At 46.1% G+C, this 283,530-nt stretch overlaps 7 protein-coding genes across 17 annotated transcripts; 5 read left to right on the forward strand and 2 right to left on the reverse strand.

The window, feature by feature from the left end:
* Positions 1 to 62,114: 62,114 nt before the first annotated feature.
* Positions 62,115 to 67,852, forward strand: MRGBP (MRG domain binding protein). 2 transcript variants are annotated; one of them, XM_064167588.1, is made up of 6 exons: positions 62,119 to 62,214; positions 62,275 to 62,394; positions 62,953 to 63,074; positions 63,624 to 63,705; positions 65,307 to 65,381; positions 66,445 to 67,852. In XM_064167588.1, exons 1-6 carry the CDS (start codon positions 62,163 to 62,165, stop codon positions 66,633 to 66,635), a joined length of 642 nt encoding a protein of 213 aa, XP_064023658.1. In that variant the 5' UTR covers positions 62,119 to 62,162; the 3' UTR covers positions 66,636 to 67,852. The 2 variants fall into 2 exon arrangements, with proteins under 2 accessions (XP_064023657.1, XP_064023658.1); XM_064167587.1 differs by having other exon boundaries at positions 62,115 to 62,394.
* A 1,558-nt stretch (positions 67,853 to 69,410) lies between these two features.
* Positions 69,411 to 84,182, forward strand: OGFR (opioid growth factor receptor). Of its 3 annotated transcripts, XM_064167461.1 has the most exons (9): positions 69,411 to 69,744; positions 71,803 to 71,856; positions 74,678 to 74,722; positions 75,786 to 75,848; positions 76,173 to 76,257; positions 76,914 to 76,992; positions 78,136 to 78,202; positions 78,869 to 79,017; positions 80,736 to 84,182. In XM_064167461.1, exons 1-9 carry the CDS (start codon positions 69,514 to 69,516, stop codon positions 82,171 to 82,173), a joined length of 2,211 nt encoding a protein of 736 aa, XP_064023531.1. In that variant the 5' UTR covers positions 69,411 to 69,513; the 3' UTR covers positions 82,174 to 84,182. The 3 variants fall into 3 exon arrangements, with proteins under 3 accessions (XP_064023531.1, XP_064023532.1, XP_064023533.1); XM_064167462.1 differs by lacking the exon at positions 71,803 to 71,856 and having other exon boundaries at positions 69,412 to 69,744; XM_064167463.1 differs by lacking the exons at positions 71,803 to 71,856; positions 74,678 to 74,722; positions 75,786 to 75,848 and having other exon boundaries at positions 69,412 to 69,744.
* Positions 84,183 to 85,475: 1,293 nt separating this feature from the next.
* On the forward strand, positions 85,476 to 130,750 carry COL9A3 (collagen type IX alpha 3 chain). 2 transcript variants are annotated; one of them, XM_064167444.1, is made up of 34 exons: positions 85,476 to 85,598; positions 85,717 to 85,817; positions 85,959 to 86,203; positions 87,447 to 87,524; positions 94,154 to 94,189; positions 94,812 to 94,883; positions 95,673 to 95,726; positions 100,234 to 100,269; positions 100,847 to 100,870; positions 101,340 to 101,393; positions 102,502 to 102,555; positions 103,446 to 103,487; positions 106,393 to 106,449; positions 107,650 to 107,703; positions 108,141 to 108,194; positions 109,244 to 109,297; positions 110,017 to 110,070; positions 111,394 to 111,447; positions 111,871 to 111,924; positions 112,209 to 112,262; positions 113,082 to 113,135; positions 113,936 to 113,980; positions 114,808 to 114,861; positions 115,234 to 115,287; positions 119,399 to 119,452; positions 120,177 to 120,248; positions 123,242 to 123,277; positions 123,553 to 123,597; positions 124,145 to 124,177; positions 124,618 to 124,764; positions 125,794 to 125,848; positions 127,447 to 127,629; positions 128,343 to 128,420; positions 129,756 to 130,750. In XM_064167444.1, the coding sequence occupies exons 3-34, from the start codon at positions 86,138 to 86,140 to the stop codon at positions 129,929 to 129,931; spliced, it is 2,037 nt and encodes a 678-aa protein (XP_064023514.1). In that variant the 5' UTR covers positions 85,476 to 85,598; positions 85,717 to 85,817; positions 85,959 to 86,137; the 3' UTR covers positions 129,932 to 130,750. The 2 variants fall into 2 exon arrangements, with proteins under 2 accessions (XP_064023514.1, XP_064023515.1); XM_064167445.1 differs by lacking the exons at positions 85,476 to 85,598; positions 85,717 to 85,817; positions 85,959 to 86,203; positions 87,447 to 87,524; positions 94,154 to 94,189 and having other exon boundaries at positions 95,673 to 95,724.
* A 540-nt stretch (positions 130,751 to 131,290) lies between these two features.
* TCFL5 (transcription factor like 5) lies at positions 131,291 to 136,967 on the reverse strand. The gene is made up of 6 exons (XM_064167447.1): positions 136,234 to 136,967; positions 135,401 to 135,587; positions 134,452 to 134,611; positions 133,436 to 133,673; positions 132,540 to 132,681; positions 131,291 to 131,900 (listed from the first exon to the last, which is right to left on the reverse strand). The coding sequence occupies exons 1-6, from the start codon at positions 136,965 to 136,967 to the stop codon at positions 131,781 to 131,783; spliced, it is 1,581 nt and encodes a 526-aa protein (XP_064023517.1). The 3' UTR covers positions 131,291 to 131,780.
* Positions 136,968 to 141,586: 4,619 nt separating this feature from the next.
* Positions 141,587 to 204,872, reverse strand: DIDO1 (death inducer-obliterator 1). Of its 7 annotated transcripts, none has more exons than XM_064167691.1 (20): positions 203,248 to 204,725; positions 201,508 to 201,644; positions 201,281 to 201,321; positions 198,643 to 199,788; positions 184,233 to 184,422; positions 182,029 to 182,139; positions 180,712 to 181,645; positions 180,091 to 180,409; positions 176,816 to 177,028; positions 175,361 to 175,586; positions 161,500 to 161,962; positions 160,455 to 160,614; positions 159,662 to 159,778; positions 159,179 to 159,286; positions 158,586 to 158,721; positions 157,922 to 158,465; positions 155,816 to 155,969; positions 154,677 to 154,766; positions 153,791 to 153,986; positions 141,587 to 146,790 (listed from the first exon to the last, which is right to left on the reverse strand). In XM_064167691.1, exons 5-20 carry the CDS (start codon positions 184,327 to 184,329, stop codon positions 143,447 to 143,449), a joined length of 7,212 nt encoding a protein of 2,403 aa, XP_064023761.1. In that variant the 5' UTR covers positions 184,330 to 184,422; positions 198,643 to 199,788; positions 201,281 to 201,321; positions 201,508 to 201,644; positions 203,248 to 204,725; the 3' UTR covers positions 141,587 to 143,446. The 7 variants fall into 7 exon arrangements, with proteins under 7 accessions (XP_064023761.1, XP_064023760.1, XP_064023759.1 ...); XM_064167690.1 differs by having other exon boundaries at positions 198,643 to 200,067; XM_064167689.1 differs by lacking the exons at positions 198,643 to 199,788; positions 201,281 to 201,321; positions 203,248 to 204,725 and adding exons at positions 186,009 to 186,196; positions 204,749 to 204,872.
* Positions 204,873 to 204,939: 67 nt separating this feature from the next.
* GID8 (GID complex subunit 8 homolog) lies at positions 204,940 to 213,096 on the forward strand. The gene is made up of 5 exons (XM_064167695.1): positions 204,940 to 205,041; positions 206,248 to 206,377; positions 207,769 to 207,965; positions 208,476 to 208,673; positions 209,169 to 213,096. The coding sequence occupies exons 2-5, from the start codon at positions 206,260 to 206,262 to the stop codon at positions 209,340 to 209,342; spliced, it is 687 nt and encodes a 228-aa protein (XP_064023765.1). The 5' UTR covers positions 204,940 to 205,041; positions 206,248 to 206,259; the 3' UTR covers positions 209,343 to 213,096.
* Positions 213,097 to 216,306: 3,210 nt separating this feature from the next.
* Positions 216,307 to 240,370, forward strand: SLC17A9 (solute carrier family 17 member 9). The gene is made up of 13 exons (XM_064167436.1): positions 216,307 to 216,406; positions 226,311 to 226,508; positions 228,643 to 228,782; positions 229,941 to 230,040; positions 230,829 to 230,959; positions 232,100 to 232,196; positions 233,822 to 233,918; positions 236,455 to 236,542; positions 236,844 to 236,878; positions 237,693 to 237,808; positions 238,263 to 238,318; positions 239,307 to 239,336; positions 239,453 to 240,370. Exons 1-13 carry the CDS (start codon positions 216,312 to 216,314, stop codon positions 239,614 to 239,616), a joined length of 1,347 nt encoding a protein of 448 aa, XP_064023506.1. The 5' UTR covers positions 216,307 to 216,311; the 3' UTR covers positions 239,617 to 240,370.
* The last annotated feature ends 43,160 nt before the right edge of the window (positions 240,371 to 283,530 follow it).

Below are 283,530 nucleotides of genomic sequence, written 5' to 3' on the forward strand. Positions count from 1 at the left end.
ACAGGCTGTCTGGCTGCAGTCTGAACCAGTGAGCTCCCATCAACCTTGAGCTGGTTCTTTGAACCTTCTTTTCAGGAGGGCCACAATGCTCAAGTTGTGCCAGGGGAAGCGTAGGCTGGATGTTGGGAGGAAGTTCTTCACAGAGAGAGTGATTGGCATTGGAATGGGCTGCCCAGGGAGGTGGTGGAGGCACCGTCCTTGGAGATCTTCAAGAAAAGCCTGGATGAGGCACTTGGTGCCATGGTCTGGTTGACTGGATAGGGCTGGGTGCTAGGTTGGACTGCATGATCTTGGAGGTCTCTTCCAACCTGCTTGATTCTATGATTCTATGATTCTCTCCCACTGCCTGCAAGCACTGGATACTCAGCACAAGCCAGCATCCAATCATCACCTGCTGTTTTTGTCTGCAAGTTGGCAGACATATGGGGGAAAAGTCTTGCTAAGTTTGAGGGTAACTCCCATCACTGAAGTCTGCCCTGAGAATCATAGAATGGCTTAGGTTGGGGCTGTTCAGGCTGGAGAAGAGGAGGCTCCCAGGTGATCTTCTTGTGGTCTTCCAGGATCTGAAGGGGGCTACAACAAAGCTGGGGAGGGACTTTTTAGGCTGTCAGGGAGTGTCAGGACCAGGGGGAATGGAGCAAAGCTGGAGGTGGGAAGGTTCAGCCTGGATGTGAGGAGGAAATTGTTGAGCATGAGAGTGGTGAGAGCTTGGAATGGGTTGCCCAGGGAGGTGGTTGAGACCCCATCCCTGGAAGTATTTAAGGCCAGGCTGGATGAGGCTGCGGGCAGCCTGCTCTAGGTTAGAGTGTCCCTGGGCATGGCAGGGGGTTGGATCTGGCTGACGCCTGTGGTCCCTTCCAACCCTGACTGATTCTATGATTCTGTGAAATGCACAAAACCTCCCTATTTTTTTAACCACACAGCCCTATTGTTTTTATTCCTGACAGAGAAGTCACCTGGAAAGCAGCAACCAAATGCAATTTAAATATTTGGAATCATCCATGCCTGGAAAATTCATCTTCTAAAATCTGGCTGAAACACACCACCTCTCCAGAAGCACTCAGTGCTTGCAGATCATAGAATCAACCAGCTTGGAAGAGACCTCCAAGCTCATCCTGCCCAATCTAGCACCCAGCCCTATCCAATCAACCAGACCCTGGCACCAAGTGCCTCATCCAGGTTTTGCTTGAACACCCCCAGGGACGGTGACTCCACCACCTCCCTGGGCAGCCCATTCCAATGCCAAATCACTCTTGAGCAGGAGCTTCTCTTGTCCTTACACCATCAATGATTAAAGAATCAAATAATTTATTTTACACCTTCTTTTGATTTGGCATTCAGCTCTGCTCAGTTAAAAGCTCTCTTTTCAGTCCAGTGCATGACTTCAGCAGTGGAAATCCACACCTCATGGCACTGTCTTTGTTTTCTGGCTGCAGGAGACTTTTGTGCAGTGGAGAGTCCATTGCAGAAATCCAGCCCACGCTCAAGCCAGAGTGGAAAATGTTGTCTTCTGCTCAGGGCTTCCTTAGCTCAGAGCTGAACCCTTAAAAAGCAAAACTCTCAGGAGCCAGAGCTCTGAGCTCCTCCTGTCCATCCCTCCCACTTCATCTCATGCAATTGGGCATCCCATCACACCCCACCCGTGTGAAAGAAAACAAATTGCTGAGGAGAGGCAATGAATTCCTTCTTTCTTCTCAAAAAGCCCATGACCTGTGCCCCCAGCAATGAGAAATGCTTTTAATTTGCCCTCCATTTCTCATCTCAGCTCTCAGAGCCATTTCCACAGTGCACATAGCTCACAGGCGCCTTTTGAAACAAATGTTACAGTTTAGTTAATGGCTTCATAAAGCTTAATAAACATCCATTCAGAAGTTAATTCCCTTAAAATGTCTTCAGGTCCTCCACTGCCTTATTGGATCTCTCTGAACTGTAGCTCAGGTTGCAGAGTACTGGCGAGAGTGTTTAAGCAGGAAGGCAGCAGCATCGCTGCCGCTGTGACAGGTCTCCTGTGGGCTGAGCAGCACGAAGCAGAGCGGAAAGCCTCTTTGGGCACTCAAGTGCAAACCCTCTCCAGAAGTACATGAGCACAGACATGGTCATGAGTGCTGTGGGGTGGTCAAACCAAAGCACCGAGGTTGTTTCCTGGGAGACAAATCCACAGCGAGCAAGCACACAGCAGTTAACTCAGGTTCTGCTGCTTGCTGGGCTCACTCACAGCATCACAGGATCTCAGCTCACAGGATGACAGGGATTGGAAGGGACCTGAAGAGAAGACAATTCTAGCCTTGAGAATTGTGGTAAAGGGTTGGACTTGATGATCTGTGAGGTCTTTTCCAACCTTGTTGATACTGTGATACTGTGATCATTGAGTCCAACCCCCCTGCCAGAGCAGGACCACACAACCCAGCTCAGGTCACACAGGAACACATCTAGACAGGCCTTGAAAGTCTCCAGAGAAGGAGGCTCCACAACCTCTCTGGGCAGCCTGTGCCAGTTCTCTGGGACCCTTACAGGAAAGAAGTTTCCCTTTGTGTTGAGCTGGAACCTCCTGTACTGCAGCTTCCATCCATTGCTGCTTGTCCTATCCCAGGCAGCAGTGAGCAGAGTCTGTCCCCCCCTCCTGACCCCCAGCCCTCAGATGTTTATAAACATTGGTTAAATCCCCTCTCAGTCTTCTCCAGAGTAAATAGCCCCAGGTCCCTCAGCCTCTCCTCATAGATATACATATTTCTATACATATTACATACATCCATAGGTTGGACTGGATGATCTTGGAGATGTCCTCCAACTTTGTTGATTCTATGATTATATGCTCCTTGTCCTATCCCAGGGAACAAGTGAGTAGAGCCTGTCCCCCCCACTCCTGACCCCCAGCCTTTAGATATTTCATGGAATCAGTGAAGGTTGGAAGGGACCACAAGGATCATCTAGTTCCAACTATTTATTAACATTGATTAAACCCCCTCTCAGTTATCTCTTCTCCAGACTAAGCAGCCCCAGGCCCCTCAGCCTCTCCTCATCAGGCACTGCTCCAGTCCCCTAATCATCCTTGTATCCCTCCCTTGGACTGTCTCCAGCAGATCCCTGTCTCTCTTCAACTGAGAAGCCCAAAACTGAACTCAACCAAATGCTGCAGTGAAAGGATGGCCAGGGGAAGTTTAGGACAGGTCAGCTGAGCCCACTAGGGATCTCAACTACTAAGAAGAGAGAAAGCACAAATGTTTCATCCTTGAGGACAAGCAGCCCAGGTTCTGCTGGTTGCTGGGTTCGCTCAGCCAAATGCCACAGGGAAAGGATGGGCAGAGAAAGCCGAGGAAAGGTCAGCTGAACCCACCAGGGAGTGCAGCTACTAGAGAGAGAGAGAAAGCACAATTGATTCATCCTTGAAGACAGGCTTACTGAAAGCAAAATTAGTTGAAAGAGTCAAAAAGACTTAAATGAAACTTAAATATCTGCTAGATGGTCAGGATATCATCAGTGCTGTGAGTACAACAGCCTCAGGCTTCCCCCTGCATGCACTCCCTATACATTTTTGATCACTCCACAAAACTCTTCTCTCTTTCTTCACATAGCTGGCTTGGCTGGTTTGCATCACCAGTGACATGATGTTTAACTACACTTGGCTGCTTCTCTGTGAAATCCTGAAGAAATGGGAAGCAAACTCCTTCACCCTTTTAAGGTAAAAATGTGAGAACCATCTTGTAAGGCAGGCAGGAACCACTCTGCTCTCACCCTGCTGCTGCTGCTGCTGCTCGCACAAAGATGTCACAGCTTTGCTGGCAACTGTAGTTACATAAAGCAATGATGATGAAGGCAAAGCACGGGAGATCTGCTTCAAGATCTGCAAAGGTACAGTGGGAATGAAGAACTCATCTCCTGTGAGTGACATTAGTGTCTTGGATGGACCATTTCATCCTCCCTTAGCTTGGTGAAATGCAGTGTGAAGATGAAAGGACAGACACCACATTCAGCCATTGCATTAGCTTCAGTTGCATTAAGGGCTGAAGCGGTTAGCCTGGGATTTCGTTGTTCCTTTCTTCTGTTTCCCCTTTCTCCTGTCTTTGGAAGCTGCTCGCTCAGAAGGATATGTCCAAGGCTTCTGCAATGCAGCTTTCAGCCTCAGGCACCACTAAAACACATCGCAGTTACTCAAGAAGTCTGACTGCTCTGTGTCTCATCACTACTCCTTAACTATGTCATCTCCAAGGAAAGCATTCACTGACTATCTTTCCTTTATAAACAGCTCAGGACTGAGCAGGTATCAACATCAGGTCACACAGCTCTGCAGTTCATCTCCCTGACAAAGACAAGCAAAGAGAGTCGCAGGGCCAGAGCTCTTAATAACTGGAGTGCAGGGTGCACAGCATGAAACTCAGTCCTCCAAAATCACATTTGGTGAGGACTGGTCCCTCTGGCTGCAGTCAGCAAACACTCAGCAGCTCCTGCCATCCCTTACCTGCATGCTGTACACAGTCAACTGTGGACCAAACACTTCATGAACGTGTTCAGGATGTAATTAAGAGTCATTGCTGAGATTTAACGGTGTGGGCACACTGCTAGCAACCTAGCACACTTCAGAAGTTGGACTCAAAGCTCTTACAGATCTTTTCCAACTAAACCTATTCCATGGTCCTGTATTTTTATCCCTGCAAGGGTGCTTTTGGTGCATGATACAGAATTTATGCACAGAGAACTTTAGGGTTTCACTCAAGAACTGTAATGAAATCTTCTTGTAGAGCAGGGATTCAAACCCCAGCATTCCCAGCACTGTCAGCTGCAATTCATCTTTCCCTTCATGCAGCAGAAGCAGGTAGTCCATGAGTGATTTTAAGCCCCCATTCCAAAACATACATTAGCAAAACAAGCCAAAGCAGCTTCTCACTGGTTCTCAGCAACAGCAACAACCTTGGCACTTGTCAGCTTCCAAAGTGTCCGTGATGCTGCTGTGATCCTTAGGGTCTGCTCCACACAGCTTGCAGGAGGAGGTGAAGCACTGGGTCCTGAACTCAAAACATACCCGAAGAGGAACAAACTCCATTAAGTGGGAATGACCTTAGTGGTGCCATGGAGAGCTACAAGGATGTCCATGACACTGGAGGTTTTCAACATCCTAGCTCTTCAGTCCTCTTGCAAAGCAGCTACAACTGTCAACAGCATGTTTAGAAGAGCTCCCACACAGAGCACATATTCTTACAAAGTCCCACACTGATGCAACAAATCGTTTTTTCTCTTCCTCCAAACCTGCACTTGAGAGAAGATTAATTTCTCTTTACCAACCTCACAAGCATGAAATTGCTTTTTGTGTGTGTGTGACCATCTCAGAGAAACATCTCTATGCAGCCAAAGGTGTTTCCTGACTCAGAACCTGAGACTTACCTCTCTCATTCCCCTGGGCTTGATCTGAATTAGGACATGCAAAAGGCACAGGGATTTTACACCTGGTCACTGTTAACACCTGGTCACTGCTGACTCCACAGCCAGGCAGCCAGGCTGGTTGGTTTTCTTGCCCAGAAATCGAGCATCCTTCCCTGGATGGGTTGGTCCATCAAGACACTTAAACACAAAGCTGCAGGCTTTTGAAATGAAAGAAAATGCAAATTCGTGGAGCATTTGTGAGCCTAGATGAAGGCCCACAGGCACAAAGAGCCTGGATGAAGGCCTGCAGGCACAACTGGCATAAATCAGTTTGCATCTGCAAAGAAACCCACTTTGTGTTTTCTTAAGGTGACCCAGTCCAGATTGTTTCTCCTTTCCGAGGCTCTCCCCCCTTTTTTTTATTTAGATATCATTTAGCAGGGGAGGAATGAAGAGTTCATTGTATTAGCAGCTCCATAGCCAATCTGAAATGCCAGAGGTGTTGATCAGATTAAAACAGAAATCACAGTTTCTAGCTTGTGTCTGGAAGGCACAAAGACTCCAGTCCTGATTTTGATTGAATACAGGATCCTATCTCTTGCTTACTGCATATATTACAACAGCAAGGAGGGAAAGTGTTTATCACAGCATGCCCCAGTGCTTTTTAATATACTCTTTATCATATAGAGTTCCCTGGCATTCACAAAACACCCTTGCAGATTTCACTTGGTGTCTTAATCAGTTTTCCTGGACTTTGGGAGACAGAGAAAAATAGATGCTGCTGTGCTGCTGCTCTCACTCTATTCATACACCATTAAATCCAGCTCCTCATCAGAGATCAATGTGTTTGGCTTAGCAAAGCTAACTGGCAGAAAACTCTCTCCCCCCTTGCCCCAGGGTGATATGAGCTCTGTTGTTATCATCTGATTCCCAGGGGAGAGGAGCTGGCTTCTGCTGGGAAAACATTTCATCAGCAAGCTTGAGGAAGAGGAAGTGTAAGTGTGAGTGGCAGCTTTATAGCTGTGGTGAACAGGAGAGCCAATGCTCTCAGGTGTTTAAGGCCAGGCTGGATGGGATTCTGGCCAGCCTGATCTAGGGTGAGGTGTCCCTGCCCATGGCAGGGGGCTTGGAACTAGATGATCCTTGTGGTGCCTTCCAACCCTGACTGATTCTTTGCTTCTACCCATAGACAAACAATAAAACAGACATGTTGGAGAACTACCTCTGCTCACTCATCATTCTTGAAAGCAAATGTAAAATTAATGAACCTCTGTGCAGTGAGGTAGAGGCAGAAATGGTTTCTGCAGAGAGATGTTGCTTTGTTTTGCCCCCCCCCCCCCCCCCCCCCCCATTGAAATGAGTGCTGACCCAAAACCTCTGACTTCTTCATGCTTGGCTTTGAGGAAGATTGTGCCACATCAGCTTAGGATGCAGGATAAAAAGTACAAAGGGCTCCAAATGTCTTCAGAAAGCTTGGGCAAAAGAAGTGCACGGTGATAATGCTGTTTGCTTTCTGTGTTTCTGTACACACCATGTCATCAAAAGGGTTTGCAGGCTCCTTCCAGAGAGAAGAGAGTTGTGTTAGCAGCATCAGCATGGAACAAAAAGCACTGGAAAGTGGAAAAAAGGGAGGAGGTGGGGGAGGAAGGAAACATTTTGCTCCTGTCTGACTTTCACCTCTTCACAAACCAGGCAAAAGCTTTGCTCTTCTCGACCAAAATCTCACTTCCAGTTATTTACAATACGTCCCCCTCCCGTGCTGTTCATTTCCATGCAGATTGCCTGCAGGGTTCGGGGTCTGCCTGGATTTTACATCCATCTCCCCAGGAGGCACGGCAGGGTTTGAAGATTGGTTGCCCTGATCAACGCAAGGAGTCTGTTTCACGTAAGAAGGGACTGTGAGTCACAGCAAGACTCTGATGAGCCCAATAGACTTCCTGAGCAGTTGCCACCACAGTACCAGAGAGTGAGGAGGTATAGGAGGGACATGAGATACTGAAACAGATGGTAGGGTGGAAAGATATTTGGTTGGGGTGGCAGCTGATAAAGCTGAGGGCTGAGGTTATTGTGGATTTGTCTGAAATTGAACCCCTTGCTGGGAAGGCACAAAAGGCAGTTTGTCAGGGCCACGATCAAAAGGAGCTAGAGGGGAAAGAGGTCTGGTCAGACAATGCACCCAGTGCAGGAGGATGAAGCAAGCACCCAGGCACAACCCCATCGAGGTGCTGAGGAAAGCATCCCCTCACACAGCATCAGGGTAAAGCAAAGAAGCAAAGAGTTAAGCTTGCTCACGTCTCCCAGCGAGTGCCTCTTCCCACAATTGCTGTCTCTTTTTTTGGCCAGAGTTCAGTGTTTTTTAACTGTTCTCAACTCTCTCCTAGAGCAATTATTCCAAAGTGCAACTGAGGACATTTTCCCTTCTGCTCAGATGAAATTTACTTCTATTCAGCTTGGCAATAGCTCCTTGGACCACCTGAGAGCATCTCCTATCTTTAGCTTCTAATGTGTACACACCCAGTGACAGGGAGAGCTGCTAAGACACTGGGAAAGTCAGTGGGAGAAGAGAGCAGAAGGGGATAAAGAGGATCTGAGCTGGTGCTGCAGAGGCTGAGGGGTAGGACACTCACCTGGCTTATGGGAGAGAGAACTGAGACAGCAAGGAAGGAGCAAAACATTCACACTTGGGGAGGTCTGCAGGATTATCTGCTCCCAAAGACAGTTCCAGAGTGTGCCAGGCTTCATGTTTACCAGTACTCCCCTTTCTATATACATCTTTTCAATCACAGATCTCTTCACAGCCATCCCTGTTCTCCAAATGTTCAATCTGGGGGAAATGGTCAGCCCCAGACCCTTAAAACGAGGGTGTGTTTGGCTGGGTTTGTTTCATCTCCTCTGCAAAGATTCATCTCTCCTCATAGGAGCAGCTCTGCTATGGGGACAGACTGAAAGAGTTGGGGCTGTGCAGGCTGGAGGAGAAGAGCTTCTGAGGTGACCTTCTTGTGGCCTTTCAGGAGCTGAAGGGGGCTTACAAAAAAGCTGGAGAGGGACATTTTAGGCTGTCAGGGAGTGCCAGGACTGGGGGGAATGGAGCAAAGCTGGAGGTGGGGAGATGCAGACTGGATATGAGGAGGAAGTTGTTGAGCATGAGAGTGGTGAGAGGCTGGAATGGGTTGCCCAGGGAGGTGGTTGAGGCCCCATGGCTGGAGGTATTTAAGGCCAGGCTGGCTGAGGCTGTGACCAGCCTGCTGTAGGGTAGGGTGTCCCTGGGCATGGCAGGGGGATTGAAACTAGGTGATCCTTGTGGTCCCTTCCAACCCTGACTGATTCTATGATCTCTTTCCAACCAGCTCCTTTTATATAGAACTACCAAGCAGAAGCCTGAGTTGAGCAGCTGTGGTTACACACCATGAATGTTTACATTGAGGGTAATTTGTGTTTCTGTTCACATCAAAGTATCTGCTCTACAAAATGGCTTAAGTCAATTCTACACTTTCACTGTGGCTGTGAGCAGAATTAGTTCTGGCTTATTGACACCGTGGACAGATTTATCCCTAGCTTTGTTGTCCTTAATAAGACTCTAACTTTAACAAGATTTAAATACTGAGGCATACAGTACACAAATTTCAGATCAATTTTGTTTACTGGTCAAGGCAGAAAAGGGAAAACTCTTCAATTAAATTGAATTTTAGCTTCTATCTCCTGTTCTAGCAGCAGTAATGAATCGCAGTCTAAAGTACAATTCAGCTCTAACCATAAATATTCAAGCTGGAGGTCCTTATTTTCCCTTAAACTGTTCAGTTCTACTAGAAAATGTAATGTTTCACAAGTCAAACCAAGACCTCATCATAACCAAATGTACCCAGAAAAGAAACTGTGATGCAGAAAAGTGGATTTCATCTCAAATAAATCATGGCCTGTGGTGGGAGCGATGCTACAGACCAGAGTTCAAGCATGAAATGTGCATAGACACATAGAAAAGAGATCCAGACAGGCCAAACTGGGACTGCACAACCAGGATTTGCTGAAGGTACAGCACAAATTGTAGTCCCATCATGGGGATCACAAGCATCCACTTGTGAACCTCCTTAGCTTAAGGAAAGCAATTCTGTTAACAGAGAGCAGCTGGACCAGTTAGAGATGTTAGAGAATTCAATCTTGTCCCTGAAAAATGAGCTCCTCTTTCATGGAATCAGAGAATAAACCAGGCTGGAAAAGAGCTCTAAGATCGTTGAGTCCAACCTGTCACCTAACACCTCCTAATTAACTAACCCATGGTAGGGTTGGAAGGGGCCACAAGGATCATCTAGTTTCAACCCCTACCCTAGATCAGGCTGCACACAGCCTCATCCAGCCTGGCCTTAAACACCTCCCTGGGCAACCCATTCCAAGCTCTCACCACTCTCATACTCAACAACTTCCTCCTTCCATCCAAGCTGAATCTCCTCACCTCCAGCTTTGCTCCATTCCCTCTAGTCCTCTCACTCCCTGACTGCCTAGAAAGTCCCTCCCCAGCTTTTTTGTAGCCCACTTCAAATCCTGGAAGGCCACAAGAAGGTCACCTGGGAGCCTCCTCTGCTCCAGCCTGCACAGCCCCAACTCTTTCAGTCTGTGCTCACAGCAGAGCTGCTGCAGCCCTCTGAGCATCCCTGTGACCCTTCTCTGGACACACTCCAGCACACCCACATCCCTTTTGTAATGGAAGCTCCAGACCCAATCCAACCAATTCTGTGATTTGATGATCCCTTTTCAACCACAGCAGGAGTTGGCAGTTTGACATCCCTAGGAAGCAGGGAGCTGGAGACCAAGACATCCTGAACCAGTGCTTCACATCCTTAGATGCAGACAGAGGCACTTCAGGCTATTTGTTAAGAGGGTTCATGCACACAACCACACAGGGGGGGGGAAAGGAAGAAAGGGTGTCTTGTAAACCTCAGGACAAATGGGAAGACAAAGGTAATTGAATTACTCTGCACAATGATGTTACCAAAAAGGATGAAGAACTTAAGTAGATAATTGTTTGTCCGTTGTTTTCATTGTTGATTCAAAACTAACACAATTATTTGTGCAGGTGATGTCTCAGTTCTGATTCACAGAGGGGGGGAGCAGTACTCCTTGTGCTTATGAACTATTAATTCAAGGTGACAGGTCTGACCTGAGAACACTAATAATGTTGTCATCTCATTGTCTGTTGGCACAAAGCTGGGCTGATGCATTTTGTCTCACTAGTTCAGGCAATTCTGGGGAAGCAGAGGTCTCTTGGGTGCCACCTGTGTACCAGGAGAATTGCTTTTCCTTTCCCCATTTTACTTCTCTTTTCCTTCAAAGTCGCTTTCCCCATAGCTTTGAGTTGTGTTCCTCCTGTCCTCTTCTGCTTTGGTTTCACCACCTAAATCTTTTCTGTGTTATAACTCCAATAAGGGAAGAGATATGAGCAGGGAAGTCATCTGCGGAGCGGACTTTGGAGCACAGTTAGACAGCATGACCGTGGCTGGTCAGCAGCAGAGAATGGTTTCCTTTCCTTCCCAGTAATCACTCACACACAAACAGCAAAGCCCCCACTCAAATATGTTTTTCATTTACTCCTTCCCATGAGGGGAAGCAGGACTTGTGCTAGGGATGCTCCTCCTTGAGCAGTCCCTGGTTAGGATTCCAAACACTCCCACACACCCCTGCCAGGTGCTCCCCTTGTACATAAGCTGCAGTTCAAGCACAGGCACAACATGCTGTTGTGGTCCAGAAAGAAGAACATTCCAGGAGCCTAAGCAAGTCTCCAAGTCTGAATGACCCTGAAGATACCACCCTTCAGGGAGAAGGAGGCTCAGCTATTCCTTTCCTGTGCCTTCCTGTGATTTGCTTTGTTCCCTGCCAGGGGAAGCTTCCCACTTCTCTGCTCTATCCTTCCACCAAAGAGGGACTTGTAGTGAGAAGAGATGGCTGCTAACATAGCTGCTGCGGGATGCAGTGGTGACCTCTCTGAGATACCATCTTCAACAACATTGCTGGAGGGCCCACATCAAACCCTTGTGGCTTCCCAGATGTGTCTCTGAGGGAAAGCTGGAGGGAAGAAATGCTGGGTGCCATCAATCGCTGGGTGTCTGCAGAGAACAGCTCCTTTGCCCTATTCCTCTCTCTGGATCCACCTCAGTGTCTTCTTTTCCTTCTTGGGATGAGTAGTTCCATTTGGCAGTAGGGTCCTGTCTTTAAAAGCATATTCCTTTAAAGGAAGGGAAACAGAAATGGAAGAGGGAATCCTCTTCGCTTTCAGACCTCTGTCTCAAAAGCTGTGCTCTGTAATCCTGCTCACCAGCAGAGTTGAGCATACCCTTGGTGTCTGGAGTAGCAAGGGGAGGACAAAAGCTCTTTCTGTGTGCTACAGCTGCTGCCTCATGATCTTCACAGCTGGGAACAGCTTCAGTTATTACATCAGATTTCCCATTCCCCCTTCCTGACCCAAGTGAAATCTTGACCATGTTGTTGGATGAGATGGGTAAAAAGCAGAAAAGTCATACATGTGCAGTGGGAATTCCTTGCTGTGGTAAGCAGTTGGCTGGCTCTCTTTTCCAGCTGGCAATTAGCCCTCACAGACCAATGCTGTGGTACCAGGGACTCTGTGATGTGGACAGATCATCCCAATCAGCTCACCTGTGCAGACCTCCAAAGCAGTGGTTAAATCACCAGCACTTCTCAGAAGTTACTTGAGCCTAAAGGAGAAGTGTGGCCAGCAGGGTGAGGGAGGTGATTCTCCCTCTCTACTCCACTCTGGTGAGGCTCCACCTGGAGTACTGCATCCAGGTCTGGAGCCCCTGGGACTAGAGGGATGTGGAGATGCTGGAATGTGTCCAGAGCAGGGCCAGGAGGATGCTCAGAGGGCTGCAGCAGCTCTGCTGTGAGCACAGACTGAAAGAGTTGGGGCTGTTCAGGCTGGAGAAGAGGCTCTGAGGTGACCTTACTGTGGCCTTCCAGGACCTGAAGGGGGCTACAAAAAGGCTGGGGAGGGACATTTGAGGCTGTGAGGCTGTCAGGGAGTGACAGGACTGGGGGGAACAGAGCAAAGCTGGAGGTGTGGAGATTCAGAGTGGCCATGAGGAGGAAGTTGTTGAGCATGAGAGTGGTGAGAGGCTGGAATGGGTTGCCCAGGGAGATGGTTGAGGCCCCATGGCTGGAGGTGTCTAAGACCAGGCTGGATGAGGCTGTGGCCAGCCTAATCTGTAGTAGAGTGTCCCTGCCCACGGCAGGAGAGTTGGAGCTGGCTGATCCTTGTGGTCCCTTCCAACCATGACTGATTCTATGATTCTGTAAAGGTTAGAGCAGGGATCACAATAGATTCTCCACAGCATCCAAAGGAAATGATTCCCAAACACAGATCAGACACAAAATATCCTCTAGGAAGCAGAGCTGTGGGATGCTTCTTCTCACAAACTCCTCCACTCCAGCTGACAGTGAATGCTGAAATAAACTTGCTCAGATGTCACCCTGGAGCCTGGAGCCAGGCCAGTGGGAAGGGAGGAGGTGTGGGGGTGGGTGAGGGGGAAGGAGCTTTTTTGCCTCTTTGCAGACATCCAGTTTCACCACTGACAACTCTGACAGGTGGAAACCAATTAAAAAGTAAGTCTTGCTCACAGGTGTTCAGTTTCTTTTCAGTTCTCCCCACCCTTTTGTAGTAACATTTAGGTTCTAACACAGGACAAATGAGCTAAAGCTTGGAGGTCTCTTCCAACCTGGTTGATTCTGATTCTTTTCCCATAACAAGAGGCACTTCTCTGCAAGGAGCCACCATGGCCTTGTGATCAAAGCCTATGTCCATCACTGGTCAGAGCTGTTCTACCCTACCTTGCTACAGTGCAAAGCTCATTACTACAACATGCATTTGTCACCAGCCATGACACTTGGGGGCAACACTGAAATCCTTGGCAAATCACAATGCAGGGTCCCCTAACCCCAGCTCACTCATTCCTTCCCTATAAAAAGCATCTGCAGAGCAGTGATTGACAGAAGGTCTTATTTGCCAATGCCTCTTAGTCTGCACTCATGAATTTTCATCCTGATGCCTTCCTTGTAGGATTTTTAGAGAGCCAAGCTGATGTTATTGAATGTGACAGGAGATAACAGTGCCTTGTAATAATTACACTTTTTTTTCATCATGAAAACCATATAATGCAGGAAGCTCAAGCTTGTTGATGAGCAAAGGGATGCCTTCCTAAGTCACAGGCTCTAATGGAAGCAGCTACAGCTCTACTTACCCTCATTACATCCCACATAAAGAGAGTGACCCAGGAGGTTAACACTGACATCCAAAGTATCTCATGATTCAATTAGTCCCTTTATGGACATCAAAGAAGATATGAGGATGGGAGCAGAGATGCACTGCAGTGCACCTCCCTGCTGAGAGGCATCCTGCTAAGATGGGGAATGGACAAAATGTCTTGCTCTAGCTTGTAGGTTGGAGATTTTCCTGGAGATGGACAGTTAACTACTGGGTGATGCCAACCAGGGAATCTTCTTCCATGGCCAAGATGGAAAAAGATTCCCTATTCTACCCTCATTTGCAGGACCCAAAGGAATCACTTGCTGAGAAGATATCCATGGCCAGAGGGAGGACTTCTGCCTACAACATCTGCCTCTCTGTGATGTGTACAGGTCACCACATGTCAAAAGGACAGGAAATGTATCAGGCTGGAACATGGAAGGCTTGAGAACAGAGGAACTGAATCTATGTGTGCATGATAAAGGCTGGGCAGTGACTGGCTGGAAAGCAGCCCTGAGGAGAGGGACTTGGGGGTGCTGGTGGATGAGAGGCTCAATCTGTCAGTGTGCTCTTGCAGCCCAGAGAGCAACCAGAGCCATCAAAAGAAGTGTGAGCAGCAGGGCCAGGGAAGTGATCCTCTCCATCTACTCTGCACTGGTGAGACCTCACCTGGAGTACTGCATCCAGTTCTGGAGCCTCTGTTTCAAGAGCCATATGGATGTGCTGGAAGGTGTCCAGAGGAAGGCCATGAGGATGAGCTGAGGGCTAGAGCACCTCTCCTATGAGGAGAGGCTGAGGGAGCTGGGACTGTTTAGTCTGGAGAGGAAAAGGCTCCAAGGTGACCTTTCAGTATCTGAAGGAGGCCTACCAGAAAGCTGGGGAGGGACTTTTTAGGATGTCAGGAAGGGATAAGACTGGAGAGAATGGAACAAAGATGGAAATGGGTAGATTCAGACTGGATGTTAGGAAGAAGTTCTTCAGCATGAGGGTTGTGAGAGCCTGGAATGGGTTGCACAGAAAGGTGGTGGAAGCCTCATCCGTGGAGGTGTTTAAGGTCAGGCTGGATGAGGCTCTGGCCAGCCTGATCTAGTGTGAAGTCTTCCTGCCCATGGCAGGGGGGTTGGAACTAGATAATCCTTGTGCTGCCTTCCAACCCTGACTGATTCTATGATTCTATGAGCTGTGAGTCCAGTTGCATTTGCTGGCCTGGTGCTTGGCTGCACAGCAGCTCCCAGGAGTGTCTGCAACTCATGCCACAAGCAGAGGAAAGAATGGCTGCACATTTTGTTAGAAGAAAATCCAGCAGTTTGGTGCAGATCAGAGCCAGAGCAGGAAGCATTACCATCCCTGAGTTCTGCTCTCTGCACAAAGCCACTGGGGCAGAGCTGTCAGCATCCTAAAGGAATGCTCACATACTTCATTTCCTCTGTTCAGCCCCATCGCTCTCCAGTGACTCTCAATTTGCTTCACTTGTAAGCTCTCTGCTCCAACAATGATGAAATTTATGTTATTGTCATTATCCTTCAATTTGCTGCACATTCTAAATAGCACTCCTGGAGACTGAGACAGGGAGAGTGCAGCTGGAAAGCAAGAAATGATGAAGGGACCTACAGCCAGCCCTCGGATCTACTCCTGGGCTAATCACTGCCAAAACGTGACCATGGAAGGGTCAGATGTGGGAAAAGGAGCACAGAAAACACTCCCACAGACACTGGAGCACCCCTCATGTTCTAGAGGCATAGAGAATTACAGGATGGCAAGGGTTAGAAGGGATCTCTGGGGAACATCTACCCCAACCCTTTCATCAGAACAGGATCAGCTGCAGCAGATTGCACAGAATGGTGTCCAGGTGGGTTTTGAATGGCTTCAGAGATGTAGACTCCAGCCTGGCCCCATCCTCCTGACACCCAACCTTTAGGTTTTTGCAAGCATTCAGGCTTGTCTTCTCTAAGGCATGAACTGGGTACAGTTCTGGAGCCCCCAACACAAGAAGGATGTGGAAATGTTGGAGCAAGTCCAGAGGAGGCAAGTCCAGAAGATGCTCAGAGGGCTGCAGCAGCTCTGCTATGAGGACAGATTGAGAGAGTTGGGGCTCTTCAGCCTGGAGAAGAGAAGGCTTCAAGGAGACCTTGGAGTAGCCTTCTAGTATCTGAAGTGGGCTACAGGAGAGCTGAGGATGGACTGTTTGCAAGGGCTTGTAATGACAGGATGAGGAGTAGTGGGTTTAAACTGGCAGAGGGAGAGTCAAACTAGATGTTAGGAGGAAGTTCTTTCCAGTGAGAGTGGTGAGACACTGGCACAGGTTGCCCAGGGAGGTTGTGGCTGCTCCCTCCCTGGAGGTGTTCAAGCCAGGTTAGACAAAGCCTTCAGTGACCTGTTCTAGCGGGAGGTGTCCCTACCAATGGCAGGGGGTTGGAACTAGATGATCTTTGAGATCTCTTCCAACCTAAACCATTCTATGATTATGAATTCATGAGATCACAGTAAGGGTTACTTACTTACATCAAAACAGATGCATGGATTCCTGCAACTGCACGTGGCAGGTTGGCTTTTTAACTTGTCACCCCCACCACACCTTGGGTCTCTCTGAGCTGCCCATTTTGCCATTCTTTGCTTGAGATGCTGGCATTTCACCTTGACTTAAGACAGGCCTGGCAAGCTGCACTGGGAAAAAGCTTTTCACAGAGAGAGTGCTCAGGCACTGGAATGAGCTGCCCAGGCAGGTGGTGGAGTCACCCACCCTGCATGTGTTTAAGGGTAGTTTGGATGTGGTGCTTAGGGAGATGGTTTAAGGTGAATCTTGTAGAGCAGGGTTCTAGGTTGGACTCGGTGCTCCTGAGGAACTTTGCCAACCTGGAGGTTTCTGTGACTCTGTAGAGTTGTCTCCTGATGACAGCTCTCTACTCCAGCTTGACAACAATAAGCCAAAGCAAAGGAGATGTTCAAGGGTGCAGCTGATTCTAGGTGCGCTCCTTCAGAAAACATTTGGTGATGCTGTTTGTGAAGGACATTGTGTGAAATTAATTGTACTGCATTTAATTAGCTCTCTGTCTCTTTTTTCAGGCCTGCCACATGCATATTTCCTTTCTTCCTGTTCAATTATTCTACATTACTCTCTTTCAACTGCTTGTTTTCATTTAGCACTGTAGCTAATTCTGTAGCTGGTTGTTTACTGAGGGAAGTGGAACTGAGGCAATTTGTACAGGGAGGGAGGAAAGGAACAACAGCAAACCTTCTGTGCTACAATACTCATTTCCAGTGGCAGCCATCAGACACAGAGCCTCCCCAGACAGCTAAAATTACTCCTGACTGCACCAAATGAAGCAGCCTGGCTTGGGTCTATGCAAATCCTTCCTCCTTTTCAGCCTTTTAATATCAGGAAGAGATGGTGCTGGTGATCTTCTGTCAAAGTCAAACAAGTACATGTAGCCATACAGAGTCTGATCAATGTTCAGCTAAATATCCTGCACAGTGGAGCTGTGTTAATTGTGATGGTTTGGGTGCTACCTGCCTCCCACACACAGACTCTTATGAAATCACCCAGACAAGACTCAGCTGAGCTGGAAATTAGAATGAAGCTTTATATTTACAGCTTAACACAAGATCCAAGCAGGTGTTTACAATCTATACAGCTATAGACAGAGATATGCAAGGTAAAAAGTAATACAGAAACACAACAGCCCTCTCAGAAACCAGAGTTCCCAGGAGGGGCTCCCAACCACCCTTCAACATCCCTTCCACCCCTCTACCTTATCCCAAACTTTGCCCTACGTTCAAGGTGAGTTTGGAGAATCTGCCAGGCAGGTTAGGAAGAAGAGGGATTAGTTAGCAGGTTAGAGAGAGAAGGGAGCAGCCAGAGCCAGAGAACAACTCTGTTATCTATATTTATGTTCCTGTTCTTATCCATCTCAGCAAGCCTATGAGTGCAGTAGCCATCACTATTGTTTCCTTTTCACAGCCTGTCATCTAATTCTTCTCACCAAACTTCAAACTAGCACATTAATCCAACTCTTTAGGCACTGTATCTTTGTTTGGATGAGCAGAGTTTCATATTCCTGTGTTGAGCTGGTTGCTGCTCTCAGTACTCAATTTTCAGTGTAACATGGGGTCTTTAGCCAGGCAGAAAGATACCTTGGCATGGGGAGAAGCAGAAACAGAGGAATCACCAAATCATAGAATGGTGGAGATTGGAAGAGACCTCTGGAAATCATCCAGTCTAACCCCCCCAAGAAGTGATAGCATTAACATGAATATACAACATTCATCTACTGATGGCACTGGCAGCTGAAGGACCAGAGGTGGGATAATCCAGTGAGCATTTGCTAACAGAGGGGTTTGCACGGGGACAGGCTCCTTGCAGTTGTGCCCAGTGATAGGACAAAGGGCAATGGGCACAAACTAGAACAAAGGAGTTTCCATCTAAGCATCATGTAAAACTTTGCTGTGAGGGTGCTGGAGCCCTGGAGCTGGCTGCTTAGAGAGGTTGTGGCATCTCCTTCTTTGGAGGGATTCCAAACATGCCTGGGCATTGTGATCCTGGGCAACCTGCTGTGAGTTGACTGTGCTTTAACATGAGCTGGGACTTGATGGTCTCCAGAGGTCCCTTCCAAGTTCTACCATTCTATGTGTTTGGAATGATTGAGCTCCAGGTTGATGGCTGATGAGCTGATGTGTGCTGTAATACACATTAACTTCTCCCATCATGAGCAAATATTGCTTAGTCAGCACATGCCAGTGTGTAGTATTACAGACTGCTCCCTGGAAGCAGTCCAACCTGCAACAACCACCCTTGGATGACAGTGGCACTGAAGACAGACAGTGACACACTGTCTAGCAAAGTGATGGCAACAAAAACCTGGACAGCTTGGGTTTGCCTCCACTCTGGGTCTGCTCCCTTCTCTCACTCTACAAAACGAACTTTGGTGGGGCCTTGCCTATTTCTTCCTTCTCTCAGCTAGAATTTCTTTGAAGTGTGGATACTGCCATTATATAAAAACAAAGCAAAACAAAATGAACACCAAAAAAACCCTAAATAAACAGCTGAAGCCACTCTCTGTGATCTCAGCTATAAATCCAGGCATTCAAATGCAGGATTTCTGCAGAAGGGAAACAGGATTTCAAATTACTTTTGCCAGAATCTAACTGTGATGTGCACAAACACCCAAATGTATGTGTTGGTGAAGAAGAGAAGTGAGTCCAGGTAGCAGGACATGCAATTGCATTAATGCTCTCTTTTCATTGCCAGTAAGAATTAAAGCTTCAGGGCAAAGGTCTGTTCTTCACCCAATGTTATTATGTGGCCTGGATTTAATTGTGAGCATCCTTTATCAGCTCTGCTCATTCTCCTCATCAGACTCCAGATGCACATGTAAGAACACACATTAGTCTTCCCTTGCTATTTGAGCTGTCCATGCACTACTGAAGCACCAGTTTTCAGGGCAGCATCAGTGGGATGCCACATAAATAAAGCTGGACGAAAGCACTGAGCCAGGTAAAAAAACACCAAGTTGTAGCCACATGAAATAAATGTTGGTGTGGCTGGAAGAAGAGCACACTCTAATATCAGAGAGAGTCTAGAAACATGAGGAAAGGATCTGTTACTCAAAATTCATCCTGGAGTAATGAGCAGCTATTTTGCTTACTTGGTGTTGCCTATAGATCTGTTTCTTCTTTACTTACCACTCACTCCATCACACATCTCCTTAGTCATGCTGCCTATACACTGTCCAATTGTTTGGGCTGTTTTTTATCTCTCTGCCCTTGCAATCTGCTTTCTGAATCTCCCATCACAGGTTGGGACCAAATGATAAGGAAGATGGAATTCTACAAGGCAAATTTTCATCATGAGCTCCTGTTCCTGCATCGTTTCAAGCATATTAACTCAGAAGTGGAAGCCTTAAAATAACATTTACTGCCACAAGTTCTGCTGAAACCTGAAGCCAACCACACAAGGAGCCTTTATTTACGAGTACCAGAAAGTGTTAGTGAGCACAGCCTGAACCTCAAACCCAGCAGCTAAGGAGAGCTTTTGTAACACATAAATACTCTTGGTCAGCAGCACTAAATGCAGTACAAACATCACTGCAAGAGACCAGCTTGTAGTTCTGGGTCACAGCCAGCTGAATTCAAAGGATGATTTCCTATCATTTCTGATAGGCATTGGGATCAGACCCAATTTGCCTTAAATCAGGCATCTGGCACTTAAATCAACTAAAAGCTTTCTTAGTTTGTGGCTTTCCAGTCAGGCTAACAGCAATATGTGTTGCAAAGAGAGAGCTCTTGTGTAATATTCCTTCCTGGCTACAGCTTTGTCCCAAGATGACAAATTGTTTTCAAACAGACTCACATGATGTAATTCTGTTCGAGATGCTCTCTGCATGTCCTGTGCTAGGTCTTTCTGCTTCCAGCTCCTGCAGGAAGCATATTTTCTATTCAGTCTATTGATGTGTATATATATATATATATATATAATCAAAAGACACATGGTAAAAGAAAAAGGACTAAATAACTCCTTTTCCTTTCCCCTTTCCTTTTTCTTTTCCCCTTCCTTTTCCTTTTCCTTTCCCTTTTCCTTTTCCATTTCCCTTTTTCCTTTTCCCCTTCCTTTTCCCTTTCCTTTTCCCTTTGTTTCCCTTTTCCTTTTCTCCTTCCTTTTCCTTTTCTTTTAATTTTCCTTTTCCCCCTTCATTTTCCTTTCCCCCTTCCTTTTCCTTTTCCTTTACTCCTCCCTTTTCCTTTTCATTTTCCTTTTCCCCCTTCCTTTTCCTTTTCCTTTTCCTTTCCCCCTTCCTTTTCCTTTTCCTTTTCCTTTTCCTTTTCCTTTTCCTTTTCCTTTTCCTTTTCCTTTTCCTTTCCCCCTTCCTTTTCCTTTTCCTTTCCCCCTTCCTTTTTCTTTTCCTTTCCCCCTTCATTTTCCTTTCCCCCTTCCTTTTCCTTTTCTCCTTACTTTTCCTTTCCTTTTCATTTTCCCCCTCCTTTTCCTTTCCCACTTCCTTTTCCCTTTCCCTTCCTCTTCCATTTTCCCTCTCTTTTCCTCCTCCTCCTCCTCTTCCTTTTCTTTTTTGCCCTAATGATAAAGAAGCAGGAAATCACAGACCATGACATGACTGGTAATATCTTAGAGATAAAGCCAGTTCCAGAGTGAGCTCAGCTAGTCAGCAACAGATCACCACAGTATGAAATCTGCCCTGGTTTTATTTACAGAAGAGTTCTGTCAGAGATTTGTTTGTTCAGCTGAAATCTGATTTCTGCTCAACCCTTGGAAAAGTGACCAAGCATTTGCACAACCTGGCTGGCAGAGCTGACATGTTCATCTTGGCTGTGCAAGAGAAAGTTGTCAACTGTGCTTCAATGCAGGTGGCCTTGGCTGACTTAATAATCAGAGACTCCTACATGATGAGAGGATCTTGACAAGCCCCTCATGACACTGCTCTTCCATCATGCTCTGCTAGCTTCAGGGGCTGGTTATTTCAGTTCTTCTACAAATTGGGCATTCAAACAGTTCCTCAGCTGCTGCTGTTTTATTAGGAACAAAAGGGCACAGCTTCACAAGAGGAGGGATTGAGCCCTCTGCTGCCAAGAGGCTCTCTTAGTGTGTGCATCACTGACCTGCACTTAGTTTTTCTCACACTGCATAGAAGTAAATGTATGCATAAAATCCCTGGCACTCATTACCTAGAGGAGCTGGTTTTGGCCAAGGATATCATGCAAGGAATTTCATGTGTTATATTCTCTGGATCCTCATTAGATAAGGCAGCCCCTAATATTTACTCCCTTTCCTCTTCATTCTCAATGACCCAAATAGTTTCTGTCATGTCTTGTTGATAATCTGACTGTGATAAAACCTCTCTTAGTGTTATTAATCTCTCATGCAGAACCATGTGGGCAGAAGCCTCAGACTTCCCAAAGCCTGAATCAAGAGCCTTTGGAAGCAATTCTCCCATTGCATCTGTCCCATAGATCAGGCTGCAGCTATGAGAGCAAAATGTGAAGTCCATGTTAATATGCACAGGGAATTACTGCAAATTCTGTCTACTAATGCCAGGTTTGTGACCACCAATTATTACTGTATCAAAGGCACTCATAACTGCTTTGGCTTTAATTATATTGATTAAACCACACAGGCACAAAGAGAGAGGAGTTAATCGATTGCTGAGCGCAGTGAAAGGCTCTTTCTTCATCTCAGGAAGATCCCTAGATGTAATTACTAAGATGCAGGCTGGTCCAGGGTGCCCAGACTAGGTTAGGGCAATGAGCTGCCCTTTGCAATTTCCATCATCTGTCAGGCTTGTCTCCCTGTGTTCTTCCCTCTCCCAGATTTGTAGTGACATCCACAGCAGGAGCTGCTGAACCCTTGAGCTTTCTGCCACTCACTGGCTGCTGCTGCCGAGAATTGGATGCACTGGGCAATCCTGGGGGAGTGTGGAGGGCAGGGAAGCAATTAGCAATCGACCTGCTACGAGGATGAAACCATTTAATCTTCAGTAGCTGTGTGGAAGCAGCTGGGATGAGTGTCTTCTTCAATGAGGCTCCTCCTCATTGCTCTCTTTTGCAAGGAGGACTGGAGGGCAAGGGTGAATTGGGCTATTTCTAGGGGAGATTGCTGGTTTTTTTCATCTCTTCAGCCTCTCTTTTCAACAATGACAGGGTGCATGCTGTACAGCAAAGGCAAGCACATGTGAAATGATGGAAGTGGGAAAAGATGTCAAGCCAAAGTGTTCTTTAGAAGAAATGAGATCTGAGTCATCGTATCTTTTCTCAGCACCTTCCTTTGCTTGGCTCTTGACCAAATGGCCTGGTACCCTGATGCTGTTTTTCCTTCCCTGCCCCTGGAGAAGGTGGATTTTCTGGCAGTGGGCTGCTTTCTGGTGTTTGTGCTGGTTCTGCTCAGTGTAAAACTGGAGTTTGCTCTGAAGGTGGAAGCATTGCTGGTGCCTTTAGAATACAGAGACATGGATGAGCCATGGGCATACAACTTCTCTATCCTGCCACAGCCCATGAACAGGAAAAGCTGGAAAATGCTGATGCTACCTGCTGGTAGAAGCTATCCCTCACAAGCATTCTTTAGTCTGCTCTAGCACCTAGAGACAGCAGCAAAGTCAGGGTGCATGTGGGTTTGGTGTTGCTCTACCATGGATAATCCCCTGCCACCATTTGGTTTTCATTGTCCCCAGGATCCAAGAGCACCAGATAAAAGTTGCACTTTGGGCTCATCACTGTGACAACTTGAAGAGAAGTCACTTTCTTTTCTCAAGTATCAGCATCATTTTTTACTGAGCCTCCACAATAAGGATTCCATTGTTCAGTCAGTCCCATTGTTTCTAGAAAAGAAAAGATTGTCAGTGCTGCTGTGGATTGGTATTTTCTCTGGATTTGGATTGAATGAAAAGTCTAAATTAACAGTCTGCTGGAAAAATGAAGAGATGGCAGCAGCTGTGATCAATCTGCCTCCCTGGGAAGAAAAATGGAGCTTGCTGCTGATTTGCAGATGGTAGATCTGGGTCTCAGACCAGCATACAGTATGCCAAATGGAGGTACACTGGGGTCTGATGAGGGAAACAGCTGCAACTGCACTGGCAAATCCTCTATTACAATCAAAAAGTAACCAAGCCAAATTACTTCCACCTTGCTGTTTTCTGCTTCTTAACAGGATGAAGGAGAGCAGTCTGTATGACTCTAGAAGAATGATTGGAGTAATTCCCCATCATAGTGCATCATTTTGCATTGGTTTCTCTCTTGGCAGGTGGAGGAAATTCCTCCACCACAGAGGGCTGTAATGGTGATATAACAGTAACGACTTGCAGTGCACAGCAGGTTGTCCAAGCTTAGGGATCTTTGACTTGGAACATGCTGGGGAGACAGGGGTGGTGCAGAATCCATCCCAGACAGAGACATGCTGTGGGAATTGTGCACCAAGGAGCAATCACAGAATCACAGAATGTCAGGGGCTGGAAGGGACCTCAAAAGCTCATCCAGCCCAACCCCCTGCCAGAGCAGGATCACCTGGACCAGATCACACAGGAATGCATTCAGGCAGGTTTTGAATATCTCTGGAGTGGGAGACTCCACAACCCTCCTGGGCAGCCTGTTCCAGTGCTCTGTCAGCCTCACAGGGAAAAAAAATCCTCCTCATGGTTAAATTAAACTTCCTATGCCTCAGCATCCACCCATTGCCCCTTGTCCTGGCATTGTGCACCACCCAGCAGAGCCTGGCTCCAGCCTCCTGGCACTCACCTGCACATCTTTGTAACCATTGCTGAGGTCACCTCTCAGTCTCCTCTTCTCCAAGCAGCACAGCCCCAGCTTCCTCAAGCTCTCCTCATAACAGAGATATTCCACCCCCTTGATCATCTTCGTGGCTCTGCACTGGACTCTTTCAAGCAGTTCTATGTCCCTCTTGAACTAGGGGGCCCAGAACTGGACACAGCACTCCAGATGCTGCCTCACCAACCTCTGCAATCTTAAATTCAGTGGGACATGTGGGGATGGAAAGGAGAGGCAAGCCCAAAGCACTCCAAATTTCCACACAGCTTTGCCTCTCTACCTGAACTTTCTCTCTAGGAAAGAAGGGGAATAAGGGATTGAAAGAACTACGGACAGAGCTTGGGATCCAGCAGAGCCACGTGACGCATCAGTGTCTTTTACCATGACTGCAACATAGAAAGTTCATCCTCTTCTCTTTGCCTGCTGTGTCAGTTTGTCATTTCCTTTGCTTAGCAAAGACAAAAGAATACTTTTTTTCTCTTTTTTTCCTTTTTCCCCCCTTTTTTCTTTAAAGCAGACAGAGCTTGAAATGCTCTTCTGCTGTTGCAGCCAATCTCACACAGCATCACATGTGATGTGGTGGCTGGCAGTGAGAGTGGGTCGCTCTGCTGCAGCAAGTGACTTTAATGAAAGTCCTTTGCAGTGTCCACAAAGGCACTGTGCTCACACTCCCAATTCAGGGTTATTCTGGCTGGTTGCACACAGGATCTCCCTTTCTCCTTGCCCTCTGTTGGCATTCTCTCTTTGGCCTTCTACTCCCTCTGACCCAGCCAGCCCTTTTTCATATAGAGGCTGTAAATCATAGAATGGTACAGGTCAGCAGGAACCTCTAAATGTCATCTAGTCTAACCCCTCTGCAGCCAGCAGGGACATCCCAGGTGAGAGGCCTGGAGCACAGCCCTGTGAGGAGAGGCTGAGGGAGCTGGGGGTGTGCAGCCTGCAGAAGAGGAGGCTCAGGGCAGAGCTCATTGCTGTCTACAGCTACCTAAAGGGAGGCTGTAGCCAGGTGGGGTTGGGCTCTGCTGCCAGGCAAGCAGCACCAGAACAAGGGGACACAGTCTCAAGCTGTGTCAGGGGAGGTCTAGGCTAGATGTTAGGAGGAAGTTTTTGGCAGAGAGAGTGATTGGCATTGGAATGGGCTGCCCAGGGAGGTGGTGGAGTTGCTGTGCCTGAAGGTGTTCAAGACAAGCCTGGCTGAGGCACTTAGTGCCATGGTCTGGTTGACTGGATTGGACTGGGTGTTAGGTTGGCCTGGATGATCTTGGAGGTCTCTTCCAACCTGGTTGATTCTATGATTCTATGATATAGGCACTTGCTGGCAGCAGCTGGGAGGCTGCTTGCTCCTGTGCCACCCTCTCCTCTCTTGATCATCTATGAGAAGGAAAGGCTGTCAGGGAGAAATCTTCAGCCTGCCTCTATACGTTGGGCGATTTCAGTGGGGAATGAGAGCTTTTAAGTAAAGCCTCTGCAAAACTTGGCAAGATGATGCAGCCTGGTATAAACCAGTGAGTTGTGTGGTGGTGCCTCCTCTACATCACACTGCATTAGCTTAAGCCCAGCAGCAGGGCAGCGCATTACGCAGCATCATGGTGGATTAACTTGGATTTGTCCTCGGTGTGTGTGCCTCATATGATAATGGTTTCCTGTCAACAGGGGTTGTTGGGAAAAAGAAGGCTATTAATGCAGACATAATGAAAACAGAGGGAGTGGGAATAATCACATTTCTTGCTCCTTGTTAGAGGTCTGCTGAGGCTCAGAGACTGGCATGCACGGGCTGAACGTGGCTGGGAAAAAGGAGCAGTTAAGGGAATTTGGAATTTGGAGCAGGGGAAGGGGGAGGAGGGAAAGAGTTGCAGAGAATTTGAGTCTGAATGGACAACTTTTCTTCTTTCTAAAGCTGGGAAGATCCTGCTTCTTTGAGGGTTGTTTTGTTGTTGTTTGGGTTTTTTTCTCCTCTGAAATTACATCCCACCAAGGAAATAACTCTTCCTGAAGATGCCCTTTGGAGGGGTAGGAGGGAAAGAGTTGCCACCGAAGTTGAGTCTGAAGGGACAATTTTTCCTCTTTCTAAATTTAGAAGGATCCTACTTCTTTGAGGGTTGTTTTGTTGTTGTTTGGGTGTTTTTCTTCTCTGAAACTACATCCCACCAAGGAAACAACTCTTCCTGAAGGTGCCCTTTGGAGGGGTAGGAGGGAAAGAGTTGCCACAGAAGTTGAGTCTGAATGGACAACTTTTCCTCTTTCTAAATTTAGAAGGATCCTGCTTCTTTGAGGGTTTTTTTGTTGTTGTTGAGTTTTTTTTCTCCTCTGAAACTACATCTCACCAAGGAAATAACTATTCCTGAAGATGCTCTTTGGAAAGAGCAGCTTTTAGAAGCTTTGGACCTGATATACAGATGAGCATTTATTTGGTTTATAGGTAGAACAAGCTGCTCCTTGGGAAAGATCTACATTTCAACCACTGCATTTCTGTCTTCCAGGCTTGTCACCAAAGGCATGAAACTTGATTTAGCACTGGGATGCTGTGCATGAGTCACCTGTAATTTAGCTATCACTGATTTAGAGAGGCATCAAGCACAAATGGGCATGGAGTAAAAGCCAGTGTACGATAGATATTTTTCTGCCAGAGGTGATGATGACAACAGGACACAGCTGATTTTAAAGTGATCTCACTCTTCACAGTATCACAGTATCACAGTATCACCAAGGTTGGAAGAGACCTCACAGATCATCAAGTCCAACCCTTTACCACAGAGCTCAAGGCCAGACCATGGCACCAAGTGCCACGTCCAATCCTGCCTTGAACTGCCCCAGGGGGCAGGGAGAAACTTGTTCAACTACTTCTTCCTCAGGCCTATTTTCAACATGTAGATATTCAAAAGACCTCTGAGGAATAGATTAAACAGCACAGGATGTTAGGATTCCACCTGACAAGTGAGTCTTGTGATCAGGATATTAGGGCTGTGAGTTAGAAGAAGGGGCTTTAGTTCCTGGCTCTGCAAAAAAAATGCCCTCTGTGACTTTTAACATCTCATTTGGTCTCCTCCTGTCTCCAAAACAAATGAAACAGGAAAAATCTTAATATTGTTTCCTAACCTGCAAAGGGTAATGCAATGATCAATGTGTTCATGTTTCTAAGGCACCCAAGCAGTGCCATCACTACAGCCTTATTAGAACCAAGACAAACGCTTCCAGCTTTGGCCCATCGCTCACCCATGGGTCACCAAGTCAATCCCTACCTTCTGAATGGAAGTGACAGTCAGAGGACAAATTGTAGGGCTGTGGAAGAAATGAATCTGTCATGTGCTCCTGACCTGTCATCTGCCCTCTGCCCACAGGCACATTTATTCCATCCTCCCCCATCTCCACAAGCTCCAACCTGCCAGCGTTTGACAACTGAATCCCAGCTCTGATGAGAAACATCCAGGGAACTGCTGTGTGACAGCTGCAAGATGAGCACTGTTCTAATTCCACAGTGCTCAGGCATCGGTGCAGCAGGGTGGGAAGTGTTTCCTGTCTTCTTTTTAACTCTGCCTGAATTACTGCTTAAAGAATATTCCAGTGAAAACCCTGCAGTCACCAGCAACCAATTTCATCTCCAGCGCCACAGAATAAGTCCTCATACGTTATCAATAAAGGGAGGGAGAATGTAATAACTCTAGAGAGAAACATTGTTCAAAATGAATTCAAGTGGACTCAGATGGAATAATTTAGCACAAAAGGATTGCTGCATCTACCCTCATCACTAGCTATTTGTAGCAAGCACAGCAACAGCCATAGTACCCCAAGGCAGTGCTGTCAGGATCAATGACGTCTTTAATTAATCCAGCCAAGGCAGAAACAAGGGAAAGAAATCTCTGCATTCAATATTTCCTTTGCATTTTGTGCATCCCACTAAAAGAAACTTTGGGAATAGCAATGGAATAGGGCATTTAGGTACCCAGATGCCCACCTGCACTTGTAACTACTTTACAAGCCCTGCTGAGATGGGGAGTAGTCTGCACCACGAGGCGTACTCTCTGATTCGTGTCCTTTTACAGGTGCCACACATTTCAGTCCTGGTCTTTTATGAACCTGACTAGCCACAGAGATTCTATCAACCCTTTGGTAAGCAGGGGCTGACCTCCATCAAATCTGGGGCCTTTTCCTGAGGATATTTGCTGGTGTGCACTCAGTACCCAAGTCTCTGCTTCAGTTTCTCTGCTGGAACCTAATGAAATGCATTAATCTCTCAGCCTCTAGTCCCTGGCTTTTGTTTTTAATTATCTGCTTTGCCTTGCACATGGAAGGTTGGAGAAGTGAAGCTGCCTGGGGCCAACATTTAATTTGGGTGGATCACGCACCTAAACAGACCTGCTAAGCCAGTTGGCAGCACTGCCAGCCTGGAGAAAAGGCTGCAGATGGCTGCACCACCTCAGGTAGAGCAGATTGTTATTAAACATGATCTCAGAGTAGCAAATGCTTTAGAAACCAGAAGTTTATTAGGCTCTCTATTGACACTCCAATCTCCAGCAGCTGACAGAACAAGCACAAATTCATCTTCTGGCTGAGTGAGCAACCTACTGCTCCTCTCGTGTTGTCAGACCTCAGCTGAAGCACATTTTCAGTTTTCTTGGCAGATAAGCCAAGGATTTTTGCCATCTGAGTTGTCTCAGGCCAAATTAACTTGCTGCCACATCCATGCCTGCCCAGCTCAGGACACTGGGCACACCAGCTCAGTGCCAGGAAGCACATGCCAACTGATGGGTAAAAGAGGATGTCTCACAACCCAGGTGACCCTTTTACACACCTCCAAAGGGAAAGCAGTGTGGTGGCCAGGATTGGAAAGCACTCCCAGTGCTGTGCAATTGAGGGCACTGAAAACAAGCAAAGAATTTGAATGAGTTTTGTTTCTGCACATAGCCCTGTCTGTAGACTTGCACACAGGCACAGCTGCATCTGTTTGAGTGCTGGAGGACATCCATCCAAATCACCAAGGCAGAAAACAGCACTGCATTCAGGTTGCTTGGATTATGAGGACAAGAGAGAGGAGGCTCAGAGGTGACCTCATTGCTGTCTGCAACTACCTGAAGGGAGGTGTAGCCAGGTGGGGTTGGTCAGAACAAGGGGACACAGTCTCAAGCTGGGGAGGTCTGGGCTGGATGTGAGGAGGAAGTTGTTGTCAGAGAGAGTGATTGTCATTGGAATGGGCTGCCCAGGGAGGTGGTGGAGTCGCTGTGCCTGAAGGAGTTCAAGACAAGCCTGGATGAGGCACTTAGTGCCATGGTCTGGTTGACTGGATAGGACTGGGTGCTAGGTTGGCCTGGATGATCTTGGAGGTCTCTTCCAACCTGGCTGATTCTATGATTCTATGATTCATTTCAATAACACACACACCATGTGCTGGGGGATCCCCAGCCTGTTGAAAGTGGGTGGCTGGCAGCCACTTAAGCTGGTTCCACTTCTAAACACCTGCTGGTGGCTCCAATAGCTTCATCTGCAGGTTTCTTGTCTGGCTGCTTGACTGGGATTTTGTTACTTGTCATCCCTGTCAGGTAAGGATGGGCCCATCCTGCCACTTCTATCTCTCTGAGGTTCCAAGCTTCAGTTGGCCCTTCTTCTTCTCACAGCCTAAATCCATGCAGTTCAGTCTCTTTGCATCTCTCCTGCTTTCCCCATGTGAGCCTCACAGTAACAGCCACTGCACAGACTTGTGCTGAGAGGCAGGACCTGTTGAAGGCATCACCTTAATTTTATGAAAGGGCAAGTGAAGGAAGGCTAAAGGGTCTACAATCTCACTCAAGTCTAAGAATTAATCACGATGATAACTCACTTCTTGCATCCCAGGCCAGAGTCTTCCCTCAACCCCATTTTCTGAGTTGTGGTTATGAAGGGAAAACTGGAAAAAAAATCCTCCTTTAGTTAACTTCATCCTTTTGGATCCTATCCTGTTACCCTTCCCCAGACGGGACAACATTCAGCTCTGCAATTCATCTCACTCAAGATGAATTGCATCTATGGAAAGAGCAAGTCACTAATCAACTTGAGAGCAGACAGGATTTGGCCTTTAGAGGAGGATGGAATGAAAATGGGGGAGAAGAGGATCTCTAGGGAGTTTAAAGTGTCTGTCAAACACACACCAAAGCTCCAGTTAAGTGGGCTGTGGAAAGTTTAATCGGATGGCATTATCCCAAACCGAATTCATTTGCTGGTGCATAATGTTAATGAACCAAGGCTGCTCTGGCTGAAAATAGAGTATGAATGTGCATTATTTGGAGTGCATGCATTAGCCACCACTAGTTCCTTAATTAGTTTTTTCAAAGACTGTGTCTGAATGGAAAGGTTATGGAATAATAAGTGATAATGGACACTTACTTGGTGCTCTTCCCTAATTTACAGGACATGAAGAGAATGGTAAAGAGAAATAATTTCTTTTCATCAAAGGTATCCATGTTGTGAGCAAAACGAAGCATGTATGTTTGCCACAAATGGTCTGCAACTCTCAGACCCAGACAAGCTCAGCTTTGATAAATCTGCCTTTTCAAGGGACAATTTGCCTGCCAAAAAGGAGTGTCTTGCTCATACAGCCTTTGGAACCTGCCAGCTCTGCTGTAATCCACTTGACTGATGCTCCAGTTCTCTTTAAAGAGCAGATCTGAATCTAAGCTGCTTCACGGGTAAGGACAAAGGAAACGGCGAAATTCCAAGCACTGAAAACCATCAAGGCACTGGTGAATACACTGATGGCTGTGAATAGAAATGGAGCTGGAGCTACAGGGAAGGCTTTCATGGAGCAAGGGGGCTGATTGATTGGAACACAAAAATGACCAGGGTCCTAGACAAAGCCAGTGTCAGACTTCCCGCAGAAAATAGGAACAGCTCTTGAAAGAGGCTTTTTGCACCAGCAAAGACCTTTGCCTTTTTTTGTCAGCCGGATTATGTGGCAGTGCTCACAAAAGCTGAGACAACGATCTACCTGAAACAGGAGACCACCGAGCAGTCTCCTGACAACAGCAATGAAAGATGTGCATCTTTTTTCCTGCCTGCTAGCAGGGAACCTCATTATGTCCTTTAGCACAGACTCACTGAAACATGCAGGTTGGAAAAGCCCCTCAGGAGCACCAAGTCCAACCTATAGCCCTACTCTACAAGATTCACCTTAAACCATCTGCAAGATTCACCTTAAACCATAGCCCTAAGCACCACACCCAAACCGCCCTTAAACACATCCAGGGTGGGTGACTCCACCACCACCTCTCTGGGCAGCTCATTCCAGTCCCTGAGCACTCTCTCCACGAAAATCTTTTTCCTAATGTCCAATCTAAACCTCCCCAGCCTCAGCTTGAGGCCATTCCCCCTTGTTCTGTCTCCAATTCCCTGTGAGAAGAGCCCAGCAGCAGCCTCTCCACAATGTCCCTTCAGGTACAATAGACAGCAATGAGGTCTCCCCTCAGTCTCCTCTTCCTCAAACTACCCATCCCCAGCTCCCTCAGTCCCTCCTCACCAGATTTATTCTCCAAGCCCTTCCCCAGTGTCGTTCCCCTCCTCTGGACCCACTCCAGCACCTCCACATCTCTCTCAAACACCTCCAGGGAGGGAACATCCACAACCTCCCTGTGCAACCTGTTCCAGTGTTTCACCACCTTCACTGTAAAGAACTCCACCAAGGGAGGTTTAGGTTGGATATTAAAAGAAGTTTCTCCACTGAAAGGGTTGTCAGGCACTGGGACAGGCTACCCAGGGAGGTAGGTGAATCTCCTTCCCTGGAGGAGTTTAAGAGATGCAAAGAAATGGTGCTGAGTGACATGGTTTAGCACCAGGCTTGGTAAGGGATTGTTGGACCTTAAAGGTCTTTCCCAACTAAAATAGTTCCATGATTTTTCACCCTTGTATATAACCTCCTTTACCTTCACTCCTTTTGCTCTCCCTTCCTCATGACAAACTCTCAATGAAGCAAACTGTCTTTTGACTGAACACACACCAATAATGTCAATGTCTACGTTTCCTCCACATAATTCTGCCTCAGCAGAATGGTGAAAGACTTCATTTCACTTCTAAGGGCTCCAGACAAAGCCTCCCTGTGCCACAGCTATTTTCATATGCTTTACTGCTTCGAACAAGATGTAAACACCACAGCCTCCATGTGGTTGTGCATTTCATTATAGCTCATTTCCATACTTCAGGTTTCCTAGCAAGTCATACCCTGTGATTTACAGGCAAGAGGAAAAAAACATGAGACTAATCTGTCAGCCCTGTCACTGAAAAACTGACACATTACAATGCCTAGAGAATTGCCCCTAATCAAACAATTAGTTAAATTGGGGTGTGTTTAATTATTGGTAAACTTGTCAGGTAGAGTAGCACAGAGCAGTCAAAACCCCTTCAGAAAACATTTTGTCTTTAGAAGGCTGCTTTCTTTTGTCAGGGTAATGTGAGCTGCCTTCCAACTTCTCACCCTGGCTCAGCAGAGTTCTTCAAGTAGATGAGGACTCAGGTTTCTTTGCAAATTTACTCACCAAATGCTGATGCCATGATGGATAGAAGCTGGTTTTTCCTCCAAGGATGGGATATAAATTAAACCCAGAAGGAGACTACTATCATCCCAGGCTGTTCTGAAGATCACAGAATCATAGAATCAAGCAGGTTGGAGGAGGCCTCCAAGCTCATCCAGTCCAACCTAGCACCCAGCCCTGGCCAGTCAACCAGACCATGGCACTAAGAGTCTCATCCAGGCTTTGCTTGAATGGCTCCAGGGACGGTGACTCCACCACCTCCCTGGGCAGCCCATTCCAATGTTTGGATATTAGGAGGAAGTTGTTGGCAGAGAGAGTGATTGGCATTGGAATGGGCTGCCCAGGGAGGTGCTGGAGTCACCATCCCTGGAGGTGTTGAAGAAAACACTGGCTGGGACACTTAGTGCCATGGTCTGGTTGATTGGCCAGGGCTGGGTGCTAGGTTGGACTGGCTGAGCTTGGAGGCCTCCTCCAACCTGCTTGATTCTGTGATCCTAAATCACTCTCTCTGTGAAGAACTTCTGACTCCTTGGTCAGAGCTGTTACATTATTTCCTGTAACACCATGATGGTGCCCAAAGGACATGGGGAAATGATCTCGACAGAGGAACTCAGTCCTTCAGATCCTGTCTCTTAGCCCCTTCAGCAGCATTTCTTTTCTGGAGAATAAATTTCATTTTCTAAGCACTATCTGCTGTACCTTTTTTGGTGAGTAACACTGAGAAGGAAGAAAACATCTGGAAACTTCATTTAACAAATTTAATAAGTAAGACTGGTTTTTGGGACTGGATGTTCTCACTGGAACACCTCCAACTCCTTACTCAAGGCTCTTTTTGTCTCCTTGGGGGAAACATTATAGCAGTGCTGATGTCCTGATGGATTAGACAGTTTCTTAATAATTAATGACAGTTTCCCTGTGCAGCTTGGTCAGCATCCCACTAAACAGGACAAAACAAGGGAGGCAGCAACCAAACAGCCCACCAGTAGGTAATGCAAGGCAAGAGCTGAGTCCTCCTGAACTTTCTTGTGCACCTACCAGTACCTCTTTAGGTTTGCTGATGACACCAAACTGGGAGGCTTGGCTGATACAGCCACCCAGCAAGACCTGGACAGACTGGGAGCTGAGAACAGAGGAGCCAAATGAGGTTCAACAAGGACAAGTGCAGAGTCCTGCACTGGGGAAGGAATAATAAATTGTACCTGCTGGGAGGTGATCTGCTGGAGAGCAGCCCTGTGGAGTGGGACCTGGGAGTCCTGGTGGACAACAAGTTAACTATGGGTCAGCAGTGTGCCCTCATGGCCAAGAAGGACAATAGGATCCTGGGGTCTATTAAGAAGAGTGCATCCAGCAGATCCAGGGAGGTTCTCCTTCCCCTGTACTCTGCCCTGGTGAGACCTCATCTTGAATATTCTGTTCAGTTTTGGAGTCCTCAGTTGAAGAGGGACAGGGATCTGCTGGAGAGGGTCCAGCAGAGAGCTACAAGGATGATGAGGGGACTGGAAGCCATGGCTTATGAGGAGAGACTGAGAGACTTGGGGCTTTTTAGTCTGGAGAAGAGAAGGCTGAGAGGGGATTTAATCAATGTTTATATATATCTGAGGGCTGGGGGTCAGGAGAGGGGGAGGACAGGCTCTGCTCACTACTCCCTGGGATAGGACAAGGAGCAATGGGTGTAAGTTACAGCATAGGAGGTTCCAGCTCAACACAAGGAGGAACTACTTTAGCATAAGCATAAAGAGCACTGGCACAGGCTCCCCAGAGATGTTGTGGAGTCTTGGGTGCATTCCTCTGTGATCTGTGTTAGATTGTGTGGTCCTGCTCTGGCAGGGGGGTTGGACTTGATGATCACCCTGGGTCCCTTCCAACCCCAGCGTGGCCAGCAGGGCTAGGGAGGGGTTTCTGTCCCTTTACTCTGCTCTTGTCAGACCCCACCTGGAGTCCTGTGTGCAGTTCTGGAGCCCTCACAATGTGCAGGAGGCTGAGGGTCATTAGACCATTGTGACTTGGCTCCAAGAATTCATGCCACTTCATGAATAAACAAATATGATCACTGATAAGACACTAGCAAGAATTTCAAGTTATTCTTCTGGCAAAAACTAGTGCCACCAACTTGCTGAAAGCACTGGGATGCTGCAAGATCAAACTGCACCAAGAAGTGCTCAGCACTACCACCAAAAATAACCCTGCAGCTACAGCCCTAAGCAGCACTCAGTCACCTGTAGGTGCTCTAACTAATCAGAATGGCAGAATTTCTCAATCAGACTCAAAACTCCTTCTTTCCTAATCAATGCTCTGGTGGACAGACTTCAAACACAGGAGAGAGAGAAGGGGGACATTGCTCTGCAGTCTGGATGGATGGATGGAGACAGAGAAGAGGCAGATTGCTCTGCAGAATGGATGGATGGGTGGATGGATGGGCAGGTGGATGGATGGACAGGTTTACTGCTGCTAGCAGGTCCCATTCTTCGTGGCTGTGGCTGTAAATAGGCTCAAGCTGGCTTCAAGCCACTCAAGTACCATAAGCACTACAGAAATGGATGGAGACTGGGAACCCCCCTATGGAAATGAAGTACACATTGCAGCTGTCAAGTGAATTATATATTGGGGCAATGCCTCCAATTACTCCTGATTTAGCTAGTTAAAAAGTCATCTGGGCAGAACTGTGTGACCTGACAATTTTCATAGTCTAAATATAATTAGGCATAATTAGGGGATGCCAGCTGGTAGGTATGATTTAAACACTGGTAGCAGTTCAACCCATTCTCTGTGAGGAGAGGGCAGCTCCTGTCAGTCAGTTCTTTAGCTTTTCCTTCATGCTTTCTGTTTGCTCTCTGCTGTGTGTTCATCTCTCTCAGTGCACTGGAATTTCACTCTGGTTCATCCAGCATTTACCTTTCAAGTCTTGTCAGTTCTACTGCAGCAAGCTAACCTTATGGGTTCCTGAAGCTGTCCTCAGTATATTCCTGTGCTGAAGATGAATCCTGGCTAGTAGGTGCCATTCCAGGATAGAAAAGGAGATGAAGCACTGAATTAAAGAGCATTGCCCCAACCTTTGCAATTTGCTGTAGCCTCCTTGTAAGTGCTGTGTGCTCTGCTTGGAGAGTTGCCAGCACTGCTTTGTGAGCAGCTTGGTCTTGATTGATGGGTCTTGTGCTCTGCTCTCTGGGACAAGAGGTGGAGGGATGTGTGCCCAGCACTAACCAAAGGCACTAAGAGTTCATTTACACTGTTGAACAGGCTTCCCTTGGCTGATTCAGGAGTGATACTCAAGCTCATAATCTGCATCTGTCCAGCCATCTCAAGCCTGAAAGTTCTGAGGGAAGCTTTGAAACCAGAGCCATGGATTTCAGCAACCCATTCAGTGCTTCTATGACAGTCTCAGATGAGAGAACTCTGCATCAGGTCCTGGAGGAGTAGGAAGAAAAGGAAAGTTCCTTTTGCTGTTCCTCAGGCAGAATAATCACAGCCAGCAAGATGCAGATGACAAAGATGTGCCTTGTTCCTGTGTTCAGTGAGAAACCTGCTTCATAATTAAAGGCTTTCACAGCAAGAAATACTGCACAGTGGATTTCACAGCAGTCTCTAAAGGAGGCTCTAAAGGGCACAGTTTGCCTTCCAAGGTCAGCTGGGAAGCCATTTACTTAGACAGAAAAGTTGTCTAACTCTGCCTGCTCTCTGCTTCCATCCTCTAATGTCTCTTTCCTGAGGAGCTCACTTGCAAAATCAAAACACTGAGGGGACAAGGCATGGGATAATGGCTGAGGAGAAGGAAGCTGGATGTGCCCAGGATTGTCACAAGCACATGGTTCTATGAGCAGTGTGAAGCCTGGTAGCCCACAGACTGCTGTTTCATGCCTGGATTCTCTGATTGAGTCTCTGATTCTCTCATAGATTCATAGAATTAGTCAAGGTTGGAAGGGACCACAAAGATCATCCAGTTCCAAACTACTCACACACCTCACACTAGAGCAGGCTGCCCACAGCCTCATCCAGCCTGGCCTTAAACACCTACAGGGATGAGGCTTCCACCACCTCCCTGGGCAACCCATTCCAGCCTCTCACCACCCTCATGCTGAAGAACTTCTTCCTAACATCCAGGCTGAATCTACCCATTTGTAGCTTTGTTCCATTCCCCCCAGTCCTATCACTACCTGACACTCTGAAAAGTCCCTTTCCAGCTTTCTTGTAGCCCCCCTTCAGATACTGAAAGGCCACAATAAGGTCACCTTAGAGCCTTCTCTCCAGACTGAACAGCCTCAACTCCCTCAGGTGAACAAAGAAGCCAACAAAGAACAGAACATAGGACAAGTAAAGGGAAGGATAAAGGAAAATTCTCCCTGAGGACACTCCTGGTTCCCTTTTATGGGTAACACAACAATTCTGGGCTCAGACAGACATGACTGGACTTGCTAACTCCCCATTCTGGTATTCAGTCTGCAGAAATTATCTATCAATAGGAACTTGCCTTGCTCCAGAAAAGGCAAGACAAATGTGTCCAGATTTATCTAAACCCCACTAGGTAATGAGATCAGCAGATTGTTAATTCAACAAGAAACTTCAGAACTGTTTTGATTTCAGAAGAGTTGCTCTTGACACACACCACTGAAAGGTGCAAGTGGTGCTAAAACACTCAAAGATCTTTTTAAAGCTCCTGGCAGGATCCCTTGTGTTTTGTAACATAAAAATTACACTTCAAGTGAACTCCTGAAATCCCTGACAGAACCAAAAGACCTTATTCTCCTTATTTTTCACTAGTAGAATTACTCACAGTTTACACTGATAGAAGAGATGAGAATAAACAAACCCTGGCTGAGCACTCTCCAAAGCCTCATTAAGCTAATTGTGGCTTGTGCACAGGAGCCTGATTCCAGTCTCACCTCCTTGCCTCTACACCAGCAGAGTTTGCCTTATATGCTCAAAGCCAACATTAAGATAAGCCCTAAGGAAAAGCAGAGCATCACTGATAGGCAGCACAGCAGTGGTTTCAACACTACCAGGCTTGGGTTTGCTCCCCATGGATATGCAAGCACTGTAATGGATGCAGAGCACTCCCTGGGACCATATTTCCTCTGAAACTGTTTCTCACAGGAAGCCAAATTATGTTTCTTTATGCAAGCCAGACTGGTTAAATTTGCAGTTGTAAAACAGCTTCCAATTGCTTTGTGATTTTATTGTTTGGTTTGGGGTTGGGTTTGTTTTTGCTCCTCAAAGAGAGGTTGCTTACAATGTGTCACATTTCCATCACACCCACAAATTCCCCACCTAGCACTGTGGCTGTTGAGTTGCCACAACCTCATGTGTGCACAGGCCAGTTACTTAATAATGGAGGAATAGTATGTTTAGGACCTGGGAGCCATCTGAGTGTGAGCCAGGAATGTGCTCAGCTGGTCCAAAAGGCAAACAGCATCGTAGCTTGGATCAGGAACAGTGTGGCCAGTGGGAGTAGAGAAGTGTCCATGCCCCTGTACTTGGCACTGGTGAGGACATGTTTCAAGTACTGGGTTCAGTTGTGATTTCCTCACTATAAGAAAGGCACAGGAGCTGGAGTATGTCCAGAGAAGGGCAATGGAGCTGATGAAGACTCTGGAGAACAGAACGAGAGAGGAGTGGCTGAGGGATTTCTTACTCTGGAGAAAAGAAAGCTTAAGGGAGACCTCATTGCACTCTACAGCTTCCTGACAGGAGGTCATAGTGTGGTGGGGATTGACCTCTTCTCTCTAGTGTCAGATGATAGAACAAGAGGAAATGGCCTGAAATTGTGCCAGGGGAGGTTTAGGATGGAGATGAGGAAAAATGTCTTTCCTGCAAGAGTGGTCAGGCATTGGAACAGGCTGCCCAGGGAGATGGTGGAGTCATCATCCCTGGAGGTGCTCAAGAAATGTGTGGATATGGCACTTTGATTTAATGGCTATGGAGGTGTTGGACTGATGGTTGAACTGGATGATCTTACAGATCTTTTCCAACCAAATCAATTCTATGATTCCATGAGAAACATCATATACATTATAAATACCAGACACACAAACCTGCCTTGCAAATATGAATGTTAGTGTAAAAACCAGCATCTGTGTACCAGTAATTAAGGTAAAGAAACAAAGGTGACCTACTTTAGGACATCAGCCCTTTCCTGATACAAGATGCCTCTTCCAAGGTTTTCTTTTTGCTCTAGGTTAGAGTTTAACCTGAGTACCACAGGTGTGACTATGGAGTTACTCAAGTATCTTTCAGCCTACATGGCTCCAAATAAGGCACCTGGGGGTGCTGGTAGATAGCAGCTGAAGATGAGCCAGCAGTGTGCCCAATGGCATCCTGGCCTGTATCAGGAGCAGTGTGGGCAGCAGCACAAGGGAGGTTATTCTTCTCCTATACTCAGCACTGCTCAGGCCACATCTTGAGTGCTGTGTCCACTTCTGGGCTCCTCAATTCAAGAGAGATGTTGAGATACTGGAACATGTCCAGAGAAGGGCAGCAAGGCTGGTGAGGGGCCTGGAGCAGAGCCCTATGAGGAGAGGCTGAGTGAGCTGGGGGTGTGCAGCCTGCAGAAGAGGAGGCTCAGGGCAGAGCTCATTGCTGTCTACAACTACCTGCTGAAGGGAGGCTGTAGCCAGGTGGGGTTTGGCTCTTCTGCCAGGCAACCAGCAACAGAACAAGGGGACAGTCTCAAGTTGTGCCAGGAGAGGTCTAGGCTGGATGTTAGGAGTAAGTTGTTGTCAGAGAGAGTGATTGGCATTGGAATGGGCTGCCCAGGGAGGTGGTGGAGTTGCTGCCCCTGGCGGTGTTGAAGCCAAGCCTGGCTGGGGCACTTAGTGCCATGGTCTGGTTGATTGGCCAGGGCTGGGTGCTAGGTTGGCCTAGATGAGCTTGGAGGTCTCTTCCAACCTGGTTCATTCTGTGATTCTATGATTTGGACTGAACCATGACCCAGTGTGTCAGAATGGATTTGTGACAGCAACTAAAAGCAAATCCCCAAGTCTTGATGCACTCCCTGCTGTTGTCCTCTTTACACAACACTTTGTTACATAAACCTCTCTCTTTTTTTTTTTTCCCTGGGAAAAAAAAAATAAGTGAGAAAGGGGGAAAAGAAAATGAAGGAAAGAATAAAAAGTGCTGAAAAAAATAACCTCTTTTTTTTGGTTGCAAGCCAGTTTTCTCTAGCAACATGGCAGCAGCCTGTGAAGTGAAGCAAGATTTCCTCATAGCACCATGTGACAAAGCTAATCAAAATAAACAGCCAAAAACTAAAGGAATTAAGGATGAGGTAGCAGACTGTGGGGAGAGCAGATGGTAATTTAAAATAACAGCAAATTTTGCATGCTGACTGCAACTATAGCCCCTGTCACAAAATATAGCTGTTAATGGCAAGAGAGAAGGCAGAAACATCATCAGGGTGTTTTGTAGGGTGGGTGAAAGCAGGAGGATGAAGAATATGCAGGGCAGAGAGTATTTCCTGCAAAATCTGCCCCCAAATCTCATGGCACCAGAGCAGAAGCAGGGTAAAGTGAAATGCAGTAGCTGGAAAGAACATCGCAGTGATTCAACTTGTCACACGATATTAAAGGTCTCTTGCAGGCTCAGGGATCAGACACTGAGCTATTGGAGGATCTTGTAGCTCCCCAGCAAAAGAAACCAATAAAATCTGCAGTTTGAAAGGTAGAAACAAAGGTCCAGACTCAGTGAAAGGAGCTGGGAAACAAGGGCTGCACTGACAGCTGAGCTCAGGTCACGATTCAACTCCAGCCAGCAGCAGAGCTCCCAGTCCCGTGCACAAATCCATGACTTCAAATCCACGGGTTTCAAATCGTGGGTGGAGCCATGGGTTTTGCTAACCCTTGTCATTTTACAGGCTCTTGCCACGAGAAAGGGCTGTGGCCAGGGGTCAGTCCCATGCAGAGCTGTTCAGCCTCTCACGCACCGCAGAGACAGGTTGTTTTGTCTTGACCTGAGCTCCCAAGGGATGGAGCAGCAACCATTACTGCTAGGCTGCAAATCACATTCAGTAACAAAATAAAAGCCAAAGATGTGTTCATTTACAGACAGAAAGGGACGTGAGCCAGTTCACAACTGCAGCCCCAGATTTGTCTCCAGTCAGATGGCTCAGAGACGCTGATTAGGAGCAAAACCACTCACTCGGAGAGGCTGCCACCACCTCAGAAGACCTCCCAGTCATCTGAACGGCCTCCATTCATTTTGCAGATGCTATTCCCTGGGCTGACTCCCCAAACACGACACTTGAAATGTGCCTGGCTGAAAAAAAAACCTCCAGGAAACCAAAAGAGCACACAAGCTCCCCCTGACATGACTGTTGTGACAAACTGAACTGCAGGAACAAAAACTTCTCTGTACAAATGAACCACTTGACAACTGTGTGGGAAGGTGGGAGGGAGCAGGAGGGGAAAGTGGCTCAAAGCACCCCAAAAAAAAAAAAAAAACACATCTTTCTGTACTCCAGCAGACTGCAGCAGCTGCTGTGGGAAGCACTCTGGAATAGCATCCTCCCTCTGCACATCCCAAATGATGCCACGACATCAACCCACCTGCTCTTGGAGACCTGATCTTCAAATGTTCTGCAACCAATAGGAGCTCCAGGTCTGAATAACAAGGCAATGGGAAGTTTGTCTACACAATCACACCTGAGTTTGCCCTAGACTGGGGAGGACAAGACACTTCACTGAGGACCACAGCCAGGTTACCCCATCCTCTCTAGTTGCATGCTTTCTCTTCCACAGCCTTCCACACTGATCTCCAGGTCTTTCCAAGCGAACTGTAAAACTCTACAGAGTTTACTCTACAAGAGGGACCCTGGACACATCACCATGGCTAAATGGGGAGCTACCAATCTAAAAGGAATCCTCAGACTTCAACTCCCCCTTGTTTCACACTGACTGGCCACTGACAAATGCAGTCCCTAGTGCAGGCAGCACCATGTCCGCAGGTTAATTTCAAGGGCAGTACATCCACCAGCATGGGGTGGTTAGAAATTGAAATGCAAACATGTTGCTGGGGTCTCAGGTAAAAACAGGGAGAAGCAGCTTCTGAGAAAGAGAAGATGCTGCCAACCAGCTGCCAAGCTGTTAGAATGGTACAGCTATTGGAACTTGAAATGCTGGAGCCACACTGGAAGGGGGACTGCACCAAGCAGCATCTTGAGTGGCTCAGATTGAACAGAGGGGACGGTGGAACTTCAGTGTGCAATTTCTCTCTGCCCTGGCACATGCTGTTTGCAGTGTGCCCAGTGTTATCTCTGCCTACTTTCAACTCATTGATGACCCTCTGCCAAGGAGTGCCAACAGATTACTGTTGTACCAATCACCCTGTCTCCTGGGACCATCCATCCAAGTCATCTGAGTAATGATATCAACTCAACAAAAGCCCAGGGGGGTTGTGGAGTCTTCCTCTCTGGAGATATTCAAGACCTGCCTGGATGCATTCCTGTGTGAGCTGGTATAAGTGATCCTTCTCTGGCAGGGTGGTTGGACTGGGTGAGCTTTTGAGGTCCCTTCCAGCCCCATACCTTCTGAGATTCTGTGATTCTGTAGTTCTGTGATATATGCTTCCATAAGCTCACAGAAAATACCTGTTTCCTCTTGAGCCATCAAATCTAAGCCACTATTTATTTCTTTTCACCTTGAGTCCCCCTTTTATAAGGGGGATAATAAGAATAATATTCAGAAATTGCAGACAAATTGCTTCTTCTCTACAGTTTCAACTTCCAGAAGTGAGCTGTCAGCACACTGAAAGAATGGAAGGCAGCCGGCTTCACTCTGCACTACTAAAGTGTTTTTAGCACACAAGACACTTTAGGATCTTGGCACAGTGAGCAATAATGCAGAAGAAGCATCTTTTCTGTCTCCTACAGAGGAGGGAGTAGTAGAGGGACATAGTCTAAAGTCTCAAAAGCTGGAGGGTGGCAATGACATAGAGGATGCAGCTGTATGCTTTTTCCAGGGATGAGGGGTTTCCATCTCCTGCAGTCTTGCTGGTCAGGTGTGGTACCCACCCTGGTCTGACCTTCTGATTGCAAGAAACCTGCCTTTAAGGTGTACCAACACCTTAAAGAGACACTTAGAGCCACACAGCCCTTTCCCTGATGCCTGAGCACTGACTTTGTAACTGTACCTCTCTGCAAGGTGGAAATTGCCAGGTTGGATCATTCCCAAGGTCCACTTGCTGCACTCATCCTCTCTGACAGCAGCAACACCAGATGCTTTAGAGGAAAGTGAAAAGAATCCCTTGAGCACTGCAAGCTGGGCAGCGCCCTCAGATCTGGGAAGGCATCATCTGCCTTAGTATTTGCATTTTCCTATCCTTCCAGATGGTTTTCTGTCTTGTCTAATATAAATGTTGGTGTGTTCCATCACTGTGAGACAGCTTTTCTAGGAGTCATTTCGCTTCATTAGTGAAAAAAAAAAATGAGTTCCTGAGCTTTCCATTGAATGCCAGCTTCAGACCCGTTGCATCAGCTTCTCTTCACTCAGATACATCTCACTTCTTGTCTCCCTCAACTTCCTACTTAAAAATACATTTAGCAGCCATCTCATCAACAGAAAGGACAGAAGTAAAGGCTCATTGCCTGCCCAGAAAGAGACATTTTCATCTCTCTGCCCTGATAAACTACTGCAGCTGAACAGCAAATGAAATTAAGGTATTTTTCTCTTTCTCCTAAGTGATCATCCTTGCAAAAATTAACTGTGTGGATGTTTAAAATATTTCAGACCACAATTTGCTCAAAGGTGTCTTCTGGAGACAAAGAAGGATTATGCTCAGAGTCTTAATTCCTGGTGATGGAACTTTACACAAAACCCTCCTGCAGCATTATCTAGACAAATAATAACACTACACAACACAGAATCACCCAGGTTGGCAAAGCCCCTCAGGAGCACCAAGTCCAACCTATAGCCCTACTCTACAAGATTCACCTTAAACCATAGCCCTAAGCACCACATCCAGGAAATGCAGAGCAGAATGCCAGAATCACAGCTTGTAAGGTGGTTGAGCACAGTTAGAAGGACCCAGGACAAACAGGAATAAGGAAGGCTTTAGGAGAGCTGACTGCTAAATCCACTCAGGCAGCCCCATGTCCTGTGTGTCAGAGGCATTTGTGGTGAGTCACTATGCTGCTGGTGGGGAAGCAGAGCTATAGATCATAGAATCATAGAATCAACCAGGTTGGAAGAGACCTCCAAGATCATCCAGGCCAACCTAGCACCCAGCCTTTCCAATCAACCAGACCATGGCACTAAGTGCCTCAGCCAGGCTTGGCTTGAACAGCCCCATGGACGGTGACTCCACCACCTCCCTGGGCAGCCCATTCCAATGCCAATCACTCTCTCTGACAACAACTTCCTCCTAACATCCAGCCTAGACCTTCCCTGGCACAACATGACAATCTGTCCCCTTGTTCTGTTCTGGCTGTCTGGCAGAAGAGACCAAACCCTACCTGGCTACAGCCTCCCTTCAGGCAGTTGTAGACAGCAATGAGCTCTGCCCTGAGCCTACTCTGCTGCAGGCTGCACACCCCCAGCTCCCTCAGCCTCCCCTCATAGATACATGTATGTATCCTAATACCCAATTGTCTAGTTCCTTCCACAGCAGTTGACCAGAGCTTGTTAGTCTGTTTAATTCAGTTTTGCAAGTATACCCTAGCTCAGAGCTCTAATGAAACAAAAGGTTGGAGCTTTTCTTCATTACCTTGAAATTCAGCGCTGCGGCTTCATTGCAGAATCAATTTGCCAGATCACATTAGAGCCCTTTAGATGTGAAAGATGGAGACTTGGTGAGCCTCTATATTGCATTTCCAAAACTTCTCCCTCTCAGTGGCATTTTTCAATAAGTTAATTTGCAAATTAATTGGCAATGTGATTAAATCCTCACTCAGGTGCTCCATATAACAACTCAAGTGCCCATGGGAATGTGGAATGAGACTTAAGATTAGACTCACTTTAAATTCAGAATGGGGGACCAGTGGCTGGCTTTTTTTTTTTTTTCAGCTTGGATTTTGTCTTTTGAGTCTCAAGTTCTTGCCAAGTTTTACTACTCCAAAAATCCCACATCCAAGAGACTGTCCCACACCACATCCTGGTCTCCAAGCTGGTGACACATGGGTTTGATGGGTGGACCAGGAGATGGATAGAACTGGCTCCAAAGAGTGGCTGTCAATGGGTCCATGTCCAGGTGGAGGTCAGTGACAAGAGGAGTCCCTCAGGGATCAGTCCTGGAATGAGTCTTGTTCAACATCTTTGTGGGTGCCATGGACTGAGGCATTGAGTGCACTCTCAGGAAGTTTGCTGATGACACCAAGCTGTGTGGTGCAGCAGACACACTGGAGGGCAGAGATGTCAGCCAGAGGGACCTGGACAGGCTGCAGAGGTGAGCACAAGCCAACCTCAGGAGCTTCAACAAGACCAAGTCCAAGGTCCTGCATCTGGGTAGAGGCAATGCCCAGCACAAATGCAGGCTGGGCAGTGACTATCCCTGGGGGTGTTTAAAAAGAGGCTGGATGAGGCACTTAGTGCCATGGGTTAGTTAATTAGAAGGTTAGGTGATAGGTTGGATAGGTTAGGAATGCGCTGCCTGGGGAGGTGGTGGAGGCACCGTCCCTGGAGGTTTGCAAGAAAAGCCTGGATGAGGCACTTGGTGCCATGGTCTGGTTGACTGGATAGGGCTGGGGGATAGGTTGGACTGGATGATCTTGGAGGTCTCTTCCAACCTGGTTGATTCTATGACTCAATGATCTTGAAAGTCTTTTCCAACCTGGTTCATGCAGTGATTCTGATTCTGCGTAAAATCCCTCCTTTTTTGGCTCAGGTGGGAGGCTCTAAAGCTCAGATTCCCTCTCTCCTTTTGTTTTGGCACTTGACAAGGAATCCTCCCTGTTATTTGTGCCATCTCTGCTTGATGACTGAACAGAAAGGTATGCAAAAATACCTGATGTCCTCTGATTGGAGATGAAATCACGGCAATAAAATCACCTAACCTGCAGACACCTTCCTTGTGAGCAGCATGGTCAACAATCTACAACCACCTAAGGGAAAGTCCTCACCAGCTTCACTAAATCCCAACCTGGGATATGGCTTCTTCTGGAATTTGGCCTGCTGAGCTCATACCCATGGTAGCTGTCTAATGTCACAGAGCATCAGCAGCACTTGCATGCCAGCCCTGATGGCAGCCTAGATGCAGATAACACACAGCAGTCAGCAGTCTCAGACTAGACAATAAATAGTGATGTTAACTGCCCATTAAGCCTGATGAGCCCTACTTATCTTCCCGATTAAGGGAATAATAAAGTGGACTGGGATTTGATGATTGGTTTTGCTATCAGACCTTAGGTCCCAGCCCTGAGCAAAGCCTCCTTCATGTTTCTCTCCCCAGGCACCTAAACTAGAAAGGTTTTCCCTATTCCCCCATCCCACCGGGATGACAAATACACCCCAGGGCATCACAGAAGAGCTGCCACTGATGCCAGCCAGCAGGCCATGGTAAAGTGCACACAGAACTGCTGTCGCCATGCCCAGTGAGGTGGCTCCAGTGCAGATCTGCTATCCTAAAGCCTGTTAATACACAGTTCTCTATAATAAATGCTTATCTCCCTGCTGGGTCTGTCTGGTTCACATGGATCCTGGTGTGTGGTTTGTTATAGGAACAGAGAATGCAAAATCCATGTCTAAGAGGGTGTTAGAACTGAAAGAGAAACATCATATTCTGGGCAGAGGAATGGAGGAGAGAAGGATGAAAATGAAGCTGTGAGGATACCTGAATCCTGCCCCACTTAGGGGTTTCATTCTGTTACTTCAATGGGATGAGATTTATGAAGGCCAAGTGCAGGGGTCTAAACTTTGGCCACAACAACCCCAAGCAGCACTACAGGCTGGGGACAGAGTGGCTGAGAGCAGCCAGGCAGAGAGAGACCTGGGGGTGCTGGTAGAGAGTAGCTGAAGATGAGGCAGCAGTGTGCCCAGGTGGGCAGCAGAGCCAATGGCATCCTGGGCTGGCTCAGGAGCAGTGTGGGCAGCAGGACAAGGGAGGTTCTTCTGCCCCTGTGCTCAGCACTGCTCAGGCCACACCTTGAGTGCTGTGTCCTGTTCTGGGCTCCTCAGTTCAAGAGAGATGTTGAGGTGCTGGAAGGTGTCCACAGGAGGGCGCCAAAGCTGGGGAGGGGCCTGGAGCACAGCTCTGTGAGGAGAGGCTGAGGGAGCTGGGGGGGTGCAGCCTGCAGAAGAGGAGTCTCAGGGCAGAGCTCATTGCTGCCTACAATCATCTAGCTCCAACCCCTGCCAAGCCCAGGGACACCCTACCCTAGAGCAGGCTGCACACAGCCTCAGCCAGCCATGGGGCATCAACCACCTCCCTGGGCAACCCAGTCCAGCCTCTCACCACTCTCATGCTCAACAACTTCCTCCTCACCTCCACTCTGACTCTCCCCACCTCCAGCTTTGCTCCATTCCCCCATCCTGGCACTCCCTGAGAGCCTCAAAAGTCCCTCCCCAGCTTTTTTGTAGCCCCCTTCAGATCCTGGAAGGCCACAAGAAGATCACCTGGGAGCCTCCTCTGCTCCAGCCTGAACAGCCCCAACTCTTTTAGCCTGTCCTCAGAGCAGAGCTGCTCCAGCCCTCTAAGCATCCTCATGGCCCTGCTCTGGACACATTAGATGAGCTGTGTAACTGCTGGGTCAGGCCCTGAGGATTACAGAGAATTTTCATTCTGAGGCTAAATGCAAATGAACAAACAAACAAACAATACCCAATGATGATTCTGAGGAGCATTCAGGTTTCCAGTTGTTGACACTCTTATAAGAGAGTTTATAAAGCAACAAAAAGACAGCTGCTTCCATCAAACATCAATTTGGGATCTGATACTTGATCCCACTTATCTTAATTATAACCTTTCATTAGCCATCTAAAGAGAAAAGCAATTTTAATGTAGTGTCTCTTGCAGATGACTCAATCATACACTAAACTGAGGGGAAAAATGGAGACTGACAGTGCAGTTAATAGTCATAATGAAAAGCTTTCTCCCTCAGCTGCCCTCTCATTTCAAGAGGTCATGAAGTCTTAAAATCACATTATCCTCACTGAGCAGTCATTTCTTGCAATGTAAACAGCCAGTGCTGTGGCAAACTGAGAAATCATAGAAACATAGAATCAACCAGGTTCGAAGAGACCTCCAAGCTCAGCCAGTCCAACCCAGCACTCAGCCCTATCCAGTCAACCAGACCATGGCACTAAGTGCCTCATCCAGGCTTTGCTTGAAGACCTCAAGGGGCAGTGCCTCCACCACCTCCCTGGGCAGCCCATTCCAATGCCAATCACTCTCTCTGCCAGGAACTTCCTCCTAACATCCAGCCTATACTTTCCCCGGCACAACTTGAGACTGTGTCCCTTTGTTCTGTTGCTGGTTGCCTGGGAGAAGAGGCCAACCCCACCTGGCTACAATGTCCCTTCAGGTAGTTGTAGGCAGCAATGAGGTCACCCCTGAGCCTCCTCTTCTGCAGGCTAAACAACCCCATCCCTCAGCCTCTCCTCATAGGGATTGTGTGGAGTAGATTTAGTGCAGCATCGTAAGTCAAGCAATCGTTATCTTTAATCATAGAATCAGTCAGGGTTGGAAGGGACCACAAGGATCACCTAGTTCCAAACTCCCTACCATGCCCAGGAACACATTACCCTAGACCAGGCTGCCCACAGCCTCATCCAGCCTGGTCTTAAACACCTCCAGCCATGGGGCCTCAACCACCTCCCTGGGCAACCCATTCCAGCCTCTCACCACTCTCATGCTCAACAACTTCCTCCTCACATCCAGTCTGAATCTCCCCCCCTCCAGCTTTCCTCCATTCCTCCTAGTCTTGGCACTACCTGAGAGCCTAAAAAGTCCCTCTCCAACCATAGACTCATAGAATGGTTTAGGTTGGAAGTGACCTCAAAGCTCATTCCGTTCCAACCCCCTGCCATAGGCAGGGACACCTCCCACTAGAACAGGTCTCTCCATGCTTCATCCAACTTGGCCTTGAACACCTCCAGGGAGGGAGCATCCACAGCCTCCCTGGGCAGCCTGTACAAACTGTCTGGTGTTTAAAGAACTCTCTGTTTGTAAGTGAGGAATAAAGGCAGCAGCAGACATGGCATATTTATTGCTTCAGTAATTTTCTGATTTCAATTTTCTAGAAATATGTTTGTCAATGAATTTCCTGTTAGGGACCTGAATATTACCTGCTTTAGAGCCAGGAGCTTCAAACAACCATTGTCAGAATTCATTTTGGAAATTGGTCTGGCAGGCAAGGATAAAGACACCTAATCAGGTCTCCTATCTAATAAACCTGATTAGAAGAGCAGGTTTTTTGCATGAGTCTGCCTTCATCACAGTGAGAGCAAACAGAAACTGCTCTGAACTTGAACATATTAAAAACAATCCCATCAGGGCCCAGAGATAAGGTAATACACAGAGATGAATTGCAGCAATAAAAGATAAAGTGGAAAATGAGGTAAGATTATTTTTTCTTAACAATTGGACTAAGTTGATTGAAGAATAATAACTTCCAAGTGGTGAATGCAGCTTATTGGGGAAGCACAGAATTGGTTTAGCTGAAAAAGACCTTTAAGATCATCCAGTCCAACTCTTCTCTAATTCTACCAAGCCTGGTGCTCAACCACATCTCTCAGCACCATACCTCTGCATCTTTTGAACACCTCCAGGGATGAGGATTCAACCACCCCTTAGGAAGCCTGTGGCAGTGTTTGAGAACCCTTTCAGTGAAAAGGTTTCCTCTAATGTCCAACTTAGACCTCCCCTGGTGCAGCTTGAGGCCATTGCCTCACATTCTATGATTTGTTACTAGGGAAAAGAGATCAACGCAGCCCACACCTTGAGTGCTGTGTCCAGTTCTGGGCTCCTCCATTCAAGAGAGATGTTGAGGTGCTGGAAGGTGTCCAGAGGAGGGTGACAAAGCTGGTGAGGGGCCTGGAACACAAACCCTATGAGGAGAGGCTGAGGGAGCTGGGGGTGTGCAGCCTGCAGAAGAGGAGGCTCAAGGCACAGCTCATTGCTGTCTACAACTACCTGAAGGGAGGCTGTAGCCAGGTGGGGTTGGGCTCTTCTGCCATGCAACCAGCAACAGAACAAGGGGACAGATTGTCAAATTGTGCCAGGGGAGTATAGGCTGGATGTTAGGAGGAAGTTGTTGGCAGAGAGAGTGATTGGCATTGGAATGGGCTGCCCAGGGAGGTGGTGGAGTCGCTGTGCCTGGAGGTGCTGAAGCAAAGCCTGGATGAGGCACTTAGTGCCATGGTCTGGTTGATTGGGCAGAGCTGGGTGCTAGGTTGGACTGGATGATCTTGGAGATCTCTTCCAACCTGGCTGATTCTATGACATGATTCTATGACCAAGGTCACAGAACTCTTCCTCTAAAAGCACCAAACAAATCATTGGGAGATTCAATGATCCTCTTCTAAACTTAACCACAATTGTAACTATTTTCTAGTGGAGACTTAGTCATTCAAATGACAAACTGTGATGATTATGTTTAACATCACCCAAAGCAGAGAGTACTTCAGGTAAAGAGCTTGCAGGGAGGGGAAGTAAAACACTGGGAATAAAGCCACCTTTTTAATCCTGTAAATATTTCTTCTCATTGCATGAGCAATTCAGAGTTCAGGTACGCAGCATTAATAGGACCCATCACAATTCACCTGAGCCCCAAATTTCCTCCTGCTAGGGCAAAACAGATTAAACAGATTAACCTCTTATTATTTTCTTACATTACATTGTTCTCTATTATATGCCAAGATGTGAATGGATTCCAAATGAAATTTCATCTGCCTCTGACTGTGAATGAAAAGGGAAACTTTTGAAAGTTAGAGATATGATGTGATTGAATAATGCCTGCCTCAGGGCTGACAGTGAGTCTAGAGGCTTAAATTAGTGTCTCCAAAGTTGCTGCAAAAAAGCATTTTCTAGGGTTTTGGGTGGTTTTTGAGGTTTTGATATCTCATAGCAGCACAGAGAGCTGGGAAAAGTGTCTGAAGTGTCTGGAGTTAGCTTGGCAAGCATAAAGATATCAAATTCTCTTTCACATAGATACAGTCCCTAAAATATGAAGTGCACAGAGACCTGATATGAGACAATTATTTGGCACCAGTAGCTAACAAACACACTAATTCTATGTGAAAGAAGGCTCAGTTTTGCCTCCATCCCAGCCACTTTCATGAATCTGAAAACTAGGCAGTGAAGGAAGATAAGAAAAAAAGAGGGAATTTTATCTTCCCTAATTCTTGTGACCATGCAGCAGCATCTCTAGTGTGCTAAAGGACCTCCAGGGTCCAAGATTCAGAGTGGCTGGGGAATCACAGAGCCCTGGCAGTCCCTAGGGTTATGCTTAAATGACTTCTCCAACTCCAAGAGGACAATCTGTAGCAAACCCTGCTGCTCTGCTCTGTTCTCCACTTCTAATGGCTTCCTCATGTTCTAAAGCCAGGAAAGACCCTCACAGACACTGGCATGTTCTGTATCCTTCCCTGGAGGTCTTCAAGAAAAGCCTGGATGAGGCACTTAGTGCCATGGTCTAGTTGATTGGATAGGGCTGGGGGATAGGTTGGACTGGATGATCTTGGAGGTCTCTTCCAGCCTGGTCGATTCTATGATTCCTTTTTGCAGCTGAGGTCCTTTTCTAATTCTAACATAAGAAAACTGTGAATAATTCAGATTAGCAGCAGTGGCAGTTTTAAGAACGGGATAAGAGTAGGAGATGACTCTTACATGGGCCAGAGGATGACTCAGTAGCACCAGGATGTGTAGGTGGGATCCAAAACCAGCCAAAGCACTGCATGCACCTGTGTAGCAGTGTCTCATGCCTCACTTTCCTCTTCCAATACATAAACAGTCAGCAAGCCTATAAAAGTATGCCCCCAACTTAGATGATCAAATCAACTAGATATTTTGTCTTTAAGGTTCTCTCATAGTTAAACAACGAAGATCTCTGCTGTGAAAGAAATTGGGGGCATCCTACCATCGATAAAACAGCTTCCTTTTGGTACTTTACCTCTGGTATTTTCTCAGGAAGCATAAAACCAGCATGAATGGCTGAGGCAAGCGAGAAATGCTGAATAGGAGGAGAAGCTGCTCTGCCTCTCTCCAAATTGCTTGCTGAGAAAAGCTGTGAAATGTGCTAAGGGGCTTTGTCACTAACATGATTATGCAAAGCAGATGATAGTAATAGCTCTGCCCTGCCATCACTTACAATGGCATCTGCTCTTTTTCAATTTGATGTCATTTTCATTGAATTTAGGTCCATCAGGTTGCCTTGCCATAGGATTCATGTGAAAATGAGAGCCTTGTTGTAAGCAACTGGGGTAGCTGAAGAAAGGAGAAGTGTTTCAGCTGCTATCCATTATGCAAAGGGAAGAAGATTACCCCGAAAGTGCCAAGAGATGAAATCTATTTCAGTGTGAAAGTTTTCAGTTGACTTCCATTCCAGCAAAAAATTGAAGCTGTTCTAACTAAGAGCTCTGTATATCACAGCTGGCCTCAGAATATCCTAACATATGTGTTCAGATGGGAATTATTTTATATATATATATATACATAAAACTATTTACAGCCCAGACCTAGCAAAGAACATGTTCTGACAGGAGTGTGAGCTGGAAACTCTGCTCACTTCTGTTAGATTGAAAGAGCATTTTTACTGAGTGAAGTAAAGGATAAAGGATAAATCTCTTCATCGATGACCTGGGTGAGGGGATCGAAGGCACCCTCAGCGAGTTTGCAGAGGACACCAAATGAAGCAGAAATGTCAATCTGTTGGAGTGTAGGAAGGCTCTGAAGAGGGATTTGGACAGGCTGGAGTGATGGGATGAGACCAATTGCATGAGGTTTAACGAGGCCAAGTGCCGGGTCATGAACTTTGGCCACAACAACCCCCAGCAGCTGGGGGAGGAGTGGCTGGAGAGCTGCCTGGTGGAAAGCGACCTGGGGGTGTTAGTGGCCAGCTGGCTGAACATGAGCCAGCAGTGTGCCCAGGTGGCCAAGAAGGCCAACAGCATCCTGACCTGGATCAGCAATGGTGTGACTAGCAGGAGTAGGGAGGTGATCATGCCCCTGTACTCAGCACTCATGAGACCACACCTCGAGTACTGCGTCCAGTTTGGTCACCACAGTACAGGAGGGACATTAAGATGCTGGGATGAGTGCAGAGAAGGGTGATGAGGCTAGGGAGAGGTCTGGCAAACATGACCAGTGAGGAGCAGCTGAGGCAGCTGGGGTTGTTTAGTCTGGAGAAGAGGAGTCTGAGAGGGGACCTTGTTGCTCTCTACAGCTACCTAAAAGGAGGTTGTAGGGAGGCTGGAGCTGGTCACTTCTCCTGAATTACTCATGATAGTACAAGAGGAAATGGCCTCAAGTTATGTCAGGGGAGATTTAGGTTGGATGTTGGGAGAAAGTTCTCTCCTGAGCGGGTGGTCAGGCACTGGAACAGGCTGCCCAGGGAAGTGGTGGAGTCACCATCCCTGGAGGTGTTTAAAAGGAGAGTGGATGTGGCACTTGAGGCTATGGTCTGGTGATGAAGGATGCTGGGATGAAGGTTGGACTGGCTGATCCTGGTGGTCCTTTCCAAGCATAGCAATTCATAGCGATTAGATGTTGTGCTGAGGGCTTTGGTTTAGCCAAGGACTTGTCACTGTGAAACTAATGATTGGAGTCGATGAGCTTGAAGGGCTTTTCCAATCTAAGAAATTCTGTGGTTCTGTGATTCTGTGCATAGCAACCTCAACAAATTGGCCAACTCAGCCTGTACCAACCTACTATAAATTCTTCCAACACCAGAGCTTAATTATGTGGTGCTCCTAGTAGGAAACAGTGTAGAAGGTGGTAATTAGAGTTTTGGAGTGCAGACTGCAGAAAACTGCTGATCCAGTGGGCAGGTTTATGCAATTAAGTATCTCAGGAAGGTAATATACATAATTTACCTAGTTTCTTAAGCAATAACTCATTGGAATCATTGACTTTTTCCATGGGTTTCTGTCATCTCTGCATTTAATAATACCACTGCATTATGTATACAAGCAGCAGTGCACTGAAATGAAGTTCTGCCTGCTGAATTAGGAAACAAAAAGTGTCAGGAAACAAAAAGGAACTGCATGTATTACCTTGGTAATATTGTTAGCTGTGTCTGTTCCCTTTTTCAGGAACAGAGACAACTTTGGTTATGCTTTTCTGTATGCTGTCTCTTAACCTTATGGGATGCAGAGAGCCATGAAGAGGATCAGAAGGCTGGAGCATCTCTCCTGTGAAGACAGGAGATTTGGGGCTGTTCAGGCTGGAGCAGAAATGGCTCCAGCATTTGAAGAGGGCCTATGGGATAACTGGAGAGGGACCATTTACAAAGTCATGTAGTGACAGGATAAGGGTTAATGGCTTCAATCTTGAAGAAGTTAGATTAGACATTGGCAAGAAGTTCCTCACCATGAGGGTGGTGAAGCACTGGAACAGGTTGCTCAGACAAGTTGTGGAGGCAGCCCTGGAAATACTCAAAGCCAGGCTGGATGAGCCCTTGAGTAACCTGGTCTAGTAGTAGGTGTCTGCCTATGGCAGGGGGCTTGGAACTAGATGATCTTTAAGGTCCCTTCCAACCCAAGCTGTTCTGTGATTCTGTATGTGTGTATATATATGTATTTGTATTTTTATCTAGTGATGTCAGCCATGACAATGTTGTCTGCAGCATTCCTTTAAACCTGTTTATTTATTTGAAGGGTGGGGGTTTTTTCCCCCTCCTGAGATGTCCCAGGCATTCACACAGTAAAAACTGACATTTTGTTGGCTACAAAGACAGAAACTCTCCCATCCATCCTTCAGATCTGATCCAAATACTTCAAATCACTGATACAGTTACTTTGGCATTTTTCTCCTGTTTTAGAAGGAATAACTGGCTTTGGAACATGTGCTGTAAATTACAGCCAAAAAAAGAAAAGCAAGTAAATGGCCTGAAATACAGAATCCAACTGTCTCCTGACTTCTTTTACAGGTGTCTCCTAAACTGCCAAGTAAATAGAAACAAAATACAGACTATAAGAAATTCCACCTTCACTAATTAACACTTGAGCATAACCCAGCCAGTAGTCTTTTTTCTTTTCTTTTCTCTTTTCCCTTCCCTTCCCTTCCCTTCCCTTCCCTTCCCTTCCCTTCCCTTCCCTTCCCTTCCCTTCCCTTCCCTTCCCTTCCCTTCCCTTCCCTTCCCTTCCCTTCCCTTCCCTTCCCTTCCCTTCCCTTCCCTTCCCTTCCCTTCCCTTCCCTTCCCTTCCCTTCCCTTCCCTTCCCTTCCCTTCCCTTCCCTTCCCTTCCCTTCCCTTCCCTTCCCTTCCCTTCCCTTCCCTTCCCCTCCCTTCCCTTCCCTTCCCCTCCCCTCCCCTCCCCTCCCCTCCCCTCCCCTCCCCTCCCCTCCCCTCCCCTCCCCTCCCCTCCCCTCTCCTCTCCTCTCCTCTCCTCTCCTCTCCTCTCCTCTCCTCTCCTCTCCTCTCCTCTCCTCTCCTCTCCTCTCCTCTCCTCTCCTCTCCTCTCCTCTCCTCTCCTCTCCTCTCCTCTCCTCTCCTCTCCTCTCCTCTCCTCTCCTCTCCTCTCCTCTCCTCTCCTCTCCTCTCCTCTCCTCTCCTCTCCTCTCCTCTCCTCTTCCCTTTCCCTTCTCTTCTCTTCTCTTCTCTTCTCTTCTCTTCTCTTCTCTTCTCTTCTCTTCTCTTCTCTTCTCTTCTCTTCTCTTCTCTTCTCTTCTCTTCTCTTCTCTTCTCTTCTCTTCTCTTCTCTTCTCTTCTCTTCTCTTCTCTTCTCTTCTCTTCTCTTCTCTTCTCTTCTCTTCTCTTCTCTTCTCTTCTCTTCTCTTCTCTTCTCTTCTCTTCTCCAAATCAGACTAGTTCATACTTTCTTTGACAAGTTCCTTGGCTTAGCCTGGATGGTGCCACTGACTTCCCATCACTGCAAGCAAACTTTGAACTAACCTGTTGTTTCCACAGCTTTCTGTAACAGCAGCATTGCTTGGCTGGTTGCAGATGCAGTTGGTTTCTAACACATCATTGATGCCAGTGAGAGGGGTCCCTCCTAGGAAGGAATCTCAAACAGCACCCTGTGGGAATAGACATACTTTAGCTCAGTATTGATGAAACAATGGGTATTTCTAGGTGTAGATGGTAGATAAGATAAATGGAAGTGTGAACAGAAGGAATGCAGGTGTAGGTCTGATGTAATTAACCAATGTAATTAGTATGCATGGGTAGTAATAGGTGTGATCTGAAGACTCTGTAGATTGCCATAGGAATAGAACTGGAAGTGTATATAAGAAAAATAAGTTGCGCAAATAAATGTCTTCATGGGGGAAAAGCCTTCTGAAGTCTATGCCTGCCTCTGCCCCACCAAATACTACACATTTTCCACAGAATCATGGAGGCATTTTGATTGGAAGAGACCTTTAATATCATTCAGTCCAACCACTAACCCAGCACTATTTTCCTTCCTTTCCCTGACACCATTTCTCCTGTGGCTGGAGAATTTACACTACTAAAACCTATTGCATATATTTGATTTTATTTCTGTTTGTCCCTTCTGTGATACTGTTGTGCAGAGGACCAATGCTCTCTAACCTGAGTGTTTATTTATTTGAAGGGTGAGGGTTTTTTTTCCCTCCTGAGATGCCCTGAGTGTTAGTTTTCCTCCTGAGTGTTAGTCCTCTAATCCCTTCACATGCTACCACCGCCACACGTTGAGGACCATGAGCTGTGAAATCAATCTCCCAAACTTCTCCATGTTCTTCATGAAAACCTGCTGCTGAGTGAAAGGCTGAGTGTGGTTGTCATTTTAGAGTCATGCTTGTCTGCTTTTCTTCTGAAGATCCTTTCTGGATACGCTGTCTCTCTTTTATTTCAAGCACTGTTCTTGTTTGGAAAAACAAATGTTATAAACGCTGCAGAGAATAAGATGATGATTTGAACAGACTCCTTTTAGATTTATCCTAACCAGTGTGAGTTTAGTTTGGCAGGTGTCAAAGACCAAAATCCCTTTTAGATTTATCCTAACCAGTGTGAGTTTGGTTTGGCAGGTGCTTTAGGCACTACAGTAACTAAAAAGCAGTAAAAGATGCTGGGGTCTTCTGATATTGGCTTGGGAAAGCCAGGGATTCATGAATTCGTTTTTGTGCTTGCATTCAACTGATTCATTCTGAGCCCACTGGCTCTTCTTTCTGCCTCTTCCTAAGCCTGGCATGTGATGGATTTATTAAACTGAAAACTCAAGATAAGAAGGCTTTTCCTTCCCCCAATCCCCACTCTGCACTGGGATATTTTGAAGCGTAACAGCAGCAGTAATGAACACCTCTGTGTGTGCTTAGAGATGATTATTTGCACTGTTTTCAGTCTATTTTTTACTAGGCTTGCCATCTGATGCCCATCCAGTCTGTAGCCTCTCTCTGCTGGGAGAATAAGCACGAGAGATCACAAGGGAAAAGTTCAGTTCAAGAACATATGTCTCAGCAAACAGAATGGATCCTCGCCCTGACAGCTGCTTCCCTCTTCTTTGTTGCTTTACAAACCTCCCCCCCCCCAACACACTTCTTCATTTTGAATTAAATTCCATACTTTTGTCCCTGACAGATCTGAAAATGAACTCCCTCTTCCATGCTTAATCAAGCAAAAACAAAATCTTTTTGCTAAGAGCACATGTAATTGGGAGAAAACTACCTGTGTAATGAAAATGGTGTAATACAGCAGCTAATTACCCAATTTGTCAAAAAGTAAACCCAGTTATGGCTAGCAACACTCATAATCAGACAGCTGTGGCTGCTGAGCACATCCCTCAGCTTTATCAGCAAGCCCTGGCCATGGTCTTCAGCAAACCACAGCACTTCTTCAGTTTCAGTGAAGTTGGTAATCTCCTTCAGAGGTTTCATTAATGTATGTAAGAAAAATTCTGTTAGATTCTTTATCAAAGATGTACTAAAAAGCCCACAGAAAAGTTTGAGTGACTGGTTTTAATGCAAAAGCTGGACAAGAGCCAACAATAAGCACTTGCAGCCCAGCAGGCCAATGGCATCTTGGGCTGCATCAAAAGCAGCATGGCCAGCAGGTAAGGAGAAGTGATTCTGCCATGCTCTGCTCTAGTGAGACCTCACCTGGAGTACTATGTCCAGCTCTGGGGCCCCCAACACAAGAGAGACATGGACTTGACACAGCAGGTCCAGAAGAGGGCTGCAAAGATGACCATAGGGCTGGAGCACCTCAGCTATGAAGACAGGCTGAAAGGATTTGGGCTGTTCAGCCTGGAGAAAAAAGGTCTCCAGGGAGACCTTACAGCTACGTTTCAATATAGAATCATAGAGTGGTTTAGGTTGGGAGGGACCTCAAAGATCATCTAGTTCCAGGCCAATGTAACAGGCAGGGACATCTGCCACTAGATATCTGTAAGGACCTACAGGAAAGCTGAGGAGGGACTTATTAGAAGGGTTTGTAACAATAAGATGAAGGGTAATGGTTTGAAATTGGAGCAGGGGAGACTATGACTGGATGTAAGGAAGAAGTTCTTTGGAAGAGGAGTGGTGAAATACTGGAATAGGTTGCACAGGGATGTGGTTGAAGCCCTGTCCCTAGAGACATTCAAGATCAGGCTCGATGCAGACCTGGGCAGCCTGATCTAGTTGGAGGTATCCCTTCTAACTCCAGGGGAGTTGGAGAAGAGGACCTTTGAGGGTTCCTTCCAACCCAGTGCAGCCTGTGAATCTGTAAAAAGCATGTGGGTGATACTCTTTTTACAAATATTCATTATCCAAGACCTGAAATGAAGTTTTTACTTTGTTGAGGGCACTAACATGTGGTCTTCTAAAATAATGACAGAAATAGTTGCAGCCATATTGCTTCTCCTCCAGAAATCCAACACCTCTAGAGAGAATGCCAAATGCTAGGGGGATTTCTCTGTCGTTGCCATGCCTTATGAAATATCAGCTCATGTCTCCACGGGGGGACACACATAGAATCATAGAATCATAGAATCAACCAGGTTGGAAGAGACCTCCAAGATCATCCAGGCCAACCTAGCACCCAGCCCTATCCAATCATCCAGACCATGGCACGAAGTGCCTCATCCAGGCTTTGCTTCAACACCTCCAGGCACAGCGACTCCACCACCTCCCTGGGCAGCCCATTCCAATGCCAATCACTCTCTCTGCCAACAATTTCCTCCTAACATCCAGCCTAGACCTGCCCTGGCACAACTTGAGACTGTGTCCCTTTGTTCGGTTACTGGTTGTCTGGGAGAAGAGGCCACCCCCCACCTGGCTACAGCCTCCCTTCAGGTAGTTGTAGACAGCAATGAGCTCTGCCCTGAGCGTCCTCTTCTGCAGGCTGCACACCCCCAGCTCCCTCAGCCTCTCCTCATAGGGTTTGTGTTCCAGGCCCCTCACCAGCTTTGTTGCCCTTCTCTGGACACCTTCCAGCACCTCAACATCTCTCTTGAATTGAGGGGCCCAGAACTGGACACAACACTCAAGGTGCGACCTGAGCAGTGCTGTGTACAGGGGAAGAATAACCTCCCTTGTCCTGCTGGCCACACTGCTCCTGATGCAGGCCAGGATGCCATTGGCTCTCTTGGCCACCTGGGCACACTGCTGGCTCATCTTCAGCTACTATCTACCAGTACCCCCAGGTCCCTTTCTTCCTGGCTGCTTTCCAGCCACTCTCTCCCCAGCCTGTAGTGCTACTTGGGGTTGTTGTGGCCAAAGTTTAGAACCCTGCCCTTGGCCTTGTTCAATCTCATCCCATTGGCCTCTCCCCACCCATCCAGCCTGTCCAGATCTGCTCCAGCAAAGGGCTGAGCATCCTTAATCATTGTAACAGGTTTCTAAGGCTGAAAGCATCATAGAGAGTGGGAAGAAAAAGAGAACTAAATTGTGCATGTCTTGCAGAGCTGATATCTTCTTAAAACCAGAAGTACCATTGAAATTTGAACAAGAGGAGAGTAAATTTTTCAGAATCTGAGAAATCTGTTCAGAGAAAGTGGGGGGGGGGCACACCCCACTCTAAAATGTAAAGAGAGAAAAACTTAACTCTGGCCTGAATCCAGGCAGGGGCTGCATGTGGCATTATTACAGGCTCCCATATGTTTCCTAGAGGCATGGAGAGAGACAAGGAAATTTAGACATGAGGGGAATGTAGTTATTTGAGCTTGAAACAAACTAGCAGCCAGGTTGTGCAGATACTCTTCCCCTTGAATTAACATTATTCTACCAAATCAAATGATATTCCTATGCTCTTGTACCTTCAGAGGTGGCCATATGTTTTTTTCACATTCTGTTTCACATGCTGCTTTGCTTTATTTTTTTTAACCCATCAGAACCTAATGACATAAAAATTGCTATCTGATTTGACACAGTTATTCCCTCCTGATGATAGTTTTTGAGTGGAAGAGTGATGTGACAGACGAGAGCGCTGCAGCTCGCTGCTTCACACAGACTTAAAAATAACAGTAGAGGGAGGGGAGGAAAAAAAAGACTCTTGCAAAACTTTGAAAGCTATTCTACAGGGGAGCAGTTTTTATACTCTTGTCACTTATTTGCTTTTCTTTCTGCCTTGCAGTTTTCTATGCTAGAAATGTGTGTATGAAAACAGGAATTTAGGTGTTTGGGAACTCGTTTACTCCTGCTGTGCAGTCACCAGAGGAAATCACAAGCCCTTCTTTTGGCAGCATAGAATCATAGAATCGACCAGGTTGGGAGAGACCTCCAAGGTCATCCAGTCCAACCTGTAACCCAGCCCTATCCAGTCAGCTAGACCATGGCACCAAGTGCCATCCAGTCTCCTGAACACCTCCAGGGACGGTGACTCCACCACCTCCATGGGCATCTTAAGACTTTGTAGCAGCATATATCTAATAAACTTTGGAAGATTAAATAGGTCTGAGATCCATACTGGATTTAGGGCTGGATTTAACTGGAAAAGCATGCAGCCTAGTATTTGAGATTGGCAAAATCCTTACTGATAGATAATTTGGTCTTAAAATGAGGAAGGTATTGCGAAGCCTGAGTTGCGCAAAGGCAGCTCCAGCGCAGTCAGGACAGAGGTGACAGTAGGCAGAAGAAATATTTCTGGAGCTTTCTGGAGCCTTGATGCAGAACAGTCATTCTAGCAAGATGTCTGTCACTCCAAATGGAGCTGTCACAGGAACAGTTATTCCTGGAAAAATTCAACAGCATCTCAAGCAGGCTGGAGTGAGAGACGCCTTTCCATTCTGAGAGGTTAGTCTGAACCTCGCTGCAAATAAAGATTTGTTTCCAGGCATCCAGCCCCAGGTTCTGCACCACCAAACTTCTCGAGGCTTCCCACGGGAATCATAGAATCACAGAATCAACCAGGTTGGAAGAGATTTCCAAGCTCATCCAGTCCAACCTATCCCCCAGCCCTATCCAGTCAACCAGACCATGGCACTAAGTGCCTCAGCCAGGCTTTTCTTGAACACCTCCAGGGATGGTGACTCCACCACCTCCCTGGGCAGCCCATTCCAATGCCAATCACTCTCTCTGCCAAAAACTTCCTCCTAACATCCAGCCTAGACCTCCCCTGGCACAACTTCACACTGTGTCCCCTTCTTCTGTTGCTGGTTGCCTGGCAGAAGAGCCAAACCCCACCTGGCTACAACCTTCCTTCAGGCAGCTGCAGACAGCAATGAGCTCTGCCCTGAGCCTCCTCTTCTGCAGGCTGCACCCCCCCAGCTCCCTCAGCCTCTCCTCACAGGTTTTATGTTCCATGCCCCTCACCAGTTTTAACTCATTTCGGATGCTTAGTTAACCTGTTTTGGGTATAAATGTTCCATTAAGCCCCAAAGAACGATATGAGTCAAGTTAATTATCTGGCTGCCAAAGATACATGAAGTTTGCCAGACAATTGGCATCTTTTCCCTTCCAGCTTTTTAGTTGGGATACTTTGCACGAAAACAATGTCTCTTTGCTCGTGTGTTTTTGCCCCCGCTGCTTTATTACTCACTCAGCACAGGCGTTCTCTGCATATGTCATTGCTCATTGCTATTGAAATGATTTAAATGCCACACACACACACACACAAAAAGGATCAAAATCTCAAGTGAGGAGTGAGCAACGGGAAAAAACCTGATCACCTAAGCAACAGATCTTGTTTCAAGCCAGTGTGTCTAATTATACCTAACGAGGCAAGGAAGAAACCAAACCCTGTCACAGAGGGAATGATACATTCTCTTTCTTCCGAAGCAAAATGGGTTTGAACGCCTCAAATGATGGGCAAAGCTGAGGAGTTCTGCATTTTTAAACATGCCAGGCAGAGTTATCTGTTAAGCATCAACGTCAGGTTGATCTAAAACAATCCTGGTGTGATAAAGATGAGCAGTTTCCCTCCCTGCAAAGGTTCCAAACCCACCCGGACACTTGGATCTCGGGCAACCTGCTCCAGGTGACCTTGCTTTAGCAGGGGGGGGGACGACTAGATGGTCCCCAGAGGTCATTTCCAACCAAACCATTCTGGTTCCAAAACCAAACGGTTCATGGCTGGCCCAAAAAGCCTTAAAGCTCGATAACAGTCAATAAGAAACGGGCAGTAAGAAGCATTGGAAAGGAATGGCTTTGCTCCCCGTTTCAGCCTCCGGCGAGACGAATGCAGGTGAGACAGGGTGAGATAAAAGGGGACGGAAACGCCTCCCTGCTCCAGTGAAGGAGCCGCCAAGGGCCTCCCCCCGCCCCGTCCCGCCCCGCCCCGCCCGAGGAGCGGCCCGCAGCCCGCCACCCCCTCCTCCCGGCCGGCAGGAGCCGCTGCGGGCGGCGGCGCAGGGCGGCGATGGGCGAGGCGGAGGGCGGCTCGGCGAGCGCTGTGGAGAAGCCGCCGCTGCCCGCGGCCGGGCCCGGGGCCGCCGCGGCGGTCGCTGCCGCTGCGGCTGCTGTTGCGGCCGCCGCGGCGGCGGCAGCTGCCGCCCCGGAGCCCGGCGTGCCGGCGGAGGAAGCGGTGGTGGTGTGGAGCCCTGAAGTGGAGGTTTGCCTTTTCCACGCCATGCTGGGCCACAAGCCTGTAGGTGAGAGCAGGCCGCGGCCGAGCCGCGGTCTCGAGTAGCGGCGGTGGCCGGGGAAGGGAACCGTGCGGCGGGCCAGGCCAGCGGCCTGCCGGGGGAGGGAGCTGTTGGCCCGGCCGCGCTGCGGTGCTGCCCCTAGCGGCCTCTCGGGCTCGAGCCCGCAGCGTCCTCGGCCCCGGGGCTTCTGCCGAGCATGGCGGGACCCGTGGGATAGGAGCCGCCGAACCCGCCTGGCCGCAGGCAGCCCTGCGGAGGCGCAGAGGCAGTCTCCTCGCTCCTTTGTGCCATCGTTTGGCGCTGCCCTATCCATGGGCTGTTTCTCACACAACCGCTAAAAGCTCCGGCTGCTTGGGCATCTGCAGCCCCTCTCCAGTACAGCTCCTCTAGTGTGAGGTGAAATAACAGCCAGGCAAGGCTGCATAGACCACCATGTGTTTCTTTAATAGAGTAACCATTGTGAGTTAGATTTCTGTTGCTTTTATTTACGTATTGTTTTGTTTTGAATGCGTGGCCTAAGTACAACTGTTAGTCATGTTAATTGCATTGAGTTTTTCCCCCCAGGTGTGAATCGCCATTTCCACATGATTTGTATCCGTGATAAATTCAGTCAGAATATTGGACGACAGATTTCTTCCAAAGTGATCTGGGACCATCTGAGCACCATGTATGACATGCAGGCTCTTGTGAGTATAAAGGCTTGATGCATTATTCTTTTTATTAATCGCAGTTCAGTAGTTTTGACAGGCCAAAATCACTGGGCCTGTTGTATCTTTCCTGTTACTAAGAATTTCGTATTGTTCTAGTGAGTTGATGTGTTTTCCATGAATAGAAGTGCATTAAGTAGGAGACAAATCTACAGCGTTTTGGATGGTTTTTTTTCCACGCTGTGTTCTCACTTCATTAAAGTTGCCTAAATGCTAATCCAGTGAACGTTTGCACAGGTACTTAAGTGCCAACAATGTAAGAAATTAACCTGAAATGATCATGCCTCATGATCCTTACTGTCTTAACCTAAGTTATCTTAAATGATTGTGCATCGAGATCTCAAGTAGTTTGACCTTAGTCGTCAGTTTGACGTAGGGAGTTTCCCAGTTGTTTACCGGCTGAAACAGTCTTGTTAAGAACTATTTAGCCACTAATTGCATGTAAAATAGACTTTGATGTTGCACTTCTAAATCTGAGTTGAAGTTTCAACCAAAGTCATTCATGGACATCTTTCTTTTCCTTCTAAGCACGAATCTGAGATCCTTCCCTTCCCTAACATAGAGAAGAATTTTGCTCTTCCTGATGAAATGATTCAAGAAGTGAGAGAAGGTAAGATGTGAGAGCAGTTTCTTCTTCTTGGTTGCTCTAATCTCATTTCAGAACAGGTAGTTTAACAAACCTTCTCCCAAAAAAGAAGGTAGCATGCCAGTCTAAGGCCATTCTTTCAGACTGGCGAGTGAGAAGGTGTAGTAAGGAAGGGGAAGTGTTAAAGAGATACAAGTTTGTCTCATTAATTAATAATCAGTTGACTGAAGGAAAGTGTCACACTGCTTATGCTCTCCATATTTTATCAGCCTGTGTGATTCACTGCTGTAGGAAACAGCTAGCAGGGGAGAGAGAGACCTTTGGTCAGATTCTACACTGTATCTAATCTTTTTAAATGTAATGTGGTTGGGATGCTAATACAGCACAAACAGGTGTTATTTGTGCCATTTAGGTTCATCTCCCTGGTGTGCACAGAATATCCACATGCGTGGCTGATGGCCCTCTGCAAAGTGAAAGACAAAATGTGGTTCTTAGCAAGGTTATTAGTAGTTTGTTGTGGTGCTTTTCCACTTTGTTGAGGTGCCTCAAATGTTGCTTCAGACCACGATTTTTGCTAAAATAAATGACCTGTGCACTTCAATGTGGTTCTTTTCTTAGCAAGATACTTCTTTAAGGAGTAGAAGCTGTGGACCCAACATAACACTTTTTCAATACAATTTGTATGTAATAATATTCATGTGGTAAAATTTTCTTGTATGAATGACGAAGTTAAAGAGCAATTCAGCTAACAAAAATGTATCCCAGGAATATACCTATTGAATAGCTGCAGTTTGGGTAGCTGGAGCAACTTGCTTTTTGGCCATGGACTTGTACATTATGCAGGTATAATCATCCCATCTCACTTTTGGATATTGCTATTTTATTATGGCTTGTAAGTCTTAATTTTTTAAAAGAATTACTGGTTTATAATACCTGATTTTTACGAGGATGTTTCTGCGGTTGTGTTAAAATCTATTGAAAGCAAAACAGTAATGAAAGGTTTAGAGGCATTTGCGTAAGTTCCTGGTGGTTTCATTGCACTGTGAAATCATGTCTCCATGGTTTTGCTTTGAGATTTACCTACTTGAGATTCCTGATCTCTCTCAATTGTGATAAGCTTTTCTGTGTTGGCTAAATTGAAGAGAAGCATGCAGTAGTTTGACAGAGATCTTAGGCTGAGATTAGCTGCATTTTCCAAGTTTAGCTTTGTGTGTGTTACTCATCACCGTTATCCAAGGTAGGAGCTGGGAAGTTCAAACACCTGCCAGAAGACTTGGGATATTTAAGGCTACAGTGGGATGCTTCTTGGTTACTAACTATACTAAACTCTAAACTTTAGACTAAAACTTGAGTATGAAAGCATAATGTACCCAAGACTTTGCAATATGTTTTGCCTGTTGGTGATTTCATTGGAACTTTTTGACATGGGGCATTGTCTTGTACGGTACAGAACTTGTTAGCTCTGTTTCTTGGTCGCAGTGCTGAGGAACCTTTCCTGATGATGGTTGCACTGAAGATCTATTAACATGCTGCACATAACTGAAACTACTAATCCAGGAGTAAGCACATTTTAACGTGTGGGTTTTCAAAATCATCTCACCACTGCCTAACAAACCTTTCTGCAGGGAAAGTAATGATGGAAGAGGAAGTGAAAGAGGAAATAAAAGAAGAGATGGAAACACATGCAGGTCCAGAAGAAGGTAAATTTGTCACTCTCTACTGTGTAATACGAGATTAAAATCCAGCTGTAACTCTTGAGAATTTCATGTCAAAATGTAAATCCCAAATCTGGTGTTCATTGTGATTTGTATTCAGACTTAGCAGATGCTCATGCCAAGAACCGGAGTGACTTAAGAATGCACAGAATAAGCACTTGCCAATATCTGATACTTGAAAGATTTCTTCTTTGCTCCTAATTCTTATGTACAAAGTTGTATAGCTTTGGAGTGTTTTAAGATGTGCTTGGCAGAACCCTGGGAATCTGAAGTAATCCAAGAATCTCTGAAAGAAAAGTTGAGTCTAGTTTTAGTGACCCTAAATACTCTGTATTTGGATCTTTGTACTAATGGGGAGAAGCAGGGCCTATAAATCAGAAAAGGTGGTAAGATTGTGTGCTGAAACAGGAAGGTGGGCAGAATGGGGTGATATTTTATTTGCATTATCTTGCTTCTATCAAATATAAGGCTTATTTTCCTAAGACTTTGCCATCGAACAAAATAAATGTGGACAGTGAGGATTCTTTTTACCTTAATAGACCAAGAGAAGTGTTAACTCTGATTCCATAATATTTATGTCACAGACTAAGTGGTGTTTTGAGACTTGAGTGTAATAAAAGATCTAAAAATGTATTTTTAAAAATATATTAAACTTCACATTGGGTGTTCACTTCTAAAAACCTCTCTATGCTCCCAAATGTAACGACCATTGCTGATTATAAATTTCATAGATTGGTTCTGTAAATGTTCCTATTAAGTATTTTAATTTTAAGTGCTGTTTAATTCCTCTTAATGAATTTCACTTTTAGCCTGTCAAAATACACGCCTGTCTTTAAAGCAAATAATAAAAGCAAGACGTGCCTTTCTTACAGAAGATTTTTTTTCCTTTAAAAATGAAAATAATATTTAAGTGGTGATTAAATATGCTGAGAAATGATTGATTTGAAAAGGTTGATGTAATATATATATATAAAGAAATCTGCTATCACTTCTTGTTTGCCTGTGTGTCTGACTCTGATCTGGAATCATTACTTTGATCCTATTTCAGTTTTTACACCCTCTGGAAGTTTAGGAAAAACAACTGAAAAACCAAGCAGCAAAGAGAAAGAGAAAACTTCATCAGATCCTGGGTCCAAAGAAGGATCTGATAAGAGGAAGCGCAACAGAGTCACTGAGAAGGTCTTAAACGCCAACAGTAACCCTTCCAGCCCAAGTGCTGCCAAGCGACGCAGAACATAGAGCTGGGAGAGAGAGGAAGGATAAACTGGAGCACTCAAAATGAGTAGCAGGACAGTTGCTACCTAAACTTTTTCAGAAAGGAAGAGATACCTGAGCCAGGTATTTGAAGAATCTACACCTCAGTGTTAGATGTGCAAGACTTTGTCTCTCCTGACGTGGCCCTGAGCACTGGCCACTTCCCAGGGTGCTGGTGGGATTCATAGTTTGTATATGTGACAATTCCAGTGGGAACATTTCAGACCAATATCTGTGCTCTGTCTCAGCACAGTTCAGTAAACAAGTGCTCAGTGAACACCGTTCATGAAAAGCTTAGGTTATTTCTGTAAAGTTTGGGTTGTTTTTTCTGCCTTTGGATTGTTGCTGTCTGAATGTTGCAGACCCTCTGTGGGTAATGGCATTTGGGCATTTTACTTCCTACAGACACAGCGTTTGTTTCAAATGCCTGAATTGGTTGGTCCAGTAAAACTGAAGTTCCTTTAAATACAGAAAAATACTGAGTTGAAGTAGTTGGTTTTTTTTTCCCCCTTTCTCCATTTGCTGGAGAAACAGTTGCTTCTTTCACCCTTAGTGATGTAACATCAATCTTTATAAGTTTATATACCTTAAGGGGTGTGTATATATATACACCATAAGGTTAAATAATGCCCATAGACAGAATAATAAGCATCCTGAATAAAATACCCATTTTTTGCATCACTTACATGGTTTTGTGAGGGATCAGCTGAGCTGTGCATGAACCTGGAGATACTGCTCCACCCATTTGTAATCTAGTAGTATAAAAAGTAGGGTTTGTACTTCATTATTTATTTTTTAAAGCAGTTTTAGTTGATGATAATGGAATTGGTGTTCCAAAATGTTCATGTTGTTCTACTTCAGAATCCAACTGACACTGCAAGGCTTATCTTTTATATACTAGAATATTCAGATTTGATGAAGTTACTATTTTTGTGTTGTGAAAAGAGAGACAGCAGTCACCAAACATGTTAAATGGTGAAAGAATTACCTGAAATGTTATTGAATTTTCTTCACCATCTTAACTATCACTTAATAAAAAGAAGATTTACTTCTTAATGTCAGTATTGCCCTCAAGGTGAGGGACTAGGAATTTCTCCTAGTTTTGCTGTTAATTCTAGGCACGTAGCCAAGTTCTTGTCTGCCTTATTTGCTTCACTTGTTTTATACCAAGAATAAATTTAACTCGTTTTTATTTTACTAAATGGTAATTGTTGTGTAACTTGATTCAAATTAGGCCCAAGTTATTTTGAAAGTTATTTAGGTATCCTGTGCCTTCAGTCAAATTGGTCAAAAGTGCCTACTTGTGTGTTTGGAGGGTGTTTTTTAATAACTTGGTCTGAATCTTATGAATTACTGCCCCATTATTTCTAGAAGATAATTTGATAAGAAATCCTGGCCTGATATTCATGTAAGCTTCCAAACCAGAGGATTTTCTCTATGCAGTTGAGAAGGTGAAGTTTTTGTTGCAGTCTTCTGGCAGCTCACCTCTCCCTCCACTGCACACTGGTGAGCTCTGGGTCACAGCTTCCTGTAGTGACCACTCTAACCACTTTTTGTAGCGTGATGCTCACTGATTTGAGTCTGAAATAAACACAAGGTATGAGATACCTTGGATTTAGCACCGTGCTCCAATAACCCCTGCAGAAATGTCCATGAGGTATCTGCCAGCTGAAGAGCTCTGTGGATGTGTTTGTGGCAGAGATGCTACAGGTGTATTCAGAGGTTTTTTTGATGGGTAGAAATTGAACTTTATTAACCTTATGTAAGGAACATTCTGGTTTTTATCTTGATTAAGAAAAGTACATTTTTATTTGGTATTAGTAAACTCCTAGAAGGAGTTACATCACTTACAGGTCTGTCATCAAGGTGAGTGCTGGAAAGTGAATGCCTCTGTTAAGGTTTACTATTTCCTCAAGAATTGAAGTGCTGTTTTGGCATGATCTACTCGACCTTGGCCATCAAATACAGTTTTTGTAGCTTCCAAGTTGCATGGCCTTGGGAGTAGGGTTTTTTTTTTCCCATCCAAGGAATTTTAGTCTTAATTTTTTTACTATACCACTGATTTTTTTTTTTTTTTTTTTTAAATGCCTTGAAGTAGAAATGTGTCAGCATTAGTAGGTACTGGTGAATCTCTGAACACCATCCTCTCAAGCAGCAGGAGGTCATCTGGCATTTTATGGTCAAGCCAGCAAAACAGATTTTCTAGGACTGGTTGTTGCAAAGTTAGATACCTGAAAAATGTAAATACTCCACATGAACCCGTGGGGGGATGCTGTGTTCTGTCCTTTTGGCAAGTCCAGGCTTCTCGAGAAGATTGTTCTTTTTTTTTCCTATAAGAGGAATGTTAACTCACCCTCTGAAGGAGGTTGTTTTTAACGTGTGAAGGTGTTACACGCCTAACTCCCGCTGAATTAGTCCCACTGAAGGAATGAGGACAGCTGCCGTTACTCCGGTGTCTATTTGTGTGGCCTGAGCGAGGGGTGTATAGCCTGTCCAGGACTCCATGCTGCTGCCCAGCCCCAGAATGGATGGGGAAGAAGCGTAATTACGTTTTTATTCCAGGTTTTTCCTCAGGCAGACGCGGCGGAGCGGAGGACCCTGGGCTGGCCTCGGCCCCAGCTACCCGACGAAGGGAGCGGACGGGCGGGCGCAGGGACCGCGCTGCGAGGCAGGCACCAGCCAATGCGGTGCGGCGAGTAGGGTAACGGCCAATGAGGAGCTGCGCCGCAGGAGGGGGGCGGGGCGTGGCGGTGCCTCCCGTCGCCCGTTCCCCCCCTCCCCCCACGTGCTCGGCTTTGTGCGGGGCGGGCGGGCGGCCCCCGCCGCTCCTTTCGCTTTCCCTTTCGCCTCCCGCCCCGCTCCCATGGCGGCCTGGTTCAGTTTCAGGGCTGAGGACGAGACGGAGGACGAGGCGTACTTGTGGCGGTACGACTCTACTTGGGAGGAGGAGGAAGAGGAAGAGAACGAAGAGGAGGATGGCGGCAGTGGCGAAGGCGGCCAGCCGGAGGGAGCGGAGGCGGCGGCCGGGGAGGAGCCGGAGGATGCGGGGGAGCAGCCGATGTCGAGCTGGGTGCGGGGCGCCCAGCAGGCCCAGGTGGGTGTCGGGGCCACGTGAGGGTCTCTGGAGAGGAAGCAGGGTACAGAGCAGGGCCTCCGAGGCGGGACGGGCCCCTTCGCCGCCCCCGGCTCCTGCCCCGCGCCGCTTGACGCGGTTCCTCCGCGGTTACAGAGGCAAGCGGTTAGATGGCGAATGGCTGGAAGGGTGCTGCCAGGGCAACTGCAGCCCCTGAGATCGTCCGGGATACTGATGTACACGTGTGGATCGTCCCAGGCCACTCACTTTGTGTGCAGGCACTGTATTCGGGCTCCATCTCTCTAGCATCCGGATTCACTGGAGTTAGAGCAGCATAAAATACTTACAAGGTTTGTTGTCCTGGCAGCAGTTGCTAGAATATAATTTTGTCCTCATCTCGAAGCAAATCCTCAAGGAGATGAGACCAGCAACCCCTTAAGAAAGGAGCTTTGCAGGTGACGAGGGCAAAGATGTGCTGTGACTTCATTCCCTTAAGTTCCATTAGATTCGCGTTAATGTATTTCTTTCTCCACCATTCCCAGCGGTCTGGATACTCCACTCCCTAAGTACAGGTTCTGTCTTCTGCGTGGTACCTGCCAGCTCCTTGTTTTCTGATGCCCCTTGAATTTGATGTTACGACACGGATGTTCTTCAGCAGCTCCTTCCTTGCCCGCTTATTGTTGCTATCCCTGTACCTTTTGTACTCTTCCATGCCATGGATAAAGAGCCATCCCATAATATCTGCTCACTTTTTAAAAAGGAGCTGTATTATTTTATTTAGAATTTTTTTTTTCCCTAGGGAGTATATTTAAAACAACTCTGGAAAGACAATCAAAGCCCACGGGCGTTTTAAAAGCTGCAGGTACGTCTGCAGTTACAGTGGATGAGTGAGTTAGTGCTGCAAAATGTGAAAGCTTGTGTCTGGTGCCTTAAAAGGATGTTAATTTGAAACAAAAGGGACTTATGGGGCTTATAAAAGATTCCTGCCTTCAACAGACGTCTTTTGGAGCTTGACATAGAGTGTCAGTCAGTCATTTCTTCTACAGCATTGCTTTGGCAAGTGCAAAATTGTACCTCTCTTTTGCAGTACTTTTTGGGTGAGTAGAAATGCACTACAGTCCTTTAACTCCTCCTCTTTCCAGGAAGGAGAAACCAGTCCTTCACTTCAGTTTCGTTTCAGCAACTCCTCCATGTCTTGGACTATAAATAGGCAGATAAAGCTTTCCACTTAATGCATGATTAAAGGAGCTGAATGTTCAGCTTCTTTTTTTCCCCATAAGCATTAAGGTATTAAAATAACCTTCCTTTTAAAAAGATGAAATAAATTCTGTGCAGCAGAGTATTTCAAACACTCAATTCCTATGAAACTGCTCTGTTCTTTGCAAGTGAAATTCAAGCTGAAATGCAGCAGGTGTTCATGCCTGTGCACATCTCTGCATCTTCATGGGGTTTACAGCTGGGAACTTAGCTAAGTGCATGTAAAGCTGTGAAAAGGCACAGGTGTTGCAGGTGGAAGTGCTGCGATGCAGCAGTGCAGAGGCAGGGGTTTACTTTGAAGTGTTTTCCACCGTTTGAGGGCACACTGTCAGTTTGGTAGGTGGCTGGAGTTCTGGGTTTGTTCACAGCTTTTAATGCTTCTGGAACATTCAGAGTGATCTTCCTGAATGTGGTTGTTCAAATTTGTGGGTTTGGGTGGTTTCTTTTTTGTTGTTGTTCTTTGTTTTGATTTGTTTTTCTTAGAGCAACTTCTGGATTGTGACAGCTGTAAAAAACAAGGATCGCTTTTTTTTCAGTCCAGTGAGTGAACGTTCCAAGCTTTGCCTGGCAGAGAAGAATGTTATCTCTGGAATATTGCTCTGCATCTTTAAAGAGGAGTTCTTCCTTCAGTGGCAAATGTGCAGTGACCTCTGTCTGACAGTGCCTGAACCATTTTAAAGGGCAGTGAGAATGATTACAACAAAAAGAACCAGAAAATCTTCTGTTTAGCCATTTATGCCTTTACAACCTGCCAAAGGCAGTTTCCAAGATTAGTTCCCAGTTCTGCTTATGTTCCACTAATTCTCCTTCTTCTCCCCTCAGCCTAGATGCTATACTTTGTGGCTGAAGCTGCTAAGGTTTTTTTTCAATACTGAGGTTAGAATTTTTTTTTATTACTGTTATTTTCACTCCACACTTTCAAAACCATCCTAAAGCTCTTTGCCTTTGTTGTCTTTGCCTTTCACTTGTGTCTCTGCAAATACTTCATATCTGTAGTTTGAAATTCCTGCTCTTTTGCATTTTGTTGCTTCTAGCTTCTAAGACCCAGTGTTGATAATCTTGGAGCTAAAAAAGCTACTTCTTAATGCATGGGGTTCATGTTCTGCTCTTCAGAGCCATGTTTTATTTAATAATGAAGCTTATAATTCTGCCTTCTAACTCTTCATCAACAAGAGGTTTTGATTGCTATTCCTGGATTCTGTCCTTGTTCTCATTCCTGTGCCTTGTTCACGATCCGCTTCATCCCTTTTGGCTGCAGCTGAGTTTCAGTTTTCAGCCAAATATTGTTTGTATTAGCTTTGTTCTGTGCTTTCCTCATGCTCTTTGCACAGCAATGCTCTTTATGACTGATGAGTTGCAGGTTTGAGGAGAAACCCATTTAAGCTGCCTGTCAGTGTTGTAAGAGATAAGGGGGGTTGATGAATGCATGCAAATTTTAGCCTTGCAGTTCAGTTTGTCTTCCTAACCTGCAAAGAAAGGCAAGGTTATGTGTCTGCCTGGCAGAATCAAGTTTATTATAGAGACCCAAGACCAGCACCTGCTTGGAGGGAGGGCTGAGTTTTATTGTCTGCTTTCCCATCTTGTTCTTTCCAGTGCTGTGCTCCAGAATGCCTTTCTCTTGGATCAAGCTTCTTTCTAGGCAAGCCTTAACCACTCTTCACCATGGCATCACACCTGTCTCTGTGTTTATGCTTAGTCTTCAGCAAACCAGTTCTTTATCCGAATGGGAGCCAGTCTGCTGCTAGTCTGTCCCAGCTGACTGTGTTATTTTAGAACTTTAAGTGTACAGAATATCTGGAGATTGATTCTTCTGTAGCTGGGAACAAAAATGTCACTAATTCCACATGTATCAGCATTTCATCCTTGAAGTTCAGAAATTGCAGTCAAAAGCACTGATGAACTTCAAAGTGCTAAATCCCATCTTGAAGAGAAGGAAATTATTGTTCTGTTCTGGCTGAACATGTTTTTTAGTCTTGTATTTTCAGCCACTTGTTGTTTTTTTCCCTTAATGTCTGATGTGTTTATAGTTGTGTGGTGCATTCCTGGGTAGATTCTGGGGATGAACACCAGTGCTTGGATTTCTAATCCTGTATGGGCTGTGGGAAGCTCTGTCACCTATTTTGGTCTCTGTTATCATGTATCAAAGGGAAATGTGTTGCAATGTAGACAGACATTATTTTAGGTCATCACGAGTTATTACATTAAAACAAAACCCAAACAACTTGGGCTTTATTTAATTCCTGTCAGCAGAGTATGAGGCAATCACAGTGTGTGAATGCAGGCTTTAAAATGCAGTTTAAAACACTCTGCATTGCTGACCTCCTTCTGTGGGTAAAGGTTTGATCTCCCAAATCTCAGAGGCCCAGCATGGTGGGGGGGATGGAAAGGACCCCATGAGCATCATCCAGTCCAACCCCCCTGCTAAAGCAGCATCACCCACAGCCGATTGCTCAAGATCAGGATGTCCAGGCAGGTTTGGAATCTCCAGAAAAGGAGACTCTACAACTTCTCTTGGAAGCCTGGGACTCCAGCACCCTCACAGGAAAGAAATTCTTCCTTGTCTTTAGGTGGAACTTCCTGGGTTCCAGTTTGTGCCTGTTGACCCTTGTCTTGTTGCTGGGTACCGCTGAAAAGAGTCTGGCCCCATCCTCTTGACCCTGCCGTTTCAATATTGATCAGCTTTGAGAAGATCCCCTCTCAGGCTGCTCTTCTCCAGTCCTAGCAGCCCCAGGTCTTTCAGCCTTTCCTCCTCACAGTTGCTGCAGTCCCCTCAGCATCTTCTTAGCCTCTGTTGGACTGAGCATACGTCATAAATTTTAAGGATTAAAACCAAATGGATGACTTCATTACAACAAGGTGTTAGGAAATCTAATCAAGTTCCTGCCTTAATAATGAATGAGCTCTCCAGAAGGTGATTTTGGGTGTTTTTTTCATTTTCCTCTGTGCAAATGATGTTAAGGGGTATGAAATGAAGTTGAAAATATATCCTGGGAGAGTGTTTGCTGCCTTTTCTTTTAAGTTTCTTTAAGATGCTTATTTTGCCAGAGCCTGCACATCATCTCCCTGTTTCACACAGACCTTGCTTATGCTGTGAGCTTCCACTGAATGCTCTTAACTCTGCACTGTGCTCTGCATAAGGGGGGTCCCTTGATTCATGAGCAGCCTTCACTTTGGTTCTACCTTTACAGAGCACTTTTAAGTGCTTTCATGGCTTGGGACAAGATAGTTCAGCACTCAGCAAGATTAAACCTGACTCTGTGGCTTGTGAAGTGTAACAAAATCTCTTCTCATTGGAATAACCCACTGTAGAAAACAGAAAAGAGAATTTGTATAATTCAGTTAAAATGCTTTTTAAATGAAGGCATACTTGCAGCTTTTATTTCCCTGGAGTTCAGAGGAAGAAATGAAGCTGTTCCTTGTGCTTTCTGTCCAGATACTCCATTTGGAATGAATTTAGTGCATTTGTATAACGAGGAGAACCTGACACCTACTTGTCAGGTGGACATGGCACCACAGTTTTTTTTCTCTATAACAATTTGAATTATGAATACAATAAAGTGGATTCAGCTGTAACTAGATAAATCTGTCACTTGGCAACTAATATGTGAGTCACTGCTGTGGATATTCTCATTTTCTATATAGTTTATTAGTGAAGTTTGGTTTCAGAATGTTTCACCTTGGTGCCTTTTATTCATAGGAGCAAAGATCAAATTCATCACTGCTGTTCCAGAGAGGTTTGCAGGTAGGTTTGACACATAGTTAGAAATAAGTCATAATGAAGATGAAGATTGGAACAGAAAACCAATAAAATAAATACCTAATGTGCCCATGTGGCTGAGGCTGAGGGAGCTGGGGTTGTTCAGCCTGGAGAAGAGATGGCTCTAGGGAGACTTATTAGCAACCTTTCAGTAGCTAAGAGGGCTTCAGGAAGGTTGCACGGGGACTGTTTACAAAGGCCTGCAGTGACAGGATGAGGGGCAATGGTTTGAAGTTAAGAGAAGAGCAGATTTAGATTGGGTATTAAGAACAAGTTCTGCACCATGAGAGTGCTGGAGCACTGCAAGAGATTGCCCAGGGAGGTAGGTGAGGCCCCGTCCCTGAATGTGTTGAAGGTTAAGCTTGGCAAGGCACTGAGCAACCTGCTCTAGTGGAGGATATCCCTGCTTGACTGCAGGGGAGTTGGGCTGGATGGATCCCTTCCAACTCAAACTATTCAATGATTCTATGATTATAGTCCACTGTCTAGATCAGCACAGTGCTAAATCAGCGAGGCTGCTCTTATGCATGAAGCAAAGATAAAGATAACTTACTTCAGCAATGTCTACAGGGAATGAAAATCTTGAATTTAGGAGATAGTTCTGCACCTTAAAGTCTGCTCTTTTAAAATCTATTCTCTGTCTTGACTGGGATATATAATGACTCAGAGACAGGACTTACTTTGTCATGATTTAAAACCTTTATGTTGAGGAAGAAAAGGACTTTTTACTATTTGGGATTTCCAGCTGGTTCTGACCATTCCTGTAGGAAAAGCCAGCTGGGATGCATAAAATGTAAAGACTTCAGTAAGACTAGAAAGAAAACCAAATATTTCATTTAAAGGAGGGGATGCAAACTTCTGTTAGTCCAAACTTATCTTCAGGAATGCAGAAAAACAATTGCAGTAACAAGTGGGCTGGTTTTGGGGGTGCTGGGAGGCAATAGGTAGGGGATCATGTGTGAGAGGTGCTGAATTCAGTCAGTGGATTGGGGTTTTGTTTGCAGCAGGCAACTTTATTGTGGATCTCTGATCTGTCTCTTTTCTCTAGTTCTCAAGCAGGCGCAACTGGAATGCAGCAAAAGACCTGCAGAGATACAGGCATCATTACCCGGTACTGACTACATGAGAGTGAACATTCCCTTGAGGCTTTCCTCACAGCATGCTAAGCTTGGGAACACACATTCTAGATCTGTGGGCACCCTTTTGTCTTTACATTGGCAGGCTCAGAACCTGTAAAGGTTTCGTTTGTGTGAGAAGGAAGGGCTGGTGTGCATGTGTGGGTGCATGGGAAACAAGCTGTTACTTCCCAAGAGGTGTTTCAAGGATTTAGCTGGAAACATACAGGGAGCTGTGAGTGGAAAGCAGGGAGAAGCTTTGAAGTGAATAGTGCCTTTTAAAAGATTTCTGCTTGCTGACTTCTTCTTCTCATCTCCAGGGGTTGATAGAATCAGAAAACGAGGAGGAGGAGGAGATGTGGAACTTAAGCTTCTACAAAAACGAGATTCGTTTTTTGCCCCATGGTGAGTAGCTGCAGCTGGTTGAGTTAAGAATCACTTGATCCATGGGGGACAATGCCCAGAAAATCCTGCCAAGCAGAACCCCTCACACCAACAACCCCAAGGCAAATAAAGACACCAAGAATTTCCATTTTAAAATGTCCTTATTTCTGCTGCTTGTTTCTTAGTTTTTCTCTGTGGTGGTAGACAACTAAGGTGTTTTTCCCAGCTTACAAAGATGATTGGAATTGTAGAGTTGTTTTAGCAGCAAAAGACCTTTCAGGTCATGAAGTCCAACCCTTCTCTAGCCCTATCAAATCTGGTGCTAAACCATGCCTCTCAGCACCACATCTTTGCATCTTTTAAATACCTTCAGAGATGGGAGATTCAACCACCTCCCTAGGGAGCTTATTCCAGTGTTTGAGAACCCTTTCAGGGAAGAAGTTTTTCTTGATAGCCAATCTAAACATCCCCTGGGGCAATCTGTGTCTATTTTCTGTCATGTTACTAGGGATACCAGACCAGTGCCCACTTGGCTGCAAGACCTCAGCCTTGGGTTGTTCAGTTAGAGGAGCTAATGCCTTTATGTGAACCCCTGGCTCTGGATAATGAGCTGCCTTAGGTGACACCCTAACTCGAATTTGATGTCATTTCTTCTTGCCTGACTTTTCTCTCTTCAGGTTTGCATATTGACACTCTGCTTGAATCTTGGTGGAACAACTATGAAGTTCTGGAGGATAACCATTCTTACATACAGTGGTAAACTCCCTGCATGTGTAGAGTCAGTCAGGATTGGAAGGGATCACAAAGATCATCTAGTTCCAAACCTGCTGCCATAAGCAGGGACACCCTACCCGAGATCAGGCTGCCCACAGCCTCAGCCAGCCTGGCCTTAAACACCTCCAGGCATGGGGCCTCAACCACCTCCCTGGGCAACCCATTCCAGGCTCTCACCACTTCCATGCTGAACAACTCCCTCCTCATGTCCAGGCTGAACCTATCCACCTCCAGTATCACTCCATTACCCCCAGTCCTGTCACTCCCTGATAGCCTAAGAAGTCCCTCCCCAGATTTTTTGTAGGCCCCCTTCAGGTACTTGAAGGCCACAAAAAGGTCACCTGGGAGCCTTCTCCAGCCTGCACAGCCCCAGCTCTTTCAGTCTGTCCTCAGAGCAGAGCTGCTGCAGTCCTCTGAGCATCCTCGTGGCCCTCCTTTGGACATGCTCCAGCATCTCCACATCCCTCTTGTTATAGTGGCTCCAGCACTGGATGCAGTACTCCAGGTGGGGTCTCAGCAGAGCAGAGTAGAGGGGGAGAATCCCCTCCCTGGCCCTGCTGGCCACACTTCTGCTGCTGCTGCCCAGGCTCTGCTTGGCTTTCTGGGCTTCAAGTGCACACTGCTGGCTCATGTTGAGCTTCTCGACCACCAGCAACCCCAAGTTCCTCTCCTTATGTGCTGCTCTCCAGCATATAATGTCTGCCTTTAGTTGTGCCTCACTTGGTAGTTTGTGGTCCTGAATTCAGCTTCCCAAAAACTCCCAGACTTACTCTGAAGTAAAACCTGTATCCACTTTATTTTTGAATTCTACTCTTCTGGTATAGAAATCCTGGAGACACAAATTTCCAGTGCAGCTGTGGCAGCAGATTTCAGCCACACTTGATCTTACAGCATAACTGCAGAACAAAGTATTAGGGTAACCAGAGAGATCCAGATAAGCAAAGGATCCTTGTTGTAGGCAATGCTTTCATGGGAGGGATTTGGCATATAGTAACTTACTTCTGTGTCAGTTCTCTAAGATCACAGATTTTGGAATCTTTCTTTTTTTCCAGTTTTTTCAAAATGGGTGCTCTGGGTAGGATGTTGTCTTTGCTCATCTGGCCTGAAAATGTCTTTCCCTTCAAGGTTATTCCCTTTACGTGAGCACGGGATGAACTGGCGTGCCAAACCACTCACCTGGAAAGAAATCCAGGTATTGAAAGCTTCTGCCTTGGGTTTTGGGGGCTTCTCAAGTATGTTTATTTTCCTAGTGCCTTATACTTGAGGTGTAGGGTTTGTTATATTGCTTCCTTGAGACCTGACTCTGAATGGAGCTCACTCAAACACTGTTGAGGGTTTGTCTGGCCTGTGTAGCTACACCAGCAAATTGAAAGTTACACAGAATGGTTTGGGTTGGAAGGGACCTTGAAAATCCTCTAGTTCCAAACCCTCTGCTGTGGGCAGGGACACCTTCCACCAGACCACATTGTTCAAAGCCTCATCTAGCCTGGCCTTGAATACCTCCAGGGAGGGGGCATCTACAACCTCCCTGACCAGTCTGTTCCAGTGTCTCACTACCATCACTGGAAAGAATTTCTTCCTACTGTCTAGTCTAAAACTCTCTTCTTCAAGCTTCAGTCCATTCCCTTTCACCATATTACTACAAGCCCTTGTAAAAAGTCCCTCCCCAGCTCTTCTGTAGGTCCCTTCAGGTATTGCAAAGCTGCTATAAGGTCTCCCCAGAGCTGCCTTTTCTCCAGGCTGATCAGCCCTAACTCTCACAGCTTACCAAGCCTTGATTGTTCCTTGGGTGCCCCTTGAAACGGTGCAGGTAACTGGGGAGTTGCACATTGTGGTTATTGGTCTGTCTTGTTTCCAGGCCTTTAAGAAGTCCAAGGAAGTTATGCAGAGGTTTGTCCGTGCTTACCAGCTCATGCTGAAGTTTTATGGGATCACTTTGGTCAATGAGGAAACTGGAGAGCTGAAGAGAGCAGAGAATTGGGCTGAACGATTTCAGAACTTGAATCGGTGAGTTGCTGTTTACACTGCTGGTCACTTAACTACAGCCAGGGGCTTCTCCCAGGAGAAATAAAAATCACAACCAAGAGAATCCTCAGCCCTTGAGGAGTGGAAGCTTTCATTGATTAAAAAAAAAAAATGAGCTAGCTCTGAAGTATTTTTAGCTTGGCTCAGCCTCTGAGTGTAGGTCATCACACTCTATGTGACTTTAAGTGACAAGTATAATCAGCAAACCAGTTGAGACTGCTTTTCTTTTGTATCCAGTGCAGGTGTTATTCGTGTTGGTCTCCTTAGATAGGAAGCACAGGACTGGGAGATGCTGAGATTTGCTGTAGCAGAGATGGTGTTTAAAACTCTGTTTGAAGCAGGAATCACTGAAATTTTTTCACTGGTAGCCAAATTGCCTTTGTAGCAGTCTGTGGAATTACAAATTCTGGGGGAGGTCTAGGCTTGGATGTTAGGAGGAAGTTCTTCAGAGAGAGTGATTTGCCCATTGGAATGGGCTGCCCAGGGAGGTGGTGGAGTCGCCATCCCTGGAGGTGTTCAAGCAAAGCCTGGATGAGGCACTTAGTGCCATGGTCTGGTTGACAGGCTAGGGCTGGGTACTAGGTTGGACTGGATGAGCCTAGAGGTATCTTCCATCCTGGTTGATTCTATGATTGTATGTGGAAGGAATCTGAGTCTCATGCCCTGTCACCTGGGGCATCATTTCAGAGCTCCAAGCATGCTGCAAGGGTTCACAGATAAATGAGCTGTTGCCATCCACACCCAGATGTCACCAGGTTAGAATGGAAGGAGAAATCCTCAACACAACCAATGACAGTGTCCTTCAGTAAGAGGTTCTGCATCTTTCAAGCACATGCCTGCATTTGCTTTGTGGCTCCATCCCTGCAGACTCTGTTAGATGGAAGATATAAGGAAGTTCTTCCCAGAGAGAGTGACTGGCATGGGAATGGGCTGCCCAGGGAGGTGGTGGAGTTGCCATCTCTGGAGGTGTTGAAGCAAAGACTGGATGAGGCACTTAGTGCCATGGTCTGGTTGATTGGACAGGACTGGGTGCTAGGTTGGACTAGATGATCTCGGAAGTCTCTTCCAACCTGGTTGATTCTATGAAATAGGAGTGTTGCATTAGGCTTCCTTAATGGTTTATAAAGCTGCCTCAACGTGGGTAAAAGGCTTTGAGTCCTTGGCTGAGAAGAGCTCTACAGACTGATGGTAATGTTCTTATTGCAGACCTTACTACAGAGCTAGTGATGACCCTTCATATCCTAGTACCCCAGAGATAGTAACAAGGACTCTGCAAGGACCAGGCATACTCATAAAAGACAAAACAACTTGAAGCCTATCAGACATAAAAGTAAATCTGTGTCTGGCTTAAGCCTCTAAGTCAAGAACATCTGGCAGCATCCTCACATGCCTTTCTGCAGGGTCACTGTCAGGGACAGGATATTGGGCTGCTTGGACTTAACAACCACCATACTGGGGCAGTCATCTGCTGCTAGGTGATGCAGAAAGCCAGAACCTTTTCAAGCAGTTGAGAAGCCCAAGAAGGCCAAGGAAGATGCTGCTGAAGGCAGACAGCAGCTGTAGGTGCTTTAAATGTAAGCCTGCTTATACTCACAGAAAGTTTGACAACGCAGATGGAAGAGATGACAGGCAGTAATGCATTACTGCAGAGGTCTGCAGTGACTTGTAAGGCTTTCACTTCCCTTATCTGTTTCATTCAGGTTCAGCCACAACAACTTGCGGATCACTCGCATCCTGAAGTGCCTGGGGGAGATGGGATATGAACACTATCAAGTGCACTTGGTAAAGTTTTTCCTAACAGAAACTCTTGTGAAGGAGACATTACCAAATGTCAAGAAAAGTGCCTTGGATTATTTCCTGTTCACCATCAGAAACAAAAAGAAGAGGAGAGAACTGGTGCACTATGCTTGGCAACACTTCAAACCTCGAAGCAGCTTCGTGTGGGGGCCGCATGACAAGCTCTTCAAGTACAGACCCCGCTCTGCCAAGTCACAGCTGCACCAAAAGGCTGAAGATAAACAGGAAACTCCTGGTAAAAAATCTGATAGTTCTGTGGGAGAGGATCAGAGCCAGGCCCTAGAGAAGGAACACAAAGCTGGAGATGCTGCAGATTTGCAGCCTGAAGTGAATAATGATGATGTAAAAGACAAGATAAGTGAATGTGCTTTGAAGGGAGGAGATGATGAAGAAAAGAAAGAGACTGCACTTACGCAGCAGGAAGAGAAGGGTTCAAACAGCGAGGGAGGAGATGAAGAAGAGAAGAAAGAGGCTTCACTTACCCAGCGGGAGGAGAAGGATTTAAGCAGTGATGCTGAAGAAACGCAAGGTACAGCTGAGAATGATTGTACGAAGGAGAGCAAGAAGAGAAAGCTGGATGCGAATGTGACAGATGCTAAAAGGAATGGAGCACTGAAAAGCCCTGACATTGAAAACATTTCCCGTAACCTAGGAGAATGTGCAATCCATGCAGAAATCCCTTCCTCAGCTCTGCTCTCAGAAGGAGAGCAGGACCAGACCATGCTGAAAGACAATGATGCAAGCACCAAAGAGTCGTCGGCAGCGGAGATCGCTGATGCTGCTGTGAAACGCAGGAAAGTTGATGAAAAACCATCCAAAGGCAAAGTATTCAACTTGGCCATAAACCTTAACATGGGGGCCTCTGCCTCCACTGCCAAGCTAAACCCATCTGCTGCAAACACCGAGGCTGAAAATGAAAATGTCAGGGAGGAAAAACCAACTGCAAAAGTGGCAAGTGAGAAGGGGAGTGGTGACGCAAATAGTGCGGCTGAAATCCCCCTGGGTGGTTCTGAGCTCCCTGAGACTGATTTGTCTTCTTCAATAAGTGAGGGCTTGGAGTCGAGTGGACATAAAGTCACAGAAAAGGGTGATCAGCACCACTGTAATAGCACACTGCTGGAAACCAAAAGTGAGGTAGATGCTGTAGAACAACCTAAGGCTGAAAATGCAAGTGAAACAGGGCAAGTGGAAGTCGCAGGCAAGAAACAAGTTCTAGAGAGTCTTGAGCAAAGCATGGCATCCACTTGTCCTGAAGAAGATGGTGCTGGGCTTGCAACACAAAGTCCTGACAGCTCTGAGCATGCAGCAGAACCTTCTGAAGAGCAGGCTGCAGCAGAATGAATCCAGCACGGCAAGCATTGGAGCGAGCAGAGATGACATTGCCCTACCTGCCAGGAGCCAGCTGTGCCAATTGGGGTAGCAGAAGTGCACAGGAGAATAAACTTCTTATTCTTTGGTCTGATCCAGGCTAGCTCCTACCTGACTTTCTTCCACAGGTTTCTAGTCATGTGTAGTAACTTCAGCCCCTGGTTACCCTAAGGAGGAAACTCATCTTCATGGACAGGCCGTACCCTGTTGCTCTTTTTTTTAGTGATGTTCAGGACTACCTTGGAGCAGTGGGGATTTTTGCACTTTGATTTTGGTATATCCCTTCTTAAATAGAGGAGGAAAATGGATCTGTTTTCTTGTTTGAACTAGTCCAGTGTTTATTAAATACATGATTTTTAATACAAGGGTGACCTAATTTGCCAGGCCTTTCTGTCACCATTTAAGTTCTGTAGATCATTTTGAATGACTATACCTTCCTGGGAGATCTCTTCCTGGCAAAGTTGCTGTTTACCTGAAAGATGCTGTTTGCTAGGGTGCAAAATGCTGAGTAATTTGTTCTCTTTATCCCCCACAGAAGTTCCTCTGTTGTACTTGTTAGAGTTGTTAAGAACACGAATTTCTAAGAGAAAAACCTCCAGACTTCACAGAAAGCTGTTCAGAGCTCTTCTCCCTCAGGCTCTTGCACCACTTTCAGACCTTTGATAGTCATCCACAGATACTCTTGCTCAAGGACCTACCTTCCTCAACCCTCCAAACAGAGCAAGTATTTGTTTGCCACTGCCTCTTTTCTGATTTGCTGCTCATTTTCAGTGGCCTTTAGGGCCACCTTTCTCCAAGCCTACTGCATGAAGTTAGACATGTCAGATTTATCCCACTTCCTAGTTAGGGCAGGATTGTTTTACCATTAAACATCAGAGTGTCAGACAGTGAGGGCATGTTCGAGTGCAGCACGTCTGGAAGCCACTGGGCTTTGTGGGGCAGTTAATTGAAACTTTAATTGGAGGAGGTATGCTTGTCTGGTTCACTTATTTATAACCCTCAAGAATTTACTTTGAGATCTTGCCAACTCTTTGCCTGCCTTAATGTTCCTGACCTCCCTGTCAGCTCTTCTGCCTGACTTGCACACAGTTTTCAGCCAAATCTGGAGGAGCATTAAACAATTCAGCATTTTTTTGCTCCTAGAGATTTACAACAGAGGACCTGTTTCATGAAGCAGTGGAAACTGCTTTCAAGAGCCAGAAGGTCTGAACTTGGCCTGTTTGCACAGCTTGTTTGGTTTGGTTTTGGGGGTTTTTAGGTGCTGTTTGGTTTGTGTAGGAGGTGGAGCTGCTGCAGTAGCTATGCACTGCTCATGTTGTCCCTCTCTGCTACAACTCTGAGGGAAATTCCTCTTTCAAGGAATTTGATCAGTGATTTGCCTTCCCCTTAGGTCCTGGTCCAGTGTGCCACGTACATGTGTGGGAGTAAAAGGTCTGCAAGTTTAACACCTATCCCTTCATGCTCACACACGTGCTGGAGAGAGGTGTTTAATGCTCTTAAAATACTTGAGTTTGGTTCTTTACTTTGGGATTTAATGATTTTTTCCTCTCTTGTGAACAAATGGGAGTCAAATTGCCAACAAGGATACATATAACTACAGATATAAATACTTGAAGGTGTGGAGTGCAAAATCTTTCCTAAAAGGTTCACAAGAAAATTGTTAATCATGGCTTTTTTTGTACAGATTTACAGTAATTCTTTCTTCCTTTTTAATTTAATGGAGCTTTCATTATAGATATGTGCTCAGTTGGGGCATAGCTCATAACTCTTAACTATGGTGATGTGTGATGTGGTTTTGTGTTTAATGGGATTTCACTGTGAGCCCTGGTCTGGAGTTACCTGGACCAAACTGTTGCCACATCATGGTCAGGTTTAGAGTTTTGGCTGTAGGTGTTTGCAGTGAATTCACAGGATGTTTTCCAGCACTCAAAGCTGTATCACTGTTAGATTAATGTCACCTATTAAAGCATGACTTTGATGCACACCAGTTTCCACATATGCTTTTTATTGTTGGGGGGCTGAACATAGCCATATATCTGTCCCCATCACCCCTACACCCTGTAGCCATCTGCTCTTGCTTGGGCACCTCTAACAAGTGGGTGCATGTTCCCAAGCTCAGCTCTAAAGCAGAGGTCTGCTGGGTTCACTATGAGATACACTGGGTGCTTGTTGCATGTGGAGATGATGCTCAGCCTTCTTCCACCTCTGTAAGATGTGGCCAGTGAAAGTTTGGGGTGAAAAGACTCCATGCTTTTTGTTTAGTGATGTGCTTTGAAATGTTCCCTGGCTGCCATTCCAGCAAGGACTTGATCTTTGAAAGGCTCCCAGAGCCAGCAGGCAGAAGGGCAGCTGCCTGAGCTGCGTGTGGGGACTTTGGTCTAGTGAGCCTAGGACACAAGCACAAGGGTGTCTTTGGGATGATCACTCCTATAAGTTGCTGTGTTCCCTCTGCCTGGGAATGTGGAAGGAGAGGAGGGCTGCTCTTCCCCTTGGTTTGTGAGGTGCAGTTGAAGATGAATACTCCCAGGGCTCCTTCCTTGCTGGTCATAGGCAGGCTGAGCTTGAGGCAGCAACGTGTGGCCAAGGAATTTGCATCTGCTCTGCCTTCTCTCACCATCACTTGGCCTCTGTGTGAAAGAGGAGGTATCAGCCCTGCAAAGCAGTTCATGAGACTGCACCACACTCTCCTGTGAGGTTTGTGGTGTCGAATATAAAGCATCCAGTTTACTTTGAAGCCATCCAAAGACAGACACACACACTCACTTTCTGCCCCTGCTGCCTATTCTGCAGAACGTTGTGGGCATTTGGTAACTCTGAGTCCTTTATGCTTCTGTTGAGGTTAGTGGAACCAGCTGCTGCTGGGGAGCTGGACAGGCACCTGCTTTGTGCTCAGAGAAACCCCCTGGTGTAAGGGTGCCAAACTGAGACCTGGGATTTCAGTTTTGAAGCTTTTTTCTTTTGCACTTCTCTCTTCTTGCTAACAAAATGAGCTGTGTCACTTCAATCCTGATGAATCTTGCCATTAGTTGTCTCCACTCCCAGGCTCTGTTTTGGATGAAAATGTCTTTAATCAATAATGGGAAGCATGAAGGTATTTGCAGGAGATGTCATTGTGAATATATTGCCAAGTGGGTTCACCTTGTTGGGAACTGTCATTCTGGTCCCTCCTTACAAATACTTCAAAGGCAGTTCCTCTTTTTGTGGCTCTCAGAATGCTTCTTCTTTCACTTCTTCCTTGTACCTGTCAGCAATCACCCATCCTCTGGTCAGGATTCATCACTTTCTCAAGAAATCTGCTGTCATTCTTTAGATCTCCCTGGGAAGACAACAGAACAAAAACCCACAACAAAACCATCTGTGAGTGCATCTCCAGAGTTAATAAAGCATCTCACAAAGCAGTAAGTGCATTTCTCTGTAGTGCTTCTAGCACTCATGGCAGGTAGATTAGTTTCTCTAGTGGAGTTAGATAGCCTCAGGCACTGAATAACTCTCTTGTGTTGCTTTTTATCTGTCCAGCACTGAGGTGGTGATGAGCTCTGAGAAATAGTCCAGGTGAGACCTAAGGAACATCTCTTTCTCCAGATGGAACAGCCTAACTTTGTTCCTGCGGCACATCTGTGAGTCTGACCCTTCCCATTTGCTCCCTGTTTGCTCAAGGCTGGGGCTGTCCAGCAGGGCATGAAGGAGAACTTCTCTTCCTGACTGACTGCTGCTCCCCCTCCTTCTCCCACCTCTTTCCCAAACCTCTCTCCTCCCAGTACAGCCCCTCTTGCCTGTGCTCCTGAGCTCTGCCCCTCCAGCTGGAGCCACAGGTTTATCTGGAGGCAAGGAGTTTCTCCTTTGTAAGCTGAGACCCAGGAGGAGGGATCTGCTGGACCCTGGAGGGGAAAGTGTTTAGCTGCCCAGGAGGAACGAAGAGAGGCAGAGCCTGGGCACCATGGCTGGATTCTCCACTCTTGGGCTTCTCTTCCTGGGTCAGCTCTTAGCCACAGCATCTGCTCAGGTAAGAAGTCTCATTTATGTCTTATGCTCAAGATAAAAAATCCTCAAGAGAAGGAGTGATCTGTGTGTGTTACAGCTGCAGGATAGACATGAGGCAATAGGCAGGATGTTGGAGGCTAAAGTTGGTTTAAAATGTGTGTGTTGCCTGTGCTATTACTCAGAGAGTGCCTGGCAAGCACCTCTGGTTTTGTACCCACAGAGGTAGGCTTTAGATCGTATCTTCATGAGTAGAAAGTGCTGCTTTATGCTTTCTGTTAAAGTTTTGTCTTCAGGACTGCAGGCAGGAGAGATAAAGGCTTGGGAAAAGGGAGACCTGTGGATGTAAGAGAAACCATTTTCTTTTACAGCAAAGTAACAGGCTGCCAGTGAGATTTATCTTCTGATCTGGGTCTTCATCTGACTTGGCATTGCTTTTTCCCTCCCTCAATCAGTTTTCAGATGTTAGACTTGTAAAACAGCTCATTTAACCCTTGCTCACCTCAGACACAAAGCTACAGTTCACTTCCCTCTGTGGTGTTAATGTTATTGTCTGGGGAAGTAACTCCTCAGTGAGGTTTTTCATTGTCTTAGTGCAGAATTTTTGGAGTCTGGTTTGGGAATTCAGAGCTGCCTTCGTCTGCTGTGAGCAGGGCTGCTTCTACAATGCAACCTTTGTTCACTCAAAGTACAGCACGTTGCTCCCTGGAGCCCTCTCCATACAGAAGTCATTTATTGGACCTTTTTTCCTACCCCTCCACCTCAGAGCTTCTCCAAAATCCCAGATTTTCAAATGGCATCATGCTCAGAGAGACTTTTCCTTTCTCCTTCCTTCAGTGTTGCCCACCTGGCTTTTCCATCACCCCATCAGACTGGAACTGTCTGCAATTGATTTTGAATGCCAAGCACTTGGCACCTATTTTCCATGGAGTTTGCATTTTCTCCTCTGCCCAAAATGAGAAGTGCCCCTAGGCAGTAAGAACTGTTTCCTATACAACCAAACCCACTTGCTGCCCACTATCCAGCTCTGATTTCCAGCATAAGCCACTAGTTATACAAGCTGGGAGCACTGAAGGTGTGCTCAAAGAGCCTTGCACTAGTCCTGAGCTCCTCTGAGTCCATCCAGGATGGCAGGGGGAGCCGGAGGGATATGGAGGCTTAGTGCAGATTTAGGGTTAAGCTACAGGACTTGGCCAGTGCTTTCTGATTTAGCCTAGAGGTTTCTTTCTGATGCAAAAACAAACTCTTCTCTCTCTCTTTCCCCCCAGTCCTCTCAGAGAGTAGGACCACAAGGCCCTCCTGGACCACAAGGACCCCCAGGACCATCTGGCAAGGACGGAATCGATGTGAGTGATGCATGGCGGAGGGAGGGCAAGAGGGGTGGAGCAGAGGCAGAACCCACTGAGCAGAGTTCTGCTCTTGTTTGGCAGAGCCCCAGCCTTTGGTCCATCTGTCAGGGGTGGATGGACCTGGAGATCCAGCCTAGTGATGAGACCTCACTTTGCAGGAGTCAGAACAGTGAGTGGAGGTGCTGAGTGGCCTCAGGTTCTTTGCAGGATCAGTCCCCTGTCTTGAGAGAGAGTTCAGGGCAGCTTAGGATTTGTGACCCTGCTTGCAAAGCATAATATTGCTCTTCTGGTGCTCAGGGAGGAGGAAGAACATAATGCAGTTGAGTGCATGAGTGTGATGTGTGCCAGTCCTTGTATGTTCTGTAGTTCAGAGAGAGGTTTATGGTGCACTTCAGTTTCTAGAGAGGCCTTCAGAGCAGCACTGGACACTCTTGTAACATACTGGTTTTGTTTCAACGTGGTCACTGCTTATCCCCAACTTACACTGGTGTGTGAGGGCAGAATCTGGCTCATGAGCTGCTTTCAGTGACACAAAAGGCAAGTGAAACAGGCACCCCTTATTTCAGCAGCAGTTCTTACACCTACACCTCCTGCAGAGGTGGAAGACTGCATAGCACAGGACTTGCTGGAGGAGGGAAACTTGTCCTGTTACTTTTAATTGCTTGCCTCATAGAAATGAGACATTTTCCTTCTGTGTATCTTGCTGGATAAAGACTGAATTGTGTCCTGTAGTTGGCAGTGGATAAAAAGAGTATCAGACAGACCCTCAACAAGACCACATCAAATGGCAAAGGCAGGATTCCTACTTCAATATTCAGTTTGAGTAGTCCATGTCTCTCTGGGCTGCTTGTGGAACAGGGCAGGGTGTTTTAGAGCTCATCCAAATGAAGTTTGTTGGAACTGGGCCTTTAAACAACCTTGGAAAACAAAATTCTATTAGTTCCATGCAGGTCACTTTCTTTTGGATAAGAAGGTGAAAAAAAAGATCTATGAGTTCCCTGGTATATGGTGAACAAAGAGCTTTTTTGTCTGCAGTGCTGAGTTTCATAGTGGCTCTGTGAGCAAGGCTGCTCTGAAGAGAGAACCTCATTGATTTGCAGCTAGGCCCTCTGAAGTGTCCCTTTGACTAACAGAGGCTGCTGCACTGGAAACCTCACTCTGGTCTCGTAGAGTGAAATGTTCAGACCTGGTTCCTCTCCTTTTTACTTTCAGGAAGGTTGGAAAGAAGAGGGCACAGCAGCAGTGAGTCTCTGGGATCACTGCATGGGGCTGCAGCAGAAGGTGGCTGCCTTTCTGCACAGGATCACAGAATGCCTTGGAAAGGACTTTTAATGGTCCTTTAAAGGACCTTTGGTAGAGCAGGTTGCTCAGAGCCCTGTGCAGAGTAATAAAAGAGAGGTTTTAGGAGGGATGGAACTCTTCAGACTTGAGGTTGTAACCAGCTTCTGCATATAGGCAACCAAAGGAAGCATCTCTGCTGTTCTCTTGGTCAGTTCCTGCTTCCTGCAGAGTATTTTACACCTTAATTCTGGAACAGCACCAGCATCACATCTGAATGCTCTTGGAGCCTGGGGAGATGCTGGTCACGTGGACCTACACCTTTTATCCACTGCTAAAAGCTTTGGAAGGCTCCCTGAGGGACAGGACCAAATAACAACATCTAATTAATATGAAGAACTTAATCCTAATAAATCAAACAGCTGAATGAAGTATTTAAGGTGCTAAGTCTTGCAGGCCCAGTTGTGGCTCCACAGGAACAGTCTCTTGTTTGAACAGAGTTGATCTACATCCCTCCTGTAGTTATGGATAGTGTCAGGTGCCCTGGGGACATGGGATGGTCCAGCTGCTCAGGGACAGGCTCCAAGATGACTTCTGCTTGTCAACAGGACATTGAGTCCTTTAAGAAGTTGCATAGAAGAAGAGATTGAGGGTTGGACTGGAGGACCTTTAAAAGTCCCTTCCAGCCCAAACCAGTCTATAATTCCATGGGATTCACAGAATTAACCAGGTTGGAAAAGACCTCTAAGGTCTTTGAGTCCAACCTGTCACCTAACACCTTCTAATTGACTAACCCGTGACACTAAGTGCCTCATCCAGTCTCCCTTTACCGTTCCTGGAGGTATTTGACTCCAGCACCTCCCCAGGCAGCCCATTCCAATGCCAATCACTCTTGATGTGAAGAACTTCTTCCTAACATTCAGCCTAAACCTGCCCTGGCACAACTCGAGACTGTGTTCTCCTGTTCTGTCACTGGGTGCCTGGCAGAAGAGCCCAACCCCACCTGGCTACAGCCTCCCTTCAGGTAGCTATAGACAGCAATGAGGTCTGTCCTGAGCCTCCTCTTCTCCAAGCTGAACACCTCTCCTCACAGGGCTGTGCTCCAGGGCCCTCACCAGCCTTGGTGCCCTTCTCTGGACACCTTCCAGCACCTCGACATCTTTTGTAAGTTGAGAGGCCCAGAACTGGACTGGACCAGTTCCCATACAGGGGCAGAAGGACTTCTCTGGTTCTGCTGGCCACACTATTCCTGATCCAGGCCAGGATGCCATTGCTGGCTCATGTTCTGTTGCTGTCAACCAACCCTCCAGGTCCCTCTCTGCCTGGCTGCTCTCCAGCCACTCTGTCCCCAGCCTGTAACACTCCATGGGGTTGTTGTGGCCAAAGTGTGGAACCTGGCACTTGGCCTTGTTAATACTCATGTTGCTGGACTGTGCCCATCTCTCCAGCCTGTCCAGGTCCCTCTGCAGAGCCCTCCTACCCTCTAACAGATCCACACTTGCTCCCACCTTGGTGTCTCCAGAGCTGTGGCTAAGGCTGAGTGCAGTCACAGCCTCTCTGATTTCAGGGCTACCATTTCTCTAGGCAGTGCCTTCCAAAACATTAAGGCAGAGAAACTCCAGCACTGCTCTGCACAGAGAGGATCAGATGGAGCCTGAGTGGCTGTGTCAACTCTGCTGCTGCAAAAAATAAAGCCATGATTTTGTTTCTTTTCTTTTTTAAAGTGCTGAGGATTGTTGCTGTGGAGGTTTGGTGCTGGGTTTGTTGGGTGTTGTGTATTTTTTAAGCACCATCAGAGCTTTGCTGACTTACATCTCTGCAAGCTTCCTGAACTCTCTGAGCCACTCCAGCTGGGTCATCTTCACAGATGGGCTCTGCATGAAGGCTGTGTGCAAGGAGTCACTGAAAGGTCTCAGGGCTGGAGGAGTGCTGCTGAGGTGTTCAGCAGTCCCTGAGCAATACATAACATCCAGCTGAATTATTCAGGACACCTCTGAGCAAACCTTGGATGAACCCCAGCAGCACTGTTTCTAGAGGCTGCTGCTTTCATTTGTGCCTTTCAGTGGGACCTGCAACGTTAAATCCCTCTGAAATATTTTATAATTAGAGCCTTTAGCATGCTTCATGTTTCTTACTCAGAAACAAGCAGAACCTCTCCCTCCTAAGAATAGAAGCAGCATGTTGTGATCAAAAGAATTAGCTCTAAGTCCCCCTGAATTATTTCTGGGGCTGCAGTTCCCTACTTTGCTAATAAGCAATTGTCACTTCTCACAAATCAAGCTGCTTTATTTCATTTCCCTCCCCTCCCTTTCCTTCTCCTGGCTTGACTTGCTGAGGAGGAGTAAACTTCCTTCCCTCTCCCTTAGCACCAGCAGAGCCTTTCCTTTTGCTGACAGCCTTTGCCTCTAATTCCCACTGATCTGCCATTAGGGGTATCAAAACTGATTAGGCTTTTGATTCAGCTGACTGAAGTTCTGGGTGCTCCTGCAGAGTCCTGCAGGGGTCCACTGTGGCAGGATGAAGGTTTAAGATGGTCCCAAACAGCCTCTGCTGCCACTGTGGCCTTGCTGTGTGGATTGCCATCACGCAGGCAAGAAAAACTGCAAGGCACTGGTGATGTGAAGAGATGGAGGAGGACTCAAACCACCTCTGCTGCCACATCCAGCTGCCTTTTCAAACCACTCCTTGCAAAAGAACTGCTCCTTTCATTTCCTTGGCAGGAGCCCTTCCCCACCTACGGTAATGATAACTATTTATGGCAAAGGAGTAGCTTCAGCAAAGCAGAGCATAAGGATCCCTCTGTTCAGTGACCCTCTGGTGCGTGTGCTGGTGGTAGTGCATATATCCCTGCCTGAGCAAACCAGAGCAGCCAGGCTGGAGAGACCTGCCCACAGCCTTCACAGCTGCTGACACGGTAAATGCAGACACATACTCTAAATTCCATGCCTTTGGTTACTGCCTTCCTCTTCCAGGGTTATCAGTGTGCCACTTCCCCTCTGCTCACCCATGCCACCTAAGCTGCTCACAGTATTTACTGCACCTATCCTAAAGCCCCACCTAGACATCTGGAACTGGGACACAAAGTGGTTTTGCCATGAGATGAGATGGCAAACTGAGCTTCAGTCAAGCTCCTGCTGTCTACAGATGATTGCTTCTTTTGGGGGCTGACAATAAACCAAAACTATCTTCTTGTCTGGGGTCTGTGTCAGCTTCTGAATGGTGTTACAGCTGCTTGGGGTGGGAGGAGTGATTCAAAGGCTTTAAAAACACTGAAATGCTGTCTCCCAAACACCTTTGGTGGTGTTCTTGAAAGTTATTTTCCATTAGGATGAGGGAAAAGAGAGGAAAAAAAAAAAAGAGTGCTTTTGAAATACTTCATAAGAGTTGAGTTTGATCCAGGTTGTGCAATTGGATTAGGTGGAGAGCAGCTGGGGGCTTGCTTCATTTGCTGCTTTGCTCAAAGGTTGGTCACATGAAGGAAATCTTTGTAGACAGATTGTTCAGTCTTCACCTTCTGGTAGTCCCCAGCTCCTAGTAGTATCACAGTCCTGGATGCCTGGAGCTTATCCTTGTATCCAGTTCTGGCCTCAATTCAAGTGAGATGGTGAGGTACTGGAACATGTCCAGAGAAGGGCAGCAAGGCTGGTGAGGGGCCTGTGAGGAAAGGCTGAGGGAGCTGGGGGTGTGCAACCTGCAGAAGAGGAGGCTGTAGCCATGTGGGGTTGGGCTCTGCTGCCAGGCAAGCAGCACCAGAACAAGGGGACACAGCCTCAAGTTGTGCCAGGGGAGGTCTGGGCTGGATGTTAGTAGGAAGTTGTTGTCAGAGAGAGTGATTGGCATTGGAATGGGCTGCCCAGGGAGGTGGTGGAGTCAGTGCGGCTGGAGGTGTTGAAGCAAAGCCTGGATGAGGCACTTAGTGCAATGGTCTGGTTGACTGGCTAGGACTGGGTGCTAGGTTGGCCTGGATGATCTTGGAGGTCTCTTCCAACCTGGTTGATTCTATGATTTTCTCCATGTGCCTCATCAGGAAGATGCTTGAAAGCCTTGATAGCCATCCAGCTTCCTTGCTGCCCCACTCACAGCCAAGCCCCTGTGCAAGGCATTTCTAAGTAGATCTGAAAACATTGCAGTCATTATTCAGAAGCACTGCTGCTTCAGACACCATTGCAGACATTATTCAGAAGCACTGCTGCTTCAGACACCATTGCAGACACCAGTCAGAAGCACTGCTGCTTCAGACACCATTGCAGACACCAGTCAGAAGCACTGCTGCTTCAGACACCATTGCAGACATTCAGAGGCACTGCTGCTTCAGACACCATTGCAGACATTCAGAGGCACTGCTGCTTCAGACACCATTGCAGACACCATTCAGAAGCACTGCTGCTTCAGACACCATTGCAGACATTCAGAGGCACTGCTGCTTCAGACACCGTTGCAGACACCATTCAGAAGCACTGCTGCTTCAGACACCATTGCAGACATTCAGAGGCACTGCTGCTTCAGACACCATTGCAGACACCATTCAGAAGCACTGCTGCTTCAGACACCATTGCAGACACCATTCAGAAGCACTGCTGCTTCAGACACCATTGCAGACACCATTCAGAAGCACTGCTGCTTCAGACACCATTGCAGACACCAATCAGAAGCACTGCTGCTTCAGACACCATTGCAGACACCAATCAGAAGCACTGCTGCTTCAGACACCATTGCAGACACCAATCAGAAGCACTGCTGCTTCAGACACCATTGCAGACACCATTCAGAAGCACTGCTGCTTCAGACACCATTGCAGACACCAATCAGAAGCACTGCTGCTTCAGACACCGTTGCAGACACCATTCAGAAGCACTGCTGCTTCAGACACCGTTGCAGACACCATTCAGAAGCACTGCTGCTTCAGACACCATTGCAGACATTCAGAGGCACTGCTGCTTCAGACACCATTGCAGACACCAATCAGAAGCACTGCTGCTTCAGACACCATTGCAGACACCATTCAGAAGCACTGCTGCTTCAGACACCATTGCAGACACCATTCAGAAGCACTGCTGCTTCAGACACCATTGCAGACACCAATCAGAAGCACTGCTGCTTCAGACACCATTGCAGACACCAGTCAGAAGCACTGCTGCTCCCTGGGGGGCTGAGGCTGTGGGTTCCACCCCAGGCTGTTACTGCAGATGTGGAAAAGGCTTTCCAAATTCATCCAGCCTGAGTGTGGTAGATCTTGGAGTGGGCATGAAAGGAGGCTTGAGCACTGTGATAGTTGGGACCTGTTGTTGCAGAAAGTCAACAGGAGGAGGTTCAACACTTAACAGTGATGTCTCTTTTCTTTCATTCAGGGAGAGCCAGGCCCTCCTGGTTTACCAGGCCCAGCAGTAAGTATTTTTGGTTGCTGTTGACTTGTTCATTCTTTGGAGAGGGAAGCACTATAACAAGAGCTAAGACTTACTGGCTTGATTTCACCTGCATCTGCAGCAGAATTCCTGTAAGGGATGCATAGGAGTGGGAGTGGAGATGCTCAGCACCATCCTGGGCACTACCATGTTCTGCTTCATTGCTGGTGGAGGATGTGCATGAAATAAAGCTCACCCATCAGCTGTATAACAAAACTGGCACTGGGCCACACATGGTTATTTTTGGCATCAGGCTGGGTCTGCTTCAGCTTCTCAGCCTGCCAAGGGCTGCTCAGCATTGTACCAAGTGGCACAGCTTTCTGCTTTGGGCAGAAAGGGATTTCCCTTTGTACTTCTCTACTAGAAGGAGTTTATGAGTAACTGACTGTGGAACTGAAAGAAGTGAGCTGAAATTAGCTTTTAGATGTGGATCCTGTGATCCTGATCCTGGATCCATGGCAAGGTTCATCTCTCTCCAACAATGCTTCCATACGCTGCACGTTGTGAGATGAACACAGGACATGAACATGAACAAAGGAACTTCCACCTTGTGGCCTGTATCTTGTTACCATGTTAAAAATAAAAGTCTGTTTATCTGGTTTAGGGCCCAAAAGGTGCACCAGGGAAGCCTGGAGCAGCTGGTGAAGCTGGATTGCCTGGCCTTCCTGGGGTGGATGTGAGTATTTTGGAAGCTTCTCTTTGATCTTCTCAATACTTTACAGAGGAATGGGAGAGGTGTGTGTTGGGGGGGCGGTTCCTGAAGTGCCTCGTTAAGATTCTCTCTGTCTGCTGGAAAAGCCAAGTGGCTCCTGGATCTACATGTCATGCACATCAGGAGAAATTCTGAGCTGAAAGTATCTCTTGATTGAATTAAGGAGTGTGAGAACAATTTGGGGATGGAGACCTGGTTAGACAGCAGCCTCCTAACGAAACACTGCAGTTCTGCAGAGGTGCACTGGGCAGATCTGGAGAAATATGGGCATCACTTGGCATTTCTGGAGCAAACCCATTGAGCCTTAATTCAGAAATGCACTCTCATTTATTAGCTGAGGCTTGCTGTAGAACAAAGCCCTGGGCAGGCAACTGCATAGGGTCAAGTTTTCCCAGCTTCCTACCATGGAGGCTGACTGTGGGTAAGGTTTTAGCCAGCACATTTTCTTCTGCATCAGGCAAGAGGAAGCACTCAGTCAGATTCTGCAGCTGCAGCTACAAGAGAGCAACTCAACAAACACCAGCAACAAGACCACTTGGTGCTGTTCATCCACACAATGTGTGGGGAACAGTCCTGGTCATTTGCTTCTGCTCCTTTCCTTTGTGATTAAAGGCAGAGAAATGAAATGGTTAAGCTTTCCTAGGAGCTTGGCATCCACATGATTTGTGTTGGTGACAGTGACAGTGACTTCCTACAGCTCTCATTTCTCTGGTTTTAACCTTTGCTTTCTTTTTTGTTCCCTTCTTTTTACAGGGTTTAACTGGAACTGATGGCCCACCTGGCCCAAATGGGCCTCCAGGAGACCGTGTGAGTATCCCATCAGATCCTTCAAATGGACACTGTCATTGGTTGTGTTGAGGATTTCTTGTTCCATTCTAACCTGGTGACATCTGGGTGTGGATGGCAACAGCTCATCTATCTGTGAACCCTTGCAGCATGCTTGGAGCTCTGAAATGATGCCCCAGGTGGCAGGGCATGAGACCCAGAATCCTTCCACATACAATCATAGAATCAGCCAGGTTGGAAGATACCTCCAAGCTCATCCTGGAAGAGACCTCCAAAATCATCCTGGAAGAGACCTCCAAGATCATCCAGCCCAACCTAGCACCCAGCCCTATCCAGTCAACCAGACCATGGCACTAAGTGCCCCAGCCAGGCTTTGCTTCCACACCTCCAGGGACGGTGACTCCACTACCTCCCTGGGCAGCCCATTCCAATGCCAATCACTCTCTCTGCCAACAGCTTCCTCCTAACATCCAGCCTAGACCTCCCTGGCACAACTTGAGGCTGTGTCCCCTTGTTCTGCTGCTGGTTGCCTGGCAGAAGAGCCCAACCCCACCTTGCTACAGCCTCTCTTCAGGTAGTTGTAGACAGCAGTGAGGTCACCCCTGAGCCTCCTGGGGTTGAAACCAGCCTTCCACCTGGCTTTGAATAGGTTTGGAAGTCTCACTGATGTGGATTACCAGCGCAGAACAGCTCTGGGGGTATTTTGAGCGTCCAGAAAGTTCCTTGAAGCAGTGGATAGGTTTAATTACAAAGTCTATCAAAGTGAAGCTGGGTTTGGCCTTTATTTGCAGCTTGAGTAGGCAGCTCTGCTGTGTTTATAATTACTGCTACTGTGTAGTAACTGTTTAAACTTTTGCCTTTTGTTAATTCCAGAACTGTCCATATGGTTGACATTAGTTGCTTTGGCTCAGGCTTCCCCAGCTTAGCAAGGAACAAGAGGGGATTTTTTTCTTGCTTCTTGCATATTACTCTGCTAAGGGACACCAGAGGGATAGAGAAATGACAACCTGACATGTTACAGATGTCCTTCAGCTCATCTACAACAGGGCTGGAAAGGCACTTAGGCCTCCTTGTGACATGAAGAACTCAACATCAGTGAGCCATTTGACACAGATTTTTATCTAGCATAGCTGTTCTCCTGTCTCCCAGTGGGGGAGAGATAAAGCTTGAATCCATAGGTTGTTTACTGATCCCTTGAACTTGGGGAGAAAATACATCATGGAATCATAGAATGGTTTGGGTTGGAAGAGACCTCAAAGCTCAGCCAGTTCCAACCCCCTGCCACAGGCAGGGACACCTCCCACTGGAACAGGTCACTCAAGGCCTCATCCAGCCTGGTCTTGGACACCTCTTTGATCACATTCTGTGCTTTTGTGCTCCACAACCTCCCTGGGTAACCTGTGCCAGTGTCTCACACTCTCAGTGTGGCTGAAGGTGTTGAAGCCAAGACTGGATGAGGCACTTAGTGCCATGGTCTGGTTGATTAGACAGGGCTGGGTGCTGGGTTGGACTGGATGAGTTTTGGAGGTCTTTTCCAAGCTGGTTGATTCTATGATTCTATGAGAAGAGGAGACTGAGAGGCAACCCCATGCATGCTTATAAAGATGTGAAGGGCAATGTGGGGAGGATGCAGCCAGGCTCTGCTCAGGATGTGCAATGATAGGGCAAGGGGCACTGGGTGCAGGCTGGAGCAGAGGAGGTTCTGTGGGAATAGAAGGAAAACTTTCTTCACAGTGAGGGTTGTGAAACACTGGAATGGGCTGCCCAGAGGGGTTGGGGAGTCTCCTCTGAAGAAGTTGTTCACAGCAAGAGTGACTTGCATTGGAATAGGCTGCCTGGGGAGGTGGTGGAGTCCCCATCCCTGAAGGTGTTTCAAAGGAGGTTGGGTGAGGCACTTAGTGCCATGGGTTAGTTAATTAGAAGGGTTAGATGGTAGGTTGGACTTGATGATCTCAGAGGCCTTTTCCCACCTGGTTAATTCTGTGACTTTCCAAACCCACCTACATGACCCACTCTAGGTGATCCTACTCTAGCAGGGGGGTTGGACTGGATGATCTTTTGAGGTCCTTTCCAACCCTTAATGCTCTGTGATTGTGTGAACGTTCACTGCTGCATCCTCTGATTTACACCCTCAAAGACAGCAAAAATAAGAAGAGTACAGTGCCAGTGTTTGGCACTTTGGGTGCTGTGCCAACCTGTGGGTGTGTTGGCCAGAGCAGAACAGGGCTGTGCAGCTGGTTTAAGTGGGAACAGGATCAGAGTGTAAGTCAGTAAGTGCCAGGAACTCCGAGTTTGCTTTGCAGGAGGAGATCCCAGCTTGTCCCTGACAACCATCAGTAGTTGTAAAGGCTTCAGCCTAAAGATAAAAGTGACTGGAAGAAAACCAGAGTAACTTCCAGAGAAGTGAAGGAGCTGACACTTGCAGCAGAGTTGATTTTTATTGGATTACAGTCCTTTCCTCACAAGCTTCTCCTAATGAGCCCTTGGCTCCTCTCTATCTTTCTCCTTGAGCTTAACAAGGCAAAATAGCTCTAATCTCATTTGGTATGCAGGAGGCTGGGAGAGGGGCTGGCCTTGTCCTTGGGATCACAAAGAGCAGCACTGTATTGGGTTCGTTTCAAGGTCTGCACATCTGCCTCGTTCTGCTGGTCCTAGGGGTAGATACCACTGAATTGAGCTCAGGACATCATCCTTGAGATGCTTCTGTGCAGCATTTTGAGAGTGTTTGGAGAGGAGTCCTGCTGAGGAAGTCTGCTACTGGCATCTCTTTGTGCCCTGCACCATGAGCTAAGGAGTTTTGCTGCCTCTAGTTTAGCACAGTCCATAAATAACAACATGCTTTGCTCTCTCTTTAAGTCTGTCACCTCTTCACTTGCTATTTTAAGTTGTGCATCCATCAGAGAGCAGCCTCAGTGAAGGACAACTCAAATGCAAGCAAAGAGATGTCTGTGGCAGGGTGGATGTTCTGCAGCTCCTGAGCGCCAGCAGGGCATGGAGGAGCTCACACTGACAGCTGCATCAGTGCTGCTCAGCAAACTTGGTTTATTCATCATTCAGCCCAAATGACACTGGCACAGCATTGCTGCACTGCAGCCACTTCTCTGCTTTTTTCCTTTGCCTTTTCCTCCCTTTTTTCATCTTTTTTTGGTCTTGGTTTTCTCCTTTTTTTTTTCTTTTTCATTCTTTCTTTTTTCCCCTTTTCCCCTCTTCTCCCCCTTTTTTACCCTTTCCCCCCACTTTTCCCTTTTTCTTCCCCCTTTGTCCTTTTTCCTCCCCCCTTTGTCCTTTTTCCTCCCCCCCCTTTGTCCTTTTTCCTCCCCCCCTTTGTCCATTTTCCTCCCCCCCTTTGTCCTTTTTCCTCCCCCTCTTTGCCCTTTTTCCTCCCTCCCTTTGCCCTTTTTCCTCCCTCCCTTTGCCCTTTTTCCTCCTCCCCTTTGCCCTTTTTTCTTCCCCCCCTTTGTCCTTTTTTCTTCCCCTCCTTTGTCCTTTTCTCCCTCCTTTTTCCTCCCTTTTTTCTTTCTTTGTTCTTTTCAAAAGGAATAAGAAAATCAGAGTGCTCTCACCTGCCTGCCTCTTCTTTTCCTTTCCCTGTTTCATCAGCATCTTTGTCTGAGGAGGTTCCCAGAGCTAGAAGAATCAGTCAGCGCTGCTCACCCACTATTTCCTGGAGGTACCTGAACAGCTCTTGGCCAAGGTCAACTCCACTTTATTGGGTTTTTTGTTCATTTTTGTATTTGAACTTATTTTCTGCTTCAGAATTTTCCTCTGTCATTAATTTTACACTCTCCTGGCCAGTGCCTGGCATCTTTGCAGTGCCACAAAGGGATTAAGAAGATCTGTCTCTTTCAACTGTCTTTAGTTAAGGAGGAAAATAACTTCAAGAATGACTTCATTCTAGTCTAAAACATAAGATCACCAAGCTCTTGTCAAGCTCAACAGTGCAATTTGGGAGCAGGAGAGTGGGAATTTGCTAAGGAGAGCCTCTGAAGAGGTAGAAGCCACAGAATCTTTGTCTTTGCTTGAAAGGAAAATGAATTAATGAAGTGAACTACAGCAAGCCCTTTTTTTTTTGATAGTTTCACTTAGTCATTGTGTCTGCATCATGGAAGCATTGGGAATATTTCAGATGGATGAAGTTCAATTTAGGAACTTAGATACTTGTGGAGACTAAACCTGAGGCCAGCAGTGACTTGCAGAAGTGGTTAAGTCTTTTAGGAGCCACTCAAGATTTAATCTCTGCTTTCTCTTGCCCAGCAAATGGTGAAGAAAGTTGCTGGAGCCAGTTCTGAGCATCCATCTCTCATTAAAATATTCTTTAATCAAGTAATTAGGAGTGAGAGACTCATTACCCATAAGTTTCCATCCTAACACTTGTCAATCCAGCTGAGCATCTCCAGCTGTGTGTTGTTAGTGTAAAACATTCCTAGAGCTTTCAAAGGATGGGGTCAGGGAGAGCAGACATTGGTGTCTGCCCACGTGGGAGTCCTGCTTTATTCCTGCTGATTTGCCCTCTGGTTTATTCCCACAGGGTGCATTAGGACCTGCTGGGCCACGTGGATCTGCTGTAAGTAACTCCTAGAATAGGAGGTGGTTTTTGATGTTGTGGTGTCTAATACACTATGCCAAGGCCATCACCAACAGATGATGGGAAGCTTTGCAACTCAAAGGGATCACAGCCTGGGTGAATTACAGTATTCCTTGGCGTGTTTAAACATGTCTCTGTGACCTGTTCTGGTAATGCAGGGCTCGGTTTTAGGCTTTGAGATGTTCCAAAGCTTGGGAGAAGGAGAAGCATAACAAATGCTAGCAGAATTCTTAGCCATGAGATAATGCCTACATAAAAAGGGACAGGAGAAACAGAGGAATGGTAGATAAAGCAGAGTGGTCTGTGTCCCACTGTCACATCACCTTAGGTGGCTATACTTAGAGAGGTCTTGTAGGTAGTTGTAAAGGGAATTCAGATGATGAGAGGCAACAAAAGGATTCATCAGGAGTCCAGCTCTGCTCTGATTGCAGATTACAACACCCAGGGACAGGGAAGTGCTATGGAAACATAAATGAAGCAGCGTTTTCTGAAGCTTGCTCTTCCTCCTCCATGTTCACTTTCTAAGTGATCTTTTCCTCTGAAATGTTGTTTGCAGGGCAAAGGACTGCCAGGACCTCCGGTGAGTAACAAGGCTCTTCTCAAAACAGTTCTCAATTATTATTCTCCCCTTCTTGGGTCCCCTGAGTGGTACAAACCCACCCCAGACCTTGGGTTCCTCTCCTGTGCTGGGCAGAGGCGTGTGGAGTCCTGCAGGCTGGCAGTCTTGTGGGGCTTTTGTGCTCACCCTGAGGAAGCAGGCACTGATGTAACTTCAAGGCACAGCAGCAACCTTGTGGCTGCTTTAAGTGACCAATTCTGGGGCAGCTTTTTGATGGGTTCCTGGAGCATCTCAGATGCTGACAAGAGTGTGCTCTGTGGGAAGGTGGAGCAAAAAGAAGGATGTGCATAGGTAAACTGACAGTCTGGGAGCAGGATTGAACCCTGAGGGGGTGTTTGGAACTGAGTACAGCCACATTGTTTGCTTGCTAATGGGATTTGGCAGCTGTGTGAAGCCACCATGGGTATAAAGGATCTTCTCTTTTCAACAGGGGCCTCCAGGACCCAGTGGGCTCCCAGGTGGAAATGGATTTCGGGGTCCTCCTGTGAGTTTCCCCTGCCATTTGATCCTCATTTACAGATAATGCCTTAAACCACTGAAGGTTGATTTCTTGGTCTTTAACCTCATTCTGGCAGTGGGATACTGTAGTGGTTCTGGGCATCACCTGCTCCCCGCCCTGCCCCAGGGCTTCACCCAGACTAAACTCAGCCACAGCCAGATGCAAGCTAAAGAATGAAGCTTTATGTATTTACAGCTTAGCAGAATTTACAAGCATATATATAATATATATTGCAGATATTTATAACTATATGCAGTATCAGGCAAGTTAAAAGTAATACAGAAAGGCAAGACCTCTCCCAGCAGTCAGAGTGTCCAGGAGAGGCTCCCAACCACCCTTCATAGAATCATATAGAATCAAGCATGTTGGAAGAGACCTCCTGCCACCTTCTTTCCACCCTTTCCCTTATCTCAGAATCTCTCTTACATGCAGGGTGAGCTGGAAAGGTCAGCAAAGGGTGTTAGAAGCAGAATGATTAGTTGGGAAATGTGCAGAGTCAGGCAGAAGAGTTAATACAGCAACAGCCAGGCAGAGATTGACTTCTCTTTGTGTCCTTGCTTTTATATATGCCAGCAGAAGGAATGGGCAATACAGGCACAACCTCATTTCCTTTTCACAGCCAAGGAGCTAATTTCTCTCATTAAACTATTCCAACTAGCCTCAAACCAGCACAGACACTCTTGACACTACAAATGCCCATGGACAATCTTAATCCTTGTATCAGCTTGTGTAGGGCCACTCTAGGGGCAGCCAGTGCCATGTCAAAGGGGTGCAAATGTTTGCAGCCATACTTTCAAAGCCAGAGAGCCATGCCACTATTCTTGGGTGCCCACAGCTCCACTAGAGAGGTCCAGAGCTAGTGGAAGGAGTGATGAAGGTGCATTGCTGTTCTAATGCCTGTGCTTGCACCTGCATCTGCTCTTTGGAGTCATAGAAGCCTGTGCAGGAAGAAAGCTGCAGCTTAGTCCTGTGAGAGACATCCTGCCCCACATTCACAGGCATCCAGTGGTTGGTAGCCACCTTTCCTCTCCTTTCACTTTTCCACTGCAATGGGGAAGAAGGAGAAATTTTACTATGTTTCACTTCTTTTCAGGGACCTTTTGGTCTGCCAGGATTCCCAGGGCCTCCTGGACCACCTGGACCTCCTGTAAGTTAAGACTTGCAATTAAAAGTGAGAGAATTCCCTTTCCAGCTCTCCCTAAGTTTTGTCAGGCTGTGAACATTGTGCCCCAAGGAGAGCAGTGACTTTTCACTGGCTGAACTTTGGTGTGTTGATCATCTCCTGTCTATTGTCTGCTGTGCCATGGAATCCTGGCTTCGTGGCATAGATGGATCCCAGGGTGGGCATTCTGTTGTCTCAAGCTTATACAGGGTGGTTTGGTTTGGAAGGGACCTCCAAAGGTCATCCAGTCCAACCCCCCTGCAGTCAGCAGGGACATCCTCCACTAGATCAGGTTGCCCAGAGCCCTGCTGAGTCTGACCTTGAGTATCTCCAAGGATGTGGCCTCAACCACCTCTCTGGGCAACCTTTTGCGATGTTATGCCTACCACCTTCATGGTAAAGAACTTCTCTTACCATCAAACCTAAATCTCCTCTAATCCCAAACCATTGCCCCTCATCCTATCACTACAGGCCTTTGGAAACAGTCTCTCTCCAGCCTTCTTGCAGGCCCCCTTCAGACCACCAAGTCTCTGCTTTGGGTTTGCTGTGGTATCTCTGGAGGGTTGGAGGGATCAGATCTTTCCTGAGGAGCTGTTTTCCAAGGAGGCCCAGCTGCCCTCCTCAGACTGGTGCCTTCATCACTTAAAGCTCTTCACCAGACTCACCTGTGCATCTCCAGCAGATAATCACACTCCTGTCATGTCTGCTTTGAGGACGTGCTCTGGGTTCAGGGGCTGCGCTTCCCAGCGTGGGGCTGAGTATCTGCCTCCTGCTGACCCAGCTGAGCTGGGGCTGTGAAGTGCATTTCCCACAGACTGTATTTCTCCTCCTGCTTGTGCAGCTGTGTCTAACAGACCACATTTCATCAACTGCAGGGACTGCCAGGCAGCCTTCACGATGGTGCTGGAGACCTTCAGGTAGGTTTTCCTTTCTGTAGCCTGGAGATAACCTTTTTGGTCTCATCTTTGGTGTGATTTTTTGTTGGGTGACTGTCAGCCCACTACACAGGCACACTTCAGACTAGCAGGCAAGGCTCTAATCTGCCTTGTTGCAATGCAGAAGTGCTCTGTGTGTGTGTGTCTGCAAGGTTCTCTCAAGGAGGTAGATGTGCAAGGGCTGATGATTTTTTTACCTTGATCTTTGCTTTCCAGTTTGCTTTTCAAACTGACAGTTTTGCCTCCATTCTTCATTTGCAAAACAACTTCAGCATTTGCTACCTGACAGCAGCTTTTCATGCAGCTGCTTCCAGCCCTGCTTTACAAGAGCAAAGGTCATGCACGTTGCAGTTTCCCTCCTTGGCCCTGGGTTCCTCTGGGCTTTGTATTATTTTCCCTTGTGGAAAAGTCTCAAATTCTTTCTTTCAGGGGGAACCAAAGGAGTGTTAAGTCCCTGAAAGATGGAAGTGACACTTCCAGATTTGGCAGCTGTTGTTGTGACAGCATCTTTGGGTTTCTAATTGGCATGCCCCAAAAAAAGCTCCGAGTCAGTTTGGATTGCCTTCTGGCAAGTCACGTGGAACTCCACAGAAAATGATGCTGTTTCTGCAAGTTGAATTTCAGTTCCCCTCTGGAATATGCTAGAAAATGACATTTCTGCTACAGAGGTGTTGCCTGAGGTTTTATTAAAAGGAGAAAAAACAACAACAGCAAAAAAAACCCCAACCAACCAAACCCCAAAGAAATAAATGAAAGGAAAGCTGTAGAAGAAAATCTCCTTCTGTATTCACAGTCTTTTAGAGTGTGGCTTTTAAAGTCACCTTTACATTTCCATGCATGCTCTGATTTGTTCCCAAACTGGAGGTGTTGCCTGAGATTTTATTAAAAGGAAAAAAAACAACAACAGCAGCAAAAAAAACCCAACCAACTAAACCCCAAAGAAATAAATGAAAGGAGAGCTGTAGCAGAAAATCTCCTCCTGTATTCACAGTCCTCTAGAGTGTGGCTTTAAGAGTCCCCTTTAAATTCCCATGCATGCTCTGATTTGTTCCCAGTCAAACTGGAGGTGTTGCCTGAGATTTTATTAAAAGGAAAACAACACCAGCAAAAACCCAACCAACCAAACCCCAAAGAAATAAGTGAAAGGAAAGCTGTAGAAGAAAATCTCCTTCTGTATTCAGTCTTTCAGAGTGTGGCTTTTAAAGTCCCCTTTAAATTCCCATGCATGCTCTGATTTCTTCCCAAACTGGAGCTCCCACAAGGGGCTCACTCACCCCTGGACATCAGCAGGTACCAGGTTAATTTTTTTATAGGTCCACTTCTGATGAGCTCTGATGCTTGCCCTTGTCTCTATTAGGTGGTTTGTCTAATGGAAATCAGTAGGGAGCCAATGAATGCATGGATTTAAATCTGTTCCTTGTGGTTTCCAAGATACCCATCCAGCATCACTGGGGAGCTGTGGTGCTCCTGTGTGGTGGACTGAGCTGTGGTGCTCCTGTGTTGTGGACTGAGCTGTGGTGCTCCTGTGTTATGGACTGAGCTGTGGTGCTCCTGTGTTGTGGACTGAGCTGTGGTGCTCCTGTGTTGTGGACTGAGCTGTGGTGCTCCTGTGTTGTGGACTGAGCTGTGGTGCTCCTGTGTTGTGGACTGAGCTGTGGTGCTCCTGTGTGGTGGACTGAGCTGTGGTGCTCCTGTGTTGTGGACTGAGCTGTGGTGCTCCTGTGTTGTGGACTGAGCTGTGGTGCTCCTGTGTTGTGGACTGAGCTGTGGTTCCCCTGTGTTGTGGACTGAGCTGTGGTGCTCTTGTGTTGTGGACTGAGCTGTGGTGCTCCTGTGTTGTGGACTGAGCTGTGGTTCCCCTGTGTTGTGGACTGAGCTGTGGTGCTCTTGTGTTGTGGACTGAGCTGTGGTGCTCCTGTGTTGTGGACTGAGCTGTGGTGCTCCTGTGTTGTGGACTGAGCTGTGGTGCTCCTGTGTTGTGGACTGAGCTGTGGTGCTCCTGTGTTGTGGACTGAGCTGTGGTGCTCCTGTGTTGTGGACTGAGCTGTGGTGCTCCTGTGTTGTGGACTGAGCTGTGGTGCTCCTGTGTTGTGGACTGAGCTGTGGTGCTCCTGTGTTGTGGACTGAGCTGTGGTTCTCCTGTGTTGTGGACTGAGCTGTGGTGCTCCTGTGTTGTGGACTGAGCTGTGGTGCTCCTGTGTTGTGGACTGAGCTGTGGTGCTCCTGTGTTGTGGACTGAGCTGTGGTGCTCCTGTGTTGTGGACTGAGCTGTGGTGCTCCTGTGTTGTGGACTGAGCTGTGGTGCTCCTGTGTTGTGGACTGAGCTGTGGTGCTCCTGTGTTGTGGACTGAGCTGTGGTGCTCCTGTGTTGTGGACTGAGCTGTGGTGCTCCTGTGTTGTGGACTGAGCTGTGGTTCTCCTGTGTTGTGGACTGAGCTGTGGTGCTCCTGTGTTGTGGACTGAGCTGTGGTGCTCCTGTGTTGTGGACTGAGCTGTGGTTCTCCTGTGTTGTGGACTGAGCTGTGGTGCTCCTGTGTTGTGGACTGAGCTGTGGTTCCCCTGTGTTATGGACTGTGGAGCACTGTTAGCCTTCAGAATTTCTCACAGCCCATGCTCAGAGTGAAGCAGACTGTTCACAGAGGCTTATTTTGTGGGTTATAGGGGAGCTGAAGAATTCTTTAGGACCCTCTGCCCTAGGACAGTGCTACTCAGTGCATGATGACAGCTTGTGTTCAGTTTAAATACATTAAATAGGGAATTTAGAGACAAACCACCCCCACCACCTGCCATGACCAAAAGGTTTCATTTCTGCCTAGTAATGAACCCAGGCTTCCCTGGATGCATTGTGTGTGCTTGATAAATCAAAGAGTGTTTCTGTTCCTTGCAGTGCCCAGCCCTGTGCCCACCAGGTCCTCCAGGTCCTCCAGGAATGCCAGGGTTCAAGGTAAGAAAAACACCAGCTGCAGACAGAGGGGTCTGCCTCCCTAAATAAACACCTCCACGAGCCCCTAGGGTTAAACTGGTTTATGTGCAGCCCATGTCTCCTGCAGGCTCCACACCTCTCCAAACCAGCCATGGGTTTGTGCTGGCAAACCAGAAAGCCCCTAAGGCAGCCAAATATGGGAGAAGAGGAGGATGAAGGGCCTGATCCTGTCCTCTGTGTGCTGTTCCCCCACTTGTTGCAATAGCTGCTCTGCCACTGAACACTGTCCTGCCAAGTGTTAGAGCTTTCCTCTCACCTTCAGTAAGAGGTTCTGCATCTTTCAAGCACCTGCCTGCACTTGCTTTGTGGCTCCATCCCTGCAGACTCTGTTAGATGGAAGATACAAGGAAGTTCTTACCAGAGAGAGTGACTGGCATTGGAATGGGCTGCCCAGGGAGGTGGTGGAGTCACCATCCCTGGAGGTGTTCAAGAAAAGCCTGGCTGAGGCACTTAGTGCCATGGTCTAGTTGAGTGGCTAGGGCTGGATGCTAGGTTGGGGTGGATGATCTTGGAAGTCTCTTCCAACCTGGATGATTCTATGATTCTGTGATAAGAAGGGAGCCAAGAAGCAAACTGAATCTGAGTTGTTACAGAAGAGATTTCAGTGGGGCATGGATTTGTATGCAGGCATTAAAAATGCCTTTGTAAGGGAGGTGAAAGATACAGAATGGGCTTTTGGTCTCGTTTTCAAAAGTGATGAGAGTTGTGTTCTGGTCCCTGACCTTGCACTGAGAGTTGCATCTGGAGACCTCTAGCTTGGTTTCACCACAGCTCACTCCTAAAACCAAATCTGGGCATTTCCTGAAACTAGATCAGTGCTGACACAATGACACCTACCACAGGAGTGATGTGTGGCTGACTGACCCCAGAAGTGACCTCCAGACGTGGCCCAGGGCCCTGGTGGAGTCCCCATCCCTGAAGGGATGTAAAAGCCACACAGATGTGGTGCTGAGCGATGTGGTTTAGCAATGACCTGGCAGTTGGCCTCAATGATCTTAAAGGCCTCTCCCAACCTCAATAATTCTGTGATTCCATCCAGACTACTGATTATTTTCCCAGTAGGTTGGTTGTGTTGTGTGGGTTTAGGTCTTTAAGCTGTCTCACAGGGTCTGAATGATGGAAGACTGCTGAGATGTGAATAATTGGAGCTTTCATTTCTAGGGACACACTGGTCACAAAGGAGAGCCTGGTGAAATAGGAAAAGATGGAGAGAAGGTAAGCTCAAATGTAAAGGGGGTGGGGAATGGTTTTTCTCTTTAAGAGCCCCACAAACAAATGATGTCTTCAAGAAAACAGGGAGAAAGGAGACAATTGGCTGAAGAACCAGCAGGGCACTGGCTTCCATTGCTCTGCATGTGTGACTCTGTGCTGGTAACCTCCAGAGAATTCATCTTCCCCATAATCAGGATGTTAAGATCACTCTGATCTTGTTTCACGTGCAGGGATGTCAGCTGAGGGAAAAAAACACCTGGGGAAATTCCTGCCTGGTCAAATGTTCTTGCACCCAGCAGAATCTGCCTGCAGAGTAGGAGCAAATTCTGAAGCAGAAAGTTAGGTGGGAGGAAGCTCAAAGAAGAAATAAAATGAGAAGGTCTTTCTGTTGGCAGACTCCTGCTGTCTTGGCTCTTGTCTGATTGTTTTTTCCCTCTCAGGGTAACCCTGGGCCTCCTGGGCCTCCAGGCATTCCTGGCAGCGTTGGCCTGCAGGTAACACCTACGCTTCAGACCAGTTCCCTTTGCTGTGAAACTCGATGGGGCCATCACTCAGCTTGCATTACACAAACAGCTCTTGCCTCTGCAGGGCAGCACATGTGGAAGTGCCTGCTGGTGACAAAAACTGTGCTGGGCTTTAATTCAGGTCCTGCTTTTGGTAGCTCACCCTGGACGAGACAACCAATTGAGAGCTGCTTTGGTAGAGCCCTGGGTACCTTTTGGGTGGATCTGAGGCTGAGCTCTGGGCTCATCTGACAGCCTGGGAGGTGGGCTGGGGAGAGTAGAGCCCTGGGTACCTTTTGGGTGGATCTGAGGCTGAGCTCTGGGCTCATCTGACAGCCTGGGAGGTGGGCTGGGGAGAGTAGAGCCCTGGGTATCTTTTGGGTGGATCTGAGGCTGAGCTCTGGGCTCATCTGACAGCCTGGGAGGTGGGCTGGGGAGAGTAGAGCCCTGGGTACCTTTTGGGTGGATCTAGGCTGAGCTCTGGGCTCATCTGACAGCCTGGGAGGTGGGCTGGGGAGAGTAGAGCCCTGGGTACCTTTTGGGTGGATCTGAGGCTGAGCTCTGGGCTCATCTGACAGCCTGAGAGGTGGGCTGAGGAGAGGAGAGCCTTGGGTACCTTTTGGGTGGATCTAGGCTGAGCTCTGGGCTCATCTGACAGCCTGAGAGGTGGGCTGGGGAGAGGAGAGCCCTGGGTATCTTTTGGGTGGATCTAAGGCTGAGCTCTGGGCTCATCTGACAGCCTGGGAAGTGGGCTGGGGAGAGGAGAGCCCTGGGTATCTTTTGGGTGGATCAGGACTGAGCTCTGGGCTCATCTGACAGCCTGGGAGGTGGGCTGGGGAGAGCAGGCACTCTGAATGCATGTCTGCAAGTGTCTCTCACAGGCAGTCACCAAAGGAGAAGATGTCTTGTTTGTGCATCAGAAGGCTGAGCTTTTTGCCACTTTGCTGTCTCTTAGTGCTTCCTGTGTCACTGAGTTGCTGCATCAGGCTGTTCTGTCTTTTGGTGTTTAACTCTGAGTGGGTTTTTGTTTCCTCAATTAGGGCCCCAGAGGACTAAGAGGCCTCCCTGGCCCAATGGGTCCAGCTGGTGACAGAGTAAGAAAAACATTCTGCTGATATTTTTATTCTCCAGTTTGTCCTGTCCAGGGTCCAGGTGGGTTTGTCCTTACTGAAGACCACTGGGGAGCTTGTCAAGATAAAAAAGTGCAGGCTCTCCTGCCCTTCCCCAGCAGAGCAACCTTCCAAAGGCAAGAGGAATCCACATACCCCCGAGGGACTGGCAGGATCCACCTCAGCTTGATTTAAGCTTTCAGACCAGAAGGGCAAAGTTGTTGTCCCTGCAACTGTGACAGTGCTAAAAGAATCTTGAAGAACAGAGAAATGTTTCATGAACACTTCAATTTCTGCTCTTCACAAAAAAACAGGCCAAAGAGTCTCTGCTGGACAAAGGTTTTCAGGTCATGAAGACTCTCCTGTAGCTCAACATGGCTTTGGACTTTGCCAGGGTCCCTTGACCATCATCCTAGAGGCTGAATGGTTTTGAATTTGATGAAGTCATGCATTTAGTTAGGAGCCACTGAGGTAGCACAGCTATGAATGGTACCAGTGCATCACAGAGGTAATGGTGGGGAGACCCAGAGTGAAAACCTGCATGTTCAGAGAGGGATCTTGTGCAAGACTTCACTGCAAACCAGCAAGAAGCATAGGGTGTCCCTGCAGGCCTTTGGGGCTTCCTTAGACTGTGCTATGAGGTGGGGATGCTGTCCCTCCACACTGCCAACCACAGCATTACAATGACACGTTGTTCTTTGCAGGGTGACATTGGCTTCAGAGGACCACCTGGAATCCCAGGACCTCCAGGGAAAGCTGTATGTATCTGCTCCTCATCACCTCTGTGGCCCTGGCTTCCACAACCAAAGCCTGAAGTTCATTCTTCCTGCACTAAACCCTTTGTTGCCAGTTACCAGGAGGGCTGTGCTGACATCTCCATCAGATCAGTTCCTTTTTCCCCCTCCAGTTAGAGCAGTGTTATTCCACCTGACCCAAATTTCATGCCTTTCCCCCAGTCACAGCCCATGCCTGAGTAAGTTCACCACATTTCCATTGCTGTCTCCTCTTCACTGCTCTTCCCTGAGCATCAGCACCTGAGAGGGGCATCTGTGACACTCTTGGGAAAGAGCTTTTTGAGGAGGAATCAGTAAGCACCATCCTGAGCTTACATCCTTTGAGCTTGGCCTATTCCCAAGAGCCCACAGCTCACAGGGACTTTTAATACCAGCAGAAATAGTTGTCTATTAAAAAGGCAATCCTCATCCTTTTGCAGAGCCCTGGGGTGAAGTGTAGGAGAACACTGAACCTGTGGGCAGACCTCATACCCTCCTTACCCAAATATGAGACCAAAGCTGCATCTGCAGCATTGTGGCCTCTCTGAGGGCATTTTCCACTGTCACCAGTGTCTCCTTAGCATGGATCCTGATTTACAGCAGGCACCTTCACCTGGCTACACAATCTGCACTCACCCCACCCTCTGCAGACCCCTCCCTAGTCTTTGCAATTACAGAAGAAATCAGTCCAAGCTAAATTAAAATGAGGTGCTTGCTGTCCACCAAACATTTCAGTACTCCATTCATCATCCAGACAGCAAATATTAAAGGGTTTTTTTTATCCCCCCCAACTCTGTTTCTGGGTGAAGAAAAACCTTCATTAAATGAAAGGGAAGATGCTCTCTGCCCCAGGGGAATGCTAGCAAAGTCCCTGCTGCAGTTCATCTCCGTGTCAGGAATAACAGAAGGTAGCTGAGGAAGGGCAGCTCAGCTTCTGGGGCAGTGTCTGCCCTCACATCTCTGCTGAGGCCAGCACACAGCCAGAAACCCTTCAGGAAGCTGCAGCACAGGAGGTTCTGCCTCAACACAAGGGGGAACTTCTTTACATTAAGGGTCCCAGGGCACTGGCACAGGCTCCCCAGAGAGGTTGTGGGGTCTCCTTCTCTGGAGTCTTTCAAGGCCTCTCTGGATGTGTTCCTCTGTGATCTGTGTTAGGATTGTCCTGCTCTGGCAGGGGGGTTGGGCTCGATGATCTCCTTGGGTCCCTTCCAACCCCTGGCACCCTGTGATCCTATGATTCAGCATTTACACCCTGGAAACCCTACTCTGTGACAAAGATGCTTAATGGCTGTTTCTCCTGTGTCATAGGGAATCCAAGGAAACAAAGGACCTCGAGGGTTCAGGGGGCCCAAAGGTGATACAGTAAGTGCAGTAAAACATCATTCTGCTCAGACTTTGGACACTACATTCAAAGGAGGCTCTTTCACAGGTTTATTGTGGCTTGTCCTCCCTTGGTTCCTTTGAAAAGGAGGTGAAAGGGATGAAAGCATTCCTCTTGAAAGTGAGATATTTACATCTTATTGAAGGTACTTAGCAGTAAGGTGCCTAAGTGCTTCTTGCAACCCAGAGCGCTGGGATCAGGTCTTACACCTCCATCCCTTGATGTCAGTCGTTTTCCCAGCACTGGGCCGACTTCTCTTGGCGTGTCCTGAAAGAACCTAAACAGGAGAGCAGCAGCACAAAGAGAACAAAACATCCCTCCAGAGTTGGAGTATTACCTTTGCTGAGTGATTTGTTCTTGATGATTGTGTCCTTGGTAACACAGGTTTTATTGCTGATTCCTAGGGCAAACCTGGACCAAAAGGAAACCCAGGGGCTCGTGGACTCATAGGAGAACCTGTAAGTCAATGAAGTAGGGTGCAGATGATGAGATAAAACACCACAGGGAAAACCTAACCTTGCATCTTACACTCTTTGCTATCAGACTTCTGCTCTTTGGGTCCCTAACCTTCAGCATTATCCCAGCTGGATTAAACCTTTAGGTGTACTGCTGGTAATGAAATTTCCCCAGTACAGCTGGAGCTGGACCCATTGCCAAAAGTGGGGTGTTTTTTGGCTGTGAATGTATTCTGTTAACCACACAAGTGCCCTCATACCCTCAACTGTGTCATGCGTGGTTGCAGGGCATGCCTGGCAAGGATGGACAGGATGGAGCTCCAGGACTCGATGGTGAGAAGGTTTGTAAAGTCCTATTTAACCACAGCAGGAAAGAGTTCAGTCACTGCCCCCCTGTGCATTGCAAAGCTACTGATGCTTGTCAAGAAGAAGCATGGCTGGAAAGCCTTGACTTCTGAAAAGTTTTCTAGCAGTGTAACAAGTAAAGAGGAGTGAAGTTGCTGCTGTTAATTAATCCCAAGGAAATGCCTTCAAGAAGGAAGATGCGTGAATGGTCTCAGCTCAGCTGTGTGCCTGTACTTGGTGGTTCCTGTTGGCTGACTCTAGGCCTTCAGAGATGCCTCTTCAGAGCTGCTGACAGACACAGCTGTTTGTTTTAGATGCCTGTGGACAGTGTGTTGTCAGACACTAGCTGTCAGGAACCTGGGCTGTGTGCTGAGCTGCAAGGGGAGCTCAGGGCATCCTGTGCCCACAGGACACCTCCTGTAGACACAACAGGTCCTGCAATTGTCACAGAATCACAGAAACACCCAGGTTGGCAAAGCCCCTCAGCATCAGCAATCCCAACCTAGAACCCCTCTCTGCAAGATTCACCTTAAACCATAGCCCTAAGCACCACACCCAAACGACCCTTAAACACATCCAGGGTGGGGGACTCCACCACCACCTCCCTGGGCAGCTCATTCCAGTCCCTGAGCACTCTCTCCTTGAAAAACGTTTTCCTAATGTCCAATCTAAACCTCCCCAGCCTCAGCTTGAGGCCATTCCCCCTTGTTCTGTCTCCAATTACCTGTGAGATGGGGAGGGAGATTGCAAATGCCACTTTGGGAATGTGTGCCTCCAGTGCTGGGGGGTCCCTCCTAACCTCTCAATATCCACAGGGAGATGCTGCTCGCATGGGTGCTCCTGGAGAGAAAGGACCAAACGGACTGCCTGTGAGTATGGCAGCAGGATCCATCACCTTTGGGCTGGCACAGCAGCTTGGCCTGCAGAGAGAGAGCCTTCCTGAGGAGAGGAGAGGTTCATTTTGTGCCCTGCCTCACGAGGAGCCCATGGAAGCCAAGAGGAAATGCACTTTTCCCACCACACAGAAGAGAAGCATCATACCAGGCAGAAAAACACACACCTGGGGTAGCAGCAAATACCACTGCAGTCACACCCTGGCTTTTGGCCACTCTGGCTCTGTTTAAATTTAAACTTGAGAGGGAATTTTCTCTTTCACCTCCCAGTGACTTGCATCCCTTATGCAGGGAGGTAAGAGCTGAGCTACAAATGACTTTAACTCAACAACAGCCCTGAGCCCTGTCCCTGGCTTATCAGTGCTCATTGGCACAGTGCTGATGTCTCCAGTCTTCCAACTGTATTTAAACTCTTTATTTAAACAGAGGTAAAGTTTTCCTTTCTTTCTGTCTTATAGAAGACCCCTGGAGAAAGGTTTCTGCTGTGCAAAGTGTTGCTGCTGCTGCTCTATTTGTATATTCTTCCTCTTTGCTCTCATTCTCAAGGATTAGTGTATGTAGAGCTGCTAGGGCAGTGAACAGGAGGGAGCTGAAGCCATCGTTTTCATGGTGAAAGATGCAGAAATGTAAATCCTCTATTGCTGCAAGCAAACATTGCTCCCTGTGTATGAAATCAGACCAGAATAACAAATTTAATAACTCCACTTCTTCTGTTATTGCTTTAATATTAATTTTTTTCTTTCCTTTTTTGTTTCTTTCCCCCCCCCCCCCTCCAGGGACTGCCTGGAAGAGCAGGTAGTAAAGGCTCAAAGGGTGAACCAGTAAGTGAATCTCTTTAATGATGTGTTCTGGTGTGGAAGCCCCTGAAGCTTTTCAGCTTTGGGGGATTGATGCCCACAAGTGTATCCTGGGAGGAGTTACCCCAGAGGGATGGTGCCAGGGCCAGGTTCAGGACTGATGGTCCAGCTGCTGCTGAGACAGCTTTTATAGCCAGTTCAGCAAAGACAGAGTAGCTATGCAGGAGAAGTCATCAAGGGTTTAGTAAACCTCTGAAGGAAGCATTCACCCTTTTGTTAGTGTTCCAAGAGCAGGGAATCAAAAGGGTGAGCATCTCCACAGAGGAGCAGGATTATCTCATCTTGCCTTTTGAAGACTTTCCTCCCCACCTCAGGAGAAGAGGTTGCACAGACCTTTAGACTGTGAGATAGAAGAAAATCTCAGACCAAAGTAACCCAGCACAAAGCTCTTCTGGGAAGTGTCTTTTTCCTTCTGTTTCTCCTCTCCTGCATCTCCCCCTCTGCACCTGCCTCGTTGTTTTTGCTGATCCTCATGTGTGGGAGCACACTTCAGGAAGGAGTCTCTCCTTCTATAAGGGTGACCCAGAAATGAATGAAATGGGATGTCCTGAGCATGCCTCCCCAAGAGCACCCCTGTCTCACTGGTCCACTTCAGTCTGGGCACTGCCCTGGGGCTGGCAGCCCTCCCTAGACACTGCTCTCAGATCAGGATGTGCAGCTCACCTCATGGTCTTAAAACTGTGAAGTTTAAAGATCTTTTTATTTCCTCATCCTCCCTCCTCTGCTGCTCTAGGCAGGATGGAAATGACTCTCTGAAGTTAGGCACTGAGTGTTTGCTTTCTCCTCTGCAGGGCAGTCCTGGAGAGATGGGAGAAGCAGGTCCCTCTGGAGAGCCAGGCATGCCTGTATGTATCCTTCACACAGTGTGAGCTCTACTGAGTGTGTGTTAAACCAAACCACGAGGCTGCAGCTCGCTTGCTGCTTCCCTGCACAAGTGCAGCTGTCAGCAGTGCAGTGGGGGCTGCTCTCCCTGCAGTGCACACAAGCCCATGGTGCTGAGCACTGCAGGCAGGTCCATGCTTCCCTGGAGATACCTGGAGAGCAGAATGGGAGCTTGGAGAGGTGGAAACCTCCGTGCACAGGTCAAAATTTACCTAGGCAGGTGGTGTGACCTAATGGATGGGCCAGTGGGGCTGGGAGCTTGGGATCCCTGGCTCTGCAGTGGATTGGGATTTGTGGCTGTTAAATGACATGACTGACTTTGGTGTTCTTGCCAGGGTGATGTTGGTGTTCCTGGTGAGAGAGGGCTGCCAGGACCCAGAGGAGCAACTGTGAGTACAATGCTGCCTGTAAATCAGATACCAAAACAGAGTTCAGGACCTGAGATTACTCTGGCTGAAGCCAAAATGCTCTCTTGGTGTGGTCTCTAGAGAGATTTAGCAGCAGAATCACTCCCCCATCAGTGGGTCAGATCCTGCTCTCACTGACAGCTCTGTGCAAATGCAATGGTTCAGAACCAGAATTAATCAGGTTGGAAAAGATCATGGAGTCCAATCTATCACTTAACAACTTCTATTAACTAACCCATGGCACTAAGTGCCTCATTCAGCCTCCTCTTAAACACTTCCAGGGATGGTGACTCCACCACCTCCTCAGGCAGCCCATGCCAGTGCCAATCACTTTGGCTGTGAAGAACTTCTTCCTAACATCCAGCCTGAACCTCTCATTGCACAGCTGGGGCTATGTCCTCTTGTTCTGTTGCTGGTTGCCTGGCAGAAGAAACCAACCCTATCTGGCTACAGCCTCCCTTCAGGTAGCTGTAGACAGCAATGAGGTCTGCCCTGAGCCTCCTCTTCTCCAAGTTGAACAACCTCAGCCTCCCCTCTTAGGACTTCCTCCCATTTGCTTTGGCACAGAGAGCTGCAGTTGAACAAGGGATTTGGGAGCTGCTGCTGCCAGAGAGGAGAGGTGGGACAGTCAGCACTTCCCTCATTAGACACTCATAATAAGGTTCAGCTTGTGCTGAATGCAAGCCATTAATGAAGCAAAACTCTTAAGCCTTTGCTACCAGCAGGTGAAACCTTCTCTGTCCCTGCCTTGGAGCATCAGAGGTTCAGTGGAAAGCCTGAAGCCATACAAGCAGCAGGACTGGAAGGTCTGCACAATCTGTTGGGGAAGGACAAAGGTGTGAAAAGTGTTAAAAGGCTGGCAGACCTGTGGGGAATCTCTTGCCTGTCTCACTCACAGCTGTGTGCTTTTCCCAGCTGCTTGAAAATGCCCCAGAGTTCACAACCATCTGGTACACCACCAGAACAGTTCTCAGTTCTCCATGCATTTCATAGCATGAGGGTGGTGAGAGCCTGGAATGGGCTGCCAAGGGAGGTGGCTGAGGCCCCATCCCTGGAAGTGTTTAAGGCCAGGCTGGATGAAGCTGTGGGCAGCCTGCTCTAGGGTAATGTGTCCTTGGGCATGGCAGGAGAGTTGGAATTAGATGATCCCTGTGGTCCCTTCCAACCCTGACTGATTCTATGATCTCCAGAGGTCCCTTCCAACCTCACCCTGCTGGGATTCTGTGAGAAAAGCCTGACTGTGCTCCCACTGCTGGAGATGTCAGGATCACTTTTACTTGGTCACTCCCCAGCTAGTGCTGCTGCTGGGGCTGGACCTCACCTTCCAGTAGTTTTGTTGGGCTTTTTTTTTCCCTCCCTTTTATTTTTTCCCCTCTTAATCTCATTTTAAACCCCAGAAGCCCACAGCAGCTCTGACATGATTTCTGGTGTGTGCCACTTGAAAGAAATTGAACTGTCTGATGATTTATTGTTTTGTGAGCAGCTGCTCTTTAAAATTCCAAGGAAAGGGAAATCAGCCTGAGAAACAAACTAAATTAGTAATGTTTGCTTTTATGGCTGCAATTTTTCACCCAAACAGTTGGCTCTACAAAAGGTATCCTGTTGTTAGAGCCCAAAACCCAATGCAGCCAAGCTAATCATGTGGGTGCAGACTGCTGACATGGGTGCAATGGCAGCTGAAGCCCTGTTTGTTTCTAAGATCTGCTTTCCCAATGTAAATGAAATATAGAATCATAGAATCAGTCAGGGTTGGAAGGGACCACAAGGAGCAGCCAGTTCCAACCCCCTTGCCATGGGCAGGGACACCCTACCCTAGAGCAGGCTGGCCAGAGCCCCATCCAGCCTGGCCTTAAACACCTCCAGGGATGGGGCCTCAACCACCTCCCTGGGCAACCCATTCCAGCCTCTCACCACTCTCATGCTCAACAACTTCCTCTTTACATCCAGGCTGAATCTCCCCACCTCCAGCTTTGCTCCATTTCCCCCAGTCCTCTCACTCTCTGATATCCTAAAAAGTCCCTCCCCAGCTTCTTTGCAGGTCCCCTTCAGATACTGGAAGGCCACAAGAAGGTCACCTGGCAGCCTCCTCTTCTCCAGCCTGCACAGCCCCAACTCTTTCAGTCTGTCCCCATAGCAGAGCTGCTGCAGCCCTCTGAGCATCCTTGTGGCCCTTCTCTGGCCATGCTCCAGCACATCCACAACCTTCTTGTAATGGGGCTCCAGAACTCCCACTCCAGGTGGGGAATATAGTTAAAATCTAGTTAAGCTTGGGCTGTTCTGAGAGAGGTGCAAGGTTTGTCTAAGGGTTAAGGCTCTCTTGGCTCAAAACAATTGGATTTTATTTAGGGGATCTTACCAAGGGTTTCTTCCCATTTACAGGCTGCCAGGTTCTATCAGTTCCCATCACCTGTAAAGGCACCAACACAGCAGAGTTATTTTTGATGCAATTTAGTGGAACTTTCTCTTTTTTATAACTCTCAAAAGTTTCTGACTGGATTACAAGCAGAAAAGAGAAGTGGAAAGAGTAACCACAAAAGTACCTGAGGAGTTCTCTAGCCTGCTGCTTTATTTCAGCTCCTTCCTCTGGGGCACAACCTGCTTTCTGTACAAGGTTCTGGGTGTGCTGGTCTTGGAGCCAGGCAGGGATAAGGGCAGCTGGTTTAGATCAGCCATTGAGTCACACACATCACATGAGGATCTCCTCAGCAGTGACAACCAGAAAAATAAGAGAGGCAGTGGAGAGTTTGTGGGGGAGAAAAATGTATTCCAGGGAGAAAACACAGATGCTGCTTCAGCACAGGGCACACTGCTCTGCAGCCCAGCAGGCAGCTGGTTTCTTGGGTAGGTCCATGCTGACTGACTACAGAATCATAGAACATTAGAGGTTGGAAGGGACCTCCAGAGATTAGCATAGAATCAACCAAGTTGGAAGAGACCTCCAAGATCATCCAGTCCAACCTGTCACCCAGCCCTGTCCAATCAACCAGACCACGGCACTAATCAAGTCCAGCCCCACTAGGATCACCCAGGGTAGTGCACATAGGAATGCATCCAAGTGGATTTTGAAAGTCTGCAGAGAAGGAGACTCCACAGCCCCCCTGAGCAGCCTGCTCCAGGGCTCTGTCACCTTCCCTGAAAAGAAGTTTCTTCTCCTGTTGAGGTGAAACCTTCTGTGTTCCAGTTTGTATCCACTGCTCTTTGTCTTACTGCTGCAGACCACCCCTCAGATATTTATAGACATTGATCAGATCTCCTCTCAGTCTTCTCCAGATCCTCTGCCTGGGGCAGCCAGGTGGAAGTTTATGTCCCTTAACACTCATCAGAGACAGCTGTGAAAGGAGACAAAGCTGAATTCTTGCCTTGTAACAGAAGCTTGCCTGAGGCATCTATTTCAAGAAGGCACTTTACAGAATGGGGTTTAGATGCCTAAATTGGGCTTTTCTCACCCACACTCTGTATCATATTAGTGAAAGCAATGGAGGCTCTTAATAACACTGATGTTCTCTGTAGTGAGCCAGGCTCTTCACAGAGGGCTTTTTTCACTCCCAAGTGTGTGCAGCACACATCTTACAGGAGTTCCTTGCAGAACCAGAGCAATTAAAAGCCTGATCCCCCATCCCTGGCACCACTGCAGGTCAGGCTGTTTGGAGCTCTGAGCAACCAGCTCTAGCTGCAGGTGTCCCTGCTGATTTCAGAGGGGTTGGACTGGATAAGCTTTAGTGGTCACTTCCAACCCAAGCCATTCCATGATGATACTGGGACAGCAGATCCACTTTCAGGGGTTATTGTCTGTGCTCTGTCTTGTGAGCACTTCTTGCTGTCATTGATCTCTACTGCTCACAAGTACAGTGTGTTCTTAAGCACTCGTCTGTACAAATAGGCATTGATGAGGATCAAATAATGACAGTGATAACAATCATGATAATAAAACACCAAGCACCACTTTCCAGTGGCTCCAGTGGTTCCTCAGCAATGCCACTGGGTAAAGTATGCTGCAGTACAGACCTGCTCACTCTGAGACAATTCACTGACACAAATGACTTCCCCAGCCCTGACTTTTTTCCTCACCCAAGCTTCTCTTTCTTTTTTGCAGGGACCACTTGGTCTTCAAGGCCCCATTGGAGCCCCTGGTGTCAGAGGTTTCCAGGTTGGTTTGCTGATGAGGGTAATTTTAATGTGCTGGATACCTGCAAACCTCTGGCAAGACAACTGCAAGATGGCAACAAGCAATAGGAGGAAACATCTTTCCTTTGGTCAGAATCAGTTGGACACCTTCATTAACACAGGACATTTAGAAAGAGCTGCAGGCCAGAGAAGCTGCCTGCTGGCACCATTTCTATTTCTGTTTGCCTGCAAAAGAAGGGTTTGAGTTTGACCTACATAAAGACACTTCAATTTCTCCTTAATCCAGACCTGCCCCCTCCAAGTCTGCATGTGTCTTCAGTGAGCTCCTGCTGCTTTCTGCTGCACTGGAAGCTCTCATTTCTTCCCTTTCCAAGGCAGGGTTGCCAGCCTCTCTCCATTGCTCACTGAAACTGGCTGAAGAGCAGTGGATAGTGCAGCCTCCTGGGAGCATCACTTGGTCAGCAGTTACAGATGTGATTTCATTAGTGGAAGCCTCAGACTATCCAAAGGCTGGAGCACTTTGGAGTGGTGGCTGACCTCAGTTATGACACCAGGCAGAAGCTGAAGTGAGCTGTACCAATCAAAACAGGCGGTACCAGCAGTCAGCAAGGGTCCCTCAATCCTGGGGAAGAAAGGAGAGAGGAGATCTGAAACAAATGAGCTTGCTGAGGAGCTTTTGGGGATGTCAAAACATGCAGAGTTTTGTGGCACTCCAGGCTGTAGCTTGTTTTTTGTTTTCCTAACAGGGTCCCAAAGGTGCCAGTGGTGAGCCTGGCCTTCCTGGGCCAACTGGAATTCGTGGAGAGCTGGGTGACAGGGTAAGGAGAAGACATCTCTAACTAGTGCCTGTTTGGGAGATAGGAGATTAGAGCATAATGGGCCCCCCAAACATGAGGTGGCAAACACAAGCAGGTCTGGCAGAAGGTAGGTACACTGAGTCCATGCTCTGAGGCTGCTGCATGTCCAGGGTGGACCCCATGGCAGGGGGACTCTTCTGTCCTTGTTTCAGCTCAGGACCTCCCACTGGTTTTAGACAGGATGGATTGTTTAAAAGACACTTTGAGGTTCTGTCTCAGCCAGGACAGATGATTGGTTGGGTTTTTTTCTCCCTGCTCTGTACAATGGTTTCACCAAAGCCTTGTCCTGAGGACGTCCTGCTTTGTGCCTTGCTGTTACTCAGATGCTTGAGCAGGTCTCCTGCGTCTTGTCTGCACTGCAGTTTGCTCAGTGGTTTCTCTTTCTGCCCAGCAGCACACCTGGGCCCCACACCTCAGGAGAAATGCCACTTTTTACTGAAATGAATTCATGCTCATGTCAAAGAAGCCAGCAGGGTAAAGTGAAGGAGGTTTGTTCAGGGCCTGCAGGAGAACAGAAGCTGTGTGTTCACCAGCCCCCTCCACTCCAGCTCCAAGGTGAAGTCTCTGTGTAAGCAATCACAGCAGCACCACGGGGGTTTCACAATGGCCCTTCTGTGCTGGCTCCAGGCAGGGTTAAAAACGTCTCTTGGAGGGACTGTGAGCCTGGAAGGGTGAAACAGGAGAGCTATTGTGGAGCTGCGGGGTTCTGACTGCATCCAGGGCTTCATCCTGGGGAGAAATGGACATCAGGGGGAAAAGAGGCCCCTGCACAGAGCAGCTTAGTATCCAGAGAGCTGCTCTGAAGCAGAGGGAGGAATATTTTTTCTCTTAAAGGAAAACCACAGAGATCTGGCTTGTCTTTCTAGCTCTGCTCTAAGATGTAATTGTTAGTTGTTTCATAGCAGCCCAGCTCATTAGCAGCTTTCCCCACTAAAGCATGCTGTGGAGGTTTGGATAGTGCTGGAGACTTCCCACCTCCACCTATGGAACTGGTAGCAGAGTAACTTTCATCTGCCCAGCCAGTCCCAGCAGTGTCAGTGAGAGCCACCTGTGGCCCCACAGTCTGCATGGGCAGCAGAGAAAGCCATGCCAGCAATCGCCAGGGAGGACTTCCATACTTACTACTGGCCACAAGATTTGGGCTGGGAAGACTCTAAAACCTCAGGCCACAGCCCTTGTAGTTTGAAACCCCAGACTTTGCTGCTGGGGATGATGGCATCTGCTGGGGATGGACATCTGCTGGGGGTGATGGCATCTGCTGGGGGATGGATATCTGCTGGGGGTGATGGCATCTGCTGGGGGATGGATATCTGCTGGGGGTGATGGCATCTGCTGGGGGATGGATATCTGCTGGGGGTGATGGCATCTGCTGGGGATGGACATCTGCTGGGGGTGATGGCATCTGCTGGGGGATAGATATCTGCTGGGGGTGATGGCATCTGCTGGGGATGGACATCTGCTGGGAGTGATGGCATCTGTTGGGGGATGGACATCTGCTGAGTTTGCTTTGCTGCCAACCCAGCCTGCTTGTGCTGATGTGTATAAAGAACTGCAAACACAGATCTGCAAGTCCATGAAAGAAGGTTGTGGAGTCTCCTTCTCTGGAGACATTTCAACCTCCCCTGGATGTGTTCCTGTGTGACCTCCTCTACATGATGCTGCCCTGGCAGTGGGGTTGGACTGGATGATCTTTTGAGGTCTCTTCCAACCCCTAATGTTCTGTGATTTTTCAAGTTGCCTGAATTATTCACAGGGTGATAATCAGCTCAGCATCTAAATCTAAATGTGTTTGATTCCCCTTGGCTGATTCCCAACCCTAAATCCCCAGGGAAATTGTCAGTCTAATCAAGCCTTCAGAAACCATCCTGACTTTTTGCCCTCACAGTACAAAAATAGTCATGTCCATTTTATGCCATGAGTAAATTCAGTCTTCTTCTCACCTCTTCAGGTGTGAAGGGCAGAGATCAATCCACCAGACTGGACCTTGGCCTTCAATTTGTCTATTTGTAATATTGCTGCTTTGGTCCTGAGAGTGAGATGACAATAATGAAATGCAGAAGCAAAACAGAGTTCCTGCCCCTTAGGGTGGATATGAAAGATGACTTTTGTGACACAGGTTTCAAAGATAAGGATTAAAAAGCATAGAATTCATTTTAGGGGCTTGAGGAGGACGGAATGAAGGAGGTCAGTGTGGGTAACCAGTGCCAGGCAGGTGGGAGCAGTGTCAAGGCAGGTGGGAGCAGTGTCAAGGAAATCTCTCTGGTCTGGCTGGATGAGGACTTGGTGGGCAGAACACTACCAGGCCTGAGCTGGGAGGTGCTGCACCTGCTCTGCACAGTCACTGGCATGGCAAGAGGCCTGAGAACCTGTCCTGCCACAGAAACCAGTGCTGTAGAGAATGCCTCAAAGCTTGCAAGGATGCTTCTAAATAGAATCATAGAACAGAATCAAGCAGGTTGGAAGAGAGCTCCAAGCTCATCCAGCCCAACCTAGCACCCAACCCTGTCCAGTCAACCAGACCATGGCACTAAGTGCCTCATCCAGTCTTGGCTTCAACACCTCCGCAGATGGTGACTCCACCACCTCCCTGGGCAGCCCATTCCAATGCCAATCACTCTCTCTGACAACAACTTCCTCTTAACATCCAACCCAGACCTCCCCTGGCATAGCTTGAGACTGTGTCCCCTTGTTCTGTTGCTGCTTGCCTGGGAGAAGAGCCCAACTCCACCTGGCTACAGCCTCCCTTCAGGTAGTTGTAGACAGCAATAAGGTCACCCCTGAGCCTCCTCTTCTGCAGGCTAAACAACAACAAATAGTACAAATTCAATTTGGACCTTCCTACTTGGCAGGTGGGAGACTAATTTCCAACCCCTTGCTGTGTCTGATTGCAGCAGCAATTCACAGGACAATAACAGATGGAGCTCACCTGCCTTCTTTCTTTTACTTATCTTCAGGGTCCTGCTGGTGTTCCTGGTCCCAAAGGTAACCAGGTAGGTGATAACTTCTGTACTGGAGTCAGCAGAGGTACTCAGACCCTGTCTTAGGCAGAGCCAGTGGCAGCACCAACTGCTTGTCCTCCCTCCAGATGAAAACACTCTGGAGCAGGCAGCAATGAAACCTTCTTTGGTCCCAGCGTTTGCTGTGCTGGTGAAAGAGATGTGGTCTGATGTAGTGGAGAGCCAGGGAGTGCTGTGGTAAAGCAGGAGCCTGCTGCTGTAGGTTGTAACCAGGAGGTGCAGCATTCATTCTGGTATTTCACTTTCAGGGCATTGCTGGAGCAGATGGCCTCCCAGGTGACAAAGGAGAACTGGTAGGTGACCCTAAATTCAGAGCACTGACTCCTCAACAGATGGGTTTAGAGAAGCATGTATGAAGAACTGCTGTGGTCTCAATATTGCCCACCCAAGAGCTCTAACCTTGCTGACTGTGAAAAGGGAAAGGCAACCCATGCCTTTCCACTACCTCATTCGTGGTGTGCATCAGCTCTCCTCTTCAGGAAGCAGCAGCCAGGCAGTGTGGCCTGGGCAGCACTCTGCTGTATCAGCACTCTTGGCATTTTGCTCCTCAGAGCAGTCACCATTGCTCTCTCCATGGGGTTTTGGTCCATCTCAAGGAGCAACCAGGTTGCCTGGAGCTGTGTTCAGTGTTAGTACCTGGAGCAAGTCTTGGTGTTAGAGTCCTCTCCCTGTTGTGCCAGAGCTGAATCTGATCTCCAGCATCCTGAGATCATTCCTGGACCCTGTGCTAGAACAGCCATGTACATCTCATGGTGGCTTCCTGGAGCTTGGGAGCTCTGACTTTAGATGCACATTTTCTGAATGGATCATTCTTTCTTATTTCCCTTTTCTTTCTAACAGGGTCCCTTTGGTCCCCCTGGCCAAAAAGGAGAGGTATGTGTCAGACACTGTGAATTCATGCTCTAGAGGGTTTGGCAGTGAACATGCTTGACTCATCTTCTGATGACGTGTCTCCAGGAACTACATTTTGGTGGTGTTTCCTAGACACTTGTTCTCCTCATGCTGTAAAATCTATGACAGTGACCATTTTTTGTGGCACTTAAAGGTGTTTGATCATTTTGCTGCAGTGAGGACTCCTTTTAGCATGTCCTGCAATGTAGAATCATAGAATCAACCAGGTTGGAAGAGACCTCCAAGGTCATCCAGTCCAACCTATCCCCCAGCCCTATCCAAACTCCATAAGGAATGTAGGTGGTCAGCCAGATCACTTAGGGGAGCCTGAAGAAAAAAGAATGGACCATGAGACTATGACCCTATGGAAAAGAATGGACTATGTCTTCTGTTCTAAGTGTTGTTTTTCTTCTCCATTACAGCCAGGAAAAAGAGGAGAACTTGGCCCCAAAGGTGCCCAAGGACCTAATGGGACAACTGGAGTACCAGGGATCCCAGGACATCCAGGGCCCATGGGCCATCAAGGGGAGCAAGGTGTTCCTGGCATCACAGGGAAACCTGGACCTCCTGTGAGTATCATCTGCTCCTGGGGCACAGGCAAGGCTCTCTGAAGCCAAAATGGAATGAATGGATTGTGGGGCTTGGATGCATGGGCAGAAAATCAGGTCCTGCACTTAAGCAAGCAAGAGCAGAGAACTGCAGGCAAGGTAACAGCTGCTGTTTGAAATGTCAGACCTCTGCCCTGGTCCAGAGCTCACCTTTCATCATTCACAAAAAGCCAAATACCCCCAGGTTCAGTGTCTAGTCTGACGTGACAACCTCTGCCATTCATCTGACAGACCTTCTGCATCTTCAGTACCTGATGGGGGCTACAAGAAAGCTGGGGAGGGACTTTTAAGAAAGGGTGGTAGTGATAGGATGAGAGGGAATGGATTGGGCTTGAGGAGGCCAGATTTAGACTGGGGATTAAGAAGAAATTCTTTCCAATGATGGTGGCAGTCAGACATTGGAACAGTTTGCCCAGTGATGTTGTGGATGTCCCAGCCCTGGAGGTGTAAAATTGGGATGTCCTGGGACAGGACAAGGAGCAATAGATGTAAGCTGCAGCTCAGAAGGTTCCACTTCAACACAAGGGGAGACATTTTTACTGCAAGGGTCCCAGAGCACTGGAACAGGCTTCCCAGAGAGGTTGTGGAGTCTCCTCTGGAGCCTTTCAAGGCCTGTCTGGATGTGTTCCTGTGTGACCTGAGCTAGATTGTGTGGTCCTGCTCTTTGGGTCCCTTCCAACCCCTGACATCCTGTGAAGGCCACGCTGGATGAGGTCTTGAGCAACCTGGGCTAGTGGGAGGTGTCCCAGCCCATGGCAAGGGACTTGGAACTGGATGATCTCTAAGATTCCTTTCAGCCAAACCAGTCTATGAGTGTGTGAATTGAAGATGTCATCTTTGGAAAAGGGGAGATAAAAAGCCCTCTCCTCCTGATGTGGGATCCTGTGCTGCCTCCTGAGCAGCTGGAGATGCATTTTGTGCCTGAAGCTTGTGAGACATGATTGTTGATAACATGGCTTGTGTAAGGAGAGATTCTTCTGTTAATTGCAGGGCAAAGAGGCCAGTGAACAACATATAAGAGAGCTCTGTGGGGAGCTGATCAATGGTGAGTGTCACTGAGAGAAAACCAATTACTATAGTTAACTGGAGAGGAGATCTTGAGCATACCAAACCACATCCTGGGCTGCATCAAAAACAGCATGGCCAGCAGCCTGACAGAGGTGATTCTGCCTCTCTGCTCTGGTGAGGCCTCACATTGAGTACTATGTCCAGCTCTGGGACCCCCAACACAAGAGAGACATGGATCTGATGGAGCAGGTCCAGAGGAGGCCACAAAGATGATCAGAGGGCTGAAGCGCCTCTGCTATGGGCACAGGCTGAGAGAATCAGGGCTGTTCAGCCTGGAGAAACCTCTAGGGAGACCTTAGAGCTACATTTCAGTACCTTTAAGGACCTACAGAAAGGCTTGGGAGGGACTGTTCAGAAAGGCCAATGGTTGGAAACTACAGCAGGGATGATTTAGGCTGGACATCAGGGGGATGTTCTTTACAGTGGGAGTGGTGAAATACTGCAACAGGTTGCCCATGGGGGTGTGGTTGAGGCTCTGTCCCTGGAGACATTCAAGATTAGACTGAATGCAAGCCTGGGCAGCCTGATCTAGTTGGAGGTGTCCCTGCTGACTGCTGAGTGGTTGGACAAGAGTACCTTGGAGGGTCCATCCCAACCCCATGCAATCTGCCAATCTGTAAAACATGCGCTGGCTCCTGAGACCTGAGATTTTTGTGTCTGGCTCAGGAAAAAAAAAGAACTGGCCTCTAATGCAGGGAAATTATTCAAGAGGTGACCTCCTTGTCTGGGAGATCTGCCTTGTTTTTCTAAAGCTGATATTTGTAACTGCTTTTCCATGGCAACCAAGCCTGCTGACAGCAGCTTCCACACAGGCACCCTGCAAGTGTCTGCCCTAACCTGTGTCGTTCTGCCCTTCAGCTCCCAAGGAGAGCTCTTCTTTCTTTGAGGTTACTCTTCTGCACTTAGGGGTTATGTCCCCCACCTGGGATGAAGTTAAACTCTGAGAGCATCAATCAGAAAACTCACTTCAATGATTTAGCATTTTCTAGAATGCTTGACATCTCTTAAAGTGGTTTAGGAAACAGAGAGTGGTGTTAAAAACAAAATCTCCCTCTGTGGAGGTGTGAAATAGACCAAAAAGCCACAGCTGAGCTGGGAGAACAGCCTTAAGGTTTCCTTCTGCCAAAAGTGTGGGGGAGTGGCAGGGAGCAAGGTCTGAAGGGGGCCTACAAGAAGGCTGCAGAGGGACTGTTTGCAAAGGCCTCCAGTGCCAGGATGAGGGGCAATGATTTGAAAATAAGAGCAGAGCAGATGGATATTGGATGTGAGGAACAAGTTCTGCACCAGGAAGGTGCTGGAACACTGCAGCAGGTTGCCTGGGGAGGTAGTTGAGGCCCCGTGGCTGGAGCTATTCCAGGTGAGGCTCAACAAGGCTGTGAGCAAGCTGCTCTAGTGGAGGGTGTCCCTGCTGACTGCAGGGAGGTTGCCCTGGATGACCTTTGGAGGTCCCTTCCACCCCAAACCATTCTATGAGTGCATGCAGTGCAGTTTTCAGCTGCTCACTGCCATCCCTGGTGGCAAGCAGCCAGGCAGGGTGGCGGTGTTGGACACACAGGTTTTGATTGTCCTTTCCAGAGCAAATTGCACAGCTGGCTGCTAACCTGAGGAAGCCTCTGGCTCCGGGAATGACGGGTCGGCCCGGCCCTGCTGGGCCCCCAGGGCCTCCTGGAGCTATAGGAAGCGTTGGGCATCCTGGTCCTCGTGGTCCTCCTGGATACAGAGGGCCAACAGGAGAACTGGGTGATCCTGGTCCCAGAGGTAAGGTTTGACCAGCTTATGAGGAGAGACTGAGGGACCTGAGGCTGTTTAGTCTGGAGAAGAGAAGACTGAGAGGGGATTTAATCAATGTTTATCAGTATTTGAGAGCTCGGGGTCAGGATGGGGGGAACAGGCTCTGCTCACTGCTGCCTGGGTTAGGACAAGGAGCAATGGATGGAAGCTGCAGCACAGGAGGTTCCAGCTCAACACAAGGGGGAACTTCTTTCCTGTAAGGGTCCCAGGGCACTGGCACAGACTTTCCAGAAAGGTTGTGGAGTTTCCTTCTCCGGAGACTTTCAAGGCCTGTCTGGATGTGTTCCTGTGTGCCCTGAGTGAGATTGTGTGGTCCTGCTCTGGCAGGGGGGCTGGACTGATCTCTTTGGGTCCCTTCCAACCCCTGACATCCTGTGAGCCTGTGAACTCCTGCTTCTCTTTGTGGCCACTGAACTAAGTTGCGAACTTGTACTTGTTTCAGCAGCAGAGGAGAAGAGGTCAGGCCGTGGGCAGCAGATGGAGTTCTAGAGGGCATTTTATGGTTGGGACATTTGATCTTAAAGGTCTTTTGCCAACCAAAGCAATTCTATGATGATTCTGCATCTTTAGAGGTGCAGCATAAGGAAAGATTCCAGCAGTGTCCTGAGCACATTGAGCATCTCTTGAACTTTCTCCTTCCTGTCCCTAGATCTTTCATTGTTGGGATTGTCTGATTGCAGGTGACATTGGGGAAAAGGGAGATAAAGGACCTGTTGGACTAGGTATTGATGGGCCTGATGGTGATCAAGGGCTTCAAGGTAAGGCTGAGCAAATAATTTCATAAGTGAGGACTAAATTAAAGGCATAAGAAGCAGTAGGATATGCTACTGCCCAAGAATATGCTTGATTTTGCTCACCTACCAGAGCAACTCTCCCAGTTGTGATCACATCTGCACAATAAGCTACAGGCACCAACACCAGGCTCTGCACCCTCATCTTTTCATAAACCCAGAATCTTTTCTACTTGGTCAGCTTAGATTCTTCCATAAAATCATTGCATGAATCCATAAAAGTTTTCCAAAGCATGTCAGAAGAGGCTGATTCACAGATTGGATATTGAGAGGCTTTTGTCCTATTCCTGAAATCTGAGAAGACCAACAGGAAATGTAATTCATTGCTTGCATGAATAAGAATTGGGCACCATCTATTGACCAGAATAAAGCCAGAAATGCAGTTTTTTAGCTCACCTGATGCAACTGTCCCTGTATCTCAGCTCTTCCTCAGAGGCAGAATCATTGTACAGTAGTCTAGAAAGCTTCAGAGTCTTTGTTACAGAAATCAGTATTTGATTAATTACTTTTTTACTTCAGGTATCAAAGCCAACACTTATAGCTTGAGGCCACCCATAGCAAAAATTATTTTTGCCAGTAAACTGTGTTAGACATTGATCTAAAGGACAGGTTGGATGAGGTCTTGAGCAACCTGTTCTAGTGAGAAGTGTCCCTGCCTATGGCTGGGGGTTGGAACTGGATGATCTTTGAGGTCCCTTCCAACCTAAACCATTCTATGATGCTATGATTCTATGTAACAGCAAGGAGATGTTCTGTATCAGGGAGATCTTCTGTAGCATCATTCTTTCTCCTTCCCTTACTCAAACTCATAATTACAACTAGACTTGGTGAGCTGCAATGAACTGAAATAGCTGAATGCCAGAGCAAACTGGTGGCCAGGAAGGAGGGACCAGTTGTGAGCACTCTTGTTGTCACACTCTGCAACCTGCAAGCTCACATCCAGGCTGTCTCTTGTCATCCCTTGACTCGATATAAAATACTTCTGGCTACAAATTACTTGTTGAGGCAGCACTGAGATGGAATCCAGACCCACAGTGGTCAGCAGAAGGCCAGAGAGATAATGTGAGGTGACAAAAGCTGACATCAAACAGCTGCAGCCAAGTAACTGCAGAAGAGCCAAAGGAACTTAAAAAAAAACAGCAGACACTGCAGAGTCAGGAGAAATTTATTCAACACCTTGTATGCAAAAGGCCTTAACAAGGCTGATGTACAGAGACTCAAAGTACTTTTATAAGAACATAAATACATGCATAGACATAGAGGAAAAACAAGTCAGGTCATCTCTTTCCCCTTCTGTTTTAGGACCCCCAGGTGTACCTGGAATTACTAAGAACGGCCGCGACGGTGCTCAGGGGGAACCTGGCCTTCCAGGGGATCCTGGCACTCCTGGTGCTGTTGGGGCTCAGGGAACTCCAGGAATATGCGACACGTCGGCCTGCATGGGAGCTGTTGGAGCAGCAACTTCCAAAAAGTCATAAAGCAAGAGTAGAAGGAGTGGAGAAGTGACTGAGTATTTAAATAAAGAGTGCTTTGTAAGAAAACAGACAGAATCCTCCTAGTGATAAGTGGACAGGTGTTCCTTCTGGCCTATTAAGTGGAGACATTGACACAGTTCTATGAAAAAGAAAGGATCAGATGAAAACTTTTAATGACAGATGCTTTATTTTCTCCTCCCCCAGTTATTTTCACTGCTAAACAAACCTCACCTTCCCTCCCTCCCTTTGGCCAAAAGACCTGCAAGAGGAAGCCCTGTTCCTTTCTACCCTCACCCCCTGCAACCATATACTTGTCTGGATAAACCTTTGAGCCTTGTCAGTTGAACTCCTCAGTGCTGCTCGGACTGACCTCGGTCACACAGGTCTGTGCACTAAGATGGGAGCTGTTAAGGTAGTTGAGCACCCAACTGCAGCTTCCATCAGTGAAAAGTAGGCATTGCACCATCCCTTGTTTTAATATCTTAAGACTGTGGCCAGAGCACAGCCCACAGCAGAGGTATATGCTGCCAGCTCCCAGTTTTCAGATTGCACCTCAACTGTTTGCCAAGACTAGGAACCAGTAACCCTCTTGCAATCCAGCTCTGCAAAAGTGTAATGTATATATTTTAATTTACAGGGGCAATTTGTGTCTATTTCTACAGAATAAGAAAGGAAATTAAGTGACAGCATTTCCACCACCTCTACTTAAGCTATTTGCACGGTAATTGTAAACAAAACCCCCAATCAAAAAGGATGCTCAATTCCTGCCAAAGCCACCTCTGTCTGTAAACTGTTGTAAAAATAAAAGGAGATTTTTTTAAACCTTTTTTTTTTCTTTGGTGATGTTCTAAGTGTCATTAACCCACAGCAAATGAACTCAGCTGCTCACCACTGCTGCAAAATTGTCCATATCCGTGATTTCAAACAGTGTTTGCTTTGGAGAGGTCTCTTTTTTGTACTTGAAAGCTGCAAGCACCATCTAATCTATTAAAGTTCAGAAAGCCACTCTCAGCTCACCCCCTGTTCTGTCTCTACCCTATGTGCTAAAGCCTATGAACAAGAGTCATATTTAGCTTTTAAATTTAGCTTTCTTTTTTTTTTTTAATCTTTAAATATTAATAGCTTTCATTTTTTCCTTTAAATATGAAAATAGTTTGTGCCTTTAAAGAATCTACTCTTTACAATGTGCCACTAAAGTAACAACACAAGACAGTTAGGAAATAAGACATTAAATATGGATCTGTGATAAAAGAGAAGCTAACACCAAGTGTGTTTAAATATTTATGATAAATGTGAGCTTCACAGTATCAGCAGTGTGTAAGAAACTATGCACTTAATTAATTAACCAACACAACCTTCACATTTGTAATGGACAAAAAAATGGGTGTTTTAATAGGCTAATGTCAATTTCTTTTTTGACTTGAGCACACTTGCATCTAGTCATTAACTGACTGATGTTCTACAACTACCCCTAACTGTACTGCATCGACTCAAAAACCCCCAAAGCACAACAGAAAAAAAACAAACCCAAGACCCTAAGGCAGAACAACAAACATAAAAAGAACACTTTTGTTATAACTGAAGGAGAAAAGAACTTGGAGTGTCAAGACACCTCCCATTTCTTAGTGTCAAGACTGCTGTTCCCAAAGCCCTGGTAACAGAGCACTGAGTTCTACTGCTGGTCATTAACCTCGCTCTCTAATCTGAATAAAGACCATTTTCTTTAAAGCTCTCTTTATACATTGTTTACAAGTTACATTCTGCAATTCACATTCAGCATGTAAATGGAGAGAATGAGATCCAGATCTAGCCATTGCTAGCCACACCTGTCATGCAATTCGAGGTAGTCAGTTCAGACTAATTGGTCTCCATAGCCATTAGTGTTTTCCTGCACTGGACACGCTAAAAAGGAGTCAGAGCTTGCTATTTTTAGCCTCCTGCCTGTTTTACCACAGAACACAGTCTCAAATTCCTAAAAATCAAAAGAAAAAAGAAATAATTATGTTTGATGTTACTTGAGCTGCATGGTTTCGTTTTGCTAGTGTCTTGGAAAAAATAAACCAACCTTTAGCAGGAAGTGCTGAGGGCCACAGAATCATCTAGAGGAAGAGATTTCTCCTCTCTCCCCATTCCTACTCTTTAAGATACTCAGCAGAGCCACAATTACTCTGGGGCTGTAACTACTGTTGTAGTCCAGGACCTGCTTATAGGGCACAAAACCCTTTACTGCTGTCGCCCACTTTGAGATCAATAATGTGGATATGTAGCTGTGCATCCCAGCACTCAACCACTAGATCATGGAAACTAGAAGGTAAGTCTGTGATCAGGTGGAAATAGGGAAAAATAAGAGAAGGAGAAATGGATTAAGAGGATCTTGGTCCTACATTGTTGTCTAGATGATGTCATGCCCAGGAATTTGGCTATGTAAATACATTTTAAAGCCTCAGCCTGACTGAGGACTGAACCAAACCAGCTCTAAAAATACCCAAACTCCAAGGCATTCCATGACACAGTGCTCCTTCACAAACAGCATTCCTCAGACTTTCAGCCATGTCACCTTTAGAACATCTCACATTTTTACCAAGAACCAAAAAGAAATGAGATGTCCAACCTGTTTCAGGGAATCCCCGTGCCTCTCCTGGATGTATTTCAGGAAGGCAGTTGTCCACTGCAGAGTTGTTGCCTTGTCAGTGTCTACTGTGCAGAAGGGGACCAGAAGATTGAGCTCATCACAGCACACCCGGATTCTGCGCCTACAGGCAAGTACAAAATTATCAACTGATGGGCAAGGAAGGAAGCAAAATTAAACCAGGAGGACTACACACACGTGCTGCAAGCCACAGACCTTGGGGACTTTCTTTGGTTAGCTACAAGCTAACAAGAAGACCTCATCACCCTCTACAACTACCTCAAAGGAGGTTAGAGCCAGGTAGGGGTTGGTCCCTTTTCACATGCAACAAGTGACAGGACAAGAACAAGTGGCCTAAAGTTGTGCCTGGGTAGATTCAGGTTGGATACTAGGAAAAGTTTCTTCACAGAAAGAGTTCTCAAGTATTGGAACAGGCTGCACAAGGAGGTGATGGAGTCACCATCCCTGGAGGTATTTAAAAGCCACATGGATGTGGTACTGAGTGACATGGTTTAGTGGCAGTGGCTTTGCACTAGTGGTGGCATTGTGAGCTCTAGGTGAGCGGATGGACTTGATGACCTCAAATGTTTCTTCCAACCTGTATAGCTATATGATTCTGTCAAGCTCTGTATTTGTCTGTTAGTGACATTAAACATAAGTTACCTCATCCTCATAGCATCATTAAATGAAGTCTGTTTATAGAGAAACAACAAACAGACCCTCACAATGAAGATGATTTTTTTTCCTCTAACAAACACCAAACTCTCACCACCTGCACTGCTCCTGCTTGTAGGTAAACCAAAACATGTACATTCACTCTGGATAATGCCAGGAGTGTGACACTGGCAGCACCCGAGGCCACTCCTGACAGGACTCACCTTCTGTCTCTCTCCAGGCGGTTGTGTCTCTCCCTTCGCTGGGCCACCCCATCCTGTGCCCCGCTTGGCACCTGCACATTGGGGTTTGCCTGCCAAGGGCCCTGGGCAAAGGCAGTCCCCTGGCAGTCTGCTCGCAGGTTCTGGATCTCCCCAAGGCATTTGCGATCTGCATTTGGATCCAAGGGGCTGAGGTGGCCACAGCTTCTCCTGTTCATGGTCTGCTTGCATGTGGTGTCTCCTTAGAAAAACAGAAAGGAAAGGAACGATTTGTAACCTTCCCACTGACCACTGAAAATGGTGACCACAGAGAAGGTGTTTTGGTCACTTGATGAGGAATAATTTTTGAAGCTTTACAGACAACCTAGGTCAACTCTCACAACAACATGGCCTGTGGAAGCGCTGTGGCACTGCTTGCTGTTTCAGAGCCACCCAGCTTCTACTTCTACTGACATCCTACCTGCCTTTATGGAATCCAGGCATGGTGGAGGAAGGAAGGGACCTCTGGAGCTCATCCAGTCCAACCTCCCCTGCTAAAGCAGGGGCACCCATAGCAGGTTGATTGGGATAACAGTGTCCAGGCTGGTCTGGAACCTCTCCAGAGGAGGAGATGCCACAACCTCTCTGGCCATCAGTCTGAGGACCACTTAGAGGCACTGAGCCTTTAGTTAGTTTGATACTAACTGGACAGAGGATCAAAATTTGTAGGAAGGAATCAGTTTCTTACTCTAAGCCCAGACTGTCAAAGATACTCTGCAACCTCAGGCTTTCTCATTTCAAGCTACAAGTGCTAAACAACTTTGCATTCTAGTCCTATATTGCCTACAGCAGGTCACTAGACATAAACCCACGTCTCTCTTTGGGGGGGGTTGGACTAGATGACCTTTGGAGGTCTCTTCCAACCCAGACCATTCTATGATTTCCTATGTGTCTCTCAAATAATATTCATCTTAGAAAACACAAATTCATAGATCCAAAAGCCAACAGAAAGCTAAGAGAAAAGAAAATCAAGGCTTTACCTCCAACTTTAATCCAGACTTCCTCAGGCAAAGCTTTACTCATGACAGCTACTGTCTGTTTTGTGGATTCAATCTCCTGATAGCAGAAAGACAATGTCTTGGGTACCCCGAGGTCTTGATGTTTGGCAGGTTCCAAAACAGTGCAAGAGGTTCCAGAGGTCTGTGGAAACAAAAAAAGGAAATACTTAGGAGGACCATTTACATGAGAAAAAGACTGTTTGGGTATCATCACGTTAACTTAAGTTTTAGCCCCATGATTCAATGTGGTGTTATCACTTTCTCATCAAAATGAACTGGAAAAATAGACTCATAGAAAATGGCACAAAACATCTCCTTCTCTTCTGTAGATGAACCTGATGATACATTGATAAACTCCAGAAAAAAACCTGTTTTTTTCCTTTCCTAGCAAGAAATCCAATGGCCTGCTGATCACCACTCCTCTTGTCCCTGTGTACTCAGCACTGGTGAGACCTCAACTTGAATCCAGCCTGATTTCAGTTTAGGGCCACTCACTCCAAGGACAATGAGGTGTTGGAGCATGTTCAGAGAAGGGCAACAAAACTGCTGAAGAGTCTAGAGCACATATCTTGTGAAGAGCAGCTGAGGAACTTGGAGCTTTTCAGCCTGGAGAAAAGGAACCAGAGACCTTCTGGCTCCCTGCAACACCTGGTTGGAGCTGGGTGGGTGCTATCTGTCTCTTCTCCCAAGGAACAAGCAAGAGGAAACGGTCACAGATTGCACCAAGGGAAGTTTAGGTTGGCCATGAGGAACCATTTCTTCCCCAAAAGGGCTGTCAAGGGTGGTCCCAGGCTGCCCAGGGCAGTGGTAGGGTCCCCATCCCTAGAGGAGTTTCAAATCTGTGCAGATACAGTGCTGAGGGACGTGGTTTTGTGTGAACCTGGCAGTGCTGGGTTACCAGAGTACAATCAGTGGTGAACATGTTACCCACCTGTGCTTGTGAAGGATAAGCACCTCCAGCAGCAGAACATGGGTTCATGGTGAGTAAGGGGTATGTGAACTGCAAGGAAGGTGTGGCAGGTTCGGTGTTACTTCTCCCTACAGCAGCACTCTCGTTTTCTTGCTGGTGAAGAGGAACACCTACCAGTTCTGAGGGCTGGCGAATCAATGTCACTAAACTTAGACAAACAAACAACAAAAAAACCCCACATAAAACATCAGACTGAGTACTTGGAAGGTGAGCACAGAAATATATTTGCAGCTATACATCCTTCCAGTAACTATCACCAAGAAAACACACTCATTTTCTGCAAACCAAAATCATTGTTATTGCCATACTGCCAGCTTCAGGGATAAAACCAAAATCAGCCAAGGTGGTTTCTTCATTCTGTGCAGTAACAATTCACCTTTATGCCTCAACAAAATGTTTTATCAGCATATTAACAGTTACAGAGCCAGGCTGTAAAACAGTATTTGTGCTCCAAGTTTCCCCTCCACATTATAACCTGGATCAATTGCTCTTAATTATTTTATTGTGATCAAAAAATCTACTTTGCTTTTAGCAAGCTGCACGTTACTAGATAATATTCTTCCCTCGTTTCTATTTACACATTGTGATCAAGACTGTAAAGCAATTAATCTTTGAACTACATAGATGCAACATACAGAGGGGCCAAATCTAAGGTCAGTTTGATTGGCACAGTTTAAAACCATCACTCTCATGTATTAAAAATACTGTTTGTTCAGGAAGAAAAAAAAAAAAACAGGTTTGCAATCTACAATACAGAGTTTAAGAACATAAAACTAAAATTAATGGCAACACACTTGTTAAGAGTTACTCCAGATTCTTGGGGTTCTTGGCATCTGGGGTTTTCGGTCTGGATGCTGTTGAATCTGTCTTCCAACCGAACTCTGACTGCAGATTTAGGTCTAGGCTCTGGTGCCAGTACCAAATTTTCAGCAAGTATGTTTTCTTTACTGGTCCCAACAAATGTTTCGCTATGTTTAACTTTTACTAAACCATGTCCTGGGACTTCTACAGAGCCACTGTTAGGTGTTCTCTCTGTACGGTTCACAGGGAGGTTAGAGTCGCTAAGTAACATCATTCTGAGCTCCTGAAAGTCAGCATAGCTCAAACGTGGGTTTGAACTTCGCAAACTGCTGTCAGAGGGTAACCCTGACTGACAGAGAGCTGAGCAAACCGGCTGGTTCCCAGGGCTGTTTGATGAACACCCCTCCTGAACGGTGCTCAGTGAGGTCTGGTGCGGAAGGGGGTCTGCAGAATTACCAAGCAAGGAGAAAGAACTGAGCCTGGCTTCCACTTCACCTCCACCAGCTTGTGTCTCCATATGGGAGTAAAGTATGTGCTGCAGCTGAGTATACTCAATTTCCATCAACTCCACCAGGCTGACGTCTGTGGTGGTGAAGCTAAGATTTTGCTCACCAAAGGAAACGTCACTTGAGCCTTCAGGTCCGCCAGCAACCGGAGCAGGATCAGGAACACTAGCTGTGCTTTGAGGAATGGAAGTCTGAGGCTCCTCTGGGGCTGATCCTGACATGACTACAATAAACCTAAGCAGTTACCAGCGTCTCTTCCAACAGTAAACCATAAAACCTGCAAGAATTGTCAATACTAACCATTAAAAAGAAAAAAAAAGGGGGGAAAGGGGGAATGAAAAGGCGAAGAAATGCCACTTAATAGGGATGCGGCACCACCGCCAGGTACCAAAGCACGGCACACGGTCCTGATGGCAGGCGCCACCCCTTGCACCAGGTCTCCTCAGCTGAATCCCTCCCTCCCAGTCCCAAGGCAACTGCTGAGGAGAAACAGGTTTCACCTGCTAACACTCAGCCTGGGGAGGGAGGCTCTGGGTCCTCTGTTCTATGTCCTCAGCTCCCTAAGACTCCCTCCGAGGAGCTCCTACGGGTCTGAGAGCCCCAACGCAGCCGCACGGCAACGCGGACGGGCAGGCCGCACTCGGGGCGGGAGGAAGCAACCCTCTGGCCGCAAGGCTCCGCGGGCGGAGGCTGCCCTCGGTGCGACGGGGCGGAGGAGGACGCGATCCGCTGCCCCCCGAGCCCAGCCCAACGCTCCTGCCAGCGGCCGCAGCCCCGCGGGCACCGGACCCGCCGCCCGCGCGCCGCCGCCAACGGCCACACGCAACCGACGGCCGCGCGCCTGCGGCCTGCCCCGCGCCTCAGCGCCGCCGCCCTCGGTGTCTGCTCGCCGAGCTCCGGCCCCGCGTCCCGGGCTGGCAGCGGGCGGTGGTGTGCCGGCCACTTCGGGCTGTGGGAGCTCGGCCAGGCGGGCTGCTGGAGCCAGGGCGGTGGGGAAACGACCAGGAGCAGAGAAACGTTCGGTCGTCACCTCCCTCGGGCGAGGCTTCCCCGTTAAACGTTGAGGCAGCAAGGCTTCCCTCACAGCCAGCCGTTAGACAGTGCCACAGCAGTGCTTTTCTACGCGAGCCTGCCTCCTTTAAACATTAAACACACTGAACAGAGTATTGGTTTCGTTCGCCACCACACGGTTTGGGAGCTCCCCAGCCCACAGGAGCGCAGCTGTACTGACTTGAGGTCAGAGCAGGGCAGAGGCCGGGAGCACAACGCGGCGCTGGGAGCTGACTCTCTCCCAAAGCCTTCCCCCACAGCAGCTTGGGCAGGGCGCTGAGGTCCTGACAGCTGGTTAATAGCCATCCCCTCTTCCCAGGGTTCAGGTGCCGTTACTCTGCTCTCAACTGCTAGTTGTTAGCAGCCACGCAAGCAGGGAGAGTAGGAAGGAAAGTGCTGGGAGAAAAGCCACAAGGGTTTGAAATTGACACTCTGGCTGCTTCTGTTTCCTCTTTTTTTTTCGGCTTGGTCGGGTTTTGGTTGATTTTTTTTTTTTCCCCCCCGGGTTTATTTTTTTTAAGTTTGTTGGTTTGGTTTGGTTTGGTTTTCCTCACCCAAACAGCTCCTGTGAAGCACTGGAGGCAGAAAGCTCCTTCCTGCACCCCATACATCACAGTATCACAGTATCACCAAGGTTGGAAGAGACCTCACAGATCATCAAGTCCAACCCTTTACCACAGAGCTCAAGGCCAGACCATGGCACCAAGTGCCACATCCAATCCTGCCTTGAACAGCTCCAGGGACGGCGACTCCACCACCTCCCCGGGCAGCCCATTCCAGTGTCCAATGACTCTCTCAGTGAGGAACTTTCTCCTCACCTCCAGCCTAAATTTCCCCTGGCACAGCCTGAGGCTGTGTCCTCTCGTTCTGGTGCTGGCCACCTGAGAGAAGAGAGCAACCTCCTCCTGGCCACAACCACCCCTCAGGTAGTTGTAGACAGCAATAAGGTCCCCCCTGAGCCTCCTCTTCTCCAGGCTAACCAATCCCAGCTCCCTCAGCCTCTCCTCGTAGGGCATAATCCATACGCCTGGATTTCCTCTTGGAAGATTAAGTTAGCAAACTATAAACACTTATATACTTTGCCAGTGTTTAAAAACTGTTCTTTCATATAAAGATCATCCAAAGACCCTTTTAAAAGTTTTGGTTTCTTTCCCCCTGGAGTTGTAAATGGAGATGAGCTTGGATGTGAGATCTCTCACACAGAGACCTTCTGCATTGCTGTCTCCATCACAGGCATCTCACCATCACGAGCAGCTTATTTGCACAAGCTTTTGCTCTTTGTTATGTGTTTTAGTATTAAACCCAAACACCTGTGACAGCAGACAGTCTAGAAACAACTCAGAGAGCAAGAGACACAAAATGCTGCTCTGGAAAATGAAAATCCAATTCAAACAATTCCCTTTGGGGTTGTGTGTGCATGTGTTAACAAAGTCTGGCTCCTGCATTCTTGTACTGATGTGCATATTCATTTGCAGTGGCATTCACTGCTGTTTTCCACGTGCACTGGCTTATAGAAGAGGTAGCCCAAACCTGAAAGTCACAGAGGTGTTTTTTGCCTCTAGAAACAAAAGCAGAAATTCAAGAAGCAGCAGTTTTGGTACAGATTGGACTCAGTGTACACTTGATAGAGTCATAGAATCAACTCCAAGATCATCCAGTCTAACCTACCACCCAGCCCCGTCCAATCAACCAGACCATGGCACCAAGTGCCTCATCCGAGCTTTCTTTGTACACCTCCAGGGATGGTGACTCCACCACCTCCCTGGGCACTCCAGCAAGAACTTCCTCCTAACATCCAGGCTATACCTCCCCTGGCACAGCTTGAGGCTCTGTCCCCTTTTTCTGTTGCTGCTTGCCTGGCAGAAGAGACCAAACCCCACCTGGCTACAGCCTCCCTTCAGGCAGTTGTAGTCAGCAATGAGCTCTGCCCTGATCCTCCTCATCTTCAGGCTGTGCACCCTCAGCCTCTCCTCACAGGGCTGTGCGCCAGGCCCCTCACCAGCTTCGTTACCTGTCTCTGGGCATGTTCCAGTATCTCAACATCTCTCGTGAATTGAGGAGCCCAGAACTGGACACAGGACTCAAGGTGTGGTCTGACCAGTGTTGAGTACAAGGGAAGGATAACCTCCCTTGTCCTACCGGCCACAGTGTTTCTGGTCCAGGCCAGGATGCCATTTGCTCGCTTGGCCACCTGGGCACATTGCTGCCTCATGTTCAGCTACTATCTACCAGTACCTTCATTTTCCTCCCCCTCTGATCTTACTGCCTTTAGAATGCATAAAGTTGGCATAGTGCAGTCTGTTATGGATGTAATCTTGTATTATTCTTATGTGTAGGTGTAATCTTACAGACTTTTCAGAGGCTTCTACATACAAATTTACCAAAATGCTCTTTGGAAAGTGAATTTTAGGTTAGTACAAACATTGCTAAAAGCTCAACATAGTAAAGCTGGTTCATCTGAACAAAGCCCTGCAGGTGTTTCTTTTTCTCTCTCTTACAATGCATGGTAATAACTCAGGACTATTTTTAGTCTTTGCAAATTGAGTTAAATTGTTATGTTCGTTTCAGCCTACCTTTCACTGTCTGCTGCAGTGCAGAGCACAGGAACCTTGCTGCAAACCCCAAGTCTAGGTCATTGCAAACTATGTAAAGCTGTGATTAAAAAAGAAGCCCTTAGTGTCTGTTTGCGGTTGGGATTTTTTTTTGCCACTACTGCTGTGGGAGGATGCATTTTACGTTCTTAAATTCATTCTATGATTCTATAAGGGTAAGGGGTTTAAACTGGCAGAGAGGAGATTCAGACTAGATGTCAGAAGTTCTTTACATGGGGGGTGGTGGGGTGGTGAAACACTGGCACAAGTTGCCCAGGGAGGTTGTGGATGCTCCCTCCCTGGAGGTGTTCAAGGCTGGATTGAATGAGGCCTTGAGTGACCTGTTCCAGTGGGGGGTGAACCTGCCTATGTCAGGGGTTTGGAAGTAGATGATCTTTGAGGTCCCTTCCAACATAAACCATTCTATGACAACCTAAATCATTCTATAAATTGTGCAGATTCCCCAGATTGATGTCACAGCGTTTCCTAGAAGATGAAAAGCCACACATCTACTTCATTACAGTGTAAAGCCAAGGACTTAACATATGGTATAAACTGAGATTTTAAGTTCAAACTTGAATTATTTTTTTCCTTCTCCTTAGATTATTTTTTTTTGGTGAAATCTAAAAATTAAAAACTCTTCATTCAAATTAAAACATCCTTCAGGGGATGTTTTAGAACTGAGAAGAAGAAACTATGTGTTTTCATGTGCTTTTTAGAATGCCTACAAATAACCATCAGTGGAGTAATGATGTCCTGCAAAACATCTTTCCCTAAACATGAAGGAATGGTTAAGGCCGTTCAGCCTGGAGAAAAGGTGGCTCTGAGTAGACTTCGTAGCAGCCTTCCAGTAACTGAAGTGGGCTACAAGAAAGCTGGGAAGGGACATTTTACAAGAGCTTGTAGTGATTGGAGAAGAGGGAATGGATTGAAGCATTAAGAAGGGAGATTTAGACTGGAGATTAAGAATTCTTTCCAATGAGGGTGGATTCTTTTCCAGGTGGAGGATGCTTCCTCCATGGACACGTTCAATGCCACGCTAGATGAGCCCTTGAGCAACCTGGGCTAGTGGGAGGTGTCCCTACCCAGAGCAGAGGAGTTGGAACTGGATTATCTTTAAAGTCCCTTTCATTCTATGAATCAGCCTCTGAAGTTTGTTGAGAAGTAGCAACCTTTAGTAAACAGCAGACACATACAGCTTTGAGAAGTGGACAGCAGTTCTCTGTAGATGTTTATTCTACTTACAGTAACAAAAACCTGTGCAGTCCCATATTTTAATGTACAGTGATATATTTTTGTCATATAAAATACAATTTACAGAAATTTCTATCAAGGAAACCTAAACAAACACGCTTAACTTTTTGCATACTTTTAAGGTAGGTCTTTAAATTAGAAACATCTCATTAAGGGAAAAAAAAAAAAAAACAACCAATCTTACACCATAGTAGATGTTTGCATTTCATACTACCTCTCTGCATGTTAAATGTTTTCTCTACAGGTTCAGAATTACAGATGGATCCTTTCAACTAGCAAATCCTTGATGGGTAAGGACTTCAAAGATGCACCAGTATGGACTGAAAGTTCTGTGGTGAGATAGGTGGCGTCCATGCTACTTGTAATGTAGTCTTCAAAGCTTTGTAGGAAGCTAAATTTTACAGTTCCAAAACTAGTTTATAAAAATATCAAAATATTTACCCAACTGTTAATTTACACCGTTCAAATAAATTAAGCAGGGTTTCATTTCACGCTTGACACACTTGAAGAATACATGAAAAGTAGCAAAGTCATGGAATTCATCATGAAAAACATCTCTCTTGAATGATAACCTTCAGTCCCCACCACTCTGCTTGTCAAGCTTAATTCAGTTAGGCTTTTTGTATTTTTCCAGAGGAGAGTTTTTTAATATGCACTACCAGCCTAAAGCAGGGTCTAACAACAACAAAAAAACAAGTGACTTCTTTCCTTTTCAGGAGCAAAACACTTTTAGAATGAAAAGTACAATAAAATTGGGACGTTTCTTAAATCTGTGGCAAAATTAGGTAACACCAAAAGAAACCCAAAAAAATTGCTCCACCCAATCAGTTCAATGGAGGGACCAGATTTAGTGGCCTAGTTAACCAAGTAATTCTCCTTTCCTTTGGTATACCTATTTTTAGAGGCTTGGCTGTTTTCAAATACCTATCTGATGCTTTTCTGTACTTTGCTGGTTATAAAGGTGTTATTTTTGTATGTTCTTTAATTACAGACATGTTAAAATTTGACATTTAAAACCCCTCAGCCTCAGGAAGAAGCCTTAAGTAGGACTGGTTTTTAGTCTGTACACTTAACAGATGGATTCCAGAACACAAAATACCTGTCTATAAAAAAAGAAGATAGTGCACTTTGAGCTTAGAACATTTCATTTTCAATTCCTCAATCAGTCACCAATGATTATCAACACTGATCTTCTGCAGCCTTTTCTACAACACACAAGACCCTTCTGTTGAAAAAGAAAGATGACAAGGTTGGACTCCCTGGTTTTCAAAGGCTGTGCTGCAGGAACGACTCTGACACTGAAATATCACCTAAATGAGATGTAAAGGTATGGCTCCTAAGGTCAGGATTAAATTCTCTTATAAAATTACAATTCAAGTTACTGGAAAACATAACTTTACAATCTTAAAAAAGCAATATGCTCTTTGTAGATTTATTTGTTTGTTTGTTTCTTCTTCTTTTTTTTCCCATTTCTGAACTGTAAATGGAAATTTTCAGATAAAGATGCAAGTAGAAAAACAAAATTTCAGTACAGGTAACGACTGTGAATTTTTGTAAGAAAAAACATTATGCACAAAATGCAGCAAGTGAAAAGTCCACTGTGTCCTTGCCTTTGCTCTAGCTGAGGATTTGCATTCACAGTTGTCCAAAAGTCACTCATTACTCAGTCTTTTTTGTAAGGCCAGTTTCATTCTGGCCAGCATCTTTGAGAGGGTGAGAATATACACTATGTACAGAAGATGCTGCCTCGGTCCTTGCTGGGTTGTACAAGTGTTTTGTTTAGGGGAAACAGAACAGCCATGTTTCTATGACTGATTAGTGGAAGATGAAGCTTCTGTTTCTGTTGGCTTCTGAGCTTCCTTCGGTGGTTCTGGCTTCGTCTCTTTACCACTCTCCTTACTCTTACTCCGATCTTTGCGATCTTTGCCTCTTTCTCTTTCCCGATCTCGATCCCTGTCTCGGTCTCTGTCCTTCTCCCTGCTTCGATCCCGGTCCCTGTCCTTCTCTCTGTCGCGATCTCTGTCCCTGCTTCTCGATCGCTCTCTGTCACGTCTTCTGTAGGAGTCTCTGTCTCTGGTTCTTGGTCTGTCTCGGTCCCTGTCTCGGCTTCTTTCCCACTCTTTAGCCCGCTCTGAATCCTTCTCTCTGTCTTTGTTTTGGCTTCTGTCTCTGCCTTTATCCCAGTCCTTGTCTCTGTGCCTCTCCCAGTCCCGGTCTCTATTCCAGCTTCTGCCACGGTCTCTTTCCCAAGGCCTGCTGTGTTCTCGGTCCCTCCGTCTCTCATCAAAGGGTCTGCCTTGTCGATTATCTGCCTGCTGAGGCTCTGGTTGATCTAAACCTTTGTCCTTATTTCCTCCCTCGTATCTCTCTCTCGGTCTCCCCCCTTCAAACGTCTGGCCTCTAAATTCAGGATTCTTGCCCTCTCGGAAGTCAGGTGCTGACCACTGTCCTTCCGACTCAGCTCCTTGTCCAGACATATTGGGAAGAGATGCTGATGGTCCAGCCTCCTCCCACATCTCTTTTCTGTGGGATGATAGATGGCCTGGAAGGTCCAGAAGTGGTCTTGGGGGTGGCTTCATACCTTGTGTTGACTGACCTTGAAAATGAAATCTGGAATCATTTTCTTCTGGAAACATTCCAGGTGTAGATCCTCTTGGTCCTCCAAACTGCATCGGTGCTGGACCTCTCTGGTTGGGATATCTTGGTGGTGAATTCCCTCTCCGTTCTTCAAATGGCTGTGGCAAAAGTCCTCTTGGACCAGGCATATGATTTGGAGCTGGACCTCTCTGCCCTTCAAATTGATTTGGGTGAGGCCCTCTTGGTCCCCCAAAATGGCTCGGGGGTGGACCTCTTGGCCCTCCAAATTGGGAGCCTCCTCTCTGTCCTTTAAACTGAGCAGGTGGGGGCCGTCTTTGACCTCCAAAAGGATACGGTGAAGGTCCTCTGTTTCCCATAAACTGAGGTGGATCTGGTCCTTCATACTGTCCTGGAGGCCTAATCATTTCATTGTATTGGGAATCTGAGTATTCCCTTTGTTCCATGGGAGGTTCCCTGCAATCTTCAAACTGAGATGGTGACATTCCTCTTGGAACACCATAAGGAGAGGCAGGACCCCTATTATCACCGAAAAGAGATGGTGGTCCATGCTGTGCAGAAAATAAGGAAGGAATGGGGCCCTTTTGACCTCCAAATCTTCCAGATGCAGGTCCCCTTTGTCCATCACTATTTGGAGATCCATGCTCTTCAGGGAACTGCGGTGCTGGTCCTCTAAAATTAGGCCCATGAGGTCCTCCAGGTGCATTCATCATCATTTGGGGTGGAGGCCCTCCTTTTTGCCCAGACATGGAAAATGGAGGTCCAGCTTGGTTTTCTTCAAAGTGTGATGGAGATTCAGTTTGTTCTACAAACTGATGAGACTGAGGATTTCTCTGTTCATCATACTGCACTGATGGTTCGAAGTGACCAGCTGCATTTTCCTGAGCAATAAACATTGGGTTGGAAAAAGAATCCCTTCCCATTACCTCACTTGACTCATTGGACCACGGTATTTGATGCATGTCTGGCAAAGCCTGGCTGTCATTTGGGGTGGAGAAATTAGGCTGAAAAGATGTACTGGGAGGTGTTGGGAGCAGCACTTTACGCACAGGCTTGGCTGCTGGTTCTCCTGTAGCAACTTGACTTACGTTTTCCAGATTAACTTGAACAGTGTTTTCAAAGCTGCTGGTAGATGCTTCATTCTGGGACACTGTGGAAGCCTTTTCACTTGAAACCCAATTATCCCCACTGAAACCAGGCTGAGCAGCAGGAATTAAAGTCTGATCTTCCTTACCAAGTGAAGTCTGCAAAGCACTTGGAAAGCCTGCTGGAGCCACTTCTCTTGGGGCGATCTCATTCTGTGCCACCTGTGGCTTGATGCGAGAGTCAGCACTGTCGTTAGTTTCGGTGGCCATCCTTCTAGCTTGTCGAGGATCCCTGTTCTGCCTCGGGTCACAGCCCTGGTTTAAAACTTGTGCTTGCTGACTTTGAGAGGAAGTGGCATCTCCTTTTTGTGTAGCTTGCTGGTCCTGATGGAATAATTCAGCCTTCAAAAGGGAAGATTTTGGCGGTGGTGACATTAAAGCATCAGACACTGAAAAATGAGCCATTGAAACACCAACAGCTGCTCTTTGTTGCCTGAGGGCTTCTTCTTGTTCCTCTAGTTGTCTTTTCTGCTCTTCTATTTGTTTGTTTAATTCTTCCAACATTTTTTGCTGTTCTACCAAGGATGAGGCTGCAGATAAGTCAGGCACATATGAAGCAGGTGTTTCTGAAGCGCTGGGTTTAGTGTCTGTGTACATCTTGTTAGGTAAATCATCAACAGTCACTTTTGCTTCTTCCAAGATAGTTTCATCTTCGGGATCATAGGCCTCATCCTCTAGTTCTGCTGCACTAGGCAGCTTTTCCACATTGTAGTGTTTTTCACTTTCCCCACTCTGCACTTCAAAAGCTTTCTCTGGACCATACTCTTCCTCAGGATCATATGGTCTGTCATCTTCCTCCTCTTCTATAGCTTTTTCTTTTGACATCTGCCCAAACTGTTGCACAATGGGATCTAGCAGTGGCACAGCTGACACCCCCGCATCAGCAGCAGCTTGACCTTCCTGGGCAGAAGACTGCACAGTTTCAGAATCTTTGGCAAGAGGCTCAAAAGTTTTCTTTTTCCCAAAGAGTGTCTGCAGGATGTGCTCCAGAGGTGTGGCAGTTTTGGAGGACGAAGCTTGTGTAGCAGTAGCACTTGCAGAAGCAGTGGTGGAAACTGGTGGTGCGGCAGCAGCTGTGCTCCCACTTTTAATCGAGGACAGGATTTTTAATACTGAAGGCGTAACCGCTGAGGTGTCCGGGACAGGAAGTGGAGGCGGAGGTGGAGGAGATCCAGGTGGTGTTGTACTTACAGAGGAATCTGCAGAGTAGAAGGTGTATTTGGGGGTCTTCTTCTCTTGTGAAGCAGCTTGTGGCCCCTTGGGGAACAGTGAGGTTTCACTTTCCTCGTGTGTCTGAATTCTGCTTCGCTTTTCCTCTATCTTCTCTGCTTCAATGCTAGTGGCAGGACGCTTCCCTTTCTGACAGATAACCAGTCCAAGAATTAAATTTGGCCGAGATGTCTCAAGACCTGAAAGGAAACACAAAGACTGCATATGTAAAAAAACCTTTGTTTTAAACTAGGCTTTCAGCAGAAACTTACTATTTTATACAGTGGTAGCTACAGAAGTCATGAAAAGAGCAGTTTTACTACATTGCATTAAATGACCTATTGGCAATTTTCATTAGTCCATAAGTGTCTGCATCTGTATCTTTATAGGTTCTTCTGTATGACAAATATATATTCTAATTCCTTCCCTGATATTTTTAGTAACAGCCACAGGTATGATTATTAAAAACTGTCTCTGGAAACATTCCAAACCAAGCCCAGGTTTTGGTATTGTTTATGTTGGTGTAATGGTTTTGTTGTTCATACATTTAAACAGTCTGCAAACACCTCGTACACGCAGAGATACTGAACAGTGAGAAAACTCCCTAACTGTATTTGTTATGTGCTAAGTGACTACATTGACATTCACACCAGCCTCAATATTTTGTCTACCTCCAAGTTAAACAAACAGCAGTAACTGCTGAAAAGAACTGCAAACAAACTCTGTTTGGAAACAGTATTAAGGCTTGTAACACACTCCTTGTTTGTTTGTCGATGTTTGTATTTTTTTCTGCTAGACATTTTAAATCCTGATAGAGCAAAAGCTGGTAACAAACCAAACAAGCAGAGGAGAGCTTAAGAAGACACTGCAAGAGCAAAGGATGCTGGCTTCATTTGCTTTCTCTGCAGGAAGAAGGCTGGTTGGGCAAGAACCTGGTATACAGAAGGCAGGAAGACCTCAAACCCTCTGTTGCTGGATTCAGTCTGAAGCCTTTCTGTAATAAAAAAAGCCTTTCTATAATAAAAAAATGTTGTGAGCAGAATTACTCCCTTATGAAAAGCTTCAGACTTGAATCCTTAGAGAAGCATATCAAAAACGATGGCAAGGTTTCTGATAAAGATGTTAAATGCACAGGTCTGAAGGTCTGTTTCATGTTACTTCTTCCTTTGTGGAAGATAAACGTGTCCAGATTGAAGGGCAGGGCACAAACCTTTCAACACGCAGTCAGTGGCAAAAGTAGATCTGTACAGAAAGGCTTTAACTTCTGGTTTTATTTGCTATAAAGGTTCTCGTTTAAGGACCACTGTCCTTTCACTCTATGTGCCTCTACATATTATTTGCATCCACATGTACATTATTTGTACAACCACCAAACAATCTGCAAAGTAACAGGTAATATATGCTGAGGTTAAATAGTAGGGCAAAGATTCTGATCTACCTTGTTCCTTCTATTCAGAATCCTGTAAATCAGAATTTATTTTTATGTATATGAAGTTTCTTGCTCTTGTTAAACCAAACCAACTGCTCATTAAGGAAGAACTGGTAAATAGCTAATTAGCAGCACTGAAAACTTTTTGATCCCAACAAACCCCCCCTCAAACCTCACAGCTGCAGATATACTCCACTGGCAAACCATTCACAGTTACTTTGCTGAAACAACTCAATTCAAAGGTTACCTTCTAATGAGAAAATTACATCAGCTGCTTTCCTAAATTCATGTTTAGTAAACGTCACCTTTTCTAATCAGTGAAAGAGTTTAGTCTGGTTTTAGGTTAAATGTGAAATGTGGTCAGTGAGAATATGCTATCACTTGTACAGCTCAAGCTACATTCCTGAAGTACAAGATGAAAACTTGGCCAAACTGATGCCAAAGGAAAGCCCAAGCATCAGAGCTAAGTCTACATTTCTATTTCAATGCAGAAATTATTTGCACACACCAAACCTACAGCTGCTTTTTGCTTTCAGCTTCCTTTTTCCCTTCAATGCTTGCTGCGTCCTGCATTAGGCAACAACTTTGTTCACAGAATGCCCCCCTAAATCACCAATGCTTCCAATTCTCCTCTCAAATCCTGTCTCATATAAACCTTGTTTTCCAGATAATGAACTATAGATAGTATGACAAAGATGCTCATCTGTCAAATCAAGTAACTTTCAAAGTTTTCTGAGATCTCTTGGCAACTAAGGAAAAAACCCCTCTGTGTTGTTCTGCTTGCAGCTGGTACAGTACAGTCAAACTGGTTTAACCCCTTAATGAAGCAAAGTCTGGTTGCTTCCTAGAAACAGTCTTTTGATGAAATTATAATGAAAATCTGAGGCCAATCTGAAAACTTTAGCTCCAGATCTCTTATCTTTAGAAAAATTAAGAGTAATTAAATTTGAGTGAAAGTTTTTGGCAAAGACTTATTCTGCAGAACACATTCTAGCTACAAAAGAGATTTTACATTGGTGCACATTTCAGTGGTCAAGTTTTCCATAGTTCTGGGGTTAGGAGGGTACTGGTCATGCTCTTTTAAAGCATCTTTTAGTTTTCAGTCTGTAGCACATCACACTTGGACATTTTCTATATGACTACCTAAAACTTGCTGCCAAAAAGCTGAGAGTTTTTTTCCTCCATATACAAGATTTTTGTGTTAGGAAGTGTTGCTCACTGCCACCTTCTTTCATATTTAGACCTTCCTCAAAAAATTAAAAGGTATAAATACATGATGAAAATTAACTACTACCAGAACTAAAATTCATCAGTAATCCAGTACATGCATAATGTTGCCCTCTCAGAGTGGCAGGGTTGCTGAGAAGCAGGCAGGATGGGAACTAAATCATTATTTGCAGGGAATTTACAATTACTCCAAAAGTAGCACAGAAATATTCGTCTTATCCAAACACTCATTTGTACCAACAGCCTAAAAGCAAGTCTAGCAGTTTGGTTCACAGTTACTTACTATCTTCAATTAAATTATATTAATATAGGAAGATCAAAAGACAACTATGCAAAAAACATTTACAGTTGCAGTGAGAACAGACTCATCAGCTGGAAACGTGTGCAAATTTGCTTTCTGTTTTCCCTTTATCAGGCTATAAATAACTCTATGTTTGGCTGTTGTTGACCAGTGCAGAGCATCACACACACTGGTGTTCCTCTAAAAACTCCCAGTAGGTATTTGCTGTTCTTCTGTTAACGTTTTGTGTACCTGCATTCATGCAGAGACTTGTGATTTAGGTGATTAGTCATAATGGATCTCTGAGCAATTAAAATAAGCAAATCCAAGATCTCTCATAAACAGCAATTAACTGAAAAGTCAGGTTTGAATCCCTGTAAGAAACAGAGATGAAGTCACTAACTACAACAGGGTAAGACTGTAATACACTTTCAAGACAATACATTCCAGAAGTTAATAACATCAGTTATGATTTAATCTATTTATAGAGTTTAGCCATCAGAGAGTAAATTCACTGAAATTATATATTCTGATACTGTCATTTTACACAGCTAGTAGAAGCTATGCCTAAACTGCCTTCTGCATTCAAAGTGATCAAATACTAAATGCTTCCTTTGAATGGAAACATTCAGCTCGAGCAGCATTCCAAAGGTCAGCCTCATTCTATTCCAATACCCATAAATAGTCTCAGTGTCTAATTTTAGAGACCAACAAAAACGTTGGCTGTGGTTTCCAGCTATTGCTCAATGGCAGTCTGTCACAAACAGGCGCTTTAGAAGGGCTGCAAGCTGTGTCAGCAGTTAGCAGCCTTCAGTGCTGAATTATTTATAAACAGTTATTATTCTATTATGCATCTGAAGTCCATGTGCTTGTTTTATTGAATTCCAATCTGTAACTAAAGCCATTAAAGCAAGATATAGCAAATATTAGCATGGGAGGATTGTTTTTCTTACCCTTAAAAACATTTTTTAGTTAAATCAGTTTTAGCATACTCATAGAGTGGCTTCATCTTTCTGTCACTAGCAGCTGCAGAGAAGCTTCCTGTGCTGTTAAAAGATCTGTACCTCAGTGACAAAAGCAAGGGACTGGACTAAGCATACCCATGGTGTTCAAACTGCAAAGAACACAAGATATTCTTTGGATTTTATCAACACCATCTACTTGTCCCAATTAATCATGACAGCAACTGACAACTATCAGCATATTTGTACCCCTAATTCAGGGATGCAGATCACTTCCAGCACTGTGACACTGAGGTGCACTTGCTGCATGGAACTGGCTGGCAGATAATGCCAGTCCATAATGCCAAGTCCTACCACTGCTCCTTTGCATAGTGAGGTCTGCTAAGATGGAGACACCTGACTCCATTCAGAGCACAGCCAAAATTTGCTTCCATCTGTTGCAATTTTTAAGAGCATTCTGAACAGCATGAGGGGATCTCATGCCTTAAAAAAACCTTCACACTTCCTACTGGAAACTACCAAAAGGCTTCTCAGCATTTGCAGAATCCTTTGCTGTTATATGGCTATTAGAACTCATTGGTTTTTAACTATTTAAGACAGTTGTTGCCTTCCAAGTGTTGTGACTAAACACTTCAATAAATCACACTGCTGGTAATTAAGTCTGATTATACTATTTTTCACAAAGTGCTCTGAGATCTACAAATAAGGTGCTCAATAATGTTAAGTGTGTATGTGACACACAGAAGGAAATTCACATCCAGTAAACCATTGCAAAAAGACAATGCAAAGGAGCCCAGTGAGACATTAAAGCTTGTAATTAAGGTTGGAGATGAGTTCAGTATGGAAAACCTCCCAGTTTCCTCTGGTTTGAAATCACCCATGTCAGAGTTTGCTGTAGATCTTCTAGGCACTAGCGCAGTTCAGAAGTCCTCAGTTGTGTTCCAAATCCAGTCCATCAGGAAACAGGAGAAATTCATAATCCATATGTGCCTGATGGAACTGGCTGATACAGCTGGAATATCTTCTAACTAGGAATTCTGGAGTGGCAGGGGTTTACCATTGTCTCCCCCCCTCCCCAACCACCAGTCAGTTATCAAATCAGCTCAAGCTATCTAAAGCATGATGCTTTTGGAGTCCTTGCTAAACTCCACTTGATGGTACACCATTGAATTTAAGGAGACAAGGACCACTTTCCAGAAAGTATTTTTATTGATTGTGAGAGAAAGAAGTAAAAGAAAAAAGGCAAATTCCATCAGATGTCATTTAAAAAGCATGGATTACAAGGCTTTTACACTCGAGTTTCAAAACAGACACAGAACCAAAAAGACAGCTTACCTGATGAGTTTTTGTCCCCCATCCTGGATCTGGGTTTAGACTATAAACACAACTTGGCACAGCCATGACAAAAAGGCTGTTAGAAAAGTCTCCAAGATAGTGGAGTTGATGGCAGAGGTCTAAGTGGGTCTTTTACGAATCTGTTACAGCATGTGGCCTTTTTGCATTTGAAACCTTCCTTCTGTTGCTATCCTTTAACTCTCTTTACCTCTAAAAATATATTTCAAGTGGAAAACCTAACATAAAGCTTGCCTCCATCAACTCCACCTGCAAATGGCACCTGTATTTCTTCCCTCCTCGTCTGAAAAACTTTTACACTTTCAACTTAGTAAAGCCAGGCTGATGTTACAAATTTATACGCTTGTGCTTAGCAGAATTGGCCTACACCTGCCAACCTCCCATCAAAGGGTTTCATTTGAGATGAAACCTGTAATGGGGAAGTTGAAGGAAGTGTAAAAGGGAAAACTGCTAATTCCACAGGAATGCAAGCTGACAACCAGAAGTGTAAAGCTGGTTATTTACTAGCCCAGCAAAACACTGTAAGCATTTACAGCTGATTCCACGACCAGCCCCACTCCTGCGTGTCCAGAGGATGTGTGTTTTGTTCTGGCTGGAAAAACTAGTCCATGAGTTCAGACTCTTTTACCTGCATCCCTGTGCTGAAAGTGTCCTGCACTTAACATTATTGTTTCTTGGCTATCAACAGCAGTAAGTTTTTGCTGACTATGAGGTGTTGAGATTCAACATTTCTAGCTATATTGCTGCAATTTAGAAATAGTCCTGCCTGCTTAGCTCCAGCCTGAAAACAATGACCTAAAAGCAAAGGTAGACTTGGATTGAACAAGAAAACTCTTGCCTGAGGGTGCAGAGCAAGTGCCCTCTGCAATCTCCTACAGGATGGGAGAGCATTTTACTAATGAGGTTTCATTTGCTCTTGATGTCATATGCCATTTAACAGATGAAAACCTGGCCCAGACTCTACTGCTCTGACAATGCTTTATTGAGCTTAGGCCTAAACTTGCATTTGGGGAGCAGAGGCCAGGCAGCTTCTCCAAGGTCAGCCCCTGGCCTGTTTGCTGTTTCACACCTACCGTTCAGCATTTTGCAAGCCCTTGTTACCAGAGTGCAGTATGGCCTTTGCTGGAACCTGCAGTTCTTCAGCTTCTCCATTTGTCATTTGTACAGAACACCCCAGACAGGTATCTGGAAACTAAACGTGCACCTCCCCATCCTCAGAGGAAGGCAGCTCCTCATTTTGTCTCAGAAGGGTGTTTCATAGCTGAATTCATTCTCAGTTCTTCTGTCACCAGGTTCAGTGCACAAACACTGAGCAAACTCAAGCCAAACATCACTACTGATAATTTGATCTAAACCCAGATGATTCTACTATCAACCTGCCTACACCAACTAGTACCTGCCACCTATAAACCCTAAGAAGTGTGGATCTCCTCCTTCCACAACAAACCCATTTCCAGAAGTCAGTGTTTTGGCTAGAATTTGCACCACCTAAACAAAACACTTCCAAGGCCTTGTGCACCATACAGCACTCAAGATGAGACGATGATGTCGTGGTGAAACCACTGTAAATGTTACCTTTGTCTTCAGAGATTTCTTGACTCCTCTGTGGCTGTTTCCTGCTTGATTTAAGCAATGGTGAGTGGCTTCAAAGGGCCTAATGTTTTGTGGAGTGATGGGATGCTGAAGGTAGGGGTTGTGTGGGGGGTCTGCTGGGTGGTTTGGGCTTGGTTTGTTTCCAGTACAGTGGCTGTTCCACATGCTTGATTTTACCTAAATTTCAATTTTACCTTGAGCAGAGTTGAATTTCCAATTTTTTCCTATTTAGATTCTATAAAATTGGATTTACATACAAAAATGTAATAATGCTTACATTCAACAATAGCTTGTCTCAGATTGACTTTTGAGTTGTGATTTTACCTAGCATTTAACCTCCCTTGTTTTGTGCTTACCTGGTCCCTCAAAAGGCAAGAGTTTGGAAGGAATTGGGTCCTTAGAACTCAGGGGAATCAAGTAGAGATCCTTGATATGTCTGTTGGTATTAGCTACAACACCAAAACGACCACGACTGCTAAAATAAGAGTAGAGAGAGATATAGGCAACTTCTTCTTCTTCTGTTGCGGGATGGAAGCGAATCAAACACAGTTCCTGTAATACAAAAGCAAAGTGGAAAAACTCAACCTGCAACATATCAGCAAGTAAAAGGGTAAAGGAAAAATTCCAGGGGTAAAAATAATTGTACATTTATCACTTCAACTATGTTTTCAAGGCACGACTCTAGCTTTAAGGTAGCAGTGTTGTTCAGTAGTAGTATTAAAACACAATCAGGTTTGTCATTTTCAGAAATACAAATTACTTGTGTATCTTACAGCAAACTGAACATCCTGAGGCTCAAATTAATATGAGGAATGGAAAATTCTTCATTTCAGGATTGTATCTAGATACTGTGCATCATTTTCTCACTTCTAAAATGTTTTTAAAGTCAAGTTTGTTGCATAAACTGTTAGGTTGCCTTTCTTCCAGATGTGAATTTCCATACTGAATAAACTGACCATTTATGTTCAAATAGATTATTTATGTTCAATAGTTATTCATTCATTTAAAAAGAGCAAACAGTATGAAGATTTAACTGCTGTGCAAGAAAGAGAGATCAAAAGGTTCTGCTGCTCAATATCTCCTCAACACATCTGAAATGGTAAAGCAATAAGTGGTCCTGGTAGCTTTCCATCTGTGATCTACACTGCTGTTTGCTGTTTATTAATTCATATTATTAGAAGTTCTCAATTTACAGCATTGTGTTTTTCTTCTGGGCTTTTGCATAGGATTTTAAGTCAATACCTTAGAAAGTGAGGATTTGAGTTTGCCAACGTAATCCCAGACTGTCTTCGGTAAGATCCTCCCACCAATGTGAATTGTATCTGGTAAATCCTAAACAAGAAGGATTAGAGGGTAGTGTCAGGGAAACCAGAAGAGACTGATGCAGTGCAGGTTGTTGTCCCATCCCAGCAGCCCAGTGGACAATGCACTATTACATTCTAGCAAACTTCCATACCAGTTTTTCTGCTTTAGACAGGCCATTTCTAAATGTCAAGGTGATTAAAGACACTTCTCCAAATGACTAACAGGATACAGAAAAAGCACTCCCAGGGAAGGGGAGCAGCAAAATGGCAGCTGGTTCTATACACCCTTTAGTGGCTTTGTGCTCATAGGGAAGCTGCTATTCGAAATACAGATTTAGTTGGACTCAAGGACCTCAGTGGCCTTTTCCAACCAAACCAATTCCATCATTTGCTCCATGCATTTATGACTATCAGTCACATGGAACTCTACTGAGCAGGCTGTTGTGAGGACACTGAAACTTGTTCTAGCAAAAGCAACAGCAAAAAGAACCAACAACCCTTCTAATAAGTCCTAAACCACACATTTGTGCTGGAAATACTCCCAATAGCCAAAAAATTAATTTCAGAGAAAATAAAGCAGAGCAAAGCCTGCTTGTTTTAGCACAAGCCTTTATGCTACTTCATTATTTGCATGTGCAAACAATACTACTCTGAATAGTATCATCCAACTGGTTGTATTTGATAATTAGTAAGAACAATGGTATTTGTCACAAATGAGCAAATTAAATGTTGTAACAGATCACAGCAGTGACCCACCCAGTCTGAGAAGAGAACAAAACATCCACTTTAATATACTGCCTCTAAAACTTGTTTTCAAACAACAAAGAAGCAATAAAGCTCCATGTTAGATCCTAACACATATATCTAAACACATTTAAAGACGTAAGAGTTCTTTACACATCTGTGTGGGAGTTCTAAAAGGCTTTTTTTTCTCTTGAGCTACTTTTCCTGTTACTAAAGGGATGTCATTTGCCACTGCTCCAGTTCTAGTAATAGCCATAGCACGACCCCATCCTTTCTAGCAGCAGGAACTGCAGTAGAGATCTATTCTAAACACATAAACATGTCAGTGCTAACCTCACTAAGATAATCAAAGCACCCGGAGACAGGATATGCTTTAGTGACAAATTTGGCCACACTCTGCATGTTAATAAATCCTTTCCAAATGGTGTTGAGACGAGAGAGAAAGAGGGAAGTGTCGCTGTCTTGAGGTGAGCGTGGCTCTGCAACGCTGCAAAACAAACCCAAAACAGAAAGGTTACAGAACAGAAATGAAACAGTCCCTTCTCTTTTTTCCTCTTCTTGTCAATTGAATGCTTTAACAAAAGAGCAGAGGTTTCAGTGCTTTGTTAATGTTTTCCATTAACTAGGTATTAGTGCAAAGAGCAAGACATTCACAGAAAATACAGTTGCAGCTATAGGCAAAAGGATGCCAATAGATGTCGCAAAGATGATCCAAGGGCTGGAGCACCTCTGCTACGAGGGTAGGCTGAGGGAGCTGGGGTTGTTCAGACTGGAGAAGAAAAGACTCTGGTGAGACCTTAAAGCAGTCTTCCAATACCTGAAGGGATCCTACAGGAAGGCTGCAGAGGGACTATCTGTAAGGGTGTCCAGAGATAGGACAAGGGGGAAAGGTTTGAAGCTGAGGCAGGGCAGGGTTAGCGTGGATCTTTGGAAGAAGTTTTTCAGTACATGGGTGGTGAGACTCTGGAATAGGTTGCCGGCAGAGGTTGTGGATACCTCCTCTCTGGGGGTGTTCAAGGCCAAGACGGATGAGGCCTTGAGCAGCCCAGTCTAGCTGAGGGGCATCTCTGCCCATAGCAGGGAGGTATTTCTATGGTCTCTTCCAATCCAAGTCAGAATTTGTTTATCATTCTAACTGTTGTGATCCTGACTCTTTAACAAACTAAACCGAATTCTGCATTTCCCATTGTTTGAGTCAACAGTATGTATCTGAGATTCTCAACTATAAGAATTTGCTATGAACAAAGATACCTTTCAGCTGCAGTTACATAAGGATATCCTTTGCAATATTTATTTTTACTACTGGACATACTCAAAATATGAAAGAAATTAATTTCCTTGCAAGTTGATCAGTTCATTAATTAATAACTCAGATGCATTTTAATATAGGATGAATATCTGGAAATGCTTTTAATCATAGAGTCAACCAGGTTGGAAGAGACCTCCAAGCTCATCCAGTCCAACCTAGCACCCAGCCCTGTCCAGTCAAACAGACCATGGCACTAAGTGCTCCATCCAGGCTTTGCCTGAACACCTCCAGGGATGGTGACTCCACCACCTCCCAGGGCAGCCCATTCCAATGGCAATCACTCTTGTTGTGAAGAACTTCCTCCTAACATCCATCCCTCACACAGACTTGCTTCCTATATATTGATGCACACACAGACCCCTAAGTCTGCATAATACCCTCAAGTTTTATTTTTCTGCTGAAACATGTTGTAGAATCCTTGCTGTCAACACAAGCTGATGCTGTGGAATTATAGAATCATCCAGGTTGGAAGAGACCTCCAAGCTCAGCCAGTCCAACCTAGCACCCAGCCCTATCCAGTCAATTAGACCAAGGCACCAAGTCCAGTCTTTTCTTCAACACCTCCAGGGATGGTGACTCCACCACCTTCCTGGGCAGCCCATTCCAATGGCAAATCACTCTCTCGGTGAAGAACTTCCTCCTGACATCCAGCCTAGACCTGCCCTGGCACAACTTGAGACTGTGTCCCCTTGTTCTATTGCCAGTTGCTTGGGAGACCAACCCCCACCTGGCTACAGCCTCCCTTCAGGTAGTTGTAGACAGCAATGAGGTCACCCCTGAGCCTCCTCTTCTCCAGCTCCCTCAGCCTCTCCTTATAGGGTTTGTGTTCCAGGCCCCTCACCAGCTTTGTCGCCCTTCACTGGACACATTCCAGCACCTCAACATCTCTCTTGAATTGAGGAGCCCAGAACTGGACACAGCACTCAAGGTGTGGCCTGATCAGTGCTGAGTACAGGGGCAGAATAACCTCCCTCAAAAAAGTTACCAACCAGAGATGGCAAATTAAAACTCTAAATAAGGTGAATGTGCTTTTTGATGGGAAGAAGAAGAAGGGGATATGGGACATAGGAGATTCAGAAGGCAACCACGGTACAGATTTGGTAGCCTGGCTTATTATTAAGTATACGCACTTGATATTGGGCGATTGCTGAACTGCTAAGTATCTTGGATCTGGTGAGGATGATGGCTTTGTTAGTATTGATTTGGGGACTGTCATAATTGGTTTTGAAGTCTCCTGTTTTGTTTCCCCTGTTGAAATTCTATCGGATGCAGGCCCAGAACGCAGGGCTGATGTCGCAATACCAGAGGAGCTGCTCATTGCTGTCCTAGGGTCTCTGCCAGAAACAGTTACAGTTGTGACAACAGGGCCAGCACAAGTGGCAGGAAAAGCAGAAGCCTCTTCAGGTACAGAAGAATCTACATTGTTGTAACTCTGTGTTGTAGGAACATAAATTCTTTCTACAACTATCTGGGAAACTGTATCTTCTACTGGTTCAGGGTCAATTTCCATTGCGTCAGAATCAGCTTCTTTGTCAGGCTCTGCTGATGGGGCTAGTGCAGAACTTTCAGATTTTGACTGAACTTCTGGTTTTGATTTTGACTCCACTTTTTTAACAAGAGGTGCTGTCTTCATCTTCTTAGCTGGTACTTCATCATCAGATGCTGAAATTTGACCTAAAGATTATATTGAGAAAAAGTTTTGATTTACTATTTAACAATGAAATAGTTTGGAGAAAAACAAATCAACAAACCACACAATTCTTTTCCTTTGCACAAAACCAGCACTGAAGATACCTGTACAGATTTTGCAGTTCAAGTCAAAGAGATGGGCTCGGTGCTGACTTGTTGTATCCTTCAGCATGCTGCTAAAAACATCTAAAGGAGGAGCACTACTTAAATTTGGTGCGCTTCGGGCTGACTCTTGCTGCTCCTGAAAGTGAATAAAGCACACATCAAAAAAAAAATCCAGTTATTCATTTCAACCAGAAAAATCTTATTTTGGAATCTGTTCAATTAACTTCGTTAAAAAAAAACAAACAAAAAACCACACAGATTAAAGGCCTTTGTTAAAGCAGATCACATCAGATGGGAGTTGTCAAATAACATTTGGCTTATTTTATTCCACAACCTTCTGAAGGAAAGAGCTGATGTTCAGAAGTCAAATGGTTCTATGTAAATGGACAGCAAAGGCTGGAAAATACACAGCATTTTAGAAGTGAACACAAAAGATCACTTGGTTCTTACGTTACTTCAAAGTAAAACCTACTAGGTATTAATATCCTTAGTATTTACTGAAACAAGCTGCACTTCCAATGAAAAATGTGAGGCTCTTTGTTTCCATTTATGTCCCTGAATGTCTCCAGGCTGAATTAATAGCCAATACTCACATCAGAATCAGACACTGGTGGAGAATCTTCCATGTTTACAGCCGGCACGTGTTCCCGTTTTACAGCAGCTTTCTTAATCTCCTGAGATTTGCTTCTTGCCTCTACAGTCTGAAGGAAACAAAACCATTTTGGTAAAGCCTAGACTAGACATATCTAAGCTCAGAGTGGTGAGAGTAGGAGATGATGCCTCATCCCTGCAACCATTCCAGGTCAGGTTGTCTGGGGCTCTGCACAACCTGCTCTAGTTGAAGATAGCTCACTGTGGGGAAGTTGAAGTGGATGGCTTCTAAAGGTCCCTTCCAGCCCAAAGCAGTGCACAATTCTATGAAAAGTCCCCATTTTATAATTTTATCCTGTACCTCATTGTCAGCTGGCTGGTAGAAAGCTATTTGGCCATTGTTTGTATTTTGTGAGGAAGAAAACAGTGCATTAAGGGTTGGCAAACTTGCTCATAGCACACAGCAGGGCAATTATGGTACTTACTGCTTTAGCTGGTTTCTCCTTCCACACAGACAGTTCTTTAGACAAAAGTTCTTCTGGTTTCATTCTCACTAGTTTTGACAGTGAGATTTCCTCACGAAGGACACGATGGAAGAGTCCCTGGAAACAGAACAGACTCTGATGCCATGCTGAAGAGAACTTGCTTAGGTAACTAACACAGAAGTTGCAGTACTCAACAGGCAAAACCTGTTCTAGTTCCCTGTTCTCTATTAAAAATGCCAGCTGCTTAAAAGCAAAGTTGGCAAGGTGCAGAAATCAGAACAAAATGATTAAATAAACATGAAGCAGGAATTTTCCTCATTAGCATCAATAACGACTAATAAAACCAAATAGGAATGTCAGAAATTGACCAAACACTCTCCTGTTTCCTGTCTAATGTAAAATGTTACAAACCCCAAGGAGTTTCAAGTATTTTCATCTGTACCAGCAACTGATTTTTTTCCATTTAAAGCATAAATATGATCATGCCCATCAGCAGTAACCCAACGCAGAGGGTCACAAGAGCAGAAGTCTCTATTTCAGTTAAGAAAGCCATTCTGTAAATAAGTATTTCACACCAAATGTCTCAACTTAATAAACCCACAGGACCAAGTGAAGTAGATTTTGAACTCCTACTTGGATAAAAATTCATTTGAAAAAGCTATTTTAATAGCTTTGTGGTAATCTTTCATAGCATAACTCAGAGGAGTGTTTATCTTGGACCTCTTTATGTTAGAGCATATTAAAAAAACAGAAGTCTATTCCAGTGTATTTATTGTTGGAGGAAATTGCAAACCTGGTTTTTGGGGTCCTTCAGATTGAACATGATGCTGCGATATTTACTCTTGTATCTGTTGTCTGTAACTTGGAACAAATTAAACATTTCCTTTTCAATATTGAGTGCTATTTTCCCTACTTCACTCTCTGTCATCACCAGGTCATCGCTATCATTGACTCTGTTAAAAACAAAAAGAGTAGATGCATTTGTTAGGGAGAGATCTTCAGGTTGAGATAGTACAACCAAGTTGTGGTGCTAAATTAGGCTCCTCTTCACTCAGCAAGAGCTCAAGAATCCTTTAAATAGACACCTCAAAGCCATCTCAAGGCCTTGAACTGTGAACTGCAGCAACCTTTGCTTACTGTCCACAGGTGGCCATGGAGGGACAGCTTCGGGAAAAGCAAGGCAGCCTTTACAACTCCCCTGCTGGTGGCACTCATGTCGGGAGTTTCTCAGCTATCAACCACACATGTAGCCCAAGCACCTGAGTCCTCATTTCCCCCCTGTGGAAAGCTTTTCCATATCAGAGGTGGTGCTCTATAAGGCTGGCTTGCATTAACTTTAATAACTGGGGGAACTCAGCTTTTTGTTTGCTTGGTGGAGATTTTTATTCTTTCCTAAGTGATGCAGTTGTCCACTGACCAGGATCTGTTGTAGATTTTTGTTTTGGGAGGGGAGGGAATCTCAGTAAGCCTTTAACCTGTCACTATGGCTTTTCCTGTGCTATGTTTCCTACCACCTCTGATTCTCCAAGCACTGCCATCAGCAGTAGCTGCATTTTAAAAGCTTCTGTGCTGTCACTGAATTCTTCAGGTGCAATTGCCTCCATATGAGCAGGACAGGAAGGTCTCTTTGTTGTTTTAAAGGCTTTTTCACTTACACCTTTATTTTGCATCAGGATTTTTTAAACATAAACCTGAAATGCCAGTTGTACTTTGTAGTGACTGGCAGTATAAATTCAGTCCCTCACTGTCCCATAGCAAGATGTAAGCAACACCTTGCAGGTTCAACATTTACTTCTAGTTTTAGCTTCCTACAGCAATTAAGTGCTTTGAATTCCCACCTCTTCCACAAAATCTCTTTTAAGGATCGTCGAATGTTCTGCCGAATCTGAGAGTTGGGTTGTGACTGGGCAGGGCTGGTTGATGCTTTTCCTTGACTACTTCCAGATGTGGTGGCAATGGGAGAAAGCGAAATCTTTCTGAGTCCTCCACCCAAGGTGGAAGCTGCAGCTGGTTTTTTGGAAAGGGCTGAGCCCTGAGCCGGAGCCAAATGCTTTGCAGGAGCAGTGCCTGATGAAGGAACGCCGCCTGAAGAAGGCCAAGGTTTCTTGGGAATGACACCTTTGAAACTTGAAACAGGTTTAAGTGGTAGCTTAGTTACTGATGTGATAGATAAGGATATTGGCTTCTTTGAAGGAAGATTTTTCGGGAGAGAAGTCTGTTTCTCCGTTCCAGATGCAACAGCTTTCTTTGATGCTAGTGTGGAGTCTGCTCTGTCCTCATTCCTTCTCTCTTCCCTTTGAGCTATTAAAACAAAGAAGAAAACAGAGCATTAAAGGCTTAACTTTAGAACTTCCTGTTCCTGAAGACGAGGTACGATGCTGTAAGAAAATGACATCTCCAGAGATTAATTACCAAGTAGGCAACTTAAACTATTTATTTTCAGTAGCCTTCAAAAAAAGTAATTAAACCCAAAACACAAAGAGATTGATGTAATGTTTTGGAAGAAATTTTTGTTGGCTCTTCAGAACATTTAAAGTCACATTGGCTCTGGAGGTTAAAAATTTATAAGCTACTTAAGAAAAACAGGGAACGGGGGGAGGAAGGACAAAAAAACATCACCCCAGAAAAAAAACAATCAAACCCACAAAAAAAACCCCAAACCCACAAAAAAAAAGGCACCACACCACCTTCAAAGATTTCTGAGTAGGATCTCATGGCTAAGCTTCAAAACCACCTCAAGACTTTCACACATTTAAAAAACAATAAAAATAAAGCAATACAAACCACATTTGGCATCTAAATGCAAATTCTCCTAGCACCACACAGAACCACTTTATTAGAGTCCATAAATTTGAACCTGCACTAATGTTAATACTATTGGAATTTGGTAAACTCTCACACCCAGATTTTGCATTTTAAAGAATAAGCTAAAATAGAATAGAATCAACCAGGTTGGAAGAGACCTCCAAGATCATCCAGTCCAACCTATCCCCCAGCCCTATCCAATCAACCAGACCATGGCACTATGTGCCTCAACCAGTCTTTTCTTGAACACCTCCAGGGACGGTGACTCCACCACCTCCCTGGGCAGCCCATTCCAGTGGCAAATCACACTCTCTGTGAATAACTTCCTCCTAACATCCAGCCTATACTTCCCCCAGCACAACTTGAGATTGTGTCCCCTTGATGCAGCACAGAAGTTGCTTTAAAAATCCAAGTAATCAATCTACTTGCTTGCTGGCATGAAAATCATACTGCTGATGTTGCCATAAGCTGTTATTAGGTTTGCCTACCTATTAGAGGCTCCTATCCTACTGTATTAGTTCCTGGCTAAATTCTAGATGCACACAATTAAGCACTCACATTGCTGTTCAGGTTGTGCCCACCTTATCCCAGCCATTCTCAAACTACTCCATTTACAACATTCACAGTTTCTAGTGACCCCTCCCCAAATATTAATAATTGATACACATCACAGACAAAAATTGCAAAGCAGAAGACTCAGGTTTTCACACATGTTGCAGACAGAGTTGCACGGAACTTTTAAAGCAAGTAAGCACTTCTTTAAGCTGCATTTCGTTTGGCATTGACAGGAACGATTCTAAGGCAGCAAAAAAAAAACAGCCAAAGCCAACACCACAACCCCCTCCATCAGCAAACAAAATCTCATTTACAAGACACTGAACTTGCAGGAGGCTAACACTAGCATATTTAACCTGACAGCTCAAAGAGAGAGGGGTTTTGAGGGAAACTATCCAAAAAACAGCTCCTGAAATAAACTGTTTCACTTAGAGAAGTCTGATCCCCAAAAAAGCCTTTTTTATTTTCCTTTGCAAATAACCACTGACCAGCTAACAAGTTAATGCTTATTATGATGTTTTTAAGCTAATGGTTTGCCCAGAAGCCTTAGTTGCAATATGCAGGGAAAACATCCAGGAATTCAACTATGAGTAATTTTAAGAAGGACCAAATGGTCCCTCTTCACCTTCCAGATCTGCTATCATGACAGCAGACGTTACCAGCAAGGGTGTATTGCAGTTTGGCTGTTCTGAGATAGACTTGAAGGGGACCGAGCATTCCTGTGAAGTCCTGTGTTCCCAGGGTAACATCCCTCAAATCAGGTATTTGGAATGCTTAAGGGACATCATGGGGCTCTCCCTTTCCGCCTGAAACGGCCTTGCAACCTTGCCCTCTACTCGCAGTGCAGGTACTCCCTGCGTGGCAGCAACATCTCCCAGTAGAAAGGATACTGGGGTTTAGAAGAGTCTTGAGTGGGCTCTTAGTACCAGCACTTTCACCACAGACAGTGGTGGTTAAGATGAACTAAGGCACAAGGCTGTTTCTGTAGGGCTAAGGACAAAGGTGTGTGCTGAGCCTCTGCTGGAACACAAGCAGCAGCAGCAGCCAGAGATCCAGAAGAACTATAGATTTACCCTGATCTTTTTGCCTAGGAGCAGTTTACAAGTAGATGCCTTGAGGAATTTTTCTGAGACTGAACAGTGTAAAACAAACCCAGCTGCCACAATACATTCAATCAGTTCATAGGATGTGAAGATTCTGCTCTCAAGTATATTACATTTACAACTCTCACACTATTCCCAAGGTTTTCTTTAGACTGGTCTTGGTTCCTGTTGGACACTGAGATAGGGAGACCCTCTGTGTGACCCACAATGGCTCTCCTCATCTCCCCACCCTCCCCTACCTCACTAACACAATTCTAGTTGCCAGGAGAGAGGAAAGGGGTCAGGAACTATCCTTGATTGGGTTTGTTTGGTCAAATTCAGCACCCAAAACTTGAGAAGTAGAAAGCCAACCTATTCTGAGTTCAGAATCTGGAACAGAGAGAATGTGGATACCCAAACCATGCACACTGCTAAGACTGCAGGAATTACTTCCATTCTTTTTCCTGGTTGATTGCATCTTCTGCACAGAATTGCACCTTTTCAGGCAGGCCAGAAATGTTTCTGTGACTCATGATGGAAAGCACGATAGCACAGCTCAAGTTTTAAAAGTGGTATCAGTAAATCCAGTCCTTTAGTAGTTCTGGTTTACAGAAGTACAAAATGCAAAGTCCTAAGTTTGCATTTATTCCTCCACACACTATCTCTTTAATTATTAAATTAGTAAGAACTACATTGATGAAGCTAAAACCAGCACAGCTAAGATGCTGTGTCAGTTCTTGTATACAAGAGTTATATCCACACCACAAAGTAGTGCCATCACACTAGGAGCTTGTACCCGTGAAATTAAGTACTAGTGCAAAGGCAGACTGAAGTTCCCAGGACTAAAGGGCAGCTGTGTCCGAGGAGGAAGATGCAGAAGCATCCTTTATTCTGCAAGTTGACATCATGACTTCAGCAAGGTTTCCAAAGCCAAGGCATGGCCTCCTGTGCTTCTTTAGCCAGCAGAAAATGGGCCAACATTTCATCAGCTTCTTGGAATTACAGCACTACTTTACACCAATTAACACTGCCCAACTGGTACAACTTGATTAGAGAAACTGATGGTAGCAACCTCAGATGTGCTAGTTCAGGCACAGACAGATCAGCCAGTGCTTCTGAACATTTACCAACTCCTTTTTCACATCTACAGGACACATCACTACTTGAAGGCCACTTAAGCTGGATGCATATTTGCCAAAGAAATAAGACTACTAAAATCCTATGTATGCAAATACGGCCATAGATAAACCTCATCTAAGAAATGTTTTATCTTCTTTTGATTATGAGAAAGCAGAAATTTTGTCCTATCAGGCTTTGGGTTTTAGGAACAAGCTTAATGTATCACCACAGAAATCAGCTGAACCAACTCACTGTGTCATTACATGGGTCTTGCATCCATGGCACACAACTCAGCTGAGTGTGAGGAAGGAGCAGGACTGCCTCTTCTGGTGGCAGCTTGCCCTTCTATTGACTCAGCTGCAACATCAGCACACCCCGAAGCCTAACACCACCTTCTGATGGGTATGAAACTGACAAGTGTGTGTTTGGAAGAGTTAACAGAAACGTGCACTCTTTTCAAGAGCAGCATGCCACTGTATGTGGAATGAAAACTTCTGAACAGATGCCACAGTCGCTCAGCCAGCAGACGGGACACAGAACGGAGCAGGTGTTCCCTCGGACCACAAGTTTCAAGTCACTTGGCTTTGAAGTCCATGAACAACTTGAGGAGAAACAGTCAGTGCCTACTACGCTCACTGGCCACTGCATTTTAAACCGTGACATCTCCAGTCCTTCCCAGGAGTAGCTCCAGCGTACCGACATTAAATGCCTTTGACCCGATGCACCACAAAAGGAGGCAGCTACCCAGCATGGGTCTGTCCAGATTAAGAGAATCAGTGAGCTTCACCACAGCCACATTAGTGCCAGGAGGTGGCATTTAGCGGCTCTTGTATTCAGCACTTTTGAGTACTTAAGGTGCACCTCCCCATGGTTTGATGTTCAGAATAGTATTTCAAACAAAACAAAGACAAATCATCAACTTCTGTGTTCCCTACTTGGACCTGTGAGCCACTTCTTAGGACAGCAACAGGATTCTTATTGACTGGAGTGAGGCATGGGTGAAAATGGGCAAGAGATACAGGAGGAGCTAATGAGTCAGCTCATTCCCAGAGTGAAACCCAGTGGTTCCTCGGGCAGCAGCAACAAGTGCGTACCCTGCAAGGCTGAAGCAAACAGCATTGCTAGGGCATGCTCACTACAGACGTAACTGTCACCTCTCCCACTAGACCTCAACAGAATTACCTCCCCCAAGGAAATTGGCCGTGAAACTACACCAGATATTACAACATGCAGCCAAGAACAAGACTTCTGTAAGCAGTGGAGGATGTAACAGCCACATTCTCTCCTGTGTTACAAATGGGCTCCTCGAAAGCCTGCTTATTTGTACATCTTGACTCTGGTGTTTCAGCACTGTAATGTGGTTGTGGAGGCCAAATTTTAGATCAGTCTCCACAACATAGTGCTGCTTACTTTTGCCTAAAGGATTGCATAGTGAGGAATGTACTCACATCACACCGCTCACCCACACTGGGAGGTTGTTTTACACTGCCAGCACAGGAACTATACAAAGAAAACTCTGCTTCTCCTCTGAGCTCTTTAAAATAGTTCTATGTAGCATCAAGTCCAAGCTGTTTCTTCCCCCTTTCCTTCTCTATTTAGCATGTCTTTGGGGTAGTAGCTTTAGAAATCTCACTTCAGAAAATACATCACCACTACCCTTGGCTTCTCTTTCCAGGATCTCACTTGTAACTAACCTTTCTGCTGGAGACATCTAATTTTTCAATTTCTAAAGAGAAGATGTGCTACTGCTTTTCATTTATCCATTCCAAAATTAGTCAAATCACATTTTAAAGACCTTTCTTACTCTAACTGATGCCAAGTTGCAAGCGATGCTGTAGATGAACCACAGGCAGTTACACTTGAAGAATCTATTTTACTGTGTGTCTGTGAAGCTCAGATTTTTTTTTCTCTGAAATAAAATCTTTGCAAAGGGAAAAAAAAAAAGGTCATCACAGCTCCTGCTACAGAACACTGAACAGGTTTTAGTGAGATGTCTTGCAGCCACACAAGCTGCTGGTTTGGTGCACAACACTATGAGGTTTCCCTGAAGAATTAGAACTTTGGCATAAGCCTGTTCACACACAACTATTGCCTCCGCTGGCTAATGCTGTCACAGTGTTCCCCCTCTGCTCTCCTCCAGCTTCACTAAGCCACTTACCCCTCCCATACACCCCCCTAATAAGTTCCTCATGGAAGTGTGTGGTTAGCACAGGCTGATGTCCAGGCTGTGTCATCTCATCCACCTTGCACAGACCTTTCCACAGTGGGAGCAGGGTGCTGGTAGGCCACCACTGCAGAGGGCTCTGCCCTGCACAAGGCAGCCTGCATGCTGCTGAAGCACGTGTGAGTTCTACAGACGTTTTTCATTCTCTGCATTCCTCGTAACTAAGAGAGCTTTAGGGAAAAAAGCACGAACCACAAGTTCCACAAGTATGCACAGCATACAGGGTTGGTGGCATCAACAGTAAGAAAGCTGGCAGCATTTGTCTGTAATAATAATAATAAAATCACTAGGATTCTAAAATCTGAGTATTAAATCTGAGGAGAGCAGATACTTGTGATCCACCTTTTTGAAAGTGGATTGCTTAATACAGAAAAAAAATTAGGTCATTCACAAAAAAAAAGCTCATGTCAAATTAGAAAAGTCACACCAGTGTTTTGCTGTTGTGAAAGGGGCAAAAAAAATAGCTTTTAAAAAGCATTTTCCATAAAGGCTGGCCAGAGCCACCTAACCGTGGACTTCTGAGCCTCGACAATAGCTTTAAAGACCGCACAGGAATGAAGGTGTGAAAAGACCAAGCAGAAGCTATGCGAGGAATTCACAAACAACCCAGCCAGTTTCTGTCACTCAAACTGGCCTACGAAGTTGTACTGCGCAGTGCTGCAAGGTCCTGCAGCTCCTCCTTGCTCAGGTGCAGGCAGCTGCCATGATCCACTCCCCTGTGCAGCTGTCACAGCGTGCTGCAGCTGCCCAGTTGGAACACTGCAAAAGGTGAGGGCAGCCGACTGGAGCACGGCAGGAAAAGAAGAGGCTCCTGCTTCAGAGAACGCGACATACCTCACTCCCATCTGCTGATATCTGAGACTTCTAAGAACTGCATTTCCCCCTCTGGGCAGGATTTAAGCTGGTGGTGTTCTAACAGCTTTCCTTTGCCACTTGGCTTCAGTAGTCCTAAGAGAACTTTTCTGATGCTGCCGTGGTAGGACCCCTTTCTGCATGACTTGTGATAGAAATAGTATTAACAGAGCAGATTTGAGCTGAACCCTCCACCCCCATGCCAAGCTTTAATCCAAGAGTTCTTCCAAAGTGAAACCTTTCGATGCACGATTTAACATTAAAAACTGAACAAAACACAGGGGTGAACTGGTGCTTTAGACGTCAGTTATAAAGCACTCTACAACAGAAGTTACTTACCAGTTACGAGAGGTTCGCCAAGAGCAGCCTTTGCACAGTCACACAGCTGGGATGCGCGCCTGACATCTCCAAGCCTTAGAAACTTGTCGAAGAGTCAGTCCTGCTGGGTGCCACTGAAGCACCCTCTGGTGGCACCGAACACTCAGTGCCCAAGGCTGTGACGGTGAGATGCAGTTTGTTACCGCTTCAGTTCCACGGCTGTTCAGCTGTTGCTGTCCTGAAACCTGGTTTTGCTAGACTTTTTGTCATTAGTTCTGCTTTAAGTATTGAACTACTCCAAAACAGGTTTCAGTGTTAGTTTTCACCGTTACTTGCCTACAGAACGTGTCTGCTTCAAGACCAGATCGAACTTTATTCCCGCACACCAGTGTTTCAGAGGTGTGCCTCCTGCCCTGCTGTTTGCCTTCAAAAGCTTCCATCGGTTCTAATCTGCACCACAATGAGAAGCTACTAATTGAGCTACCCGTGTGCTAAGCCCTTACATTCAGGCACACAAAGTAAACTTGTCTTCAACATTCAGTTTAGGGAATTCTGAGACAAGGGTCCTTTTTGTGGTGGTGCTGGAACTAGGCTCATGCAAATCTGCAGCGCAGACGCACAAAGCTTTTACACTACAGGAAACCAGAGTGATTTATCTGATCTACATCAGACGACTGCGTCTTCACAAGTACACCACGCCAAGGAGAGAGGCACTATCTGCAGCAAAAAACAGGCTCATTGTCCAGACTGTTCATGGGATTCATCACTCCTTGCAGGGACAGGTCATCTTCAGGTTCCAAGTTCAGTAGAGCCCAGACACAGCGAATCACCACCACCAAGACCAGCAGCAACACTTGGCTCCGAAGTGTAAATGATCACCTCAAAAAACCCCTTTTATCTGGGGAGAGGTATGGAAAGATCTTTTTTCACTGCCTATGCAGCCAAGTGAGCAAGTTCAGAGGACTAATATTAGTAAAAGAAAGCAAAACAGCAATAGAGGGTGGTGAGGCTCTTTTTTAATCAAATGTTTATCGCTTTCAGTGTTGATGACAGATGAACCACCCTAATAGTCAGTGTATCCGTGAGTTGCAACACGTTTCTGCCCCCCAACCCTTCCCCTCAGGAATGGTTCCTTACACTGAAGCCAAGCACCCATTCTGGCAAGTGTTTGTCACTCTGTTGTCCAAGTGCCTTGGGGGTGCTAGGTGCCTGAAAGGCTCAACAGAAACATGCCAGCAGCAGGGCCCAGCCTCCCTAACTCAAGAGACAGGGCAAAAATCATCACGTGGCTAGTGGCCACAGGACAGATGTAACATACCTTGTAGAGCTGAGAAGGGGAGCTCCAGTGCTCCATCCACAGGCAGATGGCAATCACTCCCCAGGGATCCCACTCCTTTTAACTGCGTGGGTCCCAGGGGATGCTGGCTTCAGCAGCCACTACTGGTCTGTGTCACTCCACAAATCATGTACCAGCCTGCGCGCCAGCACAGCTCCTGCCATCTTCACAAAGCCAGTTCAGCACTGCAGCTGTGTTACACCAGTCACTCCTCTACTATGAACTTTCCAAAGCCAGAAGATCTCCAGGGTGAATGTCTCAGAAGTTCTGGCAGACTCATCTTGGGTTTTCTGACCATTGTTTGGTCAGCAGCCTTTCTGAAAACTCTTCTAGTTACTAAGGGTTAAAGCTAGACCTACACATACAGCAGCCACTCGTCCCAGAAAATGGCCAGTGACAGAGTAAGTTTTTCTTCTCCTGGGACTACTCACTTACTGTGGGTCTGTGGTGCAGACTACAGCATAAAGCAAAGACACTTTAGCTACCAAGGCAATCATTTTAGCGGCATTATGGGACTTGGTCCAGGCCAGCTTTTCCCATGGTAAAGTACTCAAAACAACTGCATCAAGTTTGACTACACTCAGTTCTTGCAGAAAAACACACCTGGGGCAGAAAAACAGTTCAAGAACAGCTTCTCAGTTTCAATATTTAACAGTTAAGCTAAACCAACAGCAGTGTGTTCATGTACACTGCATTCAGCTGAAGACTCACAACTGTGAGGTACAGTCTTGCCTTAGAACCATTCTATTGGTTCCAGTCTGTATGCCTTTCTTCTTTTCATAACAGTACTTACAGCTTCCTACATCACTATTACTTTTTAACTGTCTTCAGTGTACATTTTCTCTTTATAGTGGCATATTTTCTTTCTTGCCTGCCTGTACTGTTGTTACAGGGAAAAAAAAAAAACTGAGAAAAGAAAAAAAGACATAAATGATGTATGCTGTAATCTAAGGATTTTGGTATGCAGACCATGTTTGCTGCTGCTGGGCTCCCTGTATCACTGCATTACTCCCATATTTTGTTAGAGATGTACAGGAAGAAAACAGTCCAAGTGTCCTTTATATCTGGGACCTTTAACTACACTAGCAAATAATATTCATTTTGTGAATGGGTCTTGGGTATAGAAAAGCTTAGCTGAAGAAACTAGGGAAACTGAAAGGGGGGGTTGGTACTGAAAGGGTATTTGCATCATCAGAGCCAGGGTTTTCTCACATCTAGCCAGCCTCCAGGAGATGGCAGCCTCGCCTCTCCATTCACTGCTGAGAAGCAGGAGAGGAGCAACACACGGTGCTCAGTCCCGGTCATTAACAGCTATGTAATACTACTACCAAACAAGACATGCTAATGAACAGCACGAGTTTTCTGTCTGGGTGGGACAAAGTCGTCGAAGTTTTTACTTGGGGTGTTCTGCAACAAGAAGGAACACATTTCATGTCTATTTTTAACCTATTAAACTCTGGTTACTCCTCCTGTGCACTTCCTTTCTTCCACCAATAAATGCAGTTAAGATGTCTGAGCAGCTTTAGCACCTGACTTAAGTAAATCAGCAGTTCATGTATTTCTTGTAAGTCCACTAAGTCAGCTCAACTTCACAAGGATCTGAAGCACTGATGAGTACTTCATTTATTTATTACTGGCCACTTTAAAACCCAAAATACTGCAAACATTTATCTTCTTCTCCCCTTCTTTTGGATTAATTTTCTCTTTTAAAACTGCTGACACATTTGCTGCTGACTTCTATTTGGCCACTGACAACAAAAAATATGTATTTAAAAGTCTCAAGTTTTGCTTTCTGAAGCGGAAAACTTAAATTCAGGTGCCTCAGATAGAGATGCTGATACTGCTGGCACAAACCTTTGCATCAGCAAACTTCATGGGTGGAGTATTCCTTGACCTCCTCTTCATAGGGCAGTAGTGAATATAAGGGACAAATGTCATAAAAGCAAATCACTATCTTGGTGTTAAAACTGAATTAGAGAAAGCTCTCAACAAAGTCAAATCATCACTGCATGCAAACTGCTTTTGTGGTTCCTTCTGGAAAAAAAATGGGTTTGTATTATGCTGTGGGAAGTTTATGCTCCTCCAGCATAATTAATGCTTTCCATTATTGTAAGGTCTGTGTTAGTCTGCTAATGAAACAGAAACATTTCAGAACTCCTTTTGGGTGATGCTTCCCCACACAGAGATGATCTTACTAAACAAGCAAGACTCTTTCGTTTTCCTTATGAATTTTACATCTCCTGTGATATGCCCTAAACGCTGGCAATTAACACTAGCTCATGTGGCAAACTCAGTTTTTCTATCATAGCTTGGATCTCTGAACAATGTTCCTGAATCTGAATAATCCACAGTATCCATCTGGAAGCTAGGATGGCTTTGCAAATTCAATATAAAAAAGTGTGGCATATTAAATGAATTCCAGTTTCCCTAATGGAATTAAATGCAACACCTCTGCAAGGGAATCTGACACATACCCAATCTGCCCTAATAAACATGTACTTCAAATACTGCTTGCAGCATTAAGTTGCACTTAATATTCACTTATAAAAGTAGTTCCAGGCATTTCCCACTTATTTAAATTAAATAAGCAGGATTGTTTTCACTGGGAAAATCAAATGTTGAGATGGTGTTGGGCTCCAGATTCTGGTGTATGAAGTCACTTTCCAAGTACAGATCTAACTCATCCCCAAAGGATTGGAGGAATTAAAAGTGAAGGGAAAAAAGGAATTAAAAGTGAAAAAACAGAAACTAACGTGATAAGAGAAAGAAATCACTGCTCTGTAGCCCTGCATTCTACTGGCACCGAATAAGCTTGGTGGCAGGGTTTAGATGCAAACAGGCCCCTTATCACCCACTCAGCACATCTGTAAAAGTGGCTTGATTTTCTTCTTGCTACTACTTATTAAACTAGTGGCATATGTGACAGCAACAAAATCTTGTACCTGAAAAGTAGAGAGCAAAGTAATCTTTAAATATAATAAACTGATTAATGAGAAGAGTACTAGAGAAAATAACTGTGACGATCAGGTTCCATTTCATTAATTCCTAGAGGGCCTGGCGTGCTGAAGTCACAAAGAAGGATTTGCAGAACATGGCTTGAAGCTGTGGGAAAACGCAAGCATTGCTGGAACACTGTATATGGAAGAATCCAGTCCTCAGCCTTCTCTAGGTGACCTTAATTCCAAGCATGAGACCCCTGGGGGTCTGAGCTAGTCATCTTAAACACCTCTCATAATTATGTTCAGAAATAAGCATTTCTAAACAGTCAGTCACTTTGTTCTAAGGATTCATGTTTAAATCAAAATCATATGTTCTTTGTCTACTGAAGGCGTTTTCCTTGACAGAACAGCTCAAAGAGTTCCAACTTCTAGACACCTGAAGTGAGATGCTCCCACAAATTTCCATAATACTCTAAACATCTGTTTTGAACTGCACATAAAGATTAATTAGATAAAAATCTTGTAGAACATTCTCAGAGATGACTCACTGGCAGCCCCTTGCAGCCCATCCAGCAAAAAGCTTTTTCCACACTACACAATTTACCTGGAAACCCAGAAATGGCAGAGTCCTCACCTTAGTGCAACTTACCTTGGTCACAGCAGCCTGAAGTTCTTCCTTGCATTTGATATAAGAGTTCTTCAGCAGACAAACTAAGCTGTTTTCTATTTGTTGTTAATATACACATTTTTCAACCAATTGAACAATTTAGCTACAGGAGTCCAATTTTCTACTGGAATTGGTTAAATCTGAGTAACCTCCAGCATGGTAAAATTTCAAGTGACCTCCCCCTTAAAAAAACAACCTCACTGCCTCAAACCCTCTATTTCTGCCTCTTAGAAACAAACTTCTATAGCAATAAGGACAATTTAGTGATATGGTTATATGGACACTTGCAATTATATTGTAACAGAGTGTCATAAAAATTTGGCACAAGATAATTTTCTCACCAAATTTTAGGCATGTTTAGAACGCTATTGGTTTTGACAAAGAAATGACAATTTCTTTGGGAGAAGCTCTAAAAAAAAAATCAAGTTCATCAAAACATAGCTCTTAAGAATTTGCTATTAAAAAGGCACAGGGCCCAAGCAGTAAAATATGCAGGGAAAATTTATAACCATTTAAACATTTGATGTGGGTAAATAAAATTAAAATGCATCTTTAAGAGCTACTCTGTGCTACCACAAGAAGTAACAATTAACAACTACTCTGTGCTATCATAATAAATAACAGTTTAGGGAAGCTGGTGCTCCCTTGGTGTTTAAAAAATTACATCTAAAAATCCCATCTTAATTTGTAAGTTTATGAGCTACTTTACATAGCATGTTTAATACCTAGGTTTAGTCCTGAAAATAAAAAATGTAAATTGGGCTAAAGTGTAGATAAGAAAGCTGGGAGAACTGCAATTCTGAACTCATTCATCTTCAAGTGAATAAGCATTAGACACCAGGTCATGTGTTTTATAAAAGTGACATGTAAGATTTCATGGGAAGTTCCACCACTGCATTACAAAATTACTTAGCTGGAGTCAATCAAAAACTGTCATTAGCAGAAAGCCTTGTTCAGGCTACAAAGCAGTTATTTACTTACCTTCATCTGAGTTACAAACGTGCTACTCAAAACCTGCAAAAATATGCAAGGCAATATCTCTGCCTAATAACCCCTTAACATGTGTTCTTGTGTGTGTGGAGAATGTGTGAAGTATGAACATATAAATAAAGGAGAAAACAAAAGAGTGCTGCCTCCCCTCCAAACTTAAAAGTAAAGAATGGTCCTTAAATTATTTCATGTAAGGAAGAACAGCAGCAGAAAGAACCTGGATGCACTTGACAGTTAAAAGCTGTTTTCAGAAGTGTAAAGTAACGTTGGGTACCACGTTGAAGATTTCATTCTTGGCACTAGCACTGAAAATGCAAGACCTGAGAGACAGGTGCCAAATCTAAAGTCCAAAAATACAGTTCAAATTAGTACAGTCAGCTTCCAAGTCACAGTGCACACTGTACAACCCCCTTTGTAAAGCTTAACACAAATGCAGTGATACTTACCTTGGCTAGATCAGAAACAGGTATTTGTCTTTATGGGAAAAATTTAAAGCTCAATCATGTAGTTTTCATCCAGAAATCAGCTGGGTGGATTGACAGGCATCTTAACCACACAAGTGACATATGATACAAATGAACCTTCTATAAAGTGTCTCCCACTTCATAAATAAGTGTATTGTGTGAGAATCTTTGAAGGTGGAGAAAAATACTTTGGTGCCATATTAATTTAAAAAAAAAATCAAATTAAAAGAAAAATAAAACAACCAACCCCAAATCCTCAACTCCCTAGTCTTGCAGAGCCAAGAATGGATGGGTAATTGAAAAGAGAATGTAAATGGTTATTCAGGAATATCCCTATGCGATACATACATTTGAACAACAGTGAAGATGAAATGGCAGCAGTCCTTTCAGGCTTTACAGCATTGTAATTATGATCGCTTGCCCAGGACGGTGTGCTGTGCTCTGCTGCTGGCTCTCTAGCAAAAGCTTGAGTGTTTGCCTCAGTCTTGGTAGCTGGCAAAACAGTCTTCTTCACACTGATCTCTCTTTTCTCAGGAAGATTTCTCTTTTGGATTGACAGAGGCTTAGAACCTGCCTGTATGATTAAAAGAAGCTTAATTACTAATAATCATCAAATCTATTTTGCAAACAAGCAGAGATATAGTTACACATCAATTTTTTTTTACAGTAAGCTCCAGTAAATACTCTTGAAATTAAGCAATTTCACCACTTGAGAGTCATAGAATGGTTTGGGCTGGAAGGGACCTTGAAGATCATTTAGTTCCAACTTCTTTACTTTAGGCAGGGACATCACCTACTAGGCCAGGTCGCTCAGGCCCCTTGCAACTTGGCCTTGAACATCTCCAATGAGGGGCCATTCACAACCTCCTTGGGCAATCTGTTCCAGTGTCTCACCACTCCCACTTAAAGAATTGCTTCCTCATATCCAGTTTCAAACTCCCTTCTTCCAGTTTAAAGCCAGCACCCCTTGTTCTGTCTCTACAAGCCCTTACAAAAAGTCCCTCTCCATATTTCTTGTACACCCCTTCAGGTAATGGAAGGCTGCTCTGAAGTCTCTCTGGAGCTTTCTTTTCTCCAGGCTGAACAACCCCAACTCTCATTTTGGCTTGCTCTGCTAAGTTCCACATTGTTGTCCTCCTTGGGCAGGGGTATTTTTGAATCAACAGCAGTTTCATCTAATTTTCAAGTCTACAAAGCAGAGGCAATTATACACTGAAACTTCAGGGAAGGAGAATGATAAAGAAACCACCTCAGAACAACAGAATTTATCAAGTTGTGAGGTTGGTTGTACAACTACTGATTGTTTTGTAGTGGTTTTACAAGGAGAAGACTTTGCTTTCATTGTTTTGCTTCCCAGAGCACATCAACAACGCAGTCACATTAGCTCACGATTCAGTTAATTCACAACTGAGCCTAAAGCCCAGTAATTCTGTTTGAAAAAGTAAAATTAATTTGGAATTATAATTAAAGAAGATGTCTTGTTTGCATTTTTTTTTCTCCAAAGGTAAATTATTTTGGAATTAAAAAAAAAATCTAAAATATTGCTGCCATCTAGAAGGCACCAGCATGAAATTACTCTATCTTGAGGCAGTTAAGACTTTTTTAAAGTCACAGGAAAACTTTTTATTACCTGAAGAATTAAGAATACTTTAAGCACATAAATAGGCAAGAGAACCACAATAAAATGTATTAGAAAGCTCCTCTCCTATGCAGAACTTGACAGTTTTGACTCAAAAAGAAGAGCACAGAAACAAGCTACTCTGCTTCAGGACAAGTGTTTTGGGATGATAAACATCAGCTTACCTGTAGTTGAGATTTTGGCATGCCAGGTTTTTCAGATTTTGGTTTGCTCTTCTCTTTAGGTTTTGGTTTTCCATCTTTGCCAGCACTTAAAAACTTCATAGTGGCTGCAGCATGTTTGAGAATGCAGTCGTTGCTGCAATACACAGAGTCAGGCTGAGCCAGATTGAAACAGCCAGGGCCAATGCACTTGGATGCACCAGGGGCTTCAATCACCTATAGATTGAAATAGGAGTCAGTGCAAACTTCAGAGGAAACAATAGAAACACACCTCCAGACCATGAGGAAATGCTTATATGTTGTAAACACAGACTGCACCTGCAACTGTTAGTGACTTGCACAAGTGCCAGCACAAAAACTGTTAGTCATGGCAGAACAGAAACAGCCCCCACAGGTAGAAGAGTTTCACTCCTGTAAGAGTGTTTTCAAAATGTGTGTTCTCAAGTTTGGTTAGTTTGCTGGCAGTAAACTAAGGGAGGCTGGTCGTCTCAATTTTCAGATCCCTTAAGCACATAAATGCTTTCTTCTGATCCCCTGTGTCATCTGAGTAATCTCCTTAGTCATGCAGAACTCGTTTTTCAAGAGCATGGTTTCCAAAACACATTTTACTTATGCCACCATCAGCTGCTGCCCCCAACTATGAACACAGGCAAAAGAAAGCACTTAGCTATTCATGGCTATGGATCACTCCTGCTCTACAGCTTTACCAGCTTTAAGTTGGAGACTTGTAAAATTAAACTCAACCATTATACATGATTTTGCCATAGCCTAATAGTTCTTATACAGTGAGAAGTATGCAGATGCAGTCTGTACTTTCCTCTACTTCATAGTTATTCTTATTTATAGTGAAGTGTTACACACTAATCACTTGAAATGCTACAATAAGAAAATAGCTTGCTCTTTGATAAGTACATTAGGTCAAACAAAGCCTAGAACTATCTGAAAGCTCTTTAGGATCCAACACATCACTAGATATTACTCTTCTAGTTCACTCCTAAAAATGCTGTACAACTGTCCCAACACATTGAGCTCTATAAAAGCCCTTGCTATCAATAAACACCAATTTGTAATTACCAAAATTAAGCCTTCCAGGAATATTTACAGTTTTGAAAGTAAACCACACATTTGCACAGTGTGGTTTATTTATCCCCAGCTAAAGGTCATTAATACAGTAAGTCAATTTGCTGCAGTCTGATAAAACCTGGGTTTGAGAATTTCCCCATTAAAAATTAAGTTTATGCTTTAGTAGACTTTTTTTGTCATGTACATGTTTAACAGGGAAGGACAAGGAAGAAGTACTAATTTGAGTTCCTCAAGAAGCACTTCAAACTGAGCTGTCATTTCTCATTAAGGGCATTTACTCAGTCAATCACAAAAGCTTCTAATGTTGATGTTTGTACTTATACAATTTCCAGGAGTTTTAACCACAAGCCCCAATTCTACAGGTACATATGGAGAGCCACAAAAAGGAGTCTTCCTCAAAGTCTTTAGATAACAGATAAACTGAACAGAGGCAAATCAGTTACCATAACAGGCAGTGGCTTGAGCACAGTGTTTTTATGTAGAACAGGCAGGGAATTCTGCAGAGAGCAGTGCTAGTCTACTCGTGCCATAGAAGCACCTTAACTGAGGTGGCAGGGACAGCAAGAAGTAAAATACACAGAATCCCAGCACGGTGGGGGTTAGAAGGGACCCCCTAGTCCAACCCCCCTGCTACAGCAGGGTCAGCCACAGTAGTTTGCCCAAGTTCACTATGTCCAGGTCAATTTGGAATCTCTCCAGAGAAGGAGAGCCTCCAGAAAAGCCTCCCTGGGCAGCCTGGTCCAGTGATCCCGCACCCTTCACAGAAATTAAGTTTTCCTTTACGTTCAGGTAGAACTTCCTGTGTTCCAGTTTGTGTCTGCTATCTCTTGTCCTAAATACAGACTTGACTGTTAAGTTCTCTCAAAACAATACCACCTGGCAAACAAAGGTAAAGCATTCCATTTGCAAATGTGAATAGAATACTTAAAACATGAGCAGTTCCTCCATAGAAATCAACAAGTTAATCATTGTAATTTTCTTTCACTGAAGGAGAGATGCCAAACATGTTCAAGTACCTTAATCAGCACACTCAGATCAAAGACTAATTCATGATACTCAGAAGCAAAACTTAAAATGCATACCAGCTCCAACAGAAATGGACTCTCAAGGGCTATGTGTAGAAACTATATTTGAAACAACTTCTGGAAAAAAAAAAATCTAATTTTCTACACATTTATCTTCAAATAGTAAATATTTTTATGTTAAGTTCAAGCTGTTCTGATTACTACACTGACAGGAACGGCTCTGCTACTTGACTACAAGTGAAAGGGATTTTCTATGAATGTACAAAATGCTCTAGAGCAGAATGATTCCTTTAGAAGGATGCTTATACTCAAATATGTCATATTTATTCTAGGAATGATTTAGAAGTTTCATGATTAGGTAAAGACCAAATTTGTACAGTAAAAAAATAGGAGTAACTGTGGCATTCTTACAGCAGATACGCTAAATATGTTCCTCTAAGCAGAGCAAGAAGGAAAATGTTTCAAAGTTGATATTACTGCAGTAACTCAGGCAGTACAAAGACAACCACCACAGCACGAAATTTTACAATCTGTATGCACTGAGCTGAATCACAGAAGAAGCTTCTTTGTATTTTAACCTGGACATGGAACTTGTCTAAATTTTCTATGTTCTATGCCAGAATCCACAGTCATTTGAAATATACATTTTTATGTTACAGAAGGTTAAAACAATTCTCTTTGTACTGAGAACTTGAAGAAGCATTGGGACAAAACCCAGAACTTCAGAGACTGGAAATACAAAGGAGGTCCAGCTGGAATTAACTCCAACAGACACTTATTATATCAAAAGTTTTTTTGGAATTTAAAATGTCCTAGACTGCTTCAGACTATTTCAAAACCTGGATAAGCTAGTCCAGGACTCTAATATTTTAAATTAAAAGAGTGTCTTACTATTTAATATCCAAAATGGTGTACAGAAAGGGCAAGACAATACAAAACATTTCTGTACTCCTAGATTTACTTTTTTAATCCTTCACTTAAAACTAACTTTCAGTTTCCATGCTAACAGAACCATGGATAAACTTCTGCTAAACAGCAAACATTCAGCAGAATTTTCAGCTTCATATTTGCCTTTAAAAATTAAGTCATACAGTTACAGCAGTACTAGTAAGCTCTTGTCTCAACTGACTCAGTAAAACATTAAATATAAGAAACCATTTAAATACTTACAGGTTGAAATATCTTTAGTTTTTTCTTCCCACTTGGATTTGCAGCTTTTTCAATCCTACCCTTGATTCCTTGGTCCTCCACAGATTTTTGTTCAATCGTTCCTATGCTTGTGAATTCTGTGCCATCCACATTTACTTGCCCTGGTTTAGCTTCCTGCTGGTCTGCTTCTGAAATAGGCTCATCCTGTCCCTGGAGAATGGTGCAGTTTGGACAGATATAGTCTTCACCATTCCTTTCCAACAATCGCCCTCGAGCCTCAGAAATACCCACGCAGTCACCATGAAACCATTCCTCACATCTATCACAGCAAATCATAAACCTGAAAAGAAAAGCCAAGGAACAGGAACAAAGGGTGAAACCTAAGACTAACAATAAATATATCAAGCAGTAGACCCTGTACACCCCACTGAAGTATCACAACAATATTCTGCTCCACTGTTCATTTCTGCACTCGTTTTTTCATCCCTTTTTTGAGCATTTCTTATGAGCTTCCCCTCAAACTCCAAACAAGCCAAACAGCTCATTTACATACACTCAACTAGTAAACATTAGCATTTGTTTTTTCATCACAGAAAAATTTCAACTACTTGCCCTGTATTTTGAGTTGAAACCTTCCCCTACCTGTTGTTATGAGGCTGACGACAGATACAATACAATGCATTTGGGTCATAAATCTCAGACTCAGGTTTGCTTTTGGGCATCTCTTCAGGCTCTTCATCTGTGATCCCTTTTGGGCCAAGGGCTGGCTTGTCTGCTTCCTGAACCTGAAGATCCTTAGTGTCTTCCTCAGACACAACCACTTGACTTGCAGTCTTGGTGCCGTCTGCAGTCTCAGGTTCTTGTTTGACAGGCAGTTCAGGCTCAGCTTGTTCTTCAGGCTGGACATCACCTCTTTCTGTAGGATCTTGTTCTGAGTTTCCTTTCCTCACACGGTTCTGTATGTCCTTCAGGATAAGCTGACCAGGTTTCTCTTCAACTTGTTTCTTTCTTAGTCGATTCTGCAACTCCTTGAGTGTTAACCCATCACTATCACTATCAGAAGTATGACCTTCCTCTTCCTCCTCTCCATCATCATCATCACCTTCTTCTTCCTCCTCCTCCTCCTCCTCTTCTTTCATAACTCTGGTTTTAGAGTCTTTCTGCTCCTTGCTACTCCTGGTGACAATCCGTCGAGTCACAGGTTTTGTATCTGGAGTGCTCTCAACACTGTCTTCTGAAGCAGTTTCAGCATCAGTGGCTGGACAGGATGCTGTTTCACCTGACTCTTCCAGAACAGTAGGCACAATCCTCCTTCCTCTGCGTCTTACTGTTGTAAGAAACTCTTCCACTCTTTCTGTTCGTTTTGGTTGCCGACCACTGCGCCTGAGGTTCAAGCCCTGCTGCTGCTGCTGTGGCTGCTGTTCACTAGAGTCCACATCAGCATCTCCAGCACTCTCTCGCTTAGCAATTGTAGTCCTTCGAAAGCCCCAGGTTTTCCTGAACTCTTTACTTGTAGGCTTGATATTTTTTTGTTCTTCCTCATTGCTTTGTTCACCTTTCTCATCCAAAACTGATGCTAAAACCAAGCAAACAGTTATTAATCACCAGTTAAAGGAAGATGCTTTTTCTTTGTGATCTGCATTATTTTCTTTGTGATCAGTTACTGTACTGCTACCTCATTTTATGACCTTGTAAATGCAATACAACAGCAGGAGCAGACAATTGCATCACTGAACATTGTGCCAACATCATCCAGCTGCTAGAAACTCTTCTGTTATCTAAATTTATATGTGTGTGTATATACATATGCACACATGATGGACAAGTAAGCGTATTTTCTGCTCCATTTAGAATCACATAACTTTATGGAGGTTGGAAAGGACCGCCAGAGATCACTGAATCCAACCTCCCTGCCCAGGCAGGATCTCCTAGGGTAGTTTGCACAGGAAGAAAACTTACCAGGAAAATTATTTTCCATGTTGTCAGTATTAGATACAGATTCTAATGGCACTGGTTGTGAATTTACAGCTTGTTCCATAACATGGACACTACTGTCCCCACTCTGAAATGCTGAAAAGAAACACAAGGTTCAAAACTCAGACTCAAAAATATAATGGTAGCCTCATTATTAAATATTCTGATGTAATCTCACTATATTATTGTAAAATATTTAACCTGAATTTCAAGACACTAATACTAACAAGAAGTGAACTGAATTCTCTCAAAGTGCTAAGTTAGATACGTATGTTTGGACAGCATACTGATATATTTTACTAAGCAGCCTTAGGATTTTGGGTATTTTCTTGTATTTCTGAAATGGTATGAGCCTAGGCCCCAGGGACTTTCATGGTATAAACCTATCCCAGGGAGGGGGGGTAGAAATCTATAGCTGTCCTACTCCTGAGATGAATACTATGCATGGACCATTGTGAAAGATCACAAAAGAGAACAAGGAGTCATCCAGAGAGACAGTACAGACACAGTGAGTGCCTGAAAGGTGAGAATGGTATCTGTTATGAGTAACATTTTCTGCTAGAAAGGATTGCTGATTACCTGTAGCAGGATAGGAAACACGGCAGAAACAACACTCAGTTTGAAGAAATTCAAAGCAACCACTGGTTAGATAATACAGGGCTAGTCACAAAATGATGAGAGTTTGAATTTTAAACCAAGCGTAAAACAAGAGGAAACCCCAGTCTTCCTTGTTACAATAACCTAGGACTGTATCTTGTCTATTAAACAGCTGATTCAGAAATGCTGGTGGGTATTCGGCATAAAGAAACATCAGCTTCCCTTCATCCTTCTAACACAGTTTATGGATAGAAGCAATAATACACAGAAGAACAAAACCAAAAATCTTCTCAAATACCTCAGTGGATAAAAAAATATTGTTGAATGAAGCTTGAGAAAGGCTACTCCCTGACAAGGTTCTTTACAAGAAAGTTTTCAACCTTTATGATTGATCTATCAGAATGTCAGGAAAAACACCCAAACCCAAAGAAGATTCAGCAAAAAATCTTCAACTATCATAGATGAAAACTAATAATAAAAAAATCTGTGCTCACAGACAGGATCTCTTTTTCTCACAAGTCTTCTCCAGAAGAGTAGGAGACTCATTTAAGTGTGCAAAAACAAACAAGAGAAAAAAAATCTAAGGTCTGAGACTGAATTTTGAGTTACTTGGTTGCTACCTGGTTATAATAAGTATAAAGTTAATATTACATTATGGTGCAGTGTTTCACACTAACTGCCTGGCAGGTCAATGCTCTAAATGAATGCAGACACTGTTTTGCAGTCATTGCAATTACATTACTCATGTGAAACTAAGCACACCTTAATGAACCATGTAAACAAAAACAGTAACAACAGGAAAGGCGCTCCTCAACTCTCCCCCAATAATGTTTTCTAGCAGATAGATGTTTATTCCTGGCTCAAGAATTGCATAGCCAAGCTAAAAGAGAACAGGAATACAGTTCCTAAACAACAGCACTTGTTGAAAGAATCAAAGATATTTCTAACACCAGATATATGACAGCTAAATGATTCCAGAAACACCTTTTAGTATGCCTTTTCCAAACTCTTGCAGTGTACACTAGTGATAAATGCCTCCTGATTTCATCTACTGTATCAGCTACATTACTCTCCTGCTTCATCAAACATCTTTCTATAGTGCAACTCCTCTGCTTTCTGCCACTATATTTACCAATGTCACAAGAGAAAATGCCAACACTATGGAAACAAACATTCAAGTAGGTATGGTAGAAAAATAGCACATTGTAACTTAAAAGCCTTTTCAGTGTGTTGCTGTAAAACATTATAGCTGGAATGAAAAGATCTTTTTCAGCCTGCAGTACACAGGTGAAAAGCAGAAATTGCTTCAACATTGTAAGAAATTCCATTAAGTTCTTCTGTAAAAAAAATTAGTAACTATAATGTTTTAAATGTTTTATAATAAACAGCACTAAAATGCTATTAATACCAGGAAAAGGCTCTGATGGAAGCAAGGGAACAAGTCAAAACAGTTAAAGTTTACAGCTTTCATTACCTTAGAAGATGAAAAAACGTTAAAAACTAAAAAGCAGAGGTAATCCGAATGGTGATATAAATTCCAGATTAAAAGTAAAGAGACAGGAAGTATCTTCAACATCTTCTACAAGCTTTACCTGACACAGCATTAGATGTTCGAATGGTCTCTCCCGGCAGAGCTGACTGAAGCAGAAAGCCAGAGGAGGGCAGCAAAGGATCAGAGTCATGCAGCATTATCCATCCAGCCCATGACTCAGAAGGGCCAGACTGAGGCTCTAAACTGCCAGCAGGACCAAAGTCTGCCAATCCTCCTTTTACTGCTGGCTCCTGGGACCAAAAAAAAAAAGAAAAGACAAAATAAGACACTGATATCTTTATGAACTTGTCATACTAGTGCTTAGAAAGGTTTGGAATTGCTTTGCTTCTATTACAATATAAACCAAATTCTGGTTATTTTGCCTTCTTGGCAGTTTTCTACTTTCAAAAAGACACAAACTGGAAAAAAAAGTCCAAGTAAAGCAACGCCAAAGCCACACCACCTCCACCACTTACCAACAGCTGAGACCTTTGGAAAAAATACAGAACATAACTGTACTCCTAGCAATTGAGATCACATCAAGAATTCCAGAACAGCCACAAACTGCAATCAACAATTCTACTCCACTTGTAGTATTTAAAAGCATTCTGAGTGAAATTTACTAAGCCTCAATGGTGCAGTGAAAAAGCAGAAATGCTTTTAAGCTCTACTGGCATGTCTAAGGCTACTGCAAGGCAATTTACCAGTCTGTACTAAATTTAATCAGAGAATTTTGACATCTGCAGCTTTGAGGATTTAAATCCAAGCAGGTCTTCAGTGGGTTTGGATATTAAAAAAACTACAGTTGAACTTTAGAATTAAGGAATATTCCATACCACTGTCCTTTTCACTAGTAAAGTTTGCAATAAAAAAAAAATCCAAATGCCTGTTTTCAAGTGCAGCAAACTGTATCAGTAACAACATTTTCCCAAAATCTCACCCTCAGAAGACATTTCACAATGAAAAAATATTCACTTCAAGCATCTGAACAACTACTTAGTCCAAGGTCCAAATTCACATGCAGAATGGCAATGGAACATCTACCTTTACTTACTTCTGAGCATGAAATTCAGCAGGAAATGCCTGCCTTTAAGCCAAAGTAGCCTACCAAACTACAGAGCACTGAAAAATGATCCGAGAGGAAAAGGAAAACCAGACGGAGAGGGCATAAGTAATTTTTGAACTGGCCTACATCAGGCAAAGAACAGCACTGCACACAGACTCTATGTGTTAGCACCTCCAATTAAAAAGGCAAGGGATCTATTACCATAGGTGCAGGAAAAAACAAAAACATTAATAACTCTTTCTAAGGAATAAAAACTGTTTCTGAACACTACAAGCAGGGCAATACAAATTTAAGAACAGATTAGACAATCATTCATGGAATCCCTTTTTTTTCCTCCCTCCAAAATTTCTCAAGCTTCCAACTATTAAAGCAACTTTACTGTTTAGAAACACTTTTCACTTCCTAAGCAATGACCATCTATAGGTGTCATGTCCCTGCCCCAAAGATAGGGAAAGGGAAAAAGGCAAATACCTTCCCAAAGCCACTGATTTTCATCAGTGCATCACTTTATTATTTCACAAATAGTAAGTAACAAAATTTGCATGACTGTGGCAAAGTAGAACTAGAAAAAAAAAACAAACAACTTGGAGTACATAGCTAGACTTATATCAGCATTTCCTTTCCCTGTACTATCCCTGTGGAGATTACATACTTTATTTGTATTTTTTTCCTTATCCAACTACACCTACTCAAAAAAAGAGTAAGAATTTCAACAAAAAAAGACAAACTATTGTTAAAGATTCTAGTGCTGGATCTCATGGCATTCAATACCTGCTCTAATAGGTATTTTGCTCCATTGTCTGAATCAGTGATTGTATCCAGGGAGTCAGTCACTGATGGCTGAAGACAATCTGAGTTTAAAGTCTCGTCTTCTGTGCTGCAATTCTGTAAAAACCTTTCAATCTCCCTGTTCAGAATCTCCAACTGATCACACATCGGGCAACTTTTAAGTGATATGCCTGAAGGAAGAGGGAAAGTCAGCTAATCACTTCTTGTTCAACTTTACAGTATTAAACCATGAAACAAAGTATGCCTCTAGAACACATAAGAAATGCGCTCTGAGTAATTTATCCAGCAAGATATTAAAGAAAGAACTGTCTGAAGAATTGTCTCTGGAGTTCACAGTTGTTTCTGTGCATTCAAAGCTCTTTACAGGTATGTTTGAGCCACAGAGCCAATATCATCAGAGCATTTCGAAACCAGAATAGGCATCCTCTCTTCTTAGGAGAGGTCCTGGCCTCCTTGAAGAAGGCACAATGTTAGTCATACCCCACCCAGCGGCACAGCTGCACACTGCACGGCCCACAGCTCTGACTTGACATAGAAAAGCATCTGTAACACAGATAATGAACGAAAACTAAGAGATTCCATGCAAGAATCATGCTGCTGTTTGCATTAGTACATGTTTTCTCGTTGTTATATAATTATCTACAGGAAAAAAACACTTTAACAGAACTGCATTTTAAAAAGAACTTCAATTTGAGAGGCACAAACATTCAGTACATTTGAAACATTAAAATGGTGTATCTCCTACATTTGCTGTAAAATGCTTCTTTCTTATTATATGGTATCTCTATTTTGCCCTCTCCCCATTTGGTCAAAATTATTTTTCATTTAAAAAGCAGATTAAGAGCCAAACGTATTTTACATGTCTGTTTTTATAGAACTACAGACTAACCGTAAATGCCTAAAAGAAGTTGGAAAATCAAATACTATCAACACATAAAAGCACAAATCCTTAACTCACAAGTATACTTTTAAACCTAAATGCCTGCTGACACTTCTAAATGAACATTCTGCTACATGACTGAAAAGATATTCACTACAATACAAGGCAACTTTGGAAACCTTCAAATACTTGTTTCTCTTCTCAGTTCAGTACTGTTTATGGTTCTTTTTGGTCTGTTTGTTCAAGTTAACTGATTGCAGTTGAGACAGCGACAAACTGAAGCAGCAAACTGATTATCTTGTTTTAAAAGAGATGAACATCCACGATCGGCTTACTCTTATTCCTCTTAACACAGCACATCAATCATCTCTCTCAAAGTTCTAGCTGGAAAATTAAAGTTATTTTAGTTACCCTGATACTTCCCATCAGCATCACCCTACCTTTCTGCCACATCTCCTTTAAAAAGGTTATGTACTCTGAAAAACCTGAGGCAAGAATCTCTACAACTGACAGGCCATAAAGGCAAAGAGTTCATAATAAACATACATACTGCTGCTTATTCAAAATATCTTCTGGTTTTGCTTAGGTTCACAATTCTGTGATAAGCAATCTTGTGGAATGGGTAAACTTTTAAGACTAATTGCAAATAAAGTTAGAAACCCAAAGCAATGGTTTCTTAAAGGAAAAAGTTTCTTTACAGACACCACAAACCCCAGGTTGACTCATATTGTTACATAACATATGCTACAGGTCCTCATTGACAAAGGACTCACACTGCTTATTAAATCCATGCTTATGCACTACTTGGGCTGTTATTATCCTGCTCTCTTCTCCCATGCTCAGTTACATTCACTTACATACTTTGGCCACAGAAATTATCAACTGGCTCCTTAAACACTCAGCCTATGAATTCAGCAGAAAATGAACCCACTAAAGAGTGATGCAAAAGGATTAAAAAAAAATTACACTAGTTCAAGACATGCAAGAATAGGGAGAGAGAACCAGACCCCCATAGGCAGGGTGAGCTGTGTAGCATCTTGCTGCTGTCTCCCTCAAAATGTGCACACAAGTATCCATGCAGCACATGATCTTCAGGTCCCAGACAGCAGGATTTCAGTCACTGTCCCCTCAGTAAAGACTCTTTTAAGCTTGTGTCTTGGTTCAAATTTAAATTTACCAGAGACTCAAATATCATTGATAGAACCAACAGCAATTTATAGGATGCCTTTCCCTCCTCCCCCTTAGAAAAGGAATTAGATGTAGGGAGAGGAAAGGTAAGCACATCCAAATAAATAATCTCACTTCAATTTGGAAGTTAAAAGAAGAAAAGTTGTATGAGGTAGGGAAATTACAAAGGTATAGAGAAGGGGAAACAAGGTACAAAGTATGTAAATACAACCAGATTGATGGCAGTGGCTTATTCTCCTCGTGGGTGATGGCCACGTGGTAAAACAATTAGCAGCAGGAAAATGGATGGTGATCTTGGCAAGCAAGAGGCAGGGAGAGAGAGCATCAACAGGAAGTTCTCCTTGCTTTTATGGATCTTAGACAGGAAGTGGGAGTGGGCTAACCACCACACCTGGTAGTGTTCAGATCCACCCCTGGGGAGGGGTTAGGACCACCTGGGGTCAGGGTCAAGGCTACTCCCCCAGGAGGGTTAACCCTTTACAGCTTGAAAACTGTAATAACATGAGAATTCCAGGGACAGAAAACAGGTCACTTATGTAAAAGCTAAGCATTAAGCTGATACGTGGTGTCTTGAGAAAGAACATGCAATCCAGAAATTATTTATTGAGGTTTTTCCTCCTCCATTACTTTGTAGGCAAATTGTTTCAATTTTTGCCAAGTTAAGCACTTAAATGCATTCTGGACTTAAATTCCAGAAGCAAAGCATAAACACATCCTACCCTAGAAAAAAATCACAAAACTGTCACAAATGTTTTCATTTAAATTTGGTCAACTCTTCCCAAGCAGTGAAAACAAACAAACAAAAAACCCCACACAAAACAAACAAGGTAGATCATTCTTCAAGGCTACACAGGCCACCACTTACACTCAGCATCTAACTACCGCAAATCTGTGTGGTTTCAGAAATGTCACAGCAGTATCAGCAGCAAATTAACAAGAGACAGTTATTCCCAAATTCAAAATCCTGATACTGCAACATCACTCGTTCACAAACACACATTATCAAAAATCTACTCTCCAACATGCCTTCATTAAAGGAGAGGAAGTTTGCAATCTCACTCCACCCTCTACAAGGCAAGTATACTTCTACCTCAGACAGAAAGGAGGACAGATGACTTACTACCAACTCAGATCTAACACGTATTAACTGCAGGACAGGCAGCTTGAAGACACTTAGATCTTCTGAGGCTGACTTCATTAAGTCCTTTTTAAGATGCCTCAATATAACACCTTAATCTCATAATGACAGAGCAAAGCTTTTTAACGCCATCAATGCTTCCCAATCTTTTTGTGCTTATATTTTCAGACAAAGGCAAATTGAACACGTTATTAATGAATACATATCCAGATTTCTATCTACATTTCTATTTTTACCCTCACCTCCCTGAAGAGGTAAAGTGTTCAGTAGGTTTACTGGCTGCATTGAGATTTTGTCTTTTCTAGAAGATACCATTTAAACTGTATTCAGAATTCCCTGCCTCAGTTACTGGGAAGACTCCACTCAAAAAAAAAAAATCCTGCTAGTAAAATCTTTAACATGAACTAAAATCAACAAAAGCAGTAAAATCCATCCTTTATCTGAGGACTTTTGCACAAAAAAACAGTCACAATTCAGAACAAATTTTTCACTTTCAGCTTACTAGTTTGTTTTTGAGGTCTCTACATAAAGAAGACTAACCTCTCAATGTAGTGTCAACAGCTACATGACAAAATACACTGCACTTCATTCTGGTTTTGGACATGAGCGCTCTTCAGTAAGCACTGTCCATGAACACCTTAGTCCAAACGATTAGTATTTGACACTTATGAGTTCTTAGGGTGAGGAAGGAATAAGAGAACTAAACAGAAAGATGTCTTTGCAAGTTCTCACACATACTTATCCCCACACAAGCACTCAAGAAAGCAAGCTTCACCTCATATCTAAGACTTGTGATAGACTCTAGTGCCTGCAGGTTTTGTTTCAGTGTGACCTGTTACTTAACACTTCTGCTGCAACAGAGAAACAAAAACACCTTCTCTTTTAAATTCTTCATACTGAAACTGCAGTTAATGTTTTAGATTGAAAACTAGGGTTCATGAGTAGACTGCATTTGCAAAGAAATTCAGAGCCTAAGAGCCTTATGCTGATCCCACTGAAAATTACTTTGCATCCCGCTTCGTCAAAGATGACATCCAGGAAACCTGTGCTCGTTCTGCTAAGAAGCAGCAAAATTAATCCCCTGCATCAACAAAGAAGTCAGTAGGGCAAAACCTACTTTGTACAAAATGAGTAGTTCCTTTCAAAGCATGGACAAAAGATACAATCCACTGACCCCTGAAAACCAAGAGGACACAGGTTCTGCACTGTCACTGCAGAAAGCCATGCAAACAGGGCTGCAGTGCAGCTCCCTCCATCTGCTCCTTCGTGAAAGATGCAGAAGCAGCATCAGAAAATCAGATGACCAAGTACAACCAGTATATGGTCTTTTGTTTTCATATAAAACATACCCACTGCTTTAAACACCTTCTTTCTAAAAGACTGAAAGTACCTTTCAAAAAGCTGTGAAATTGAAATGTGAGAAGAGAGAAGGAATGACAGTAGAGAGAGTGACAGATGCAGTCACAGAACTCTTGTCTGGACAAGAGATGCAAGAAAACTGTGATCCTGAACTCCTCCCACGCACCCCAAATAATTTACTATCTCACTCCTTGGCTACCACAAACAAGCTGCAGTTCAAGGTCTGAAGTCCAGACCTTCCTGGTAAATAGAAAAAAATTCTGATGGAAGTCTTTATCTAAAGATATCTAAACTAAACTTTGTATAAAATATTTCAAGGCTTATAGTTAGACATAGAATAATAAAAGCAAAGACAATAAAGCCACAAGAACTGTAACACTGATCTGTAAACACTTTGCTGGCTATCATTAAACACACTACATTAATTCCAAGATTATAAACAAACCTATCACCTCGTATACCCACAATATTAAGTGGCAGTTAATTCCTTTCCATTCTAGAGTCGATTTATTATTCCCATTAAAAAAAATTACACATTAACAAGCTTTAACATTTGCACGATGTAGATTTAGTAATGTGTAATTCAGTAATACAGTTGTGCTCTTCAGAAACACCCCATGCTAATTTAGAAAATCATTTTAAAGCACTGCATGAAGCAGAAATTACCTCTAGGCAAATATAAGTACTGCTACACAACTAAATTAGGGCAAACTATGACCAGGATTTAAGGCAGCTTTTTAATACCAGAACATATTTCATCCCTAGATGCACATGACGTGCTATTAATTTGTCAGGGATGGTACTAATGACACATATAGTACAGTCTCATAGTACTCAGACTTGCTGCTTCTTCCCTCACCTCCCCACTTCCCTTCACGAAGACAGATTTTTGGACTTGCAAAGCTTCACTTTTCAGTGTTGGGTTGTGCCCCACTTAAGTTTCTACCAAAAGTAATGGAAGTAATGGAACTGATGTGAGTAGCATGAAAGATCAAGCTGCCCCAGGACAGAAAGGATTGCACTGGAATACAAATAATCTGTGCTCTTTGAAAATGGTGGAAACTCTATGTGCTGTGTGTCATACCACACCAGTCTCCAATGTGATGGAAATCCCCAGGGATACCACACCAATGGGATTGAATTTCCCAGGGGTAAAAAAACGCACAAAACTACCAGTAACAGCAATTCAGAGGCTTCTGCGTCTCTACTGAGACAACCCCCCTGCTTCCCCTCCTCAGACTTGCTAACACTTTATCACGAAATCCCTGAAGGCACCCTAAGACCTTGTGGTGTCATGATATGGTATCACAAATAGTTAAGTGACGTTGGTAATACCATCAGACACCCCTGGAAACTCGGGCAATCCATTTCAGTGCTGGCTTGTGGTTTGCAGATTCTGAATTTGAATGCAGCTTTTGCTGTTGTTAAGTGTTGAATTAACTGTCCAAGATAGGGTGCTAAACACTTGTTTTGTCCTGGAACCAGAGGGCCCATTAAATGCACAGTTACATGATACCAAGTACTGCCAATAAGCAGTGCTGATGCCTATCAATTAATGAGATTTAAAATGGAAACATTCACTTTTTAAAACTTCCAGTGACACAGAGACAAGCCTTCCATTTTCTTCCAGATTCTTCTCTCATAAAAAAAGAGACAACACATTCATAAATTTCACAAGATCACTTTTTTCCACTTGAGAAAAGTATTGAAGAAATATACTCAATTACCAATGAACTTTATAGCATACCAACCTAATAGCTTCCTCTTTAAAATAATTAAGTGGATTAATTTCAAGAAGCTAAAGTAATAGCTTCCCTTAAAAGCAATAAATGCATTTGCTTGGTCTCTACACCGGTAGTAATAAAGAAATCAACATTTCCAAATTAAAATCCTTACTCACTCATTATAAGCCCTCCTTACTATATGTTTGAAAGCAATACCCACACCACCATCCTTTCCACAACTTGTCAGGCACTCACTTACCTTACACAGGCCTCCTATGAAGGCCACTGCCTCACACGACGGAAAACTGCATACACAGGACAGCAATCCTGGGCATTTGCAGTGTGAGACCTCCTGGAAGTGCTGAATTTTATGTGTATGCACAGAACAGAACTGCTACGCACACACAGCACACCAGTGTGTAGCAGAAGGCAGACAGGAAGGACAAAGAGCAACTCCACAGCATTACAACTACTCCAAGCAAGAACATATAAAGCAGCTCCCTGATTTATGTGAAACAAAACAGGCACACACTGAAGTTTATTTTTATGTCTTTCAGGGTAGAAAAAAACATTTTCCAAAGTAAAACATTTAAACCCCTCCTCTTCTCTCAGATTCCATCATGCAGCCAGAAAAAATATAAAGGAAAGAAGGTTCAGACCCCTCAATAGGGAGTGCAGCAGAATGAGAATAGCACTAAGGATTCAAAGTGTATTTTATTCCGGATAAATAGCAAAAAGTGCTTCTTTGAACTGAAGTGAAGTTGCCACAGCTGAATTCAGCTGAATAGCAACTTCTTGAAGAAACATTCAAGGCACTTTAGCAGGAAGGCCACCAAAAATCTGGCAACATGAAGATTTTACTTAATAACAGACAAGACTATGATCACAGCTGTACTACAGATGTTCCCTGTCACAACTGCACAAGTTGGCAATGTTAAAGGACTCAGTCCCTAAACCACTGAGTCCTACTGGCCTATGCTTCTCAGTTTGGTGTAGTTACACCTGCAAAGCTGCCCTTTTACCTGCCAACGTTTCTGTCTGCAGGGTGGAGTAGCAGGTGTGCACCATCTCGTTGCAACCTTATCACTGCGGCTGCATACGTGATAGGAAACTCTACATGAACACATTAGCCCAGGACCTTCCAAGTAGGGAAGCAGTTCATTCTCAGGAGGATGCAAGACTGAAAGCTCACTCAAATACTTTGAATGAAAAAAAGTTACATTAGCAAAGAAATTTTAACATATTTGTGTAAACATTGGAGCTCCTGCCAGCACAATTCTGTTAGAGCAGAACTATAACTGACTATACTGAAGGTGCTTTAGTGGAGGTCAAACTTTAACATCAGTCACTTATACAACACACACCCTTCAATCTACAAGTCCTTAATTGTGTTCCATAAAATTAGTTTCCTCAAATGCAGAAAAAAAATTTTTTTTAAGAGGAAAAGTATACAACATTGATATTTTCTAGTCCAGAGCTTCATGGGTGCTTGCAAGACCAGGTACATGTTTTACTGGCTAACAGACTGACATCTGTCTTTTTCACTAATCCTAGAATACCTTCTGAAGCCTTTGTTCACATTCTTCTGACTAAATTAATCCCACATCTTCCCTAACAATGATAATTGACCTGAAGACAACAAAATAAAGCTGGGTTTTTTTGGTCAGAGTCCAAACAGTATGACCAGAAATTGGGCAGGAAATAGATTTTGCTAATTAAGAGAAGCTGTGAGCAGAATCACAAGCAGTATAAACAGCTCTACTTTTTCCTTTTCCCATATTATATAGATTAAGAAAAATGGCAGCTTTCTGTAGTAAAAAGTTTATATTAAAAAAACAAAACCCACACAACTACAACCCTCTTACAGGCTTCATGCAAGCCATGGTCCTAAGTTTAGGCAACAGAAATATCAAATTTCGATTGTTTTGGGGTATTACACAATATACAGTATCTTTGCTACTCCTTTTCCATCACCCTGAAAATATTTCACGAACATATTATTTGCCAGATGTTCAGTTTTTGCCACTGAGGTTGACCTCTCCAGCAGCACTGAAAAATACATTGTCAGCAAGGCAGAGGAAACAAGGGACTTGGCATTGCTCCACCAAGTACCAGCTCATTCACTTCTTTATCATGACAGTTAAGCGAACAGCAGCAGTTCTTTAGGTTAAGTGCTAGAACCTTAAAGTTTAACTCTTCAACATCCCACAGCTTATTTTGGAACCTACAATATTAGGGTGCTGCACTTTGGCCACAACAACCCCATGCAGAGATACAGGCTGGGGTCGGAGTGGCTGGAGAGCAGCCAGACAGAGAGGGATCTGGGGGTACTGATTGATACCCGCCTGAACATGAGCCAGCAGTGTGCCCAGGTGGCCAAGAGAGCCAGTGGCATCCTGGCCTGCATCAGGAGTGGTGTGGTCAGCAGGAGCAGGGAGGTCATTCTGCCCCTGTACTCTGCACTGGTCAGACCACACCTCGAGTACTGCGTTCAGTTCTGGGCCCCCCAGTTTAGGAAGGACACTGAGATGCTTGAGCGTGTCCAGAGAAGGGCGACGAGGCTGGTGAGAGGCCTCGAGCACGAGCCCTACGGGGAGAGGCTTAGGGAGCTGGGGTTGTTTGGCCTGGAGAGGAGGAGGCTCAGGGGTGACCTTATTGCTGTCTACAACTACCTGAAGGGTGGTTGTGGCCAGGAGGAGGTTGCTCTCTTCTCTCAGGTGGCCAGCTCCAGAACAAGAGGACACAGCCTCAGGCTGCGCCAGGGGAAATTTCGGCTCGAGGTGAGGAGAAAGTTCTTCACTGAGAGAGTCATTAGGCACTGGAATGGGCTGCCTGGGGAGGTGGTGGAGTCGTCGTCCCTGGGGCAGTTCAAGGCAAGGTTGGATGTGGCACTTGGTGCCATGGTCTAGCCTTGGGCACTGTGGTAAAGGGTTGGACTTGATGATCTGTGAGGTCTCTTCCAACCTTGGTGATACTGTGATACTGTGATACTGTAATTATACAACTATCACATTTCAGCCTGAACATTCGGACTGCGACTAAAAATCCTCAAACTGCTTTACACAGACTAGTAAAACCGCAGAGGCTTTTCGTCAAGTTATTGTTAGTAAATAAACCAATTCTACACTCCAAACTATTAAACCTAAAAACAAAAGTTAGGTTTAGATAATAATTGAACTCTGTATCCTCTCCCATGTCTAGTGACTGCCAGACCAACTCTTCATACAGAAATGTAGTCACAGCAATTGCAGGACTATTAATTTCTGACCCTACCGGTACCGCTGTTGATGGAGGGGAAAAAAACCCACCACTGTGTTTTCACACTGTTCCCCCTTTTATTTCATTTGCAGAACGTGAGCTAAAGCACAGCAGCTGAAAGCAGTTATTTTCATTCTTATTCCACCAAAAGGGCTTCATTAAATAAAGCAAAACAGAAATGAACTTCAGAATTCAGTGAAGCAGTAATTACAGCACACAGATGATGCTATTAGAAATGTAGCAAACACAGCTCAATTCCCAGTTTTGATGAGGTTTTACTATGAGAACGCATCTAATGTACATTTCAGCTTTGTGGTTTAGCTCCATGAATTTTCTTAACCTCAAAGCCTATCCATTTGAGATTATAATTAATAACGGTCAAGTATTAATTTATTTCAGAAGCTGTATTAAGAATAGTACAACCCTCAAAGTGTAACTGACAACCAACTGAAGACCCTCCTAGAGAGGCCTAAAAACACACAAAAAAGTAACAAGTTCTGGCGCACACTAAGGAAATCATCTTTATATTAAAATCCTCTCCTTAAATCTACTACTTGTTGTAGTACAGGAGACACCAGGCAGAAAAAGCACACCAGAGAATAAAGTCAATGCAGAGACTACAACTGCCAAGTAGAAACCATCTAATCTTATTCTTACTGAGTCTCTTCTTCCATTTTAAGAGTTACAATTTTATGTACTCTAAGCCTGACCCCTATAATCCTTGTCCTTTCTCTCCCCACTTAGTAGTTCTAGCTGAAGCTGCAGGATGGACAGAATTAAAATCCCACAGTTGTAAATTACAGCTACAAAGACAATTACCATCGTAAGGCTGAAATAATCTACTGCCATAATGTCTTAGTCGTAAGGCAGGATTAAGAAGATGAGTCCATCGGACACTGAAAAGTACTTATTTACTGTTCTGTACTCCTACAACTCAATTAGCATTGTTTTGGGGAGTTTCAGAGTTGGGTTTTTTACAATTCAAAAGATATCTCTCAGTCAAGTGAAAAGCAATCTCTGAAGCCCTGTGTGAATTATATGCATTTCATATTTGAAAAGTGTATACATTTATATTTTGTGGTACAGCTATATTTGCAGCAGAGTAAAAAATCCATTTGTGTATCAATAGAAATCAACTAAAATACTCCTTAAACCCAAATACAGACACTGAGGGGGGAAATATTTAAATGCTAGTCTTAAAATCAACAGTTACTCAATTTGCAAGTCACTGGGGTAATGCAGACTCAAAGCAGGCTGAAGGCTAAGAGGAGCTTTTACTCTTCCACCAGTGCATGGAAAAACCTTTCTGTGCAATATGTTTCTGGAGACACCAAGAGGAAAAAAAAATTAAGGTCTACCTGAACAGTTATTTTAAGCTTACTTCTATATTTATTCCTATAGAAAATTCCAAACGTCAAAGATCGTTAACTAGCAGCTGGCACACATAAAAGTGGAGCACAACCCAAAATATCTATTTTAATTAACACAGTACATGCTACACTTGCACAGTAGCTACACAGAATCATCTTCCATTGCAATTAAATTGCTTTAAGATCTACTAAACTGTAGACGTAGCAACAAGACAGTTGAATCTAAACCAACTTAAATTACCACACCAAACAATAGTGTGTAAAGTAGAAAGGCAAAAAAGCAGTCAAAAAGGTATTGCAAGTGAAAATAACTTGAATATCAGTTGCCAAAAGAATTTACCTCAAGTTTACTTTCAAAAGAGTTACTTTTGCAAAAAAAAAAAAAAAAATCTAATTAATTATCCAGCAAAGAAAAAATAAACCACAAAGAGAATGAGGAATGCTAAATATATCCATCTGAATTACATAAAAATAATCTGCCTTTTTTTTTTTGTCTCCTTGAAGTTCCTAGAAGGAAAACACAAATGCCCATGCAAGAAAAACCAGCATGTTAGTTTTGCATTACTAAACAGTAAGGAAACTGTAACACACATATATCTTTTAAAACGATTGCAATGTTGTTTTCCAAGATAAAAGCGATAAGCTAAAATGGTGACTTTAACTCACTACTAAAATGCAGTTATCACTTGGAGGTATAAACTGAAAACTACTTAACTGTAGGAAACAAAATTTGATCATCAAAGAATGGCTTTTGCAAGCCAAATAAGCAGCTCACAACTACCATCACCTCCAAGAGACAGTATTTAAGTAAATTAGTGCAAGGAAGACTTATTGACAGGAAATGTACTGAATATTTAAAGTCAGCCAACCATCACTAGGGTCTAAAAATTCAATCCCGCCTCTTTTACCCCTACAAGGAAGTCACCGGAACATTGTAAAGTTCATCTTTCCTTGTTTAACTCACCAATAAAGGAGATCACCCCGAGAAAATAATGTCACCTCAAGGCAGGTAAATTTTAGTCCCACCCACGGCAACCCTCCCACCAGCCTCGGGATGAATTTTCGGCTGGGTTTCCGAAGAGCGCGGCCCCGACGAAAGGAGCTATCCCCGCACCCTGCCACCCACCAGGGCCGCGGCAGAGCCCCTCGTCCGGTTACTAAGGCAACGGTGAAACTGAACGGGAAAGGCGGTTTAAGTCGGTCGTGACGTCACGGAGAAGCTTGCCAGCGTCAGCCTGCATATGACGTCGATCGCCTCCGAGCAAAACCGTCCTCTCCTCCCCAATATGGAGGAGCCCGCCTTCTAGCCCGCTCCGCCCGGGGAGGGCGTCCTCTCCGCTCCGGCCCAACCACGTTAGCAGCTTATGGGGCGGCGGCTTTTAGCTTCCTCCGGGGCCCCCGCATCGAGTCGCCGACCTTCTCTGGAACGGGGCCAGGCCTCCGGCGTGCCTGTGCCCTGCAGCCACACTGACGATCCCCTGAAAACAGGCCGCGCCAGTCCCGTTCTCCCCGCCCGCCGCGCTCCTTCAGGCCGCCCTGACCCTCACCACCCGCCCGCCTCCATTTTCTAGTTGAGCCCAAAGGCGTCCAGGCCGTAGGAGGCTGCCGCCTCTTTTTCGCGACCCCTTCCGCAGCAGCCGCGGCCCCGCTCCCTTTCTCCTCCCATCCCGGTGCTTCTCTGGCTGCCTCCCTCACTCACCACGGGGAAGGGGGGGGAGAAGATGAGAGGATTTCGCCACCGCAGACGAAGGTCTCAGACGAGCCGAGCCGCCATTTCCTCCTCGCAACCGCTCCGGAGCGCTGGGCGGGGACGCTCCTCCCCCGCTACCATAGAGACAGATATGGCGGCGGGCGGATTCCCAGAGTGCCTCGCTTTGCGCACGGCCCGCGGAGGTCTTGGGCAGCCGTTGGCTCCGCCTCTCGGCCGGGCGGCCCGGGCGCGCCCTATCGGCGGCGCGCTGGCGGGAAAGCCGCGGAGCTGCGCCCTCGGCCTATCGCAGCCTCAGCAGCCTTCCCTCCCTCTCTCCCGGTCCAAAGGTGACTGAGCTCTTCCCCGCGAACCTGGAGCACGGCGCCTGCTGGCCGAATCTCCGTCCAGTCAGCTTTAGGCCGCCGCAAGAAATGTGAGCCTCGGTCACCTCAGAGCTTCCTCTGCAGACGGATCAGCAACGGCTGCTACGGGTTTTCTTACCAGAAATTCGGGATGCTCTTACTTCAGAGGTCTGCAGTTTTATTCATTATTCGTGAGGTTGCAAGTGCCACAGCAAAACTGCACATCCAAGTACTGTTCTCACAGAACACGGCTTTGCCACAGGACTAGCATGGCAGAGGAGCTCATCTGCTGCTTGCAGACCCCACTGCTCACATCAGCAATGCTCCCCACCTCTGCTTATTCCATTTACGTTCAGTTTTGGTTTTTCCTATTCCATCCATTTTACCAAAACATGAGCTGCAGCAATGTTTTCTTCTAGGTCCACATTATGGAGCACTGTGGAAGTGTTCACTGAATCAACTCATCTACAGCATGAAAGCTACCCAGTGAACACCCCTTTAGAAATGGTTAGGCTATTCAAACTACCTGGGATCCAAGCTGCTACAGGTAGTTCAGTCAAATTTATGTTTTGGTCCTGCTGTCAGCATTTGTGATACTAGCAACCAGAAACATCTACATCTCACAGTCACTGAGAAGGCCTAAGAAGACCCACAAGACCATGAAAACACTCCAGACACATCTTAAGAGCCTTTTAAGCAGGTAGAGGTGTGAGGTTTGACTCTTTGACCTTGATCCTGCTCATTTTTCCTCCTGGGTTGTTAGTATGGATTTCAGATGGATTCCAGACAGTGTCTACATTAACATGGATTAAGGAATGAAAACATGAGGAAACCTAAAATCGTACTTAGCATTAGTTCTATTGAATTACAGGATTCTACCAAAGTAGTTTGATTACATCTTTTTGATGTCTGCATTCTCTTTATGAGAACTCTGGTTGAGGAGAATGTTGGAAAAGCTCCTGCTAGCCTTTTGCCTGCGTATAATCAGCCTTTCTCCACCTGTGAAACTAGGCAGCATTAATACTTACTTCACACAGGAACACCAAGAGGTAAAAAAACCTCCAACAGATTCCTGTGTAAAAGTACAAGACATGATTAAAGGCAAGCAGAAGTTTAATCTTTGTTCTCCAGCTACAAAATGACACTAAATGAAAAGCATGTGGTAGGGAAATACCTTAGGATTTAATGGATCAAGCTGCATTGTGATTTGTGCCCTGGGAAAAGCTAATTACATGTTGTTAATGAACAAATTTAGCATCTACAGAGTGCTCAGACCCAGGAATTATTAAATGCCAAGGGAAAGAGAACATGCAAAAAAGGAATTGCACACTAAGAGTGAACAGGGGATGCTTGCAGTAAGGGATCCAGCAGTGAAACAGGTATTAAATTCCTTATACCCATTTGGTAAGTGGCTTACACCATCTTAACATAATGCTGACTGGCTCCACACACCCAGTGAGTAGCAGCTAAAGCATATGACACCTACATCTTTGTGCTAAAGCCCAAGTCAGAGTATCTACACCTTTGCTGACTAAATACCTGTGTCACCTTAAGTGGTATCATCAGCACCTCAGTTCTCTCCCTGCTTTGTTCCATTCCAGATTCTTTTCCTGTTATAGCCTAATTTCCCTTAATCTGAGACATTTACTCCTAGGGGACTGGTCCAAACATGCACTGTCCTGGCAGCAAGCAGGAGGTTTTTGTTGATCCATATAACCTGAGTTTTGGGTTTGTTTAGGCTTCTTCTCATAGAACACAGTGAGAGTTTCTAACTGGCTTGAACTGAAAACACTACTGGGAAATCCTAGCATAGATGAATGACTATCAATAAGCTTCTAAAAGTCTATGAAGCACCTTATCTACCTCTCCTCAAACACTGAAGCAGCTTATGCTGAGGTATCCACAAATCTCTCAGCACCAGCTCTCCTTAAAACTTTTTTTTTTCCACTGCTTTCCAAAACCTTTTCTGCTTTTCAGTGGTCAGGACACTGAGACTTTCCTCTGTAGCTGTCAAATATTTATTTACCCTTTGGGCCTCCCCAGTTAGTATTTGTTAAACTTTGAAGGTCTAAAAATTGATCTTAATTATATTTACAGTGTCTCACCCAGGGTCTTTATGTGTTATTCATGACACTGTGCTAGGCACTAAGGCATCATCAACTTCTTGTTGCACAGAGGTGGGGTCCCCAAACCCGAGATGTAACTCCTGCTCTCTCATCCAACTTTGCCTTCACCAACCTTCTCCCAGTGTTTGGAGATGCAAAGCCCTTAGATGTAACACTTACTTTAGGTTCACCCCTTTGCTCACTTCTTCCTCACTGAACGTCTGGGGAGACAGTTGCAGCAACTAAGTGAAAACTACAGAGTTAGGCCCTGAAGAGAGGAGGGATGAAAACCAATGAGCAAGTTCCCTTCCCTCCTCTGTCTCTGGTATTTGCAGGGGTTTTAAGCAGGTAATTAATCTTTACAAGTCACAAGAGACTCATTTATGTTTGCTGTGCTCCAGCTTTACCTGTTTTTTGTGGAAGACCACCTCTGTCTTCAGAGTTCAGCACATCACCCAAAATAGATAGGTCAGGTAGCAAGGTATTGGCTATGTTCTGGGTCCTTGATTCTCCAGTGCTCCTGATACTTTCTTTTTCAGAGACCCTAGATAAATAAAGAGAAAAGACTTTGCTGAGGGTTAATCACATTCATATAAATAAAGTAATCCCATTCTCCACCAACTGACAGAAGCTTGAAGATTCACTCTTTCCCCCTTCCAATTCTGGGTACTCTTCCCCCCCCCCCCATCCAATATCTGCAGTTTTTGTAGGTATTGTTATGTCTTCTTCAGAAATTAGTGCTTTTGGTATGGGACTCACTCCACTCAATTCCAAATATCAATCATCAAAACATCTCTTTAAAATTAGGATTTCTCAAATCTTAATTAATTTCTATGAAGTGCACTGAATTACAGTTGTAGCTTTATTTTCATCTCAGGTTTGCATTCTTGCCCCAAAATCCAACTTGCCATGTTATTACTGCCCTGATCACTGTAAGATTCTTACAGGACTGTGACATGTTGAAGCCAGGGATGGTCTTCCCAAGAGCAAAATAGTTGAATTCCAGGCATTTTAATCCAGCTTTGGACCCACAGAAGTATCCTGCAGATTTTCCCCCATGTAAAAGAAAGATTTGGTCCCAGCTTTGGGGAGAATATGAGGACTTTATCAGAAGTTAGGCTTCAGGACTAGGAAAAGAGGGAATGATTTAGAAAGCTTTTGCCCTCAGCTTTGTATCTTCCTACTCCTCTCAATTTTTTGAGGTTTAGCAAAGAAATACCATGCAAGTTTGGTATTTCCAAGTCCTTGAGTATTCCAGCTTATAAAACACTGAGAATGTAAGTGTTCTTCACTAAAGTCAGCTGCATTAAATAACTAAAAGTTTATTAAATGAGACAGAAGTTAGAGATGGGAATACAGAAAGTCATTAGACAGCTTTCCATCAGGAAAGAGTTAACATATCTGTAATTTATTTCTTAAGATACTGCTGAATCCCTCAAAGTTTTCACTGCACCCAGAACATTGATAAAAATACCTGTCTCAAGATAAAGGAATACTATTTTAAGGGGTTTTCATCACATTGGGCTAACACTGACAGTAAATAAATAGCAGCATTACTACAAGAAGTACTATTAAGTATTATTGAACCAAAGAAAAACAATCCATGCTTTATAAAGTCACTTTGTTTTCAGCATCAGTAAGAACATGCTTGAGTAGTAACCTTCTAAAGGTACTTGTTGCAACTAAGGTTTTTCTAACAGCTTTTCTCTCAAACAAAAGCTCAAAATTATAAGGTTTGATGTTACCAAAAAGACCAGTTAAGGAAAGCATAAGAAAAGTTTTTTTTACAAGAGAAGAATGCAGCTGCCTAGGATATTCTGCACAGAAACACTACAAAATGCTTTTGGCCAACAGCATGGTCAGAGAAAATGCAAACTCCTCAAAGAAAATGCAACAATCCCAAACTATTTTTCATGACAAGCAAAACCACAACTCGGGAGATGCTTTTAGCCCAGTTTAGCTTCTCTTCATCTCAAGGACAATTAGAAGGGTAAAGGGAAACTTGTTGCATTTGAACATCCCCAGCCTCTGAAACAAGCAGGTGTCAGCAGCACACCGAACAGCAGATAATACATTGCTTACTTTAATTATCCAATATTTTATTCTATTTGCTTTTTAAAAAAAAAAACAAACCAGCTATTCTTTACCTGCAAACAGCAATTGTGGTATGACTTGCACTCTGTTTCCTCCTCCCTGCTTGGGGTATGTTTCCCTCTATAAAAATATCAGCAACCCCTCCTAGAGAGAAGCATTTTCCTCCTCTCACCCTCTTTAGGGGAGCCTCCTGAGAAACTCCACCTTTCTAGGAGGAGCTGACAAGAACCAGACAGGACATCTTAGCCAATGAGAGATTCACAAGCCCACCAGGTCAACGAGAGTCTGAACTTCTTTCCCTAGGCGCCAAGTGCATTACTGTTTTCATTACCGTTTTAGATTGAAGCCTAAGAAGAACCCTCTCTAATCAACTAGTCATGCTGTACGTGTCCTTATTGCACGACTGACAACTAATGGCACGCATCAAATCAATTTCCCCCCAGAATTCTGCATGGTTTATAAATCTGGATCTCTCTTTGAGGAAATAAACTAATAAATTACTGATTAATTGTAGATTTTCTCGTAGGGGCAACTGTAATGAAAGTGACTTCTGGAAGCTGCATTTTATCGCACAATTAGAGTGAAAAAGGGGTCACTGTGTCCATATTCTCTGTGTCAGAGGCGTTCCTTTTTTTGAGTAGCATCATTTGCAGCATTTCATGTCTGTTGTGTATCTTAACCCTGCTTTCCATTTAAATCCACAAATCAAGGTGTGTCCTTTTTTTGCAGTGCTTGGACTCTATCCCATGAGGGTGTTCAGACGGTACAAAGATGTGCTGAGATAATGGTTGGACTCGATGATCTTAAAATTCCAACCAATTCTGTGCTTCAATGACTGACTCGCAGGCCCCAGCGGATCTCGCACCAGTTTGTTTACTGGCTCTGCTCAGCAGCTAACACACATTTGGAGAGATCATCAATCTGAGCCCTCAGCCACGACCGTTCACAGCCCTGCGAGGCAGCCGCAGCGGTAACTGGCAGAACTGGACATTAATGTTCAGCCTATGACTTGCAGCATAACGACCTCCCGGTCTCTGATCCTGCCAGGTTGGCAGGGTTAGCACTGCAGGCTGTACTCCGAATGCCAAGAGCCAGCCTTTGCCAAGCACCGTTCCAGAGCAACGCGGCTGCCGCGGAGCCCGCAGCGTCCATGCAGCGGCTACGGCCTCGCACGGCGGAGCCTGCGCACAGCCCGCCGAGACGAACCGGACCAGCCCATCAGTCACTTTCTGCTGCGGGTGGCACTGCCAGGCCTCCTCTCCCTCTCCCAGGGAGGTCTACGCTGTCACCCGAGACGTTATTAAAGCGTCAAGGAAGGACGTGAGGCACTGAACAGCTGCGCTAGCTCCGGGCAGAGGTGGAGGAGGCACCATGGCGGAGCCAGCGCAAGTCCTGCCCGACGTGTGCCAAGGAGGGGCTGAAGGAAGGCAGGGAAGGAATGAGACGTGACCCTACGCCCTGCTTGGCGCAGCGGCCCCGCTGACAGACTGGCGCTGACGGACCAACTGCCTCAGGCGGCAGAGCAGCCATCTTGGAGCCCGACTCGCCCCGCACCTCGGCCGCCCCCTCTCTCTGACGGCCCTGCAGGGATCGCCGCCCAGCTCCACGGCACCGAGGCGCGGCCACCCCTGCCCGTCTCTGTCCGCACCTCCCCGCCGGAGGTGTGACCTCCCCGGACGGACGCACACTCTGTCCCGCCGGCCGACTCGATGACTGCGTCTTCTCGCTCGTCCCCGGGCGCTGATTGGCCGGGAGGCCGGTTCTCGCGAGAGCCGCGCGCAGCGGCCTGGCGGAGCGGCGAGAGGGGCCCGCGATCGTGCGTCGGAGCCGGCACCGCGGCGCGCTCGGTAAGATGGCGCTGGCGGCGCCGCTTCTCCCCTGGGGGGACGGGAGCCGGTGGGGGACCCTTCCCGTGGTCCGGAGGAGAGACCTGCTCTCGGCCGCTGTGGGAGTGGGGAGGCGCTTGGGCCTGTGGCGAGTGGGGCCGACGGCTCCGGTGGCCTTGGCCCCGCGGAAGGCCGGTTCGAGGGCAGCGGCTCGGTGGGCTGGTGGCGGGAAGGGGAAGGCTGCGGTTCCCCCTGCGGGTTGCGGCTGCACAGAGCTAGGGGCGCCGCAGCCCTTTGAGTCTTCACCCGGTTTCCCTGGCGCATGGTTGGGAGCGGCGAGAACTCGGGGCCGGGACCGATCGGCCCCTCAGCCGGCCCCGGGCTGAGCTTGCTTCCCGCTTTCCAGCTTCCCCGAGTGCGGTGCGGCTTTGGCGGCAGTTTAGGGACAGAAAAACCTGTTGGAAGTGGCAGGTGATGAGAAGACGCGCTCCCACTCGTGTTGTCTGAGCTGGGTGGCGGTGCCTGTTGCTGTTGTGATTGCAGCCTCTCCTCCCCTTTTCGTTGCCCCTGCGGTCGTGACTTGAAGGTAGAAATGATTAAATGCCGGCTCCAGCAAAGCACTTTTTTTTTTACGAGTCTGACAAAAAATATCGTGAAGGGAAAATACTGAGAGTGAGCATTTTAGTGCCGTTGACAGGAGTGCTTTTGCGGGCAGCAAACCTCAGCTAGCTTAACTATTCATCTGTAGATTGGATAACGTATATTTGACAGCAATATCTCTACAAAAATGTAGCTATATATATATGGATCTGTCCAGCCTAAGTTTTAATGATGGTTTTAAGGCACTGTTTACATAGGCTTTGCTTTAAAGGTTTGTTACCATTTTGCTGACTGGATGTCAGACTCTGATTCACTGGTTTCACACCGTGTCCTTTGTAGATTCTGGCCAATATTTACTTGGAGTGGATTTAAAAGTGCAAGAAGATGATTTTTTTATTCTGACAATTGAAAAAAAAAAACCCTGTAGCTTTAGAGATGGGAAAGAGGGCAGGAACAGGGAGAAGAAAAATGTAAACCTGTGGTTCGAGATAAAAGGGTCTCTTTTGGATTACTAATTTAAAAGATCTCATTAAAAAGATATAAAGATGGTGGTAACATGATGCTTACACACATTAAACTTACTTCTTCTTGAAACATGTTAAATCAGATGCTTTTCTTTTCTTGTAGTAAGAGTCCAGGATGAGTTATGCAGAAAAACCTGATGAAATCACAAAAGATGAATGGATGGAGAAACTTAATAACTTGCATATCCAGAGAGCAGACATGAATCGTCTTATCATGAACTACCTTGTTACAGGTAAAAATGCACAGGAGGCTCTTAAATGCCTGACACTTATTTCATCAAGACAGTTTTGGCTGGAATATACTTGGAGTGAAATTAAGGGCTTTCAGGAGTTAGGGGTTGCTGTTGTTTTTTCTTAGGAATGTACAACTTCCCTGGTGTTCTAAGTGGAAATTGACAGATTCAGAGACAATCAGTTATGCAATAAAAGTGCATTTATTAACCTTCACTCTTCTGATAAAAGATACAGAAAATAAAGTGTTTTCTGGGTGCTGTAAACAAACATGACCCACTTCTGTGCATGTCCTTTTTGGTGCCGTTAAAGCAGAGTTTGAGATACGTGGCAGGTGTTAAACAGCAGTATGAGAGCTGCACAGAACAACTGTCAGAGCAAGTTTTAACTGGCTAGAAAGATAAACTCTAAAGAGCACTGTTGGCAAAATTGTTTGAGACCGAAGATATTAACCCCTTCAGCATATAGCCTAATTTTATACTTGGAAGAATCAAAGCCATGGGAAATTGTCCCTAGCAATTATGATGCATTCCATCCCAGGAAGCTGTACCAGGGCGGAGGCATTTGTATCCCATCTACACCCCTGTTTACATTGGCGTGTGGAGCCTCTGGGGTGAAGGAAGAGCATCTCAGTGGGTGGTGTAAATTGTTTCATGACCTAGGATTTAAAAGAGTGGTTACAGCATTTAAAGCAAACCCCAGGGTTAGTACAAGTAAGTAAAATTAATTTTGTATTTCTCCTCAGTTAAACTACTGGGTCCATGCAGACAGATTTGGGGGCTGCAGGGAGAAGTGAAACCACCTACATTTTCAAAATTTGATTTAGCAAAAAATGATTTAAGGAGGTGTGGAGAGACAGGAAAAGGGGTAGTGGCTTCAAGCTGGAAAAAGATGGATTTAGATTGGGCATTAGGAAAAAATTCTTCCCCATGAGGGTGGTGAGGTGCTGGACCAGGTTGCCCAGGAAGTTGTGGAGGCTCTAAGCCTGGAAGTGTTCAAGCCAGGTTGAATGGGACCTTGAGCAACCTGGTCTAGCAGATGTCCCTGCCTGTGGCAGGAGGGTTGGAACTAGATAATCTTTAAGGTCTCTTCCAATCCAAACCACTCTGTGACTCTATGATGCTATAAAATGAACTTTCAAGTTAAGATGTATTGGACTACAAGTTGCATGCCCCCTTAGAAAGTGAGGGAATGTGAGTTAAGAACGAATTAAGCTTGTGCTGTTGGATGCTTTGTGGTATAAATACCTATTCAAATGGAATAATATGTTTCAGAACTTCAGACTTAAACTCCCCAAGTGCACAAGCAATACTGAAATCTTTCCATTTCAGCTGATGGCTTTATTAAAATGTTATGTAAAATATATTTTATAGGTAAAATGTTTCTGTTTCAGAGGGCTTTAAGGAAGCAGCAGAGAAATTTCGAATGGAGTCTGGAATTGAACCCAGCGTCGATTTAGAGACTCTGGATGAAAGAATAAAAATCAGAGAGATGATTTTGAAAGGGCAGATTCAAGAAGCCATTGCATTAATAAACAGCCTTCATCCAGAGTTGCTAGATACAAACAGATACCTTTACTTCCATTTGCAGGTAAGGACAAGTGGCAGACTTTATCTTTGCTTCAGAGGGTACCGAGAGACTGGAGAGAGTAGTGTTGGTTTTATGAGTGAGTTGGCAGCTTTGTGACTGAACGTGGATGAAAATTTGTTTGTTCCTGGCATCGTTTTGTAACAACAAGAAACTTGTGGCATGGTGCAGGAGCCATGGCATGCAATTAGTAACATGAAAACTTGTTGCAGCAGTGGTGGTCTGTGACTTCCCAACTTCCAATTACTGCTAGTCTGAATTTCTAGTAGTTCCCTTAATAAGGAAACCTTTTCAAAGTGTGTTCCTCAGAAGTGTCAGATTACCTTTTTTGCTAGATTTTATAGCCAATTCCGCTGCTGCTTGTCTCACACACGGAGAAGAACTGACCTCAAACTGTCAATTATGGATTAGTGTTTGTCTCAAATTACACACTCGTGTCTGAGGAGTTCAGCCTTGCAATACTGCAGGTTTGTTAATTTGTTTAGCTAATATTGCCTTGTCTTCTACATGTAGCAGCAGCATTTGATCGAGCTGATTCGGCAGCGTGAGACAGAAGCAGCTCTGGAGTTTGCTCAGACCCAATTAGCGGAACAAGGCGAGGAGAGCAGGGAGTGCCTGACAGAAATGGAGCGCACGCTGGCTCTGCTCGCCTTTGATAATCCTGAAGAGTCCCCCTTTGGAGACTTGCTCAACATGATGCAGCGACAGAAGGTAGTGCTTGCTCAAAAGGAAATTGATGTCTTTGATTTGCATGTGGTGAAAATATATCCAAATGTTTTTGAAATGCTTGGAGAAGAGGTGCGTAGGGGTGTGCAGGAGAACAGAAGAGGTGTATAGAGGTGTGCAGGAGAGCGGGAGCTCTAGGGGTGTGCAGGAGAACAGAAGAGGTATATAGAGGTGTGCAGGAGAGCGGGAGCTCTAGGGGTGTGCAGGAGAACAGAAGAGGTATATAGAGGTGTGCAGGAGAGCGGGAGCTCTAGGGGTGTGCAGGAGAGCAGGAGCTCTAGGGGTGTGCAGGAGAACAGAAATATTAAGCAAGATTGTTTTTTAAAATGGTGTTTTGTACTCCCTGGTTTTGGCCAGGCTTGTAGTCTCTGGAGCTCTGTCCTGAGGAGTTAGCACACTCTGTGCAGTCTTGTCAGTGTCTGATATTAATGGTGTTAATCACCTGAAAACTCTTACTGAACTCTGCTGTGTCTCTTCCAGGTGTGGAGTGAGGTTAATCAAGCTGTTCTAGACTATGAAAATCGTGAATCAACACCCAAGCTGGCAAAATTACTGAAACTACTACTGTGGGCTCAGAACGAGCTGGACCAGAAGAAAGTGAAATACCCCAAAATGACAGACCTCAGCAAGGGGACGATTGAAGAACCCAAGTAAAACGTGTGCAGATGGACATCAAACAATCATAGTACTGCACAGGATACATTTATATCAGTCTGTGACTGAAATATTTTTACTACAGTACAGCACTCAATTCAGATTTTTTTCAATGAACATCGAATTTGAAGGGAGAAAAGTCCCTTTTTAATGCTGCAAAAACTGCATTGAAAGGCGCTGTATCTCTTTGGAAGTCTGACTTAGGCTATGCACTATAATACATTTTTAAAAAAAACAAAAAACAAAAAACCCACAAAACAATTAAAAAAAGGACAGGAAAAAATAAAATAGCATTTTTAAAAGTTCAGAATTCAAGCTTTCTAATTAGCTACTGATGCCTAGTTTAGTGGCCAGTGAGTTAATACGGAGTTACATTGGCAACTCTTCAGTTCAGTTTAACTGTCTCCTGTTTGAAATGTGTATATAGAACAGTGAATATTTTCTACCTTTAAGTTATAGCCAGATATACATTCCCCTTAAAAGTAACTGGTCAAGTTTTCATCTATAAACTTTGCAGTAAAGGTCAACCTTTTGCCATAGGAAATAGTGTACAAACTTGTAAAGCATAATTTAAGGAGGTTGTTTTGTTTTGGTCCTTTTTTTTTCTTCTTCTTTCCTTGTTTCTGACTTTTTGGTGCTTTATATGGTGAGAGCTATGTTCATAATGGATCAGTGACCCATCTTTTCAGGAGGAGTATTGTTGGAAATAAGTTTCTTCTTCTGCATTTTCATGGATGACCAAAATGGCCCCCAGAGGTATTGAGGGTGTTTGTTAACAGAGGCCTTTCCCCCTGCTCTCTGATATTTGTAGACAGTGCAGGCTTCTAAAGGTATGGAGGCCACTGGATGTTTGTAAGCTGAAGGAAATACTGTTAGGAAATTAAATGGAGGGGAGAGATGCTAATTGAAGCCTCTGATGAGGGATCTGCTTTTACGTTTGCTAAGAATCCTAGTTTTAGAGCTACTTGGGCTGTTTTGATGCCTTGAGATGAGCAGAGCAGGGGCTGTCTAAACCCAGAAATGTCCATCCTCTCAATTCTTCCCTACCTTTCTGAAGAGATGCAGTTCACCTTCACCTGTATTTGTTTACTGGCTCTCCTCACTCCGGTTAGGATTATAGTTTCAATGTTTTACATGTGAAGTCCAGACTTTCAAGTCAACACATTGTAATCTCTTGGGTATGGGATGTTCTGGTCAACTCGGTTTTGCAGCACTGTCTGCTGGTGTAGGTCCAGGGCTAGAGAGCACTAATCTTGCCAAATCCACCTCTAGACTTCTTTTTTGGTTTTTTTTAGGCCTGTTTATCAAGTTATTACAGATTTGCTGAACAAAGACCAAGGTTAACCATCATGAAACACTGGCAGTTGTCACAGCAGTCCCATACTGTACATAAATCTAGTCTTGTATGGTAGATATTACCCTGTAGAATGGAATTTAGTTTTCACTTAATTTTACTGGAATACTTAATGCATTAAACTGTATAAAAGCTTTGCAGATACACCCAACTTACAGAGACTAACAAAACCCTGTTACTGATTGCATTACTGTGAACACTGTTTACTTGTGTAGCTGGTTTTTGTGTATGGGGCGGGGCGGGGGGGGGTTGTGAAGTTGTTTTTGGAGCAGCTATCAGAGATCTGGAGCACCAAGGCTAAGCTAGGTATGTGGATATACCAAAAGGTTAAGCTAGGTGATGGGTATAACAAAAAGTTAAGCTAAATGATGGATATAACAAGATTATTCATCCCCATTTATCATTCTGTTCTCCACTTTGAAGCATTTGTGGTGTGGAGGTTCTAAAGTTGATGTATAACAAGCGATGGGTAGCCCCCCCCAACTTTAAGGGCAACCTAGATTCCTTCACCCAGGCTGGTTATTCAACACCAAACTTTTGACAGTTGTGGGTTATGAGGTTTGGGGGTTTCTTAATTTTATTTTTGCTTTTTCCAGTCGGTTGATGTCAAAAAAACATGGAGTAGAACTTTTAATTTGTGAGCAACTGTATGGTTAATGTAACTTCTGTTTATTAACAGACTGCAGCAACAAAACTGGAATAGCTCTTCATTTTTTTTCTTTTCATGGATAACTGATCAGCTTTCCCTCTGCTCTGACACTTGTGCTGGTTAAACCTCATCTGAAGCTTCTCCTGGGTGAAGTGGAAAGCAGTGGGTTTTTGTGGCATGACTAGCATTTTTCTCCATGAGAAATGCAGTATTACAGCCCTGGTTGAGAAGTTCATTGCACTTCTAGAATGCTACATTAGTTTCTTAGAGTTTTTGGGCAGAGGCTGAGCATAGATTACTTGAATTTTCACTAGCTTGTTTGTTTGGTTTTTTGGGTTGTTTTGGTTTTTTTTTTTTTTGTGGTTTTTTTTTCTGTAGTAGTTTTTTTTTCATTAAACCTGTTTTTTAAGGGGTTTAATACCAAATTAGCCTAGAACTGTTTCACTTTGTTTTTATGAACATGCCACATTGATAAGCAGCTTTAATCTGTAAAGTTTTTTGGTAACTGCAAGAAAATATTCGAAAGCTATGCATTTTAGAGAAAGCATAAAGGTAGTGATATTGGTACTTCTAAGGACCTTTATATTAGTGTATATAAAATAGTTTGCATATACAAATATAATATATAATCTGTTTGAAATACTCTTGAATGGTAGGGGCTGTGAAATCTAATTTATGGAAATATTGTACACAGTAAACAGACGTCTCAGTACACGAATGAACCGTTGTCATATGCATGAGAAGTGTCATATTTGGTGACTACTAATGAATGGGATTTTGTTAACCCATTTTTGTTAGATAACCACTTTAACAAATACTATTAAATGCCACTTTGCTCAGTTTGCTTTAGTGTAAAAAAGTCAGATTTTCTTTCACTTCATTCAGAATGACACCAACATAACCTGGGTAAGATTGTTGCAGACTCAGTGATGGCAGAGAAGTCTCGTGCTGCTCCTTCCTCCCACAGCTTCTTGGTTGAAAGCAAATTAGATTATCTTAATTACATTTTTTTTCATCATGGACATGGAGAAGTTGGGTTGTGAAATACCCTGTCTTAACACCTCTGCAGAAAGGCTGTGTATGGAGTGTGCTTTGATTAGGCTACAAATCTTTTCCAGAACCTATCATCTCCCAAGTAACTCTCAGCACCTCCTTACCACCTTTCTTTTCTGTCTGTCAAATTTAAAGTAAGCTGTGGTTGCTTCAGTTGTACAGTGGAGTCACTGGGGAGGGAATCACAGCTTTCCATGAAGGTGGAGTACTGATGGTACTTTCTAAGAAATACTGAACTGTTTACACAGCTGGGAAACTGGTAGCTGCCCAGAACCTGGCAGCAGAGTTTCAACTAAAACATGTCTTCTCTAGACTCTTGAAAAGGCAACAACCCAGAGCTTTAAACCAGGTGAATTGCTTCTCTCTAAGATAAATTCACTCAGACACTTTGAGCTCCTTCCACCCACATTAAGAGGAAAAATTGGAATGAACATGGAGAGCATTTATGTAGCATTTCAGATGTGTAAAATTGACTGGAGAGACCTTTTCTCCACTCCTTGTATACAGAGGGCAAGCCATTATTTTAGGATGGTTTTATTGGTTTTAATTTGTGAAGTTTATGCTTTATATGTTTGAGTATGAGCTTAAAAGCATTACTTAAAAATCCATGATTAGTAGATGAGTGTTACGAAACCAACACCCAACCACTTGCTGTCCCAAGTTCCTTATGAAGCTTATTAAATTGAGTTGGAGTTTAATCCCTGTGTGTCTTATCTTGGTGGGTAACACGGCTTCCAGCTGTGACAGCAGCTGAAAGCATCCTTGAGGTACTCACCTCAGAGGAAAAAAAAAGATCTGGAGTCAGATTTTGCCCTAAAGCTGCCTTTAGGCTGCAGCAGGGTGAGATGGGTTCTGACCTGTCCTGTCCACTCTTCCACCCAGACTGGAGGAACTGACTTTTCAGTGGGTGTACTGAGGTGTGCTGGAAACTAGTTGGATTCTTTCCTCTCTCCTTCTGCCTTCATATGATTAAATGAAAACCAAAATTGGTCTAACTACTGGTGAGCAGCACATCCATGCATTCAGGTACCTCAGAACCAGAACACTCTGCATTGTGCTGTTCGTGTTAACAGGGGCACCAACAATACACTGCTCCCTTACACCCATCTGCATGAGTTTCTGCATGGGAGTTCATTTAAAAGCTTTCTCAACTTGACATCTTGCATCATTTGCTCATTTTCAGCATATTGCTGTCTGCAGTATTTATTTGGGCCTTATTTAGCCCTAGAAACCACATGAATTTTCAACAGACTGTGGACAAGTTGCATTGAAATAACTCTGGCTGAGCAGGGAGCTTTCAGGCTGCAGTGGAACTGTCCTTTAAACAGACAACTGTAAGCCTACCTCTCCTCCAACCCCCTTCAGGATTTGTTCTTGATCTGTGCCTAACTTCATCAAATCTTCAAATAATATGACCATTGTGTGGATCAGCTTTAGTGCTAATAAATGTCAGCTCAAATATTAACCCAATCATCTTTTGTTTGGTTTAATCTTCTGAACAGATTAATCTGAACACAGGAGAAACCAGAGGAGAGGCTGTTCTGCCATAAGATTATTTCCTTTAGTCTTCTGAACTGATTCCATTTGCTCTTTAATCAGCTTGGTGGGAAGTTTGCTTCCAGGAAATTATGCAGCAGTAAAAGGAATAATACCTGTGCTTGTATTTTGTGAACTTGTTTTTGTGCATGTGATGTTGCACTCAAACAGGGGTGGTGTTTTGGTTTTATTTTTTTGGTAACTGCATCTATTTTTGACAGTTTCTGGCATAAGCAGTGAGTTAGTCAAAGATTAATTGAAGAGGTGATCCTGAGCATTACAAGCAGAGGAACTGAAGAGTACAAGAAAACTTTGTGATGTGCTTGAGTTCCAAATGGAATCAGAATTCAGTGAGTTTGTGGTTGCTGTTGGAGGTGGTTGACTCCCACGTCACCCAGGCTTAAGCACACTGTTAACTAGGGTTAGATTTCCTGTGTCTGTGATGGCTGTACCACACCCAAGACCTCTTCAGTTCTCGACATGCATCTCACTTCCGTAATTACATCAGCACTCTGCTCCCCACCTGCCTCAAATGAACTCCGAGCGCGCACAGCGTTTCAAACACTCCGTTGAGCAATAGGTTTGAATTTCGGCTGCCTTTTAGCGTGGCTTGGCTCCCTCTTCTGGAAATGGGCTCAGCAGCAGAGCGAGTCAAAATCGAGCGTCGTTTCCTCTTCAAATGAAGGGAGGAAAGCCTACAACGGGGTGAAGGCTCACCCTGTGGTTACTGCATGTGGTTCCTTTCAGTTGCCACTTGTACCAAAGCTTGCTGTGTTTATTTTCTCTGGGCAGCAGGTTCGTGTGATCATGGATCCTGTGTGCCTTGTGCCACAGGCCGTTTTTTGGGTGGGAGATCTTTTTCCTCAGAGGAAGAAATGCTGAAGCAAAGGACAAAGTATCGTTTTATGATTATTGCTCTTGGCAGCTCTGGTGACCTTCTGGAGTTGTCTCTGGAGTGTGAGGAACTTTGCTGCTGCTTTTTTTTCTACGGTTCAGCTTAATCACGCTGCTACCCCTCATGATTTAAGTTGCAAACTGCTCTTCAAGGAGCTGTCAAGTGTTCCAGTTGGATAATAAGCATGTGCAGGCTCCTGGCTGCAGCAGCAGCAGATGGGAGATGTCTACCCTGTAACTCTGCCTGGTGCTTTTTGGAGCAGCCCAGAAGCTCTGATACCTTTCCCAAGGTCTACGACCTTTGTGCAAGCTGAGTGGCAGCTCGGTTTCATCCCTTGTTGACTTGAAGTCTTCCTATGCCCCTATCCAAGCTGCTAGTGACCACATAATCACCTGAACGACGTCCAGACAAAGCTCCTTCACCTGCTCATTCATATCCCTGCAGTGAGTCATGAGTCCTCTTGTTTTGGACCGAGATAACCATCAATTTAATTAGCTGCTTCCATAAAGGAGGCTGATTATCTCTCTCAGATACTGCAAGGCCACAGAGCTTTCCAACAGAGTTAAATCAAGCTGTGACAATGCTGATTGCCATTTCTATTTCTCCTTAAACTCTTTGGATGGGAATAACCTATTCAGTACTACTCCATGAGGAGATGAGGATTTCCTGCCAGAAAGCTGGAGGAGCACAGGGCTGTCTCACCAACAGTGCACGGAATGTTGCACTTCCCAGATGCCAGAGGGAGAGGAGAGACTCTGTTTAGAACTACAGAACCGTTTGGGTTGGAAAAGACCTTTAAGTCAAATCACGTTCCTTCAACACCACATCTACACGGCTGAAAACCCTCCAGGGACGGAGGCTGCACCTGGCAGCCTGTGCCAGGCCTTGACAACTCTTCGGGGAAGAAATTGTTCCTTACGTCCAAAATGAAGCTCCTCTGGTGCACCCCGGGGCCATTTCCTCTTATCCTAACTCTTTGTTTCTTGGGAGAAGAGACTGACCCCCACCTGACTCCTTTCAGGGAGCTGTGGAGAGCCTCCTTCTTCTCCAGGCTGAACATCTCCAGTTCCCTCTGCTACTCCTCACGCTTCTTTTTCCAGACCCTTCCCCAGTTTCCTTGCCCTTCTCTGGACCCACTCCAGCCCCCGGGTTAACCCAGCTCGATTCGCAGAGGAGGAGGGGGATTTTTACGGAGAAGGGTTAGGAAAAACAAGGAAAAGAGGAGAAACGGCACCAGTCTGTGGGGCTTTGGTGGCGAAGACGACCCTGCCGGGTACCCTGCAGGCGCCGCGGGTTCGAGACTGCCCCGGCAGCGCGCCCCAGCAGCGGTCCCGGGCGCGCTGCGGGCGGCAGGACTTCCCGGAACGGGGCGGCGGGAGGCGGCGGCGGCGAGAGGCGCTGACACGTGGCCGCGGCTCGGCGGGGGGAGGGAGGCGGCGGCCGCCGCGATGTGAGCCGGCCGAAGCGGAAGGCGCTGCCCGCATGGCCGCGGGTACCGGCGGCAGGAATGTGCCGCTGTGCAGCGCCGAGCACGGCGGCATGAGGCGGGATGGCGGCGGGGACCCGTACTGGTCCAGGTAAGGCTGGACCCGCTCCCGGGAAACCGCTGCTCTGCTGGCAGCGCGCTCCCGGCATCGTCCCCGCTCAACATCGTCCGGCCGCTCCCTTCCCGGCCCTGGGACCACCCCGCAGCCTCGGGCAGGGGCAGCAGGAGACTCCCCCACCCCGCTTTCTTCCGCTGCCTCCTGATGCATCTCCCAGGAAAGGATGCAGCTTCGGGATGGAGGGAATAGGCAGCCTGAGCCGATCCCTGGAGAGAGAGGTGCTTTCGAGAGGTGCTCGGTGCGCCCCGCCGGTCCCCTGGTGCTGCCCTTCGGGGTTGCCGGAGGATGGTACCGGGGACCACAGCCCCACTGAACCATTCCGCCGAGACGGTAAAGGAAAGGAGGAAAATACGGAATTCCTCTGAAACATAGTGTGTGTTGGGGAAAGTCTTATTGCGCTTAGCTCTGGCCTGTAGTCAGTTATTTAAACGCTGAAACCACTACGAGGCTCTCATCGAAGTGTTCCAGCAGGGCTGTTTGTAGTGGTGACGATAATTAAGGTAAAGTCTGGACCAGTAGCTGGGCAGCTATTTGGAACCGGTCCCCTAGCGAGGTGATTAAAATCCTTAACTGTGCTATCAAACCACTTGTGGTGACCACTTTTAACAGCAAGGGCGTGAGCAAAGGTAGAAGCTTACGGGTTTGAAGGAGAGGCTACGAACCTGGGACTGAACTGGAATAACCTGGGCAGCAAATGGTCCTCTCTGCCGCCCTAGGAAGGTCATCCAGCGCGTTCGCTCCAGCATCTGCCGCTAACGCCATCTGAGGTGGGCTGAGAAAGTGCCTCAGGGCCGTGGGAAGTGATGGCCAGAGGCTTTTCCGAACTGGGAGCTCCTGGACTTGAATATGTTGCCCCTACCTGTTTGAAATTTGGTTCGGTTTAACGCTGCCGTCAGGAGAAATTAACAGGCTGGCTGCCACAGTGCTGGCCTGTCCCGTGGGCTCCCTGCCCAGCTTCCAGGCTGGCATGACCCTATGGCAAGTCACTCCAGCAGGAGAGTGGAAGGGCAGGTGACATTGGTGCCAATGCACAGGAACGTGTGGCCAGGGGGGGAGGAATTGCCCCTTCCAGCAGCATTTAGCTGCTAGATACGTTGAAGTTTATCATCAGTTGCTTCCTGCAGTGGCAGCAGGCCAGCAGCTGTCCCGAGGGAGACTTCTCCTGCAGTCAGAGACCTCGAAACCTAAAGAGAGATCTCAAGAGGAAAGGGGTAGGTCTCAACAGCAGAACTTTGGCATTAGAGCTGCCCAAAGTTTTAAGTTGCTTTGCCCTGCAAAAGCAGTGATTTGAAACCCACCTCTCTGTCTCTGAAATGGGCGTGGTGGGATAGGAAAATCCACTCACCAAATTTGGCAGTGCTTGGATTAACAACTGGACTCAGTGATCTTCGAGATCTTACCCAGCCTAAGCAATGCTATGACTCCATGAAGTTTTGCTCAAACAAAGTTTCCATTTAGGCATTTTTCCTCTGGGGAAAAAAAAAACCAACCCTACCCAACCCAAAACAGTTTGGTCACAACAAACCCTCCAGTTTCCCAAATCTCTCTGAAAAATACAAGCCATCAGTAACACTTTCCAAAACAAAAGAGGTGATTTGTTCATCAGGGTATTTGTATTTTGAGGCATTTCTGACCATGGTTAAGTGCTGGTAGCAATTGAGAGAATCCAATCCAGGTGGAAGAGCAGCAGGACAACCATAACTCCCATCCAATTGTTAGCTATAGTGCAGCAGCTCTTGGAACCAGCAGTCACCTCTCTGATGTTTGGTGTAAACCCACACGGTGGTTGCAGCCCGTGTTTGGAGAGGTTTTATGAAGCCTTTGTGGTCTAAAACAAACAAGGCAGGTGGAGTATGGGAATGGGAAGGGGAGAAGTGATCCGTCACATCACGGATGTGGGTTGGTCCACTTGTATAAAAGACCTCCTTGGATGGTTTCAGATCGCTTTGGTGGACAGTGTTGGTACAGCACCTGCAAATAAACAGCTCTCACCATTTCCAAGTAATGAGTTATTGCCATGGAGGCAAGGTTTATCAAGTGGGAGAAGTGACATGGGTTCTCCTTTCATGCTCCAACAAAAGACATGCCAGGCAGCCTTCCAAGATCTGTCTGCACTGTCAGTGCAAGGAGATATAAACAGCTATCTTGGCAGGTTTATTTTGCCATCCTTGCTCAAGCCACTGCTTCTTTTGTCCTCTCTTTTTTTTTTTTCCAACTGTCTCTTCCTTCCTCTTCCACTCTTCTTGCCATGTGTTTTACCCTGTCTCTCCATCTGCCTTGCCCAGACTTCTCTGCAGGTTTCCAGTGGCTCTCTCTTATTGCATATCTCTTCCTCTTCCAAGAGCAAAACACTTGAGGATTTCTGTTTGGGGCTTGAAAAAGCTCTTGTATTTGTGTAGCATGTCTGGACATTTAGGTAACATCTTTTTATGGAGATCTTAACATGCCAAAGCAGGGCCACTTGGACAGTAGGTAGATGTGGTTTAGCATCTTGGGCAGTAGGTAGATGTGGGTTAGCATCTCTAGTTTGACTGGGGAAAGACTGAAGCACTGAGAATCATAAAATCAGTCAGGGTTGGAAGGGACCATAAGGATCATCTAGTTCCAGCCCCCCTGCCATGGGCAGGGACACCCTACCCTAGATCAGGCTGCCCACAGCCTCAGCCAGCCTGGCCTTAAACACTTCCAGGGATGGGGCCTCAGCCACCTCCCTGGGCAACTCATTCCAGCCTCTCACCACTCTCACGCTGAAGAACTTCCTCCTCACGTCCAGGCTGAATCTCCCCACCTCCATCTTTGCTCCATCCCCCAATGTCCTGTCACTACCTGATATCCCAAAAAGTCCCTCCCCAGCTTTTTTGTAGGCCCCCTTCAGATACTGCAAGGAAGGAAAAACCTGTTGCTGAAGGTTGCACACAAATCTACCAGCAGATCCAGCAGCAGACATGGGGATCACATTTTGGATGGTGCCTCCAGGAGAGAAATACAACATGGAATAAATCACTCTGTCCTGGGAAGCAAATGACTCCTAAACCCACTCAGTATCTCCCAGCCTCTGGCTACATCTGAAGACAAGGGATTATTGTAGCAGTTTCTTTAAGCTCCAGAGATAAAAGGAATTGTACCACCAGCCACAAGCTGGTCTCCTGTCACTCTTTGCCTGGAGCCATCAGTCATGTTGCTTTGCTGGGTTCTGATCTTTTGCCAACACAATGTGACAGCTTTAGATGTTTTGGGCTTTTAAATGATTTAAAAATTATTATTATTATTATTATTATTATTATTACTGTTATCATTTTAATTGTCCAGATTCCTCACCTGATTTTAGTCATGCCTGTGCTGAGAACTTTTTTTTCCCCCAGGGAAAATCTAAGCAAGACACACATTTCATTCTTGGCTGATCCATGTGTGCCCTTAGATCAGCGTGCAAAGCACGTGTGTGCATCATTACTTCTCCTTCCCACCTCCTCCACCTGGACTTAACAACTATTTCCAGCTCACACGAGCTGCTGAAATCTAATTTCATCTTTGCTTTTGCCAAAAGCAAGAAACGAAGAGAGGGAATAAACCCAGAGCCACGCTTGCTGAACACTTTGTTGCCATCTGTGGCTCTGAAGAGGGAGTTGGTACACAGGAGGATGACAGGAAACCAGCAGCTTTCCCAGGGAAAAAAAAAAGGCAGCCCTGTGTCCTCTGTGCTGCTCTCATTGGCAGTGAGCTGGTGAAGTGGAGGGAGAAAAAACCCAAACGACCTAAACAATCCTCCTCTAAACCCCAAAGCTTCTTTTGACAGCGACAAATCATGAGCTTGGAGCTGGTCTGCAGCAGAACCAAACTGACTTGAGGAGGTGAGAGGATCACCCCAAACCTGCCTCCTGGCATGGGTGTAGATTTTCAAGGGAGGGAGAAATTGTTGTTGGGAAAAAGTAAAGTGAGAGGAGTGTCAAACCAGGTTAAAAATAGCTACCTGGGCGTTATCTCCTTGCTCAGGAGTGTCTGCACCACTGCTGGGTTCGTGCCATGTCAGTCAGGCTGCGGTTCTGTTGGAGGTTATTGTGGCTTAAAGCCATAGGCAGCTGGAAGAGGAGCTTTTGAAGGGGGATGCTCCCATGGAGAACAGTGATGAGAAGGGTTATTGTCCCCTAGCTGTGGTATGGCAGGTGGCCATGGGCAGAGAGGGCCCCAGACACCAGCTGTGTGTGCTGGTGATGTCCCCCTGGGAGGTGGCTCCATGTTTGGCTGCCCTTAGTTTGGAGCTGGTGGGCCTCTAGCATGGCTTGGAGCTGGGTACCACCAAAAGGGCTCATCCCTGTTCTGCTCTGGGGTTCTTGTAGGGATGAGTGAGTGTCCAGTGCTGGTGACTGGGATAAGTGAATGGGCTGGGACACTAGAGGTGGCTTAAGCTGATGTACCCTCCATGTGCCTCCTACAGAACCATTTTTTAAGTCTCTTTTTAGAGTAGCACACTGAAGTAGAGATGCCCTAGGAGTGGGTGGTATGAGACTGGTGAAACCTGTGCCTACCTCTGCCATGGCACATCTCTGATGCAGACCAGGAGCTGCAGCTCCCATTTCTTCTCCCACTTCCAGTTCCAGTTATGGAAAACACCCACAAACTTTGGAGATGGCTTCTGGCCAAGAGTTGTTTCTGGGGCAGGCTGTTTGTAGTCTTGCTGTCTAACACAGCTCTCTAGCCACCTGAAAGTACCTGATGGTCCAGACTCCTGCTCTGAAGGAGATACTAAACTGTAATCTAATTGATAACCTCAGCCCCAGCAGTGACCTGCAGTGTCTGCAAACAGACCTGTGAACTGGGGGAAGGCAGAGAGGCAAGTCAAGAGAAATAAAGTTGAATAAATATTTGCTCTGTGGCATCTACAGAAGAAATTCCTCCCCCCTGAAAACACACTGCAAATAAAAACACCCTGTGCTGCTGGCTCTCCTTCCACTGTGGGGAGCTTGGCTTGGTTCTGCCCCTTTGAGGCTCTCAGGCATCCTTGAAACTCAATCTCAACCACTATGCCCAAGGCAGGGGACCTGCTTGCTTGGTGGTAACCAGGTCCTAGTAGTATCACTGAATGCTTTAAAGCAAGGCTGTGACCATCCAGTGCTGCATCTAGAGGAGGAGAACCAAGGGACATCAGGCAGGGCTACTGCCGAGCAAAAAGTCAGCCAGGAGGAGTCATTAGGGCTTGGGCTAATTATAGTGTGTCTGGGAGGTGGTTAGAGGTTGAGGAGATAGGAAGTGTTTTCTAGCTGCATGGCTGCTTCACTTGCTAAAGAGGATTTTGGTGACATGCAGAAGAGGATGCACCTGTGATGCCTTCTTGTGAGCAGAAAGGCATGAGAAGTCAGGGGAGCCCAGGCTGGGCAGTGAGAAGCTGCCACCATCATGTGGCACCCAATTAAGTCAATTAGGTGGCTCCAAACAAGCTCTGGTGATTCATCTGCCCATGGTCTGGAAGTGGCTGCCCATCCAAACCTCTTTCTATCACTTGTAGCCAGGGCTCAGCCAGAGCCAGCAGAGGGTTTTGGGGAGATGCTGGATCTGCTCCTGTGCGTGACTCTATCTCAGTTGGGTTATCTCCAGCACAGATTACCTCTCTCATCAGAGATGCCATTAGGTCTATTCTGTTATCTCCCTGCATCTTGGATGGCTGCTGTTACCTACCCAGATGCTGTTGGACTTGTCATTATGCCTTAGTTTGTCAAGGAGAGTTTTTATTTTCCCCCTTCATGCTAGTCGAGGTTCCTCCTGCAACCTTTGCTGTTGTTGTTGTGCACTGAGCAGAACATTGACTCATCAGCAGGCTCTGTGATAACTATAATTAGGAGAAAATGCATTTACAAAGCTCTTTCCTCTGATGCAAGCAAATGATTGTCCTTGCAGGGAAATAATTCTTGCCATGCTCTCAGGTGGGTGTGGGCAGTGAGCGATTACATTTGACACTCATCTTATTTGAGTGGGTTTTCCTAGCTGGATGTGCTACCTGCAGAGCAAGTGGTGGTCTGAAGCTGTCTTCATGCTCCCCACTTGTTTTCAGCACTTCTCTAGCAATGCATTTAAAAACACAGGGTAAGAATAGAAAAGTGTAGAGTGGAGTAGGAATCCGTGAGAGGACTGAGGTTGTGTCGTGTGCCCAGAGACTTATTTAGTGTTTTTGAAAAGGAATAAAAGTCAAAAGAAAAGTAGTCAGTGGAGTTTTGTCTCAATATCAGCTGGGGAGGAGGCTTGTGAGAGGAGATCTCTGCTCAGCCCCTTCCTGCTGCTGTGTCTAGCTGAGCTTCCAGAGGTGTCTGGCTTTTGCAGGAGAACCATGTGTTGCTTCATGGCTCTGCTCTCAGGCAGCTTGGACATTGCCCAGCAGAGTGGCATCTTCCTCTTGCCACCTCCATACCCCTTTTGTGTCCCCAGTCCCTGCACTGTGTCCCTGTGTGACTGCTCACTTCATTGAGGAGAGAAAAAAGGTTTCAAGCTCACAGCATCCCCCCTGCCCCTCTGCCCTCAAACCAGAGCTGCTCTGCATCCTGCTCATTGCTTTTTTGGGTGCAATGCCTTAGAACCAAACCATTCTGCCCTCACCTGCACCTTCCTTGGGCACCAGCATTGCTGTTCCTGGGGTTTGCTTTTCCTAGCTGTAAACATGCACTGCAGGGACCAGACCTTGGCAGTAATACAGAAAGCAGTGGAGTAAAGACTAGTTGAACTGCACAGGTTGTCTTCTCTTCATCTTGCACAGCCATGCAGGGTGTAGGGCTGAGGAAGAGCTGATATCCCATCATTATCCATATCTAATATCTCACTGAAATGCTGCTGACCTCCTCAGAGGATCTGCTGGAAGGAGAGGCAGAGCTCAGCCCCGCTCTGGACAGCACCTCGGAGGTCTCCCTTTTCTCCAGGGGGGAGAGCATACTTTAGAAAACTCTCTTGGTGACTAAAGAATGGGCAGTGGCTCCACACGCCCCAGGCTCTGGCATTGTGCTCATCACAATAGCAGCAGGTTCAACAGCTCAGTGAATCAGCATTGTGCTGCGGTAGATAACAGGAGAGATTACTGCTCCGGACTGCCCATCTCTGCAGGTGCATAGGCACTGGTTTGGCAGGCATGGGTCAGGCACACCTGCAGGCGTCTGCTCTCACATTGTCTTCAGACACCTCTCTGAAGGCTCTCTGTATACTTTCCCAGCTACTCAGGCTGCTGCCCTCTGCCCTTGGTGGAGGATTTGTACCCAAACTCCTGCCTGTATCATCCCACTGAGGCTGACCTGACCTGGACACGTAGCGTCCAGGAGCCTTTGGTTTCTGTGTGCTTGGCTGTAGCAAGCTGCAGTTGACAGAGATGGAGCTGGCTGGGGCAGGCAATTAAAAACTAAATCACGTTTGGGTTTGCAGCAAATTAAGACAAGATTGCTGCTTATCTTTCTCTTGGTGTAAGACCAGCAGGGACTCTCAGGAGAGAGTCAGCTCAAATGGCTGAGGCAGGTCAGCCCTTGGTTACTCATTAGAAGCATACAATCATAGAACAATTGAAGCTGGAAGAAACCTTTGAGTTCATCGAGTCCAACCACTCACCTAGAGCTCACAATCCCACCACTACTGCTAAACCACTATCACTAAACCATATCCCTCAGCATCACCTCCACACATCTTTTAAGTACCTCCAGGGATGGTGACTGCATCACCTCCTGGGCAGCCTCTTCCAGTGCCCAGAACCCTTTCTCTGAAGAAAGTTTTCCTCATAACCAACCTGAACCTCCTGTGGCACAGCTTGAGCCTGTTTCCTCTTGCCCTGTCACTTGTTGCTCCCATCACTTATCCCTGTTGTCCTTTCCCTTGCTCCTCCAGCAAAGTTCCATGAGGTTTTCTAGTTCCTGCCTTATTTGGTACATTTCCATGTCTGAACAGTAGTGCCAGTCCCAACCTTCAAAGCACCAACTAAAGCCCTTCCAGTTCCTCCTGCCAGAGGTTTTCACTGAGCTGCAGATCTGCCCTGTGGGAAAACAGCAATAAATTCATTCTGGAAGGTACAACTGCCCCAGGTGCTTTAGTTCTCATTGTTCCTTTGCCTCCCTCTGTCAAGAACCATTTGACACCTTCATAAATGGGTTTGTGCTGTGTGGGGTTGACCTGCATTTATCATCATTCCACTACAGGGAAATAAAAGCTTAGCTGGATTAAAAAAGTGACCCAGGATTGTTTCCTCTGCTGAAGGTAGCAGGGTGGAAAGCACAGAGGTTAATGCCCCAGTACAGTGATTTCCCCAGTCAGTTCTGGGGCAGAGAGTCTGTTTGCTCAATGCTCTGGCTCTTGGGCACAAAAATAACCAAATACAAAGAATACAAACACTGGGCATTCTCACTCAGCTTTTAACTCCATCATCCATGGGCAAAAAGGGAGCCAGGATGATGTTATTGGGGGGGGGGGGGGGGGGGGGGAAGGCAGAGGAGTTCTGTACCTCAGTGTGATGGTTTGGGTGTTCCCTCCTCACCCCATGCTTAAGAAAATCACCCAGACTAGACTCAGCCAAGCTGGAAATTGGAGACTGAAGCTATATTTACAGCTTAGCACAGTACACAAGCAGGTTTTTACCATCTAGACAGCTAGATGCAGAAATATACAAGTTTACAAGCATTACAGAAAAACAGCAGCCCTCCCAGAAACCAGAGTCCCCAGGAGGGGCTCCCAACCACCCTCCCACCTTCCTCCCACCCCTCTACCTTACCCCAGACTTTGCCTTATGTTCAATGGTGAGTTTGGAGGGTCAGCCAGGAGTGTTAGGAAGCAGATGGATTAGTCAGACAGCAGGTTAGGCTAGAGGGAAGTTCATGAAGCCCCAGAGACAGAGAGCAACCAACTGCCTTATCTATGTTTATGTTCTTGTTCTTATCCATCTCAGCAAGCCTATGAGTGAAGCAGACATCACCATTGTTTCCTTTTCACAGCCTAGCATCTAATTCTTCTCACCAAAATGTCCCAGCTAGGCTCAAACTAGCACACTCAGTGTGGGTCTCTGCTCTAAAAGCATGTTGCTGACTTGGGACAGGAGGAAATTGCCTTCTTGCTTCTTTCCAGCCTGTGTCTTCTGCAGGAGCACTTTTCATGGTGCTGAGTACCAAAAAATATATGTTCTGTTAGCATGAAGTTCAACAAGGGCAAGTGGGGAGACCTGCACCTGGGGAGGAATAACCTCCTGCATCAGTACAGGTAAGAGGTTGACCTGCTGGAAAGCAGCTCTGTGGAGAAAGATGTGAGAGTGCTGGTGGACAAGTTCACCATGAGCCAGCTATGTGGCCAAGATAGTCTCCTTGGGTGCATGAGGAAGAGTGTGGCCAGCAGGTGGAGGGAGGTGCTTCTCCCCTTCCACTTGCCCTGGTGAGGCTGCACCTGGTGTATTGTGCCCAGTTCTGGGCTTCAAGAGTGATGTAGAACTACTGGAGAGAGTCTGACAGAGGGTCACAGATATGCTGAGGGGACTGGAGCACCTCTCTCATGAGGGAAGAGAGGCTGAGAGACCTGGAGCTGTTTAGCCTTTGGAAGAGCAGACTGCGAGGGGACTTTGCAATGCATATAAGTACCTAAAGAGTGGAGCTCATGAGGATGGGCCTGGGCTCTTTCCAGTGGTGACAGGACAAGGGCAGTGGGTGCAAACCAGAACACAGGAGGATTCACTTGATCTTAAGGAGAAACTTCTTTACTTTGATGATGCAAGAGGCCCAGAGTAGGCTGCCCAGAGAGGTTGTGGAGTCTCCTTCTCTGGAAGACTCCAAACCTCATCTCCCAGGCAGACCAGTCTGTCCTCTGAGTCCTCTCTCATAGATCTCCCAGTCAGATCATTCCATATTTCCTTTCCCTGTCTTCTTCCTCTCCATCCTTGCAGGCCTGAGTCCCGTGTCTGGACGGTGATGCTGCTGCTGGGGACATGCCTGCTGTACTGTGCCCGTGTTGCTGTGCCCATCTGCGCCGTCGCCCTCAGCACCCGCTTTGACTGGGACAAGAAGCAGTCTGGCATAGTGCTCAGCAGCTTCTTCTGGGGCTACTGCCTGACACAGATCATCGGGGGACATATCAGTGACCAGTATGGAAGTTGGGCTTTTGAAATGACATTTAGCTTAGTTTTGACCTCTGAGTTTCACTCTGGGACAGTGATGGGGTGGAAGGGTGAAGTGTGTCCCTATAAAGTTTCTCCCATGGATATAAAATCATTCTGTGATACTATGATTCTACATCCATGGGGAGAAGCTTTATGGGTGTCCTTGTTTTGGATGGGACAGAGTTCAAGGAGGCACAGCAGGTTGGTCTGAAAGCAGGTGAGATCTCTCCATCAACCTCAGTCAGGTTCTGCAGCTGTGATTCAGAGAGGACACATGCAGTTGTGACTGTCTGATGGGGTTCCTGGGTCTGGGAACTGTTGCTGTGCCTACAGGGCAGCATGCACTGAAGGGCAAAATCCCCAGCAGACACAGGGACTGGCCACATAGAATCATAGAATCAACCAGGTTGGAAGAGACCACCAAGATCATCCAGCCCAACCTATCCCCCAGCCCTAGCCTGTCAACAGACCATGGCACTAAGTGCCCCATCCAGGCTTTTCTTGAACACCTCCAGGGACAGTGACTCCACCACCTCCCTGGGCAGCCCATTCCAATGCCAATCACTCTCTCTGTGAAGAACTTCCTCCTAACATCCAGCCTATACTTTCCCCGGCACAACTTGAGCCTGTGGTCACTACTGCCTTGACAGTTGCTGCAGAGAGGCTGCCAGAAGAGAGCTGCAGTCATGTTACCAGACACTTAGACCAACACAGGTGGTTTTTCACCTGGAAACCATGCACAGCACTTTTGTACAGGTGTAACTTTGCTAGTGGGGGTTGTTCTCAGCACTGGCTCAGTAACTGAAATAAAAAGAGCATGCCCACAAGCTTACCTGTTAAGCTGCCTAAAGAAATCGTGGGTGTCAAGCAGCCTTGGTGTTAGCCAAGTGCTAAATGCTGGTGCTCCTATCACAGTATCACAGTATCACAGTATCACAGTATCACAGTATCATCAGGGTTGGAAGAGACCTCACAGATCATCAAGTCCAACCCTTTACCACAGAGCTCAAGGCCAGACCATGGCACCAAGTGCCACGTCCAGCCTTGCCTTGAACTGCCCCAGGGATGGCGACTCCACCACCTCCCCGGGCAGCCCATTCCAGTGTCCAATGACTCTCTCAGTGAAGAACTTTCTCCTCACCTCCAGCCTAAATCTCCCCTGGCACAGCCTGAGGCTGTGTCCTCTTGTTCTGGTGCTGGCCACCTGAGAGAAGAGAGCTGCTGCTCACCAGGAGCATTTTGGTCCACTAGCAAGCAGCTTAAACCCAGTGGTGCTGGACAGCCATTCAGGAAGGTTTCTACCACTAACCACAAGAAGAAAATAGTTCCTTTTTTTTTTTTTCTCCCAAGTAATCCTTCCCCCCCCACCCCTCTTTGATCTGCATAGTCTCTCCTCATTTCCAGTTCAGCACCCCCAGCTTTCCCACCCTATATTCCTATGCAATCTTTTCACCAGCAAGCCCCCATCACGGTTTCCATCGTGTCTGGGGAAAGTCACATGTCTCTGTTTTATCACACCAATTAAAAGGCAGCTCCCCCAGCCAGCTGTAAGGAAAGATGTGAGCAATTACCTGCTCCAGTTCCTTTCCCCAGCCACCTTAGTGAGGAGGGCTTTCCTCTGCAGTCTCTTGTGAGGAGCACATGCCTGGAAGGAGTGCACCACACTAATTATCTTCCTTAATAATTTCCAAGCCGATGCCTGCAAACCCCCAAATATGAACAGGCAGAGCTGATGCAGAAGAGCAGATGGAAGAGAAAGCATCATCACTGGTTCGGAAGAGCAGAACAGTGACCCCAGCTGGGCTTCACCTCCACCTGAGTGCCTCTGTGTAGTGGTGTCTCTGAGGCTGGCATGTGCTGGCGTTGGATGGGCAGTGCTGGTGGCCAGTGTCTTGGTGGCCAGCTGCTTGCTAGCTGCTCCAGGGGAGAAGGGGGTGGGAAGAGAGGAGGTCAGAGCTACACCCCAGAGGGTGAGAAACACTTGTGAGAGAAGAGCAGGTTTGGCTGAAAGGTTGTTCTTCGAGAACAGGCTAAACTGGAAGAGCACTCGAGTTGTGAGTGAGGGACTTTGCCCTTTCACCCTCCCCTGAGGTTTCATGATGTGTTTTCTGTCTTCCAGAATAGGAGGTGAGAAAGTCCTCCTCCTGTCAGCATCAGCCTGGGGGTTTCTCACAGTCCTCACCCCGCTGCTCACCCACATCACTTCTGCCCATCTTGTTTTCATGACCTCCTCCAGGTTCCTCATGGGGCTGCTGCAAGGTGAGACCCTTGTTCTCAGCACTCCGTGTGTCTCTCTGCCCAGGGGCTGCTGGGCAGGGGGGTCATGATGTAAATCCAGCTGCAAGTCACATGCATGAATCCTTCTCTTGTGTGTGATGGTTTGGGTGTTACCTGCCCTCCCACCCTTTAGAAATCACCCAGACTTGGCTCAGCCAGCTCTGGAAATTGAATGAAGCTTTGTATTTACAGCTCAGCACGATGTACAAGCAGATATTTAGAGTATATATACAGCTAGATACAGAAATAGACAAGGTAAAAGGTAATACAGAAACACAGCAGCCCTCCCAGAAACCTGAGTCCCCAGGAGGGGCTCCCAACCACCCTTCCACCTTCTCCCACCCCTCTCTACCTTACCCCAGACGTTGCCTTGTGCCCAAGGAAGAATGGAGGTTCAGCCAGGGGGGGCAGGAAGCAGCTGGATTAATCAGGTTAGGTTAGAGAGAGAGAAATGCAGCTCAAAGCCCTGGCAGTGACCAAATGTCTTATCATTACTTGGATTCTTGCTCTTATACATCTCAGCAAGCCTATGAGTGAAGCAAACATCACCATTGTTTCTCTTTCACAGCCTGTGGTCTAATTCTTCCCACCCAAACATTCTAGCTAGCTTCAAACTAGCACACTGTGTATTTGAGCAATCCTCTGCCTCAAAACTGCCTCCACTTGCATGGGGAAAAAAACCCCAAACCCTGACACTTCTAGAGACAGTTTCTGACAGCTCATTCCCCTGTAGGCATCTCTGCCAGACGAGGGCTGCTGCCTTCCAAAGTCATCACTTATCCCACCCCATTGCCCACATCTTAAAACTACCTCAAAGAACTTGGGAAAGATTTGCCCTTGCCAGAACTTCTGGATTATTTGAGTTGATTTTTCCTTCTCTCTTGGTGAGCTGCAGCACTGGAGAACCTCTGGGGTAAGAGCACTGCCACTGATGGATTTACGGTGGCGGTGAAATGGGATTACGGAGGAGGCGCAAAGAAACCTTTTGTGGCGATGGAGCCACTCATTTCAGTCTGTATCCCTGCTTTGAATTCACCAAAGGTTTTGTTGCTTTGTCTTGATGTTCAGCTCCTTTGAAATTTGCTTTTGCTTTGCTCATGAGGGGCACAGGAGCCTGACTGCTCCCTGCCTTGCTCCTAGGGGTGTACTTCCCATCCCTGTCTAGCCTGCTGTCCCAGAAGGTGCGGGAGAGCGAGCGAGCCTTCACCTACAGCACAGTGGGGACTGGCTCACAGTTTGGGTAAGTTCAAAAGGCTTTGATCAGTGAGTGACAGTCTCTGGACATCACATGTGATGAAATGCCACTAAACAGTTGGAGGCAAAACGCACAGCCCAAAGTACACATGGATTCCTGGGTCCTTGAGGACAGCGGCTGTGGCTGAGGAAGCCTCAGGCAGCTGCTGTCGTGCATGTCAAGGATTTTATGTTTGGGGTTTTTTTTTTTTGCCTTTCCTTTTTGTTCAAACCAGGCTTTGAAGAGTGTTTGCAACATTTAATTACTATGGGAAAGAGCCTGAGCTGGGAGGAAGAGCAGGAGTCAGCCTGAGACTGGTCACCTGTCCTCGCTGATAGATGGGGATAATACAACTTCCCCAGCTCTGATTATCTCCAGGAGAATTTCCTTCCTAAGTGGAGGGCTTGCTTAAAAGCCAAATAGAAATATGAGACTGTTTAATCACTTCATTTTCCAGTGTACTCCTTTCTTTGGCTGATTCATACACTGAGATACTTTCTGCACACCAGCAGCCTCATTTTCTGTCCTTGATGAGTCATGTTGCAGTGTAGGGCAGGCAAGCTTGAGGTCCTTTACTGGTTTCTCCTGCCCAGCTGAGGAGTTTGAGATGCCACACAGGGAACAGGACAGTTTGCAGCATCTAAGGGTCACTGGGCAGACATACACAAGTGACTGACAGCTCTTCTAAGGGCATTTAGTGACCTGCATCCACCCCAAGAAGCATCTCCCACTGATGTGTACAGCCCAAATGTGCCCACCTAGCCCTGTATATCCAAATGTGTTTTCCCTTTCAGGACACTGGTGATAGGTGGTGCAGGATCTCTCCTCCTGGACTGGTATGGCTGGGAGAGCGTTTTCTACTTCTCTGGTTTGCTCACTTTGCTCTGGGTTTACTGCACCTGCAAGTACCTGCTGAGTGAGAAAGGTAAGTCCAATCCCTCAGGCTGCCACCACTCCTGAAGGCTCAGGTGATACCTCCCAGTTATTTCTGGCACATCCTCTGTGTTCCCAAGATTTTGCCTGGTTTTCCTCAGGGCACTTTTGTTCAGGTGTCTTCTGTACTGCACACCATGTCTTTCCCAGGAACAAGGTTTTGAGCTCTTGCATTGCTGATTTCTTACCTCACATCCCATGCTAGATTAAATTGCTGCTGGGAGTCTGATCTGACTCCTCAGTACTCTTAAGCGCCAGTGAAGACACCAAACAGATCGTGAGCTTCAAAGTGGATTAAGCTAAAGCAGGGCAAGATTCTTACCCCAAACTAACAGCATCTAAACACAGAGCTTTTACAAACCAGATGATCCAGAATATCTCTTCCCAAATTACTGCCTGGCAGTCATTCCACACGTGGGAAAATCATTACACCTGGCTACAGCATTACTGCTGTGAGCGTGGTGTGTGTAGGAGCCCAAATCATCAGGAGCTGGATGTGTGCCTGCTGCTGCCCAAAATCCAAACCTAGTCCCTACCCAAATCCCAAACCTGGTTTCTGTCCAAATTCCAAGCCTGGTTCCTATCTAAAATCCAAACCTGTTTCCTACCCAAAACCCAAACCTGGTCCTACCCCAAATCCCAACGTGGTTCCTACCCAAAATGCAAACTTGGTCTCTACCCAAAATCCAAACCTGGTTCCTATCCCAAAATTCAAACCTGTTTTTGGTCCAAAATCTAAGCCTGATTCCTACTCAAAATCCAAACCTGGCTTCCTACCCAAAATTCAAACCTGGTCCTATCCCAGATCCAAACCTGGTCCTATCCTAGTTCCAAACCTGGTCCTATCCAAAATCCAAACCTGGTTCCTGTCCAAAATCCAAGCCTGGTCTCTGCCCAAGGGATTTTTCTGTAATTACTACAAGAGATGTAACAAAGGTGGGGGTGGATGGGAAAGTTCTGGATGCAGTGGGAAAAAATTAGTCCACATAAGTTGTTCTCATGAGCATTCAGTGGTGGTATAGCCCAAACCTGAAGGTTAAAAGGAGATTGGAGGTAGTTGTCTAACAGTCTCTGAGAGCTTCCTCCAGCTGCCCAGAATCAGAGCTTTCTTTGTGTGTTTCTGTCCCTGCAGAGCTCATCATCCCCATAGACTATTTAATGAGAGGCCTCTCATTCTCCAAGCAGACCAAAGTTCCCTGGAAGCAGCTGTTCAGGAAGGCTCCGATATGGTAGGCAGCTGTGGGGCAGGGCTGGCTTGCACCCTCCTTCCAAGGGCTGCTTCTCCTCACTGTCCTTATTTCTTCTGCCTGTGTGTGTTTTGTCCACTTATTTGTTGGGAAACATTACCAGGTTTGCAAATCCACTCTGTCTAAAGAAAGAACTGAAAAGCTAAGCTTCACAAAAGGCAGTTTCCTAGAGTCATGGAATGATTTGAGTTGGAAGGGACCTGTAAAGTTCATCTAGTCCAACCTGCCTGCAGTGATCAGGGACATCTTCAACTAGATCAGGTTGCTCAGAACTCCAAACAACCTGACCTGGAATGTTTCCAGGGTGTTCTGTCCAAAAGAATGTCAGGCTTGAGTATTACTGGCAAATCTTTCTTCTCCATTGGCTGTTCCCTGGAAGAGCCATGTGCTTCTCTGGAGTGATGTTCTCCATCAGGCTTGTTAGAAATAATGCTTAGAATGGCCTCCTAAGAAGTACTGCTCAGGGGCAGTGAATGGTGCAGGCTGTGGTCTCTTTGCTGGCCAAACAGCTTTTTAATAGCCATTTTTCCTTTGGGATGCTGCATTTGGTACTGAAGCTTGTCCAAGCTTGCTCTCAAGTGCCATTTAAAGATGAGGAGGAGAGCAGTGGGGCTGCAGGCCAGCAAACCCATTCCTGCCTTGAATAACCAGGGAGCATCTGCTGATAACAAAAGCCTATCTGGAGTACTATGTTCAGCTTTGGGCTCCCTGGTTTAAGAGGGACAGGGTTCTGCTGGAGAGAGTCCAGTGGAGGGCTACGAGGATGATTAGGGGACTGGAGCACTCCTGGCCTCAATCTGCCCAGGGCAGAGCAGGAGTCTGGGTCTGCAAGTGCTGCCTTTTGGGTCCCTGTGCCTAAGGGTGAACCTAGCCAAAGTCAGGCACACTCCTGTGCTGACACTGCCCTGGGATAGTGTTGTGCTTCCCGAAGAGGAGGACACCTTCTGGGTGCTGCTTCAGTCACTGATGTGAACCCCAGCGTGGTGTTTGGAGGAGGAGCCAGTGGCTGGCAGCTGGGGCAGGAGCAATGCATTTGGCTCTGTGCTCTTCCCACCGAGATAGGGCAGAGCTCAGAGTTATGTTCAAAAGCAGGCTGGATGAGGCCCTTGGTGCCATGGCTTGGTTAGTTAGGTGTTGGGTGAGAGGTTGGCCTCGATGATCTCAAAGCTCTTTTCCAACCTTGCATGATTCTGTGATCTGTGGTTCTGTGAAATGTGCAGGGTCAGACAGAAGAGTTCATACAGCAGCAGCCAGGCAGAGATTGACTTCTCCTTGTGTCCTTGTGTTTATATATGCCAGCAGAAGGAGTGGGCAATACAGGCATCACCTCATTTCCTTTTCACAGCCAAGGAGCTAATTTCTCTCATTAAAATATTCCCAGCACAGGGGGATTGGACTAGATGACTGCCAGAGGTCCCTCCCAGGTGCCACCATGCTATGAGTCCATGATCCTGTTACCTGTGAAAGAACTCTCAGGATGCCATCATACCTCCATGTGGGATGTATTTATAGAGCAGGATCTGAAATGCTGGGTTGCTCAAGTGCCTGTTTCCCACTCACTGTGACCTGTCACTCCTGATTCCTTCCTCTCTGCTGTATGTTTCCAGGGCTGTCATCATTGCTCAGCTTTCCACAGCCAGCACATTCTTCACTCTCCTCTCCTGGCTGCCAACTTTCTTTAAGGAAACTTTCCCTGAGTCAAAGGTAAGTTGGCTCTGAGACACAGGCACTGCCTCCCTCTGTGAAAATAAGGTCATGCCAGGTACCTGCCAAAACCGGTTGCTTAGGGAGGAGAATGATTGCAGAGGGATTTGGGGGAGAGCAGGAGGAGGTGAGAGATTTCCTTGCTGGGTTAGGATCCACTACCCACCTGCACATGCATTTAGAGACACAAACCCTCCCTCCAGATGGGCAGATACTAATTTCTTGTTGCTTGTTTAGGGATGCTGAAGTGAGGCTGAGCTGGAGCACCTTCCAAGTGAGGAAGAGTGGGTGCTGTTTGGTTTTCAGACTGCCTTTCTTCTGAGGAAAGGATGGCACAGAGCTCAGGATGGCACAGTTCACCCTGGGTTTGGCACCATTCACCCTGGGTTTTCACAGAGATTTTTAACTGCCCTGACATGGCTCAGCTCAGACTTGCCTGCAAAAATTATAATTACTATTAGTGATTTGTACTTGGAAAATACTCTAAAGGCTTCACTCTCCTCAGCACAAATCATCTTCTCACCTGGGCTGAGCACTCTCAGAAAACTCAGGCAATCTTCCCTAGCCCTGTCAGGTTTTGACCATTGCCAGAGCTCCTTACAACTGCCTTTCCATATCATATGTGTAAGGAGCTTTAATGACATAGTTTATATATATATATATATGTTAAAATGCATTAAAGCAGCAAACATATTGTTGTGACAAGATTTGTGCACCTCCAGTAATGTGCTTGGGCAGCAGCAGTTTGCCATCTGTTCAGCATGATATCATGGTGCCCTTATGTAAGATGCTCCATATAGTGCTCCTGCAGCTGATAATCCCTCCATACGTTTGAATAAAAGAGGGCTTGAGGAGGCTTGATTTTAAAGACTGGATGATAGTCCCGAATGTAGGACACCTATGGCACCTACTGGCCACAGTCCCTTTCTGCAGGGGAGCTGCCTGCACTGCTGCCTGCCTGCACAGCTGCGTTCAGCATACCCGGGTGAAGTTCTTGGCAGCAGGGGTTGGCTCACACCGCTCAGGGTGATGGGCTGCAGGGATGAGATGAGGTTAGTTTGAGTGCTGTGTCCAGTTCTGGGCCCCTCAATTCAAGAGAGATGTTGAGATACTGGAAGGTGTCCAGAGAAGGGTGATGAAGCTGGTGAGGGGCCTGGAGCACAGCCCTGTGAGGAGAGGCTGAGGGAGCTGGGGGTGTGCAGCCTGCAGAAGAGGAGGCTCAGGGCAGAGCTCATTGCTGTCTGTGACTACCTGAAGGGAGGCTGTAGCCAGGTGGAGTTGGTCTCTTCTGCCAGGCAGCCAGCAACAGAACAAGGGGACACAGCCTTGAGTTGTGTTGGGGGAGGTTCAGGCTGGATGTTAGGAGGAAGTTGTTGTCAGAGAGAGTGATTGGCATTGGAATGGGCTGCCCAGGGAGGTGGTGGATTTGCCATCCCTGGGGGTATTCAAGAAAAGCCTGGATGAGGCACTTAGTGCCATGGTCTGCTTGCTTGGCCAGGGCTGGCTGCTAGGTTGGACTGGCTGAGCTTGGAGGTCTCTTCCAACCTGGCTGATTCTATGATTCTAGTTTGGTGTGTTGAGGTGGAGTGGCTGAGCAAATCCAGCTGGTGTTAACTGGCACCAGAGATATCACCCCACAAGCTCTATGAGATACCATTTTCCAGAGCAAGCCTCAAAGGTTCAAAAGCACTGAAAGATGGAGGTGGACCCTGGTGTGGTTTCCATGAGCAGATGAAACAGGACTATTCCAAACCAGGATTATTCAGCTTGCCCACACATCCTGAAGCCAGGCAAGGAAGGGAGGGATGTCCCCATGGGGTAACAAGCTCTGAGCAACAGAAGAGATACAGGGATGATGGATGGCTGAGAAGGTTCAACCAGCTGAGATGAAGCCCAGCCCACACTGATTTCAGCTCCTCATGGGATCTAGGCACAAAATGTCTCTGAGCAGCTCTAATCCAGATGACCAGTAATCATCTGTGATTACAACTGCAGCAAGCTCACTTAATTGAAAATAGGCCAAAGTATGTTGCTAGCCATAACGCTCCCTAATCCTGGCATTAGAGATTCCAGCTCCTTTCCCTCAGCCTCACAGTGACTCTGCTAATGAGGCTGAAGCTGATGTTGGAAATGTTGCTGGCAGCTTTGCTGGTGACCCCCAGGGCAGACTAAAATCTACAGCCTGCCTTTGAGGGCTCTGTGGCTCTCTGCCACATCACTTTGCTCAACAGTAAACTTTGCCACCTTCCATCCCTCTTTCCCTGAGCAGACAGAGCTTTCTGCCTCTCCCCTGGATGTAGGGTCACTGGGGCAGAAGGAAAGGTGACCAACCTACAAGTGCTTCAGCCCTGTGATGCAGCTGGCACCTCAGATTTGGAAGTGGTGCAGGGTGCAGCTGAGAGCTTGCTGTGCAGAGGGGGTAGAGATCCTGCAAGAAGTGCTGATTGCTTCATGTTTTTTCCCTTTGACAGATAAATATTTGCAAGCAGACTCAGCTCTGACAGCAAAACTTCTCTTGATTCTTGCTCCCTTGCAGGGTTGGGTGTTTAATGTAGTCCCCTGGCTGGTGGCAATCCCAACGAGCTTGTTCAGTGGATTTCTGTCAGACCATTTGATCAACCAGGGTAAGAGCTCACTTGGTTTTGTTTCAGCATCAATTTGATGTGATGTGGAAAGAGGGCCTGGTTGGGATGAGGTGACCTTGTTGATAGGAAGGAGACTTAGCAAACAGAAAATGTGAGGCTCTAACACAAAAGCAGGACAAATATTCCAGGCTCCAAATCCCACCCATGTGTTTGAGGTTTCCTTTGATCTCAGTCACAGTATTCACCTGGAGATGAAATCTGGCCACCCAAATTCCACTAGCTGGAGAACAAGCAAACCTGGTGAGCTGTGCTTAACTCCAGCTCTCTCTTTCTCTTCCAGGGTACAAAACCATCACCATTCGCAAGTTCATGCAGGTAAGAGAGCTGAAGTCACAGGAGAGACACCTGAGTTGTCTGCTGACCTCTGCTTACATGGCAGATTAGACCTGGTATGGAACTGGCTGGGAAGATTATGGGTGGAAAGAGGAAAGGATTTGTAGCTTTACAGCTTTGCAGTCAGTGTGTATGGGAGATGAAATGCAGAGGAAAACACTGACTGAGGAATAGAGCATGGACTGATGGTAGCATCATGCAGAGATCTGTGAGTGCTCCAAAGATTTTCTCTTGTGGGCAAGGACCAACCAGACACTGTCATTCCAAATGGCCCCAAAGATACTGAGGAAATAGCAACACAAGGATGAAAGGAGGTTGTAGTGAGGTGGGGGTTGGTGTATTCTCCCTAGTATCCAGTGGCAGGATGAGAGGAGATGGCCTCAAGCTGCGCTAGGGGAGGTTTAGGTTGGATGTTAGCAAAAGTGTCTTTACTGAAAAGAGAAGTCAGGCATTGGCTGCCCAGGGAGGTGGTGGGTAGTGAAGTCACCATCCCTGGAGAGGTTAAAAAATGTGTAGACATGATTTAGTGAGCATGGTGGTGTTGGGCTGATGGTTGGAATCGATGACCTTAAAGGTCTTTTCCAACTGAAATGTTTCTCTGATTCTATGAACAGAAACAGAAGTGCTGGGTGAGAGCAGAGCTTATCCTCTCTGCTCCACAGCATCTCACCCCTCCAGACAGACACAGGAAAACACAGAGGGAGAAAGAAAACCAACCTTGGGAAGCAGCAGGTGCACACAAGCTCTTGGCATTACACAGAATGTGCTGTGGGATTTCACTCTCCCTTTCTTCCAGGTCGTTGGCTCTGGTGTCTCCAGCATTTTTGCTCTGTGCCTGGGCCAGACCTCCAGCTTTTGCAAAGCAATTGTGTTTGCCTCAGCCTCCGTGGGCCTTCAGACCTTCAACCACAGGTAACAACGAGGACAAGGAGAGTCATTGCACTCTTATCCCATGCTTGGCATTCTGGGGTCTCAGAGGAGGCTGTCTCCATCCTGACTATCAGAGCATGGCTTTGTCTAAGCATCATCCTGTGCTGGTCCCTGTGAAGCTGGTGGATTTTAGTGCCTGCTGGGTTGGGAATGATGCAGGAAAATTTTAGTGTGGGAAGAATTTGGGCTGGCAGGCATTACAGAGATGAAGCAGGAGGGGAATTGCACTTTGTTTCCTCTGAATGCTTTGAGTTGAATCCTTCTCCTCCTGGTACTCTCAGCCTCTTCTGTCCTTCCCTCCTTTCTGCTGCCAGGGCCATTTATTGTCCAGGATCTTTTCTTCTATTTTTTTTGTTTGACATCCTAAATATGCTGTAAGTGCTGAAAAAGCAGTGCTGCTCCATTACAAAACATTTCCTCCTTTGTTTCTCACTAGTGGCATCTCAGTAAATGTGCAGGATCTGGCCCCCTCCTGTGCTGGTTTGCTGTTTGGTGAGGACTGGTGGGGTTCTGGTTGTGCTGAAGAGGTGGTGTGTCCTTGGGTGGTTCACAGAGGGGATGGTGTGTCCGTGGGTGGTTCACAGAGGAGGTGGTTTGTCCTTGGGTGGTTCATAGAGGGGATGGTGTGTCCTTGGGTGGTTCACAGAGGAGGTGGTGTGTCCTTGGGTGGTTTACAGAGGGGATGGTGTGTCCTTGGGTGGTTCATAGAGGAGGTGGTGTGTCCTTGGGTGGTTCACAGAGGGGATGGTGTGTCCTTGTGTGGTTCATACAGGAGGTGGTGTGTCCTTGGGTGGTTCACAGAGGGGATGGTGTGTCCTTGGGTGGTTCACAGAGGAGGTGGTGTGTTCTTGGGTGGTTCATAGAGGGGATGGTGTGTCCTTGGGTGGTTCATACAGGAGGTGGTGTGTCCTTGGGTGGTTCATAGAGGGGATGGTGTGTCCTTGTGTGGTTCATACAGGAGGTGGTGTGTCCTTGGGTGGTTCACAGAGGGGATGGTGTGTCCTTGTGTGGTTCATACAGGAGGTGGTGTGTCCTTGGGTGGTTCATAGAGGGGATGGTATGTCCTTGGGTGGTTCATAGAGGAGGTGGTGTGTCCTTGGGTGGTTCATACAGAGGGTGGTGGTTCCTTGGGTGGTCCTAGTGTTGTGTGTCTGGAGTGGTGTTTGCAGGGTGGGGTGTCCAGAGTGGGTTGTAAAGGAGGGGAAGTGGTCATCAGCATTAAGGTTTGGACAGGAGTAGCTCTGTGCAGTGTCTACTCCACCTGTGCATCCTCAGCTTCCCTCTGTGCCACACCTGCCGCTGCCAGGGGCAGGTAACTTCACCAACATGCCTTTTCAATTTGCCAAAGGTTTACCTGCACCAAGGGATGGGGACAAATGTTGGCTGTCCTGGCCCTCACCATGCAGACTGTGTGGCAGCTCAGACGAAGCCCCTCATGTCTGTGGGTTTCTAATAGACAATTCCTTTCTTTACTTCACAGGGGTTGGAAATACTGGTGGAGCCCTCCTAGGTAAAGCACTCCCCTGCAGCTCACCCTTTGCTGGACAGTCCTCTCCTCACAGGTGGACAGGACCCAACTCCAGAGAGTCTTTGCAATTCTTTCTCCTCTCTCCTCTCCCATCCCAGGTGTTGTTTGTGTGTACTTGGCTGGCTACCTGATTGAGACGACTGGCTCCTGGATTTCTGTTTTCAACTTGGTGGCTGCTGTTAACAGCATTGGCCTCTGTGCTTTCCTCATGTTTGGAGAGGCCCAGAGAGTGGACACAGACTCTGCATATATGGACCTCTAGAGCTGAGTCCAGCAAGCAGCTGAAGGACTGTCACATCCATGTGTGATTGTTGCACAAGTGCCAAAGAACATTTTTATTAAGGTTTTTAGCATGAAAAATATTTACTGAGACCAGATCTGAATGAAACTTGTGAGAGAGGAGAAGTTTAGAGTGCACTTTTTGCTCAGGGCAAAGCTGATGGCCTGCAGAGCCATCCAGCTCAGTGTCTTCAGTGAGGATACAGCCCCTGTGACCAGCTTGCCCCTCTCTGTGCCTAGTGGACAAATATCCACTTGGCTGAAGCAGTTCACCTGCTACCATGGTCTGCATGCTCTGCCCTGAAGCAGTTGCTTGCTGAAGGGAGATGCTTTGCCATGCTGGGAGCTGGTCCCTCTGTGCTCTGCCAGCTCTTAGGCTGCCACACAGCACCTGCCCTCTGAGCTATGCTGAAAGGAATGATCCGAGCCAAGGTACCTCTGACCTTAACCCTCCCTTGCGTGCCTTCACTTTGCAGTCTGCTCAAGGTACAAGCCAGGTGGGCAAGAGAATGGGTTGTGAGATGAACTCACTTCTGGATAGATGTCTACAGTGGACCTAGGGGCATGAGGTTGCATCAATGCTGCCATCGCCATGCTTGAGCTGAGCTGGGAGGCTACAGAGCAGACTGCTCCAAGCAGCTGAGCCCATCTTTACTCACAGGCAGTGCTCAAAGGCTCCCTCTACTCCTGGGTCACTTTACTCCAACCCTGAGCCAAGGTAGACCACCTCCAACGTGAGAGCAAGGCTGCAGGCACCTAGGTCAGGCTTAGCTGGGTTGTCCTCGTGGTGTAGCTGCAGCTGAGCATCCCCCAGGAGCTGTTTTGTCATGTGCTGTGAACGTACAGGAGGGACAGGTGACATTCCATGCTATGGATCTCCACTCCCAAATGCTTTCTGCTTGCTTAGACAGTCCTCCTCAGGGAAGACTTTCCAGAGAGCCTGTAACCAGCAGGTTTTGTTCCTGTTTTGAGCTCAAAGCAAAGTTCTGCACCAGGGATCCACAGTACTACACGTGGATCCCTGTGGATCAGCAGTGTGTGCCTCTCAGCCTGAATGTCTTTAGTTATTTATAACTATTTTAGAATTGAAGTACCAGATTCTGTATTTCATCTACTTGAGGCCTGATTCTGCATGTTCCTTTTGAGTGGTGCTCCCACCAAACCCCACACTGTTTCTGGGAGGGAAGGATTTGCCAGGTTCCAGGTTCTGGGTTTGTGGGATCTATTTGAAAGGTGACATATCACATTAAAACAAGTTCTTTGCATCTCCTCCCACCCCTTGCTGGCAGCCTGAAGGGTGTCTTTGATTTCTCTAGTGCCTACCAGAGAACTTTAGCTGGGAGCAGATTTCCCAAGTGCAGGCAAGCTATGGGTCCTTAAAAAAAAAATATTGTCCCCTGCTTTTCCTTTTGTTTTGGCCAAATTTCTTCCTGGGAGATGTGCTGGAGCCAGGTTAAGTTTCCCAGGAGCTGAGTTTGTAGTGAAATTACAGACAGACTTTAAATGCAGAGACACTAATGGGTGCCAATGGGCTAAGCTGAGCTACTGATTGAGGGTATTAAGAGATAAAGATGCAACTGCTTGATGTCTGCTCGAGAGAATATGGGCTCAGTGTGGTCTGACTGGCAGCCAGAGAGATCAGAAAGCATTCTTTCTCCTTCTGTGCTTTTTTTTTTCCCTCTAGAAGACTGGATGCCACCATAGATACAACCTTGTGTCTGGGGTGCTGCAGGGACAGGACTCATGAACATTGCTGGGAAGCCTCTCAAAATCTGTGGGTAAAATAGGGAGGGGACACAGAGCAAACGCAAGCTGGGCTTGCCAAAGAGCCTGAGGCTGTGCAAACCTTTCTGCCAGCCTTGTCCCTCATCCAGTCTGAGCAGATTGTTTGTATGGCCTTTTCTATAGCAACACAAGGGGGAAAATGGTGGGGCTTGTTTGCATGGTTTTAGCATCCCTGGCCATTCAGTGTTGCAGGATCAAGAGCACAAGGAGGGGATTCTGGTTCTGTTTGTTGGTTGCACTATTTCTTGTGGAAGAGCTGATGAGCTTAAGTTGTTTTCATTCAAACCAGGCAGCTTGAGCCACCTCTTGGCTCTGCAGGCTGGGAAATTTGGAACCAAGATCTTCAAAGGAAGGTCAGCATCAGTGGCTGGGCATTCTGTGTAAATCAGCTAACCCTGTGGTGGGCTCTGCAGATGCTCTCTCTGTAAACCGGCTGATAAGTCCAACGACTGAACTGCATCTGAGGCTTAGGTTTCATTGTGTTCCAGCCTCTTTGGTGAGGTATTGAAGCCATTTTACAGCACTGTACTGTTGTTTGTTTAACCACCCCTGCCAAAGCTTGCTGTCTGAGAGGTTCTCATGGAATAGAACACAGAGTCATTAAGGTGGGAAACATCCTCTAAGATCATCAGGAGGTCAACCCAGCACCACCATGGTCATCAAGCCATGTCCCAAAGTGCCCTGTCTGCAGGTGTTTTAAACACCTCCAGGGATGGTGACTCCACCACCTCCCTGGGAAGCCCATTCTAATGCTTGAGCACCGTTTTGTTATGGAAGGACCTAAGCCAATAAAGGCAGCGAATCATTTGCACACTGACTGATTGTCGTTTGATTGCAGAGGTGTTAATTTGCGTGATCAGCAAGAGACAGGCAGAGCTCCAGTGTATTTAGAGTGATTAACTCCTCAGGGCTGCTGTGAGAGGTGGAGGAGGCTACGCTGGGAGAATATCACAGAATCACAGAATTAACCAGGTTGGAAAAAACCTCTAAGATCATCGACTCCAACCTATCACCCAACCCTTCTAATTAACTAACTCATGGCACTAAGTGAAACGCCTCCAGGGATGGGGACTCCACTGAGCAGCCCATTCCAGTGCCAATCACTCTTGCTGTGAAGAACTTCCTCCTAACATCCAACCTAGCACCCAGCCCTATCCAATCTACCAGACCATGGCACTAAGTGCCCTAGCTAGGCTTGGCTTCAATGCCTCCAAGGATGGCAACTCGACCACCTCCCTGGGCAGCCCATTCCAATGCCAATCACTCTTGCTGTGAAGAACTTCCTCCTAACATCCAGCCTAAACCTGCCCTGGCACAGCTTGAGGTTGTGTCCCCTTGTTCTGTTGCTGGTTGCCTGGCAGAGGAGACCAACCCCACCTGGCTACAACCTCCTTGCAGGCAGCTGCAGACAGCAATGAGCTCTGCCCTGAGCCTCCTCTGCTGCAGGCTGCACACCCCCAGCTCCCTCAGCCTCTCCTCACAGGGCTGTGCTCCAGGCCTCTCCCCAGCCTTGCTGCCCTGCTCTGGACACCTCCCAGCACCTCAACATCTTTCCTAAGTTGAGGGGCGCAGAACTGGACGCAGCACTCACGGTGTGGCCCGAGCAGTGCTGGGCACAGGGCTGGGTGGGTTCTCGCAGCACAGTGTGCTCGTGGCTGAGGTCTGAGCCCATGCAGCTACATCTCCCCGCTGCTGTAGGAAAGATGACTGAAAAGATGCCTTCAGCAGAGCTGTGCTCAGAGCAGCATCAAGGGGCATGGCCAGGGACGTGTCCTTAGAGCAGAGCTCGGCTGAAGTGGGCTCTGGCCCCTGCGGACAAACCTCCTTCCCTCGGGAGCGGGGAGCGCGCACACGGCCGGCTCCGGAGCGTCCTCCCGGAGAGCTTCCAGCAGATGCCGACAGAGGGAGCTGTTAGATTTGGGATGTGGCAGCTCCTGGGCGGCCGAAAGCTGCTGAGCCTGGCCCTGGCACAGCTGGCGCAGCTGGCGCGGCTGGCATGGCTGGGACAGCTGACGCGGCTGGCACAGAGAGTCTGAATGGTTTGGCTGGATGGCTGGCACGGCTGGCACGGCTGGCACAGTGGAGCCGGCTGGCATGGAGAGTATGGGTGGTATGGATCATTTGCGTGTCACAAGTTGCTGGGCTGGCACAGCTGGCATGGATAGTGTGGCTGGTGTGGTACGGCTGGCACAGCTGGTATGGCTGGCACAGATAGTATGGCTGGTATGACCCCTGTGGGTAGTTTGACCAGCAAAACTGGCATGACAGGTATAGCTGGCACAGTGGGCATGGCTGGCACAGATAGTATGCTTGTCATGGATGGTTTGGCTCTCAGCACTGGCATGGCTGGCACAGATAGTATGCTTGTCATGGATGGTTTGGCTCTCAGTGCTGGCATGGCTGGCACAGCTGGCATGGAGAGAGCGGCTGGGAATGCTAGCACAGACGTCTGGCACAGCTGGCCTGGTTGGCACAGATAGTATACTTGCTGTGGATGGTTTGGCTGGCAGAGCTGGCACAGTTGGCACAGCTAGGTAGCAGGTGGATCCTGGCCCCTCTGAGGAGCAGCCCTGGCTGATGGATTCTGCTCCATGAAACTTCATAGTGTGGCAGCAATGCTGAAGATGTTTTGGCAGAGTGCAAGTCAGCCTCAACTTCTCCTGTCCTTCTGCTCTCCTCATAAAGGCACAGACAACTTCTGACACACACACTTGAGATGTTGTGACCTGAAAAGCTCTAAGAAGCCACAGAACCGCCTGAGACCCTGCTCTGATCTTCACTCATCCTGCTACTGTGTAAAGCCTGAGAGATAAGAATGAACCTTGCCACGTTCCTTAGAATCACAGAACTGCTCAGTTAGCAGAGACCTGAAGATCATTAAGTCCAACCACAGCCTACTGTCTCCTCCTTTGCTACTGTTACACCATGTCCCTAAACTCCTCATCCAAACATCTTTTAACCATCTCCAGGGGTGGTGACTCCACCACTTTCCTGAGGTGCCTGTTCCAGTGCTCCAGAACCCTTTCAATGAAGACACTTTTCCTAACATCCAACCTAACCTCCCTCCCCCTCCCGGTGCAACTCGAGGCCATTTCCTCTCGTTCTATCACTTGTTGTCTGGAAGAAGAGCTCAACCTCCCCCTGGCTGCAGCCTCCTTTCACAGAGAGCAATGAGGTCTCCCCTCAGCCTCCTTTTCTCCAGGCTGAACAACCCCAGCTCCCTCAGTCTTGAACAGAGGCTTTGTGTTCAAGACCTCATACCAGCCTTGTTGCCCTCCTCTGGATGCACTCCAGCCCCTCAATGTCCTTCTTGGAAGGAGGGGTGCAAAACCAAACCCAGTATTGAAGATGCTGCCTCACCAGTGACAAGTAGAGGAGTAAGATCATTGCCCTGATCCTACTGGACAGGCTGTTGCTGGTACAAGCCTTAAATTGCCTAGGTCCTGGGGATCAGACTGGTTCAGGTCCTAGGTGTCTGACTGGATGCCCTGAGCAAGCAGGGATGGGAACGATGCAGAAGGGGCTGAGTGGGCTAACAGGCTGATCAGCCACAGGTAGGTTGCATTGCTGCTGCTGCTGCTGCTGCAGGCTGGGATTGATGGATGGGTTTGTGTTTAACTTGTCTGGGGCATGTTCAATAGCTGGCTCTAGAGCTCTAGGAGGATATTGTTTTGTTACAGTTTGCATAACACTAAATCAATAAACACATTCAAGCAGATGGAAAGCAAAACACAGGAGACCAAACAGCACTCTTTGGAGGGGAAAAGAAATAGCAAAGAGCACTTCTCGCTGATACTTCAGCCTGGAAAACACAAGCAGATGCTCTCACAGCAGAGACCTGATCTAACATCCACCTGCCAGCTCCCTGGGGCTGGGACATGCCCCAAAGACACCACGTTCTGCAAAGGGCACCCAGCACCATAACAAGCCAAATATCACCCTTTATTGCAGCCCTGACCTACTGCACGGCACGTAATGAGGAATTTTCCATTTCAAACTTTAATGCAATAATTAAGATGTCCATTAAGGGCCTTTACAGTTTGACTGCTTGTAATTAAAAATGGGGGTGATGGGGGTTGTGTATGTATGGTGTAGAAATGGCAGGAGTTGTAGTCCAGGACATCAAGATCCCATCAGCAGCTTTAAGTGTTGTTATCTCCCTCTCTTTTTTTTTTGGTTTTTCATTCACTGTTTTGCTTCTTTCTTCAGGGTAATTCTCTTAGTTTTGTTTGTAGGACATGAAAAACCACCTTAGGTCCCACAAGCATTACTTGGGTTTAAAAAAAAAACTTTTCCCCCTCTACCAAAACACCTCCAAAAGATCAATCTCTCTGGGCTGTGGGGTTTGGGAGTGTCTCTGAGCAGGAAGATCTTGGAGGCATCACCTTGGAGCAGCACCTGTGGCCAGGTTGCCTCATTCAATAGCCTCACAGCAGCACTGGGGACATGGTGGGGAGCCAGGCTAGCCAAGCTCCATCAGCAAGGAGTCACAGGAGCAACCCAAAAGCACAGTCTGACCATCAGCCATGGGAATGGTAACTGGGGTTTTATGCTGCAGTTGGTTCCCAGACTGGGGTTGCTCCCTGATCACACAGTTCCCAGTGCAGGATTAAGGGTGGGGTAGGTTTTAATCCAATAATAAACCGAGAGGGAACTCCCACATAAACCCACATCTTCCAAAGTATCTCTGCTCCTGGGAGAACAAAGTCCCATTATCCAGTAATAGGATTTGGCCTCCTAAAGCAGTGCTGAACTACTTGTAAAATTTTGTTTCCAAATCACCAGATTTTTGCAAAGGATTAACAACATTTAATGATTCGAGTGAGGAAGCTCAGTCAGCTGCCAGAAAAGCTTTGGCTGAGCCCTCAAATCCCTTCCCAAATTGTTTTGCCCTGCTCTGTATGACAACCAATTTCCTGGTGCCTCGCTCCTGCTCCTCCAAACACATCTCTGGCCACGACCTCCTGCCACTTTGGCATTAATTATTCTCTAATACAGTGTTTGTAATTTCAGCTCCAAAAAAAAAAACCAACAACAAACCAAACACAAAAAAAAACCCAACCATAAATAAATTAATAAAATCTCCCCCCTGCTTCCTTGTGAGACAAAGGAGAAGGTACCCATGGAGTAATTACCACCAGGGTTTTACACAAGGAATTAGCAAGCTACTCGCGCATGTCCTGCATTCTCATTAAGGGCAAACCGTTTGTGGTTGACAGGGGATTCTCCTGTGCTTCCAGTTAGGCTCCTTGCAGCTGTTGAATTCCTTTCATGTGGAGGTGTGTTTTTTTTCCCCTCCCTCCCGCCCCCCACCTCTCCTACCAAGTCTCAGCCAAACCCACTCATTTATCATCTCTCCTGCCTACCAGCGCCAGTCACAAGTGAGCTGGATGCTTCCGTGAGCCTCAGCCTTGGCCCTTCAGGAGCTCCACAGCCAGTGGGAACCTCAGCTGGTCACGGGTGCCTTTCTGTGGGTTTGCTCTTATTTTGCCCCCCCCCAAAGACAAGTGACAGCTTATGCCTCTAAAGCCAGTCTCACAAATTGCCTGGCTACAGTTGCCTTCGTGTTATTTTGCTGCTGTGCCCAACCTGCTCCTCAGTGCACATGGCTCTGCTCTGCCTCCTCCAGAATCCTTTCTCCAGCTTCATCCTTTGGTCCAGCCCTCCTCAAGTCCCACTCTACAGGCCTGATTATCCCCCAGGCTCTTGGGAAGGAGGATGTACCCTTCTGCACCTCAAACCTTGATTATTTACTGGTTATTTAGCAAAATACCCCCCTAAACAAATAGTATTACAAGCAAGAACATAATCAGATATCAGAGAGGAGGTTTTCAGAGGAGCAATTTACTGTGATCTGTTTTATTTCATTTTATTTCAGCCTATCTGGGGCACAACTGAGCTTTGGAAAGGGCTAGAGGCTACAGTTCCCACCGCAGGAGCCACCTGGACATGCAAGAGCTCAGCACAAAACCTCCAACCTACCAATTTCATTTTACAGAAACCTCTAAGTAGGGCACACACTGCAGCAAAAATGTTGTTTCAGTGACCTGAGAAATGTTTGCATGGCTCTGGGCTGTCCTTCAAGGAGAGCCAGTGCCAGTGGGAGACAGACTGCTCTGCACCTGGCCAAAAAAAGTTCAAACCCAGGGATCAGGACAAACCTTTTCAGAGTGGTATCTGTTTCCCAGGGATATTGTGCCTGAAGCCAGTACAAAACTCCAATTTAACTTATTTCTTACATAAATGATACAATTTGGGGGGATTAAAAACGCTGGAGAAATTTTGCTTCACCTCCAAATCAATTTTCTCTTTTATTCCTCCCCCACCCCTGGCTCACAGCTCTATGAAAAGCTTTAACCTTTAGGTCACCAAAATCAGGATGCAGCAAAATAAACTCCTTAAACAAACAGCATTATCAGCAAGAGCATAATCAGATATCAGTGGAGAGGAGGTTTGCAGAGCAGTAATTTATTGTGATCTGCTTTATTTCATTTTATTTCATGTCCTCTGAGAGCTCTGTCAAATGCTAAGTGATCTCCTTCAGCATCCTCAGATCATTTCAACACTTCCAGAAATTCACTGTGCAATTTTGATTCAGGTTCAGGTGAAATTCCTGAAAAACCAGAAACAGAGCCCCAAGATGGACAGACTCTTTCTGGCAGGCTTTGGAACTCTTTCATAATAGCTTGGTGTTGAAAAAAATAGGAGCTGCTTGGGAAAGCTGAAAGATAAACATGCCTGGAAATAGCTGTATTTAAAAGGGGTAAGGATAGAAATCATGTCTGAAAGAGCATCATTAAAGAGGTATTACCCACAGGTTTAAAGGATATGGATAAAGCTGTTCAGGATGGAAACTGAAGCAGATTCATTGCTGTTTTAAAACCAGATATGCAAATATACACTCAGTGATGAATTTTTCCATCGTAGTTAGCCTAGCTGGGACCTGCCTGTGCCACTACCATGGTTAAGACACACATGGAGTAGAGACAAGAAAATCTCACCTATAAATGCACCACCAAAATCATGCAATTTGGGGCATTACTGATTGCTTTTGCTATTTGGATTGAGAAGGGTCTCCAAGAGTGTCTCAGAGCATTGGAAACCAAGAGGGGTTTTGCTTTAGCACCTGCCCTTCTACTGGCAGGTTTAAAGCAAAGCCACGAACTCAGGCGCGGGTAGGAAATGGCATCGCTTGGCATTGCTCAGAGCTTTGGTGTCTGTAGATGGATCTCTACCACTGGGCTGGTAAGAGCATGTCACCTCTCTCAGCAAAGACACCGTAGTCTCTCTTTTCCTTAACACAATGTTAACTGTTATCCTCTTCTGGTGATGTCTGCTCATCCTTTCCCTCCTCCTCCTCCTCCTCCTCCTCGGAGATTTCTGGATTAAAGAATAAAGCACTGAATTGATTTCCTGAACGTGCATTAGAGAGGATTATTCCAGGAGATTCATCCGTGTTTGGTGGATTAATATTTCCAGGGAAGGGCATCTCTGATCTCAGCCAATACTTCTCTCAACACATCCCAAAACCTTCCCCCCCCCCCCCCCCCCCCCCCCCCCCCCCCCTTATTTTATTTTTTCCCCTTTTTTTCTTCTCTTGTAGGCAAGGAGGAACAGGACAGGATGGACAGGAGAACTTCTCTGCACTGACGAGTCAGCTTCAGCATCTTCTGCAACATCACTGTTTTCACATACATCTGTGAAGGGTGATTTGGGTGAATTTGGCCTTTTCTTTGCTCCACCAATAATAAACAATAAAGTTAGACACAGGGTTGGAACTCGATGATCCTTCTGGTCCCTTCCAACCCTGGCTGACTCTATCATTCAATGAGCTGGAGGTGGGTAGGTTCAGACTGGATGTAAGGAGGAAGTTGTTGAGCATGAGAGTGGTGAGAGGCTGGAATGGGTTGCCCAGGGAGGTGGTTGAGGCCCCACCCCTGAAGGTGTTTAAGGCCAGGCTGGCTGAGGCTGTGTGCAGCCTGATCTAGGGTAGGGTGTCCCTGCCCATGGCAGGGGGGTTGGAACTGGCTGATCCTTGTGGTCCCTTCCAACCCTGACTGATTCTATGATTCCATAAGTCACTCTCAGCTCCAGGGAAGTCTGGCAGAAGTCTCTGTGTACCATCACTTGCCACCACCAGGACCCTCTCAGGGAAGGTCATAGCATTCAGATGAGACAGGGACCTATGCAACGAATGAATTTGGCCTCCACCTCCTACACAATCAGCAGATTAAGGGCCTATTACATTATAGACCAATCTGTGAAGCCTTGATAGCAACGCCTGGCTCTGAATTGTGCTTTAGATGTTAACAAGTAAAGCATAGCTAAAGCTCCCTCCCTCTTGGTCTCCCACACGTGGAGGGGACACTGTGTCTAATTGAGCAGAAGAGGCAAAATCTCTTCCCAGGGGAGGGGGAGGAGAGGCAGCCCCAAACCCTAATTGAGACCTTGGAGACCAGCCTTTAGATGTTAACCAGACGGGCAAGAGATGATTGCTCCTCAGACATGCCTGGACAGAGCAGCTGGGGTCCCCTTGCACTCGCTTCAGCAGGGTTTGGTCTGGTAATGGCTGTACAGAAAAAGAAGAAAGGAATAAAGAACTCAGGTCTGAGTAGCAAGCAGGGCAAAAGAAAGCATTCAGGAGCACTGCCCATCCATTCCTGGACATCTTCTTCTAGGTACTGACCACTTCTACTCTTGTGTGGTCCAAGGCTTGCAGGCAAAACTGCTCTAAGGCAGAGTGAGTGTTCCAAAGAGGGGGAAATTGTCCTGCCCTTTGTGTCAGCACATCTGCAGCAGCTGCAGAGGAGGAAAGAGGCTTTGCTTTTATACTGCCCTTCAAACCCAGGAGGCACTGGAGGTGGTAGCCACACTCCCCTGAGCATCTGAAATGCTTGGCTTCAAAAGATATTCCTCCTTCTCAGTTTCTAGCTTTCTACAACTAAAGTTTTCACCCCAAAACATTCCCCCTCCCTCCTCAAGGTTTACCTGAGAAAAACGGCTCTGATAAAAAAACATTTGGGGTTCAGCATGGAGAGACTCCTCAGGAATTCCCCTTGGGATTGGGTTCCAAACGGAAAGCTTCAACCAGATGGCACCAGAGAGCACTCCACATTTTGCGTGAGTTATAGAACTAAGATAACCATCAACTGCAAAATCACTTCTTTCATGCTGTTCCCTCCACCAATTCTGAGCAGCAACCCCCTGGGTGACACAGCTCAGTAATTAAATCCTGCACTTTTTGAAGCCATCCTTTTCAATGTGGACATTGAAGATGTTGCTTCTGAGCTCATAAACGTTTGCAGGGGAGCTGGGAGAGTGCCTGAGATCTGTCCCCACTGTGGTTTTACTGTAGGAAAAGGAAAGAAAACCTTAGAGCAATGCAACACTTAGCCCTTGGAGGGCTGCGTGTGCCTGTGCTCAGACTGCAGCCTGGGCTCCATGTAAAGCTTCCCTCCCTGCTTGATAAATGATGCTCCAGCCTGAAGTGTCACAAGGAAAACTACAACAATAAAAACACTTTGAAGAAGTTGTGGGGTTTTTTTCCCCCTACTTCTCTTAGAGCAATGCAACACTCAGCTCTTGGAGGGAAAATAGCTGTCTGTGAGTGCCTGTGCTCAGGCTGCAGCCTGGGCTTGATGTAAAGCTTCCCTCCCTGCTTGCTAAACGATGCTCCAGCCTGAAGTGTCACAAGGAAAACAACAACAACAAAAACACTTTGAAGAGGTTGTGGTTTGTTTTTTTTCCTACTTCTCTTAGAGCAATGCAACACTCAGCTCTCGGAGGGAAAGTGTAGGCTGGATGTTAGGAGGAAGTTCTTCACAGAGAGAGTGATTTCCCATTGGAATGGGCTGCCCAGGGAGGTGGTGGAGGCACTGTCCCTGGAGGTGTTCAAGAAAAGACTGGATGAGGCACTTAGTGCCATGGTCTAGTTGACTGGATAGGGCTGGGAGATAGGTTGGACTGAATGATCTTGGAGGTCTCTTCCAACCTGGTTGATGCTTTGATTCTATGAATAGCTGCCTGTGAGTGCCTGTGCTCAGGCTGCAGCCTGGGCTCGACGTGAAGCATCCCTCCCTGCTTGCTAAACGATGCTCCAGCCTGAAGTGTCACAAGGAAAACTACAACAACAAAAACACTTGGAAGAGGTTGAGGGGTTCTTTTTCCTTCCTTCTCTTAGAGCAATGCAACACTCAGCTCGTGGAGGGAAAATAGCTGCCTGTGAGTGCCTGTGCTCAGGCTGCAGCCTGGGCTCGACGTGAAGCATCCCTCCCTGCTTGCTAAACGATGCTCCAGCCTGAAGTGTCACAAGGAGAACAACAAAAACACTTGGAAGAAGTTGTGGTGGTTTTTTTGTCCCCCCTGATTCTTTCTAGTTATTTTTGACAAGCTGGAAGAGGAGAGGGGCAGAGGGAAAGGTTGAAGCATGTTCGAGGGAGACTTTTGACAGAGCTTTTACTTGATTATGTGTAATTGAAAAGTGTTAACAGCGTCCGACATGAATATTCAGCTGATGCCTTTTGGTGCTGTTCCAGGAGTTACGATCGCCTGTGATTCCACCACGGCTTCTCAGCACGGAGCCCTGTCAAAGCCAGAGTGACAGTGGGGAAGCTATTAATTGAAATAGCTTCATTAATTAGTAATTAACAGCAGGGTAATGACTATGTCACCCATCGTATTTCAATGAATGCCCTTCATGTGTTATGGGCCTTTTAATTAAAGAATATGCATTTTAATTAAAGGCAAGTTTGGCCCTTTGGCCTCTGGAATACAAAAGATGTTTCTAACTTTCAAGACAGAGAGGAGGAAAGGTTAGTGTGGGGGGAACACAGGCTGAGAGCAAGTCGTTTCAAAGTGAAACCTCCACTGCAGCCATGCCCACAGCATGGTGGTGCTCAAGAAAGGTGCAGGCATGGCTCTTTGGGGCACGGTTTAATGGCCGTGGTGATGTTTGCTTGATGGTTTGACTCACTGATCCTAGAGCTCTTATCCAACAGGAGCAACTCCATGATTGTGTGATTCCCAGCTCCTGGATGGGTGAGGATCAGCTGCTGGGTTTGCAGGATCTGCACGTAAAGCTGAGTCCAAACAGCTGGCTTGGAGAGGAGGAGACTAAGGGGTGGCTTCATCAGTGTTTATAGCTATGTGCAGGTGAGTGCCAGGAGGCTGGAGCCAGGCTCTGCTGGGTAGTGCCTGATGACAGGACAAGGAGCAATGGGTGGAAGCTGAGGCATAGGAAGCTCCATGTAAATGTGAAGGAAAATTTCCTCACTGTGAAGATGACAGAACCCTGGAACAGGCTGCCCAGGGGGGTTGTGGAGTCTCCCTCTTTGGAGATAGTCAAAACCCACCTGGATGCATTCCTGTGTGATCTGCTCTAGGTGGTCCTGCTCTGGTATGGGGGTTGGACTGGATGAGCTTTTGAGGACCCTTCTAGCCCCTAACCTTCTGTGATTCTCTGATTCTGTAACTTACATCTCTGTACTCAAGATGCTGCTGGCAGCTGTCCCACGCTGCACTTGTCATCGGCCACATTTGTGTGTGACCAGAGGGAAAAACAGATTAGAGGGATTTTGGAGCAGCAGAAAGGACACATTGGTGCTGAGATAGTCACAAGGGTTGGAGGTGATCATTCCAATAAGCCAGATGGGATAAATTACAGCAGCTTTTGGTCTTTGTGTGTTCTGCTGGTTAGGATTCACTCCCCGCAACTGGGATGGGCACAGTGTTGGTTTCTCTTGGCTGTTAGGATTCACTCCCCACAACTGGGGTGGGCACAGTGTTGGTTTCTCTTGGCTGTTAGGATTCACTCCCCACAACTGGGGTGGGCACAGTGTTGGTTTCTCTTGGCTGTTAGGATTCACTCCCCACAGCTGGGGTGGGCACAGTGATGGTTTCTCTTGGCTGTTAGGATTCACTCCCCACAACTGGGGTGGGCACAGTGGTAGATTCTCTTGACTGTAAGCAAAGCACTTTCTGGAATGATCCCACACATGTGCTCAGAAAGAGAAGGTGGAGGTTGGAAATTCATAGACTACACCATGGGCATTAAGGGGAAGTTGAGAAGAATAAATCCAGGGTGTCAGAGAGTTATTTACAATCTCAAGCAAAACAAAAGCCCCAGCTCAACCCCCCCAAGAGACTAAAATCTCTATCCAGCCAGAAACAACCACCCAAAAGGGTTGCTTTACATTTTGATTAAAAAAATCCTTCAAACTGGCCCCTTTCAATAATAAACTCTACTCCCCTGACATCCCCATCTGAAAGACTGAAGAGCAGCTTCCCAAATGTGATGAGGATTAGATGAGTGAGACATTGCATTTCAAAGAGAAAATGACATATCAAAAGTAGCTGCAGTCTGATACTGAAATACCCACCCAGGAGGGCTCCTGCCTGGAGGATTGGACAAGGCAGAGGCAGTTGATGCTGCTGAGAGTGCTAGGAGAGAAGGTGGGAAGGGCAAGAGGCAGCCCCACGTCTTTTGGAAGGCAGCTGGGGTCTGGATTAGACCAGTGCAGTTTTTGGGAAGTACATCTGCCCCTCCTGGATGGATGCTGGTTAGGAAGCCACTTCTTTACCCTGTGTTGCTGAAGTGTCAGTGGTGTGGTTGTGTTTTTGAACACCCCCAGGAACTAACTTAATAATCAGCTAAGAGTATTTTCTGCCTCCTCACCTGGTCATTTCCAGATCTCAGAGGAAGTATTCTTTACCTTGCTGCCATCTCTCAGGAGTGGCCAACTCCACCTGGCTGATGCCTTGGTCCATCCCTTACCTTGCTGTTACACTGCTGCCATCTTTCAGGAGTGGCCAACTCCACCTGGCTGATGCCTTGGTCCATCCCTTACCTTGCTGTTACACTGCTGCCATCTCTCAGGAGTGGCCAACTCCACCTGGCTGATGCCTTGGTCCATCCCTTACCTTGCTGTTACACTGCTGCCATCTCTCAGGAGAGGCCAACTCCACCTGGCTGATGCCTTGGTCCATCCCATGGTGAGGATGCTGCCTCCCTCGAGCACACCAGACATCACATCCATTTATGGGCAACAGAAGAAATAGTGCTAAAACTTAGTCATAAAAGCCAATAGTTTCACCAAGTGAAGATAATTTATACTACTGTTGATATTAAAACATGACCCTTTTATTGCACTGGAGTGCTGAACTCCTCCAGTAGCTCTTTAGCCTCCTTAGAGAGAACACAGAAAGGTCTGCAAGTCCCTGACACTCAACGGCACTAATTGAGCCCAACTTGGCTCTTGGCGTGGGCCAAACCCTTCCAGACTCCCCCTCATGGATGTGACAGCTGGAAACTGGGACATCCACGTGGCTGTGATGTGAAAGATGGAGATGCAGAGAAAATGAAGGTTGGGGCAAAGTGGACTGGGATGGTGAGACACCATCTGCCAAATCCCTTCTGCCGCTCGAAGGAAAGAAAGGGAGGAATGAAGCGGACGTCAGAATTGAGAGTTAAACTTCGGAGGAGAGGTTGGGGGAGGGAAAAACGTGTCAATCACTCAGAGTATCCAAGTATGGTAATTAATGTTAATAACATTAAATAATATAAATGGTCAAGCCATATTTCATATCCTATTTCTTTGGCGTTTTTACTGGTGTCACACCGGGTTTGTCCTTGCGCCCTGGATCAGTAAGATCCCATTCACAGCAAGTAAAACCAAGGGTGACTTTGGGGTGGAGGGGCTTGTTTTAAAAGATCACCTAGGGTTTTTTTCTTTTCCTCTCCTCTCCCTTTCTATTTCCAGCTATGAAATCCCTGCCCTGGTGGGAATGTCAGTGGTACAGCCACAAAAGATTTGTTTACTCTGCAACAGCAGGTATTTTGTGTGGGTGTGGGAAGACAGATCATGTTTCTGTTCACCACCGAGCCTTATGTGTGCACATTTTGCAGTTGCATCTGCTCAGATCCTAAGAACAACATATTTTAAGCATATTTTTCACCTTTAGGCTCTACATCTACCCGAGACCCAACCTCCCCTCCGGCTTTGATTTCACAACTTGTGTTAAAGTTGTGACCAAGCTGGAGGGGAAAATGCCACCACAAGGTGTGTCAGAAAGAAAAAGCCTTTGGTTTTACCCCTGTTGCTAAAATGCTTCTGGGGTGCTCAGCTCTGTAGAAAACACATGGAGATCAGGTTTGCCTCCTGAATAAGGCTGCTTGGAAAATCACACAGGGAGGTTTAAAAGAAAGGAAATGACTCCCTAGGTGAAGAAATTTAGGTGGCACATAGAGCAGCAAAAGATTTGTGATGCTAAGAATTGAGCCCTCTTAGTTTCATTGCCTGCCTGGGCTCACAGCAGAAAAAAAAAAAAACCACAACCAAAAAAAAACCCCAAACCCACATTAAATAAGTCTTAATTTTATTTTTTTCCCCCACAGCTTTAATAAGAATAAATCCTGATTTAGGATCAGTCTTGATGGGCTCAACCTGAGTGTGAAATGCCTGGGTTGTCGTCCCACTTTCTGGCTGTAGGGCAGAGAGAGTCTTGGTGTGTTTTTAGACACAGCTCTTTGCAGCTCTGCAGTTGGAAAACTCATCAAACTGTGGTCAAATCCTTGCTCAGATGCAATGCAGACAGGGACAAAGGAGTCTGGATGGTCTCCATGGGACATCTTGGCCACTGTTTTCCTTTGTAGCCACAACGGGAAAGTCCAATCTGGATGTGACCCACCTTATGCAGAAGTGAAGGGATTGTGATTCAGGTTTGAGGATGCTCATTAGGTTTCTCTTGCAAAGAAGACTCTGCCATTAGTCTGTCCATTAGGTGCAACTCCTTAAGCTAATTGCTGTTGCTGCAGGAGGGACAGAGATGGCTCCTGCCTCCAGCCAGGGGATGCAGCAGCCTCTTCTGCGTCTGATGCTGAAGCTGGCTCCAGAGTCAAGCCAATGCTGCTCCATGCTCTAGCTCCAGTCGGTAAGAGCATCATAGGATCATAGAATTGTTTCAGTAGGACAAAACCTTTAAGGTCATTGAGTCCAACCATTATCCAACTCTACTAAGTCTGCTGCTAAACCACATCCCTCAGCAGCACATCTCCGCCTCTTCAAAACACCCCCAGGGACGTGGATCCAACCACCTCCTTGGGGAGCCTGTTCCAGTCACTGACAACCCTTTCAGTGAAGAAATTTCTTCTAATACCCAACCTGTGGTGCAATTTGAGGCCATTTCCTCTTGTCCTATCACTCATTACTAGGGAGAAGAGACCAACACCTCCCTGGCTCCACCATGGCAGCAGCCAGCCAGCCCCATCCTACTGATAGGCTTAGATGCAATCCAAACACCCCCACAACACACGCTGAGAACCCTGCTAAGCGCCTGACCTTGCTCTGCTCTCCCTCTGTTGTTCAGCTCCAGGAGCAGAGCCAACTTGTCACTTTTTAAATCTTTTTGTTTGTTTTGCATAGTTTTGGAATTTTTTTGTTAACCTACCTTTCTTTTTATCTTCTTCTTCTTCTTTTAAATCCCTTTGTTTGCTCTGCACCAAAAGCCCCCTCCCCACTTTCAACCCAAACGCCCTCTTCCTTTCTGCTCTCAGAAACGAAAACCTGGCGAGGTCTTTTCTCTCTTTTGTGTTTTTCTCTCTCCTCTCTTTTCTTTTTCTTTTTTTTTTTTTTTCCCCTTTCTGGTTTTGAACAGCAAGATTAAAAGTTGTTTGAAGAATAATGTTTGCCCAAGTTTTAGCTGACATTCAATTTTAATGACTTTTAAAACAAAGTCACTATTAAACTGTGCATCGTTTCCTAGTTTCCTGATGTCTGACAGGTGTTTTTGCCCATGTGGGAAACAGATGCTAATAACATTTCCCCCTAATAGCTCATAAATAATAAGCATTTAGCATTTTCCTTTGTATACTGCTCTGTCAATAGCCAATTTACTTTTCAGAAGCCACAACGTTTTCCTGTCAATCAGTTTTTGCCTCGGGCACTTTTTGGTGATTAGAAACCCCTTGGAGAGTGAGAACTCCAAATTAGTGTTAAATAAAAAATAAGAATATTCATGCTGTTGAACATCTAAAGGTAAAGGAAAAAAAAATAGAATAATAATAATAAAAAATAATGTATGAAACCCAACAAAAGCTCTGGGTAGAGAAATATCACCTGGTGGGATATTAATACTTCATAGAAATAGAGTGACCAAGTGATCTCCAGAGAAATGCAGCAAAGGCAAGCACGTGGCACAAAGGGAGTGATGTGTGCTGGAGAAAAAGAACTTTTATTCCCCCCCCCCCCCCCCCCCCCAAAAAATGAAGTCATTTAGGGTTTACTTAACTGTTTCAGCTCTGGGAGAGGTGTATCAACTTCTCCAGTGGAAAAAAAGCAGCCCATAGAGCGCAGCACTACGCCTACTGTGGTGCTTCATTCTTCTGATGTAGCCCTGGTGGTTTGTCTCTTTTCAGGAGAGAAAAGCATCACAGAATCATAGAATCAACCAGGTTGGAAGATTCCTCCAGGCTCAGCCAGTCCAGCCTAGCACCCAGCCCTGGCCAATCAAGCAGACCATGGCACTAAGTGCCTCATCCAGGCTTTGCTTCAACACCTCCAGGCACAGCGACTCCACCACCTCTCTGTGCAGCCTATTCCAATGCCAATCACTCTCTCTGGCAACTGGTTGGACTGGATGAGCTTGGAGGTCTCTTCCAACCTGGTTAATTCTATGATTCTATGATTTCCCACCAGCTTGGCATCACATCAGCATTTTGGAGTTGTTTTACCTTCAGCAGAGTTCTGGTTGCTGCTGGAGACAGGATACAGCCTGGCTCTGACACAGTTTGCCTTTTTCTGCACAAATGAGCTGAAACTCATCGATTTCACTGTTCATTAGCCTTACATCATCACACTGCATGGTAACATGCAGCTCTTCTGCCAAACTTATTTTCTTATTCATTTAGCAGGAGAAATGAAGTGATGCAACCTCTGCCAGCCAGTACAGAAACAAAGTTGTGGGTTTGTTTTTTTTCTCCCTTTTTCTTAAGGGGAAGTGGCCTCATTTATTCTAACACATTGACCCGAGACTCCGTGGCACACTGACATATAAGCAGCCACACTGCACACCATTAAACCCCAAGGGGTCATAGTTAATCACATGTAAACATGAATAATGCAGTGACAGAATGTGCAGGTATCACATCTACACAAGACAAAGGGCAGGCAGTAGGGTGCTTCATTTGGTTGATTTTTCTCCCTGAGTGAAGGAAAAGAGAACTTTTCCCTTGAGTGAAGTGACTCTTCAATCCTTGCCACCAAATGTGACAATGATGTTGAGAGCCTCTTTGCTTTGAGAGTGGTAGAGCACTGGAATAGGCTGTCCAGAGATGTGGTGGAGTCTCCTTCTCTGAAGCCATTCAAAACCTGCCTGGATCACAGGATGTTTGGAGTTGGAAGAGACTCAAAGAGATCATCCAGTCCAACCCCACTGCCAGAGCAGGACCACACAATCTAGCTCAGGTTACACAGGAACACATCCAGGCAGGCCATGAAAGGCTCCAGAGAAGGACACTCTACAAGCTCTCTGGGGAGCCTGTGCCAGTGCTCTGGGACCCTTCCAGGCAAGAAGTTCCCCCTTGTGTTGAGCTGGAACCTCCTTGTTCTGTCCCAAGGAGCAGTGAGCAGAGCCTGTCCCCCCTCACTCCTGACCCCCAGCCCTCAGATATTTATAAACATTTATTAGATCCCCTCTCAGTCTTCTCCAGACTAAGCAGCCCCAGGTCCCTCAGCCTCTCCTCATCAGGCAGTGCTCCAGTCCCTTCATCATCCTTGTAGTCCTCCACTGGACTCTCTCCAGCAGACCCCTCAGCAAGCTGCTCTGGGTGAAGCTGCTCTGGCAGGGTGGGTTGGACCAGAAGATCTCCAGAGGTCCCTTCCAACCTCTACCATTCTGTGTTTCTGTGAGCCATGCTGTATTACTTTCCTCCTTCATGACCTCATCTTGTAGCAGCAGCAGCAGCACATCAACTCCTTCTGAAGTGACAGCAATGAGATGGTTAATGGCAGCTTGAAATGACTATCCTTGGAGGTAGCAGTAGCCCTGAGGTGAGGAAGCCTGGATTTCTTTAAGCAGTTCTGGCTGTCTGCTTGCCCATGCAGAAGACAAACATGCCCAATGTTTCAATTCACATGTGGCAACTTTCTAATAATAGAGGTGTTAATTGAGAGTAGAAGAGCTCTAGCAGGTGAGGAACAATTAGCTTCTGCTTTCACAGAAGGTATCATGGCACATCCAGCTCTAGCAGGCTGGAAATCACTTTTGCATATCTAATTTTTAGAGCTAAAAGATAGCTCTTCTGGAAGCAAAAGGGCTTCTGGCACCAGGTTGGGACATTGCAGCATTGGCACCCAGAAGAGTTCCAGTGCATAGCCCTGGCATCATTAACTTGGTTTTGTGCAGTACCTTCTGTTCAATTCCCAACTTGACAATGTCCTTCAAAGTGTAAATAGTAACAGGACAAGAGGCAATGGCCTCAAGTTGCAGAAGGGGAGGTTTAGGTCTGATAGTAGGAAAAATATCTTCACTGGGAGAGTGGTCAGGCAATGGAACAGGCTGCCCAGGGAGGTGGTGGAGGTGTTAAAAGAAGATAGACATGACACATTGGGACATGATGGTGTTGGATTGACAGTTGAGCTTGATGATCTTAGAGGTCTTTTCCAACCTGAATGATTCTGTGGTTCTATGAGTGCTTGCCAGGAATAGTTGGATGAAAGAAGGGTTGGTGCCTGGTTTTGCTGAGATCATAAATCCTGTTCATGGTCTGGGTGCTGATGGACTACTAAAGCCTGTGAGGCATACCGAGCCTTGCTCTCCAGATGGTGTTGGGTGGGAATTGTTACTGCTGGGTAGCTTGGTGTCAAGCGTGAGAGGACTGAAGGAAACCTGAACAACTCACTGATGCTTTCTTGTCTGCTGGTTTTCAATTCTTTAACAGAACCATAGAATGTGCTGGGTTAGAAGATACCTCTAGAGGTCATCTGGGCCAACCTCCCTGCAATAAGCAGGGATATTTGCTCCTTGGGCATCTCCACCCACATATCCTCACCAGTCCCAAAACTATTATCACTGCTGATCCAGCTCTCATGTGGGAAAACATTTCAAGACAACCACTAGGCCTGTTCTAGTGGGAGGTGTCCCTGCCTATGGGGAGGGGTTGGAACTAGATATTTTTGAGGTCACTTCCAACCTAAACCGTTCTCTGATTCTATGAGTCCTTGGCCAACCACAGTAGCTTGAAAAGAAGGGAGAAGCTCTTAAAATCCACACTCATCCTTACAAGATTTTCTCTTGCATGTCAAAGTGATGGAGAACAATCAGGATAATCCAAACAAGCTATTTAAGTGTATTTCATAAGAATCATAGAATGGTTTAGGTTGGAAGGGACCTCAAGGCTCATCAAGTTTCAACCCCTTGCCATAGGCAGGGACACCTCCCACTAGAACAGGTTGCTCAAGATCTCATCCAACCTGGCCTTGAACACCTCCAGGGAGCAAATTGGAGCTATGCATCTTAATCTGAAAACTCTGCTTTAACAAAGACAATCCAAGAACAGTGTTTTTTTTTCACACCAGCAGTATTTTCCATCCAGTTCATGGCCATCACTACCCCAGGTCCAGAAGCCCTGAAGCTGTAGCAGTGTCACCAGGAAGTGTCCTTCTGCAGGGATTTGTTTGAGTCTACTCAAACTCCTTCTGAGGCAACTGGAAAGGTGAGGGTGAGAGTGAGGAAGGAGAGCTGGTGTCACCACAGAATCGTAGAATGGTTTAGGTTGGAAGGGACCTCAAGGCTCGCCCAGTTCCAACCCCCTGCCATAGGCAGGGACACCTCCCACTAGAACAGGTCGCTCAAGGTCTCATCCAACCTAGCCTTGAAAACCTCCAGGGATGTTGTGGAGCACAGAAACACAGAATATGATCAAAGATCATCACATTCTGTGCTTCTGTGCTCCACAACCTCCCTGGGCAACCCATGCCAGTGTCTCACCACCCTCACTGCAAAGAACCCTTTCCTAACATCTAGTTTGAATCTCCCCTCTGCCAATTCAAACCCATTCCTCCTCCTCCTGTCATTACAAGACCTTGTCAATAGTCTCTCCCTCACCTTCCTGTAGGCCTCTTCAGATACTGGAAGGTCTTGTAAGCCTCGAAGCCTTCTCTTCTCCAGTCTGAAGAGCCTCAGTGTATTTAACCCCAATTCTCTATGTCCCTACTTCAGCCAGGAACAACACTGACATTCGGTCTTCTCCATTCCCTTCCATCTTTCTACTTGCCTCGCTCCACACCAAATGGTGAACTGCCCCGAAGAGCTACCTCGTTAGTTTCTCCTCTCTGAGCAGTTGGGTTGAAACATATGCCATCAGACCTGCTGTCCCCAGTTAAAACCCCTGTCACATCACTAAATAGTTTAGCAAATACAAACCCTGTTGGTTTTTTTTCCACCAGGCGGCCAGATGTCCGCGCTGACACAGTGCTTAAGGCGTTGGACTGATAAAAAGCCAGGGCCCTTGGTAAGTGGGGATTTAAAAACATGTCCTGAGGCAAGTGTGTGATATTAAAAACATCCTGGGCTCTTTTGTATGGAGATTTGCATACGTTGAGGTTTTAAAGAGAGTGTCCATCTGTCACTGAGCATTCTCCCAACACAACAAAGCGCCGATAAATATTTTGAACCGCAGTCACTTTTCAGCAGGCACCAGCAAGGAAGCAGAAAGGTTTCAGCTGGGAGATCCGCTGCTTTGTGCAATAAAAGGAGCTGCAGTTCCACTTGTTCAATATTGATGAGGATGACAGCCCTGTACAATTACAGAACTACAACCTGGCCCTCCAGTGAGTCCATAAAAAGTAGCAGCCAGGCAGTGTGGAAAAAAAAAACCCAACCCAACAAACCAAAGGAAAAGAACCAACAAACAACTCCTGCAGCTTTTGTTCTGCAAGGTCTGGCTGCTGGTGGAGTGATGTGCAGCGATTGTGCCTCAGCAGTGGTGGAACCCTGTGATGGTTTGGGTGTTCCCCACCTTAGAAATCACCCAGACTAGACTCAGCCAGCTCTGGAAATTGAATGAAGCTTATACTTAGAGCTGGCACAATATACAAGCAGATATTTACAGGATATACAGTTATAGACAGAAATATACAAGGGAAAAAGGTAATACAGAAACACAACTCCCCTCCCAGAAACCTGAGTCCCCAGGAGGGGCTCTCAACCACCCCTTCACCTTCCCCCTACCCCTCTCAACCTTACCCCAGAATAGAGGTTTGGCCAAGAGTTTGGGAAGCAAAGTGGGTTAGCCCGAAATGCAGGGTGAGGTTAGAGAGAGATGCAGCTCAGCCAGCAGCCCGAGTGAGAGTGATGCCGAGAGTGTTATCTAATGTTTTCATTTCTTGTTCCTATACTTCTCAGCAAGACTGTGAGGGAAGTAGACATCACCATTGTTTTCCTTTTACAGCCTGTAATCTAGCTCTTCTCACCAAAACATTCCATCCTGCTTCAAAGCAGCACACACCTGCTTGCGATGCACAGGACAGCAGCCCTGCTGCAGCGTCCGCTGAAGCGATGGGAAGAGTCCTGCCGCTGCTAATGAGCTCTGTGCCAGCCTGGGTGCAGCTTGGTTGCCACCAAAGTGGATGGATTTAATTGTTCTTAGTGTTGGGAAGAAAGGGTCAAAAAGCACAGAATCACAGAATTAAGCAGGTTGGAAAAGACCTCTAGGATCATCGAGTCCAACCTATCACCTAACCCTTCTAATTAACCTGTGGCACTAAGTGCCTCATCCGACACCTCCAGGAATGGGGACTCCACCATCTCCCCAAGCAGCCCATTCCAATGCCAATCACTCTTGCTGTGAAGAACTTCCTCCTAACATCCAGCCTAAACCTGCCCTGGTGCAGTTTCAGAATGTGTCCCCTTCTGTTGCTGGGTGCCTGACAGAAGAGCCCAACCCCACCTGGCTACAGCCTCCCTTCAGCTAACTGTAGACAGCAATGAGCTCTGCCCTGAGCCTCCTCTTCTGCAGGCTGCACACCCCCAGCTCCCTCAGCCTCATCTCACAGGGCTGTCTCCAACCCCCTCATCAGTCTTTGTGCCCTTCTCTGGACATGTTCCAGCACCTCAACATCTTTCTTAAATTGAGGAGCTCAGAACTGGACACAGCACTCATGGTGTGGCCTGCCCAGTGCTGAGTACAGGGGCAGAATGGTCTCCCTGGTCCTGCTGGCCACACTGTTCCAACCAGCTGCAGATCCTGTTCAGCTCCATTGCAGGAGCAATGAGTTTGGCTCCTTGGACCAAAAACAATGCTCTGTTTTAAGGCTCTGCCTGGTGTGTGAGAGAGCAATCACTGAATCACAGAATGGGTTGCCAGGACCTTCGAGACTGTCTAGTTCCAACCCCTCCCTGCTGTGGGCAGGAACAGCTCCTACTGGATCAGGTTGCTCAAGCCCCCATCCAACCTGGCCTTGAATACTTCCAGCTTTGGAGCCTCCACAGCTTCTCTGGGCAACCTGTTCCAGTGCCTCACCACCCTTGTGGGGAAGAATTTCTTCTTAATGTCTAATTTAAATTGAGCTTCTTCCAGTTTGAAGCCACTACCCCTTGTCCTGTCACTACAGACCTCTGTAAAACATCCCTCTGCAGCACTCCTGTAGACCCTGTAGAGCTATCAAAGCTGGGGATCAGGATGTTCTCACTATACAGGAAGACCCAACGTGTGGGAAGCATTTTACAGGAGGAAACTTCAAGCAAGCAGGTGTGGCTTGGTGCCTGGAGTTGCTGGCAGTCTCCTCTCAGACAGGACAGAGCAAATGGCCAGCTCTCCAAATTCCACCTCCTCATTTAGTTTTGTTTTTCTGGACTGACATTTTCCAAGGAGGTGCCATTTCCCTCTTCATCCTCCAACCACCAAGGAGATCTGAAGCATCTAATTGAGACAAAACAAAGTCACAGCACAGATTATGCTTGCAGCAACTCTCTTAGTTAATTAGGCAATCACATCTTAAGCACGTGTGCATCTGAACTGATTGACTATCTCAGTAGATTTCCAGCCTGTCCTTCTCAGATTCTTTCCTCCCTTTAATTTGAATCTGCTTTATGAACTCCTCCTGCCTGACCACTGTCCCTTCTAAAGAGCTATCCACAAAGTAGGTGGTTATTAACCATTGGTTTCTGTGTTTCTCCTGCAAAGCAGGTTCTAATGGTGCAGGCAATAGCGTGGTGTTGATGGTGGGAGATGGCAGGTGGCAGATGGATGCTTTCATAGGTGCAGCTTGATGAGCTCACACAATACATGGATGTCTGCATACCCACCTTGACTGAGAAAGAGAAATCTCCACTGCTGGAACCTGGTGCAAAAACTTTTGGGTTTGAAGTCTGCCACATCAAGCAAGTGTATGATGGAGTGTTTATGCTTCCAGCCCCAGCAAGAGCCAGGAAAGCCAGAGGTGGAGCCTTCACACTTCCAGCCCCAGCAAGAGCCAGGAAACCCAGTGATGATTGTGGATAGCCCCAGCCTCATTTTGCAGAAGGGATTCAGCTGTATATTGAACCAGTTCAGTTGGGCTTTAATGCCAGAGCTGGCTTGGGTGCACCACTCCATGCATCTGAAGAAAGGTTGGAAGACTTTTACTGATCATTCAACAACGTTTTTGGGTGGTGCACCCTTAATCCAGGACTGCTTGCCTGGGGAACATGGATATCACACCCCTGTCAGCCACAGCCTCACCTCAGCAAGCCAGCAAAGCCATGCCAAGTGACACTGGCTCTGGCTCTTGCCAAATGGATTTATGCCATAGGAATAAAATGCCAAATCATTTTCTTTTTTATATAGCAAATTAAAGTCAATTAGGTTACTGGTGTGAGCTGGGCACACCAGCACTGGGGTAAAGACAGAACAGTGATGCATCCCTTCAACAAGCAGAGCTGAGTTACTATCTTGTTTCCCCCCAGAATGATCCAAGATAAGGGAAGAGGCCATAGCTTGGGAGAAGAAGTGTTTCAGAGAGAAAAAAACCCCATCCCTCACTAAATCCATATCCCATCTCCTCAAAGCTTGCTTACTGCCAGCTCCCTAATTTATGTAAACTGGTCGTCAGAGCTGAATTAAAACCTACAATTAGCAACCCAGGAGGGCATGGTTGTAATTCAGACAGATGTGCCACTTAAAAATATTTACATAAAGCTTGCAGGATAACCAGCACTCCCAGAGGGAGTCATCAAACAAGCCTCCTGGCACAGCCCAGCCACAGGGCAATGGGACTCGGAGCTGGCTTTGGGGTGGTGCTCACCAGCTCAGCTCAGCTGTCCCCAGGCTGCAGAGCACAAGCGCAGCTTAGGTTTGCAAACTGCTTCAACCGCAGCACCAGCTGGGATCCAAAAGTGACAAGACCTAAAGAGATTAGCAACAGTCTGAATCTGTTCTGACCTCAGTGATGGTTGGAGAAGATGCTTTGGTGCTCAGTGTGGGTTTCTTTCAGAGAATCAGTTATAGAATCACAGAATCAGTCAGGGTTGGAAGGGACCACAAGGATCAGCCAGTTCCAACCCCCTGCCATGCCCAGGGACACCCTATCCTAGAGCAGGCTGCCCACAGCCTCATCCAGCCTGGCCTTAAACACCTCCAGCCATGGGGCCTCAACCATCTCCCTGGGCAGCCCATTCCAGGCTCTCACCACCCTCATGCTGAAGAATTTCTTCCTAACATCTAGTCTGAATCTACCCATTTCTAGTTTTGTTCCATTCTCCCCCCCAGTCCTGTCACTCCCTGAGAGCCTAAAGAGTCCCTCCCCAGCTTTCTTGTAGGTCCCCTGAAGATACTGAAAGGTCACAATAAGGTCACCTTGGAGCCTTCTCTTCTCCAGACCGAACAGCCCAAACTCCCTCTGTCTCTCCTCACAGCAGAGCAGCTCCAGCCCTCTGTTTATCCTCGTGACCCTTCTCTGGACACCTTCCAGCACATCCATAGCCCTCTTGTAACAGGGGCTCTAGAACTGGACTCAGTCCAGCCTTGGGACTATTGACCTGTCTAGGACCATGGCTTCCACTTTTGTTTTTAACCAGCTTGTGCCAGCAAAGTGCTTTCATTAGAAATCATGAAGAAGCTCAAGGGAGAAGTTTTAATTGGCAAAGACCTGGTGCTGTTCTAGTGCAAAACTTTGAACTGTCTATACACAGCCTCAGTCATTCACCAGTGCAATTCAGATGTGAAGACAACCCCTGTGAATGGATGTTAGGTTCCAAATGTTGACCTTTCTCTCAAATATATTCCATTTTTCATCTCTCAAATCAAATGCAGGAGATAAACTGTCTCTGGAAAGCAGCACTTGGGAATAGCTGAGAACCTCTAATGCAGAGGCTTTATCTCCAGTTTCAGAGGCAAGCAAGGATTGCTTGAAAGGAATGGTGTAGGCAATTTTGGGATGCCAGGAGGGGTCTCAGGCTGTCTCAGGAGGGTTTTGGAGCCCTGAGCAAACACATCTGTTTTAAAGTTGGGATAAACATTTGAAACAGCCAGTTCTAAACTGGGGCCAGTTCAAACAGATGGTGAAGACAGTCATGCTGCTCTAAATCCACAGCAAAACCAGTGACTGAAATTGGCTCAGACACAGCTCTGGTAGCACCAGCAAAAACTATTCACAGATGCCAGTTTGGAGAGAAGTTTGTTGTTTGTTTTTTTCATCCCCTGGCTACTGCTAATCACCAGTTTTGCAACTTTACAGCTGCAGGAGTTCACATTTAATGTAAGGGAATTTCAGCCTGGGGAATGCAAATGAAATGTTGAAGATAATTCTTTGGTATCCACTTGCTGCTCTCATCACACAGAGCATTTTCTACTCCCTTGCTGCTAGCAAACACCTCCTCTGGCACTGAATCCCCAAAATGATTTCAAAAGGCCATGAATTTTTCTCAGATATTTATGGGAATGCCCAGGACATTCACAGCAACAGCTGGAAGAAGGCTGAGTACCAGATTCACTCATTTATTCAGCAAAATACAGATGAAAACCCACGAGAAAAGTGGTTGCCCTGGATGGATTCTGTTCTTTCTGTGGCTTGCTCAAAGCTTTCCAAACACAAGTATGCTTTCAATTTAAAATGGAAGTGATTTAGAGGCACAGAACCATTGCATTCATTGGGTTGGAAGGGACCCTCAAAGGTCATCTTGCTCAATCCCCCTGCAGTGAGCAGGGACATAGAATCATGGAATCAACCAGGTTGGAAGAGACCTCCGAGATCATCCAGTCCAACCTAGCACCCAGCCCTATCCAGTCATCTAGACCATGGCACTAAATGCCTCATCCAGGCTTTTCTTGAACACCTCCAGGGATGGGGACTCCACCACCTCCCTGGGCAGCCCATTCCAATGCCAATCACTCTCTCTGGCAACAATTTTCTCCTAACGTCCAGCCTAGACCTGCCCCGGCACAACTGGAGACTGTCCCCCCTTGTTCTGTTGCTGGTTGCCTGGCAGGAGAGCCCAACCCCACCTGGCTACAGCCTCCCTTCAGGTTGCTTAGAGCCCCATCAAGTTTGGCCTTGAATGTCTCTGGGGATGGAGCTTCCACCATCTCCTTAGGCAAACTGTTCCCTCTCTTATTGTAAAGAAGGATCTCCTAATGTCTAAGCTAAATCTACCCTGCTCTAGTCTAAAATAATTGCCTCTCATCCTATCACCACAGTCTCTCTCCAGGCTTCCTGTAGACCCCCTTTAGATACTGAAGTACAGTTCTAAGGTCTCCCTGGAGACTCTTCTCTTCTCTTTCCTCTTCTCTTCTCTTCTCTTCTCTTCTCTTCTCTTCTCTTCTCTTCTCTTCTCTTCTTCTCTCTCTCTCTCTCTTCTCTTCTCCTTCTCTTCTCTTCTCTTCTCTTCTCTTCTCTTCTCTTCTTCACCCTGTCTTCATAACAGAGGTGCTCCAGCCCTCTAATTGTCTTTGTGGCCCTCCTCTGGACCCGCTCCATGTCCTTCTTGTGTTGAGAACTCCAAGGCCAGATGCAGTACTTCAGGTGAGGTCTCCCCAGAGCCCGAGCAGAGAGTCAGGATCCCCTCTCTCCATCTCTGGCCACACTGTTTTTTGGTGCAGCCCAGACTGCCATCAGCCTTCTGGGCTCAAGTGCCCATTGCTGCTTCATATCCAGCTTCTCACCCGACCAGTTAGCTCAAGTCCTTTTCTGCAGGGTTGTTCTCAAACTCATCATTCCCCAGCCTGGAATGATAATGAGGATTGCTCCAACATAGGTGTGGGACCTTGCACTTCATCTTACTGAACCTCATTTACCGAGCTTGGTTCCTCTGATGGTCCTTGGTGGCTGGAATATTCCAGCCTTAGGTTTGCTTTGTTTCAGCACAATAGAAGTTGAAGGGGAAAAAAAAAAAAAAAGAAAGAAAGAAAAAAAAAAAGCTGCAGCTGAATTTTATTATTGCAGCTTTTATACAGGACAGGAAAGTGCACTACTTTAATACAAAGTCATTACTGCAGTTAAAACCATTAAGTTAATTAATATGGACATTTATTACTACCGATAAAAGATAATATCAGGGGATTTATAGAAACAATATATCTGTATATTCTTCCTCCTAAAGTCTGCAGGAAGACAGGGCTTGGAGTGGGGTGGAATATATTGTAATGGCACCTGTTACTGGGGCTTGCACTAAAGGTAGGTCAAGGGGAACACTTGCAGGAGAGCCATTAAGATAACCCCAGCCCTGAGAGCATTGGGGCTTGCAAAATAAATCCTTCAATCTTTGTAATTATTATACAGTGGAGGAAGCAGAAAGTCCCTTGGTCCTGCCAAGCCTCAAGCAGCAGAGAGGGAGTTGTTAGTGTAACCTGTTTCTGCTGCTGGAGTGCAACTCCTCCACTACTGAACACAGGGAGAGGGTCACCTCCTGTCATAGAATCATAGAATCAACCAGATTGGAAGAGATCTCCAAGATCATCCAGTCCAACCTAGCACCCAGCCCTGTCCAATCAACTAGACCATGGCACTAAGTGCCTCATCCAGTCTTCTACTGCCCCTCTGGTTACTCTTCAGAACTGAGGTCACAAGGGGATTGAGATTTCAGACACTGGTTACAAATGGTATGTAAAAAACTTGAGGAAGCAGGTGATACCAGCAGCAGAACAAGGAGAGACAGTGTCAAGTTGTGCCAGGGGAGGTATAGACTGGACGTTAGGAGGAAATTCTTCACAGAGAGAGTGATTTGCCATTGGAATGGGCTGCACAGGGAGGTGGTGGAGTTGCTATCCCTGGAGGTGTTCAAGAAAAGACTGAATGAGACACTTAGTGCCATGGTCTGGTTGATTGGACAGGGCTGGGGGATAGGTTGGCCTGGATGATCTTGGAGCTCTCTTCCAGCCTGGTTGATTCTATGATTAACTATATTTAGGTTTTTAGATAGAGGACAATCAGCAAACCCTCTGCTTTCACCTCTTCCACCTCCCCAGCTCTTTGAAGCTGACAAACCTCAAGTTGTCCCTGGACCGCTCTTGGTCATTTCCTTGTACTGATGCTGGATAACAGTTGGGAGCTGTGGTAATTTAATAAAGCTTTGCAAATGCAGACAACTGCAGACCGTGATAGAGGGGCTGTATCAATCACAGTAATGACAGACATTAGCAGCATGCCAAGTGTTTTGGTCTCAACAGATCTGTCACCGCTTTGCAGACGGCAGTTGTACCTACAGGTCTGCGCGCCGGCCGCTCTAATTTAGTGCTGTCTGCAGAGCTGTCATCTCGGGAGGAGATTTATTGGGCTGATACATGTGATTTATGTCAGATGGTTTCAGCTTTGCTAACTTGTGTGCCACAATTGTAGTTAACAAGCAATTAAAATCTTTGGGCCATTGTGCTGCGGGATAGCTCCCAGCAGCCACCGTTCAGTCCAAGGGAGGGGAGTCTCCGTGCTGGGGTGAGACCCCACTGGGAGCAGTGCGTCCAGATCTGAGGCCCTCAGCACAAGAAGGGTATGGACATGCTGGAGTGGGTCCAGAGGAGGTCACAAATATGATCAGGGGGCTGGAGCACCTCTCCTGTGGGGACAGGCTGAGAGAATTGGGTCTGTTCAATCTGGAGAAGACTCTAGGGAGACCTTAGAGTGGCCTGCAAGAAAGCCCTGAAGGGACTTTTATCAAGGGAACAGATTGAAGCTTGAGGAGGAGAGATTTAACCTGGAGATTAATCATAGAATCATAGAGTCAGGGTTGGAAGGGACCATAAGGATCATCTAGTTCCAACCGCCCTGCCATGGGCAGGGACCCTAGATCAGGCTGGCCACAGCATCATCCAGCCTGGCCTTAAACACCTCCAGGGATGAGGCCCTTAAGCTTAAGAAGAACTTTACAGTGAGGGTGATGAGACACTGGAACAGGTTGCCCAGGGTGGTTGTGGATGTGTCCTCCCTGGAGGTGTTCAAGGCTAGGCTGGATGAGACTTTGAGCAGCCTGGGCTGGTGGAAAGTGTTCCTCCAAACAATCTGCAAAGGAATGGTTCCAGGGATGAGGCATCTCTCTGGGCAACCCTTGCAGTTCTGGGAGCAACCAGGCACAAACCTGGTGCAACCAAAGCTAGATACAAAAAGGAGCAGAAAGGACTCTGGGTGAACCATTTCAAGCTGACACTGCTCTTGTGCACCGGCTGCTGTCATCCCCCCACCGAGCTCCATCCTTCCTTCCTGCAGCTGCGGCTGTCAGGAGCTGGAGATGCTGATGAGCAGTAACAACCCTTCCCACCAGCTCCCAGCCCACCGTCGGGGCCAGGAGCCGAAGTCAAAGCGGTGTGAGTGAAGCGTGGCCAGGGTAGCTGCGTGAGCCCCTCTGCCTGCTCGCCTCGGCTCAGCCCCCTTCAAACCCGTTTGGAGATAATTAGCCTCATCGCAGACGCACCGCAGCTCTGCCCTGAGTGATGCCAGCTTAATTACCAGCGACAGGCTCGGGGGGTGGGGTTTGTCCTTCTGTTGCAACCACGAGGAGGGTAAATACACACCTTGGGGAGCATTTTCACCTGCTGAATACTGAAGTCCTTTTTCCTCGTTTGTCTTTTTTCGGGGGGGTGATGTTTGAGATGCTCCTTAAGAGATTAGTTTCCCCCTCCCTGTTGTGAAATAGGTACAGGAGGCTGCACCTGAGTGTTCCCAGTGTCGATGATGCATTCTTTAATATCTAGTAGATAATTAAATCTTTTCTATTCCCCCCTCCCTCACATTTCATATACAAACTTCAGTTCATAGTTGAATATTGCAAATAGTGGAAGCAATAGAAATATTTCTGATAGCAGAAAGATCAGAATTAGGAGAAATATCAGCAATAGAAATATTTGTAATGGAAGAAAGATCAGAATTAGGAGAAATATTAGCAACAGAAATATTTGTAATGGCAGAAAGATCAGAATTAGGAGAAATATAAGCAATAGAAATGTTTGTAATGGAAGAAAGATCAGAATTAGGAGAAATATTAGCAATAGTAATATTTATAATGGCAGAAAGATCAGAATTAGGAGAAATATTAGCAACAGAAATATTTGTAACAGCAGAAAGATCAGAATTAGGAGAAATATTAGCAACAGAAATATTTGTAACGGCAGAAAGATCAGAATTAGGAGAAATATTAGCAACAGAAATATTTGTAATGGCAGAAAGATGAGAATTAGGAGAAATATTAGCAATAGAAATGTTTGTAATGGCAGAAAGATCAGAATTAGGAGAAATATTAGAAACAGAAATATTTGTAAAGGCAGAAAGATTAGAATTCTTTATTGATGATCTGGGCTAGGGGATTGAGTCCAGCATCAGTAAGTCTGCAGATGACACCAAGGAGGTGTGGAGCTGTTGGAGGGTAGGAGAGCACTGCAGAGGGACCTTGCCAGGCTGGATGCGTGGACAGAGGCCAACGGGATCAGATTTAACAAGGCCAAGGGCAGAGTTCTACATTTTTGTTGATAACAACCTCAAGCAGTGCTACAGGCTGGGGCAGAGTGGCTGAGAGCAACCAGGCAGAAAGGGACCTGGGGGTACTGGTAGAGAGTAGCTGAACATGAGGCAGCAGTGTGCCCAGGTGGGCAGCAGAGCCAATGGCATCCTGGCCTGGATCAGGAACAGTGTGGGCAGTAGGACAAAGGAGGTTCTTCTGCCCCTGTGCTCAGCACTGCTCAGGACACCCCTGGAGTGCTGTGTCCAGTTCTGGGCTCCTCAATTCAAGAGAGGTGTTGCAGTACTGGAAGGTGTCCACAGGAGGGCGCCAAATCTGGTGAGGGGCCTGGAGCACAGCCCTGTGAGGAGAGGCTGAGGGAGTTGGGGGTGTGCAGCCTGCAGCAGAGGAGGCTCAGGGCAGAGCTCATTGCTGTCTACAACTACCTGAAGGGAAGTTGTAGCCAAGTGGGGGTTGGTCTCTTCACCCAGGCACCCAGCAACAGAACAAGAGGACACAGTCTCAAACTGCACCAGGGCAGGTATGGGCTGGATGTTAGGAAGAAGTTCTGGCCAGAGAGAGTGATTGGCATTGGAATGGGCTGCCCAGGGAGGTGGTGGAGTCCCCATCCCTGGAGGTGTTTAAGAGAAGCCTGGCTAGGGCACTTAGTGCCATGGTTTAGTTAATTAGAAGGGGTTAGGTGATAGGTTGGACTCAATGATCCTAGAGGTCTTTTCCAACCTGGTTAGTTCTATGATTCTGTGAAAAAAAAACTCCACCAATCACCCACCACCATCACCACCAAACTTGTGCTGAGCGAAGGTGATCTGAGCTGACATTGAGAATTGTTTGATTTACAATAAGAGGGAGATAATATTTTGCTCAGCCTGCCTGTAATACAATGTGTGTCATTTTAAATTTCCCATTACAGCCAGCAATCGAATAAATAAACGCCCTGGCTGCAATAAGCATGAATCACTCAGCACAGAACAGCTCTCAGCAGCCCTTGTAACCCATATCTTCATCCTAATGGCCTTTGGAAGTCACCCATTAATTTGACTTTCAGCCGACTGGCTTTGAAGCAGAGGGACCTGGCTACTGCCAGACAAGTGGCTGCAAGATGCTGGGTCAAACTCTGCAGAGCTTTAGTGACAAATCAGCTTTGCAAATTAGGGATGTGCCTCCCTGTAAGGGATATGGCTCAAGCCTGGTGATTAGCAGCTGCATGGGCAAATAGAATTGGCCACTGGGCTGATTTCAGGGTGAGTTGGGTTTTTTTTTTCAATGTTGGAAGTTCTTCACAGAGAGAGTGATTTCCCATTGGAATGGGCTGCCCAGGGAGGTGGTGGAGTCACCGTCCCTGGAGGTGTTCAAGAAAAGCCTGGATGAGGCATTTAGTGCCATGGTCTGGTTGACTGGATAGGGCTGGGTGCTAGGTTGGACTGGATGAGCTTGGAGGTCTCTTCCAACCTGGTTGATTCTATGATTATTCTATGAAAAGCAGTTGTTCAATGCTGCAGCAATGAAAGCCTCCCTCCTGAGAGCAAGAAAAAAAGTTCCTGCCACTTGCCCCCCTAATTTCTGCTGCGAACCTTTCGCCGGATTAGGCGCACGTGAAGGTATTTCAGCTGCCTTCTGCCCTCGTGCCAATGTTTGTTAGAGTTTGGGATGGAATTTAATATGAGTAATGTTAGGAGAAACAGGTCAGGGTTTCAGATTAACACCAATAACCATAATGAGAACAGATGCTTATATCCATCTGGAACGTAGATTTAATACGTTAAATTCATAGCTCAGCCCATGAAATGCAATCATCAGATGTTTACTGGTCCCAATTTAATGAGCGGTTTTGGATTAAACAGGGGCCAAACAACAGGCCACCAATCTATATTAAATCTCTGCAAAATGAAAATTGCAAAGATTTACTTAGGGTCATTACACAAGAAAATTTAATCACAACCTCATCCATAATGTCACATCGTCATCAGACTGATAATTGAAATGCCATGTGAGGGATTATGAATAACCCTCTGTTTATGAAGATAGCTTTCTGATTATCTCTGTGTCCTGTGAGTAACATAAAATATGATTTGTATTAATGTACATGGTCCCTGCCTAAAAAGAAACCCATTGGGGAATCTGCAAGAGGAGGAGGGGGGGGAGAAAAGGGGGAAAAAAAAAAAGCTGCTCTTTTTTTTTTCACCTTCACTCTCACTGCTGGGGGATGCTGGCAAGTAAAGTTATTGCCACAGTCCTGGAGCTGCACGAGGAGAAGCTTCGTGGCATCATGGCAAGACAACTCCTGCACCATCCCTGCAGCTGTGTGGGTGCTATCGAGTATCCAGCAGATGAGTTTAGTAAGCAAACATTGATTCATCTAGAATCAATATCAGTTTTTCAGACTGTATGCTCTCTGGAGCAAGAGAAGAGGAGGCTCAGGGGTGACCTTCTTGCTGTCTTCAACTACCTGAGAGGTGGTTGTGGCCAGGAGGAGGTTGCTCTCTTCTCTCAGGTGGCCAGCACCAGAACGAGAGGACACAGCCTCAAGCTATGCCAGGGGAAATTTAGGCTCTAGGTGAGGAGAAAGTTCTTCCCTGAGAGAGTCATTGGACACTGGAATGGGCTGCCCGGGGAGGTGGTGGAGTCGCCGTCCCTGGAGCTGTTCAAGGCAGGATTGGACGTGGCACTTGGTGCCATGGTCTAGCCTTGAGCTCTGTGGTAAAGGGTTGGACTTGATGATCTATGAGGTCTCTTCCAACCTTGGTGATACTGTGATACTGTGAAATGTATCTTCCAGTATGCACTAAAAGCCAATGTCCATTTGGGATGGCAATAGTAGCACACTGTTGATTTTGGCATGTTACCAAGGATGAAGCTCTTGGGTAGCTGACAAGTCTATCGTTGTGCATTGCACTGGGTTATATGACAGCCTCCAAACAGCCATGTTTTCCAAAGCCAGGATCTCTTCCCCAGTTTCTCTGGACATGCGGCGCTGGAGTGGCTTTGGCTCGGTGGTGACGACAGGACACTGTCTGCTGCTCTTTCATTGAGCAGTTGGGCTGAGCACTGCCTGTCTTGTTCCTGAGGGTAACGAAACAACCAGTCACGATTAGTGGCTGCTGGCAAGTGGGCAAAGTTCAAAGGTGCTGGGTGGGTGCCAAGTTACACAGGCACCCATGGCTGCGGGCACACAGCCCTGGCCTCCTGTGTGGGATTCCCTGCAGCTATGGGAAATCTGCTTGTAAATGCTAAACGTGGGGACAAAGCTCCCCGGTGTGTGATGGGGCTGACACGGCAGAACACTTCAGCGAATCCAGCCCTGCAAAAGTCCTCAGCTGAAGGTGACAGCAGCCACAAAACGGAGGTGTTAAAAAGAACTGACGCATCAGATAAACCCCAGCTGTCGTCTCCAGTCAGCTCCTCTTCCCTCTCTCCTGTCTGGCCCTCTTCCCTTGGCTAATATCCCTCATGATCAAGATTGAGAACGTTTTTTCCCCCTCCCTCTTCTTTTGCTTTCAGCCTCAAAGGTTGAATGTTGATTTTCTTCCTTTCCTTCTTCAAACTTATTTCTCAAAGAGGCAACTGAAGCCCAGGAAAACCCAGGCTGGATTCAATCTCCAGTAGTCACTTCCAACCCCTATGGACAATCAGTGGTTTGCTACCTGCCTGTTTTTTCTCTAGGAAGCTTGTAAGATACCCTCTGGATGCTGTTCTGTGTTCTGTGATCCTGCTCTGGCAGGGGGGTTGGACTGGATGATCTTTTGAGGTCCCTTTCAGCCCCTGACATTCTGTGATCCTGTGATCCTCCAGACTCCGTGCTCAGTACTTTTTCCTCTCCCAATCCCTGTTTAAAACAAAAATAAATCAAGATCTGGAGTTTTCTTTTCTTTCTTGCTGCAAAAAGTCTTAAAGCATAGTCCAGAGGTCCCCAAACAAAAGTCTCTTAAGGTCACATAAATTGGTTTGAAACAGACTTCCAGATTGTCGACTTGGAACTTGGTGCGGTGGTGGAGGGTGGTCTGCAAACACCACCATGGCCCTGGCCCAGAAATTAACTGAACTTAATGGACTCTCTCATTTGAATAGTTTCACAGGGTGGTTTTTCTCACTCACCCTTAGCCAGGGGAAAGATGAGTCTGACCTCAAAGAAAATCATCACAGAGTTAAGGGATGCTGCAGGAACAGAGGCTGCCGGTTCAGGATGCAAATGCACTCCCCACCAAGTCAAGGCTTACAGCTCACGTTCCAAGCTGGGTAAGGAAGATTGCTGTGTGGCTCTTCTGAGCTGAGAGGAAAAGATTTGTTTGAGATCTCTCCCAGGTACCGGTTTTTCATCTGGCAGATACTAACAGCATTCCCAGCTCCAGTAACAGTGCCAGCCGGGACCTGCTCCCTCAGCTCTCGAGGAGGGGTCAGGCAGCCTCCCCTGCCTAGATGCAATCCTGTTGTGATTCACTCGGGTTGCTAAAACTCAGCTCGTTCCTTGCTGAAGCAAGTTATTTAAGGACCTTCTGGGATACTTAGCTTCATTTCCAAAATCCCAGGTGCATACAGAGATGAGAATGTTTGTACAGAAGATCATGAGCTTTAAATGGACCAAGTGGCCAAGCAGGTGTACATTAATCTCCATCCACAGATACAGCAAGACACTATCAGTCCATCCCTATGCCTCAGGAGGTTATTTTGTGTAGAGAAATAAAACTCTTTTAAATTAATTTCTCCTCTTATCTCAGGGGTGCTGTGGAACATTACCTAATGGTGAAGAATGTCTCTTCATAGAGTTGTTCAGGTCAAGATCATCTAGTTCCAACCCCCGCCAGCCATGGACATGGGACACCTTCCACTTAGACCTGGCTGCTCAAGGTCTCATCCAACCTGGATTTGAACACCTCCAGGGAGGGGACATCCACAATTTCCATGAGCAACATGTTCCAGTGTCTCACCACCCTCACTGCAAAGCTTTTCTTTCTCCTATCTAGCCTAAATCTCCCCTCTAATTAAAGTCTCATGCTGGTCAAGTAAGAGGGCTGGTAAATTAATGTAAATAACCCCCAGTATTTTGCTTTAAGGGGTTAGAAATCTCATCAAGGGAACTGATAAAACGTTGTAGAACTGATCCTTGGATATTGGTTGGTTTGGGTTTATTCTTTTTTGCCCTGAGAGTGGCTCCTCAGAATCCAGACTTTGCTTACTTCCACAAGCAACACCCAGAGAAGAGTTAAAAGTGGCACATTATCTTCCCAGCGACATATTTAGCCAGTTATCCAGGCTATAATGAAGCTGTGTAATGAAGTCAATGTCCTTGAAAGTTCTTCATCAATTTTTTTCTCATCTGTCAGCATATCCACTTGCCGACACAATATTAATTAAACACAACATTTCCTGGAGTGTTGAAGTGAAGTCCCATCACTGATAATGAACAGGTTTAGGAGAGTCACATCCCAACAAAATTACTTTTTAAACCAGCCTTATTAAGCAGAAAATTAGACCTAAATCACCCTACAACATCCTCATTAAAAGCCACTGATCCTTGGCTGCTTCTATGTTCTAACATCTTTAATTAGCAAACTGCTAGTCTATCTGCCATGATAAATGCCATTAATCTTACCTTTCATTTGCTTTCTCTTAACCTATCGTTTGCCCACTTCAGGCAGGCACAGGCTTCCACCAGGAGTTGTTTTATGGCATCTAACGCCCTTGTGAGGATGAAAAATGTGGCAGCTGTGGGTTAAATGCCACCACTCTCTCTCTCTCTCTCTCTCTGCCCTCACTCCATCTTTGAACTTCAGGATTTGGAGACATCTCAGATGGCAGACTTGCTGTGTTTGGAGGGAAATTAGGAGTGCTCTTGTAGAGTCACAGAACAGTTTGGGTTGGAAGCAAGCTTAGAATCATGGAATGAACCAGGTTGGAAGAGAGCTCCAAGCTCAGCCAGTCCAGCCTAGCAGCCAGCCCTGGCCAATCAACCAGACCATGGCACTAAGTGCCTCATCCAGGCTTTGATTCAACACCTCCAGGGATGGTGACTCCACCACCTCCCTGGGCAGCCCATTCCAATGCCAATCACTCTCTCTGCCAACAACTTCCTCCTAACACCCAGCCTAGACCTCCCCTGGCACAGCTTGAGACTGTTCTGTTCTGTTGCTGGGTGCCTGACAGCAGAGCCCAACCCCACCTGGCTACAGCCTCCCTTCAGGTAGCTGCAGACAGCAATGAGCTCTGCCCTGAGCCTCCTCTGCTGCAGGCTGCACACCCCCAGCTCCCTCAGCCTCATCTCACAGGGCTGTGCTCCAGGCCCCTCACCAGTCTTTGTGCCCTTCTCTGGACATGTTCCAGCATCTCAATATCTCTCTTGATTTGAGGAGCTCAGAACTGGACACAGCACTCAAGATGTCATCTAGTTCCAAACCCTCACCTTCCACTAGCCCAAGTGGCTCAAGGTCTCATCCAGTCTGGCCTTGAACACCTCCAGGGAGGACACAACTACCTGAAGAGACATTGTGGAGAGAATGCTGCTGGTCTCTTCTCACAGGTAATGAGAGACAGAACAAGGGGGAATGATCTCAAGCTGAGGCTGGGGAGGTTTAGATTGGACACTAGGAAAAAGTTTTTCATGGAGAGACTGGAATGAGCTGCCCAGGGAGGTGATGGAGTCACCCACTCTGGATGTGCTTAAGGGTCGTTTGGGTGTGGTGCTTAGGTCTATGGTTTAAGGTGAACCTTGTAGAGTAGGGTTCTAGGTTGGACTTGGTGATCCTGACAGGCTTTTCCATCCTGAGTGTTTCTGTGATTCTGTGACACATCCACAGCTCCCTGGGCAACCTGTTCCAGTGTCTCTCCACCCTCACTGGAAAGAATTTCTTCCTAATCTCCAGTTTAAATCTCCCCTCCTCAATCTTAAGTTTATTCCCTCTCATCCCATTGCTGCCGACCCTTGTAAAAAATCCCTCCCCAGCTTTCTTGTAGGCTCCTTCAGGTACTGGAAAGCCACTAGAAGGTCTGCCTGGAGCCTTCTCTTCTCCAGGTGGAACAGCCTCAGCTCTCTCAGCCTGTGCCCATAGGAGAAGTGCTCTCCAACTCTCTGGTCATCCCTGTGGCCTCCTCTGGACCTACTCCAGTAGTTTCATATGTATGGAATGTTGTTGTCAAGCCCTGATAATAAACCACATTGCAACTATGGATCAGTGCCCTCTCTGCTGCCCTACTCAAACCAGGTAAGAGTTATGGACATCAATTATAAAACCCCTTCTGTGTCTCTCTGAAGGCTCCACCCAGGCTAAAAAAATGCTTTAATAACACAACTGCATTTTAGAATTGTAGCTACTAAATCTCCAGCCTTTGAGTAGGCTTTACAGAGTGTGACAGCTCCACAGCTTCCTTAATGTTTGCTCACAGAAGCTCCAGAATACATCAGGACAAATAACATACTGCGTTAGGCCACCTTCACATGCCATTAATCAGAGCTAAGCATATAATGCAGTGCCATACTAAGCATTTCAGAAACACATCAGGATTTGCTGTGTTCTCAGGTGCAAAATGCCATCTTGGATGTGGCTGCTTTTCTCCAGCTCACTGTGGAATTGGGACTTTCCACTAGGTTTGTGCTGGCTGGTTAGTTTTCCCCTTGCAGCCTGCAAAACCAGCGCATCATCTTCTTACAGCAAACAACATCATCACATTCAGCTCACAGCTCCTGGGCAACAGGGGAGTACAAACTGGACCTCACCCCCTGGAATACCTCATGTGATAAACTCAGTGGGTGTTACTCAGCGACTCTCTTCAATGACCCTCTGCTCCGGGTTAACATTGCCCATCCTGATCGCAGGCATCGGCCACAACCTTCAGTTTTAAGAGCTTAACTCTGTGGTTTGTCCTCATAATTTACTCTGTTTGCCCCATTCATTTATCTCTTTCATTGTTATCACATTATTTAGGGATCACACTCACTTCCCACAGACATAAACAGTCTGCCTCGGCAGCTTTAATGAGAGCTGCTTTTGATTTCACACCCCCTTGGGTTATTCTGCCTGCTGATGGGCTGCTTCTTATTTGGGCCAGGCTATGCTAACTGCTAGAAATCACAACCTTGTAGCACTCCCTTTAAGTCCTAGCAGGACTTAACGGCAGAGGTTTGTCTCACTGCCTTTATGTGCCTGCAAATTGAGTGTCTATTCTAAGCTACCTGTGTAGCTTCTGCAGTCAATGTCAGGAGATAAGCATCCCCAGAAGGCAGCCTGTCCACCTATCCTACAGTGACACGAATTACCCTTGGGAAACTGTTATCTATTAGTCCTCAGCATGGAGACAGCCCTGGCTTAATTAGTTGTCTGACTTTTAGATGTTGAGTTAGGTACAATAATCTGACTCTCTCCCAGGGATGTTTTCCTGCTCTGGAGCAGATGAGTCACGATTCGTATGCAAGAATCGTAGTGGTGGAGCTCTGCTTTTCTAATGAAACCCTTCTCTCACCCCCAATATGTTTCCATTATCTTGCCATCAGGAAATAATTTCTTCTGCTGCACACGGACACAAGACATGCTCATTTATCCACACACATGCAAAACCAGATTAACTACTCCATAAATTAGTTAAAAGATTTTCCTAGAGAAAATGAAGAGGAAAGACACTTAATTTCCACTTCTCAACTCCTGACACTGTCTACTCTTTTCCATGGCTGTCTAGACAGCTACTAGAAGTCAAGATCACTGAATTGTGATGACCAATTTTACATGAACAGAGGGTCTCTGCTCTATTCCATCCTTTTAATGGTTTTGTCTCAACATTAAAGTTGTGTTTTTTTCATATTTAGGTTAAACTCTGCTATCTTGTGGCATAGAATCATAGAATCAAACAGCTTGGAAGAGACCTCCAAGCTCATCCAGTCCAACCCAGCACCATGGCACTAAGTGCCTCATCCAGGCTTGGCTTCAACACCTTCAGGGATGTTGACACCACCACCTCCCTAGGCAGCCTATTCCAATGCCAATCACTCTCTCTGCCAACAACTTCCTCCTAACATCCAGCTTAGACCTGCCCTGGCACAGCTTGAGACTGTGTCCCCTTGCTCTGTTGCTGGGTACCTGGCAGAAGAGACCAACCACCACCTGGCTACAGCCTCCCTTCAGTGTAGAGAGCAGTGAGGTCCCCCTGAGCCTCCTCTTCTGCAGGCTGCACACCCCCAGCTCCCTCAGCCTCTCCTCATAGGCTTTGTGTTCCAGGCCCTTCACCAGCTTTGTTGCCCTTCTCTGGACACATTCCAGTATCTCAACAAAATCTCTTGTGCCTCCAGAGTTGGAGTTTGGATCCTGAATTTTAGGAGCTTCACCAAAGAAAAAGCCAAATGCAGGGTAAAACCACATCTGAACAGAACCTGAGATCAAAATATGCCTTTGGGTTAACTCCAATAGAGTATTTCAGGCCAGCAGTGAGGATGATGTGGTGGATGAATCACAGGCCAGTGCAGCAAGAGACTGAAAGTCATGGGAAAGTCATCAGATTTGTGATGAAGAAGTTTCAGCCTTTGCCATGATTCAAGTGGTTGCAGGGCATCCTTGTCTGCGTAGATACCACTCACATCACTAGGAGGCTGTGTCACATTCTGCTGGCCAAACCCCAGCAAAGCCAGAACTACAGCCTCTTGGAGGAGCTTTTAGTAGTTTTGAGATGATATAGAAGTGCAGAAAGTGTGGTACCTCTGCTGGGAGTTGCACCAGATCTGCCATATCTAGCAAATGAGACATAGCTTTTTGTCTGGGTTGAATCAATTACCTTCTGTGCCTTAACTTGGTCACCTAGGTTGTCTCCTTTTGACCAGAGCTCTCCTCATGCCATCTCCTAGCAGAGTCTTTAATGTCTCTGGGTAGGTGAAAATACTTCTTTCATTTCAGACAACTAAACCCAGCCATTGGAAGGGTTTCAGCCAGTAGAAATGTGTGACAGCAGCAACGTTGAGTGCCTCACCCATCACATGCGGGAAACCATAGGAAGGGCCAGAGAATAGACTCGAAGGGCTGGAAGTCAACTGCAAAAATAATGCTGCTCCCAAGAAGAGACTTTCCCGAGGTTCCCACTTGTCTCATTTAAAAACGAGAAGGCTCCCTGAGGTTAGGAGGGTGACACTGCTGCAAAATTAGCGTAAGGATCAGGTCAGCTCCATGGAATGAAACCCAAGAGTTCAGTGTCAAACTGGGAGGGGAATTACGGGTAAATGTCATAACCTCAGGATGAGCAGGGCTGGCTCAAAAACCACGGGCAGGCTAAAGCAGGGATGTGACCACCTGAATAAAACCATCCCTGTTGTTAAGTGCCTGTTTGCCTTCTAAGAAAAACAAAGAGCTGTTCAGGCAGTGATAGCATCTCCTCCTCCCACTGCCTATGTCTCATTTCCTGGGGTTACCAGCCTTACACAGGACTCTGAGGCAGGAGCCTGTGGCTTGAACAGTGACAGAGACACAGAGAAAGCAGCAAAGAGCAGCCCTGAGATGACACTTCATGTTACAGACTGGTACTTTCAGCGGTAGAGCCAGCATCTTGGCTGGAATCTTTGCTATATCTCCTGTTGCAGGCTAAGAAGGGAAGAGAGTTGAGGCAGCAGCTCAGAGAACCAGAAAGCTGCATCCTGGGCAGATTTCTACAGCAAAGCATTTCGTAAACTCCGGCCCAGATCCTCTCCTGACCTGAGTGTGCTCAGCTCAAGACAAAGAGTGGAGAACAAAGGTGGCTTGAAGCCGCTTCTATGCTTTTCCACTCTGGAAGCAGCTGGGGACAGGCTGATCTCTAGGGTAGGTTCAAGTTGCCTCAGGCTATGGCAGCGGCAGGAGGTTGCCAGAAAATAGCCAATATGCACCTACACCTCCTTTTCCATTGGCTGCCACTGCTCCAGGAGGAACCAGGAGGTGAGCTGGGTGACACTGTTGCCACAATATCTTCCTAGGGACCCCCGAGGGCATGGAGAGAGGAAATGTCAGTGTGAATGCTGCTGAGGAGGCAGCAAAACGTGTAGCTGATTTAGGAAAGCAGCAAGCTACGATCATCTGAATTCAAATGTGGTGAGCCACTCTGCTCAAGCCAGTGTGTGTCCATGGGCACATTCCTTGATCTTTTCTATGCCTCAGGGCAAGGCAACTGAAGAAGGAAGTCAAAAACGCAACAGAATTTCACTGGAACAATCAGATGCTGTTTCCATATGTGGTTTAACTCTAAAACCAGACGCAAGTAAACA

This window comes from Pogoniulus pusillus, chromosome 29 (assembly GCF_015220805.1).
Source record: "Pogoniulus pusillus isolate bPogPus1 chromosome 29, bPogPus1.pri, whole genome shotgun sequence".
Lineage (NCBI taxonomy): Eukaryota > Metazoa > Chordata > Aves > Piciformes > Lybiidae > Pogoniulus > Pogoniulus pusillus.

What these genes read in the sequence shown, in the direction of transcription:
- MRGBP (XM_064167587.1), top strand. Translation starts at nt 62,163, where the DNA reads ATGGGCGAGGCGGAGGGCGGCTCGGCGAGCGCTGTGGAGAAGCCGCCG. An exon ending in GCTGGGCCACAAGCCTGTAG is followed by an intron (nt 62,395 to 62,952) that starts GTGAGAGCAGGC and finishes TTTTCCCCCCAG; the next exon opens with GTGTGAATCGCCATTTCCAC. An exon ending in TGTATGACATGCAGGCTCTT is followed by an intron (nt 63,075 to 63,623) that starts GTGAGTATAAAG and finishes TTTCCTTCTAAG; the next exon opens with CACGAATCTGAGATCCTTCC.
- OGFR (XM_064167461.1), top strand. Translation starts at nt 69,514, where the DNA reads ATGGCGGCCTGGTTCAGTTTCAGGGCTGAGGACGAGACGGAGGACGAG. An exon ending in AACCATTCTTACATACAGTG is followed by an intron (nt 76,993 to 78,135) that starts GTAAACTCCCTG and finishes TTTCCCTTCAAG; the next exon opens with GTTATTCCCTTTACGTGAGC. An exon ending in TCACCTGGAAAGAAATCCAG is followed by an intron (nt 78,203 to 78,868) that starts GTATTGAAAGCT and finishes TCTTGTTTCCAG; the next exon opens with GCCTTTAAGAAGTCCAAGGA.
- COL9A3 (XM_064167444.1), top strand. Translation starts at nt 86,138, where the DNA reads ATGGCTGGATTCTCCACTCTTGGGCTTCTCTTCCTGGGTCAGCTCTTA. An exon ending in ATGGATTTCGGGGTCCTCCT is followed by an intron (nt 101,394 to 102,501) that starts GTGAGTTTCCCC and finishes ACTTCTTTTCAG; the next exon opens with GGACCTTTTGGTCTGCCAGG. An exon ending in GTGGACTCATAGGAGAACCT is followed by an intron (nt 111,925 to 112,208) that starts GTAAGTCAATGA and finishes GCGTGGTTGCAG; the next exon opens with GGCATGCCTGGCAAGGATGG.
- TCFL5 (XM_064167447.1), bottom strand. Translation starts at nt 136,967, where the DNA reads ATGTCAGGATCAGCCCCAGAGGAGCCTCAGACTTCCATTCCTCAAAGC. An exon ending in TCTGGAGTAACTCTTAACAA is followed by an intron (nt 135,588 to 136,233) that starts GTGTGTTGCCAT and finishes TGTTTGTCTAAG; the next exon opens with TTTAGTGACATTGATTCGCC. An exon ending in AGTCTGGATTAAAGTTGGAG is followed by an intron (nt 133,674 to 134,451) that starts GTAAAGCCTTGA and finishes TGTTTTTCTAAG; the next exon opens with GAGACACCACATGCAAGCAG.
- DIDO1 (XM_064167689.1), bottom strand. Translation starts at nt 186,173, where the DNA reads ATGTGTGATCAGTTGGAGATTCTGAACAGGGAGATTGAAAGGTTTTTA. An exon ending in ATCTTCACTGTTGTTCAAAT is followed by an intron (nt 161,963 to 175,360) that starts GTATGTATCGCA and finishes TTGTTTTAATAG; the next exon opens with CTCAAAGGGAAGAGAGAAGG. An exon ending in CTTGCCTTTTGAGGGACCAG is followed by an intron (nt 146,791 to 153,790) that starts GTAAGCACAAAA and finishes GTTTCCTTTCAG; the next exon opens with GTCTTGAGACATCTCGGCCA.
- GID8 (XM_064167695.1), top strand. Translation starts at nt 206,260, where the DNA reads ATGAGTTATGCAGAAAAACCTGATGAAATCACAAAAGATGAATGGATG. An exon ending in CATGAACTACCTTGTTACAG is followed by an intron (nt 206,378 to 207,768) that starts GTAAAAATGCAC and finishes TTTCTGTTTCAG; the next exon opens with AGGGCTTTAAGGAAGCAGCA. An exon ending in ACCTTTACTTCCATTTGCAG is followed by an intron (nt 207,966 to 208,475) that starts GTAAGGACAAGT and finishes TTCTACATGTAG; the next exon opens with CAGCAGCATTTGATCGAGCT.
- SLC17A9 (XM_064167436.1), top strand. Translation starts at nt 216,312, where the DNA reads ATGGCCGCGGGTACCGGCGGCAGGAATGTGCCGCTGTGCAGCGCCGAG. An exon ending in GTACCTGCTGAGTGAGAAAG is followed by an intron (nt 230,960 to 232,099) that starts GTAAGTCCAATC and finishes CTGTCCCTGCAG; the next exon opens with AGCTCATCATCCCCATAGAC. An exon ending in CCATTCGCAAGTTCATGCAG is followed by an intron (nt 236,879 to 237,692) that starts GTAAGAGAGCTG and finishes CCTTTCTTCCAG; the next exon opens with GTCGTTGGCTCTGGTGTCTC.